This window comes from Monodelphis domestica, chromosome 6, assembly GCF_027887165.1.
Source record: "Monodelphis domestica isolate mMonDom1 chromosome 6, mMonDom1.pri, whole genome shotgun sequence".
In the NCBI taxonomy this organism is placed as follows: Eukaryota; Metazoa; Chordata; class Mammalia; order Didelphimorphia; family Didelphidae; genus Monodelphis; species Monodelphis domestica.
Window position 1 is genome coordinate 249,980,889 of NC_077232.1, and position 288,358 is coordinate 250,269,246.

A 288,358-nucleotide genomic window follows, 5' to 3' on the forward strand; every position below is an offset into this window, starting at 1 on the left:
TTTTCTTGGCAAAGATGCTAGAATGGTTTGACATTTCCTTCTCCAGCTCATTTGGTCATGGGCATTGTACCCCCAGAAACTCAGGCAAACTGTTATCAGGGAAGTACCTTTGCTCCCTTATACCCTCTGACTCCCACCCAAAACATCTGACCTTCCTTGGATTGTCCCATTGATTTGAGATGGATAAAGAGATGCACCTCATCCATCTGACTTCCAAATCAGGAGAACCACCCCCATGCCTTCAAGGAAGCCTCCTCCCCAACCCCTTGCCCCAGAGTCACTTGTCCTCATTGCTATAAAAGAATATAAAACCCCCAGAAGTGAGGCATTCCACTCATGCTGTCTTGCTTGCCAAAAATTTAACATTACTAATAAATCTCTCTTTACTTTTTATTTTTTTAAACCCTCACCTTCCATCTTTGAATCAACTTTTGTGTATTGGTTCCCAGACAGAAGAGAGGTAAGGGCTAGGCAATGGGGGTTAAGTGACTTGCCCAGGGTCACACAGCTGGGAAGTGTCTGAGGTCAGATTTGAACCTAGGATCTCTATCTCTAGGCCTGGCTCTCAATTCACTGAGCTACCCAGCTTTCCCCTCTCTTTACTTTTAAATTAAGTTTCAGAGTCTTGCATTCTTGCAGAAGGTATCCTTCCTGAACCCCAAGTGACTTGTTCAGGAACACACAGCCAGATAAGTGCCAGATCTGAACTCAAGAAGGTCTTTCTGACACCAAAGCCTAGCATTCTATCCACTGTGCTATCTAGTAAAAGCTTATTCCCACTGCTCCTGCTGCTGACATAGACTTCCTTAATTTGTCTTATATAGAAATATGCTAAGAATGACTGCTTTAAAAGTGATTAATAAAATGAACCTGAATATTGTATAATTGGAATGACCAAGCATGAAGAAGATAAATGTAAATGGCCTCTATAGATGCATTTGGTTAGTTCTGCTGCTCTGATGTTTCTTTCTTTCCTTCTTTCTTTCCTTCCTTCCTTCTTCCTTCCTTCCTTCCTTCCTTCCTTCCTTCCTTCCTTCCTTCCTTCCTTCCTTCCTTCCTTCCTTCCTTCCTTCCTTCCTTCCTTCCTTCCTTCCTTCCTTCCTTCCTTCCTTCCTTCCTTCCTTCTTTCTTTCTTTCTTTCTTTCTTTCTTTCTTTCTTTCTTTCTTTCTTTCTTTCTTTCTTTCCTTTGTTATGAAAGATGACTTCTGGAGCAAAGAAGGACATGTGTGGAAATGACATGATATAAAAACCAATGCTTTTTTTTTTTTTAAGACTGATCAGTTTCTTTGAATCAAGTCTCTCTTTGACTCTTATGGCGGCTTTTAACATTTCAATTATGAAGTTAGAGAAGTGAATTGTAGGTGATTTCCTATAGTAATCCCAAAACACTGCCCTGGGAAGAAAATGACCAATTCATAGAGAATGGTTGACCCAAGTATTTTTGTAAATCTCAGGATCACAGAGCTGAAAGAAACTTGAAGGGTCATCTTCTCCAGCCACTTTTAAATTTTGCTTTTTTAAGGTTGTGGAAACTGGACATCAAGCCCTACAACCACTCCACTCTGAAGACTGTTATCTTCATCTATCAAATGAAGGGGTTGGATATGGTGATCTCTAAGGCCCTTTCCAGCTCTAAATCTATGATCCCATGATGCCATGACATTGTCTTTGCATTCATTCTGGAACCCAAATGCCAGTAGAACTTTGAGTCCTAGAATCATCCAACTCCTCTCCCTTTACAGATGAGAAAACTGAGACCCAGAAAGTAGAGGCCAGGTGTTAAGTGATCATTAGGACAAGTGTTCAAGTCCAGACTTCTAGGCTAAGGTCCTCTCCATTCATTTATTCATAATTATTACCTTTGGTCTTAGAGTCAATACTAGGTATTGGATCCAAGGCAGAAGAGAGGTCAGGACCAGGCAATTGGAGTTAAGAGACTTGCCCAGAATCACTCAGCTAGGAAGTATCTGAGGCCAGATTTAAACCCATCTCTCATCTCCAGACCTGGCTCTCTATGTACTGAGCTAACTTCTGTTTTCCAGTGATAGCTCTCCTTCACCCATTTTAGTTTGATGGAACACAAGCAACTTAAACACATGTACTGTTTATTTCCAGGTACCAGATCTGCTGTGGAATTCTGAAGCTCTTATTTGAAAAATCATTTCCTTACCTACCTCCCCTCCCCTGCCCCTGTGTTCTAACTATCCCTATCCATCCTCTGATCACAGGATCACAGATTTAGAGTGGGCGTCTTGTCTTGTTTTTAAGGCTCCCTAGAGAGATTTATTACGTAAACCTTTAAACCCACAGGTGTTCCCAAGCCACTCTCAGAGACTTAGATATTATCTTGAAACCAAATCAGAACACATAGAGAGATTATCAAAGTAGGTGAGAAAGGAAGCAGACTAGAGAGCAAATCTGAAATATAGGGTTGAAGGCATGGGGGAAGAGTGGTGAATGTGATGAAACAGAGAATGAGTGAAAAGGGCCCAAAGAGAGAAGGGAAAGAACCGGATGGTTTGGAAATGGAGGACAGAGATGACAGGGAGGGAGAAGAGGTAAAGGGCGAAGAGAGCTTTCCAGAAACTAGACACAACAACTCTCCAGGGCCACTTCTCTTCAAGGGCCTTGTTGACAGGGGAGACCAGGGAGAAGGGACCATCACTGTCCCACTAATGAGGCAGTCATGGGAAGAAAGCCTCCTGGAATTAGAGTGAGAAGATTGTAGGTGAATCTCAACCTCTGCTGACCCTCAACTAATTAAAAAAATAACAAAAGAAGGGGAGGGGGAAAAGGCAGGCAAGGTGGTTCAGTGGAGAGAGAGCCAGGCTCTAATACAAGGCAGAATTCAATGAGTGCCAGATGAGATTAAACAAAAGGGCTCTGGTTCTTTAGAAAGAAGGAAAACTCGAGTGGAGTTCAATGTGCCACAGAACATTTTTTGGCCAAGACAGCCAGTTTTGTAGTAGGACTACAAAGTATTTAATAGCTTGCATTTATAGAGTACAGGAAGGTAGAGAAAGCATTTTATCTCATTTGATCCTCATAATCACCTTAGGAGGCAGGTGCTCTTAGTATTTCCATTTCACAGATGAGGAAACTGAGGTGGACAGCAGTTAGTGGCTTGGCCATCTTCTCACCGCTCATCAGTATCAAGAGGCAAGATCAAAATCCAGATCTTTCTGACAAATACACTTCCCTGAGTAATCACTATTACTACACTGCATCATGGAGCAGAATCAAGCCTAGAATGGTAGACTGAGGTCAGCTAGTGAAGAGTTTTAGAAAAAAGAGAATCTTTAAAGGATATTTTAAAATAGTTTCATAGGGTTTTAGAGGTGTAAGGGACTTCAAGGGCTATCTAGTCTAAACTTATATTTTTCAACAATTTAAAGGAAGGCTTAGGAATGGTCATTTGGAGCAGAGGTGTCAAACACACCACCAGCAGCCAGCAGGTGGCCTCCCTCCCTCCCTCAAGTGCAGCTGGAATTAGGTTGAAATGCAATTGGGAAAATTTTTCAAAAAATAAATAAGAACACAACAGAACATAGATAATGTTAACATGTGGTTTTCTAAGTCAATAGATAGCCCCAGGAATCCTTAAATACAGCTTAAGAGATATTTTTCTATATGAGTTTGATACTTCTAATTTAGAAAATGCAACATTTTTTTTATGATGGAGAAGAATTATCTACCTGGGAGATAATCTAATCAATTTATTAACTTCTCATTTTGTTCTGATTTATGGGAAAGTTTTACAAAGTAGAAATGGAATGCCATTGGGCTCAAATTCTGCCTCCAACACTTCCTACCTGGGCAAGTCACGTAAACCTTAGTCTGGCTCAGTTTTCTCATTTGTGACATTGGGGTGATAAGAGTATTCCTAGGTTTACTATGAGGATCAAATGAGAAAATATTTGCAAGGTGCTTTATCAACTTAGAACACAATATAAAGGCTAATTATTACTATTACTCCTATACCCAAGCTCATGTTTGACCAGTTCCTGCTCACCTCTTTTTCCTTGGTCTCTTGGCCTGGACCTGACAATCATCTCATGCTTTTAGACTGTCTGTAGACTGACAGGCTCTCCTAAACCAGAAGAATCCTTCACTTCAGCCTCTAGAACTGGCAAGTTAGAAATGGCTTTGCTAATCACCCTCCCTCCTGACCAGTTCATCTATAAAACATCCCCTGTTTTGGCTGTACTTATATATCCCATTTGCTAGTTTCCCTTTCTGCTTTCCATATTTTTTTAAATTCCAGAGCATTTTTATCCCCCCCACCCACCCACAAACCCCTCTTATTTCACAAGTTAGTGATAGCAAACCTGTTTTCTTAGGCTGGGGTAGGGGTGCAGTGGGAAAGACCAGGGGATGGGAGGAAAAGGGACCAGTCTTTCCTGGTCCTAATGCCCATCAATTTCTCAGAGCCAGAGAGGCTCCTTTCACCTTGGTTCATTCAGTCGTTTATTTATTTAAAATTCAGAAACATGTTGACTTGAGTACTGTGTTTGGGTGTTCCCAAGACCCTTTGCAATTTATGGATAAATAGATGAAAATATGGTGAAAAGTAACAAACTGAGTAGATTGCTTCAATTTAACCTTGATATAGGTGTTGTATGTGGGGAGGGAGTACTTTGCTCCCACATCATTCTGTTTGGGGGGTGTCTGTTGTATGTATGTAGAGAGGGGGTACTTGCTCCCACATCATTCTTTTTGGGGGGTGTCTATGCTGTGTGTGTGTATGTGGGGAGGGGGTACTTGCTCCCACATCATTCTGTTTGGGGGGTGTCTGTTGTATGTATGTAGAGAGGCGGATACTTGCTCCCACATCATTCTGTTTGGGGGGTGTCTATGCTGTATGTATGTATTGGGGAGGGTGTACTATGCCCACTTCATTGTTTGGGGGTGTCTGTTGTATGTATGTAGGGAGGGGGTACTATGGTCCCACATCATTCTTTTTGGGGGGTGTCTATGCTGTGTGTGTGTATGTGGGGAGGGGGTACTATGCCCACTTCATTGTTTGGGGGTGTCTGTTGTATGTATGTAGGGAGGGGGTACTATGGTCCCACATCATTCTTTTTGGGGGGTGTCTATGCTGTGTGTGTGTATGTGGGGAGGGGGTACTATGCCCACTTCATTGTTTGGGGGTGTCTGTTGTATGTATGTAGGGAGGGGGTACTATGGTCCCACATCATTCTGTTTGGGGGGTGTCTATGCTGTGTGTGTATGTGGGGAGGGGGTACTTCCTCCCACATCATTCTGTTTGGGGGCTGTCTTGTATGTAGAGAGGGGGTACTTGCTCCCACATCATTCTTTTTGGGGGGTGTCTATGCTGTGTGTGTATGTGGGGAGGGGGTACTATGCCCACTTCATTGTTTGGGGGTGTCTGTTGTATGTATGTAGGGAGGGGGTACTATGGTCCCACATCATTCTTTTTGGGGGGTGTCTATGCTGTGTGTGTGTATGTGGGGAGGGGGTACTATGCCCACTTCATTGTTTGGGGGTGTCTGTTGTATGTATGTAGGGAGGGGGTACTATGGTCCCACATCATTCTTTTTGGGGGGTGTCTATGCTGTGTGTGTATGTGGGGAGGGGGTACTTCCTCCCACATCATTCTGTTTGGGGGCTGTCTTGTATGTAGAGAGGGGGTACTTGCTCCCACATCATTCTTTTTGGGGGTGTCTATGCTGTGTGGGTATGTGGGGAGGGGGTACTTGCTCCCACATTATTCTGCCCTTCCCACATATAACTCAAAATTACACACACAACTCCCTCACAGGCTCTCTTCACTGGACCAGTTGTTCCAGTTCCCCAGCTCCCCCCCTTTTGTCTTAGGTCATTAACCTTCTTTGCCCCTAGCCTCCTGCCCCATCTCCATCACACTTCCTCCCAGGGCCCTCCTTCTCCTCCACTGGCAAACCTTCAGGGGCTTTAGATCCCAAGTCTCAGGTCAGCATCTCCCCTCCCACCAGACCCTAAGCTCCTGATGGTTCCAGATCCTTCTCATTCTAGTGAGTCAAGCACGAAGGGGAGCCCCAGAGTGCGGGTGGGGGTGGGGGGCGGCCAGGGTGAAGAGTCCCCTTTGGGTGTCAGAAGTGAGAGAAAATACGCATTTCGCTTTCCTTTGGCCTGTGGGCTAGCTGGTTTGACTAGTTCGAGAATGCAAACAAGGTGGGCTAGCAGAACTTTACTCAGCAGATAACCAGGGAAAGGTCGGCGTGACTAAAAGCCCGGCTGGAGACGGCCAATATCAAGGCTGATTAAACAGCCAGTGAACTCGAGTTCATGGATCCTTTTTTTTCTTTTTAATTCCCCTCCAGGCCTTATGCTTCAGAGTAAACAAAATGGGCTGAGGGTGGAGGTCTGGCTCTGGCTCGGGCTCTCGCCCTCTCCCTCTTCTCGTACGGGGTTAATTTTCCAATCACACGAGGGGGAGGAGATTTCTCGTAGACAAGTAAAGGGTGATGGATAAACGTGCGGGCACTAAGACCGCAAGGCATTCGTTTCCTCCTACGGTTGATGCAGAAGCTGAGAGAGGAGGAGAACCCCAGACACCGGAGAAGGAGAATAGGAAGGGCAGGAAAAAGCAATGCTAAATCCAGGATACAGCTGAGAGAGACAAGAGAGGCTGCACCGGGAGAAGGAGAAATTGGGGGGTGGGTGGGGGAAGGACCGCAGAGAATACTAGAAAGGGGAGAAAAGGCTTTTTGCAGATAATTTACATATTTTTATATAGAATACGCAGGGACTCAGAGAACCAGTTCCAATGAACATGTCAGTGTTGACTTTGCAAGAATATGAATTTGAAAAGCAATTCAACGAGAATGAAGCCATCCAGTGGATGCAAGAGAACTGGTAGGTGATGTTTTGATGTAATATTATTTCTAGGTACCGACTGCCTTTTTAATGTACCTTAATGTTATTATTCCGTACCAAGATTTGAAATATGAATGACACAAATGCTAAGCGAATTTTATAAGTTCATGCCTAGCTGATGGTTTAGAGTTTACGCGGAGTGCACCTACGAAAATATAGAATATATATTATATAACATAATAGAACACATGTGTTTATTGTATAGAAAGACGTGTGTGTGGCAGAGGAAGAGGGAAGTGATTCTTAGCTTCAGATTTCAAAGAAGTATAATCTCCTAGATTTTGTTAGGAATTTGCGATTTTGTTCATAATGCGTGGCCTGACACGATTAGGATGAAAAAGTAGTCAGTATGTGAAAATTAACCCACCTCCATCTCCTGATCACTCTTAACCCCTTCCCCACACGCTCACACCTCCTTTGGGTACACCCCACACACCCTTTCACCATCTCCTTTATGCCCTTCCTTTCTCCTTGTAGCCCTTTCCCTTACTAACTAACCCCCTTTCCCAGTCCCCAGTCTTCCCGTCCCAATCCCTCTTTTCTAGGGATCTCTTTTCCCATTCTAATCCCCTTTCCGGCTACTGGAATGGGTGGGAGGGAAGACAATAATAAAAAAATGAATGAACCCTAGCATGCGTAGAGACACGCACCATTATTAACTTTTTCCTTTTAAATGAAAACGCGCCCTAGGCCTTCCCTTACAATTTTGCTAGGTGTTGAAAGCTTTTAATTCGACTTATTTGAATAGAGCCCTAACCCGTCCGGGCCTCAGCCCTCGAGTGGGCGTGGGGGGAGTTCGGGGCTCCTACTCCGGAAAAGTTCTAAGTGAGGGAAAACCTCCGTCTTGTTTACTATGTATGTTCCTTTCTCCAGTCCTGCTGAAAATCCCCGGGCTCAGTGATCCAGTGTCACCTTGCAATATTTATCTAGAGAAGCATGTAATGGACTAATCCCTGTACTCAGATTCGAGGGGAATGGATGGAGAGATAATATTTCGTCTTTTCGCTCTCTTTTTGTTTTTGCTGCCGGAGAGCCTTACAAAGTGCCCCCAAATACGGAGGTTGCACCAGGCAGCAGCCCCCCAGCCCAGGTGAACCCAGGCTGCTGTGGGAGGCTGCCTTAGCCTCCCGGAGGTTTCTTCTTTTACACGCACGCCGAGCTGCAGACCCACGCGCGCGCGCACACATTCACACACACACCAACCACACACACACCCTAACTCGATCCAATCAATGAGGAACCAGCCGGCGCGGGCAGGAGGCGGACTGGGGGGGAATGGAGGAGGAGGAAGGGTGGTGGTGCAGTAGAGTGCTACAGGAGGAATGTAAAGCTCGTCCCCTCGCCTCGCCCACCTCCTGCTGCGGGGGCAGTCCCCGGGACGGCGAGCAAGCAAGCGTGCGCCCGGGCTGCGGAGCCGCCATCCGTGCGGGCCGGGGCGCACACCCTTCAGCACACGTGTGCTCGGATGGACGGCCCGCCGGCTCCTTCTTCCCCTCTCCGCCCCTCTCCTGCCCCCTCCACCCCGACCACTTCCTCCCCAGGCCGGACCTGGAGAGCATTTCCCATTTGTCGCTGCCTTTAACCCCTTGTTGGGCCGCTCCCTGCGCTTCGCCCTCACTGGGGCTGAGGCCGCTCTCCAGAGGCGGCTGGGGGCGCACAGGAAGAGACGGGTGGGAGGCGGAGCACGGCGCGTTTGCACTGGCTGCAGTGGTGCTGGGAGGTGGGGGGGGGGGGGAGGGATGCAGAGGGAGCAGTGGTGTGATGTGGGGTGAGCGAGAGCCTGGATGTAGGATGTGCGCGCGTTTGTGTGCAGGGGAGGAGGGGGAGGGAGAGTGCAGACAGGAGACGTTTTCAGAGGAACTGGAAGTGTGTGTTACACGCAGAGGTTGCTGGGCGTGCTCAGCTAGCACCGAGGAGACTGGCCTGACTGTATGTCAGGCTGGCATACACCCAGCCCTGGTGGCGGTAGTGGCGGCGCTGGCTGTGGCGGCCCATCCAGGTTGACCACTGGGAGGAGGCCAGGAACTCCTGTTGAGCTCCCTCAGCCAGCAGAAAATGAAATATTTAAAAGCCCTGGCGGCTCCCCAGGGAGCTCTAGACCTCTCTTCTTTGCCCCTCAGAATCCTTCTGGGTCACTTCCTAGCAATCTCCCAGTCCTTAGTGGTAGCAGCGGAGGGAAAGGAAAGCCAGGGATTCCTAGCACGCTACTTTAGCTGGTGGCGGTTTGCCGCATTATCCCTCTATTACACCCGCTGAGTCCCCCTCTAATGGGCATCATCTGCTAATTCCTTTTGTCCCTCTAGCTCGGCTTTGAATTTCTGAAGCTGCCAACTTCCTGTGCCCACTAACAACCTGTTCTCCCTTCTTTAGTGGGCTGCTTCTATGAACTGTCCATTTGCCCTTCCTTTGACTACTCTCATTACCTACAGTCCCTGTCATCTTTTCTTTAAAAACAAAAAATCCTGTCTCTTCTCAGCCCCTTCCTAGGTGGATACTGTCTTTTTCTACCCCATCCCCTTCTCGTACCAACCTCAAGCCTCTTTTATATTTTCTAACATCTTTCTCCTCCGTCAGGCTTGGCTAACCTGTCCCTACACCAGCTTCAGGACCATATTTCATTACCTGCCGTTTTTAATTTTAATTTCATATCCCACACTGGAGTGCACCTCCCAAATTTCTTCCATCATTTACTCACCTGTATTTGGCCTCATCCTTTTGTCTTTTTTTAAAATTCAATTTCATTTAGTTACCAGGATTTATTACTTTCTTTTATCTATTGTTTTTATTTATTACTTTTCTATTAGCTATTTACTTTCAATTACCAGGGTTTTACTACCACCAATCTTTCCCTTCATCTATATAAGGATAGTCGTGGCTAAATGATATAAATTACGTCTGTGTACCTCTCTACACTTGAAAATGAGTGTGTAAAATATATACACATGCATACATGAAAGATGTATCTATATATTTATATACTTTAGCTACATCTTTCATTCTACTATAATTAATTTTTCTCCATCCCATTCTTTTTTTCTTATTTTCCTTCCTTCTAGGCCTACACAAAACAATCAGTGAAACCTGTTTGCCAGCTTCTCAGGGCAGCTCTGTCTCCTAACTTCATCCCTGTGACTGTTTACCTGGATCAAACACACTCTAAAAACATTTCCCTAAAGAGTTTCACTTCAAACCACGATCTTCTGCCTCCAAAAATGGGGGGGGGGGGGAGTACTCATCCCCACTACAAAGGATTGAATATGATAATCTGTGTCAGAAATTAGGCTGTCATTATTTCTGCTGGCTTTGTCCCCCTTGCCCCTCATGAAGGAGGAAAGGAGCTTGTGGCTTTTAGACTTCTGCAGAGGTCTGGTGGAAGTATGGGCAACTTGGAGCATCCTTGTGTTTCTTGGGGAAATTGGAATGTCTTGTTCTACCCTCTGCAAGTTAGCTGTTTCTTTACAGGAGGGCTAGGATAAGCTTCTGAGGAATGAAAGGTAGTGGATTTTTCTTTCATCACCACCTCCCACATTGTTCTCAATCTATAATCCTCTTGTCTATTGACTTACTTTGGGCTATATATATTACTCTTCCTGATTTACCTACTGTAAATTAAGTTAGAGAGGATGTTAATTGCTAGGCTTTTTTGGAGAAGGGCAGGTAATTTGGAAAATTGTCTTGAGTTCAGTGACTATCTCACTTGATACCCCCAAATGGCTGATCTGAGGAGAAGCTTTCCTCTTTCTGATGATCTAGATGATCACTTTCCTAAGTCAGGCATCTGTTTAAAAAACAAATTTGAGTGTTCTTACCTCCAGAGAGACACAATCTGTTAAAAGTTGAAAGGGTCCTTTTGAGATCATCAAAGCCAGCCTCCCTTCTTTATAGGTGGGGAAACTGAGGCCCAGAGTGGTTATCAAAGTCACCCAGCTAATTAGTAGAAGAGGGAAGATGATTGAAGAGTCATTGAAAGTCTGAATGCCAAAAAAAAAAAGTCAGCCTTACTCTCTTGATGCTACAGAAAGATTTATTTTCTTTTATTTATATTTTGTGTCATTCAGCTTTTTGTCCATTTTAGATTAACCTCTACCATAATGTTGATTGAGTATGTGAGATGTTTCATGATTTGGTCTTAAATATTTATAAAACTATTGTTAAATGCTACCCCACATCCTTTTTTAAAAATTAGAATATTTTTCCATGTTTCCATGAGTCATGATTTTTCCTTCCCCTCTTCCTCCCTCCCGGTGTTGACAAGCAGTTCCACTGGGTGATATATGTATCCTTGTTCAAAACCTATTTCCATGTTATTCATATTTGCACTAGAGTGATCCTTTAATTCCAAAACTCCAATCAGATCCCCATTGAACCATGTGATCAATCACTTTTTTCTATTTTTCTGTTCCTACAGTTCTTTCTCTGAATGTGGATAGTGTTCCTCTGGGTTGTCCTGGATCATTGCATTGCTGCTAGTAGAGAAGTCCATTACATTCGATTGTGCCATAATGTATCAGTCTCTGAATAATGTTCTCCTGTTTCTGCTCCTTTCGCTCTGCATCACTTCCTGGAGGTTGTTCCAGTCTCCATGGAATTCCTCCACTTTATTATTCCTTTGAGCACAATAGTATTCCATCACCAACATATACCACAATTTGTTCAGTCATTCCCCAATTGATGCTCATTTTCCAATTTTTTGCCACCACAAAGAGCCTGACTATAAATATTTTTGTACAAGTCTTTTTCCTTATCTCTTTGGGGTACAAACCCAGCACCCACCTCCTTTCAAGAGAACTGATTTGCATCAGCTTCTAGAAAAAAAAAATTGAAATTAAGCAGAGCCACACCTCACTGAGATCCTATCTTTTGAAAATGTCTGTTGCATTTGTCATTAAATATTCCTCCTTAGCACAGAGAAACTATCTGTTCATTCAAAAAAATACTGAAATCTTTTGAAAATGTCTTGCATTTGTTATTAAATAAATATCCCTCCCTAGCATAGGCTTAGAGAAACTGTTCATTTACTTGTCTGTAATCTAAACCCATTTTAAAATGGCCCATCCCAACATCTTTTTTCTGGTCGGACTTTGTCAAACAGGAAGTAATTCCACTAAGGGCCTATCAAATGCACTGTCTCAGTGAAAGATTAACTGATACTCATTGATTTGGAAAATTGGGATTATTAAAGGCATGAAATGAACACAATAGCCATTTTAACTTTGTGGCAGATTATTCGTCAATAATAAATTAGAACAGTATGGCAAGAAAAGGAAATTATTCTGGAAGGGAACAAATACCACATCCCATCATCATTTCTAATAAAAATATTCCTGGGGTGATTAAAAAGAATCTTTTCTTCATCTGGTGACTGCTTATTCCTCAGATCACAGGAGAAGCTTCAGAAGATGTTTCAAGTAATGCAATTTTTAGATGAAATATATATGACTCGATCTAGAGTCAGAGTTGTCATTTTTCTGGAGAATACAGTCGCCCCTGTTGCTTTTACAGGAGAATTAGGGCCAATGGAGTGGTTTTCCTTGCTTGCAGTGGCCTTGCCTTTTCTCAATGGAAACTAGATTCTGGCTTCACTCCTCAGAGCTGCCAGCAAGAGGGAGTGGGAATGGGCTCGGAATTCACTCTGGGAGCAGAGAAGTGGTCCCCACCCCAGCCCCACACCATCCCTCTTCTTCTGCGGCTTTGGCTTTTGCCCACAGACACCGGGGTCTGGGCTCTCAGCGATGTCGCTTCAGTTGTAATTGGCTGACCAGTAATAATTATCTTCTGATGTCTGCTGACACGCCGTTCACCAATGGGAAAGCAGGAGGCCTGTGCTGACTGCTCCAACATTATGTACGTGAGATGACGTCACGAAAGGGCTTGCCTCAAATTTCTATGACAGCCTCCTCCCCCTCAGCTCTGTAGCATCTCCAAAAGCCACTAGCAGCAGTTTAGCCAACATTCTGATTAAGTTGTCTTCTTTCTTTTTTAACCCCTAATTTATATTTTCTTTTTTTTTCTAATTCATTCACAGCGGTGGTTTTATTGCCCTTTTGGCTGAGCATGTTTATTTTTTAAAGGAGTGTAGACTTTCTCACTTAACATTTCTTTTTAAATTTTTAAAAATTCCTTTATTTTGAAAGTTTTAATTTAACATTTTAAAACTTGTTTTATTTTTAAATTTTAGTTTAAGACATTTTTATTTTAAATTTTTAAATATTAATATTATTAATATAATAAAATTTATATGTTATAAATAATTTAATTAAATTAAAGAAATTTAATTCTTACATTTCCAACACAAATATTAAAAACATTTTAAGTGTAGAATTTCTCATTTAACATTTCTTTTTAAAATTTTAAAAATTCCTTTATTTTAAAAGTTTTAATTTAACATTTTAAAACTTGTTTTATTTTTAAATTTTAGTTTAAGACATTTTTATTTTAAATTTTTAAATATTGTTAATATTATTAACATAATAAAATTTATATATTATAAATAAAATTAAATTAAAGAAATTTAATTTTTACACTTCCAACACAAATATTAAAAAAAATTTTTAATCAAGAGAAACATTGTGGGGCAGCTGGGTGGCTCAGTGGATTAAGAGCCAGGCCTAGTTCAAATCTGGCCTCAGATACTTCCCCAACTGTGACCCTGGGCAGTCACTTAACCCCCATTGCCTAGCCCTTACCACTCTTCTGCCTTAGAACCAATACCCAGTGTTGACTCCAAAATGGAAGGTGAGGGTCATAAAAACCAAACAAACAAAGAAACATCATTTAAAGTAAAGTCAGTGTTTATATTCCTCTTCACACTTACCCAGCTTGGTGATATATGGTTTGAATGTAAAAGGAAAAGCTAGGCATTCAGCATGGATCTAGGCCTTCCGAGCAGCATGGAAACAGTCCTGGCTCAGAAACCAAAAACTAGGGTTCAAATCCCATATCTGATACTGAATTTCCTCATCTGTTTCGTGATTTGTACTAGATGTCTTCTAAGGTCCCTTTCTACTCTAAAGCTTTGATTTTTGTGAAAATGTAGGGACAGTACTATTTTTATTTAAAAAATTTTAAGACTGTTACTTTCTGTCTTAGAATCAGTAAAAGTTCCAAGGCAGAGGAACAGTTAAGAAATTATTTGTCCAGAGTCACATGGCTAAGAAATGTCTGAGACTAGATTTGAACCCAGGACCTTGATTCTAGCCCTGGGGCTCTTTCTACTGAGCCTGTACCTCCTAGTACTGTTTTTTATAGTTATGTTTCATTACAAGTTTAGAGTGCCAATTGGGTTATCAGGCAGTTTTGCACAGATGCAACAAGTTTAGTAATTATTTGACAATTCATCTAATATTTATTTTTATTTCTTTTTAAACCCTGACCTTCCATCTTAGAATCAGTACTGTGTAGTGGTTCCAAGGCAGAAGAGTGGTAAGGGGTAGGCAATGGTGGTTAAGTGACTTGCCCAGGGTCACACAGCTGGGAAGGAAGTGTCTGAGAGCCTGGCTCTCAATCCACTGAGCCACCTAGCTGCCCCTCATCAAACATATATTAAAAGACCTCCTGTGTTCCGAGAATGCAAAGAGAAAAATAGAAACTAGTTCCTGCCCTTCAGAAGCTTAAATTCATTTCATTCTGTCTAGGAGATATTTCTAGATAAAAAAATTGTAATAAAAATTATGAGGAGTTTTAAATTTAACAAAATTGAAGACTGTTTGTATCCCCAGTGGTCATGCACATAAATGTTTGGGTTTCAGGGCAGCTAGGTTGCATAATGGACAGAGTGCTGCCCTCAGACTCCTTCCTGAGTTTAAATATGGCCTCAGACATGTACTAGTTGGGTAACCCTGGGCAAGTCACTGAACCCTGTTAGCCTCAATTTTCTCATCTATAAAATGGGTTGGAGAAGAAAATGGCCAACTGTTCCAGTGTCTGTGCCAAGAAAACCCCCAATGGGCTCATAAAGAGTGGGACAGGACTGAAAAATGTCTGAACAACAACAAGGCATGTGAAGCTCCTTCCACATCCAAAGCCAAGAGCATAACTGGGTTTATTAGTTCGGATCAAACATGCTTCCTTCAAGGAAACAGAATCTGACTAGGAAGGACTCTTCCAGACTGGTTGGAGACTTGAAGGTGGAAATTAAGGAAGATATAAACACATTTCATCCAAGGAACAGCAGGTGAAATCACTTGACATGAAAACACAGAAATGGAGAGAGCTGTGGGAGTTAGCTCAGATCATTCTGGAACTCTTGTCTTTAACCCAGTGATCTGGATATTTCAGACCAAAGTATTCCTTTGGCCTGAAGTATTCTGAAAATGACTTGAATTTCCCCACTTGCCAGGATAGGTATAGGTGAGCTCTTCTCATAAATGGAAATAAATTTTTATCAGTCCATAAAAATTTGCCTGATCCTCATTTCTATTTCTGTTCAACCCTGCTTATCTGCTTTCCTTTGATCCACTAAAACAGCCTGTCATGGCAGATATACTTGGTTCTACATCCCGACAAACAGGTTTTCTTCGTTTCTTTTTTTCAAATAGCCGCTTTTTATCTGTAATAACTTAGAACAGTGATTCTCAAAGTGTTGTCCAGCTTCTTTAAGGGAATCTGTGAGACCAAACGATTTTAGTAATAATATTCAGGGTTTTTAAAAACATTTATCTTCTGTATAGATAGAACTCACATTTTAAAAAATCTCTTTGGCATCCCCTGTAATTTTTAGGACTTGTAAAGGATCTCTAAGGACAAAAAGCTTGAGACAAGAACTTCTGTGTTAAAATAGAAATTGAAAATGCAAAAATACATGGCAACTGACATTTACATAGCACAGGAATACAAAAATGTTACATATATTATTCCTCTTTTAGTAGAAGAAGAAATCAAGGCTCAGAAAAGTTCAGTGACTTATTCAGGGCCACATATCAAGGAAGGATTAGAGGTGAGAGTTGAACAGTTAACTGGAGAGTTTTAGACTCTTTTCACTACATCATGTTATATTATGTCCTTTTTTTTTGTTTGAAAGTTATATTATGATGTATAATATAATACATGTTTCTTGGAAAACATATACTGTGTATCATCCTAGAAGCATCTATTCACTTAAGACATTCCATGAGAAGGAAAGACGTTTTTAGCTGGTAAGTGAAGAATTTGATAAATGAAAACATAAGTTGTAAGGGATTTAAAGACCATCAAATACAAACTTCTCATTTTAGAGGAGAGTGATTTGTCAGAAGTCCCAGCAGCAGGAGCCATTGACCCCAAATGCATTTTTTTTAATCAAAAAGGCATTTATTTTCTCTAATTCCTAGCCCCGACCCCATTCAAAAAGAGGGGGAAAAACCAAACACATGTAACAATTTTGACATAAACATAACCAAGCAAAACAAATTCCCAAACTGATCACGTCCAAAATGCCACTTTCTTCATATATTGCATCTTTACAAAGTGTGTAAAGTGGAGGTTATGTTTCCTTGTAGTTCGTCACTGTATTGATCTTGAGTTCTTAAAGTCTTTCCAAGTCATTTGTATTTATAATATAATATTGCTGTCTCAATTGTTCTCATGGTTCTGCTTACTTGGCTACATATCAGTCCATGCGAGTCTTCCCAGGTTTCTTTGCAACTGTCCCTTTTGTCATTTCTTATGGCCCAGTGGGATTCCATTCTATCTATATTCCATAACTCATTTGGCCCTTCCTCAATTGATGCATGCGCCCTTTGTTTCCAGTTCCTTGCCGTTAGAAATGTTTTTTGTCTAGATGGGTCCTTTTCTTAGATCTCTTTGCGTTTGAGGCCTTTGGAGTGATTGCATCTCCTTTCCCTCTAATTTAGAGAACATTTTGATAATATTAAAGGGGTTTCAAAACAATTCTAAGGATACATGCAAGTCCTTACGTGCCACACCAAATAGACAGTGCAGTGAAGATTCCCTAACCAAAAGAAAAGGTATGCTTTTTGACAATTTATGGAGTGTTGCTCCATTCCTTTTAGGTATAATTCGATTACCTTTAAACCTTCTGTATCACGGGTATGTACAGGTTTATATGGCCAGCATAAAAACTGGAAACATTGTAACTAGCTGCTAATAACTTTAATTTAGAAGCACTGATAAAAGGGGCAGGGGAACTGGGTTGAGCTACATGGAAAATGCAAATTATGTACATCAATGAGGTTGGTTGTTCCCTTTGTACCCTCCAGATGCCCTAGACCCAAGGGCAATATTAATAAAAATAAATTTCATGCATCTACTGAGAAAGCGAATGGCTTGCAATCTGCACTGTGGATAGAACTCCCACATTGCTCAGTTCACAGATTTGTGAAAGTATCCAAGAATGTTTCACATTTATAATGAATAATAATGATGAATGATATATTTCATTTTAGAAGTCAGTAAACACTTAACCAAGCACCTGTGTTATGCCAGGCAATGTGCTAAGTTCTAGGGATACAAAGAGGGAAAAGCAAAGACCCTGCCTTCAAGGAGCTTCTAGTCTAAGGTGGGAAGACTAATATGTAGTATTGTTAGATTATACCAACAGTTATGGAAAAACAAGATACAGACAGGGTAAATAGGGCATCTTGGACACAGGGAAGGCATTAGAATAATTAAGGGAGGTCCAGGAAAGCTTCCTCTAGAAGTTGAGATTTTCATTGAGTCTTGGAATAGGAAGTATAAGTGAAAAGGGAGAACCTTTCCAGGTTTTGGGGACAACCAGTAAAAATGCCTGGAGTCACCAGATGTGTCTTCTTGGATTGTCCAATGACTGTGTCCTGGGATCATAGACTATGTTCTAGGATAAAAGGTGTAAGAAGACAGGAAAGATAGGGGAGTATGGATGAGCAGCGAACCCGGCTTCTCCACTTTTTTTACTCTTATCTGTTATCAAACTACTTAACTTGAAACCTACCTGTGCTGAAAGTCATTGGAAAAACATTTACCTAAAAGGCTCTATATAATATTAGTTTTGTGTTATATATAAATACATATGTATGGGTTTATATGTAGATATTTAACAATTTAAATTTTAATTTAACAATGGCTTGATTTTTTTTGTACAATTGATTAGCGCTTTATAAATTTGAGTAATTAGACCTTTGTCAGGGAATTTTGTTATGAAAATTGTTTTCCAATTTGTTGCTTCTCTTCTCATTTTGGTTACATTGGTTTTGTTTGTACAAAAACTTTTTAATTTGATGTAATCAAAATTATTTATTTTACATTTGGTGACTCTTTCTAAGTCTTGCTTGGTTTTAAAGTCTTTCCCTTCCCAAAGGTCTGACATATATACTATTCTTTGTTCTCCTAATTTGCTTATAGTTTCCTTCTTTATTTTCATGTCATTCACCCATTCTGAGTTTATCTTGGTGTAGGGTGTGAGGTGTTGATCCAAACCTAATCTCTCCTACACTGTCTTCCAGTTTTCCCAGCAGTTTTTGTCAAATAGTGGGTTTTTGTCCCAAAAGCTGGAATCTTTGGTTTTTGTCATAGACTGTCTTGCTGAGGTCACTTGCCCCAAGTCTATTCCACTGATCCTCCTTTCTGTCTGTTAGCCAGTACCAAATTGTTTTGATGACCACTGCTTTATTAATATAGTTTGAGATCTGGGACTGCAAATCCTCCTTCCTTTGTATTTTTTTTTTCATTATTTCCCTGGATATCCATGATCCTTTATTCTTCCAAATGAACTTTGTTATGGTTTTCTCTAAGTCAGTAAAAAAAGTTTTTTGTCAGTTCAATGGGTATGGCACTAAATAGATAAATAAGCTTGGGGGAAGATTTTTTAATATTTAGGGTTGCCTAATTATAGCATGGTCAGAGATAGTAGAATGTGATGAAATGTGATAACTGTGTATGTGTGTATCCCAACAGTTTAATGGGATTTATAAACACATCTTTCATTCAAGCAAAATTTATTTGATTGGCCCATTTTTTAAAAAATCTCTTACCTTCCATCTTGGAATCAATACTGTGTAATGCCAAGGCAGAAGAGCTATGAGCTAGGCAGTAGGGGTTTTAAGAGGCTGTTACATAGCTAAGAAGGATCGGGGGTCTGATTCAAACTCAGGGCCTCCTGTCTCCAGGCCTGGCTCTCAATCCACTGAACTACCCACCTGCCCTCTACCCCCAATTTTTTTTTCTTAATGTAATATTATACTTTAACTCTCAGTTTTGCTAAGATCTATCATGGAATTCAGTTTAACTCAGCTTTAAGCTTCTATTGTATGCTACTCCCTGTGTTAAACATACACACAAAATTATAGTAAATACTAAGCCATCCCCGCCTTTAAGGAAGTTATATTTGTTTAGGAACTATATGAATTTCTCAGTTGGGTTGTAAATTATTTTACTTGGCTCCAAATTGACAATCGTTGCCAATTTCATTCATTTGGTTCTGCCAGAGCTCTGGTGAGAAAAAGGAAAGAAGAAATACCTCTGTGGCAAGATATTTTATAGATGGAAGTCATCCATGAAATGAAGTGATTTTACATAGAGACAGTCCTAACTCATTTCTAAATTTCCATATGAATTTCAGAGCATTCTCTAACTGACCATCTTAAATGTGTTTCAAAGAATCCTGCCTGATATATTGTTAAATATATCGATGCATACCCATTTATACTTCATTTAAAATTTATTAATTAATTTAGAATATTTTTCCATGGTTACATGGTTCATGTTCTTTCCCTCCCCTCACATTTATATATATATATATATTTTTTTTTTTATAAACCCTTACCTCCTGTCTTGGAGTCAATACTGTGTATTGGCTCCAAGGCAGAAGAGTGGTAAGGGCTAGGCAATTGGGGTCAAGTGACTTGCCCAAGGTCACACAGCTGGGAAGTGTCTGAGGCTAGATTTGAACCTAGGATCTCCCATCTCTAGGCCTAGCTCTCAATCCACTGAGCTACCCAGCTGCCCCTCACATTTATATTTTTTTAGAAATAAAATTCAACATTCTCTTTTTTAAACTCTTGCCTTCCATCTTAGAATCAATACTGTGTATCGGTTTCAAGGCAGAAGAGCTGTAAAGGTTAGGCAATGGGGGAAGAAGGGGTAAGTGACTTGTCCAGGGTCATACAGCTACGAAGTGTCTGATGCCAGATTTGAACCCAGGACTTCTAGGCCTGGTTCTCTATCCTCTGGGCTACCTAGCTGCCCCCCACATTTATACTTCTTGGACCCTACTCAAGAGCAGGCTAGCCCATCTTACAAATGAGCAATTAAACAGAAGTACTCTAAAGAACACCATCAGAAAAGACAATGAACCAGTCATGTAGCGAGAGAAAAGGGACCCTAATGGGCAGCTCTAGTCTTCTACTTACAGCCATACGATGTGGGGGTGGACATGAGCTGGGCATCCCTTGGGGTGGAGCCCAGGCGCCCTCCCTGTTTATGGGACAGCCTGGATCAGGATAAGGCAGCTCATTTAGAGGAGGTAGAAGTCCTTAGAATCCTAGAGCCCTAGAATATGATGTTAACAATCATCAAAACTATGTGGTGTTAGCACTGAGCAGTACCACCAAGGAAAAGAACTTGCCCACTGCCCTCAATTGTTTATCTTTAAATTGTTGTCATAAAAAAAATAAAATGCTGTTAAAGCGGCTACCCTCCAGCGTTCTAGGCTGCTGGGACTTCTGTCCAGTGGCAACCCTTCTACTCCTGTGTGCAAAGTTAATTAAAATGTAAATGCATTGAAACAGCATGACCCTCCTAAAAGGGGTTAATTAACATTTTTAGAAGAAATTAGTTCAGTTCTTGTTTGCTTTGAAGTTGGGAGTATTAGGAGCTTCCCAGAAGGAGGCTCAATGAAAGACAACTTGAGTTAAGGCTTAATGAAAGGGCTTTGTCCTGAAACCCTTCTTTTTGTTGGTTCCCTTCCATTGAAGTCAATGGGGGTTACAAGCAGTTGAGGAATTGCCCTGGATTGGGTTGTGTTATTTCCGAAAGGAAGTGGGGACTCTGTGATGCTATAGGGAGGGAGGAAGTACTGTTTGTTTTTTATTTTTAAATACATTTTTTCTTTTTTTTTAAACCCTTACCTTCCATCTTGGGAATCAATACTGTGTATTGGCTCCAAGGCAGAAGAGTGGTAAGGGCTAGGCAATGGGGGTCAAGTGACTTGCCCAGGGTCACATAAGTAGGAATGGCCAGCATGCATAGATTAAATCTTTTCTGGAAGTAAATGTTCATTATTTTTCACAGTAAGCCTAGCTGCCGCACATAAAGACCAGGACCGTTAACCGGACAGCCAGCAAGTTTCTTAGACTGGTAGACCTAAAACAGGAATGTAGCCTGACTGAATCAAAGAAGGCTCTGTGCTCTCCAGGCAAGGCAGAATGGCAGTGGCTCAGCTTTAGAGACCTAGACTGGGCGTCCAACCTTCTGAGCTCTTATTGGTGTGGTGTGAAATTGTGAAATTGTCTAAACAATTGTGAAATTGTCTAAACAATTGTGAAATTGTCTAAACAAGTTAAGAACTTAAAGTACCCCTACTTAGTACCTTGCCAGTCACTAAGTATGAGAGTACTTAAGTTTCTGATGGATTCACTTAAAAGTTCCTGATGGAAGAGTTTGATTCCTTCTTCACAACCTGTACATTGACTGCAACCCAAAGGAGCTAGCTATGCCTTTCTGGTCCTCTTCCAGTACAAAGGACCACGACCAACAACAGTGTTCTTTACTCTCTAGTCCCCAAACCCAACATATCCTTTCTAAAAGCAAGTCACCTCCTTCCCAGGGCTTCTGTTGTCACCTGTCCTTGCCTTACTGAGGATGCTGCTTGTTGGAGGCTGGAGGAGTGCTCAGTGGAGAAATGGACATTGTCATGAATGGAGACCTAGCAAGATAGAGCAATTCGAGAACCCTATGCATGACGAAAAATTTATTCTTTATGGGGAAATAAGCAAAAAGAGTGCCAGAAAAGTGAATTTTGCTCATATTCTACTTGAAAATCTAAACAAATCTAGAAGATACAAAGAACAGAGTAGAGTGGCATTTTTGGGGGTCTGGAGATGTGATTTTAAGTATCCCAGAGAGGAAACCCCACCTCATATGTCAGGAGTGAGGAGATGTTACCAGTGTGCAGCCTTTGAGAGTTTCCTACTGCTCCATCTTATTTGATTTACTTGAAACTCCTCTCTATTGTATGTTTCTGGCTGGAAGTAGGAAAAGTCTCAGAGGTGGTTTAGGGGGAGTTAGTAAGAACAGACTTTCCATTTCCTAGAATGTTCCTAGACATTTAATCCAAGAGTGTGTGTGTGTATATATATGTTTGTGTGTATATACATGTATATAAAATATAAAAGTATAAAAATAAAATTTTAATTATAAATTAAAATTAATTTGTATCTATGTATTTATGCATTTATGTATAATCTATATTATATAATACATATTTATATAATATACATAATATATACTTTGTTGAAATTATAAATATATATAAATAAAAATATACTTAAAACCCTTACCTTCCATCTTGGAATCAATATTGGTTCCAAGGCAGAAGAATGGTAAGGGCTAGGCAATGGGGATCAAGTGACTTGCCCAGGGTCACACAGCTGGAAAGTGCCTGATGCCAGATTAGAACCCAGGATCTCCTATCTCTAGGCTTGGCTCTCAATCCACTGAGCCACCCAGCTGCCCCCACAATTCTGACTTCTTATGAGGAAAGAGACAAGAGAATAAAATATAGTGTGTGCTTTATAATAAATCTCCTTGGGCATTAAATGTACAGCCATTGGGACAAAAGTTCCCCTGGTGGTGAAAGCAGTCAAGTCTAATAGATATACAGGAGAAAACACAAACAAGCCCCAGAAGAGAAAGAGAATACCTGTAGAATTAATTAAATTGATCCTGTGGTATCTGGAAACAGCACAATACTGAACTGGCTGTCCCAGGAGGCAGAATCCCCAGATGATATCCCCTGTGGATTGCCATTGACTTGGAAAGGGGGTTCTTTGTCCTAGAAGCATCTTCTCGATGGGGTCTGGGGGACCTTGACATCTGAGCAGTTCTAGGCATCTCTAGCATTTTAGATTTATTTCACACCAAATTTAGAATCTGCTTATTTAAACAGAGACCTGGGAACGTACACATGTTCATTGCTAGCATAGTTTCTGCAGTCATAAAGAACGTATTCAGTTCAACACTCCAGTCTGCAAAAATTTTATTCAACACCCACTGTGTAAGGTGCTTGGGCTGGGGTAGAAACAAGACTGGAATTGTGATTTCGTTGGTCTAGGGTGAGGAGAACTCCCAGAGGAGCCAATTCATTCTACCAGGGAAAGTCTAGGCAGCCAGATGGTGCCATGGATAGAACACTAGACCTGGAGTCCAGAAGACTCCTCCAGTTCGAATCTGACCTCAGACATGTACTCTCCAAAATGGTTGGATCACTTCACAGTTCTACCCATTTGTTTTTTATTAAATGTTTTCCTTTCCCATGATCTCCATATGAAATGTGGTCTCTATTTAGGGTAAGACATACTGTTTAGATTCATAAAGTTACCACTTTTAGTCATTTGCAGTTAATGCACAAAATTAACAAAGTTTATAGGTTAGTCTCAGGAATAGGATCAACCAAGAGGGTGTAATAAACAAGGGAACTTTGAGATATAGAAAGGGCATCCCTGGAAATCAGGGACAAAAGAAATAAGGGGATCTTTGCTTCTGAAGCACACCAAGAGCCTAGGAACTTGATTTACACTGCAGAGCCGATTTAAGGGCAAATCTTGAAGTAATTATCAGGTTTTTTTTTTTATAAAAAGGAATATGGATGAAGTTTGTGGCTTAATAAATTTCATCCTCTAATTTTTTAAAGCACAATTTTTGTTTTGTTTTGTTTTTTTGTCAAGTTAAGCAAAATGAAGACTGGTTTGTTAGCTGGAGAAATATGTGTATTAATAGGTAAGGGTAAACTTTTACCAACTTTCTTGTTTGCTGTATAATAATTCCCAGGGCTTCCTAGCTTACTCCAGATTTCTGTGATACAGTTCTTGGTCAGACCTTTGTCAATATTTGGCTAAAACTTTTCACCAAGAATGTCTCTCATAGATTCCTACCAAGACTCCCAAGAGGCTCCATCTACCCCACTTGGGTTATGGATTTTAAATGAAGGCTGTAGAGGTAGGGATTCATTCTCAAGACTCCTATGACCATAATCTTTTTTTTTTAACTCTTCAGTTCCTTCCAATATGAATCCATATGATAACCATCACAGACTTCTTCAACACAGGGATGAGCAGAACCTTCCTAGGCAATGCATTTAGTTTACATAGCTTTTTTTTAGTCATGGTTAGAGTACCCAGCAAAATCTGCAGCATTCTGCAGCATTTGAATGAACCAGTAGAATATAGTGTCTCTACCATGAAGGCAGTCTTGGAATTCCCAGTTTAGATGTTGTCTTTCTCCTTATCAGGTCCTATTCTGCACTGGTTTGGTGTGTTTAACCTTAGCTGGATGGATGTAGTTGAGTCAGGTTTTATTATTCAATCTACCTCAGAATGGGGAGTAATTAACATGGTCTAAGGGCTAGGATGTTTTTCCAATTCTCTACTTAGATAAAATCCTAAATCCATTCCACCCCACTCCACTCCCAAAAATGAGAAATTAAGGTCAATTTTTGGCTACCATTTTAATTAGGTACTTTTACAAGTACTAACATGATAGATGTGGCTAGATATTGTTGAAGTTGCTGCCTTTTTTTTTTCAAACATTGAGGATGAAAGGAAAAGGAATTCTGGGAAGAGAAAAAAGAATTCTGGGAAATGGAGTCTTTAGGGTACAACATTGTAATTACACACTTAACTTATGGCAAACCATTCCTTGACTAATGGAAATCTGCTTTGCCACCAGTTCTTTGCTACATAAAAAACAGCCCCTGCTACATTGACAATCTTGTTTTGTTTGTTGTTTTTAAGATCTTAGTTTCTGGGTTAAAAGCACAAAAATAGGTCCTCTTAGGTATCTGAGGAACCTCCCCAATACCCTTAGAGGTCTAGTTGCAAACTAGATGACTGGAGTCTCAAGCCATTACTCATCTTTGTCTCTTGACCCCTGAAAATTAAATACATAATAGATGCTTCACCTTTGAACTGAAACAAGCAAACATTATATATAGCAACAGAAATATTGTTTGAAAAAATGACATAGATATCCACCTCCAGAGAAAGTACTGATAAATAGTAATAAGACATTGGGTGTTTTTTTTGCCTTTTTGTTATACAAAGCCTTTAATGTCAGAAGGGGAGGGTATTTTAATGTAACAAATAATTAAATTTTTTCTAATTTAAAAGTTGTTTAATCTTTTCAGATTTTCAATGCAAATTTTTATTTTCTGACATTTTGCAATCCATGGTTAATGTTTTATCATAGTCCTTAGGAATTCCGGGGAGGGTATTTTAATGTAACAAATAATTAAATTTTTTCTAATTTAAAAGTTGTTTAATCTTTTCAGATTTTCAATGCAAATTTTTATTTTCTGACATTTTGCAATCCATGGTTAATGTTTTATCATAGTCCTTAGGAATTCCGGGGAGGGTATTTTAATGTAACAAATAATTAAATTTTTTCTAATTTAAAAGTTGTTTAATCTTTTCAGATTTTCAATGCAAATTTTTATTTTCTGACATTTTGCAATCCATGGTTAATGTTTTATCATAGTCCTTAGGAATTCCTTGGTCATTGTTCTTACAGATTTCAAAGTTGTTGTTTTTTTTTTAATAACATTATTTTATTTGGTCATTTCTGAGCATTATTCATTGGAGACAAAGATCATTTTCTCCTCCACCCCCCCAGCCCCCCCAATCCCATAGCTGACCGCGATTCCAGTGGGTATCACAAGTGTTCTTGATTTGAACCCATTTCCATGTTGTTGGCATTTGCATTTCAAAGTTTGTTTTTACCAATTGTTGCATAAATTCTTTTTCTACTTTTGCTTAATTCATTTTTATCAGTTTGTAAAATTCTTCTAAGTTCATTTTTATAATATTAAGGTGACAATAAATTCTTCTGTCATGTTCCTTCTGGATTAGTTCATATAAGTGTTTCTGTGTCTTTAAAAAATTTTAAAGTCTTACCTTCTTGGTATCTAATTTTAGACCTAAGAGTAGCATGGGCTAGGCAACTGGGATTAAGTGACTTGATCAGGGTCACCCAGGAAGGAAATATTCTAGGTCAAATTTGAACCCTCGTCTTCCTAGCTGCCTCTTTGAAATTATTTTGCACATTTCTTACAGCACAATAGTACTCCATGGTCTTCATATACCACAATTTAATTGGCCATCATCGCTGGAGTTTCTAGTTTTTTGCTTGTACTACATAAAGTAACCGTATTTCCTTGAATTCTTGAATTTAGGTCTAGCACAGTTTAGTAATTTTTGTGTATAATTCCAAATTGCTTTCCAGAATGGTTGTACCTAATCACAGGTCCACTAACAGTGCCTCAGACGACCTGGTTTCCCACCACCAGCCTGGTCAACATTTGTCATTTTCTTTTGTCATTTGTCAAATCCCAGAATTACTTTAATGTGCCTATCTCATTAGTTATAATTTGAAGCATTTTTTCAAATGGCTTTAGATAACTTGGGCTTCTTCCCTTCACAGTTGCCTGTTCGATTGGAGAATGGCGCTTTTCTTATAAATATGAATTAGTTCTTCATCTAACTTGGAAATGAAACCTTCAACAGAGAAACTTGCTGCAACCCACCCCCCCCACCCCCAGTTAATTATTTCTCTTTCTATCCTTACTTTTATTAGATTTGTTTGTGCAAATCTTTTTCATTTTAGGTAATCAAACTTACTCATTTTATCTTCTGTGATCCTTCCTAGTCCTTGTTCAGTCAAGAGCCTTTCTCCAATCCAAAGGATTATTTTATGGGACAGTGAAGGATATTGAGAGAAAAAATGAATAGAAGTGAGAGCAAAGGGAATCTACCAATGTCAGATTTGAGACTATACTACAAAACAGTAATTTAAAAAATTGGGTACACATGTTTTTAAAAAGGTGGCATAGTGGATAGAGTGCCAGACCTCATCTTCCTGAGTCCAAATCTGGCCTTAGATACTTACTAGCTTTGTGACCCTGGACTAATCACTTGACCATGTTTCCTTCAGTTTCCTCCTTTGTAATGTAAGCCAGTGAAGAAAATGGAAAAACACTATTATCTTTGCCAAGAAAAACCCAAATGGCATCACAAAGACTTGAACAATAACAAAATTTTTTAAATATCAGTGGGACAGTTTTGGATGGTAGCATTCTTAAATAACTTTCCCATTTGTAGGTTGTTGCTGCACAGTAGAAAAAACAAATCACTGGCTTTGGGGGCCAAGAGGAGCTTGATTAGGACCCTACCTAGGGAGGGAGACCTGTTTATGATTTGTGTGACTCAGATCAAGTTCACTTCATTTCTTTAAGCTTCAGTTTCCCAATCTATAAAAATGAGGTCTCTGAAGTCCCTTTTGAGCTCATGATCTGTGATTTTTTAAAAAATTTTATTTAGTTAATTTAGAATATTTTTCCATGGTTACAGAAATCATGTTCTTTCCCTCCCCTCCCCCCAACCCTTCCCCATAGCTGACATGCAATTCCACTGGGTTTTACATTGTCATTGTCATTACAGTGTCATTGATCAAGACCTATTTCCATATTATTAATATGGGCACTAACAGTGATCATTTACAGTCTACATCCCCAATCATGTCCCCATTGAACCATGTGATCAGGCAGTTGTTTTTCTTCTGTGTTTCTACTCCCACAGTTCTTCCTCTGGATGCGGATAGTGTTCTTTCTCATAAGCCCCTCAGATTTGTCCTGGATCATTGCATTGCTGCTAGCAGAGAAGTCTATTACATTTGATTGTACCACAGTGTATCAGGCTCTGTGTACAGTGTTCTCCTGGTTCTGCTCCTCTCACTCTGCATCAATTCCTGGAGGTTGTTCCAGTCTCCATGGAATTCTTCCAGTTCATGATCTGCCATCTCATATTAAAGTTTCATTCAGTCCTTGATCTTACATTTATGAAAAGTTTAGAGTGGTCATACTTTGCATCTGGAAAGCTCCATTAATCTTGCAGTGTGTTTGAATCCTCCTGTTTAATAAGAATTACAGTCTGCCTAGGAATTAGAAACTCTTGATACTGTACACACAAATCATTGGACTGTAGACACTCATAATGTATTTGGTGGTCAAATAATGTTAAGAAACCATCATTTTTATGTCAAGTGGCGTTTGATACAAATGTCAGTGTAACTTTTTTGTTAGCATTAATTTCTGGTATTACGTTTTTTAGGGATTAAGATAATATATTTTTAACTCAATTCTCAACTAATGATAGCTAATATTGAAATCACCATTTCTGTGGTTTACTCATGCAATATGTGTAATGAAGAATATACCATAAGCCACTACTTTTATCAATTAAATTAATTTTGGGTTCCCCAAATATTTCTAAAATGCGTTTTAGGAAAAGTCAGGATAAATTTAAGACTGACCGCAGAATTACTTAGGATTTTTGCTCTTTGTTACTGCCTCATGAGAATATTTCCATCTGATGATTATATCAAGATAGCTATCCTTCTGTCAATCATAGTTGGTCAGAAATCAAATATCACGTGTTTACTTGGCATATGCCTATTGCCATACTCTTTGTATGTTCTCTGAAATGGTTAAAAACAAACGATTCAAAGCTGCAACAAGATTCATAAATGCATCTGTTACTAGATAGTCTTGTTTTAAATAGAATGCAGAAATGAGACAGGAAATCATACATGTGTTCCCAGTCAAGCACAATTATTTTGCTCCAGAGAACTCATCATGCCCAAGGAGCTGATCCTGGCTTCCTGAAGGTTCTAACAAAGAAAAGGAAATTATGGCAAGTCCTGACAGGCTTGAAATGTGTTGAATATTGTCCTGGCCATAGACTGTCAACAGAGGACCAGTTCAGAAAGGCTCATAATGGGGGATGGCCTCGGGGAAATGAGTTTCTCACCTACCCCAACTTCTAAAGATGGGCTTGCTGAGATAAAAATGAAATTCTGTCTGCAAAGTGGAAGGAGTACCCCTATCTATCAGAAAAACCACAGATCCTTGAAATTTGAACATATAATGCTCTTAGCAAATTAAATATCACAGGGCTGCCCATTAAACTCCTTGTCCAAGCTTTAAAAGACAATCCTGTGTGCCCAAAGTGAGAAAAAGGGTCCAAGCAAATACAATTTATCGGTTGAGAAAATTCAAAGTAATAGATTAAACAGCTCATTGAATGTGCTGTTTCTCAAGAGAATCCTAATCCTGGGTTGTTGAGGTGAGGAAATACAGTTTCCCTGAAATTATGCCTATGGAAGGATAGAGACTGAATCTAGAAACTCCCTCTGCTAATGGGGGGCTTCACCCTCTGCCTTAGGGCCCAAAGAGATTAAGGAACCTCAGAGTCTGGGTCTATTTATTCATATATATGTAATATACACACATTAAATACATATTACATGTAACATGTGTAATATAAGTGTTCAGTGTAACTGAACGTGTTATGTGTAATCAAATGTGTTATGTGTGATTGAATGTGTTATTTATAATATGCATGTAATGTATAATATACATATGTTGTTGGATTTTTAATAAACATTAAAAGAGAGGAGAAAGAAAAAAAAAGGTTCTTTGAGGCAAGTGGGCAGAACAAAGAGAGACAGACTCACACTTGCAGCACTTTACCAAAAGCTCAAGCTCTGGAAAAAAAGAGCCCCTCAGCAAGAGCCCCTCAGCGTGGGGCCAAATTTATCTCCTAAGCATCCTTACATAAAACGAGGATGTAACTTAAAAGGATGCTGGGAATGTAGCTCAGGTGTTGCACATTTTCCATCTGCACAGTTTGCATGTATACTTGTATATATTTTTTTTCACTCCTAGTCTGGTACTTTTTTTATTATAATACATTATCTCCTTTTAACACGAGGATTATAATACCCCCCCCCCCCATGATAGTATCCCATTACTCATGCCTATTTAGCTTTTTATCAAATTATATATCTTCTATTTTTTCCTCTTCTCTTCCTTTTCCTCCTTATTCAACATCTTCCTTCTTACTCTTCCACCTCTTTCTGGATCTAGTTGTTTTCTTGTCCTCTTCTCTTCCATCTTCATCAGATAGGTTTTTGGATCACCAGCATTTATCCCAGGACCTGGCACCTGGTTAGTGCTTAATAAATAATCTATCTAGCCATCTTCCAAAAAAGTCAATTCTGTGACTATAGAGGCAGGATATCAACCAAGGCGTCCCTAGCCCTGTGACCCATGCTCTATCTCCTGCATCAGCCTATCTTTACGAATGAGCAGAGCCAACCTTCCTAGACAAGGAGATGGGACTATCAAATCTTCCCCAGTTCTTGTCATTGTTTACCCTCAATCAGAGAAAATAATTATAGCTCCATAAGACCCAGAAGCATACCATTGATGAGAAAACTCAACAAAAAATCAACAATGAATTTATTAAGTACTTATTATGTGGCAGCTAGAGGCACAATGGTTTGGAATGCCATGACTGGACTCTTCTTCCTGTAAGGGCCAGAATGTAAGGGGTAAAAATAAAAAGGCATTATTGAGTTCAACTTTGGCCTCACACATTAGCTGTGTGACCCTGGGCAAGTCACTTAACCCTGTTTGCCTCAGTTTCCTCATCTTTATTTATTTAGGCGTTTTTTTGTTTTGTTTTTTTTTGAAACCCTTTCCTTCCCTCTTGGAATCAATACTGTGTATTGGTTCCAAGGCAGAAGAGTGGTAAGGAGTTTCCTCAACTTTAAAATGAGCTGGAGAAGGAAATGGTAAAACACTCCAATGCCTGTGCCCTGAAGACCCCAAATGGGTCAGGAAGAATTGGACACAACTGAAGTAATTGAACAGTCCCGTGCCAGGCACTGGTGAGTCCTTAGGCTTACAAGTTGAAACAAATAAAACCCAGTAGATCCTCATCTCTGCCCTCAAGGAGCTTATATGAGGGATGGTTTATTGAATAGTTGGTAACCCTACTTTAGTATGCATCAATCTCAGCCTGAGGGTTGACTTTGATCATTGCTAGGGAAGTTTGTCTGAGCAGAACTCCAGAAAGGAGGGTGGCAAAATAGGTTGGATGTGACCTCCTAACATACTTCCACTATTGCACTGTTTTTTAGTCTTTGGTTACGTGAAGAAATCTTTAAAATCACCATCAGTATCCCTCGGTCAACAGAGAGTGAACTTTAAAGCTTAAAGAAAGAAAACAGCTTGCTGTCTGTTTTGATGTACTTCCTACTGTATAAGTCATTGTCGGCTCAAGAAAAAAATAAATTTTTAGGGAAAAAGAAATTTGCCCCAGGTTCTTTTGTCAGGCTGCTCTATGTATTACAGGTTGACTTTATTTCATTTGAGGCTTTTTAGGGTTTGAAATGCCTGTTCAGCAAGCTTTACAAGTAGGCAGTTCAAGTTACCTTGAGAGCTAGACAATCTTTTCTTTTAAACAAATGAAAAAACCCTGTCCTTCTGTCTCAGAATCAGTACATTGCTTCCAAGGCACAAGAATGGTAAGGGCTAAGCAATGGGGGAGAAGTGGCTTGCCCAGGTGTAACAGTTAAAATTTTGGGAAACTGAGGCAGGTAGAAATTAGTTTCTCTCTGCAAGGAGTATTTTTTTTATGAGGTTTATTAAAGGTTAAGGATTAAAGAAAATACAGAATAAGAAAGCACGTGTCTAGGCCAGAGAGGCCTAGACAAGATAACCTCACATCATAAAAGAGACGCGTCTGCTCCAAAACGGAAGTCCAAAAGAGGGCGAGCCTATTCACAACCAGGTTTAAATACCCCATACCTGGGCTCTTGGCCCAGGTGAGAATTCAGTGACTAGAGGGCATTCTGGGGAAGTGGAGCAAGGATTTCTGGGGATTGAAGTCCTGGATTCGAGTCTATTTTTACACAGGGTTACACAAGTTAGATTTGAACCCATGACCTCCCATCTCCAAGTCTGGTTTTCAGTCCACTGAGCCACTTAATCCCCCCATAGATATTCTTTCATAAACACCTGGCAAAAAGGCTAGCGCTAGCTGATGCTCAGTATCTCCATCTCAGTCATTTTATAGTTAATAGTGAATTGGAAGTCATGCCCTATTTAATCATTTCATCATTTCCCTATTTAACACCATCTTTTCTGCCTTCTATCACTTCATCAATCGGCCTTCTTTAAATGCCAATGCCCAACCTTTAAACCTAAATGTTGACCCTGATTTATCACTTTCTCAATTCTGTTTTGTGGTATTATTTTTAAAATTAAATTAAATTAAATTAAAATTTTTATCCATATTGTTCATTTTTGAATAATCTTATAAAACTAAAATCCTGAGACATAAATCCAAATGGACAATGGAAAAATTATGTGCTGCCATCTGCATTCTGACTCCAACAGTTGTGGTAGTAGTATTATTTCCTTTATGTGTCCATAACAAGTCAGTTGTCCAATAAAGACAAGTGCTTAGAGCAGTCGAACAGATTTCTTTTTATGTATGCCTTTCTGATTTTCACTCTTTACAAGTTACAGACATCAATCTGAGGGTAGGAGAACTCAAAACCAAATCTTCATAGGTAGACCATGTGCTAACATTCAAAGAAAGAAAAACAGATAGCGACTGTTCCTTGTCATTCTTCACATATCATTAATGGGGAAAGAGGTAACTATGCAAAACTATGAACTATAGCTTAACTAGAGGAGATGGTGTAATGGAAGGAGAACAGGATTTGGAGTGGGAGGGCAAGTTCAAAAAGCCTACCAGTATGACTTTGGGCAGGGTGTTTGTTACTCTCTGGGTGACCCCCTCTTGCTTAACTTCAGTGGTTGGACCAAATGCTTACATAGCCCCTTCCAACTCGATAGCTAATCTAATAGTTTGTGTTTTTCTAGAAGAAATCTCATATATCCCAAATATTCAGAGGTATAAAATATTTGGATCTGGCTTGCGGGAATTTCCCTTTTTGAATTCTAGGTTATTTTCCTATATTCAGTAATCAATACTTCAAAGACCTAAAATTTGGTCCTCCCTCCATCAGTAAAGATTAGAACTGCTTTATAAATTAGCATATGGTCTTCAGGGCCAAAATATTCTTAGGGATGAACCTTTCTGAAATGAGTGAGGGTGATCCTCTGGCAAGAAACATACATCGCCTCACTATGCTTGCCCAGAAGTCTTTTTTTTTACTTTTTTTAATTGAAAAAATTTAATTAATTTAGAAATACATTTCCATGGTTACATGATCCACATTCTTTCCCTCCCTTCCCGTAGCCAAGGAGCAATTCCACTGGGTTTTACATGTGTCATTGATCAAGACCTATTTCCATATTATTGATATTTGCACCAGGGTGATCCTTTAGAGTCTACTTCTCCAATCATATCCCCACCAAACCATGTGATCAAGCAGTTGTTTTTCTTCTGTGTTTCTACTCCCACAGTTCTTTCTCTGGATGTGGTGGATAGCGTTCTTTCTCCCAAGTCCCTCAGAATAGTCCTGGATCACTGCATTGCTGCTAGTAGCAGCTAGTATCGACCTCTTGGGTATGATGTCCTCCTGGTTCTGCTCCTTTCACTCTGTATCAGTTACTGGAGATTCCAGCTCACATGGAGTTCCTCCAGTTCATTATAAGCCTGCTCTCTAAGGTGCCAAATTCAGTTCCACTGCCAGAGTATTGACCAGGAGAATACAAAGAACCCTCAGTAAACCTTGAGTGGCTGACTTAGACACTAGGTGTTTACACTTATATCTAACTTAACAAAACACTGAAGATGGTTTTGTTATTGTTGGCAGCTTTTATCTTGTTAATTTTCCATGAATAATCTAAAGAAGCATATTAGGATATAAATGAAGTTACTACAGTCTTCAATGACATGGGCATTAAGCAGCCATGAAGAAAAGAAAGGCGTAGGTGGTGCATAGACAAAATTAATCTGTTAATTACCAGAGATAATAACAGTTATATTTTTCAGTTAACTACATTAAATATCTATAATGCCTTTTCATGCATAGAAAACCAAAATAAAATGTCATTTTATGTCAATAGTAACTGCTTTTCAGATTGGTCATGGTGGAGGGGGAAGGGAGCAGAGTTAAAAGAATATACTCTAAAATAGTTTTATGGATTTAATGATACCATGCAATAAAGGAAGAATGACATAATCCGGCCTCAAAGCCAGGAAGAACTGGTTTCAAGTATAGCTTTTGGCACATTTTGGCTGTATGACCCTGGCCATATCATTTACTCTCAGTGCCTGAGGTAGACCTAATATTAATTTTTTTTTTAGTTTAAAATTTTTTTTATTTGGCTGATTAATTTAGAATATTTTTCCATGGTTACATGATTCATGTTCTTTCTCTCCCCTCCTCCCACCCCCTCCTGTGTGCAATTTCACTGGGTTTTTATATGGGTCATCTAATATTAATTTATAATAAAGTTGACATGCATTGATTAACAGAGGGAGTTTTCATCCTCTGGAGGCTTCCTATACCAGTAAAATCATCTCTATCCCTCCCATCCCCTATCCCTTTCTCTAATGGTACCATGTGCTTATAGCTCCTACTTCCAAGATTTCTGGTTCTAAGAGATAGTTTGTTAACTCAATAGTACTTATATAAATGTAGTAACACCTTGCACATATCAAGGCATTGTGCAGTGGAAATGCATGGGGCCAATATAAATTTATCATCTAGTAGAAAAGCAGAAACTCCAATAAATGATTACCTTCAAGACCTTCTTTTCTATTTTCCAGGGTGGGGATGGGTTTGTTTTTTTGGAGATTAGAGCTGTTAAGATTTCTGATTCTAAGATAATTTGTTAACTCAATAGTACTTATAAATGTAGTAACACCATGCACATATCACAGTATTGTATGATGGAAAAACATGAATTTATCATCTAGTGGAAGAGAAGGAAATCCAATAAATGAGAACCTTTAACCTGCTTTTATACACAGCTCTACTCATATTAATTCTGGATTCAGGTAGGTCTACAGCATTGATGTTAGCACTGCTGCACCTTAGGAACACTGATTACAGGTGTAGGCCATCACGCTCAGCCACTGATTTCATTTTTAAAAATATCTTTAATTGTTCAGATGTCAACCATATTGACATCAATTGTTTGTTTTTTTTTAACTCTACCTTCTGTCTTGGAATCAATACAATTGCAATTACAATACAATACAATACAATTCTGTGTTTTGGTTCCAAGGCAGAAGAGCAGTAAGGACTGAGCAATGGCGGTTAAGTGACTTGTCCAGGGTCACACAGCTGGGAAGTGTCTGAGGCCAGGTTTGACCCCATGACCTCCTGTCTTTGAGCCTGGCTCTCAATCCATTGAGCCACACAGCTGCCCCCAACATCAACTCTTAATTGATACTGACATGTCTTAATATGACTTGATATTCCCACAAAAAGCTTAGAAATTTGAGTTTTTCAAATTCAAATTTTACCAATATATCTGGGCAAATGAAACAAGAAATTGATTGACAGAATTTCCCACTGTTGTATTGGGCATTACTAGAGAGTGGGGTAACAGGCTTTTTTTTTTAAACCCTTTCCTTCTGTCTTGGAGTCAATACTGTGTATTGGCTCCAAGGCAGAAGAGTGGTAAGGGCTAGTCAATGGGGGTCAAGTGACTTGCCCAGGGTCACACAGCTAGGAAGTGTCTGAGGCCAGATTTGAACCTAGGACCTCCCATCTCTGGGCCTGACTCTTAATCCACTGAGCCACCCAGCTGCACCCAACATAGGCTTTTGATTTTGTTCTTTTAGAGTGATTTGATTTTGTGTATGTGGTGGTGCTTTTTTTTTTTTCCTTTTTGGTTCAAATCCATCAATGTGAGCCATGTCTCAGGTGGAGACCTCATTATGTGCCATTTAACATCTATTGGTTTCAGTTTCATCCTTTGTAAAAATGGAGATAATAATAGCACCTATCTCACGGTTGTTTTAGCAAACAAAAAATATTTTTTAAAGCCCTTGGCATAGTTCTTAGTCTAGAGTAAGTGCTATATAAATATTTATTCCCATCACCAGAAACTCATCATTAACTTACAGCATTACTAAGCTGCCTCAGGCACTGACGGAGAATGTCTCTGCACACTTCACTGGGATGTGCCAAGGACGGGACCTGAACCAACATGTTCTTTACTCCAAGGCTGGTGCTTTCTCTTCTACTCTATGCTATGTTGACTCTGCACCCCGGTCAGAGTAACCCGGAATTGTCCAACCTCAGGTTAATTCTGTACACATCCAAAGCCAGGAAGCAGATAAATGACCCAAGAGTAAGAAGCCAGTTCCTATCAGTTCTATTCAATGTAGGTTTTGGGTCTGACAGCCCTCAAGAAATGAGTCCCCAGGCTCGGCACTCTTTATGTGTAAGATCCTTTAGATCAGCAACTTCCTGGTTGCATACTCAGCAAAGGTACTTGGGATCAATAACATGGCACACTAGTCAGTTTCCACCTGTTGCCTCATTTTGCCTGTACCCAACCGTTCCTGTGCTTGTGACCAGCTGAGACCTGGTTTTCTGTTCACACAAACTTGAACTTGAGTAAGTCTCCCGCAGTAATTTGTACCTTCTCTTTGGAGAAGTGGGTTAGAGGCTCTTTGCAAAGACATAGATTAAATAGATTAAATAGAATACATGACACAGCTTGGCATGTGTTCTTTTGCTAGCTTCCTGAAACAAATGAATGGATAGAACAAGCTCTCATTTTATAGAGGAGTAAAAGGAGGGCTGGAGAGTCCAAATGACTTTTCTGAGGTGACACAGTAAAATATTAGAGCCAGGTTTTGAACTTGGGTCCTCTGATTCCAGAGCTAGCCAGGGCTCTTCTCACTGTTCTTTGCTAGCTTCCTGAAACGAATGAATGGATAGAACAAGCTCTCGTTTTATAGAGGAGTAAAAGGAGGGCTGGAGAGTCCAAATGACTTTTCTGAGGTGACACAGTAAAATATTAGAGCCAGGTTTTGAACTTGGGTCCTCTGATTCCAGAGCTAGCCAGGGCTCTTCTCACTGTTCTTTGCTAGCTTCCTGAAACGAATGAATGGATAGAACAAGCTCTCATTTTATAGAGGAGTAAAAGGAGGGCTGGAGAGTCCAAATGACTTTTCTGAGGTGACACAGTAAAATATTAGAGCCAGGTTTTGAACTTGGGTCCTCTGATTCCAGAGCTAGCCAGGGCTCACTGTTCTTGATGAGAGGGAAGAGAAAGTCAGTAATGGAATTTGAAAGGGGGTAGATATTCAATTGCTTCCTGAATGCCCCATTTTTCTTCACGTATCTGGGTCATGAAGGGCAAAAACAGGCTTGTTTGTTTTTTTGTCTGAATTATTGGATCTTATTGTATTGGTATAAAAACGAGAAGTCATACCTCAGGAGACACAGTCAGTTCATGCATCTTGGTAGTTAACTCTGGCAGTTTGAAAAGTCCACAGTGTCAGCAAGAATCCCAAGTATGTTGGTATTTCAGGCTAATTTAGCAGAGAGAGAACTTCTTTTTTTCCCCCTGAAAATAAGCTTTTCATAAAGTTAGTTTACAACTTTAAATATGGCAAACCCTTCTGAAATGATTTAATTTGCATTGAAGTTATTATCAGAGGATGTCAGTAGTGTTCTTACAAAGTATACATAGGGTGGAATCTCAAGCACATCAACCATTCATAACCCAGATTTAGGGGCCATTCTTTGCCTGGAAAGTACTACAGGAACACCTAGGTAGCACAGAGGATAGAATGTTAGTCCAGTTGCCTAACCCTTACTGCTTTTCTGCCTTAGTATTGATTCTAAGAAAGAAGGTAAGAAGAAAGCGTTCCAGATGCTTCTTCTTAACATATGGATAATTTACGATTCTGTTCACAGTTTAGAAAACTCTTTATCTCTTAAAAATCTTACCATTTCAAAAACACGTCATTAAAACTGAAAATTAATCATTGTTCTTGCTGATCTAATCAATTTGAAAGTTTAAGAAAATGAGGCAAAATGTCATTGTTTATATCTTTGTTGGGCAATATATGTTTTGTATTGGGGAAAGGGTGATAGTCATAGGCTAAAGTTCTATTTGGGAAATTTAATTATCCCAATGGACCATTTGAAGGAACCAAATTATTAAGAAGTTGACTAATTTCTCTTTGATTTTATGCTCTTAGGATGATTCAGCAAATCACTGGGAAAACAACATATCTAGTATGTTCCCTGTCTTCTTATGCCTTTGGGAGAATGGAGGGTTGATGAATCTTGATTGTTCTAAAATTCCAGATGGCTTCAGACATAGTTAAGGTCTGGCAGGCTGGATGACTGGAGTTACCTTAGAATGTGGCTTTTTTGTAGGTATTCTTAGAATCCACATTTTCTGGGGGAAATGAAAGAATCTTCATGCAAAGGCTGCCTCAGAAGAAAATGAAAATAAAGGGCTTATTTTGTAAAAAGAAGAAAGTCTAAGCCAAAGGAGGTCTATTGTATGGCTTAGCAGTTTTAGATTGCTTATCTGATTTTTTATATTGACTTTGACTGTAATACTAATAATCTCCACCAACTGCAGACTCTCATATTGTCAAGGTAAAATATTGGCAGAAAAAGCTGACTCATGGTGGAAATTCTGCTTCCTTTCCCTTTTCCCTGAATATTTGGTTCTCTCTGCTATTTTGATTTTAACCCCAGGTGCATCAATTCACCATGGATAGATGACAACAGGAGAACGTGGGAACAAAATTTTCTTCATATTAAATTAATCATATTGCCAGATTTCCCTCTCTTCCCTAACCAATTCCTCAAAGACTAAAATCTGACAGATTGCAAATCCAAAACTTGTAATGTTATTCTATTATTCAGCTCCTTAAATGTTGCTCAAGATCCCATAGAATAACTCAGAAGGTTGATTAATATCAGCACTCTGTCCTGTTCATCATTAACGTCTGTACAATCCATAGGAGTTTGGTCCTTTTCCTTCATGATTAGCCTTTGTAGGCCTGTGTTGGCAAAGACATGGCACACATGCCAGAGGGGGCTTTTTTATGCCCTGTCCCTCTATCCAGCAGCCCAGTGCAAGCACTTCTCTGCACTCTCTCGGTGAGGGGCGGGGCTCACAGGTGGCTCAGAGGTGCAATTTGGGCACATGATCTCTAAAAGGCTTGCCAATGCTGCTGTAGACCAGCAGCCATTTCTTTTCCTTTTTTTTTCTCCCATTAGAAATGTCATTTATTCAGAAGAGTGATCACCTGGGACAGTCCCTGGGGGGAAGGGGATGATTGGAGCTCAAACACTGATTGGGAGGGATGGGTCAACAGCCATTTCTAGAGTACATTCTGTTTAATTTGGGTTCTGAACTTTGCTGGGATGGACAGGACTTTTTTTTTTTTTTAATAGCTCCTAAAGCCCATCACACACTGCATAGTGATTTCTAAGGACTATAATCTTAACAGTCCCCCAAAAGCCCTTAGTGTTGTCCCATTAATACTATTACTTACTGGTAAAGAGATTATCAAATGCAGTAGATTTCCAGCATAAATATACAGGTTACTCAAGTCAGGTTAATAAGTATAGTAGTAGATAGAGCTCCTGGTCTAAAAATGAAAGGTCCTGGGTTCAAATCTGGCCTTAAGACAATTCCTAACTGTGTGACCCTGGATATGCCACTTAATTCTCATTGCCCAGGCCTTACAGCTCTTCTGTCTTAGAGTCAATTTTGAATCGAAGATGGAAGGTAAGTGATTTTTTAAAGTATAGAATCACACCAAATACAGTAGATGATTCCTATTGGGGAGTAAGAATGAGATGAGATAAATAAAGAAGATTGTAGTAATGGAGAAAGCAGTGCCATGCACCAAGTGTCATTTGATGCATTTTTTTTAACCCTGACCTTCTGCCTTAGAATTAATGTTGTGGTCTAAGGGAATAATGGCTGTAAGGGCTGCACAATGAGAGTTAAGTGATTTGTCCAGGGTCAAGTGTCTGAGGCCAGATTTGAGTCCAGGACCTCAGTGAGCCATCTAGCTGCCCCATATTTAATGCATTTAAAAAAAAAAAACCTGTACCTTCTGTCTTGGAATCAATACTGTGTATTGGTCCCAAGGCAGAAGAGCAGTAAGGGCTAAGCAATGGGGGTTAAATGACTTGCCCAGGGTCACACAGTTAGTAAATGTCTGAAGCTGGATTGGAATTCATGGTAGCTGAGGGAAATAGCTGTGATGATTAAGAGAAAGAAAGCAGAGCACTAGCAAAAGCTTAGAGGTAGGACTAAATATGGTAGATAAGACAATAAGGACCTGACTGCAATGGATGGATATTGGGGTGCAGAAAGAAGACAGAGGACAAGGCTCTTCCCTGAAAGAAGACAATCCTTCCATCATGTCCAGACCTGCATCCTTCAGGAAGGTCTTCATTCTTAGATGTGGGAATGACATGATGGAAGAGTTTCAGGGGGAATAATACACTTTTCCTATTGTCTTACTATCCAATAAATGAGCACATAATAACTCAAATTAAACCTAATTGGTTTAAACTATTCTTTTGAGAAGAAAAAAAATGGTTTAAAATTCACAGTTCATTAGCTTTTCAATAGTAGACCATAGTGAGATAAGCCCTGGGATCCTTTTTGTATCCATGGTGTTGCTGGCAAACATTGACTCATTTTAAGTTGATTTCTCCTTTAAACGAGTCCCAGGAACTGAGCCAGGAGAGAACACAGTCTCCCCAGCCTCCAATTCAGTCATCTCCAGTGGTGCCCTGTTAGATCAAATATAAAGTCCTTTGTCCAGTTACAACATGGCCGCTTCCTATTTTTCCAGTCTTTGTCACTGGACTTGCCATATGCACTTCATTATCCAGCTACATCCTCCTGTCTCCCAACAGCATGGCGCCTCCATCCTCATCACCTCACCTAATGCCTTGTTATTGTTGTTCAGTCATAGCTGACTCATCCTGACCCCATTTGGGTTTTTTTTGGCAGTGATACCAGAAGGGTTTGCTATTTCCTTCTCATTTTACATATGAGGAAACTGAGGCACATGGAGTGAAATGGCTTGCTTAGGACCACATTACAAAAATCAATATTTTTACACAAGCAAAACACCATTTTGTTTCTTTTGTTCCTGATAACTTCTTTTGAAACATAATATTTTGGTACTCTGGCTCTCTGTCTGTCTTTGTCTTTCTGTCTCTCTGTCTGCCCCCCTCTCCATCTCTCACCAGCTCTTTCTCTTCCTCCACTCTTGTCTCTTTCTCTCTCCTTTCTTGCCTTCTTCCCCACTACCTTTGCCTTTTTTCTTCCTCCTTCCCAATATATCTTCTCCCTCGTCCTCCATTTCCTCCCCTTTCCTTCCTTCCTTCTTTCCTCTCCTCATATGTTATGTCAATCAACAGAGAATGGAGAAAAGAGTGCCACCTTGAGAATCAGAAACCCATCTGCCTACATTACCTTGGGCATATCAGCCTCTGTGGGTCTCAGTTCCTTATCTCTCTAATAGGAAGATTGGACACTAGGAACTGAGATCCAGCCCTATCATTATTTTCCTCTAAGCACATTTGGCTTCATTGAATCTTGTTGCTCACTTTTCTTTCCCTTCTACAGCCTTATGAGATTCTTCTGCATTGTTAAGTCAGTTTACCAGTTAAATGACAAATCCATTAAAATTTAGTGTTTTCTACAATTTACAAAATTCATGATTTGTAAAGGTGTAAAATAATTCCTGTCACCATTCCTAGGGAAAGAGAAGGGAAGAAATGAGCTATGTTCTTTTTCCTGTCTAGAGAAATATAATTTTTTAATTTATTTTATTTTTCTATTTAAATTAAGTTTATTTAATTAATTAGTTTTAGAATATTTTCCCATGGTTATATGATTCGTGGTCCTTCTCTCCCCCCACCCCATAGCCAACAAGCAATTCCACTGGGTTTTACAAGTTTCATTGATCAAGACCTTCTTTCATATTATTGATTATTGCATGAGGGTGATCTGTTTTAGAGTCTATATTCCCAATCATATCCCCAGCGATCCATGTGATGGGATCCATGAATTTAAAAAAAAGTTCAATAACTTTTTCAATATAATTGGTTTCCCTTGTAATCCTTTGCTTTTAAAATGCATTCTTCTGAGAAGTGTTGTTATAGGTGTTAGCAGATTATCTAAGGGTGGGTCCAGTGAACCTCTGTCCTAGTAAATCTGAAAATACATTCGAATAAGGAAACATTTCTCTGTTCTATCTTATTTACCTTGTTAATTAAAATTCATTTAACTTCCTTAATTTCCTCATCTGTAAAAGGAGAGGTTGGACTAGATGTCTTCTGATCCTCTATTTTTGTTGTCCCTGCTCTTCAGTTGTATCTGATTCTTCATGACCCCATTTGGGGGGTTTTCTAGGCAAAGATACTGGAGAGGTTTTTCCGTTTCCTTCTCCAGCTCATTTTACAGATGAGGAAACTGAGGGCAATAGGATTAAGTGATTCACCCAGAGTCACACAACCAGTGAGTTTTTGAGGTCAGATTTGAAGATGTCTACACTATCTGCTCCATCTACTGAGCCAAGTAACTGCCCCAATCCTTTGTATAGGAGATTGATAATAGCCTCACAGCCACTTGAGGTGGATTTTTTAGTAGCTACTGCAGATTATCCCTACAGCATTCTTTTAGATAAGGGGTATTTCTTGCTAAAGGTAGTGATGAGAAGGCTTATCCTATGTGTCCATTTTGCTGATATCAGTGAACTACTTAAGGATATTTTATTAATTTTCCAGTAATTAAAATCACGAGTTTGTCCACTATGTGGAAAATAGACTATTGACATCCCAATCAAAACCAATCCGTGGACTAGAGAGAGCATCCCTGTGTAAGCTCTTTACCAGGCTCTCCATCATATGTGGCACACATCCTTTTACGTCCGCTCTGAGGTCATTGCTAAAAAGGTGCTTTATGTCTCATGAGCTCTTTGCTAATGTTTGTTTTACCAAAAACAGAATGAAAGTCCTTGAACGCCACGATTTTGTTGCATTTCATAATAGTTGGACTGAAGGGGGATGATGGCTTAAAATCTAGAGCCAGTACTACTGTAATGGGGTGGTCTGAGCTACAAAAAATTATAGGGGGCTTGGGATGTCATTATTCCCTTGTTCTTTTAAAAATTCCTAAACCTAATTAGCAGATTCCATGCCACTGACCTCACGGGGCTGCTAATGAAGAAAGTCTTTTAAGGCCCTAAGTGAAAAATATTTGTATAGTGTGTGTGTGTGTGTGTGTGTGTACAAAATGTGTATATGCATTCACAATATACATGTATGTTTATATGTACACACATGCATATACAGACCACACATGTATATGTACATATATAGATACATATATGTACACATACATATATGTATATATCTATATCTGCGTGTATGTATATAGATTGTATACATGTACATATATGTATATACCTATATCTGCATATATGTATATAGATTATATACATATACATATATGTATGTGTATGTGTGTATATATATGTATGTGTGTATGTGTGTGTATATATATGTATGTGTGTATATATATGTATGTGTGTGTATATATATATATATATATATATATATATATATATATATATATATGCACACACGCTTTATTATGGAGAACTCAGTGGGAAATGACAGCTAAATTGCCACCTGGTTTGCAGTCATACCTATAGTAGGTATATATATATATATAACCCACTATTGTTTCTTTAAAGGTCAAAAAGAGTTGAAGTTTTAGCCAAGAACTCTCCTTTGAAAGCTGTATTGGAATACCAAAATTACTTTTGGACTAGTCATTGACTAGTTTTCATTGACTCCATTCTCATTTAAAACAGCCTTTTTGCAACTTGGTCCATTAGGCAGATGTCCCCATTCTGTGAGGTTCTTGAGGATTGTCTCTGTTTTATGCAATGGATAATTGGATAATTGAAAAATGAAATTTCAGTAAAAGGGCAAATGCCCAGATTTCATCATCTAGATTCTTTGTTAGCTCATTGGGCTCTGAGTGCCTAATTGGTGACTGGCTTGATAGTCTGGGTGATGATGATGATGATGATGATGATGATGATGATGATGATGATGATGATGATGATGGTATGTGTGTGTTTGTATGAGACTTCCTTTTTGTGTGTGTGCTATATCATCCCTTCACCCCGTCCTTAGTCTCCATGTAAAAGATAGGGCACTTTAAAAAAAGTTTAATTAATTAATTAAAAATATTTTTCCATGGTTACATGATTCATGTCCCGCCCCCGCCCCCCCCCCCCCAGCAATTCCACTGGGTTTTACATGTGTCCGTTGATCAAAGCCGATTTTCATATTATTGCTATTTGCACTAGGATAATCGTTTTAAGAGTCTACATCCCCAATCATATCCCTATTGACCGATGTGATCAAGCAGTTGTTTTTCTTCTGTGTTTCTACTCCCACAGTTCTTCCTCTGGATGTGGATAGTGTTCTTTCTCATGAGTTCCTCAGAATTGTACTGGATCGTTGTATTGCTGCTAGTAGAGAAGTCCATTACCTTCAACTGTGCCCCAGTGTGTCCATCTCTGGGTACAATGTAAAAAAGCACTTATAAGGGCTCTAGGAAGGGGTTACTACTACTCTTTGTTCAGGAGCTCTTGGCTTGTTTTGGAACATTACAGGAGCGGGGCGGGGTTGTAGATTCAGAAGAGTAGATGGACAGTTCAAGACCTGGAAAGCTGGGGGTGAGGGGAGCCTGAGGATGTGAGCCCATGGCAGCAAGTCCTCTATTGAGAAGGCGGCCAGAGAGTAGAATAAAATACAGCTGGATCCCAGCCTAGATGGAGTGGGCAACTGAAGCATCACCAGTTAAGACAAGTGGCATCCCATGATGGGAATTTCCAGCATTAATAGAATAGAGCCCTCCAGGGAATGGTTTGTGGCCCAGATAGAAAGGCAGTTGGTGGGTGGAACAGAAAAGTGCTATAGAGCCTAGCCAGAATTAGGCCTAGATATAGTGAGTCTGCCACTATCCAGGGCCCCAGGCCAAAAGTTTGTGGTAGGGTAAAGTCCTCCAGGCCATACTTTGTGGTCTAGGTGTCTTGGCAGCTGGGAAGAAGGCTGGCTAACAATGTCACACATTACAAAACTTGATTGCACAAAGGATGGGTTTTTTTTAGTGTAGTCCCTTATTGGCAAGTGGGCTGAGGAGAAATGTAGTTTTTTCTAGAAGAAGGAGGAACTGAAGGATCATGGGAGGTGGGTGGACTGTGCAAGGGAGAGGTGCCACTAGCTAGAAAGAAGCAAAAGTATTTATAGCCTCATTTGCATTTACTGACATATCTAAGGAGTGATCTTGCTATATAGAATTTGCTGTTACACTGGGACCTGATGGATTTTATCCCTTCATTCTCCACTTCCCCAGGGTCTGGTAAATTTCACTCTTTAAGTCTTGCTTAGTTGGTATCTGTACTTTTATAACTTTATATATATATATATATATTATACTTTATTATAAGAGTTTTGTCTCCAAATAAGATAAACTGATCTTATCGAATTTGGGGTATGTTTGCAAAAAATGAGTGGAGCATATTATAGAGAGGAACAAAAAGGAATCTTTGGATCAATAGCCCTTTAGCAACCTTGCCCTTGAACTGAAGTTCTCTCTGTTCCTCTTCTATTTGTGTCTCCTCTTTCCAACGGTCACTCCATTTCTCTCTCTCTTTCTACTTCTCCCCTTCTCTGACTTTGTCTCTCTCTCCATTTCCCTTTCTCCTCCTCATATTTCTCTCTCCCCCTCCCTCTCTTTCTGTTTTTCTCTCTCCCTCTCTGCCTCCCTCTTTCATCTTCTCTCACTTCCCCCTCTCCTGCCTGTCTCCTTTTTCATCTATCTCCCTCTTCACTTAATAAATATCTGTTCCCTTCCTTTCTTCCTTCCTTCCTTCTTTCCTTCCTTTTTTCCTTCCTTTTTTCCTTCCTTCCTCTCTTTCTTTCTTTCTTTCTTTCTTTCTTTCTTTCTTTCTTTCTTTCTTTCTTTCTTTCTTTCTTTCTTTCTTTCTTTCTTTCTTTCTTTCTTTCTTTCTTTCTTTCTTTCTTTCTTTCTTTCTTTCTTTCTTTCTTTCCTCTTCTTCCTTCTCTCTCACTTCCCTCCCTCCCTCCTTCCTTCCTTCCTTCCTTCCTTCCTTCCTTCCTTCCTTCCTTCCTTCCTTCCTTCCTTCCTTCCTTCCTTCCTGTAAAATAAGGGAAGAGAGATTTTTGCATTTCAGAGAGAAACCAGTCTTTTGGAGAGACCAGCTGAAAAGAGAGTGGAGGGGCAAAGAGGAAGCTTGAGAACTCTGAGGATGAATCAGAACGTTGGAGCCAATGGACAGGCAAGACTTCCTCCTTGGGAGATGGAGGACTGAAGAGTGGGATTGGATTGCCTTGATAAGATGGCAAGGTGCCTCCCTCAGCGGACTGGTTTCTCTCCTAAATGCAAAGATCGCTTTATATTTATATTCTTCTCCTCTTACTCCCCCTCTGTCTCCTTCTCCTTTTTCTTTCTTCATCTCTTTGTCTGTCTCTCTGTGTCTCCCTCTTGGGAGGAAAGCATTATTGTATTAGCTTAGAAAATTGGCCCAGTCTGCAGTTAGGTCAGTGTAGAGACGCTAAGCTGAACAAAGCTGCTTACCTTGCATTAACAAAATCTCTAAAGTAAAAAGAGGATAATTATTTCATCTTCAGAGTTATCTCAGAAATCTTACTGAAAAGTTCAGAAGATGTTGCTATAAACAAATACCTATCAGCATGATATGTCTGCCCTAATCATGTAATAATTTATAATTCTCTAAACCAACTCGACTGGATATTGATGCTTTCTTGCCATTTGGGTTGTTTAACTTTTGAATGTTGAAAGCCTTTATTTTATACAATTCTGTTAAGTCAGGAGCAGGGCTGGAATTTAGACCCAAGTTTCTCTTCTGAGTTCTTGTACTCTTCCCTTTATACCACACTGCCTTCCTTTTAACCTTCATAAAACAACTGCTCCCACCAGTTTGGATTACTAAACTGGGTTTCTAGGACAGTGCAGTAAGAATTTCTCATTCCTTCATCTAAATTTTCCTGAAGTATTTTTAGAATTCCAGCTTATGTGTACCACATCCATAGTGGCCTAGTTGTCTAAACCCCAGAAGAGGCCCGGGTGGTTCTGTGCCTCAGGATGGATTGCAAGGCTCCTTCAATAGATTCTTGGATCAGCTGTAGTAGAGAGATGGGGCCTGGCAGGTAATGCTGACACCTTTTCAACCTAGAGGTAACAACATTTCTAAATATTTTGGCCACAAAATCATTCATGAGTAGCCATTCTTATAGACAGGAGTTTTGTCAATGTCCTGTTTCTTAGCGATGAACTGTCAAGTTGAAAGGCCTATAATTAGGCTTGAAATAATATAGTAATTTTCTCGTGCATGAAATAGATAAAAATATGGAAATATATTTTAAAATTTTGTATGTGAGAAAATATAATACTTTTCAGTAGCCCCGAGTGAAAAATAATTGTTATGACAATGTGAACCAATTAAGCCTATAGGAGGTAAGAATTAGACCTCTGATTTCATTGGTTTAGGAACTCCCAGTTGAAGAAATTTCCTCTTGATGCTGGTCAACTCTTTCTCTATAACTTATGGCTTTAGAGGATTGTCTGGACTGTCAACTCTAGAACACAGAGAAATTAAATAACTTTCTCAGGAGCATAGGGCCAGAATGTGCTCATAGGCAGGCCAAATCTTCCTGGCTCTGAGACTGGCTCTCCATTTCCATAATCTCTCTAAATCAATAAAGTCTGCTTTCATAAAAAGGTAATCTGTTTACTTAACATAGAACCTGACATAGTAAATAAATATGGCTCTTGCTTCTAATTTTGGAAATACTTTAAAATTCAATATGAAAATCAAGGGAGTCAGAAATTAATGGTATCATAGAGAGTTCTTCATCTGTAAAAAAAAAAAGTTGCTCTTCTTTTACATTGATGAAGTCCAATAAAAAACAGCCAATTAAAAGTCTATAATTTGGAGACTGAACAGAGTCATATACACACTCATGGCATTATGACTAATCCAATCTTCCTTTCCCAAACCATTACCCAAGATAGACCTCCCCATACCATATTTGGTTCTTGAAACCAACTTAAAAATATATATATATATATATGTATGTGTGTGCATTTAATACCAATTTAAAAAATTATATATATATATATATATGTGTATATATATATATATACATTCATGTACATATACATCCACGCTCATATTTTTGTTTATTTTAAAATTAGTATTAATAGGCAAAGATGGCAATGCAGAGGTCTATACCACTGTCATGTATGCGTGTATATATATGCAATATATGTATGTGCATTTATATATTATATAAAATACACATTTTCATTTTATGTGCATAATATATACATAAAATATATATTTGTCACATATTTCCAGTGAGGTTGGACCCATTCATATATGTATTATATATTTCTAAAATATGTATTTTTATATAGATATATTTTACAGTGAAATTGGACATTCTTTGCCACCACCCTTACAACTCTATAAATAAGACTATCTTCACTTTGAGAAAAAATTCACACCATTTTCTTGGAACATTTCTATATTGCCTTAAGAGCTATTTCTTCTCCTCAGAGTGTGACAGGAAGCAGGCTTAAATCCCAGGGTCATTATCCTAATTATTAGGGGCAAAAATACTTTAGAGAAATTCAAGTCTGGTACTGGTATTGCCCTTAGTCTTCTGACACATCTAATAATATTAGTTACCCTTTCTGTGACATAATAATTAAATACGGCAATTTGTATAGAAACTCCTCAAAGCTTCTGAATCATAGGATAATTGTTGAAGGTAAGAGCCAATAAGCTTCTTATGACTGTTCTTCCAACCCCTTCCAACAGGGCCATCTGGCCAGAAGCTTTATTGCTATTGTCCATTGTGTTATTTGGAGAACACTTGCAAGTCCTTGGTCAGATTCCCTTTCTGCATTCTGGTCATTCAGAAGTGGGAAGTAGAGAACTGAGGAGGAAAGCATATAAGCAGTACCAAGAAAAAGGGGGAAATCCAACTAAAAAAAGTTTTAGAAATCATCCTCTGATGGGACCTCTGATTCATTGGGGTAGGGAATATAGGAACTCACTGCAAAATGCAAATTGATTCCTACTATCAAATGTTATGGGGAGAGAGGGGTTGGGGAACTTCATCCCCCAGCCAGCCTCAGGGCTCCCTACTTCCTGGTGTGGGATTGGTCTTGGAATGGACCAATCCCATGCTGGGGGAGGGAACATGCCTCCTACTTCCTGGTTTGGGATTGGTCTTTAATTTGACCAATCCAGTGCTAAGGAGGGGCTACCTGCCCCCTCTCCCCCTTGGTTATAACTCCATAGACATGAATTGAGGCCATATTTGGTGAGTAAATGATCTCATTACATATTGGTTTAAAGGAAGAGCTAAACAGTAATGATGTGTTATCATAGCAATGTAGTGTTTATTTAAAACATCAAAACATTAAAACATCATGAAAAAGTAGATTTTTCCGAGTAGATTTTCCCCTGTTTATCATCAACTAGAATCAGCCATCATTTGTCTGAGAATGTTTCTAATAATTCTCATGTAATCCATATGGAAATTGGCTAAAAAACATGAACCAGATAAGTCTGTTACCGTCTTAGGTGACCATCTTTTATTGATAATTATATTTCATGGGATTATAGGATCATAGAGAATGAGAAGAGATTTCAGAGGCCAATGAGTCCCAACCACCATTTTTCAGATGTAGAGACTTGGGGACAAGGAGGAACAATGGTGGCCAGATTGACAGTTCTAGGCAGAATTTGATTCCAGGTTTTCTTGACTCTCCCAGGTCCAGTGGCGTCCATTATCCATGCTGGGCTCATCATTAAATAGAGGTGACACTGACGTTTCATTCATCAAAGATTATGCCAGCAAAGAGCAAGCCTAGTCAGATTCTGTTGAATTCAGAAAGATTCATCAGTAGGGATGGATTTTGGTAGCCATAATTTTAGAGGACCAGCCAACCACTGAAGCATAGAAGATACATGATCTGCCTTGATAGGAGGTCATTCACCAAAAGGAGTGATTCACCAAATCACTAATCCGTGAAGTATTTAATTAATCATAAACCATTGTTTTAATTAGTGGGTCAAAATTATTCAGATCTTCAAAACAATATGGTACTGTCTAAGAGACAGAAGGGAGGATCAGTGGAATAGACTTGGGGTAAGTGACCTCAACAAGACTGTCTATGATAAGCCCAAAGATACCAGCTTTTGGGATAAAAACCCACTGTTTGACCAAAATTGGTGGGAAAACAGTATGGGAAAAATTTTAAGGTTTAGATTAGATAAGGTTTAGATTAACATGTCATGCCCTACACTAAAATAAAATTCAGAATGGATGAATGACTTAAATATAAAGAAACTAAATAAATTAGGTGAACATAGAATAGTTTACCTGTCATATCTATGGGAAAGGAAAGATTTTTAAGACCAAGTAAGAGATAAAGAATATTACAAAATGTAAAATGTGTCATTTTGATTACATTAAATAAAAAATTATTCAGACCTGAAACTTGACTAGAATATTTTCTGAAACCAAAGTGAATGATTCTGGATTTGTATCTTTCCAGCTCTATTTTACTGCTGCGAAATCATAAAAGTGACAGCAAAATTAGGACATGTATAGAGATGCACATACATATATATAGGAGAGATGATTCTTTGAAACTTATGCTGTAATCACTACATGACCATAGAAGGTTATACACCCTCCTTTACTCTCTCATTTCCCTCTTTTACAAAATTGTGACTACTAACCAAGGCAGCTAAGGTGGTACAGTGGAGAGAGTATAGGCCCTGGAGTCAGAAAGATTCATCTTCCAGGGTTCAAATCTGTCTCAAGACACTTAGTAGCTATACAACAGTGGACAAGCCACTTAAATCTGTTTCCTCATCTGTAAAGTGAACTAATGAAGAAAATGGCAGACCATTCTAATACCTCTGCCAGGAAAACCTCAGATGGGCTCATGAAGAGTCAGACACAACTGAGAGGAATAAATGACAATTAATGCACTAAACAAGTAGTGATTTAAGAATGGTTTTATGTCTAACAATGACTTTCTCATTGACCAAGTTATTTTGAATTTTGACCTTCGGCCCTTTGACTGTTGGATTTCAGACGGTATTAGTAGACATAGTATTAACCTTAGTCACTAAGATCCTAATTTCCCTAAAAAAGTTAATTCCAATTTTATAACTACTCATAATCACATTAGTTTAAAAATTACCATGATTTTCTTTAAATAATTAATTACTATTATGTTTGAATACTTGCTACCTAGGGGACATTCAAAAGCATAATGTGATAATATGTATAGTCAAAAAATATGTTTTCATGTCATGAAATGACTTTTCATGATGAAATGCTATTTACATCTGTAGCCAGTTCTGGTAAACAGGATACAGAATGTCATTTTAGGGCACCATGTTTGACCTGGCTTCCTGCTTTCTACCAATTTCTACCAGTTCTTGACTGATGCCTAATTTACATTAAGTGCATAAAGAATTTAAACCTAATTTGTATTAGATTTATATATAATCTAATAACACATGATAATATTAGATTTTATCTTTTTCTTAATAGATATACAATAAATCTTTGATTTATTATTCATTTGAAATATAATACATAATTTTAACATTATTATATTATCAATTAATCTATTTAAAGAAATTAAATTAGATCCAGGATTTTAATGGGGGAAAAAATATTTAACCACCAAGTCCTATTCTTCAGTTTTCTGTTTCCTGTCAGGTTGCCATAATGATTTAATCCGGATCCCAGTATAAGTTTGTGGGCCATAAACTCTGAAAGAAATGCAAAATTCAACTGAAAAAGTAAAGGATTAATTGTCAAAATTCTAAAAATGAATAAAGTAACCTCAGTCATTTTATGAATCCCCATCTATGTGCTAGGTGGCTACTGTGAAATAATATGGCCTGGTGCTGACAAAGCCAACTTGTTTGCTTTCCATCTTTTCTACATATTGGCATTGTGACATTGGAAAAGTCTCTTAGGGACTCTCAGTGCCCCAGGAAACTGGAAGATTATAAAGAGAGGCAAAATTGTTGATCTGTTGGAGTTTTCTCACCAATGAACTTAAAGGCTCAGACCTTCCCAACATCCTGTAAATAACTAAACAAAATATATAGAACAGGAACTATGCCAGATGCTAGGAATCCACAACAAATCTTTTTTTTTTTTTTTAGGTATTCACTATTCAAGCAGATAGTAAAGTGAGATGAGGACAGACAAAACTATTATAGGGGCCAATTGCTTCTTCAATAGTATTTTTTAAAGACGATCATTTAAAAAATTAATTTAGAATATTTTTCCATGGTTACATGTTCTTTCCCTCCTCTCCTCCCCTCCCCCTTCCATAGTCAACAAGCAATTCTACTGGGTTTTACATGTGTCATTAAATAGTATTTTTTTAAAACCCTCCTTTTTCATCTTAGAATCAATCCAAAGTATTGGTTCCCAGGAAGAAGAGCAAGAAAGGGCTAGACAATTGGGGTTAAGTGAGTTGCCCTGTGCCTGAGGCCACCCAGGACCTCCTACCTTTAGCTCTGGCTCTCTAACCATTTAGCCACCTCACTGCCCCTTCAACAGTATTCTAAAGACCCTAAGAAAGTAATTCCAGTACAATCTGAGGTCAATTTGAACTATACTATTTTGAATAAAGACAGAAAATATCAGTGTGTCCTTTTTTCCTATACCAAGCATGGCTACTAAATAAACCTTTAATTAATGCCTATGTTATTGATTTGTAATAAAATCCATTTACTTTTCTTTTTGTTTTTTAAACCCTTATCTTCTTTCTTGGAATCAATACTGGGTATTAGTTCTAAGGCAGAATAGTAATAAGGGCAATACAATGGGGGTTAATAAGTGACTTGCCCAGGGTTATACAGCAAGGAAGTGTCTGAGGTCAAATTTGAAAGAAACGGAGGCCCTTCGTGTTCTGTCAATGTCACCCAGGGAGAAAGTTGGTCCCAGAGAGGTGGATTTGATGGTAGTTTCTCTACCTCCACCAGAATCGGAACAGTAAAAGGAGCAGCAGCTTTGGACCTGCAAGGATTGGGAGACAGAGTGGAATCCTTTCTGTTACTATTCAGTGCTTAGGAAACACTGTTTGTGGAGCAGGATGTTATGTGATTGCTAGTATCCTGGAAGGGAGCCTTCTGAGAATCAAGAAGAAAAAGGAATGATTAAGTTGAAATACTGTGTAGCCAATGGAGAAATACAGTCGCCCACGCGCAATACATACAGCCGAGCTCTCATTGAGGCTTCCTAACAGGGGAGACACAGCAAATCCTCAAAATAACCAAAATTTACAGCATGGCAGGAGCAAAATATCTGGGAAAAAAACAACCTAAGGTAGCACATGGTTTCTGGACTCTATAATTATATCATTCAAAGTGCTAGAATTTGCATGTTCAAAACCATAATCCTTGGCAGGCAAGCTTTCCTAAGTTTTTTCAGTTTCTATTTGGAATTAGTGTAATGCCTCCAAGAAAGGAAATGGGGTTTGAAGAAGCAGGTGAGGACTGCGTTTTTTTGAAAATCTTTTTCAATTGGGAATATTGTGAGGCAAAATGAAATTCTATCCCTTGGTGCCATGTATAAACAGAAAGATACTAAAGTACATCTATGAAATGCTTGCCTTATTCTACTTCTCCAGGCTACCAGCAAACCCACTTTCTCCCTGGGGGACCTTCAGCAGGCTGCTTAACCTCTGAAGTCTTCAGTTTCCTCATCTATGAAAATGAGGGGGGTGGATTAGATATAGATAGCTTCTAAGATTAGCCCCTCTCAACACTGAATTTAGAGTTCAATTTAAGTTTAAGCTACCACTAACAAACAAAATGAAGCTCTCAATATTTGCTTTGAAGTTTTAAGTGTAAAATGACAGAACCCTTGAAAGTGCTTGGAGAGAATTTCATTTATTACTCATAGTGAGCAAAGCGTCTCACACATCTTGGAAGCTTTAGTTTTGAAAACATTTACTTTCTATCTTAGAATCAATAGTGTGTATTGGTTCCAAGGCAGAAGAATGGTAAGGGCTAGGCAATGGGGGTTAAGGGACTTGCCCAGGGTCACACAGATAGGAAGTGTCTGAAGTCCCAGGACCTCCTGTAAACCTGGTACTCTATCCACTGAACCTCTTAGCTGCCCCCAACTCTATAGGTTTTAAGTCACTTTTGCTCTCATTCCAAACTTGAAAATTGGACTTAATCTTAGCAGTAATTTGAACTTATCACCTATTTTAGTTTTCAATGCTTCCAACATCTATTTTTTAAAATTTAATTTATGTAGTCAATTTAGAACATTATTCCTTGGTTACAATAATCACTATTTCCCTCTCTCCCCTCCACCCACCCTCCCTGCAGCCCACACACAATTTCATTGGGTATTACTTGTGTCCTTGATCAGAACATATTTCCATCAACATCTATTTTTAAAAATTAAATATTTCTTCCAATTACATATAAAAGCAATCTTTAACATCTGTTCTTAAATTTCTGAGTTCTAGATTCTTTCCCTTCTTCCCCATACCACTCATTGAGAAGGCAAGCAATTTTACAAGTTCTATGGGTGTAGTCATGCAAAACATATTTGAATGTTTCAACATCTATTAATCTCATTTGGTTGAATTCATTAAGCAGTTCTGAGTTCATAATCTCAGCTCTATTTGGCCAGATCCCTAAAAAAATAAAACAAGCCAATGCAAAAGAATGAGTTGAAATGGAAACAATATGTAATTTGAGGATAATTTGGGTGATCATTTTTTATTCTTCTGTCATTAGGCTATCATGAAAATTGTCTTAAGTCATCTCTAACAGTGTTAGAAAAGTCATTGACATAACTTCTTTGAGCATGGGCTTCCAGTGTGTGTGTGTGTGTGTGTGTGTGTGTGTGTTTGGTTTGGTTTAAGTTTACATATGTGTGTATATATGTAAATGTGTTTGGTTTACGTGCATATGTATATATTTATAGATGAAATATGGATGTGAATACTTGTAAAATATGTATAAACATAGAGGTACTTTTCTCACAACTCTGCAGGGATGTGTAAGTATTAACCCTCTCCCAAGTGCTAAAACAGTTTAAGGCAGGTTAAATGGAAGAAAAGAGAAGAAGCAGTTCTATAAGACCAAAGGATATGATTTACATCTCTTTCATTACTTAAATTAATTGAACCTAGGGATTACTGAAAGATGAAAACATTAAATAGGGGGAGCAGTGAGGTCGCTCAGTGGTTGAGAGCCAGATTTGGGACATCCTCCCTCCCTCCCTCCCCTCTCTCCATTTCCTTCCTTTTCTTTCTTTCTTTCTTTCTTTCTTTCTTTCTTTCTTTCTTTCTTTCTTTCTTTCTTTCTTTCTTTCTTTCTTTCTTTCTTTCTTTCTTTCTTTCTTTCTTTCTTTCTTTCTTTCTTTCTCTTTCTTTCTTTCTTTCTTTCTTTCTTTCCTCTTCTTCCTTCTCTCTCACTTCCCTCCCTCCCTTCCTTCCTTCCTTCCTTCCTTCCTTCCTTCCTTCCTTCCTTCCTTCCTTCCTTCCTTTCCTTTTTTCCTCCCTTCTTTCCTGTCCCAATGTGGCCTGAGACACATCCTAGCTTGTGACCCTGAGAATGTCATTTAACCCCATTTACCTTGCCTTTGCCCTTCTGTCTTATAGTTGTTATTAGGGAAAGTAAGGATTAAAAAAAATAGTAAATAGAACTTAGCTGCCATACAGTATCATAGGTAGTAGTTAACTAGAACTAGAATAGTGGCTATTTTCTAGCACTGTTAGAGTGGACAGCTCCATAAAACAAAGGGAAAGGGGGGCATGAATGATTTAAGTGATGGGCAGTATGGAAGCCACTGTATGAAGAGGGAATAGTTCTTTAGTTTTTATTTTCTTTGATGTTCAGGGAACTAGAAAGATTTGATAAATAATTGCGCAGTCAATGACTGTACCACATGGCAGCAGCTAGTTCAGTCAAGCAACAAAGAACAGGCTACATATACTGAGTGAAGGAATCTGTAATTTTCATAAAGAAGAATAATTTGATTTCTAATTGTGGGTATGCAAGAATGCTGTTATATTTATAAAGGTCAAATAAGTATAAATAACCTGAAATGTTTTATGGAAAATTAATAAAGCAGGGACAGAAATAATTAATTGTATGAATACTAAGACACTTGTATGATTATTATCAGCTCCTGGTCTCCCTCCTAGACCACTCCTATCAGCTTTGCTGGTTCTGCATCCTGGTCATCCCTGCTATTAACCCTGGGTCCCCCTACAGGTCTCTGACCTTTCTCCTATAAACAGTTTCATTTGGTGGATCCCATGAGCTCTAATGAATAATAATGTTATCTTTGTTCTAATGATTCTCATATCTACTCAACCAGCCCTATCTTATCTACTGACCTTCCATCTCACATGTCTAACTGCCTCTTGGATTTTTCCTGTTGAGTATCCCACATTTTTTTTTTTAAACCCTTACCTTCCTAGTGTATTGGCTCCAAGGCAGAAGAGTGATAAGGCCTAGGCAATTGGGGGTTAAGTGACTTGGCCAGGGTCACACAGCTGGGAAGTATCTGAGGTCAGATTTGATCCTAGGGCACCCAGCTGTCATTCTCACCCCCCCCCCCATTTTAATCTCAGCTGTCATTCTCTACCCCCCCCTTCCATTTTAATCATGGCCAAAACTGAATTTACTGACTGTCAAGCCTTCCTCCCATTCCAAATTTCCCACTTACTCCCCAGTCCTTCAGACTCACAGCCTAAACACTGTCCTTGACTCCTTATATGACCCTCCATATTTGATCTATTGCTAAGACCCAGTGATTTTACCTTAATACCACCTCTCCTATGTGTAGCCTACTTCCACCATCTTGATTCAGGTCTTTACCCTCAAAATAGTGCAATAGCCCACTGGTTGGCTTAACTGCAAAAAAGACTTTTCTTTGCACCAAGTACTACCCAAATGACTTTCCTCAACCTCAGGTCCAACCATGTCGTCACTCAATAAATTCCCCCTCACCTCCAGGATGAAATACGAAGTCTTCTGTTTGACATTCAAAGCCCTTCTTAATTACTGGGCTTGTTATCTTGACTTTTTACTCCTCACCATATACAGTTTAAAAAAATTCTTTCCTTTCCTTCTTAGAATGAACACTGTGTATTGGTCCCAAGGTGGAAGAGTGCTAATTAGGCTAGGCAGTGGGGGTGACATGACCCGCCCAGGGTCACAGGGCTAGGAATTGTCTTCATAATCTGCCTCTGAATTCACTGAGCCACCAAGCTTGCCTCCCAGCATATCCTCTTCCAACCCCTGAACTTTGCCTTCCTTACTGTTCCTAGCACAGCATGCTCTTATCTCTTGATATTTTCTCTGTCTTCCTCTCTTATATTGCCTCTCCCGTCTTATCTCTGCCTCCTGGCTTCCTTCAGGTCCCTGATAAAATCCCACCTTCTATAAGAAATATTTCTCAATCCTTCTTAATTCCCTCCTTGTCTGTGTTTGAGGTAATATTTAAATAGTCATCCCAGCACTTCTGTCAAGAAATGCCTAGCCGGTTTCATCATCCGTCCTTTCCCTTGTTGATTACTCCCAGATTATCCTCCCTGTAGCTTGTGTTGTCTTCCCAATTAGACTGTGAGCTCCATGAAAGCAGGGACTTTCTTTTGCCTTTCTTTGAACCCTTTGCACTGTGCCAAAGTCAGAGGTGCTGCTTTTTACTCACTTGTTTCATTTACACACTCTGAACTCCATTGCATTGCTGAATGAATGAGTCATATTTTGCTTGCCTTCAAGAGAAAGGTTAATATTATTTTACAGAGAGAGAATTGCCTCCCTCCCACAAAGTAAAGGGGGAATTTGGTCATCACTCAGCTAACCTGGTCAGTTAAAGAATCCCTATCTGTTATCCAAGCAAGACGCCTAGAATCTCTTCCCAGTTATTGGTTATTCTTTCTGACACTGCAATCAATATGGCTTGGCAGAACAAACATCACCTGTGTTATGAGAAGACCTGAATTCAAATATCAACTGTTTCCTTGGGTGAATTTTTAAAAATCCCTCGGCCTTGGTTTTCTAATCATAACATATTCGATAATGAACATAACACAGGAATAAAAAGGCATCTTAGCTTCACAGGGTCCAATGACTTCTTATAGCCTCTATGCTTAAAAGAAGAGAAATAATTTTTCTAATGTTGCCAACATCTCAGAATGCCACCAAATTGACAAATAAGCTTTAAAAAACAAAGGGGAAATGACAGTTATTGAATGGAGGTGTTTAAAGACCAACACATTAAAAAAATTGTTTTTTTAAGCCAATGGGGGTTAAGTGACTTGCCCAGAGTCACACAGCTGGGAAGTGTCTGAGGCCAGATTTGAACCTAGGAACTCCTGTCTCCAGGCCTGGCTCTCAATCCACTGAGCTGCCCCAGAAGATCAACACATTGATGTAATTTAATATAGTGCCTGGCACATTAGGCCTTGATAAATGTTTGTTGATTGATTGGAGGAATTAGAACCAATTTGGAAAATAATTTGAAACTATACCAAGAATGTCATAACCAGTAAATACTTTTGAGCTAATGATTCCATTACTAGGTAACTGAAAAATCAAAATGAAGTGAAAAGACTCCTGTACAGAAATATTTATTGCAGCCCTTATTGTTACAAAAGCTGAACTAACAATTAAAATTTCTACTCTGGCCCTGGGCAAATCCCTTAATCCCTCAGAGTATGAGGAAATTCTCTAAAACTATATTGGCAGGGGGAATTGCTAGGTTACATGGTAGATGCACCATGTCTGGAGTCTGGAAGACCTGGGTTCAAATTTGGCCTCAGACGCTTCCTTGCTGTGTCATTCTGGGAAAGTCACTTACCCCCAATTGCCTCATCTTTACTCCTTTTCTGTCTTAGAACTGATATTAAAACAGGAGGAAAGGATTTTTAAAAAATAAAACTGCCTCACAGAACAAGTATGCCACTGCATTGAAAAGATTTTGAATGAACAAATGAAAAAATAGTTGTATTTATTATGCACATTGAAAAATATCTATTGCATCAATTCAGGCACAACTTCCAGCCTTTTTTTCCTACCCACTAGGGTTCTGAATATAATTTCCCTGATGCCTTATCACTTGCAGTCATCTATTCAAGTCTCTTCTGGCTGAAAACACTGAGGAATCAAGTGTGTTCTCAGTGAGCTGAGAGGATTCCTTTTCAGACTTGGCCTTGCTGACTTAGAAGCCAGGTGATGAATGGGTTTCTTGATTAGTCCTGAAACCCACTTATTCCTTGCAGGGCCCTGGTTGGGAAATGGCATTTGTTTCCTATAGAGACATAAAAAGCATAACAATAAGTGGGAAAATAGGATGCTTTCTTTTGTTTCCTGGTTTTTGATTGCAAATAGTAGTTGGACAGTCTGCAGTGTATAGAAGCACATCCTTGATGTGAAATCCTGGTGTGGACCGACTCTCCCAGGGAATGACTTTGGAGTGCTCTTTACCAGACTTTTGTCACTATTAAGAATAGGCCTTCTCCATCTGCCACTATAAAGTGAGCTGCCACTGACTTCTCTGACACTTTAGCCCCAGAGCTGGTCTGAGTATTGTCCCCAGCCTCTACTTTATTCCCAGAATTTTTTCTCTTTTCTTTATCAGCCTTCCTTTCTATCAGCCCCACTCCAGCTCTTATGCCAAAAAGCCCAAGGTTGTTTGCATCTGGTGCAAGTGCTGATGACAGGATCATGCATGGAATTTCCTCTTTGGAAGGAATAGATCTTCCATTCTTTGTGCCTCCAAAGACAGGGTATTTATTATCTTCTGGTAGAATAGGTCACATCACAAGAAGAAAGAAAGAATCAGCACTGGTATCAAAGGTAATAAAGGGAGTAAAAGAAGACAAATTTTTAGAGGAAAAAATTTTAATTAAAAAAAACTAGGCTCTTGGAGAAAGGACAATGATAAAAGCCCGATTTTAAGTAATGAGAAAGTATAAAGTAATGAAGGCAATAAAGGGAAATTACTCTTTCTAGTGGCTTTGAAGGAAGAGATAGTGTCTAGCCCAACGGAGTAATAAAGAGGCAAGTGAAGGTAAAATGCAGGTTCCAGAGATGAAGAATGAGGATCAGAGTCCACAAAGAGTAGGACTAACTGGAGTGGAATAAGGAAGGTGGAAAATGGCAGAAAGAAAGGCAAGTTAAAAAATTTGGAGGTCAGGAGGTTTGGTAGGGATGGTGAAGTGTCTGCAAGCAGCTAGCCTGAAGATGGACATTGCTGGAATTGAGAAGGCGGAGAAAGATTTTTTGGAACACAGACAAGGAGGGAATTAAGATGGATTGTTGCAGACAGTAAGCCAAATGGGAAAATCATTGAGGAAGGTCAACAAATAGCAGGTTAGCTGATGAGAACCAGGAACATGAGGAAAAGTAATGTTGATCATTCAACAAGTTATATTAAGCTCCTTTTATACACTGGTGCCAGAGATAAAAAACAATGAATGAAGCAATCTTACTTGCAAAGAGAGGAGACAAAACAGATATGTATACACAGACATACATATTGTCAATAAACATTTATTAAGCTTTTATTACTTAAAGCTGTGTGCCTTTACATCGACTGTTTTTACTCTGTTAAATCACAAGCCAACTCCTTAGTGCTACTAATACTAATAAAGCAAAAGGATTAGATGCCTGTCGCTGCAGTCAAAAGTTGATTAACTGGCAAATTACTCAATTTTTTATGATGAAATTAGTATTCTTCAATGCAGTACTATCTGCAAAAGAACAATTAATCCTTCTAATGAGAAGGAACACTCATTAGTCTTGCTAGTTACTCGTAAAATAAAGATATAGATGTCATTTCTTGGTTTCTTTTTCATTAAAAGTTGGTCTAATGCCATGAACAATCAATGATTGACTAATAGAGGCACTAAAATTACTTTATACTGGACTTTCCCCCCCAAATCCAGAAGTATTAGGATGACAGAATAGTGATGTATGTATAGTTTCAGAGTCAATACCGCCCCAAGCCTTCTACAGTTTTACAAAGTCCAGGACAAATATGACATCTTCTTTGCTAGCATGCAGGTTATTCCATCATTTCTCAGTGAACTCAGACTTCAGTTCTTAGGATATCCACTTCTGAAATTATTTGACTTCTCTGTTGCAAATATAAACAGTTCTTTTATTTTTACTTTTAGACAGTCATTGTTTTGTTTTGTTTTTTTCTGAGGCTCTGTTGATGTTTTGGGTTTCTTTGTTTTTGAAATAAAAAGCAAGGATGGGAAAATGAAACCCAGCCAGATTAATTAATACCCATTATTAGTTTAAAAGAAAGAGTATGACAGGAAAAACATGAGTCATTATGGGGAGGGGTTGGGCTTTCAAGGGAATAGAAACACCTTTGAGCTAGTATGAGGAAGCTAGCCTACACTCTTTTATTACAAGGTCTCCAAGCTAAGTAGTACTGTGGATAGAGCTCAAATCTGGCCTCAGATTATTCCTAGTTGTGTGGCCCTGGGCAAGTCACTTAACCCCAACTGCCTGGCCCTTGCTGCTCTTCTGTCTTAGAATTAATACTTAGACAGAAGGTAAGGAGTAATAAATAGCTTATTATTTTCAGGAGTTCAACACTTTTTCTCTCCTTTTCAGTTGCCTCCCACTCTTACTTAATCCATCACTCAGTATTTAAAACAGTAATTAGATTCCTATAGTTATAAAATTAGTAATTATAGTAATAAGATTTATAATAATCCTGATCTTCTGAAATCATTCATTCATTCATTTATTCATCACCTTTCACTTCTAGATTTCACTTTTAAGGCCTACAATGTGAAGAACAAAAAAGGAAAAGAATTTGAGGAATTAGGGGATGGGCAGGAGTTAAAAAGTGATGGGAGTATATTACCTAGGCAAAAATTTTTCCTTGGCCACCCCATCATATGTTCTGTCTCCATATTGGAATGTCAACTCTTTGAGGATAGGGACTCAGATAATGAGAAGAACCTAGTTAGCTTTAACCCAGCTGTACTTAGTGATGTCTTTCTATCATCTCCCTTATTAGAATATAAACTTTTGTTATTCAGTCTTTTCTGTCATGCCCAACTTGTTGTGACCCCATTTGAGATTTCCTTGGCAGAGGTACTGGAATTGTTTGACCGTCCCTTCTTTAGCAGATGAGGAAAATGAGGCAAACAGGGTTAAGTGACTTAATTATGGCCATATTGGTAATAGGTACCTCAGACTGGATTTGCACTCAGGAAGCTGATTCTTCCTGATTCTAAGCCCAGGGTTCTAGCTGTAATAATTAAACTTAAGAGGCGGATAGTAGGTTATGTTTTAGTTATTAAAGAGAGGGAAAGGGAGGGAAGAAGTAGAGAGATAATTAGCTTATTAATTCATTGGCCGCCATGATGGATTGAAGCTAACCTCTGCCAAGGGCTCCTGGGTCTCTCCTTATAATCGTTTTTCTCCATCCACTAGCTCTCACATGTCACATCTGAGGAACCAACCATAGTTTTTAAATTTTCTTGGGTGGCTCAATTTCCCATCTGGGTTGGTTCCTTGGTCCTTTTTTCTGAGGACTCTTCAGGTCTATACCTGAATTTACTCAGTGGTCTTTGTGCTCCAGGTCACTGAAAGATGACAATTAAAAAAAAGGGCAACATAACGGAGAGAGAAATTTGCTTCCAACATAGCCACTATACTACATCTAGCTTTCTCTTATGGAGTAGACATTGTTCCAGTCTTTGTGTCAGTATCCCCAGCACCTAGCACAATGTGTGGCGCCTAGTAGGGGTTCTTAATTAATTAATACTAGATTTTTGACTTGACAATAAGAGGATTGTGGCATTATACATTTTAATGCTTCAGTGGAGCTGTGAATCCCCTTGCTGTGGGTATTCTCAGCAAAGTAGATCCCAACCAAGTCGTGCCAACCCATCCTGTGTGACTCTTGCCCATGTCCTCAGGAATTATTAATAGGATCTACCCCAAGTGCTATTTATTTCTCCCTCATTTTCTTGGCATTATGGCATTATATTCTTGGCATTTCTTGGCATTATATATTATATTACCATATAACAGAAGTATCCATAATAGCATTATTAGGTAGATAGTCCACATGCAATCAACAAGGTGCCTAACCATTAGCTGTTGCTTTTTTTTTCTTTAAACCCTTAGCTTCTGTCTTAGAATCAATACCAAGTATCTGTTCCAAAACAGAAGAGCAGTAAGGGCTAGGCAACTGGGGTTAAAGGTACTTGCCCAGGATTACAGAGCTAGGAAGAATCTGTGGCCAGCTTTAAATGCAGGAATTCCTGTTTGCAGGCCTGGTGTTCTGTCTACTGAGCCACCTAGCTGTCCCCAGTTATTGCTTTATAATGTAAGTGGATAATTTCATCATTTGCAAATAAATTTTGTTATCCTTTTTTTTTCCTGGTGTAGAAACTGCCGTATACCTTCAGCATTTTGCTATTGAATATTTAACCTCTGCTTCAATTTTCTTATCTGTAAAACAGGAATAATCAGCACAATTACTTCTTTGTTTATATATATATACATGCATTTAGAGGAAGACACATGGAAGTCATTTGTCAAACCTCATACCTCTTCCTCATCTTTGTTTTTTTGCTAATTACTGAAAGTAATGGAGAAGAATTAGAAATGGAATTTGATTGCTCTGCCTTGTTCACACAGAATTAGGGAGTTTCCACAACTTTGGACTCCCCAAACAGTTCTGCAAACTTGGTGTGTTTGCAGCAAATTTAATTCTCTTTGTCTGAACCTCAGTTGGTAGAATACAGACAATATCTCAAAGACTAAATACTTACCACAGATTTCTCATACATTCAAGTTTGATTTTGCAAGGGCTGGTGACAAAAATGACAATGAATATATATTTAATATCTAGTATATTTAATATATTATAAGTAATATAATAAAAATAAATATATCTCTGGTGTAGAAGGAATTGCTTTTTAAATTCAAAACTTTAGATATTACCTTGGCATATCTTTCCACGATGCCATCAGAAAGAAACTAATAACATTTCATGGAAAAGAAAGAATAAAAACTTAATTTTTTTAAGGATATCTTTAATTCTAGGTCCCTAAAGGTTTTGATCATACATAAAAAAAAAATCTTTCTATGTTCCCTATATTTTCTACATAGTATGTGACTATGCTAAAGAAAAAAGATTCTTTATGCCTTTTTGGGAATTGTAGCATCTCTCTTCATCTGTCTGTCTATTAATTGTCTATTAACTGCAAAGTTCAAACCCTGGGAATTCAAAGAAAGGCAGAAATATGTCCTCTGCCCTCAAAAAGGGCAGTCTAATGGGAGCAGACGATGCCAGTAACTAGACATATACAAAATCCTGTCCTCAGATGGAAGGTAATCTCAAAGGGGAAGGCTCAAGGAAGCAAGGGCTTAACCTTTTGCTTTTAATTATGTACTTTCTGAGGAAGATACTTCCAAAGATCCAAACGTTTTTCAAACCTCCTTTCTTTTTTCCTCCATGTGTTTTTGATTCATGCTGACTGATGAGGGAAAAAATGGGGAAGAATTAAAAGATGGAATGTGGCTGCCTGGGCATTATATGAAAAGATATACCTTCTCTGTCCTGTGAACCAATAAAATTGAAGGATCAATGATCATTCAGCTGCTACCTCCACTGCAATCTCCCTACAATGCCTTGCCCCCTAGTTTTTGGGCAAAATCATAGCCAAAAGGTGTAACCCCTGGCAAATGATAGCATGGAGAGTATAATGGCAATGATGACAACAATAATTAATAATAATCAGAAGAAGAAGAAAGAAGAAAATTAAGAATAGTTAGGTCCTGACCAGCTCAGGTAATGAATCCCCAAAAAGTGACTCTTGTTTTTTCAAATTCTAGTATTCAAAGTTATAATTATTCAAACATGGCAATTGGTTCCAGCCCAATGGAAATATGAATTGTAAAACAACTAATACTATCAGTAATTAATAATAACAATAATAATACCTTGTGTTTGCAAAGGGACATTTATTATTCCTCTTTTACCAAGAGGTGAATGACTTTTCTGGGGTCACACAGCTAGGATATGTCTGAGGATGAATTTGAATTTGAAAATGAAGTTGAAATTGAATGAATGAATTGATGCATTTATTTACCTTGCTTGTGAGCCATGCGGTCAGTGTGTCCAAGGAACTTCCTTTCTACATTCAGAGAAGTTTTTCCCCAGAGTTACCCACCCTTTGATGTCACTTACCAGGCACTAAAACTCAAAGGCAGCATTCTCAAGAGGGGAATTTGAACTGTCTTGGTAATAACAAAGTTTGCAGGGGGAGGAGTGCTGGTTTTAGAGTCCAACCCTAAGTATATTAGCTAATCCAGTGCCATTTTTATGGTAATATTTTATAGATTACTTGCCAATTACACTCCCTAGCCAGCCAAGCTGAGGCTTCAATTCTGTTTTCCTCTGATTTGGAATTTTCTTGAGAGGTTTTAGAATTCATCCGATCAATTTTGCTTTAAAATTATTGATGATTATGACTTTAAAGAGCTGAATAATCAAATATTCCCTTATTGAAGAATAGGTACAGCATTTGCCAGCCTGCTTTGGGCTTTTGGGTATGGCTTGATTTGAAATAGTTCATGTGAAAGGTACAAAGGATATTTGTGGTTGAAGGCTATGACTTGGAATCACATATGGTTTTAGATAAGGGGTCAACTATTGTCCAGCCAGGGCGAAAAGTGTACTTCAAGTTGGGTACCTTGGGATTGTTACCTGTTAGCCAGCATGTTTCCAAAATATCGAATGGGTACAAATTAGGTCAAATACACTGGATTGTTTTTTGTTTGTTTTGGTTTTTTCCCCCCCAAAATGTGACTAGATATAGGATCATACGTTTTAAAATTGGAAGGAATTTCACAGATCTAACCCCTATTCCCATGACAAAACCGAGGCCCCACACTAGTTTTATGGTAATCCAGTATATGTTTGTCCATATTCACAGAGCTAGTAAGTTTCCAAAATAGGTTTGGCACTTGAATCTTTGTGACCCTGAGTCCAACGCTGTCCACACTGCCACCTTAGCTCACCTTGTTGGACCATAATAGCAAGAGACTCTTCATATCTAAAAACCTGAATGCTTTTTATATCAAATAATCAAATGGAACAGTGGGAAAAAATTCTGCCTCTGAATTCAGATTCTACCCCTGATGCTTATTGGGCAAGTTATCTCCCCAGTGTTTAATTCTTCATCTCTAAAATTAGACTATATGTCCCTCCTGGCTTGGAATTCTGTGATCTGTTGAACAGAGTCATCACCACTTCTTAGATCCCTGATCCCCACCCCATCCTGTCTTCCTCCCTTCTGTCTGTCATTCCTCCCCTTTCCCTGGATCCTTCTAAAGTTATCATTCTACATGGCTTCCCTAGTTCATTGCCAAGCGCCTAGAGAGAATTTTCTCCCCTTACTGATCTCAGCCAGTATCTATTAAGCAACTACTGTGGGCAGGCACTCTGCTAAAGACAGGCAAAAGACAGCTCCTGCTTAGAAGGAGCTCCCCTTCTAATGGGAGAGACAGCATGAAAGCAGTGATGGAGAAACATGATGATAATGAATGACTTAGAAGGAAGTCAGTAACAGTAAGGGGATTGATTATAAAGGGTTTCCTCTAGAAGGTGGGATTTTAGTGGGACTTGAAGGAACCCGGATGAGGAGGTAGAATAGGCATTAGGAACAATAATATTCTGGAAATAGTGGAGGTTTTTTTGGTTTGTTTGTTTGTTTTTCTAGTAATGGCAAGGAGGCTGCTAGATGACTTGGGAGAACTGGGCTTGGAGGCAGGACTATTTTGAGTTCAGCTGTGGCCTCAGACACTTCCTTGTGGTGTGATCTTAGGCCAATTCACTTGACCTCTGCCTTGAAGACAGCTAGATGATTTAGGATCTCCTGTAAGAGTCCTGGTGTGTGTTCCTAGTGGTGTGATCTAGGGCAAATTCATTTGACCTCTAGTTTAATTCACTGGACAAAGAAATGGCAAACCACTCCAGTATCTTTGCCAAGAAAACCCCATAGGCAGCCGGTACTGTCCTGCTATAATTCCACAGGGTCACAAGGAGTTAAACTCAACCGAATGACTGGAAAACAACCCCAACAAAGAAAGCCAGACACGGACTCTGAGAGTGTACAGTGAGAAATGAGGAAGAAGAAATTGAGCAGGTAGCCAGTCCAGGTTGTGAAGGACATTGAATACCAGTTAATTTTGTTTTTGGTACCAAAGGTGATAGGAAGACCAGGAACTTATTGGGTAGGGGAGTGATGTGGCCAGACTTGAAGGTCACTTTGATAGCTGAGTGGAGGACTCTGAAAAGGGGAAGCCACTGGTAAATGGGAGACCAGCAAGCCATTGGAAATATTCCAAGTGTGTGAGGTGCCTCTGGGAGGTGTTAGGGTCTGGAGGGAGATGGGGAAAGAGATATTCCAAAGGTAGAAGTGTCTGAGGCCAGATTTGAACCTAGGACCTCCCGTCTCTAGACCTGGCTCTCAATCCACTGAGCTACCCAACTGCCACCACATTTTGTTTTTTTAAAGATTTTATTTTTTTTCTGATTGCATGTAATAGCACATTTTCACGGTTATATGTTCCCAATTGAGACAGTGAATTTTGGAGTTTCAGTTGTCTGCAAGTCATCCAGTGTGAGTCATACAATAGGCAGTTCGAGATTTTAGTCTAGAGATTAGGAGCGAGATTGAAAATGATCACCAGAGAGATGGTTATAGGAACCATAGAAGCTGATAAAATAGTAAACATAGAAAAGAGAAGAGAGGGCATCATCATCTACTCCTTTGTCAACTCCTTCGCAGTCTGCCAACTGTACCAGCCTTTTAATTGTTGAATCCAGCGGTCTTTTCTCAAATTTCATCTCATTGACTTCTGGGTAGCTTTGAGAACATTGAACTATCCTCATAGATACTCCTGTCATCACTGGGCATTGCTTTGCCCTCATTCTTTTCATTAAAAAATTTTCTCTGGGGGGCAGTTAGGTGGCTCAGTGGATTAAAGAGCCAGGTCTACAGGTGGCAGTACCTGGATTCAAATTTGACCTCAGATACTTTCTAGCTTAGCAAGTCACTTTTCCTATTTACCCATTTCCTAACTCCTGCTTTGGAACCAATTGGAACCAATGCTTAATACGAATTCTAAGAGAGAAGGTAAGGATTTGCACCCCCCCCCCCCAAAGTTTCAGCTCAGATACTACTCCCCAGCTTATGAATTTACAAATTTTATTTCTTATGAAGAATGTAAACTCTTTGAGGACAGGCACTATTTGGATTTTGACTATATCTCCAACACAACAGATGCTTACTGTTTATTGAGCTGAATTAAATTAAGAAATAGATTGTCATGATAGATGGTTCTCCAATATTGCAGTTAGGTTTGCTTGGGACCCTTTATAGCCATGGCTGAAGCCGCCACCTCCCTATAAAGTAATACTACTTATATTATTCTATATGCACTCTCACATGGCCAACCTGACATTACCATAGACGCTGAAGCTTCTCTATAATTAAAGTCTCCATTTTACTAAGCATTGTAAAACTTCCAGGAGGGGGAAAGCCTTATATGGTATTATTATCATTATTGTATGTTGTATTCGTATTATCATTCCATAAACATTGTACTGGTAGACTAAATCGGGTATATTGTTGAACTTGGTTCCTTTGTATTCAAACACCATTGTAATTGGTTGGCTGTAAAAGAGGACCATAAGTTTTTTCTCACTGCAAAGAAGTCTCCCCCCTTCCCCCCCCCCAAAAAAAAAGCCCAACAACCCTGCATGCTGGTTTTTCAAATCCCTTTTTAGAGTTATTTTTATTATGACTTTCTCAGTGATGGTATAAGTCAAACTGGCCTTAACTATTCCCCATATACTACTCTTCATCATTCATCTCTCTGCCTTTGCCCCCTTGCCAAACTTCTCACCTCTGTCTTTAGAAACTCTATTGTTTGTCTGTCATGCCAGATTCTTCATGCCCCCTTTGGTCACACAGCTAGTAAATATCAGAAGCGGGATTTGAACTCCGATCTTCCTGATGCCAGGCCCAGTGTTCTATCCACTGGCCCCTGTAGACATGAATGGAGGTCCCCCCGACATCTGAAGTCCCGGCTGCCCGAGCCCTCCTCCTGACCCTGAGACTTGAGGTACCTCACAGGGTCAGGAGTCTGGTTAGCAAACTTCTTCAAATATGGCCTCAGGCACGTCATAGCTGTGGGACATTTAACTTCCTTTGCTTCAATTTTCTCAAAAATTATAAAACGATCTAGAGAAGGAAATGGCAAACCACGTTGGCACCTTTTCCATCTTTGCCAAGAAAACCCCAAATGGGGTAAGGAAGAGTCAGACACAACTACAAATTGCCTACACCACAACTAACCATAAGGAAGAGCTGTGAGTCGGGGGCTACAACCACTTTGATTGAATGAGCTTGACTTTAGTTTCTTCAGGGATGTTGGTGAGGGGTGAATTGGCCAGAGTTGAGGATCAAGTCACAAGGCCAAGACTCAGGACTAGAATCTAGACCCAGGTTATCCGAGATTCCCTCAGTGAACTTGCAAGGATAAGGAAAATTCAGGGAGAATATTAAATCTAGCTTGATTCAAGGTTTTACAAAATAGAATTAACAATCAATTTTCAATTTCATAGTCATGCAATATGATAAAAAAAGTTGCCACCCAAGGACAGTCACTTCAAATACAACCTTCTTTCCCTACATTACTGAAATGAGCCTTCTTCAGTGTTATTTTCAAATAATAGAGGTCTTGGCTAAGGATGCAGAGGGATAGGAATGGGTAATAGAAAAGATCTAATCTGTGCAGGGTATGCTTGTCAGGTTAGATGGTCACTGGATTATGTTTTCTTTTTTGAGATCTTTCCTTTTGTTCCCAGTCAATTCAAGAAAAGGCCACAGAATGGGCTTTCCTTTGTGGTTCAGTGGTTTCGGTCACATCTGACTCTTTGTCAGAGCCCCATACTGGAGTGGTTTGCCATTTTCTTCTCCAGTTCATTTTACAGATTAGGAAACTGAGACTAACCAGGTGAGGTGACTTGCCCAGGTTCACACTGGAAAAATCAGATACGACATCGTTTTAAATGTTCCTTACTTACACTTACACTTCTCAAATTCTTCATATGAATGAATCACAGGTCTAGAACATCTCCCCTGGCCCATTTTCTCCCCCTTTTAAATACAAGATCTACAATGATATGTGTAAACCCAGTGGAATTGCTCATTGGCTACAACTGATTAATTCAACAGGAATTTACTAAACACCTCCTATGTGACAGGCACTGCACTAAGATTTAGGGAATATTTAAAAAAAACCCATCCCTTCTCAATGAGCTCACAATTTGGGGGAAAAGACAGAAACAGCTATGTACAATCAAGATGTATCCAGGATAAATTGGAAATGGGGGATGGTAGTTAAGAGTAGAGGTGACTAGGAGGAACATTTCTACAGACAATGAGCTAAGATTTTAGCTAAGTATCCAGGAGGCATGGAGGAGGAGAGGCAACATCCTCCTCTCTTTCTTTCTAATGAACCAAATGATCAAAATCTTAATCCTCTTCAGAGTACCTTGTGATTTGGGTTGATTTAAGTGCTGTTCATTTATAGAAATGCCATTGGAGGACGATGGGAACAACCTGTGAATCCACCTTCTCAGTGGAAGATTTGCATGCCTCTGCAAAACAGCTTGCTACCCATTAGGGATAATTGTTATTAAAATTTAATCTATTCTTATCATCTTGTGTTCTTCTGAGTGTGGCCAGTTGGACACCATGGGGTTAGGCTAGGCCATGTAAGGTAAAGCGATACTGACACTAATTCATCCTAGGTTCCATTTTCCCCCTAGATTCATCTGTTTACATCATCAAGAATCTTACCCCTTCCCACACCACCTATTGCAGAGGCATGGACTTTGTATATGGAAGTCATGGAATACCATCTGACAACAGGCTCAAGAATGGATAGCCCTTGCCCATATTTGCTTCCATATCTTCTTAGTTGAAATAATAGCATGAAAGAAGTGTGGAATAGAAGGAACTAGGTTTAAATCTGGCTGCGGGCACTTCTTAACTCTGTGACCCCAGGTAATCCCTTAACCTCCATTGCCAGTCCTTGCCACTCTTTTTTTTAGTTCATTTAATTAAATTAATTTAGAGTATTTTTTCCATGGTTACATGGATTGTGTTCTTCCCCTCTCTCTTCCTCCCATCCCCCTCCTTTAGCCAATGAACAATTCCACTGATTTTTATATGTGTCATTGAGCAAGACCTATGTCCATATTATTTATTGCACTAGGGCGATCATTTAAAGTCTACATTCCCAATCATATCCCCATCAACTCATGTGATCAAGCAGTTGTTTTTCTTCTGTGTTTCCACTCCCACAGTTCTTTCTCATAAGTCCCTCAGAATTGTCCTGTGTCATTGCATTGCTGCTAGTAGAGAAGTCCGTTACATTCGATTGTAACACAGTGTATCAGTCTCTGTGTACAATGTTCTCCTGGTTCTGCTCCTCTCACTCTGCATCACTTCCTGGAGGTTGTTCCAGTTTACATGGAATCCCTCCAGTTTATTACTCCTTTCAGGACAATAGTATTCTGTCACTATCAGATATCAAAATTTGTTTAGCCATTCCCCAATAAGGGGGCATCCTCTCATTTTCCAATTTTTTCTTGCCACTCTTTTGCCTTGGAATCAATATATACAATTTAATTCTAGGATGGAAGATAGAGATTTAAAAAGATAGCATAAAGGGGCAGCTAGGTAGCACAGTGTAGAGAGTACCATTTCAAATGTGGCCTCAGGCACTTCCTAGCTGTTATCCTGGGCAAGTCCTGTAATCCCAGTTGCCTAGTCCTTATTGCTCTTCTGTCTTAGAATTGATAGGAAATAAAAGAAATACCAGCACTTAAATTGCTGGATTATCTTCAAACTGAATCGGTGCTCCCTACCTCTATAATATTCTAATGTACACTTGTCATTGGCCTAATAGTATGTAAATTGACTTTTAATGTTTATGTTCTCTTACCTGTCTTTTCTGTCCTCATAAGTCCCCATCAGTTTCTCTTTCCCATATTTCTAACTCCTAGAAAAGGCTTTCTTAACCTTGAATTGAGTGAACTGTAAGACATTCTGAAAATGGAATATCAATAGAATTGGTTTCCTTTGTAATCTTATGGAATCTTTCAATTTTCAATTTGCTTTTTTTGCTTACTGCATTAAAACTTTTCTATTTATATTATCATTTCTTTCTCTGGGAGTGAAAAATCATAAGTTATTCTTCAAATATTAAATCGTAGCTGTATATATATTCTCTTAATTCTATTCATTTCTCTTCATTATCTTATGTAGTTCTTTCCAAGTTTTTAAAAAATTAACCTACTCATTGTTTCTGATGGCATAATAGTATTCCATCACAACTTGATTAGCCATTCCCAATGGGCGGGCATCCCCTCAATCTCCAGTTCTTTGGCACCACAAAGAGCTGCTACAAACATTTTTCAACAGAATTTTTAGATGAAGAAATCAAAGCTGTCTATAAGTATATGAAAAAAAAAATTCTAAAATCTATTGATTAGAGAAATGCAAATCTAAACACACCTATCAGACTGTCTAAAATGATAAAAAGGCAAAATGAGAAATGTTGGGGATGTGGCAAAACTGGGACACTAATGCATTGCTAGTGGAGTTGTGAACTGATTCAGCCATTCTGCAGGGCAATTTGAAATTGTGCCCAAAGGGCTATAAAACACTGATACTCTGATGCATTAATACATCTCTATTTTTTTTTTTAATGGGAAAGGACCTGCTTGTACAAAAGTATTTATAGCTTCTCTTTGTGGTGGCAAAGCATATGGTATATGATGGTGATGGAATACTATTGTGCAATAAGGAATGATGAACAGCCAGTTTGGGGATGATGAAATCAAAACCATTGACTAGAGAAATGCATGTTGAAATAACTCTGAGATACAACATCACGCCTATCAGCATGGCTAAAATTATAAAAAAGGTAAAACTATTGGAGGGGATGTGGGAAAATGGGAACCCAAGTAGACTCATTGGAATTGTGAACTGATTTGGATCAGTTTTGGAAAACAATCTGTAACCACACCCAAAGAGTTATAGATCTGTGCATACCCAGCAATACCACTCTTAGGTTTATTTCTGAAGGGGATCAGGTTTTTTTATTCATTCAAAAACATGATTCTGAGAAGTTTTTCTAGTTTTTCCATAATGCCAAGAGTTTCCATGCTCCCCACCCCCCACAAAAGGTTAAGAAGCCATCTCCTAGAGGCAGGAACATTGTGTCTGGATAGCAGTAATTGTAACGAATATATTCTTATACTGAAGAAAAGCTTGATGCCAGAGGGAACATGTCATGCCATGTGCCGGAGGTCTCCCAATATGGCAGGGTATTATGGGCTGAAGGAAATTGGAATGTCAAGGTCTGGACCAGGGGGACTGTCCTGGCCGCTCTATGATGTGGCAAAGAAGAGTTTACTTATAAATTGCAAAAGCACCGGCTCCTCAAGGCCCCCAAGTCTGACTAGGGGCACTGTTCTTACTGGGTTCTTTCCTTCCCTGGCTATTTTCCCTGTGGTTTAGTTAAGGGAGGTTAAGTTAGGGTTAGTGTGAGAAGAGTCAAGGCTAGAAAAGAAACAAAAGAGAGATCCTGCCCCCTCTCTCATTTTGGCAGAAGAGGATCTTGAAGTCCAGGGTATTACCTAAGAGCTATTGAATAGATTTTTTTCAAAAGATAGTGAAATGTTGACACTGTCCAGAGATGAGTTTTCCTATACTAGGACCATCACAAAGATGATTCCAAGGTTCTAGATTCAGAGTGGAAGGGACTTGGAGGCCATCTAGACCAGAGATTCTTAACCATTTCGATTTCATAGACCTCTCTGGCAGCCCTGGTGAAGCCCATTGCCCATGCCTTCCCCCCCTCCCCTTCAGAGTTATGTACTTAAATGACTAAAATACAGAAATTGTAAAGAATATAAATTAAATTGAAATTATAAAGTTATTCATCTCAAGGTTAAGAACCCCTGATCTAATCTAACCTCTTTTTACAAGAGAAGTAAGCCAAGGCTCAGAAATTTTTTCAAAGTTTATTTAATTAATTCTGGATATTTTTCCATAGTTATATGAATCATGCTCTTTCCCTCCCCTCTCCCCCCAATAAGGCTCAGAAATTTTTGTCTTTTTGTCTTTGTTCAAGATTATACAGCTAGTAACTGAGGCAGTGTTTGAACCAAGATCTTATCCAGGATTCTTTCTCCTTATCATATTGTCTCTAAACTACTAGCCATGATTTCTTGGATGGGTCATTTATTACCACTGCCACCCCCCCACCCTCAACTGTAAATGTATAATGAGTTCAAGGAGACCCTCGGGGTCCGGTCCTCACAGTTCTGACATTTGAATTTAAATATTTGATTTGTGATCTCATTAAAGTGGGTACTCCATTTATTATTGTTTGTTTTAATCTGTGAATGCTTCCTTTTTTTTTAAACCCTTACATCCACCTTAAAATCATTTCTATCTATGTATATATGTATACATAAGGCAGAAGAGGGGTAAGGAGGGTTAGTTGCCTAGCTGCCCCCATTCATGCTTTCATACTTAATGCTATTCTTACCTATTTGTCTTCTCCAGGACTACCAGTTCACTATAGATTTTCCTTTGGTTCTTTCACACCAAAGTTGTTTTGCTTTTATCCTTTTTTAAATCCTTTTCTTCTTGCTACATCTCTGGGCCACCCCTCTCCAGTATCAGATGTTCTCAGCACCAGTCCTCCCACTCAAGGCAGAGAACCACTGAAAGTCTGAAATGGAAGGTACCTTAGTCTGTTCAATTATATTTGACCTGAATTCCTTATCTGGAAAATGAAGGCTACCAGCTACCTTCCTAAAGACTTCTATCAAGGGAGGAACCACTGCTTCCCAGCACAACCCATTTCGCAGTGGTTTAGTGCTAAAGCTTAGGAATGTTGTTTTCAACTTACGGATGTATTTCTCCATCTTGCACATACTGCTGCTGGTACTGCCCTTTGCAGCCAAGAAGAACCAGGCTAATCCCTCTTCCACGTGACAGCCCTTTAAATCCATGATACCTTCTTAATGTGTCCTGCAAAGTCATGCTTAGTAAATAATCCTGGCTACTAATTGCATTATTAATATTTTTTTTTATCAAACATCTTCCTATTTTAGTCTATATACGTAATCATTTAAGTTAATAGAAACGATGTGATGGTGTTGTCATTTCTCTCAGATCCGACTCTTCCTAAACCCTTTTGGGATTTTCTTGGCAAAGATACTGGAGTGGTTTTTGCCATTTCCTTTTCCAGCGGAGAAATGTAAGGCAAACAGGGTTAAGCAACTTGACCAAGGTCACACAGTTAAGTGCCTGAAGCCAGATTTGAACTTCAGTTTTCCTGAGTCCAGACCCAGTGCTGTCATTGTGGGTGTTTATAATTTGTTTTCTCATTTGCCTTTTTGTGATTATAATGCTAACCACGATTCTGTTCATTTGGAGAAATTTTTCCCCTCCTAAAGAGGTCTTATAAGTAGAGCATCTTTAAAATTATTTCTGGGGCAAGTAGGTGGTACAGTGGTTAGAGAAACCAGTCTAGAGTTGGGAAGCCCTGGGGTCTAATTTGCCCTCAGGCACTTCCTAACTAGGTGGCCAACTCCCTTAGCCCCATTTGCCCAGCCCTTGCCTTTATGTTTTAGTTACTTCTTTTTAAAAAGTATATGGCTTCCCATTTTATACATTTACTAATGCCAGCTGTTCCTCCTGATTTTATCTTCTTGTACCAAATTGTCATCTCTACCAGAGGTCAGCAAGTCCTGAAATGCTGGAGTTCAGATGTGCTTTTACTATTATTAATCTATCACTGAGCATAAGCTACCATAAAAATCACCAACATATACTGGCATTTCATGTCTTCCTTTTAGTTTAATCTCTAAATATTCTTGGGATATTCCTGATTATTATAATTTGGCAATTATCCCAATTATTCATCTAACTTGTGAAGCTTGTCTTAGACCTCTTTACTCCACTGCCTTTGGATGGATTTTCTTTTTCCCTATTTACTCTTGCAATGATGTCTCCTGCTCTTTGGTTTTGCAGAAGCCTTGGCTCCCCATTAATATTGGCCTTGACTGCCATCAATTTGTGCTTGAGAAGGCAATTACATATTTGCTGAATGATGCAATGAAGTGGTTTTTTATACCTTCTTCAGGCAGCAGTTTTTGCAATACTTAAACTTCACTAAGAACTCATGAGTCGATGTCTCTGGTTTTATCCTTTTCCAGGAGTTGATTCTTAGAATAGGTTGGGTGGAAGTTGCCAGACTTGCACATGGTGTTTGTTCATCCTCATAGCCTTTCAGTTTGGCAAGGGCCCTTGAGTGTATAGACAATAGATGAGGACATCATTTCAGAACTGGCTATTCATCAGTAGCACATCATTTCTGTTTGCTGGGAGGTGACAGGTTTCGTTTTTTATGATATTTGCATCCAACCCCTCAAGACTTTTTTTGGAAATACTAATGTTGTCCGTATATTTATTTATCTGCATATTTTTCATCATCTTCCTTTTTGCCCTCCTACCTCCAACTGACATTACCAAAGCTTACAGGCTCCTGGCCAAGCGTTTGTAGGTGTTCTCTACTTCAGGCAGCACTATGACATTAGGCAACAAACAAGCCATGACAGCATTAGGTAACAACCACCTTGATGGCGATTTCTTTGCTAATCCTCATTAAAAATACTTCAAGGTGAATGGTATAGTTAATTACATTTATGGTTCCTGTGTTCACACACTGAAACCAGTTGCTTCATGACCTTTTTTTTGCCTCCCAGTTTAGAAGCTCCAATCCATCTTTCAATTTAAGGCCAATGCAATACTTTTTCTAATTTCATTTGTGTTGGGAATATTCTTCTAATTCGGTTCTTCTAATGAAGTCATTGGATTGAGATCACCCATTTAGAGTGGTGCTACTGAGGCATTCTAGGTACCTTCTACACATTTACATTGTGTCATTTGCATCTGTTTGGTAAGTCTTTTCATGCAAAGTCTTAGTTTTCCCATATATAATTAGGTTGCTGCACTTAAGACAGCAAATAGAACTTATTGTTGGAATCGTGCACTTCTTTGAACCAGTCAGACTTCAATTCTAGGAGCATAACCTAGGGATACATTTCTATCTAATGTGAGGAATCTTTCAATCTTTTTTTCATTTTTAAATTTATTTAATTAATTTAGAATAATTTTTTGTTCTTACATGATTGTTCTTTCCCTCCCCTCTCCTATAGCCAACAAGTAATTCTATTCTTTTTTTTTTTTTTTAAACCCTTACCTTCTTGGAGTCAATACTGTGTATTGGCTCCAAGGCAGAAGAGTGGTAAGGGCTAGGCAAATGGGGGTTAAGTGACTTGCCCAGGGTCACACAGCTGGGAAGTGTCTGAGGTCACATTTGAACCTAGGACCTCCCATCTCTAGGTCTCACTCTCAATCCACTGAGCTACCCAGCTGCCCCCTGTATTTGGTCTTTTAAAACATCATTGGGCACTTCAAAGAAAGCTTTCTGCCGCCACCGAAATGGACCCTCTCCCAGAAAGAGAAATACTTCTGAATGAAATAATGCAGCACATAATAGCTGTAGGTGGTGCATTCCAAGACCCATCATGGATGGCTGAATGCATGGAAGTAAGCAAATACCTGTGAATCAGAGGATTTGAGGGCACAACTGTACCACCAGCACCATTATTACAACAAATAAGGGCTTTTTTTTTTTTAAAGACAAAGATGCTATGAGTGTGGATACCAGAGTCAAAGGGGAGTCCCAGTATGGGAATAAAGGGCTATAATTCATGTCCTGGGCTGATGGACTTCACCACGTTGCAGCTTGTACTTCTTCTGGAAGGCAATTTGAAACTTATAAACCTTTAAAAAATGTTTTCATTTTCTGGAATTTCCAAATGTTTTTCTTCCGTGGTTGCCTGGAAACCAGCACAACTGTATTACAATTTAAGACCCTGGTATTTCCCCAAACCTGGTCAAAAATAGATTTTGGTTCATGGTATGTCCTTGGAGATCCTTACATATCTAATGTTAGGTGAGAACCTTTTCTAGAGAAGTTGATTTAGGGAAAATGTTATGCCTCAACAGGTTTCTATGCTTGGTATTCTCCTTCAGGTATATGTTAAGGCTGAGAAGCTTTCATAGCCTTGGTAAACCCATGTATTAGTCCATGCATTTATTTATTTATTTATTTTTGATGACCCTTATCTTCTGCCTTCTCAATACCAAGTATCTTCTGTCTTAGAGTCAATACTGAGTATCCGTTCCAAGACACAAGAGTGCTGAAGGCTAGGCAGTGGGGATGAAGTGATTTGGCACAGGAAGTGTCTGATGCCACATTTGAACCGAGGACTCATCATCCAGTCCCACAGCTAGGAAGTGTCTGGTGACACATTTGAACCTAGGACCTCCCATCTGTAGGCCTATCTCAATCCACTGGGCTACCCAGCTGCCCCCTCTTGTCAGTTTTTAAGAGAATGACCCTTTTGCTTCACTTTTACTGACATCTATCTTCTGCAAAGTCACACTGAATTGTCCCCCAGGATTTACCTAGCATGAAGAAGGAAGAGTGTTTTCCTGTGTCACACTTCAGTGGTGTGTAAAAACCTATGAAAACATTCTGAAAATAGAAAAACTTTTGGGAGATACTAAAAAGGACCTTCCTCCCCTGTCTTTCTATGTATTGTATACTGTTTTTGATTCAATTGTTTGTATATTTATTGAAAATTCTAGATATTTTCTGCCCCCCTCTTTTTTTTTTTGCTTTTAACCAATACATTTTTGTGAAAAATTCTGTGTACAGCCATGCAAGTTGATGCCAAAGATAAAAGGCCACCAAACCAGCTTTGGGGAGAGCAAAAATATGACTTTAACTTTTCTCTAAAGTTGAATCAATGATTTCCCAACATACCAGAAAGGGAACAAATTTTTGCATTCCTTGTTTAGTTTGGGGTACAATTTAAAGCCTTCTCAGGACTAAAAGCACTATGAACATTTGTAGTAAAACTAACGAAAATAAGTAGAGGCCAAGTTAGTCAGGTAGGTGCGTTGTTCGATGTGGGGGTCTAGAAATTCCAAGTTGAATCTTGCCTCAAATACTAGATGTGTGAACTTGGACAAGTCATTGAACTGCTATTTGTCTTGGTTCCCTCATCTGTAAAATGGAACTAATAATAGCATCTATTTCCTAGGATTGAGGATCAAACATTTGTAATATTTTAGAAGTAATGTGATTAATTAATGCAATATTGTTTGCAATATTATATCATTTAAAAAACTCAATATGTAGGTGATCATTAATGTTAATAAACTCTGTTAAGGACTGAACGTGATCCTTTAAGGATCAAGATCCTTACTTAAAATTATGTCATAATTTTATATATAAGTTATTATAAAATTATATAATCTATATTCTCTTTAAGCTACATCGTTCTATATACTCTATGTTCTACCTATAGGAATATGTTAGTCGGTATTCTATAAAGTAGATAGAGAAGTTTATAAATGTTATAGAGACCATTGTTCTGAGGAATGGGACAAAATAAAAGACCTTAGGTGAGCTGAAACTCAAAACTGTAAGGTGAATATAGAATTGATCAGATGTGCTTAAATCTCTTGTTTAAAAATGTGATACATTTGGGGCAGCTGGGTGGCTCAGTGGATTGAGAACCAGGCCTAGAGATGGGAGGTCCTAGGTTCAAATCTGGCCTCAGACACTTCCCAGCTGTGTGACCCTGGGCAAGTCACTTGACCCCCCATTGCCCAGCCCTTACCACTCTTCTGCCTTGGAGCCAATACACAGTATTGACTCCAAGATGGAAGGTAAGGGTTAAAAAAAAAAAGTGTTACATTGACACAGAGCCTGGGGAAAAGAAGGACATTTTCAATATATTCAAATGGATCAAAGGATCTAAATCTAAAACAAGAAAAGTATCCCGAGGCCACCCATTCATTTTTCAGATGAAGACATTGAGGGACAGAATGGATTCAGTGACTTTACCCCACCTCCCAAGACATAACTTGTATCATCCTTTCTTTTCCTTTAATTTGGTCAATTTCAAATACCTTGGTTACAAAAATCATATTCTTTCCCTCCTTCCCCTGAGTTTTACATGTGCCCTTGATCTGAACCTATTTCCATGTTGTTGTTTGCACTAGGATGATCCTTTAGAGTCCACATCCCCAACCATATCCCCCTCGACCCTTGTGATCAAGCACTTGTTTTTCTTCTGTGTTTCTGCTCCCACAGTTCTTTCTCTGGGTGTGGATAGTGTTCTTTCTCATAGATCCCTCCAGGTTGTTCAGGATCATTGCATTGCCACTAATGGAGAAGTCCATTACATTCAATTGCACCACAGTGTATCAGTCTCTGTGTACAATGTTCTCCTGATTCTGCTCCTCTCACTCTGCATCACTTCTTGGGGGTTGTTCCAGTTCCTGTATCATCATTTCTTAGAAAAACCTTTATTTTATTTAATCATTATCCATAAAATCTCAATGAACATCAGTATCCATTCTTGTCTAGCTGACTATATTCACCAGTGTCCAACTTCTTGAATTATCTTGTCCTATTGACTATGCATATTTGTTAAAAGGAATTTTTTCCTTGTTTTTTTTTCCCTCTCCAGTAAAATAGGGAAATGGACTGTTTTTGTGTTTTCTTTTTAATAGAGACTTTGGGGAGGAGGTCCTTTCTCTAGATGTGGAATATTGAGTCCTCTTTTAGATGAAGTCACTGTACTTTTACTTGTTTTCCTCAGAGACTCAGAGTAGGGAAAAAGACAAAAGACCGTGACATACCATTTTTAAAGAGAGACAATTATGTTGTCCTTCATGCACTGGCCTACCAAAAGATAGTTCAGAACAACTGCAGTTCTCATAGGAAGAAGCCAATTTTAGTATCTGACAGGACCCATCTGTGTTGGCTAACTAGGGTGACTGACCTAGATTCTTTCTTGGATGGCTTGTGATCTCTGGGATGAAGTCATTTTTGGAGGAGCCATTATCAAGTAAAAGCCTGCTTAAAAACAATATTTCAGGAAGAACCATTTTTATTTCAGTTGATTAGCCTTAATAAATGTGGCCTTATTAGACAATAATGCCATTGTAATGAAGGACTAATGGTACTAGAGTAGACCGGTGGACCCACAGTCAAACTATTTTCTGTGGTTCTCACTGAATTATGGATTTAGAATAGAAAGTTTGTTTTCCCCATGACTAGAATTTGATAGTCGGGCTTAGAGCATATGAAGCATGACCAGTGTCTTTCCATCCAGTGAACAAATAGCTAAGGCTCAATCTTTTCATGTAGAAGTGATTGTGGTGCAGCCAACCCATTCATTTTAAGTATCAGTACAGATTTTATATAATGTGTTCATTGATAGTCATAACAACTCAGCCATACTACGCTTTAATTTAGTCTTCATTTTACATACCATTTTAGTAAAAAAATACTCAAATGAAAAGGGAAACAAGCAAGCAAGAATGTCTATTGTCCTCATAACCATTTATTTCTCTTTGAAAGGAAATTAGCTTTGTGTTCTTTAGCTTTGCTCTAAGAGAACCAGGAATTCCTTGTGTTATTAGAGAATTTTAGACTTGCAATATCTCAATGCTGATTCCTTAATAAAGAACGTTTAAATGAGGTGGTTTAATAGCCAGATGATAACATGGATTGCAAAAATTGATTATATTGCACAAAATTGTGAATTTTAAGTACAGCATGTGAATAGGAATTTGGAACTAATTGTTTAGCTTATCTAAAATGCCAGCTTTATTAAAAAAAAAAACCAAAGGTAATGTGTTTTCCATATTCCTAAAAATGTATATTCAAGCAGTCCATTAGCTCTGGTCATTTCACTTTTAATTATCCAAGACCTATTAGCATGGAAATATATGTATTACTATTTTGGAATTATTTACAGCTCCTTACTAACACTTTAGTGACTTCAGAGTTCATAATGAGAAAAATCAATGTTATTAATAAACAGTCTACACCTGAGATGGTGGGGATAAATGTGATATTGTAAGTTCAAGGGATCATTGATTTAGAGCTGTAATGGTCATGATTATCTCTCCATTCATCCATCCATCCATCCATCCATCCATCCATCCATCCATCCATCCATCCATCTGTCTATCTACCTATCTATTTTTTAAAGGAGGTAAGATACCAACAGTTGAGGAACAGAAAAGGCCTCTTACAGGAAGTGTCTCTTGAACTGAACTTTGAAGGAGATTATGGGTTCTAGGAGATGCAAATTCAGAGGAACCACATTTCCAGTTATTAGGGATAACTTTTTTTCCTTCAGGAATAGTGGTTGGAGCTGGAATACTGGTTACAAGAAAAAGCATGGAATTTTGGTTAGACCATAGGTTGCCTAAAGGGTAATATTGCCCAGGAAAGAGAAGTAAAAGTCAGATAGTCAAGGGCTTTAAATGCTTAAGCCATGTAGTTAGCTAAACCAATATAGCCTTTGGCTAATAGTAGATAGTACAGTGGGAGTTGCTGAGCCTGGAGTCAGGAAGATCTTGAGTTTAAGGTCAGCTTTATTTACTTCTTTGCTGTTTGAATCTGAGCAAATCCCTTAATCCCTGTTTACTTCAGTTTTTTCATCTGTAAAATGGGGGTAGTAATATCACCTTACCTTCCTGGGTTGGTGTGAAGATCAAATGAGATCACTGTAAAAGAGCTTTAACACAGTGCCTGACACATATAGTCAGTGATCTATAAATGATGGTGGTCATCATTTTTATTAGGCAAATAACTCAAAATGTTATGTTCTTTTGGCCACCTTTTTACAGCAGTTGCTTCAACTGTAATACTCATTCATTGATCATTTAAAATTTTGAATTTATTTTTATTTTATATTTAATGTTATTTTACATTTGCTAGCTGTGTGGCCTTAGGCAATCACTTAAACAGATTTGCCTCAGTTTCCTCATCTGTCAAATAAGCTGGAGAAGGAAATGACCAACCACTCCAGGATCTTTGCCAAGAAAATCCCCAAGGAGGTCACAAAGAGTTGGACACAGCTGAACAACAGTGTGATTCATGAACTAAGTATCAGGAAGTGTTTGGTTTTTTAAATCCAGAAACAGTATTAAAAACATGAGTTATTATTACTAAATTCATTATACAAAAAACCAATACCTTATGTTGCCACTGAGTTTAATTTCTTGGATATGAAGTCCAGCGGTTAAGTGCAGAGATTTGACTGCATGATATTCTTGTCTTTTAATGCAACTTCAAGTCCAAAAGTCAGAGTGTATTGTATTTAGAAGGATAAATCAGATTGCACAGATTTTGTGATTTAAAGTCAGATTTGTGATTTTATACCATTTGAGGGCCTTTTTTTTCTATTAGAGGGAGAAGAGGACCATAGATTTAAAGACAGATGAGATTTTAGAGATCATCTTAATCTGACCTATTCATTTTGCAAATGAGGAAACTGAGTTACAAAGAGTTTGATTTACTTGTCCATGGCAGAGCTAGAAATTGAACCCATCTCCCCTGTGATCCCCAATCCACTATCCTCACTGAACTATGCTTCCTCTCAGAATTTTCAATATGATAATAGAATTCAGTATTCCAGGACCAATTCATTATTTCCGTGTGGATAACTAGTTGGCACAATGAGCTTGGAAAATGAAAGAACTGAATTCAAATGTGACCCAATTCACTTATTAGCTGTGTGACTTTGGACAAGTCATTTAACCTCTGTTGGCCTCAGTTTCCTCCTTTGTAAAATTGATATTAAAATAATAATACTCGTTTCCAAAGGTGGTTGTGATGATCAAATGAGATAATGGTTGTCAGTTCTTGGCACATAGTAGGTATCAAAGAGGATTGCTCTGGACAATTTTCTGTGACACATCTTTTTTGAAAAGTGAAGGATACTTTTAAAGGAGAACCATTTCACTGAAGCTATCAAGACTAAAAATTATCCTGCTTCCATGGCCTGCTTCAGAATTCAACTGAATGACAGTGAATGGTTTAATCATTCTCTTTGTTTTGGGATCTCTAAATTAGCATCTTAGTGAAAATGATATGACTGAAAAAAAAGTGTTTATAAATGGAAGAATCTCCAGAATCATACACAATTTGGTTTCTTGGGTCAAATATAGATTAGATTAAAATTCTGCTTCTATTTTTACTCTGAACCTTGCCCTTATCCCAAATTTGTTCCCAATTCAGATGGATTTATACAACTGCAACTTTTTGTCCCCCAATATACTACCATTTAATTTTTTTTTTCATTTTCATGGTTTTTACAAAAATCACTTCTGTTTCCACATGTATCTCACCCTACTTCCGGAACCTTTTAAAGGAGATGTTCTTTGTAACAAAAAAAAGTTTTTTAAGCTGCTTAGGTAAACATAACCAACAAATCAGTCAAGTCCTAAGGTCAATGATGTGGTCTACACCCATGTTCCACACCTCTTTAGAGATGGGAGGGAGCTATTTCTTATCTCTACTTTAGAACCAAGCTTGGCTATTAAAATCACACAATGATCAGTTTTCTTGTTCTTTGCAGTTTTATTATTCAAGTTTATGTTGTTCATTCATTTTAGTATCTGACTCTTCCTGACCCCATCTAGGGTTTTCTTGGCAAAGACTAGAGTAATTTGTTTTTTACTTCTCTGTTGTTAAAGTTAATATATGATTGATTTTTGTATCTGTTCATTATGAATCTTCAGGTCCTTCTCTAATTTCTTCCTTCTTATTTCCTACCATGCATTAATATTACAATACATTCTTGTACCAACAATTGTCTAGACATTCTTGGGTCATCTAGTTTGTTTCCAACTCTTTTCTATGATAGAAACTACTTCTGTGAATATTTTTGCATGTTTGGTTCCTTTTGCTTGACTTTTTTTATTGGTTTGGGACTTCTACATCAAAAATTATGTAAATTTTGGACACCATTCCTAATTTAATTTTTAGATAATTTTCAAGAATGTTTGGACCAATTTATATTTCCATCAACATTCCATTACCCTTACACCATTGATTATTGCCCTCTTTTCCTTGTCCTTTTGCTGGGCATAAGGTAAAACTACAGTTATTTTAATTTGCATTCCTCTCAGGATTTGGACTGATTTGGAACAATTTCTTGACTACTTGTTAAAATTTTTGTTTTTGAGATTTATTTCACAATCTGTCATTAACAATGGGTGTGTATTCATACAGTTGCTTTTAAGTGATATTATAAATGCCATCGTTTTGATCATATCAAGCCATTGAATATTATTGCAGAGTCTTGCATAATATGAATTCAACCTATTCCCCTACATAAGAAAAACCAAGTAAATGAAGAATATCCATCAACATACATAAAGTTTAATTGACTGACAAATGGAACCACCCAGAGATCTGGTCTGTCAGTGATTATATATCAACCACTGTAGGAGGACAGTATCTGGGACCCAAAAAGATGGTAAATGCCTTTAAATCATTGTCCATAAACCTTTCCAAAAACTAAACCCTATCTTTTTATAGAAATATTTTTCTACTCATCCTATGTTTACTAATCATGGAATACCAAAATCTCTAAAGAATCAAAATTGCGAATCAGTAATTGCATGATGTATATCAGTAGTCTTGACAAATCTCAGGCAAAGTAAAGATGCCATCATAGGATTGCATCAGAGAAAGCAGGCTGGTTAGGGAGTGAGAATAAGAAATACCAGATGGGAAAAATAATCCTGAGTCTTATTTTAAAACCTTGAAGAATAATGATAAAAAGATGATAGTATCAATGAGCAATGGGCTACATCGCTAGATGGAATTGCAGACCCACTCAAGAAGCATAAGCAAGAAGATATTTATTTACTAATTCAATCAAAATCAGACGTTGTTCCCTCAAAAAATTTAGAATAAGGTAGGAATAATCAGAAGAGGAATAGATGAATGAGGAGCCATGAATGACAGGGAAAAAACAAGAATGGCAAAGAAACCCAACGTATGGTGTCGTTTCATTGTGGAAATGTTTTGTTTGTTACCTAGGGATCCTATCTCAAATCATCTGAAAGTATATTTATCATAGCCACATTCTGCTGGCATCGGGGACAGCCGGTGGTGTGGGAAATAGACTAGGAATAAGGAAGATTGATTTTTGAATCAAATACTTAGGAGCTTGAATGACCCATCACACATCCTTCTTCAGTTCCATTTCTAAAATAAAGATATAATTGCACTTATCTCACAGAGTTGTTGTGATAATGTGATGAAAATATGTAGAATACTCAGCAGAACTCAAAATACTCTATGAATAGATGGCTCAGTGGATAGAGAACCAGGCTTAAAGATGGGAAATCCTGGGTTCAAATTTGACATTACCAGCTATGTGAACCCATTGTTTACCCCTTCTTTTCTGCCTTGGAGCCAATACGTAGGGTTGATTCTAAGACAGAAGGCAAGGGTTTAAAAAAATAAATATATATGAATACATAAAAACACAATATTATATACAAATAATATGTTATATATAAATATTATATTTATGAATTGTAGTTATTATTACTATTGATGGGCTACTAGGTGATACAGAAGATAGAATGCCAGGGTAGAAGGTAGGAAGACTCATCTTGGTGAGTTCAAATCCAGCCCCAGCAATTTAAAAGCTGTAAGACCTTGGACAAATCACTTAACCTTGTTTGCCTCAATTTCTTCTTCTGCAAAATGAACTAGAGAAGAAAATGAAAAAACCACTCCAAGAACTTTGTCACATGGGATCATAAAGAGCCAGACATGTCTGGAAACAACAGTTACTATTATTATGTTTGATGCTGTGCTCTCATATCATAGAAAGCATAGTCCATATCTTCCAGAAATATACTTGTTTACCTTTACTCCAGTAATCCAATTAGAAAACCAGTAGAAAATCTCGACTAGCATGGGGGCCTCTTGTTATAATGCCGAGTAATTTTTTCAAACCCATACCTTTTGTCTTGGAATCAATACTGAGATTTGGTTCCAAGGTAGAAGACAGGTAAAGGTTGGACAATGGGGACCTGCCCAGGTCACATAGTTAGGAAGTATCTGAGGCCAGATTTGACACTTAAGAAGTAATGAATTTTTCCTTGAATCCTGAATGTACCAAGGGAGTTATATAGGTCTGCAACAGAGTTCTCTCTAAAGTCTTACCCCAGCCTTGATTATTTGGTTTCCCAACGACTGTGCCATCAGAGTGTAGGTTCTAGCCATGTCCTACCAAGCTAGCTAAACTTCAAAAGTGAGTCAGAAATGTACTGTACATGTGAGGTAACTACCTTAAAAAGGTTTGACACCAGACAATAAAGCATCTTGTCAATGGCATTTTTCAATCTCCAGTAGAGATGATCTACAGGTTCATAATAACAGTCATCGTTCATACAATACAAGTTTGTGAAACCTTTTATGCTTGTTATTGTTACTCAACCTCACCAAACAGATACTACTTTCTTTAAAATAAGTACAAAATTGGTATAGCACCTGGCAAAAACAGTAAGCACTTAATGTCTTTTCTCTTTCTTCCTCCCTCTCTCTCTCTCTTCCCCTCCCTCCTTTCTTTCTTTCTTTCTTTCTTTCTTTCTTTCTTTCTTTCTTTCTTTCTTTCTTTCTTTCTTTCTTTCTTTCTTTCTTTCTTTCTTTCTTTCTTTCTTTCTTTCTTTCTTTCTTTCTTTCTTTCTTTCTTTCTTTCTTTCTTTCTTTCTTTCTTTCTTTCTTTCTTTCTTTCTTTCTTTCTTTCTTTCTTTCTTTCTTTCTTTCTTTCTTTCTTTCTTTCTTTCTTTCTTTCTTTCTTTCTTTCTTTCTTTCTTTCTTTCTTTTTCTTTCTTTCTTTCTTTCTTTCTTTCTTTCTTTCTTTCTTTCTTTCTTTCTTTCTTCTCCTTCCCTCCCTCCCTCCCTCCCTCCCTCCCTCCCTTCCTTCCTTCCTTCCTTCCTTCCTTCCTTCCTCCCTCCCTCCCTCCCTCCCTCCCTCCCTCCTTCCCTCCCTCCCTTCCTTCCTTCCTTCCTTCCCTCCCCTTTGCTCAGTTGTGTCTTGATTCGTCATGATGGAAGTTTTTTTTTTTTTTTTAAGGGAGGAGGTTGGCAGTATCCTTCTCTAGCTCATTTTATAGATCAGAAAATTGAGATAAATAGGGTGAAGTGACTTCCCTAGGGTCATGCTATTTGGGGTTTTCTTGGCAAAGATACTGCAGGGATTTGACATGTCCTCCAGCTTATTTTACAGATCAGTAAACTGAGGTAAACAGGGACACACAGCTAGTAAGTGTCCGAGGATGTATTTGAGCTCAAGAAGATGAATCTGCCTGACTTCTGACCTATAACTCCAGCTAGACTAGCACTACTAGAATGGATGAAGTTCCCATAGAGATGAAACCATGTTGACACATCAATAATTACAACTAAGTGAGTTGAGAAAGGAATGAATATTTATATGTGTTATACAAGTTTAGAGTTGGAAATAGCCCTAAGCCATCTAGTCCAACATTCTTTATTTATATGCAATAGAATCCTGACTCTTGAAGTCATAGGATTCTGCTTCTGGCTCTGATGCTTACTAACTGTTCTACCTTGGGCAAGTCATCTATCTAGCAGAATGAGCTGGAGAAGGAAATGGCAAACCCCTCCAGTATCTTTGCCAGGAAAACTTCAAATGGGGTCATGAAGAATTAGCCACGATTGAACAATAATTGAACATTTGGGTTATCCTGAGCAAGTCGCATAACTCCTCTGGGTCAATTTTCATATCTGTGGAATGAGTGGGATTTAGACCAAATGGCATCTGAGGTCCTTTCCAATTCTATATTCATATCCATCTGATGCATATTCAGATATTTGCTCCATTTCTTGGCGCCTCTGTTTCCATGAACAGGTCAATGTCTAGGTCTCGGTTTGTTTTCCATAAAATTGAACGTCATCCTTTTCAGAAATATATGAGAAAACTGAGGCTATTTTAAAATACTTAAAGAGCGATAATATAGAATAGTATTTTCTTTTAATTCTGCTTGGCCCAAGTGGTGTAAGACTTATAGCCATGGATAGATGTTGAAAAGATGAAAATTGAGGCTTAAACACTTAATAATAATCAAAGTAGTTTGAATAAGATTTATTCACTTAAAATTATTCACTGAAAAATGAATAATATAGAAATATTTTTGTGTGATAATAAATGTATAACCCAGATTGAATTGCTTGTCAGCTCTGGGAAGGGGAGGGAAGAAGGACGGGAGTGACCATATTTATATGAAAATTTGTTATTAAAATTTATTAAGTAATAAATTTTTAAAAAAAAGTAGTTTGAGAGCAGAGTGAGCTATCCTGGACATCACAGGTTTACCCTAAGTCCAGGTCATCAAAAGAAAGATCCCTAATGAATTTTACAGCATCCTTCAGTAAAGGCTGCTTGGCCATATGTTATCTTTGACATCAGTCAATAATCATTTAGTAAGCACCCATTGTGTGTCTACAAATTGTTCTACCTGTTTGCCCAAAGGCAGCTGATGCAGGTGCTATGGAGTGCTTCGACCTTAGTTAGTCAGCAAGGATGCCAAGGTCATCTGAGGCATCCTGCCTGATCCAACATCGTGACTTTTGTCTTGTCAATGACATGCAAGAGACAATGAATCTGATGACTTCGGGCAACACTGCCTCACTTAAATCCAGTTCATGCCCAAGTCAGGGCATCGCCTCATGATGTCATGGCCCTCTTCAAAAATGAAAGATAAACAGAATTTATAGTAAATGATGTAAATCAAGGCTTAATTTCTTATTTTTCTTTATTTCTTGACGAAATAAATCAAGCCCTGATTTACATCATTTACTATAAACTCCAAGATTTAAATACGCACACTGGAAATTTAGCCATTGGCTCCCAGGCACACATAAGAGTACCCCCCTGGTGGAGTGTAGCTCCCAACTTTGGTTTCTGAGCAGGCTAAATTGGTTGCTGCTGGAAAATGGAAGCTACTTCTTTAACCATTTATTATTTAAGGAATTCACAGATGTTTGGGTTACAACTGGTGTGACTGTGAAACAGGTTGTGTGTATAATGGATAGTCTTAGAACTACATGGAAGATAGTCTAAGAAGGTAGTAAATGGATCAGGGAAAATTCCCAGCTTAAATCCAACTCCAAAGATGTACAGAGAGATTGCTGGCCACTCCAGTTCCAGCAGTGCTGTGCCCTAAAGCCATAAGGGAAGATTCACCATCCCTTAATGGTCCATCTGAATCTTAAACTGATAATCAGTTACAACTCTGACCTTTATTAGCTTTGTGACTGGCTGGAGTATGGTGGGAGATAATTTGTGTTTGTTATGTGCTGCCTTAATCTCTGTGAGCCTTAGTTTTCTCATCTATAAAATGGAGATAATTATAGCTTGCATTTATGTGACATCATTGTTTCAAAGACAAGCATAACTCATTTGATCTTTACAATAACCCTTCGAAATAGGTACTGTTGTCTTCCTCATTTTACATATAAGGAAACTATGGCCCAGAGCCTGACCTCAGAGCCTCTCACAGCTAATAAATAATCTGGAGTGGGCTTTGAACTGTTTTTTCTGAACCCAGCTTAAGGGTTCTATCCACTATGCCACCTCTACCTTATGGGATTATTGGAGAGAGAGAGAGAGATTATTTCATTTATGTGAGTATATTTCATGTATATAAGGAACTGACTGCAGGAACTACTTTCCTCTACCAATACAGAACAGTAACACCTTCATTACTTATAGACTTAGAGTTGATTAAAGAGGTTGAAATGATATAGCCTAGGTATCTCTTTAGTCTTGAAGAGCAAACAGTAACAGTAATATTCTCTCTCTCTCTCTCTCTCTCTCTCTCTCTCTCTCTCTCTCTCTCTCTCTCTCTCTCTCTCTCTCACACACACACACACACACACACAGACACACACACCCCCCCCCCCCCCATGGATGTAATAATGATCTTAGTTTGGAATTATATCTTTTAATCTAGTGATAATTAATTTCTGAATCAAACTGGATAAAATCAGAGATTGAATGGCATGGATTAATAGTAGGAATTCTTAGAATCAGTAGAGTGACTAGAACCAGTTGCAATTAATCACAAAGGGCTTTTGGAGGAATATGAATGTCATCAATTGGAATACATTTGGCAGCAAAGTAAGAATTTATTTAAAAAAGCAGAGAAAGTTTTGGGAAAACATTTTTAAAATTTGCTTTTGGCTAAGAGTAATGGAAAAGTTTACTCTGCCACAGGTTTGAGAAGGAGGATCGCAGTAAACAAAAACATCATGATGCTCTAGAGAATATTATCTCCCTGAATCTTATTTCCCTTACTTTTACTTCTGCTATCACTGCATCAGATTCAGAATCATAGCTTGGCATTTAAAGTTATATCTCAGCAAAGGCAAGATTTTAGGCAATAACTATTTAAATACTTCTTCCTGGACATATCTCAAATAGTTGCCTTTTCTAGATAATTTTCCTAATTCTCCATTTCTTTTTCCATATATAAAAATATTGAGCCCCTGAAAAATTTAAAAACCACCCCCACTACATGCTCATTTATGTAGTTGTTATAATTAGTACATGCAATTATTGGGAAAATCTAATTATTCTTTCCATCAAATATTATGCTGGTTTTTCAAATGACAGGATATCAGATTGACCTAAGAAGCTTTGGGGAAACTTCAATGAGATGTATTATTAAACTCTCATATGAACAAATTGTCCTATATTTATTACTTTATATATTAGCCAAGTAAATCAGTAATTATATTAATTTAACCAGGAGTGTTTCCTATATAAATAAGGCATAATCTAATATTTCATGAATCAGCAATGCATGCCAACAGTTAGAAAAAGATCTGCAGATAATACATTATCTATTGTGTTTTTAATTCTATGCCCAGTTAGTGTTCAATTGTTTCAGTAATTTCTAACTCTTTATAACTTTTCTTAATTTAAAAACTATTTCCTTTTCTCCCTTCACATGGCAATATCTTGTGAAAATACTCAATTTTTTTCCATGAAGGCTGTTTCCCAGGTCAAATCTGATTAATAGGTATCCTAGTCAGATGCATACTCTGGTCCATTTTAAATGGTCTGTGCACCATGACAGAGTATTTCGAACCAAAAAAGTATGGTATCCCAAAGGCCTTATATAAATATAAATATTATTATTATTATTATTGTTATTATTATTATTAGGGTCTACTTGAGTTCTATTTTATATTTATTTTCTATCCTGGAGTCAGGAAAACTCTTCCTGAGTCCAAATATGACTTCAGTTGCTTAAGACTCAATCTTCCAATATTGAAATCTTGCTTTGGATACTGACTAGATCCTTTGTATACTATCGTGGGCAAATTACTTAACTACTTGCCTCAGTTTCCTCATGTATAAATTGAGATGGAGAAGGAAATGGTAAACCACTTCAGTATCTTTGCCAGAAAAAATCCCGACGGTGTTATGAAAAGTTAGGCATAACTGAACAACAAAAACTCAAAAGAATATTCAATATGTAATTAGATTTTGATATTCGTATTTTGTAAAAAATTTTCTTTTGGGTTCCCCAATTCATTCTACTGTGGACATGAGTCATAATAATAGAATTATTCAGATTCTTGTTTCTGTGATCTTCATTCCAGTGTCCTCTAACTTTTTTTTGATTGATTTTCTACTTAGCTAACTATTTGCTATTTCTATTTTATTCTATGCTGGGCTATATCTGGCTTGGAACTGTAACATTCTGGATCACACAGGTAGTGTCCAAGGCTAAATTTGAACTTTGGTCCACTCTGTAACCCAACTCTGCCCATTAGCAATTATGTCCACTAAAAAAATCTAGAACCCTTAAAGTTGGCTTGGCACCCAGTGTTACTTAATTCTGTGCATTGACCTTACTGCTTATGAAGAGAGCAACTGAAGATGGGCTCTAATTAGCCCAATAGGCAGCTTGAGTCCCTCTGTCCCCAGTGAAGGACATCTACAAGCATCAGAAGGATCAATGTGTCTTGCATCATCAGCTTCCAGTGATTTCAATTAGTGGGAGTGGTATGAAATGTGATTTCATTTCAAGGGAGGAAAATTGCCGCAGAGTTCTGATAGCAGCTTTGAATGACTAATAGTAGCCTCCTCGTGACACACTTTTTTCTGGTTTGTTTTCTTCATAGGAAGAAATCGTTCTTGTTTTCAGCGCTGTATGCTGCCTTTATATTCGGTGGTCGGCACCTAATGAACAAGCGAGCAAAGTTTGAGCTGAGGAAACCTCTTGTGTTGTGGTCCCTGAGCCTTGCAGTCTTCAGGTAGGTTCCCTTTATTTCACTGAAAAATAAATATTGTCTTTCACTGACAGTGAGGGAGGTGTCTGAAAGCTTGTTTTTTATGTATTTACATTTAGGGCAGGATGGAGAGTTTCTCCCATATTTGACACTTTTTATTTGGATATCTTCATGATAGAAAACCATATTTGGAAAATTCACATGGTTTAGTTGTGCAGTAATCAATCTGCTTGGAGCTAGGGGTGAAGAAGAAGGGGGATTCTGGACAGGCAGCAAGGGGCTATCATGGATTTGAGTGAGAAACATCTGAGTGAAAATCTTGCCCCAGTCACTCACTAGTCATGTGAACCTGGGCAAGTCACTTGCTCCCTTAGCCTCAGTTTCTCCATCATTAAAATGAAGATAATAGCAGGACCTACCGCCCTGAGTTTTTGGGAGAACCAAATGAGATCCTGTATGAAAAGGGCCTTATAGATTTATTATTATGACCAAGCAGATTGCCCCTCTGGGGATTTTATTCCCTTGCTAAGACAGTGAAAGAAAGAAGTAAAGGTGTTTCCAATATACCACCCATTTCCTTTTGCTTAGAGCCAAACAAAAAGCAGAACAGGCAATTTTCTTAATGTGTTGTTGCTTGTCATTGAAACTCTTGGTTCAACAAGGAGACTGACAAGAGATGATTTTGACTGGGCATCCACTTGTTTCAGTGTACCCATAGATCCAAAGAAGAATCACAGACAATACATTTTCCTCTGCCACAGACATGCCCCCTGGGGGATTCTAACCACTTGTTGCCTGGCAAAGAGGCAGAGGCAGAGCCAGAATTTCCTAACCAGTCTTAATCTCTGGTTGGAGCAAAAAAAAGTACATTTTTAGCTTTGATACACACTAGATTTAGTCTGGGCATAGAGTTCCTCTCTTTCTTTCTTTGTCTCTGTCTCTGTCTCTGTCTCTGTCTCTGTCTCTGTCTCTGTCTCTGTCTCTGTCTCTCCTCTCTCTCTCTCTCTCTCTCTCTTTCTCTCTCTCTCTCTCTCTGTCTCTCTCTCTCCCCTCTCCTCTCCTCTCCTCTCCTCTCCTCTCCTCTCCTCTCCTCTCCTCTCCTCTCTCTCTCTCTCTCTCTCTCTCTCTCTCTCTCTCTCTCTCTGTCTTTCTCTCTCTCTCTGTCTCTCTCTCTCACCTCTTCTCTCTCTCTGTCTCTCTGTCTCTGTCTCTGTCTTTCTCTCTCTCTCTCTCTCTCTCTCTCTCTCTCTCTCTCTCTCTCTCTCTCTCTCTCTCCTCTCCTCTCCTCTCCTCTCCTCTCCTCTCCTCTCCTCTCCTCTCTCCTCTCCTCTCCTCTCTGTGTGTGTCTCTCTCTCTCTCTCTCTCTCTCCCCTCTCTCTCTCTCTCTGTCTCTCTCTCTCTCCTCTCCTCTCCTCTCCTCTCCTCTCCTCTCCTCTCCTCTCCTCTCCTCTCTTTTCCTCTCTCCTCTCTGTCTCTCTCTCTCTCTCTCTCTCTCTGTCTCTCTCTGTCTCTCTCTCTCTCTCTCTCTTTTTCTCTCTCTCTCTCTGTCTCTCTCTCTCCCCCCCATTACTCCTTTTCCTTCCCTCCATTCTTAAGTGAGTGTCAGGTTTACCCAAAGCCCCATCTGAGAAAAAGAAAGGAAAGAAGGAAGAATTCTTTCTTCTTTCCTTCCCTTACTTTGGGCCCATGCTTGGTGAGCTAACTTTCTCTCTGCCTACTAATACCTCCACCCTGATAAAATTTATTGCCACCCTGCCTTGTGCCTGTTACTATACCGATATAAAATGAAGTTAGAAATCCAGACTGGAACCAGATAATGAAATGCTTTAAGGCCAAACAGGTTTCTATTTTCTCCTAAGGCTAATGGGAGGCTGCTGGCATTTACTGAGTAGGAGAGCCGTATAGTTAAATCTTCACTTAAGGGAAATTATGTTAGCAACTGTGTGGAAGGCAGGTTGAGCTGATGACCAGTTAGGAGGTCATCCAGGTGATGGGTGATGAGGGTCTGAACTATGCGAAGGGATAGACACACGAGATATTACATGAAGAGAACCAGCCAGGTTTGTGCAGTAAGATGGAGAGCCAAGAATGACAGAAATAGGGAAGATTGTAGGAGGGGTGAATTTTGGGGGTAAATGTGATCTATTTTTGACCTAGATGTCTGCAGGACATACAGATCCCTGAGACAGGAGAGTGATGATTAAACCCATGGGAGTTGATGAGATTAATGAAAGAGAATACAGAGTAAGAAGAATAGGAGGCTTGAAAGAGAGCCTTAGCAAGAGGATGGGGTGCAATCATAACCAGCAATCAGATAGATAGGAGATAAACCCAAAAGGAGGGAGTGGTCCACAGCTTCAAATGGAGCATAGAGGGCCAAAAGAAGGAAGACTGAAAAAAAAACTCAAGACCTCAAAGGTGCTACAATAAGAGAGAATAGATTTCGGAAAGGAGGGTGTTTTTAGTAGTTTAATTAGTTTTAGTCAAGTCCTAAAACATCCTGAAGTTCTTGTCCTCTAGTCTCTTTTCCTTTCCTATTATCTACCCAATGCACTCACTGCCAGTCACACCCCAGGAGATAAGAAAAAATGTGCTAAGTTCCTGCCATCTATCAGTTTCACTTGGGGCTATTTATATTTACAGTTGGTAAAACCTATTTTGTAATAAGCTGTTTGTGAGTACTGAGGAAAGTGGTACTTCCCTTTTTGTCAGTCCTAAAATTACCTTTTTCAGGCATCACCACTTAATTTGGCCAACTTGACAGTGTTTGTCTTTCCTTTCAGTATTGAAAAGAAATTTAATGGTGTTGCCATCTTTCCTGGTGATTTTTATTTTTTTATTCTTCCCCTATTGATAAGGGCCCTCCACCGAGTTGGAGTCAAATGAAGCTTCACAAGTCTAATGGACTAAAAATCAAGGATGTGATCTCAAAGAACCTTCCACCATTTTTTAATTAGGGTATTGAGAATAATAATAGCATAAATTATTGTTCAAAAGTATCACATCTTTTCATTTTGTCAGTTGTTTATGTGGTTATAAATAGGACGTTTTTGGCAATTTTTAATAAATTCACCGATTTGATCAAATCTAAAGCTGAATAGACCAGAATGGAATAGTTTTTAAATTTTTCTATAGATATCAGTATCTAGATCTAGATTTTTAGATAGAGATATCTGTATCTCTATTGAAAGGGGGTGGTTATTCATGTAAACTATTGATTAGTTTGGGGAAACTCCTCCTGGAAAATTCCTTCCATTAGTTACCTTAAGAGGTTATCTTAAGAGTTGCCCAAGGTCAAAATTCTAAGATTTAGTAGAGATAGAACTTCAAACTGAGTTTTCCTGAACCTTCCCTCCCCCAACCCCTAAAACTGAGGATCTGTTCATTTTGTTATGGCCTTTCTTCTTTTATGGATCCAGACTTACACAAAACAATTTTTAAATAATCTTATATAATGTTTTGAATTGTGAATGCTGTTGTCCTCTTGATCAAATATATTTTTAAAACATTAGACAATATTTAAAAGAATTTTTACATTTACAAAATCAATAAAATTATTTTTACTTCATTCACTATTGATGAGAATTTTCTCCTTATTACTTTCAAAATTCAACTGTTAGTTTCTCTGAGTAGCAAAAGATTGCCTTAGGCTTGGTTTGCATATGCACTATAATTTAAATAATTTATGCAATCACTGAACTCTGTTATCTAGATAGTTAAGCTCTAAATGGCTGTATTTTTCATCCATGTAGCTCTCTTTCCATTTCATTTTAGTATGTACTTATACTCATAGTCTTGGTCTTCACTGTGTACGTCTGAATAAAATCTTTCTTCATCTTTTCCTGCCCTTTTCCCCATAGAGCCATCTCTTGTATTGAAGAAGATGAACAAAAAACAATTCATCCAAATTAACCAACATATCAGTTGAGTCTGACAGTTCTATATCTCTTGGTCCCCTTTCCTTAGCAAGGAAATGAGGGAGGTGTGTTTTTTGTCTACTTTGGGGTCAATCTTTATTACTATAATTATGTAAAATTCAGTTATGTTAGTGGTACTGTATTCATTGGATTATGTTCCTAATTCTGCTTCCTTTAAGTAAGGTCTTTGAATATTGCTCCATATTTATCTTCTCTTACAGTGCAGTAATATTGTCACACCAATATATCACAATTTCTTCAGCCATTTCACAATTGTTGGGGATCTAGTTTGTTCACAGAAAATTGATGCCACAAAAGTGCCGTCATTAATATGTTGGTGTATATGGGAACACGTTGAACTGCCTTTCAGCAGGATTTCTGGGGCAAAGGATATGGGCAGCAATGCACCATATTGCTATTGAGAGTTATGATTGAATTTCCTCATCTCTGGTTCTGTTCTATATCATTCAGCTCCACCCCATTTCTTCAGAGAAGAGGTTCTTAAGCTTTTTGTGTGTGTGTGTGTGTTGTGATCCCCTTTGGCTCTCTGGTAAAGCCAATGGACCTTTCTTAGTTTTTATTCATTTTATTTTGCATTGCATATTTCCATATAGTTATTTGATCTTGCATAAAGTAAGATACAGAGTAGTACAAAGGAATCCACATATTGAAATATAATTATCTGTATGCATATATAAGCCCCCATTATATAGGATCATATATAATTAATATATATTATATAAATATCAAAATATTAAATGTATATTAATATAAAATATAGTAAATAAGTAAATAGTTTATATATATATTGAAACCCCTATATGGCCTATAAGCTCTATGTTGTTGTTACTGTTTTTCTGTCTTACAGAACCCAATATTTTAATTTGATTAGGTGACTGAATGACTTTAATTCTCTGTTTTTGAACATCTCCATAGGCTAATGACAGAGATAACACAGATCATTTAGATTTCCAAGTTTTTCAAGATGGGGTCATCTTTGATTGTAACTACTGCACAGTAAGAGACCATCAAAGATGTCCTGCTGCTATCTCACTGAGCCACCCCCACATCTCCCTCCAAAGAACCTTGAATCACTCATTTCTCTTACTGTTCCATCTCAGTAGGGCTACTATGATTTATTTTTAATTGCTCTTCCAGAATGTTTAATTAATAAACTTCATTCCCTACACAAAACAACAGCTGTGCTTTAAAAAAAAAAGTGTGTAATACTGTGGGATTAGATAATTATTTTTTTCTGAGAGTAGTCTTGAAGGCACCTGCTGGACCAGCCTTTATTTCAATCTAATTCCATTTAACTGACATCATAAAGAACCTACTATGTGCCACATATTATACTAAATAATGAGGATACAAATACAAAGAATAATTCCAACCCCCTCCCTTCACCTCTTCTTCAGCCCTTATCTGACTACCAGATTAGTTGTCCTTTCTATGGGAGACTACAGTCCTTACCTAGTCATGGAGGTCCAGAAGAAAGTGATCACATAGCCACCTTGGCCTTGGATTAGATGGTTTGTCTGTCATCTGAGGAGTCCCCTAGCTAAAATTTCAGTTCTGGGGTGATATTTTTCATACACAGCTCTCAAAATCGATCTAGTTCAATCATTTTAAATTGTGTCTGATTCTCTGGGACTCCATTGGAAGTTTTCTTGGCAGAGATACTGGAGTGGCTTACCATATTCTTCTCCAGTTCATTTTATAGATGAGGAAACTGAGCCCAAGAGAATTAAATAGGTCACAGAGCCAGTACATGTCTGAGGCTGGATTTGAACTCTGAACGTTTAAGTCTTCCTGCCCAGTGTTCTATTCATTGTACCACCTCGTTGGGCACTTATAGTACCCACTGAGTAAAGGTCAGCCTTCTCCAGATGACCATTACCTGGACAGTCTAACTCAAGCTGCTTTTCTGCTTTGATTTCATTCTACTCCCCATCAAGTATTCTATATTTCTATTAATGAACTTAATTATTCCCTCCTTTTTCAAGAATCAATTCAGTGCCTTTTGTTTGCAACACTAAACTATTGATTCTTTTTAGAGACATTGTATGCTTTGCTGCTGCCTTAACTATTTCCAAGGCTTGACACATGTACCCTTCCCCTTTCTACCCTTCTTCTCTTCCATCAAGGCTCAATTCAAATAGCACCTCCTCCATAAAGACATTTCTGATAGGATCATCAATAGAGCTCTGAAACCCTTTAGAGACCATGTCATCCAACCTTCTGATTTTAAAATTGAGGAAAGTGAAGCTTACTCAAGATTACACCTGTAGAAAATGAGGTGGGATTTGAACCCATGTTTTTTGTTTCAAAAGCCGCTGTATTATCCTGGCTTCCACTATCTAAAAGTGATTTTCTCTTTTCTTTGAAGCAAGGACTCTTTTAACATTTTTTGTGCCATGGAACTTTTTCCTGGTCTGGTGAAGCTAATGGAACCTTCCCTGGACAATGTTTCTAAAGGCATAAAATATATCAGATGGCCAAAGAAGTTAATTATTCTTAAAATAACTACCAATGAACCTCTTCTCAGAATGATGTTTTTGTTTTGTTTTTAAGCCCTTCCTTTCCATCAATATTGTGTATTGGTTCCAAGGCAGAAGAGAGGTAAGGACTAGGCAATGGGGGTTTAAGTGACTTGCCCAGAGTAACAGAGTTCGGAAGTACCCGAGATCAAATTTGAACCCAGGACCTGGCTCTCAACCACCTAGCTGCCTCCAATGATGCATTTAACATTTTTTGTGCAATGGAAATTTTTCATGATCTGGTGAAGCCAGTGGAACTCTTCCCAGGATGATGTTTTTAAAGGCATAAAATATGAGATAGTCAAAGAAACCAATTGATGTTAAATAATTATCAAAATGTGAATCCAGTGGACTCTTTCTTAGAATGATGTTTTTTAATGACTTAAAATATATAGGATGACAAAAGAAGCCAAATTAGTCTTGATATTGTTATCCAGTTTTAAAAATAAGAAAGAAAAGTTAACAGGTTATGAACCCCCAGCCACACTCTCATAGCTCCTTTTGAAATGGCTTTGTCATGTGCTGTTTAGATTTTCTTTTCATCCTATCTCTGTATGTTACCTGTCTTTCCTCCTTTATTGATTGTAAACTCTTTTGTAGGGAGGCTTTCCTGAATAAAAGATTACTATATACACATAAATATGAATATGTTATATCCCTTCAGGCCTGTCTCTAAAAGTGGGGTGTCTACCCCACACGGGCTGCGTGCCCTATTCCATCAGGATATACCTTGTTGGACTAACTAATATGAAAATGGGATGCTTCTGACCTTCCTACTATCCATCCACTCCATGGGGAGACAGGTGCTGCCTCCACGAGATCATCTTGGGGGCAGTGCCTGCTTCTGTTTGGGGGACCACAGGGGGGATGTTCCCAGTGGTGGGATGAGGGGTTCAGGCTGAGATGACCACCTCTCCAAAGTGATGGAGGTCTGATGCATCCCTTTGGCGTTAAGCCACCCAGCCTTATCTGCCCTTCTTCTAGGTTGTAGTGACTTTGTTTCTAGGTAACCAGAGGGATGAAGCCATGGAGAAAGCCAGCCTTGTCGGAGTCCTTCTCCCGCCAGCTCGCCACTGGGCCACTGATGCCAGCGTATGATAACCCATCGGGGCAGTGGCGGCAGGCGGGGGGCAGGATCCTTGGAAGACAAAGGCTGTGAAGGAGCGACACCCAGCCCAGCATCCCTCCTAAGGCCAGGAGGAAAGGCATGACTACAGGAATAACATCGGATTTGGAGGAAATGTTTTTTGGAGCAACACCCCTACCTCCCTCAGATGTCTCCGTCATAAGCAATAAGGCAGTGTGGGAGACCATCAACGTTATTGTAATTGTTGGTATCGTTATCAGAAATCATGTAGACAGAAGACAAGATGCTCGGCGGCACTGACATCCTGATTGCTACTGGAGCCACCCAAAGGATGACAAACTTATATCCTGACACTTTTATTCTATTACAAAAAGCAGTTGTGTTAATATGGAAATAGGACTCGATCAAAGACACCTGTAAAACCCAGGGGAACTGCTTGTTGGCTATGGGAGGGAAAGAACACGAGTCACGTAACCATGGGAAAATATTCTAAATCAATTTTATTAAATAAACTTTAAAAAAGCAATTGTTAAATCACCCTGTATACTAGTCCATGAAATATGCAATGGAAAAGAATATTAGCAAGATAATGACTGTCCAGTGATCATTTCTAGCTGATCTCCATTGATGAAAAATGAGAGTGAACTGATGATACTGGTGATATTGTGTGGGAGTGTGTTTCTCTCTGTGAGTGAAGACAAGTAAGACAAATATCCATGGAAATAGGTGAATGTTGGCAGGGGAGAGTGTCACTAATGCACGCATCTCCCCCTCACATTTGGGTCAGCTCTGATCTCTTGGGGTTGAGAAAATGTATTTCTGTATCTCCTAGCCCTTCACAAAAAGATAAATCTATTTCTGATTCTACCTATGTTTGTTTATATTTATATTGTCTGCCTATCAGATGGACTACTTGCAGAAATAGTGAGCCCTAGGGGCCAGCTAGGAAGCTCAGTGAATTCACAGCCAGAGCCTGAGATAGAAGGTCTTGGGTTTACATCAGGCCTTAGACATTTCTTAGCTGTGTAACTCTGGGCAAGTCATTTAACCCTCATTTCCTAATTCTGATGGCTTCTCCATACATAGTATTGATTATAAGATCAATATTGATTGTAAGGATGAGAGAGAGAGAAAGTGAGAGAAAGTGAAGGAAGGGAGAGAGAAGGAAAGAAGGAAGGTTAAGAGAAGGAAAAGAGAAACAAAAGGAGAGAGAGGAAAGGAAGGGAGACAAAGAGAAGGGAGAGAAATAGAAAGATAAGGGGGAGAGAGAAGGAAGGGAGAGAGAAAGAGAAGGAAGGGAGAGAAAAAGAAGGATGGAAGGGGGGGAAGAAAAAGAGAAGGGGGAGAGAGACAGAGACAGAGAGATCAAACAAACTAATCTTAGAACACAACCTTCAAAGAATTATTTCACCAAATGTCAAACCAAGGTTTTGGAAAAGCAAAACATTAAAAAACATTACTTTAAGAAATGTCTATATATGTACTCACAAATATATATATAAAGAGCAAGCAAAACTTTTTGCAACAATAACAAAATTAAAAATTACGATTCAATCCTAATTATTTTCTTTTAATTTTTTAATTTAATGTTTTAGAATGGACATAATCTCCAGTGGTATATGCATATAGTTTGTAAATGAATCTATTGCATGCTCAAGATTGTTTTACTGATGGGACATGCTTAAAATGAAAAGTTTGGAGACCACTGCTATGAGATGAAGGCCAGGCTCGTTTGTATTCCCCATTGTGTTGTCCCTAGTAGATGGTATACTGTAAATATTCGTGAATGGTAGACCATGTGTTCCTAGGCCTTAAAGGGAGTAAAGGCGTTCACTCTCCATTCACTGCAGGAAACATTCCCACTCCATTTTCTCCTTCAGCCTTTATGGCAACTAGCAACACCTGGGATTTTGCTCTCTGAATACAAGCAAGCACTGCCTTTTTCTTTTGTTTTGTTTTTTTTTCTGTTTTACATCTGCGGGAACTCCTGGGAAGGAGACATATTATGAGGGAACAGAGTTCAGCATCACTTGGAGGAAAAGCTTTCCACTTTGGGTTTCTAAGGGGAAAAGGAGATAAGATTTCTTCAAAATGAATTCGGGGAACCTGTTACATCCTGTGTCACACATCCTCCAGACCCCCCACCCCAAGCAATATTGAAAAGTATTTTTTTGTGATTGTGTGGGGAAGGGAATTTAAATGGAAACCCATTCCCTGAAAGGAGCTTACTGAAATGAAATTGGCCAAGCCCAGCTGGTCCTTTACAGGTGGCATTGCTGGTTCCTGGCCAGACAGAGTAGGGAGGCCCCCTCCTGTTTTCATTTGAATGACGTGCCCAAGTGCCAGGCAGTGACCTGCTGTGTCCTGAACAGCTCTGAAATCTGCATTTTAGGAATGTATCGCTGCCAAGTCCGGCCCCCCAAGATTACTGCAATCAAGGCTAATTAGAACAAAATGCTTACATGTTGAAAATGGATTCTACCTCATCAAAAGCACCATTTGCATTGTTATACATTTAATAAGCTGACTTTTAGGAGCCTCTAGCCAAACACAAGACAGGCGTGATGCAAGCAAACATCAAGCAGATTGTTAGCTTCAGGGGTAGAAAGTAGGGCTTTATTTCTCTCAGGGCCACTGTTCCCTTCTCTCCATCCCTGTGAGACCTTGGGTAACCCTTGCTCACTTGATATTAAGAGTATCTGATTCCTTAGCATAAGCCATTTTAGTTCCTCAACTGCAATCAAATTCAAACACACAGGCAGTTTAATTTACCCAGCTGTAGTACTAGTCCTTGTTTATACCTTTTTAGCCATTGAACTCACTTCCTCCTAATTTTTATTATTTTTTTCGTGTATTTCCTCAATTACAATTTTATTGATTTTGATCCAATAGGGTCTATTTAGGGTCTTGGATATAGAGCTGGAAGGGATTTTAAGGACCATCTTTTCATTTAATTGATGAGGAACTGAGGCCAAGTGAAACGGAGGAACTTCTGGATACCACAAGTAGTAAGTAGGAGAAACTAATCAAGGCTAGTCAGTGAACATGTCTCTATGCCAGGTTTTAGGGTATAGGCTTATAATCCCCACTACTGAGGATTTCATTAAGTCAATATCAATGACCTAAAGTAGGCTAATCCCGTTGGGTGTCCAATACTAAGTTCAACAAAATGGTGGAGACACTAAACTGCCTAAGAAGCAGTGACTTTGACCCAGGTCAAAAAAAGGGTAGAGTAGAGCTCCCATAAAGGTCATTAGTAAAACTGAACTGTGAGTGGCCCCTGTTCCCCTAGGCCACGTAAGATTGAGTGACCCATTCTCAAAACCCCCCAAAAAATAATTTACTAAGTATCCCTTTTTAGTTCCCCCCACTCTCTCACTCTTATATCCAGTATCGTGCCATGGAATGTCAATTATCAATAATATTTCTTATAATAATAACATTTTCCCACCAGTCTGATGAAGGTGCAAGCCCTGATCATCCCAAGCCTAAACCATTGCCACAAGTCTGTCCATCATCGCTCCTATCCATCCTTTAGTTGTGGTTCAGTCATGTCTGATTCTTTGTGACCCCTTTGGGATTTTTCTTGATAAAGATCCGGGAGTTGTTTGTCCTATCTTTCTACATACAGCTCATTTGGCTGATGAGAAAATTAAGGCAAACAGGGTAAAATAACTTGCCCACGATCATACAGCTTAGAAATAAATGAGGCCAGATTTGAATTCAGAAAGATGATCTTCCTAAAATGTAGACTTGACCTTGTCACTCGATAAATTCAAGTGGCTCCCTTGAGGATCCAACATAAAACCCTCTGATCTTAAACTACTAATCCCCTACCTACCTTTAAGTTCATCTTATGCCTCCCTTCCTCCATTTTCCCATGATCCAGTGACACAGTCCTCATTATTCCTCAAAGAAGACACCCCCATTTTCTGACTGGACTCTCAGTTTGTCTATTCCTCATACCTGGAATTTTCCCTCCTCTCCTCCACCTCCTGTCCTTTCATCTTCCAGCCAGAATTCCACCTTTTATGAGAAGCCTTTCCTGATGAACCTTAATTCTAGCATCTTCCTTCTGTTGATTATCTTATGTTGTTGTCCCCTTTAGACCATGAGCTTAAAGAAATCAGGGTCTCTACTTTTTACCTCTCTTTTTTCTTTGTATTCCTAGCATACATGATAAAAGTTCATTGATTGATTGCCTGCGTATTATTATCTGTGCTTTCTTGATTCCAAATCTTTTGCTCTTTCCACCATACCATATCATCTCTCCCCAAAATTTTCCAAAACTTGAATCTGGCAAATTTCTCATTAAAAAAAAACATTTGTACAGAATTCATTCTGATTAACTTATACTTGAGGTCCATCATCAAGAGGCTGTAAATTTTTTTTAATGTGTATTTTGATATAATTGAATTCCTTTGTAATTCTAAGTTTTATATTTTATGCATTAAAATCTTTTTTTTTTAAAGAGGGTCCATGGGCATCACCAGACTGCCAAACATTAAAAACTCCTGCTGTACACACACTTCTGTAATATGAGTGTTTTGCAGTTACGCCAACAGTTCTGTAATGTGTTTTTTTTTTAAATTTATTTAGTGGAAATAATATTTTTCCCTTGAATTACCACTTGAGCTAGATAGCCTGACGTTGACTTTGCAGAAATGACATAGTTACCTGAGGAAAGATTCTGTAGTCATTTAAGGGCAAACGTTCCTTACACGTTTGTTAAGGATTACTCCTGACTTTATGGCATGATTACTAATTCCTTATGGACCATGTTCCAAATCCTTAAGTGGGTTCTTAATACATAGGAAGGGTTTTTTTGTTTGTTTGTTTGTTTTTTGTCAAATGTAAGGCATGAACTCAAAACTGAATAGCCCTCTTAGCTATAGTTCAAACCTATTAGAATTAATTCTTTATGACACTCTGGCTAATTATATATTCTGGACTATATCTTGGATATTGTTGGCACTTATTAAGTAGGACTTCCTGCAGAAATAGGATGGGAATCACGTGAGTATAAAGTGCTAGAGGTGTCCGTTAAGGAAGTGGAGTATTAGCTGGGGACTGACCTATTCCATGATGCATTCTATAATTGACCATAGCTTTTCCTCTAAATCAGCATCCAATATTCCCGGCTTTCCCAGGGATGATCCCAATTCCAAGGCATTCCTCCTTCTTTATTTATGCTCCTTACTTCAAGGCCCAACTTGGGAGCCTCAAGATTGTCTTGATCTCTTTAGCTTTTGGTGTTCTTTCCTAAAATGTACATACTGTCTAGGCTTCCCCATCTTCCCTAATTCTTGTTGTTGTTCTGTTTGTTCAATTGTTTCCCACTCTTTGGAACCCCTTTTGGGGTTTTCTTGGCAAAGACACCGGAAAGGTTTTAACATTTCCTTCTCCAGCTCATTTTACAGATGAGGAAACTGAGGCAAACAGGGTTAGGCGATTTTCACAGAATCATAGGGCTGGTAAGACCACATCTGATCCCAGAAACACCCAGGTCTAACTCTTGATCTGTTGTGCTATGTAGTTGGCTCTAAAAAAAATGGGAAGAATCAATACTTAGGGGACTTTGGATGAATCAGAACACTTCCCCTCTTTGTGGAGTTGTGAATTGGTTCAACCATTATTTTTTTTAAACTCTTAATTTCTCTGTTTTAGAATCAATACCACGTATTGGTTCCAATAGCAGAAGAACAATAAAGGCTAGGCAGTGGGAGTTAAGTGACTTGGCCAGGGTCACATAGCTAGGAAGTGTCCAAGGCCAGATTTGGACCCAGGACCTTCAGATCTTTAGACCTGGCTCTCCATCCACAGAGACAACTAGCTGCTCCCTAGTTTAACCATTCTTAACAACATTCTTGGTTAAAAATCATGCTAAGAAAATAATAAACCAAGCACACCTGCTAGGCACATACTTCAGGGAGGTCAGAGATAGAAATAAAGACTGTGCAGACATGGAAATACTCATTGCAGCACTTTGTGGTCTCATCGAACTAAAGACAGAATAAACATTCATTGATTGAGGAATGACTAAACATATTGTGGTCTGTGAATGAATATATTGGAACGTTAATCTGATGAAAAAACAATGCCTCCAAGAGGCTTGAGAAGAGAGGCAGAAGCAATGTATAGAGTGGGGGTGGGACTAAACCATCATAACCATCTTATGTTGGGAACAAAAGAACTGCCAGACTTGTGTAATTTTCAAGACTGCCCTTGGCCTCACCCATAAAAAGGAGAAAATGCAGCTCCCTTCTTGCCCTGCAAAGGTGGAACAAAGTTGCCTGCATTGTCAAATAGCTGCTGTGTTTGGTAGCTTTGCCAAATATCGTTCTTTCTTCCTGTTTTTTGTTCTTTGTTATGGTATGGATGGATAGAGGGGCAGCTTAGAGGATTAGAAAGCTTCCCTTGAATTTTTTTAAGGAAACAAAACAAAATTATTTCATTACTACTACTACTAATAATAGCGGCTAGCATTTAGACATCACTTTTTTCTTTAAACCCTTACTTTCTGTCCTAGACTCTGTAACACAAAGTATAGGTTCCAGTGCAGAAGAGTGATTAGGGCTAGGCATCGGGGCTTAAGTGACTTGACCAGGGTCATAAAGATATGCTTCTGAGGCCAGATGTGATTGGGTCTTCCTGCCACCAGGTCCAGTGCTCTGGCTACTGCACCGTGCTGTACTGCATAACTGACCTATGTGCTGTGCCTGAAGGCTAATGAGGAGATGAAGCCCCCTTCATTTCTGGATAGTTCTGCATCACAAGGTCAATTTCCTGACATTTATTTTAAACAGTAATAAAATAGGAAGTCTCTAGTGTATAATTAGAATCTGTTCTCCTAAAAACTATGATCCCCAGCAAAACTACGATTTCCAGTGCCCCACTCAAGTGCTTCTGGAGACTGGATATAAATTGGGTGGAGGTTCGTCTCTTCATGTTTTTTCCTTCCTTTTTTTTTGGTGGAGTGGGCATTTTTGAGCAGGTAGAAAACTTAGTCACGTGGTTCTATTTTGTGAGATAATAAACTTCATAAAAGTATACTTGAGTTTTAATCCTATATTCCTATAGCAGGAGTAACTAACTAAATGTTGCCCTCCCCTTCCTGTGTACCCCACAGCTCTCACCTCTGGCTGAACTGACTTCAATCTGTTGTTTCCTCCCGACCCCAACAAGGCCTTTTTAACATAATAAATTGTATGAGTGAATTTCATCAATGATGATATCTGTAATTTGACATTAAGATAAACCCTCATATAATCTATAAAAAAGAGATTTTCAGTGATATCTTTTGTCTTTCTCTCACTTAAACATCTCCCTCTTTTTCCCTGTCCTAGAAAGCCATCCTATATAACAACACTTATTTTTAAAAGATTTTTAAAAGAGAAAATTTGGCAAGTCAATTCATACAAAAAAAAAAAGGCCAAAAATATACTGCATGGTCCTCCTACCTCTGCTAAGGGATGGTAGGTAAAGGTCTTCTCCTGTCACTTCTTTGGAGCTCTGCTTAGGTCTTCAGTCCTCACAGTGGATTGTTCTTGGGGTTCTTGGCATTTCAAATTCCATTGTTGTGCCATTGTGTATTATCGTTTACTTGGCTCTGCTTACTTCAATCTGCCCCCATTCATGTAAACATTTCCAGGTTCTCTTTATTTATCATTTTGATTCCTTCTTCCAGCATAAGCATATTCCTTTACATTCATGTATTTCCCAGTCAATGGACATCTACTTATTGAAATTGTCCCTTTAAGAAATAGATTCCAGATGCTTTTGCTGTGTATTTATGTACATGTATATACACATGCATGCCCTGTGGAGTTTTCAGAGCTTGGTCAGACATGGAGGACCCCAAGGTCATCCATTGCATCCTGGCCAACATGAGCCATCTTGACTTTTGTCTCGTCCACTGAACTTGGATGACACAGGAAGAGAGAATGAGAGTGATCACCATCAATCACCACACTGGTCCTCTTCAAAAAATGAAGGACGCCTCCTGGAAGGGCCTGACTGCTGTGCCATTTTACTTTGTGACTCTTTCCCTGACTTAAATACAGCATTTTGCCCTATGCAGTTAGCACCAGAATTTGTCATCAAAGTCCTATTTGTCATGAAAGAAAGCAACCAACAAAAAAGGAATAACTCAATTTAAAAAAATTTGAGTAGTTAGTGTGAATCCAATTCAGGAACTTCAGGCAAAAGTGTAAATTGTGCAACCCTCATTTTATAATTGCCAATGTTCACCTGAAAGACCTGCAGCACCCTTTGATACCAATCAATAGTCCCAGATGAAAACAAAGCTGTAATCATTCTCGCCGCACATGATTCCACCGTGTGGTGAGACACCAGCTCAGAATCCTCTGGCACAAACACTTTGGAGCACAGTGAATGTCCAGAGTAGTCTCTTTTGGGTGACAGATCCTATTGTGTAACTTCATGCCATCCATTAAATTGAGTCAACATAGCATGATTAAGTATCAAGTCCATAAGCTCTGAAGCTACAAAAAAAGAAAAGTCCTTCACGCGGAGTAGGAAATAAGAGAAAACTTTTTAGCTTTCTTTTAGCTCTTTTAGGATTTAGCATTTAAGCATTTAGACCCAGCTACTATTTGGAGGGTGAGCCTAGGCAAACCACCTCATCCTTGAGCCTCTGCATCCTCAGTCAAAAAGGGAAGGGGCTGGACTTGATAAACTCTCAAGTCCTTACCAGCTCTAAAGACATTCTTACGTTTTTGTTTTGTTTTGTTTTGTTTTATGAATGCCAAGTAGATAAAGAGGAATAGTAAACCACTAAGCTCTTCCCCAGCCCACCACCATTCATAAGGTTCAGAAGAGAGGGAAGGCAGCCAGATAAAGTGCTCTAAAGACTAATTACCATTTTGGAGCAGTGGCCCCACTGAGCATCTTTTTCCTCTGTTCTTTACCCCCTGGAATACTCTCCCCTTGACCAACTCTAATTGCTTCCTATTCTTTACAGTGCATTCTAAATGCAACTTCCTTCTGAAAGTTTTTCCCGATTTTACATAGTTGCCAATGATCCCTTCTGGCCTCTTCCTAAGTTAATTATTATTATTGATATTTATATATGTATCAAAACAGCCTACCAAATATCTTCCCTCCTTATTTCCTTCCTTCCTGTCTTCAGCTGGTGTGCTTCATGACATAGTCCCTGTTTAACTAACTGAATCATAATTTTCCCTTTTCCTGGATAAATTCTTCTCAATGGACTTCACCCACGACTGAAATGACCAACTATTGTAAAAAAAGCAACATACCAGGTATTATAAGTAATTAGAAAGGAAACTCTACTCTTAGTTTCTGAAAACACATTATAATGGTGATGTTTAATGGGTGAGACAAAACAATGTAAATGAAAATGCACGGGTGAAAATAACAAAAGCTGATTCGGATTAGAAGGCTTGTTAGGTAGGTTAACTTAACCCCCCTCCTGCCAAGAAAATGCTTCTAAGGAAAAGATAAGTCTATCTTAGTTTTTCTACCTAGTCATGCATTTTTTTCCCCTTTCAAAAATGGGAGGAATAGGCTTATGAAAAAAGAGGTTTCTTCTTTCTAGGTAAGATTTATTTATTATTTTTAATACCTTATTAGGCAGGATCTAGGGCAACTAGGTGAATAGCGCACCAAATTTGGAGTCAGAAAGATCTGAGTTCAAATGTGACCTCAGATGCTTTAGCTGGGTGGCTTGGTTTCCTCTTCTGGAAAACAAGCTGGAGAAGGAAATGGTATACCACTGCAGTGTCTTTGCCACAAAAACCCCAAATGGGATCATATAGAGTCAGACACAGCTGGTGGAGGGGGGAGACTGGACCATAACCAAAAAAATGGGGAACAATCCATTTGTATTCCAGACCAATCAACTGCTGTAATTTCAGTTCCTTTGCTTTTTCACACACACACACACACACACACACACACACAGAGACACAGACACACACACACAGGCTTCTCTAGGTGGGTTTAAGTTCTTTGAGTTTTAAGCAATGGCTAGTAGTTCTCTAATGAATGGTTTTGTTTTAAATTTAGGGCTATTTGAGACTTTCTGTCCACCTGTTCACCTGAAGGAGAATACATTGTTCCTTCATTTCTAGGATACTTTATATCCATTTGAATCAATAACTCATGAGCCCCCATCAATGTGTTTAGTTCTTCTTATGCCAGATGACACAGTTTAAAGTAAAAGCCTTTAATGAAATGACAAGGTAAGAAGATTGTGATAAAACACTCCCTTCCCATTTGCCTGCCCCAATAAAAATCATGATGAAAGTTTTACTTTTCTCTGGTTATCCAGAGGACCCAGTTCATTCAAAGCAAAGGTACTAAATGAAACAGTACGGTAAGAATTTGATAAAAACCTTCTCCCATAGTTTGTGAAACTTGGACAAAAATACCTTCTAAATAGAGGATCTGGAGTGAGATGACTAAATGAGTTGGGAATTATTTTATGAGTAATATATGACACAGAATGTCAATAAGTAACGTAACTTACAGATCTCTTAAGCCTTTTCTTCTAGCATGATCAGTTCTTCAGATGATCCTTCAGTCCAGAAAACAAAATTCAAGGAAAAGATTATTGATCTTTGATTTAACTTCAAAGTTTCACACACAGCCCTCAGTATATTTAGGGCAGAAAAAGTTGACTTTTAAAAGCTTGACAAGAAATTTATAAGAAGCCTTTAAGATGGCAAAAACTAGGTTTTTTGGAGGGGGAGAAATGCTGAATTATGTAGATAATTTCTTCACTTCTCCACCTGAAGTGCTTATAACATAAAACCTTAATGCCAACTTGTTGCATGCCTTTTTTAAATATTGACTTGACTTTTGTACAGTCAAACAATGGAACTCCCAATGCAACCTAGAAGCGCCCAGGAAACAGGTGTCCCTGCCCCTCACGGAGATAATAAAGACTGTAGGGGCACAATGATACTCCTCCTTCCTATATTACCCAGCTCAGGAAAGATAAACAGGAAGCATGCCAGGACACACTCGACCCAGCAGCACTACTCAGTTGTAATGCCAAGGGAAATTTTACAACTGTACATATACACTGATATCATCTCAGGGTTCAGGTATTGAGTTTATAATTCACGGAAATAGGAAATAGTTGTAAAATGTTCAGAGGCCCAATAAAAGAAGGTCTGCAAGAAATTTAGTTACCATATAATAAATACCCTGTCCTGACTAATTCTATAATTTTTTAAAATCACTGTATGGATCCTAGAATACAGAGACCAGGAGAGAAACTGCAAGAATCCATCATGAGGATCATTATGATGATTGTTAGTTTAATTAGCTAAAGGAAATGGGTCAGATTCTTCAGCATAAAGAAATAGAATGAAACCACTTTTAGGAGGCAGTTAGGTAGCACAGTGGCTCAAGCACCAGGTTGGAATAGGGAAGACCTGCATTCAGATTTGACCTCAGAGAGTTCTTCCTTCTTAGCTGTGTGACCCTGAGAAAGTCCCTTAATCCCAGTTGCCTTGCCCATACCCCTTTTCTGCCTTTAAGGCAGATGGTAAGGTTTAAAAAACTATAGCAATGCTTGGACTAAGGGGAAAACACATTTTAGAAGAACCCAGCCCAGGCAGTGCTTTAGGGGCTAACTATACCTTATAACTCATTCAGAGGTTCTAAAAAGGCATGCTTGACTTTGAGGACCACAGGAAAGAGCCAAACACCTTCCTGGAAGTCTCTATTATTAAAAAAGATATATAGTATATGGTTGAGGAAACTCATGCAACACTGACTTGCAAAACTACTGCAACTCTAGTTTCCTCTGTTAGTGGTTCTTGGTTTTTTGTGTTTTGAGGATGGCCCAATCTGAGTGCTATTTCTAACCTTTGCAACTGAGCAAAAGCCCTTCATGAGACGCACATAGAATGAGTATTCAAGTTAGTTAGGAATAAGATGCTCTGACACCACTTACTTCAGGTGAGATTGCTACTGCTGGGCAGCTACCAGCACATTTTGATGCTGCTTTGTAATTGTTTCTGCCCTTGGTTGATGGTATTGAATCATGAAAGCAGTGCTGATCAGACTACATTGTGCTGGATGGTTTTGGAAGGAAGGATGGAGAGAAGAAAGGAGTAGGAAGGAAGGGAAAGAGATGGAAGTGGAGGGAAGAAGGAAGAGGAAACGATGGGAAAAGGAGGGAAGGGAGGATGGATGGATTCCACAATTCTACTGTAGGCAAAGAGACTAGAGGGAAAGGATTGTAGCAGAGTACCCTGAAGGTTGGATTCATCCCATTCATATTATTTGACCAATCCCAGAATCAAAGAATTTGAATGTTGGAAGGGATCTCCATGGCTATCACTATAGTAATCTGAAGTTTTTCAGTAAGACTAAATAGAGTCTTCCAAATCGCATGATAACCAACAGATAAACATTTATTTTTTATTAATGTTATAGTTATATGTGTAAAGGCATAAATACATATAAAATATATAACACTTAAAGCTTTTTATGACACTTAATTATTACCTCAACTGAGTTTTGTAAGAGCACTACGTTGGTACTCTAAAACCAAGGTTCAGAGAAATCAGGAGCATCTTTAGACCCCATGTCTGCCACTACTACTGCTGTATCTACTACACCAAGCTGCCTCTCGTAATAGGAAACGGGAAAATCAGATGGCTGGCTTCCCTGTGATGGCTTATGGGGTTATTCCTAATGGAGTTTGCTCTCACTAGTCAGTTGATAACACTCCGAAGTTTTCACAAATAAAGGAGACCTTTTTATAGCTAGACAAACTGACTTGCGAAATCTTAGTGGACAAAGCATGATAATGTCTCCATTGCCATTTCTCACCCCGTATGACCTGTCTGCTTGGGCAGCTAAGGTGACATACTGCAGGGCTTGGTGTCAGGAAGAACTGAGTTCTAATCCAGCCTCAGATATTTACTAGCTGTGTGATCCTGAACTAATCAGTTTCCTCATCTGTACACAGGAACTGTAGAACAAAATGGCAAACTACTCCATTGTCTTTGCCAAAAAAACTCCAGATGTGGTCCTGAGGTAGATGTGGCTGAACCACTGCAGAGGATAAGAACTAGTTTTTTAAGGCTTGTATTTCTATTCTCAGACTGAGTATAATGCCTGACACCTAGTTAGCAATGAATCATTAGCTTGTCTTATCTTGTTCTGAAAGATCACTAAAATAAAAATTAAGAAAACCCCAAATGGAGTCACAAAGCATTGGACATGACTGAAAAATAACTAAACAAACCTTTCTATAATTATTCCCATAGTTATTTCTATTTTAATTAAGTTAATACTCTTTTCCATTTTTGTTCATTATCCCACATAATCACCATAGGTGGTGGTGGTGGTGATGATGATGATGATGATGATGATTCTTTTATTTATTCTCTTTTGGTTGGCTCATTTTTCCAGAATGCTACTGAAATGTAGGTGTCTTGAGTTTCTACAAGGAGCTGTCTCATTAGCTACGTGCTGAAGATTGTGCACTGAACACACACCTATCTCAGGACAGAATTTGAGATAGCTTAGTGGAAAGAGCATTGAATGTGGCGACAAGAAATCTGAGTTCAAGCCCCAGCTTATTTTATCATCTCTAGGCAAGCCACTTGGTTGCCATAAGCCTCAGTTTCCTAATTTATAAAATGGCAATAATAAAATCATTACTTGCCTCATGGAATTAAGGAAAGAATGGAGCTAAATGACACAGATCGCTTTGTAAAATGAAAAACTATGACTTGAATGTTATTCCATTTTTAAAAGAGTACAAATTCCAATCCAGAGTCACAGAAGTCCAGGGAAGGCTTTGGAAATAGTTTCAAGTTCTCAACTGCTACACAAGTGCTACTTAGGCAGGGCAACTTGAACTGAATGGAGGAGAGAGATGGACAGCAGTGTTGTCATACCTGAATCCTTATTTTCTCTTGCTATGTGAGTCCTTTAACCTTTCCCTGGTAGACTTTTACTGGTGTCCTTTTAACAAAAACCTAGAGTTTTCCCTTCAGAGAGCAAATTCCCCTAATTAGCTTTTTGGAATGGTGATAATAAGCCCCCCAAATATCACCACCTTCTCCCCCCAGATATGGTATGCTAAATAGGAGTAAGCCTTAAGAATCAGGAAGACCTGGGTTAAACTTTTCCTTTGACACATACTTACTGTGTGAGCCTGGGTAAGCAGCTTAAGGGGGGCTAGCTTTTATCATGATGGATAGGTTAGATAGAGGGATGGACGAAAGAAAGAATAAATCCAGAGGGCCCATGGACTTGGATAGGAAGAAAATACACTTTTATTTTTACTAACCTTTTCTTTCCTTTATAATCTAATGTACTTCATTTTATTGTGTTTCAAATGTTATTCCAAGAAAGAAATCTTCACCAGTCTGCCAAATGGGTCCATAGCACAAAAGTTATTTTAAATCCCTACTTTTAAGACCATGGATTGCAGAGAAAGGGAAAGGAATTCAATTCCTAACTAAGCTCTCTCTACCAAGAAGGCCGACAAAAACAGTGAAGCAGCAATAGATAGAACCCAGGAGTCAGGAAGATGAGTACTGAGCAAGTCCCATAACCTCTGCCGGTCTCGGTTTCTTCATTCATAAAATTAAAATAATACTAGCAGGCACCTACCTTCCAGGTTGTTAAGAGATTAAAAAGACCTAAATATTTGTAAAATGCTTTGTAAACCTTAAGGTACTATATAAAGACCAGACCATTGTTATTGTAGGTAAAAGGGGCAGATTGTTTTAAGACAAGGAGGCCAGACATGGAATGGGAGGACTGCTAAAGCCATTTTGCCTGGATCAGAGTGACTGAAATAGTTAACATATTAAGAAACCTGGAAAGGTAGTTTAGGGACTGACTGTAAAGGATGTCAAATGCCAACCAGAGGAGATTATGTTCAATAAAAAATTTCTCAGTACTTTGGAGGATTTACCTGAATATCGCAATGCATTCTTTTATTGCTATGTTGAAATCAAATTTGCCTGCATCGGTCTTTGTTGTAGTTCAACTGTTTCCAATTCTGTGTGACTGCATGGACTTTGTCCACAGGTTCTCTTAGGAAAGATACTGGAGTGGTTTGCTTTTTCCACGTCCAATATGTCTCCATTTTGCAGATGAAGGGACTGAGGCAAACAGGGATTCATCGACTTGCTGCCAACAAGTGTCTAAGGCCATATTTGAACTCACATCTTCCTGATGCCAAACCTAGGGCTCTGTCCCACTTTGCTGCCCACCTACATCAGTCTTAGGTACAAAATTCGTTTGCTCCTCAGCTCTGGGAGGGGGTAGGGAAAGAACACGAATCATGTAACCTTGGGAAAATATTCTCAATTAACTTAATTAATTAATTAAAAATATACAGAATTTTTACCTTCACACACAGTCTCAGAACTGAACACCTAAGAGCCTTCTGTCTGAGGCAAGCAAATTAAAGGAACCCCAGAGCAATCCACCCTTGAAAACGCTCAGTTTGAACATCTGCTTTAAACAGATGCGCTCTCTTTTATCTAAAGGATTAGTAGCTAATGGAGGTACCTCTGCCTGGCCTGTGCATCTCTGCTGAATAATGTCTGTGTCTGAATTTCTGAGCCAATCACGCACATTCACCTGAGATGCCCTTTTCCCAGCCTTCTGTTATTTTGGCCATCCTCAAGGCCCATCTCGAGCCCCACTAGTCTCTCCTAGCTCTCAGTGGTCTCCCCTCTCTTGGCTGGAGTACATGATTTAATATGTAAGTATATCCTGCCTGCCTTTGTTCACTCTTCTACATTTTGACATTTTGCTTTGTGTCGAGCTTATTCACTGGTTCTTGCTGTTTTTACTATACTTAAATACATTTTTCTAAAATTCATTTCATTAAGAATATTTTTCCATAGTTACATGATTCCTCTTCTTTCCCTCCTTCCCTCCCTCCTCCTGGAGCCAATGTTGCTGTCTTTTTTAAGAAACCTTTACCTTCTGTCTTAGGATCAATACTAAGAATCATTTCTAAGGTAGAAGAATGGCAAGGGATTAAGTGATTTTTGTCAGGGTCATATATCTAGGAATTGTCTGAGACCCTATTTGAACCCCAAACCGCCCATCCTCAGACCTGGCTCTCCATCCACTGAGCCACCTAGCTCCCCCTTCTTTCATTTTTACAGATAGGAACATTGAGGTGCAGGGAAGAGAATCTGTTTCCCCAATGTCCCATGGGTAGTAAGAATCCAAGACAGGATTTAATCCTGGGTTAACAAACTGCACAAAGTCTTTTCATTGTGTCACAGTGCCTCCCAGGAGAGGTTACATAGTTTTTCACAAGGTCACCTAGTAATTACAGGATTCGACTCCAAATACTTTTGATTCCAAATCCCAGGACCATACTCTGTGCTTTGACAGCTCCCGCCCCTTGGAAAAGTCCCCACCTGAATTTTCTGTACCTGGTTTCATGTCTTCATATGTTAAAAGAAACAGTGGTGTGCTGGTGACTTTCGTATCAGATTTGCTGAGAGACCCACTTTTAGGTTTTATCTGCATTATTAGCATTTTTTTCCACTATGGTCTTTAAGTCCAGACATTCAAAAAAACAATATGGCAAGCCCACGTTTATAGTTCTTCCTGATTTAAGTTGGAAATACTCCCTCTGAAAAGTCAGCATCAGTTAGTTGTGAGTTAGTTGCTCATTGCAGGACAACCCACGTTTTTAGTTCATGGAAGCTTTTTGTCTTCACGTCATGATCATTTCATGTTATTTCTCTCTGTTCTCATTTAAACCTTTCATTGATTCTTGTCTTAAGGCAGAATGCTAAAGATAGTGTCTTGACCAAAGGAGAGCTTTCAGAACCATTGTGACCAGTCAGATCTAGCAGCATACATCTGTGTAAATGGACATCAAATGAAGCCAGAAGTGACTCAAACACTATCTGCTTAGGCTTGACCAACAGTTTCAGACTGACATTGTTCTTAGAATTATCTAGTTACATGTAGACTTCTACGACTTGAACTAATCAGGTTCTTCTCCAGTCTGACTTTCTCTCTTTTTGTTAAGTAGAAAAAACAAGAGAAAATATGGCCTAATTTGAGATCTAATCTATTCAGTTTAATCATAGAATTTGGGATGATAGGAGCCTGAAAGTCCGGAAGCATTTTGGTACACCACCAACCCTTGATTATTTGGAGGAGAGTTGGGATAGGAATTATGAGACTATAACACTTATGTTGTCTAACTAGGGCTAAATTCAAACCCTATAGTAAAATCTCTAATAAACCCTAAATCTAACTGCTTTCTTTACAGTTTCTTCTTTCCCAGCAAAGCAGGCTTAACTAAACCTACTCTTTCTATCTATGATTATATTTTTCCATCTTTCTAAATAAAATTTTAACTTCTCCAACTTCCTTAACCAAGTATCTGAAACCAAACTGTCAGATGCCAGCTGTCAAATCCTCTTGAGAAGAGAGTGACACCAATCCCTCAGAACCCCTGTTCCCTGAGACACCCAGAGGAAATGGAGCCCAGAACTAACTCCCACAGTGAAGAGAAGAATTTATAAACAAGACAGTGTGAGATAAAGAAGACTTCTCCTCTAAAAGAGACAGAATGAGACTATGTAACTCCCTCTAACCTAGAAATTCTGCTTTTAAGGAGACAAAGTGAAATTAACTGAATTTTCATCTTTGCAATATCCAACCAGTGCTTTGGTTCTGACCTCCAGGCCCAAATAAACTAAGTCTGGTCCTTTCTCCACATGGCAGCCCTTTGAATATTTGAACTCCTCCTATGGTCTGGCCCAGAGCTCATCCTCTTTGCTTTCTACTGGGCACTCTCTTGAAGTAGGCACTGTGGAGTGCCTAGACCTTGGGTCAGACATGGAAGGCACCAAAGTCATCCACTGCATCCCAGGCCATCACTAGTTGTCCTAATTTTTGTCTTGCCAATAATCTTGGATGATTCTGGAAGAGAGAGTGAGGCTGATACCTTTGTACAAATAGGCTTCACTTACAAGGCCTCATCCCAAAATGCCATTAGCCATCTTCAGTACAAAGGGAAAACCATAACCACTACATTTTGTCCATGTTCTCCTTAAACCAAGGTATCTAAATGTAGGACTTCAAGTGAATTCAGTGGAAGCCATCTGCATTAAAAGCTGTCCAATATAGCATCGCCACCTTTGTCTACCATATCACACTGGTATCTCACCACTGAACTTACTTGAGATTATTAAAACCCCCAAATCGTTTTCAGAGAAACTGCCCCCGCCATCTTATACTTGTGAAGTTGATTAATGTCATTAAATTAGGTAAAACTGCTTGGCATCAAATACATTTTTAAAATTTATTTAATTTAGAATATTTTTTCATGGTTACATGATTCATATTCATTCTTTTCCTCCCCCCCTCTGATAGCCAATGTGCAAACTGGGTTTTACATGTCACATCCATTTTTTCAACCCATACCTTCTTAATATCAATTCTAAGCTAAGTTATGAGTAATTTTAGGGTTGAGGCTGAATATATTTAGTACTCAGAATGTCATAAATGAAATTTTGTTGTGGTTTATTTACAATAGAAGGAAGAAATTAAGAATGAGGGAGAAAGAGAAAGGGAAGATTTATTTTGCCTGGTCTGAGCCAGGGGGTGTTCATTGGCTTCGGCTTCAGAAGATTAAATCTAGTTTGACTTCCAACCATGAGGCCTCCTCCAAGATAAGGGGCCTCCTTGGAGACTGGTACCTTCAGAAAGGTCAAGGGAAACTGGAGTCAGCCTTATCATTCACCATGTGGTCAGGAAAGCAGTCTGAGCTCCCATGCTCCACCAAGTCAAGTTCCACTACAAAAATACACAGGAAGTGACCTGAAATATAAAGGTAATTCTTTACATCACTTCCTGTGTCTCATATGTACTAGTGGCTTAAACTTGGATTTGGACAGCCAACAGGATCAATCAGTCAGTTTCTGATTTGTCACTTGCTAGCAGAAGCAGGTCATAGACCTTCCTCCCAGACACTTAATCCTTAAGTGGAGGTGTATACATACCTGTTCCCTAGAATTTTAAAGGCTAAGCAGGGTGGATTAAATCTAAAATTCACATTAGACTAGCAGCAAGTGCTAGGCAACTGGGGGTAAATTTACTCATCCAGGGTCAAACTAAATAGTATCAGATTTTAATCCATATCCTTATGTGCCATTCACTGAACCACCTAACTGCCCCCATCAAATAAATTTTAAGAGTATGGAAAAGGCCATCAAATGTAGCTGACAAAAGTGGAAGGAGCAGAAATTGAAGAATACACAAAAGAAAAAGAGGTTCCCTAAGGTTTTGAACAAATCTTTTAATTTTTTAATTTTTTTTTTTGCTTTTTATGTTTTTATTTTTTGGAAATTTTTATTTAATTAAATTTTACTATGGTCACAAGATTCATGTTCTTCCCCTGCCCTCCCTCAAATCCTCTATGATGCATGATTCTTCTGGGTTTTACATGTGTCATTGATCAAGACTTATTTCCATTTAGAGTACCATGGACCCTTGTACATTCTATTGTACCACAGCGTATCAGTCTCTGTGTATAATGTTCTCTGGATTCTTCTCCTTTCCTGAGTAGTTTTTTTAAATCAATCAGTGAATAAGCATTTATTTAATGGCTTCCCTGTACCAGGTACTATGCTAACCCAATCAAATTTTACATAATGAGCTCCACAGTTTATTTACAAGCCTCCTTTTCTGTTCTTTGCTTATGGAAATGCTTATGTTTTTGCTACTTGTAAAGTTCAAAATGATTAAAAACTAAAAGAAAAAAATCATGAATACAAATCAGTGTGGTCAGGATTCCAGGATCTACTTTGGGAGATAGAAAACTGGATTTGAAAGTGTACTGCCTAACTGTGTGAACCCAGATAAATGACTAACCTCCTTGGGGACTAGTTCCTCCATGTGCAAAATGAAGTAGCTTAGAGAGAGAATAACATTCTTTTTCTGCCATTTAGTGTCCTAAAATCTTTGAAAGCACTTGTTATTATCATATAAGTGTGCTCCTTGTCCTGCTTGCCTCACTCAGCATCAGTTCATGGAAGTCTTCCTAGGTTTCTCTGAATCCATCCTTTCTATCATTTCTTCTTCAGATTCTATTGACATACCACAGGCATTCCAACATTGATGAGAATCTCCTTAGTTTTTCGTTCTTTGCTTCAACAAAGAGTGTTGGAATTAATATTTTTGTATATATGGGTTTTTCCCCCCATCTTATTAATTTATGGTATATGCCTGATAGTTGGTCCAAAAGATACACAGTTTTTCAATTTGGGGCTTTTCTAAATTGTTTTCTAAAATGGTAGCTCTAGTTTACAGCTTCACCAATGATGCATCAGTGTGTCTATCCACCTATAACCCCTCTAACAGCCTTCATTTTTATCATCTTTGTGGGTTTCATGGATACAAAGTTGAACCCCAGAACCCCAGAAAATGATTTAGATCATTTTTAAAAGAACTATCTCACATATCCTTTATTTTCATTATTATTATAATATCAAATTATCTTTCAGAAAATTACTCTTGAGAGTCATTTGGGTAGCTCAGTGGATTGGGAGGTTCTGGGTTGAAATCTGGCCTTGCACACTTCCCAGCTGTGTGACCCTGTCACTTAACCCCCATTGCCCAGTCCTTACCATTCTTCTGCCTTGGAACCAATACACAGTAAGGGTAAGGACTTGAAAAAAAAACAAAAGAAAAAAGAAAAAAAGAAAATGATTCTTATTCTTATGTAGTTGAATGTATATAGTCTCTATATGGAATTATAAGACTTTATCAGACAAACTCAATACAAAAAATTTTCCCCAAATAATAGTTTTTCTACTAATTTTAACCATATTGATTTTATTTGGACTTTTTCAGTTGTGTATTTTCAAAATTGTGACGTCCTCTGTCCCCTGTGTGAACAAGAACTCTTTTGTCATGAAACATATCTCTGCTTTTCTTTTAATTTCTTTTGATGGTGACCTTTTAAGCCTAGGCCATGTATCTGTTTGGAGATTTGGTCTATAATGTGGAATATTGGCTTACATCTAATTTCCACTTACCTATTTTGCAGTGTTCCAAAAATTTTTGTTGAATGGCAGGTCTTTACCCAAACAGTTGGTGTTTTTTTTCCCTAAAACACTATAGTACTATGTTGATCTTTTGCATCTGTGTTGCTAATGATGAACTTTCTTAACTTCTGTATTTTTAACTCATTATTTATTTATTTATTTTTATTTATTTAATTTTTTAAATGCATTTTTAAATATTTAAATTTATAAATATATATCTATATATATATAAACAAATATAAAAAATTTAAATTTATAAATCTAACTTAAAATTTTTAAAAAAATTTAAAAATAAACCATACTCGTTTATTTTCACTAAATGACTCCCTAAACCCTTCTGTCTTTGGAACGTCCCTAGGCCTGCTGGGGCCACCAGCATCATCCCAGTTCCCGAAATCACTGACCCACCTAGATGTCATCCTCAGTGTCTCACCCTCCCTCATTCAGTACATTGCTGATTCTTGTTTCTTCATAAGAGAACAACTAAAAGACCAGAATGCAACAATACAGTATACTGCTTACACCACATTTAAGGGAACTAAAGACTTAGCATAGCTGGAATAGAATTACTAAATTAGATTTAAATTATTTCAGTGTACATTTCAGTAGACACAATGGAAAGAACACTGCTTGGAGTCAGCTGACCTGATTCAAACTAGGCTTTGCCATTTAATAGCCCAACCCCCCTGGGCCTCCTTTCCTCGTCTGTTAAATGAAGGTAGCCTGTAAGTTTCTAGATTCCATTTTTATTGATTTATTACATAGAATTTTTTTCTACTAGAATTTATTTCCAGTTATCTCACCCCTTTCCTCGTCTCCTTACATCACAGAAGGGTTTATTCCATAAATTTTTTTTAAAACTGAGAATTCAAGACTTTTTATCTCTTTGTGGAAAAATTGCAAAAGAAAAAAAAAATATGGGAATGAACAACACAACATAGTAGAAGGAGCTCTGGTTTTAGAGCCAGAAGATTTGAGTTCAAATCCTGTTTATGTCCCTTATTTCTGGTGACTTTGGCTAAGTCCTTTAAAATTCAAAGACCTCTGCTTCCCCCATCATAAAATGAGAGGGAGGGCAGTGGACTGGAGAGAGGTAAGATCCCTTCTAGGTCCTATGGTTTTTTTCCAAAGAGAAAAGGTGCCAACAATTTTCATGATGCTTGTGTTACATAATCAGAGGTTGTGCGTAGATTAAATCAGGTGCCTTTTAATAGTCAGTCCAACCTCAGCAATCCTTCTGAACACTTTGAAATGTGGGAGAGGCCACAGTGATCTTCATGATAGGAAAACCTAACCTGTTGAATCTTTGTCCTGGATACTGACAGTTTTCAGAGTAAAAGAAAGCATTGTTCTCTCATTAAAAAAATCTGATTAGACCCATGACACCTTTAGACTTGGGAGGTGACAGGGGAGAAAGAGCAGAAAATAGATGATAATGAGACCTAATTAGAGAACCCTAAAGCCTTTCCTGCCTTTTTAACTGTGTACAGCAGATTTCTAGAACCTTCCTTAATGTTTCTGGCAAGCATCTCTACCTGAATGATATGATATGAGTCTCCCTGAGAAACAGTGATTCATTGTTTAATGTTCCCCTATCAAATCAAATGGAATAAAGAAGAGTGAGTGGAGAGGAGTAGAAATCTTGGATTCAAGAGGTTTGGATTCAAATCTAGAATTTACAAGCTATACAGCTATAAGTAAATTGTTTCCCTTCTCTGAGCCTCAGTTTACCCATCTAAAAGACAAGGATATTGACCTAACGTCAAGTGATAACATTTGTACAATTCAATGGAATTGCTTGTTGGCTTTGGGAGGGGGGAAGAAAAAAGGGAGTGAAAGAGGATGAATCATGTAGCCATGGGAAAAATATTTAAATAAATTAATTAATTTGCTTGGGCAAAAATACCTACCCCCTCTTTGCAAGTTTCAAACTGCTGAAGAAGTTGTTATGATTGAAAAGAAATTATATCATAACTGTTGCTCTTTGCAGGTAATTTAAAGTGTCATTTCTGTTTACTCTTCATGATGAGATGGTGATCTCCAGGGATGATGGGTCTTCTTGGGGAACATCATGACATTGCAGTGGAGAGAGAGTGCAGGACATGGAGTCAAAAAGACCTGAGTTTGGGTAGCAGCTGAGTCAGGCCTCGAGATAGGAGGTGCTAGGTTCAAATCTGGCTTCAGACACTTCCCAGCTGTGTGACCCTGGGCAAGTCACTTTACCCTGATTGTCTTTTCTGCCTTGGAACCAATACACAGTATTGGCTTGACCCTCTTAGGTTGAGCCAGCTACCTCCAATGAGAAAGCAAGCTCTTGTAAGTGCAATTTGTTCAGGCAATTAAGTACGAATTTTCACTAACCCAACAAGTTCCTTTTGTCTTTCTTGCCTTGAAAGTCTTGTTAACTTCTTCTGCTTCTGGTCTTCTAGCCTTTGTCCCTCATTTATTTCCCTGGGAATCCCCCAGGACCACCCACCCTCTGCCAAGCGAGCTCCATTTAAATGGTTATCTGGGACAGGAGAGGAACTGTGGATATCAATTGGTTTTTGTGGGATGATAAAATCTAGTACTAGAATGGGACCTCAGAGATTTATTGTTGTCATTCAGTTGTGTCCAACTACTATATTTGGAGGTTTGTTTTTTTTTTGGCAGATTCTAGAGTGGCTTTCCATTTCCTTCTCCAGCTCATTTTACAGATGAGGAAACTGAGGTCAGCTTAAGTGAATTGCCAGCTAGAAAATGTCTAGAGGCAGATTTTTCCTACTCCAGCCACTGTGCCACCTAATTACCCCATAGAAGTAATTCAGCCTGAACCTCCTATTTGATAGATGAAGAAGCTGAGATCATGCAGGCAATAGACAGAAGAGGGAGAATTTCAACCGAAGCCCAATACCAATGCTCCTGCTTTTACCTTATCCAAAACATGGATGCCCTGCAGCATCCCAGAAAATGCTTGTTTAACCTTGGTTTTGACATCAGGGAAAATGGGTTTTCTTCTTCCGTGAGGGGTGTTCTATTCTATTAATGGCATCTCTAATCATATTAGAAAGTACATCCTGTCATTTTCACTCACTAGTAATTCAGAGCTAGTCTAAATTCTTCCCCCATGGGATAGCCATTCAAATATATGTGGAACTAGCTAGTCATTCACTAAGTAAGGTGAAACTAAAACAATCTTGGCCCTCTATGGGCTTCTGTTCTCTATAGCACGTGCATGAATAAATGGGTTCTTTTGGCATCCCTCTTCTCAAAGTAGGGATCTCTTCTTCTGCTACCTTCCATACTAATCAGGTTAGATCACCTGGCATCCATGGACCATTATCCCTTTCTCTTCTTTTCCATATCATAATTTCTTGGCAAGGGTTCCTACTTTAGCCTTTAAACAAAATTCTCTCTCCCTATAATTTAGGATATTTTTCCATGGTTACACGATTACTCTCTTTAAATAGAATTTTAAAGCAAATAAACATTTTTTGGTTTTGTTCAGTGATGTCTTCATGACCACAGCTATCCATGGGGTTTTCTAGGGAAGAATACTGGAGTGCTTGGCCATCTCTGTCTCCAATGGATCTTTTTGTCAGAATTCCTTTTTCCACAACATGTTATGTCCTTACATTTTGTAGATGTTTTTGCAACTCGGCCCTCTTGCTCTTTCCTCCTGCTTTTGCGGTCTGGTAAACTTGTCTTTACTCGGGCTATACTTTTATCTTTTATTTTCCTCTACTTCAAGTGATTATTAAGAAATCTTATAAAATGTAATACTTGGAGTTAATGAATATTCATTTTATTCTTACATTAATGGCAACTATGGAGGGATGAAAAATGAAGTCCAGGGGTATAAAATTCTAATTACACCGTTGGCAGTGTCAAAATCAACATCTATTATTATTATTATTTTTTTAAACCCTTACCTTCCATCTTGGAGTCAATACTGTGTATTGGCTCCAAGGCAGAAGAGTGGTATGGGCTAGGCAATGGGGGTTAAGTGACTTGCCCATGATCACACAGCTGGGAAGTGTCTGAGGCCAGATTTGAACCTAGGACCTCCCATCTGTGGAGCTGGCTCTCAATCCACTGAGCTAACCAGCTGCCCCCAACACCTATTATCTTTAGTGCTCTATAGGTAAATCAAGGAATGAACAAAGAGGGGAGAAAAGTAACTTTTGTTGTATCAGTGTGATATAATCAGTTACTAATGAGAACATCTTTCTAATTATAGATAACTGTCATAGGCATAATGAGGCATATCATTAATAGATTAATTATGTCACTTTTATTTGATTACACCATAAATTCTCCTCATCTCTGCATGACTTCCTTTTGCTTAGGATGCCATCATCTGCTAGGAATCTTATAGGTATGGCATTCCACTGTAGTTATTGCATGCTTCCGACTTGGAATGCTACCTTAATGGAGCTTTGGTAACCAGCTGAAATTCCATCCCTTCTTCCCTTTCAGAAAAGTGCAAGGCTTCCCCAATAGGTCAGGAAGCCAATGTCCAAATATTCCCAAAGGTAATCTAGCCCTTGATGCCATTCCTGCAATTCAAGTCAAAGCAGCAAATATTTGTTGAACTGTACTGATCCTTCCCATAAGAATGTGGATAGCAGAGGCATTCCAGGGTTCTGAGTCTCCTCCATAGTTAAGTAGCAGCCACAAAAATCAAGACATAACTTTCATTGTTACGAGATTTGTGTTCTTTTTTTAAAATGAGATGATGAATCTTATACACGTTAAAATTACATGATAATTTGTACATTACTTTTAGGATTTGTCGAATTGAACTTCCTGGTGCACTTTTTCTATTCTCTGCATTAATCATGTTTATTAACATAATTCATTGATCCTCTTTTTTTTTTTGCATCAATATTGCCAACTGTCCTTTTGCCCCTCACTTTTTATAAGGGGAAACAGTCAAAAAACTCTCCCCTAGCCATTTTTTTAAGATTAATTAATTTAGAATATTTTCCCATAGTTTTATGAAAGATTCATGTAACTATGTTCCTTCTTCCCTCCCCGCTCACAGAGTTGACAACTGGATGATAGATGTATCCTTGTTCAAAACCTATTTCTATGTCATTCTTGTTTTCTCTAGAGTGACTTTTAATGCCAAAACCTCAATCACACCCCATCTAACCACATGATCTTCTCCTATCTCAAGATTGGTTGTTTTTATTTCACTTGTTTGTTGTTTTTCTTATGCAGTACTTCCACTTTTAATCAATATTCCTTAGCACTTTTCCCCTTCATGTCTGACTTCTATATTAGAATTGTATTTAAGTTAGGCATCATGGAATTGAGAAGCACAAGCAATAAATCTAATCAAAGTGTTCTATGAGATATTTCAACCAGAATTTAGTCTCATACTCCAAATGATCACCCTGGTGCAAATATTAATAATATGGAAATACGTCTTGATTAATGATACACGTAAAACCTCGTGAAATTTATTGTTGCTACAAGAGGGGTCGGGAAAGAACATGAGTCATGTAACTGTGGAAAAACATGCCCCCCCCCCAAATAAATACACTACCCTAAGAATTCAGACTCGTACACACATCTATTACCTTCCAACTTCATTATCTCAGTCATTGTTTTATTCCCCATGATGTCGTCTTTAAAGGCACACATGCATGATGGGATTTGAACAAGTATGTTTGGTTATCAAGGACAGATTTAGGTCAGTGGTCCCATTCCATGGTTGAGAAACATGAAGTTTCCTTCATTTGCAGAAACATAATATAGGCCCAGGAAGGATTGGCACCATCACTGCATGGAATGGGACTTTGGAGAGTTGTTAGGATGCGTATGGTTGCAGAGAGCTCAGTCTGTTCCAACAAAATTGGCTCTAAGGCTACCATTAGCTGATGAGGAAAGGGTAGGATGGTCTTGGAACTCTTTAAAGTGTTTGAAAACAAGTTTCTGTTGTTGAGTCAGATCTAGCTTTTTATGGCCCTATTTAGAGTTTTCTTGGCAAAGATACTAGAGTGGTTTGCCATTTTAATACCTGCTTGTTCCATCTGGTGAATGAATTTACTTTCCCAGTCATTCAGAAAGGCTTCCCCCACTTCCCAGCTGTGTGACCCTGGGCAAGTCACTTGACCCCCATGGCCTAGCCCTTACCACTCTTCTGCCTTGGGCCAATACACAGTATTGACTCCAAGACGGAAGGTAAGGGTTAAAAATTAAAAAAAAAAAGAAAGGCTTCCCCCAAAAGTAAACATAATCACCCCAGATTAAGACTAACACCTGTTAACAAAGGAACTGAGGTTGCCTGTCCTGTGGCAGCCTTGCTTTGTGACATCAGCCCATCCTCTGGTCCCTTGGAAGCCAACCAGATTGCTTTTCCTGACTCTGGAGTCTCCCCATCCCAAGCAGGCACTTTTTCTGCACCTTCCAGAGAAAAAAGATTTCCCTCACTCCTATATGTGATTCCCAGCGCTTTGGTGTCCATCTTTTCCTTTTGTTTATTTACTTCAATGTTTGCCATAGTTAATCATATGTTTAATAATATGTTTTCTGTAAGCTTCAGTCTGTTTGTTGTGTAAGGTCACTGTTTCTGGTTTCATTGGGTCTCCAGATTCTGCATACTAATTTATTTAGAATGAGGAATACTTTTTCTGTCAATTTAAGACAAAGTTCCTGGAAATATGAGAAACACCCATAAAGTAGGTGGACATGCTTTTCACTGTGCATCTCCCATTTTTAAAATTTAAATTTAAATTAAATTTTCTTTTTTAGTTAAAATTTTGAATTCAATTAATTTAATTAGTTAATTAATTTAGAATTTCCATGGTTACATGATTTGTGTTCTTTCCCTCCCTTCCCAGAGCCAATAACATCTCCCATTTTTAAAAAATCTTTTATGAATTTGAAATCAGAAGACCTGTGTTTAATTCCTCCTCTGCCAATGAAAATCTTTGTGTCCTTCCTTCAGGAACTCTGGGCCTCAGTTTTCTCATCTATAAAATGAAAGAGTTTGACTGGAGGACCTTTGAGCTATGACTCTATTTTATTTTAAATTTACTTTTCATTTTAAATGTACTAAGCGACAAAGTCATCGGGTATTAGGAGTGGGGTTTACTCAGGAATCATTTAGCTAGAGTCTGTTGCTGATGCCCATCTCCTGTGTGACCCCCTTGGATTGAGAGAATGAAAAGATGGCTCTCTACATCCTCTGTTCCTCCCCAGCTTCAGAGCTATGAGCCTAAGACCCCCAAAGCCTCCTCAAGCAAGCCCCTTGTGTCTTCCCTTCTTTGGACCAGGCTAGGGATGAAGAAAACCAGGCCAGGCACAGCAGATACTAAGCTAGTCGAGAGCGGGGCTTCAATAGAGTGCATCCTTCTTCACTAATTAGTTCTGCTTTGCCTGCAGCTAGGGGAAAAGAGAAAAGGCTGTCATTTTAGGATTAAAATTATCCCAGGAGGGTGATTTTTGGGTAAGAATATGTTTATTCCAGTGGAATTGCTCTGACTATGGAAGCACATGATTCATGTAACTGGAAAAATAACTCAAACTAATTAATTAAATAAATAAACTTTAAAAATTTTTATTTTTATCAAAGAGATTTATTTAGTTAATTGATTTAGTGTCAGATTTTCTGATACTAAATCCTATATACTTTCCATCGTTCAACAGGGCTCTGATGGTGGCTTCATTAAGTATTAACTATGCCTTTTCATATAAATCTTTATTCATAATTCCATAAAAGCAAGTCATGAAATGCTTTTTTTTTTAAATTAAGGTGGGGGAAGAGTGCAGGAGTTTAAGGATATATTAATATATGTCCATGTATCTCCTGGGTATTTCCTTTGTTCCTGTGAGATCATCTTTGGTTTCTGCATTTTCTCATCTTTTGGGGGTACTAAATTAGGAATCGGAATAAGATGATAGATGGATTTTTAGACACAGAACTCTCAGAAAAGGAAAGCTGGAAAAAAGTAGGATCCCCTCCAGTAGAACATAGTAAGCCCAATTCTAATAAGGTCCGAGATTGTGGGTTGGAAGGGATTTAAAGAAGAATGTTTAGATTTAGAGGAGGTCATCCTGGCTGCAAATCACCTTGCAGATCTATCATCTCCTGGGTCACACTGCTCAGAAGTACCAGAGCTGGGATTTGCTCCTCCAACTTCAAATCCAACATCCATTGCATCGTGTTTTTCTGTGTAGCATCCACATGGACGCACCGACCTCCCAGTGTGGGATCCTGAACAACTCAAGGGACCTTTATATGTTTATTTCTTTATGATAATGGAATCCAATGAAATAAGTTCTTAGAAAAGATTTTTAAAAATGTGTGTATTCTAGCTGTGTGTAGCTGTATTATTATCTTGCTGTGCATCGAATGCCTGGCCTTGAGTGATGTAGGATTTAAATTAATTTCCAATACTCCCCCAAGAATTATATTTTGTAGAGTACATTAAAAAGGAAATAGAAGCAAGTACAAAAGCCCTAATATCTAACAAAATTAAGACCATGTGACTTAAGTTCTCCTTGCTTGTTTAAAAGGCCTGCTCCACCAAAGCCCTGAGAGGAAGAAAAGAGAGCAAATAGCAGGGCTACCCCAAATTTATATCCTCCCTACTTCAGCACATAATGTGAGGAGAGTGGGGTGCTGGGAATTGTGATTTTCAGGGTAACAGATTCTCAATACACAGTGTGAAAGATTCCTCTTCCTGAGGTCAAATCTGGCCTTATTCCCATACTAGCCATGTTACCCTCAAAAAGTCACTTAACCCTGTTTGCCTCAGTTTCCTCTTCTGTCAAATGGTCTGGAGAAGGAAATGGTGAACCACTCTAGTATCTTTGCCAAGAAAACCCACTATAGCATCACACTGAGTCAGACATGACTGTAAAACTGACTAAACAGTTATATTAATTTTAGCTATTTAGAAGTATGTAATATAAATATATAATATAGTCGAATTCTATAATATGTAATACAATATTAGGATTATTTTGGTCCTTATTTGGGGGCAAGAGATATCTCTCCCAGTATGTGAAGAAGCAGTTTGGTCCATTGTGGAAAAAATGCTAACTATGGATTCAGAAGACTTGGGTTCAAATCCCACCTCTCACACTTATATCTTGTTTGACCTTGGATAAATTACTCAACTTCCCCAACCTCAGTTTCCCCATTGGTAAACTGAGACCTTTAGAACGAGATCACTTCTGAAGTTTGTTCCTGATATCCATCTCTGCATATCCCAATCCAGAGGCTTAAATTTTAGGTCTGATTTAAACAAAACTCATCTCATTTCCAAATGGAACTGGTTGGGATGTAGGGGAAGGGAGGGAAGGAGCATCCCAGTCTCTTCTCTGGTGAGGCAACACTGTTACATCACTACAATACTCCTTTAACACACACCTTGCCCAATTGCAATCTGTTGGTCTTTCTGATCAGTCCTACTGTCCTCCCTTCTGAGACAAGGACATTGTTCATAGCCAGCAAGTAGGTTTTATGTTCAGATGTGTGGCAGCCATATAAAAAGGTGTCTGGAAGACCCTAAGTCCCCATCATGAAAAAGATCTTGAATCTGTAGAGGTACATAGTTGAGAGGATTTAGATTCTAGAGCTAGAGATCTTGTAAGGTCTATAGAGGAATTTTTAAAAGCGATTAATGCAGATCTGCTTATCCCCAAAGACATTGTCATGTATGCAAGGTGACATAGTTGAGAAGTGGCAAGTTTTGATTCAGATTAGAGGATCATTAAATTATGGATTTAGAGTCAAAAGGGTCTAAAAGAACAATTAGCCCAATCCCAATATTTTATTTCATTTTATTTTACTTTATTTTAAATTTTATGAATTTTTTAAATTTTAATTTATTTTAAAGATGAGGAAATCTGATATGTGACCCTGGGCAAGTCACTTGACCCCCATTGCCTAGCCCTTTCCACTCTTCTCCTTTGGAACCAATACACAGTATTGATTCTAGGACAGAAAATAAAGGTTTTAAAAACAAAAAGGGTAAGGATGAAGAAGAGTCTTTTAAAGCACTTATCAAGTATAATGTAATGTGCTCTGAGATCACACTGAGATCTCACTGAGATCACAAATAGTAAAGTAGAGCTCTCAGAGGTCACTATTCTAATATTAGGGCACAACACCACATAGAGCTTTCAGCTCCAAGTCAGGTGGAAGGCCCTGGAGTCCTTAAAATGTGGCAGCCAAGGGGGCAGCTGGGTAGCTCAGTGGATTGAGAGCCAGGCCTAGAGACGGGAGGTCCTAGGCTCAAATCTGGCCTCAGACACTTCCCAGCTGTGTGACCCTGGGCAAGTCACTTGATCCTCATTGCCCAGCCCTTACCACTCTTCTGCCTTGGAGCCAATACACAGTATTGACTCCAAGACAGAAGGTAAGGGTTTAAAAAAAAATGTGGCAGCCAAGCAAAAATCCTTTTGTGCCATTTTCATTAATAATAATAGTTACTAATGTAAATACATACATGTATCTGCGTATGGTATATAGCCACATCTGTATTGCACAATTACTGATTTTATGTGAACAAGAAAATATATGAAATAAAGTATTAAATTGTGATGGGGGGAAAAGGGACCAAAAAAAATCAATCCTGTTCGATGGTCATTGTTTGTTATTGTGTCTCAGTCATTTTTCCAGTCATTTCTAACCCTTTGTGACCTGATTTGGGTTTTTCTTGGCAGTGATACCAGAATGGTTCACTATTTCCTTCTCCGGCTTATTTTATAGATGAAGTGTCCGAGGCTGGATTTGAACTCAGAAAGATAATTGTTCTGACTGCATGGCTGGTGCTCAATCCACTGTACCACCTTGCTACGTGCCCCCTCCTCCCATCATTTATTATTTATTTGTTATTTGTCAGCCCCCTTTTTCAGTTTAAGATCCCTTAGGCAGAGGGTCCAAAAGAGAATCTGAACTTGAGTCTTCATGGGTCCATCGCCACACTCTCCCTGCTACCGTAGACCGCCCCTCTGGGGTCCAGAATTCTATTTTAACCTCCCAGGGTCTCCTGGCCATTGCTGCGGCCGAGCGATTGGCGTCTTGCCTTTCCGTTTCTGAAAGTCTATCTCCCGGCTTGGTCTGTGCGTGCTCCCCAGACAGACCCCTACATTGTGCTGTGCACAGATGTGATGACTGACTTATTGAGCCGTTCAGCCGCCTGCACAGTCAGCCCAGTGTGTTCTCCCAGCCCCAGAGGGACCCTGTGCTGCAGAAGGCGGAGCGCTGCTCAGCAGCCTCCCCACAATCTGAGCCCTGTCTGCTGGCCCCAGGGACTGCCAAGAGCTTCCTGCAGCACGAGGAACAGATTTTCTCCTCACCAGTGAATGGGAAAGGAAAAGCTCAAGGATGGGGGGGAAATTATTAACGGGGACAAAACGTCTCTCTGCCTGGCTCTGCCTTCCTTGGGCTCAAAGAAGTTTTCTGGTCAAGATGAGGACCAGAGTGTCCGCTCTCCCAGGCCCTTTGTTGGTGTGTGTGTCTTAAATGATCTAGGTCAGTTATTTTAGTAGTCCCCATTTTTTTTTCTGTTGAGATCTTTTATTTCTATATAGAAAAGGTTCCATTTGAACGTTTTTATTTTTAAGTCAATTTCATTTACTAGTCATTTCTCTGTGGTAAAGAAAAACTTTTAAAATAAATTTCATTACTATCATATCATATTTAATATTTTGTTTTTACCTTATCTTCATTTCCTACTGTATTATTCTCCCTACCCCCATTCACACACAACAGAGAACCATCCTTTGTAATAAAGAAATTTAAAAAAAAATTTTATTTAATTGATTGGTTACATGATTCATTTTCTCTCCTTTCCCCCATATCCCCATAGCCCCCGTGCAATTGCACTGGGTTTTGTGTGTGTCCTTGATCAAAACCTATTTCCATATTATTGATTTTGTACTACATCCACAGGAATTTCCCCCTCAACCCATATTATCAAGGAGTTGTATTTCTTTTGTTTGTGCTCCCACAGTTCTTTCTCTGAAAGTGGATAGTTTTCTTTCTCATAAGTCCCTCAGAAGTGGCCTGCTAGTTGAGAATCGATTGTACCACAGTGTATTAGTCTCTGTGTACAATGTTTTCCTGGTTCTGCTCCTCTCACTCTGCATCACTTCCTGGAGGTTGTTCCAGTCTCCATGGAATTCCTCCACTTTCTTATTCCTTTGATCACCATAGTATGTAATAAAGAATTTTTAAAAGAGGAAGAAAAGCTATGGTAGTTCCCAGTTAAGAATCTTGGATTAGGCTCAATGATCTCTGTTATGATTAGGTAATACTATTTTTTTACACTTTCACATTTGTTCATTTATTTGTTTATTTGTTAGTTGATTTAGCATATTTTTCCATGGTTCCATGATTTATGTTTTTTCCCATTCCTCCTCCCTTTCCCACTCCCATAGGCAATGAGCAATTCCACTGGGTTTTACTGTGATTCCATAATATTAGAAAAAGTCAGGTGTTGCATGTAATGTCCCACACTCATGGGTCCCCTACCTCTGCAAAGAAGTATCAGAGCAGGTATCTTCTCATATCTCATAAGTTTTGTTGTTTTGATTCCACTTGTTTATTGTTTTTCTTCCCATTTGTGTTGTGGGTATTATTTCCTGGTTCTATTTCCTTTACTTTGCATCAGTTCATAGGAATCTTTCTCAGCTTTTCCACCAAATTTATCACTTTTTTGCAATATTTTAATAATATTACTACATTAAAATATATTACAATAGCACAATTGTAACCTGTGGCATTCATAGGCTATAATTTAGTCATTCTCTGTCAATGGGCATCTATTTTGAATTTTTTTTTAATTTTACATCCTCTCTGTCTCTCTTTGTCTGTCTTTCTGTCTCTCTCTCCCTGAGCATCCCTACCTCTTCTCTAGGGTCAGATCCTCATGATTCAAATCAACATGGAAGCATTGACATTTGTCTCTGACTTGGGCTAGTTCATCCTTCCTCAGGCAGCCTGCTGCTGCTTCTGCTCCAGGGAGCTCACGTTATTAGTGCCAGACTTAATTCAAACACTTCATCAGCTTTCCCCCTGTGGAAGCTCAAGCACTCCTCACCCAAATGGTCTACCAGCCTCAATCTCCCTGGTAAATAGGACCACCATTCTCAGTGTTAGTCCTTCTACTTCCCTTATAATGTAAAAAGAACAAGATGGTGGTCAGGGGAGGCAGGAGAAAGGAGCTCAGCAAAACTAACCAGCCCAACAACTCATTATGACAGCTTATTTTTTAAAACCTTGAAGCATTTTTATTTTATTGCAAATAATGTTGATTTAAATAGATATAAAGGAGATATGTATATACAAGTCTTTAATGTTTATTAATGTTTATTAAATGTTTTTTATGTTTTTTAATGTTTATTTTAGTTTTTTATGTTTATTAAATGTTTTTTATTATTTATTTTTTTAATAAATAAAATATTATTTATTAATGTTTATTAAAGACTTGTATATACTAAAGAAGAATGAAATGAATAGAACCAGAAGATCAATTCATATAAAAAACTATGCTATTAAAAAAAATGTAAAAATTCTGACCCAACCCAAGGACCATCCATGATTTCCAGAGACCAAAAACAAAGCATTCCATTCACCTTCTGACAGAGAATTATATTTTGAATTTTTCTTTATTTTATTCCAGTAACTAATTTACCCACAAATTTTCCAAGGTTCCACGATTCATACTGTCTCCCTCCCCTCTTCCCGTGTTGACAAGCAATTACATTGATTTATATATGTATTCTCACTTAAAACCTATTTCCATGGAGTTCCTTTTTGTAATGTAGTAATCTTTTAAAACTGAAACCCCAAATCACATACCCATATAAACATGTGATAAATCATGTGTTTTCTTCTCCGTTACTACTCCAACAATTCTTTTTCTAGATGTGGAAGCATTCGTTTTTGTAAGTCCCTCAGAATTTTCCTGGATCATTATATTGCTGTTAGTAGTAAAGTCTACCACATTTGATAGTCCTACAATGTTTCATTTACTGTTTATAATGTTCTCCTGGTTCTGCTTATTTCTCCCCGTATCAGTTCATGTAGTTCCTTCCAATTCTCATAGAAATCAATGATTCCATCATTCCTTAGAATAGAATTCCATCACCATCATATCCCACAGATTGTTCAGCTATTCCCCAATTGAGGAACATCCCCATAATTTCCAATTTTTGGCACCACAAAAAGCATAGCTATAAATATTTTTATACAAACAGGTCCATCCCCATTAAAAAAAAATCTCTAGATATACAGAGCAGTGGTATTGCTGGATCATATATCCTTTTGGGCATAATTCCAAAATTGCTTCCAGGAAGTCTTTTTCCATATTATCTCTTTGGGGAACAAACCCAGCAGTGCTATGGCTGGATCAAAGGGCAGACAGTCATTTAGCACCCTTTGGGCATAATTTCAATTTGCCCTCCAGAATGTTTAGATCAATTCACAACTCCACCAGCAATTTTGTCCCAATTTTGCCACATACCCTCCAACATTTATTTTCCTTTACTGTCAATATTTGCCAGTCTGCTATGATTTGCGTTTCTCTAATCAGGAGGGATTTAGAACATTTTTTTCATATGATTATGGGTAGCTTTCATTTCTTTCTCTGAGAACTGCCTGTTCATATCCCTTGACCATTTGTCAGTTGGGAAGTCTATATTAAAAAACCCCTTATAGCAAAGAAAAGGGGTTAAAAAAATGGATAAAATGCCTATCACTTAACCACAGTGGGAAGTGTGTTTCATTGTCAGTTCTCTGGAACCAAAATTTAGATAGTATGTCTACTCTCAGTTCTGAAGTCTTTTAGTGGTGTTCTCTTTGTGATACATATTGTATTCCATTCAAGCCTTCCCTTGTTTCTCAAAATTTCCTTTTTCCTTTCCTTTCCTTTCCTTTCCTTTCCTTTTTCCTTTCCTTTCCTTTCCTTTCCTTTCCTTTCCTTTCCTTTCCTTTCCTTTCCTTTCCTTTCCTTTCCTTTCCTTTCCTTTCCTTTCCTTTCCTTTCCTTTCCTTTCCTTTCCTTTCCTTTCCTTTCCTTTCCTTTCCTTTCCTTTCCTTTCCTTTCCTTTTCTTTTCTTTTCCTTTCTTTATAACTTATTTCTGCATATCACAGTTTCTGAAGAAAAAGACATTCCCTCCCCCCCCCCCCCCCCCCTTCCCCATCTACTGGAACCTTCCTTTAAGGAAGAATATCCACCAGAGTGAAGACATCTGATCCTGTATTGTTTGTCTTAGTGGGACCCCTCTTCTCTGCTCCCTGGAGGAAGAAAGGTTTCTTTATCTTATCTCTGAATCTTTCATTGTTTTTGTCAGCATCTCAAGAATTCAGCTGCCATTAAGGGATCTTTTCATTTATAGTGTTGTTGCCCTCATTGTTTCTTTGTTATCTCTTATATTATAACAGTAACATTCCTGTACCACCATTGAATCAGCCCTCCCTTGGTCAATGGATTTTTAACAACTAATAATCAGTTTTCTGTTGTGATGCTTGAGAAATTGTAGAGTATAATGTCCAGGTTTGGCATCAGTTGGCAAATTTGACCCTTCAACTCACAACCTTTAGTGCTCTTGGTAACTAACTCTCCTTAAGATTCTTAGTTGTGGGGCAACTGGCTTGTTGTCTGTAAGATCTGGATTCAAATCTGCTGCTCAGATACTAAGTGAGCCACTTAAAACCCATCTCCCTAAATTACCTTCCTCTCTGAAATGGGAATAACAACAGCACCTGCCTCTCAGGGGTAGATCCAAAGAGATCCTCTTTTAGCCCCTTAGTGAAGTGCTTGGCACTTAGTAGATGCTTTATACATTTAATAATTTTTAAAGTTTTATTTTTAAAAATAAGCTTAATCAACCCTTGTCCCCTTTCCTTCTCTTCTTTAGAAGGCTATGTTCGCAGGGACACCAAACAAAACAAACCACGTAATCCAGAGCCACCCAACTCACCTCCCCAAGTGGGCACCCATCCGATGGCTGTGCGATTCAGCAGTTGTTCCCTGGGGCTTTTTACTCTTCTAGAATCCCAGCCCATGTGGCTCCCCGGACAGACTGCTGCGGTCAGCAGAGGCTGCGCTCACTCGAACATCTTAAACTTATTCCAGCATCTAGAAGAGGAAGCAGAGCTAATTAGGCTGGCGAGGTCTGGCAGCGCTTTTTGGCACATCATTTCCCAGGCCGATGAAAAGCTGGCTCCTGATGGCACAGCGTGACCCACATGTGGCCATAACCCTGCGCGCTCAGGAGACAAGGGCTCCCCGGGCAGATCCATTTCTCTAACTGTTTCAGCTCACAAACTCATTTGGCTCAGGCTTGATGACCAGCTCCCTCAGGCCTTGTACCGGCTCAGATGATCATCTTGAATGTGTCTTGGAAACCTTCTTCCAACTGTCCTTTCCTGCATTCATATTTGTTATTTAACTTTTATTCATTTTATTGTATTCAGAATAAGATAGGCTTATCTGGGTGACTCTGCTCTTTTACCTTGGAACCAATATGTGGTGTTGATTCTAAGATGGACAGGAAGGGATTAACAAAATGTATTTTCTTTTCTTTGATCAGTCAACAAACAAGCAGATTTTGGGCTAGGCACTAAGGATAAAAGGCAGAAGTGGACAGCCCCGACCTCGAGGAGCTTATAAACTGCACAGGGAGGAAAAAGGTTCATGTCCAGGGTTATAGAAAGTAAAGATAAGATCGTTTGGCCAGAGTGAGGGAGAGGTACCAGCCACTGGGAAAACCCCAGAGGCTCCCATAGGAGGGGGCTCTTCAGGGATAAGCAAGGGATTCTGAAAGGCAGAAGTGAGGAAGGACAGAGGGTTCCAGTAAGGCGATGGAGGGCCAGGGTTAAGACGCGCCTCATCAAATGTTACCATTTATGTAAAATTCTCGGTGTTTCTCAGCGAAATACAGATATTCCTAGCTTATTATTAGCAACGAACTCTAGTTACTGACTCAAAGGCAAACCTATGGCAGCTTACCACCACACGGAAGAAGTCCATCCAAGGCTCTCTTGAATTCAATCCTAGTTATTCATTTTTTAAACCCTTACCTTCTGTCTTGAAATCAATACTCAGAATTGGTCCTGAGACAGGAGAGCTGTAAGGGGCAGGCAGTGCGGGTGGTGTGACTTGCCCAGGCTCACACTGCTAGGAAGAATCTGAGGCCAAATGAACCCAGGACCTCCGTCTCTGATCTGGCTCTCTATCCACTGAGCTACCCAGCTGCTCCCTCTCTGTTATTTCTGGAGAAACCAATATAACAGTGCCTGATCCCTGAGAGGCACCCCCAGAGCTGTGTGTATTCTTCAACAATAGCAATGAGGCCTGCTTTGTGAAGGCCCTTGAGATCCTCCTCCTGGGTCTTTGGGAGGGTCATTCCCTGCAGTCCCTTATCATTGGCTAGTTTTTCAGGAGGTGCTATGCTTTGTGTATATGAATGTTGCAAGAAGGAAATCATAATTCTAGATCTGTGTTTCTTTTCTCTTTTTTATCATGAAGTATATTCGGTGCTCTTCGAACTGGTGCTTATATGGTGTACATTTTGATGACCAAAGGCCTGAAGCAATCAGTTTGTGATCAGAGTTTTTACATTGGACCTGTCAGCAAATTTTGGGCTTATGCATTTGTATTAAGCAAAGCACCGGAACTTGGTAAGTACTTGCCCTCTCTCTCCCCCCATTTCTCTCTCTTCCCCCCTCCATCTCCCCTTCCCCTCTTCTCCTCTTTCCCTCTCCCCTTCCCCCTCCCCTCTTTCCCTCTCCCCCTCCATCTCCCCTTCCCCCCTTCTCCTCTTTCCCTCTCCCCTTCCCCCTCCACTCTTTCCCTCTCCCCCTCCATCTCCCCTTTTTCTCTTTCCCTCTCCCCTTCCCCTCTCCCCCTCTTTCCCTCTCCCCCTCCATCTCCCCTTTTTCTCTTTCCCTCTCCCCTTCCCCTCTCCCCCTCTTTCCCTCTCCCCCTCCATCTCCCCTTCCCCTCTTCTCCTCTTTCCCTTTCCCCTTCCCCCTCTCCTCCTCTTTCCCTCTTCCCCTCCATCTCCCCTTCCCCTCTTCTCCTCTTTCCCTTTCCCCTTCCCCCTCTCCTCCTCTTTCCCTCTCCCCCTCCATCTCCCCTTCCCCTCTTCTCCTCTTTCCCTCTCCCCCTCCATCTCCCCTTCCCCTCTTCTCCTCTTTCCCTCTCCCCCTCCATCTCCCCTTCCCCTCTTCTCCTCTTTCCCTCTCCCCCTCCATCTCCCCTTCCCCTCTTCTCCTCTTTCCCTCTCCCCCTCCATCTCCCCTTCCCCTCTCTCCCCCTGCATCTACCTTTTTCCCTTTCTCCCTCTCTTACCCTTTGTCTCTCCATCTCTCCCTCTCCCCACTCTATCCCCCTTCCACTCTGGTCTGCCTCGTCCCCTTTTTCTAGACAAATGTACATTTCTGTGTCTTTCTAGCAAATGTGTTTACACGGAACGTTGGCAGCATTATGTGGTAGGTGAGCAGGGGCCTCTGAGCCAGGAAGAGTTGGGCTCACATTGTGCTTGTGACGCATGCTCGCTTGGCCCTGGACAAGCCACCTCCGAGTATTTCCAAGCAGTCATCTATAGTCTAAATTTCAGACCATTAGTGAACAGTTTTCCTCAGCACAAAGTACCAATGGTGTCACACACTCAGATAGAAACAGTGGCCTCTAGACGGTAGAAAGGGGACAGAGAGCAAAATAGGAAGGAAATGAAGGCAGAATTTAGGGTAGGAATCGGAACTCTCAAAAAGGAAATCAATAAAATTAACGAGAGAGGGGGCAGCTGGGTGGCTCCGTGGATTGAGAGTCAGGCCTAGAGATGGAGGTCCTGGGTTCAAACTTGACCTCAGACACGTCCTCGCTGTGTGGCAAGTCACTTAACCCCCATGGCCTAGGAACGAAGCACAATATTGTGCCTACGATGGCAGATAATTGTTTAAAGAATCCCCCAGTGTAGAAGGACCTCCAGGGGCCACGTATTGATTTGGAAACTACGCTTTTGTCTGTTTCCTTTTCAGTGACTATACCATTACGTTTAAGTCAGTCAGCAGCTATGTTTTCTCCTGTTAGGAGCCCCACCAGGAAGTCTCCTGGGTCCCAACCTGAGGCATGCAGGCCTCTTGGGGGGGAGGGACTGGTTCACCTTCTAGAATCTCAGGAAAGACATTGAATGGCCTTCTCGGCCTCCTCCATCTTGTTTTTAACCCTTTAATGAGCTTTAATGGATGATTGGCATCTGGACCCAAATTGGAGGAAAGTCTGTTCCGTTGATGGATACAATTTGAGGTGACCCAGTTATCTATCCACTCATCCACAAAGTGGAAGACAAAAAAGAAAAATGTCAGTGCAATGCTGGCAAACGGCCATCTGACTGGGCAGCCCAACACAAAGGCCTCTTAAAACCCAGACATGCTTCCGGGAGGAGACTGAATTTTAGTAGGCCACAGGCTCTCACTAGGAGTCCATGTGCTGACGCGGCATCTTGCCTCGGCCCATAAAATATGTATTTCTTCAATAAAATGAACGCAGGCTCCACCTGCTTTTGGAGGAAATAGACCATCCAAAATGCCGTCACCAACTCCTATAGGAGCACCAAGAAGAAAAGGCATGCGAGTGGTGGAATTTATTTAAACTCATTGCTTTACCAAAAAAATTAAATAAGATTTGCAAAGGTGGGCAAAATTCCTTTCCCCACCCCTTCCACCTCTGTAGCCTTGCCCTCCAGGGAGTATTTGGGCCGCATGCTCCTCCTTCATTGATCCAAGTAAGTTCTTGTAGAGACTGGAGGTCCTGGGTTCAAATCCTTTAAACGACACTAAACCTTTTGGGATATTGTGTACATGTGTGTGTGTTTGTACGTATTCAGTCAGATCGGACTCTTTTGTGACCTATTTTAGTGGTTTCTTGGCCAAGATACTGGAGTGGTTTGCCATTTGCTTCATTTTACATTCATTTTACAGAAACCTAAACTGAGCCCAACAGGGCTTAGTGACTTGCCCAGGATCACATAACGAATAAATAGTTGAGGCCAAATATGAGTTTTCCTGGCTCTAGACCCAGCACTCTTTCTAATGGGCCCCTTACCTGTGATTAAAGTTACATTAGAAAGATTAAATGTTTTGCCCATGGTTATATAAAGCAATAAAGAATTGGAATAAAGAGATCAAATTTGTTGTATGCATCTGGGTTCAAGTCCTGCCTTTGCTGTTTCCTGTCTTTAGAACCATGACATCATTTCATTTCTTTGGGGCTAAGTCTCCTCAGTGAAAATGTGGGAAATGGACTAGATATTCTAAGGCCTTCAGTCCTAAATTGTATAATCATCTACAACAACCAAAGATTTTGTTGGGCATGTTAGATACAGTTTTTAAACGTTGGTACTCTTGAACCACAAGGAGCTTTTGTTTATTAGGTTATCTCTAGCAATATTTACTGTATTAACAATTTTAATCATTTAAAAATATTTGTTCATTCACTAAAAATAACAGTATCAAACCCATTGAATGTTATCATTTTTAAAGAAAAATGAAAACCTTTAGTGAAAAAAGTAGCAATTTTTTTAGGGGTGTGTGTGTGCACGTACGTGTGCCCAAAACTCTTTAATACTGTCTCATTTAATAAAAGAGCACTGGGTTCTCCTATCTGCTTCTTTATTTATTCTGTTGCAATAGGTTGTTTTGCTTGAAGTATATGGAGGTAATTCAGCCACTCCCAGATGTGTAGTTAGAAAAGGGAAGAGTTCACGCAACTAGGTTACCTAGTGAATAGAGAACCAGGCCTAGAGAGACAAGGTGCTGGGTTCAAATATGGCCTCAGACAACTTCCTAGCTGTGTCACCCTGGCCAAGTCACTTAATCCCAATTGCTTAGCTCTTACTGTTCTTAGTAAACTTAGTATTGATTTTAAGATAGAAAGTGAAGGGAAAGGAAAGAGTAAGAAAGAAGAATGGAAAAAAGAGATGGAAGGAAGGAAAGAAAGAAAAAGGAAGGAAGGAAGGAAGGAAGGAAGGAAGGAAGGAAGGAAGGAAGGAAGGAAGGAAGGAAGGAAGGAAGGAAGGAAGGAAGGAAAAAGGAAGGAAGGAAGGAAAAAGGAAGGAAGGAAGAAAAAAGGAAGGAAGGAAGAAGAGAAGGAAGGAAGGAAGAAGAGAAGGAAGGAAGAAGAGAAGGAAGGAAGGAAAATGAATAGTATTTTAGTAGGCAAATAACATATTTGTACTTTTACGAAAAATTTTTATTTTGTGTATAAGACCTCATGCTTGGGGGACCCTCTGGGCAAACTGAAAATGCTGTTTTTCTGTATAGGTTAGACAAAATGGCAGCTGAGTCCCTTCCAATTTTCAAATTCTTGAATTCTTTGAATACTTTCCAGATGCAAACTCAAAAAAGTGGATTGGAAGTGGGCTACTAGGACTAGTCACATTTCAGAAAATAATCATTTCTAGACTAATAGATTTAAGAGATGTAAAGATCCTTTAGAGGTCATTGTATCCAGCCCCTTTATTTTACCAAAAAACATAGGTAGTTGTAAATGGCAGAACCTGGTTTCCAACTTGGGTCCTCCAACTCCAAATTTCATGCCTTTTCCCCCTGTACCATTGCTGTTCTCAAGATTGCAAACAACCTATCTTCTGAGAGGTAGGAATATCTCTCCTCATAAGAGATATTTAAATTAATTTGTGGGTGCTAACTTTCCTTTTGTCCTCTTTTAGCCTCCATCTTATAAACAAAATTTCTCAATTTGGATTATTTGAATATTTATTCTTTTGAGATCTTTACATGTAGGCTTTTTCCTTTATTCCAGATTTTCTGCCCACTTTATAAGCTGCCATCTTTCTTTCAGCAGAAAGGAAACAATTTATTTTGAAGAGGGGGGAAAAAGAATCCAGCTGCTCTCCATGTTAAGTTCTAGGACCCCATTTCCCCCAAAATATCCTCCCTAGCACGAAGGGCTTTTTTAGCCATTAAACAATGAACTCATTTTGGTGAATTTTAGGGCTATAGTTCATCAGAACCAGTGAGAGGAAGAGAGCGTCCAACCTTGTTTTATGTATCCCAAGCTGTTGGTTGTCTCCTGTTTGAATTGAACCTCAAACATGCTGAGACTCAACGTTTTGTGAAAACTTGGAAACATCTGCTGGAATCTGAGGACCCGCTCCTAGTTGAGTTCACCATTGGTTTTTTTTTTTTTTTTGGAAACTGACTCTGGCTTGAGTGAATTCCACTCATTGAAGCCTGATAAGTGAGGGTCTCTGTTTCCCTTTTGTGGGAGCAAATGAAGATTGGAATTCCTCGGCCACAAGGGTGGCAAGAAATGCAGTCTAGCAGGGAGGACAACGGTCATGATAATCCTATTAGTAATAATAGCATCTGGACGTAGGAGTCATACCCAGGTCAGATTGCTCTTGTCGTCCCCCAGAATTCACACAGAACTTTTGGAGTCTGGTGAGACTATGTTTTGACTCTACCATTCCTAGCACTCTTCAAAACATCGCTCTATTCCCAAATGTTTACAAAGCCAAGCTCTTCTGAGGTCTCCCTCCAAGGAGACCCTCTTTCTTCATGCAATGGGATATGGATACATGGATTCATTCTTTTAAACCATTTTTTAAAAACCCTTGCCCTTTGTCTTAGAATCAGGACTGTATTTTGGTTCCAAGGCACAAGAGCGGTAATAAGCGATGGCGGTTCAGTGATTTGCCCAGCTAGGAAATAGATGAGGCCAGATTCAAATCCAGGACTTCTATTCTCTCCACCTGACTTTCAATCCAGGGAGTCACCTAGCTGGCCTTATCTGTATTAATTATTTTTTTTTTAACCCTTACCTTTTCAATACTATGTATGGGTTCCAAATCAGAACAACAGGAAAGGCTGGGCAATGGGTCACACAGTTGGGAATTGTCTGAGGTAAGATTTGAACCCAGAATGCCCTGTCTCTAGGCCTGTGTCGATCAAATACTGCCTGGAATGGAAGGCTATATGACTGGGAGGTTTGTGTGTGTGTGTTTTTTGTTTTGTTTTGTTTTTGTTTCAATAACAATTGGCCATGGTGCCAAATTACCCCACCTAACTTCACAGAAAATTAAAGCAAGAATCTAAATGGCTTCTAGATATAATATAGTTTGATATCTTCATTTTATAGAGAGAAAAAAATGAATGTCAGAGAAAGGAAGTCACACAGCTATGGTTGCTGACAGCTGAATCAGAACTCAAATCCAGAGCTTCTGACTTCAAGCACAAATCTCATTATTACACCATAAAGGTTTCAGAACTTAAGAGCCTTCCTACCCCGAATATAATTACTGTTTCTGAATTCTCTGTACCAGGAGCAATAGTTTTTCGGTTTTTCTGTTTGTTTGTTTGTTTGTTTTCTTCCTGAGAAATGAGATTTTCATGAAATCCAAAAGAGCTCACTTGCAAAACATTCCACGCTCCATTGTCTGATGGCTTACCACTTCTAGGCCAAGCATTGGATATTAGAGCTAGACTAGGCTTTATAGATATTCATCAGGACTCCTCCCTCCACCTTTTCCCTACATTTGCCAATCACGTATTATATTCCTAGTACGAAGCCTGTGCTCGAGTGTGGAGACTTGGAAGTAAGAAGGGGAGAGGAAGAGAATGTTAAAGGTAGGAAGGAGGGAGAGAGGAAAGACGGAATCCAAGAGAGGGGAAGGAAAAGGAGGGTGAGACAGCGCAGAAAGGCGAGAGGAGGAATTAAAGAGGGAAAGGAGTGGAAGAAAAGAAAGAGGGAGATTGAAAGGAAGAGGCAAGGAGGGAGGGAGGAAGGAAAGAAGGAAGGAGTGGAGGGAGGGAAGGATTTATTAAGCAGTTAATTAGGTTTCAGGCACTGTGCTAAGCTTTTTACAATTATCCCACATCCTTCTGACAACAATCCAAGGAGGTAGATGCTGTACATTGTACATTGTACAGATGAAGAACTTGGAGCAAGCAGAGGTTATTTATTTGTCCATGGCCCCCTTTGACGTGAGATACAGCGTTCTCTCCACTGGGCCACTTAGGAGCCAGAAGAGGGTGATAGAAAAAGCCCTCAACTGGAAATTTGAAATTCCAGATTGTGCTTCTGGCATTGATATTAACTTGCTCTACAACTTAAGTCACTTTGGGCAAGTTTTTTTCTAATCATCGATAATGATACTAACGATTGCCTTTATATGATGGCATTCTAAGACTTGCAAAACATTTTACACGTCTTATCTCATTTGATCCTGGTAAACTAGATGTTGTTATTACTCCCATTTGATAGATTAAATGCCTGAAGCTGAGAGATTTAAGACTGTAGCTGAGGTTAGATCTGAACTCTAGTCTTCGTTTCTCCATGTCTAGCCTTCCACCCACTCCACCATCTTGGACTGGAATGCCTCTACGTAGTCTCCTCTCCAGCTGCGAGTGCAACAGAATAAAGCTGTGCTCTTCCGGGGTGCTCACGGATTCTTTCTTCTCTTTCTCTTACAGGAGATACAATATTCATTATTCTTAGAAAACAGAAACTCATCTTTCTGCATTGGTACCACCATATCACTGTGCTTCTCTACTCTTGGTACTCTTACAAGGACATGGTGGCTGGAGGCGGCTGGTTCATGACGATGAACTACGGGGTGCACGCGGTGATGTACTCTTACTACGCCCTGCGGGCGGCGGGCTTCCGGGTCTCCAGGAAGTTTGCTATGTTCATCACCCTCTCCCAGATCACACAGATGTTGATGGGTCTCGTAGTCAATTACCTGGTCTTCTACTGGATGCAGCAAGACCAATGCCACTCTCATGTTCAGAATATCATCTGGTCTTCTCTCATGTACGTCAGCTACTTTGTACTCTTCTGTCATTTTTTCTTTGAAGCCTACATCGGCAAAATGAGGAAAACAAGGAAGGCTGAATAATGTTGGAACTGAGAAGGAAGCCATCGCTCAGGGTCATCAAGAAAAAAAAAACAGACAAAAGAAAATGGCACAAGGAATCATATATGGTGCAGCTAAAAATAATAATAATTTAAAACAAAACTTGGCAGCTTAGGGGTAACTAGGTTGATCTAACCCAGTAAGTTTATGATCCTTTTATGGTGAGGACTCACTGAGTTCAACTCCATCTTAAAGGACTGCTGCTGAGAGACACTATCCCTCCCGTACCTGTCGACTCTAGGGGAAAAAAATGAAAGAAAGAAAAGGCAAATGAAGGTTATTAACAAATTTTATGAAAAAAATATTTAATAAGTGTTATATTTCCCTAAGGACAGAAGACTTTTACTAAAAACAAAACAAAACAAAAAAATCAACTTATTTCTATATCCTTTCTAATCTTTTTTCGACACTAAACTCGAGCCAACAAGAAAAAAGACAAAATTGGTGGAGGTGCAGGGGTGTGCCGTAGAACCAATGCTTTGGCAGACATGAAAACGCTCCTTGGGAATGGCTGGCAATTTTAGGCCAAATGGAAGAGGTATCTAGACGGTTTATTAAGGTTGTCCTGAGCCATAACTTGACGAGGAAGGGGAAAGCTTTTCCTACTGCAATCTAGAAATTGTAGGCAGCCCTTTTGCTAGTGAGTATACAAAAACCAGCTGGGGGATGATCCTTTGACCAGGTTTTTAAAATGAATAAAACATGACTGCCCAGTTCCAAATGAGAGAATTTTCCAAGTGCATTTCCAATGGAAGTCCAGCGATTTCTATTACTGCATAAAAGAGGTTAATCTTTGTTCTCTTGTCTGAGACTTTTAAAAAGAAACTTGGGAGGGGAGGGAGAATGGGAAACAATTTTTTAAAAAAGAAGATGAAGAAGAAGAAGGCAAAAACCACAACCAAATAATATGAAAATTGATCCTTTACTGGCTAGAAAGTTTTCGGAGGGGCATGAGAGAGGGATTTTCAGGAAAAAGAAGACACAAGATTTCATAAATGTGGGCAACATGTATATTCCTCTATATAATCACTCTCTCACGCACACACACACAGAGCTTTCAATGTAAAAACCTGTGATATGGTACACATTTTCTATTTTTTTGTGACTTTCAAGAATTATATGCAGTATTGAGTTAACACTGTGTTTTTTGCACCTCGTACGCCCGCCACCCAAGCAGGGTTGAGGTGTTTAAAAGTGCCCTCCTCTCAGAGAGAATACAAGGGAACACATTTGGCCCTGAGGGTCAAAAATCCAAGACCCCTAAAGAATGAACCCCTCAAGTTTTGAAATCCATTTAAAAACCACAGGGAAGACAACACCGGCCCATTGACCCCATCCAAGTTAGCTTCAGAAGTCAAACAAGGTCCCTCACTCTGGAATTCAGAGAATCAGTTTTTAAGAGCCATATTCTCTAAAGGCAAAGTTAGATTACGTTATCTGTAATATTTCAGTCCTTTACAAGCCAAATAAGTGTGTACAAGTTCTTAGTATTTCAAAGAAGCAATCATGTAAAGTCATTGTTTCTCGTGATACTGTAGCACTCTAAATTGTTAAGTAGTTTAAAAATTAGAAGAAAATAGATAAACCGATTAGGGGCTTCTATCCTGCATAGGAACTATCCATTTGACCACACACATTATGCACACTGTGTGGGCCGCACCGAACTGAACTGCAAAGCCCAACTGAGTAGACACACATTTTTCTGGCTATTAGAAAAAGATGGTCATTTATCTTTCTTGCTTTATTGGAGAGTGTACAGTACAAGGAATTTTTCAAATTATTTTTGTATTATTTTAGCTTTAATTGTGCTATCATTCATGAAATGGAGCTGCTCTGGTTTTCTGTCAAAGATGACAAGGGCTTTGTGTGTGTGTGTGTGCGTGTGTGTGCGTGTGCGTGCATGTGTGTGTGTGGGGGGAGGCATTAAAAGGAAAAAAAAAGAATAAAGTTACATTCCATTCGGTGTGAATGGTTTTTACCAATTAACAAGGAGTTCTTGTGAACAAAGTTAGAAGAATATGGGGCTAGGGAGTGTTACCTTTGTGTTAAATTATTCTGAGATTTTTTGATGTTTTGGTATCATCGGCACACGCGTGAGAGACAAGGGATAGACAGATGTGATATTTGTTTAGAATGAAACTGCCATGAGCTGAAATGATAGAATTGCTATGGGGAAAGTAGATTTCTTTTTTTTTTTTTCATAAAATGTGTGAACAGTGTTATCTTCAGCTTTGGGAGTTATTAAACAATGTGCAATAAGCCTTCCCCCCACCCCCACCTGAAAGAAAAAGGCAACAATAACTCTAAGGATAAGCAAATTATTGAGAAGAAGGAAGTAGAGCAGAAAGGATGTAAAATGACGGCTGAGTTTGGTTTGATTGAAGGACTGATGAGCAGCTCACCTGGCTGCCAAACATGTTTAATTCTGTATTTCATCTATCAGTAATTCTTTGACTCCGGGTCCAAATCAGTAAATGAGCACGTTTCTAGACTGGTGTTTCCTAAAGCTTTTATTAAGGTGTCGGGTAGTTTTCATACTCATCTGAAGTGATTTTTGTTTCTTGTTCCAATGCCCAACAAATGACTTTAAAATGAATCAGGAGACCGAAAACAATCCACCTGCTTTTGCTCAAATTCCAGTAAAGTGGGTTCCTTCATTTCATTTGAAAATTCAGAGTTTTACCATGTTAACTGGGTTACACAATCCATAGGAAACTTCCCAAGCCTACCAGAGAATTGGCTGCCATCTTAATTCTGCTTAGCTGACATTCCTCAAAGCTTTGGGGAGGCATGTTTTTGTTGACACCCCATTCCGCTTCAATAGATCGCTTTCTATTGAAGTCTTTTCCATCACATTCCAGTCGGATAGTCCAGTAAGAAGAAGCATCCCAAAGGGTAAGGCCCAAGTAATATCCCAAGAAAGCCCAAGTTCAAGTCATTGAGATCATCTGAAGCCAACAAGGTCGTGGAAGAACTTTCCACTTTAAGAGCGGGAATAAAGAGCTTCTCTCAAGAGATGTTTTTACATCCAAAGTCAAGACTTTCAAAAAGGTCACCCAGAATTGAGCTCCCTATTCAGATCATTCTGTCCACCCTAAATGCCATTTTTATCCATATCTAGATATTTTCAGTGAAAATTCACTGAGGGAGTCGGGAATGGAAAAAAGAATGGAAGATCAGAAGTATCTAGATAATTAATTTCTCCACTTGGTTAGATAGACTTTGACCAAGAGACATACATGATTAGAAGGGAGTAACCTGGAATAGAATATGAAAAATGACTTTTCCTAGAAGCACATTTTTAGGGAGTAAATTGAGAATTTTGTTAAAAAATTTGAGTCTCTTGTGACAAGCTAAAAATCCATCACTCAAGGGGGGAAAGAAAAGGTACTGAAGGAATCTTTCACAGTATAATAGAAACAGTCTCCAAGTTTGATCCTTTATCACATGCTACTGAATTAACAGGCTACTTAGCTCTTCTGCCTGAAGACCAGCAGTATATGTCAGAAAGTCGGTGACACACAGTACATGTAAGCATCCCTTCCCCATCCTATTAGCAAGTCTAATACCGCAGATTTGGTGGCTCACCTGTGAGGATCCTGAAGGCTGTAGGGACATGAGCCTTCTTCCTGTGGAACTGATATGCTCAACACCATCTCATTGAAAAGATATCAAACTTGATGAGATTTCTTGCTTCAGAATGTCTTGATGAGAACTTGGAACTTTTCAGTGAATGAGGGGGAGAAAAGCCTTTTCAACTTCCTGTCATTCTGGACCAAAAGTTACTGCTTTGAATTAATTTTTAATTAATTTTATTTAATGCTCTGAGCATTGGCTGCTATCTGCAGCCTTAACCTAGAGGCGATCCATCTGCTCTTTGGAATTTATGTTACTGTTAGAGGAAGCAAGACCAATTAAGAACTGCTGGTCCTGGACCTCCCCACGTCCAAGTGAGCCTAAGCTAGAATGAGGGCTGAGAATGTGAACTAAATTCTTTATATGTGCAGACAATCAGCACTCGGTGATGGCAGGTATTTGGGTGACTGAGGCAGAATCAGAGCAGGGAAAATAAGTTCTTTCAGCCTATGGCTTGATTTACCACTTTTACCAGACTCCAGATGATCGATGCACTTGGGGCATGAGGTAGGGAAGGTGGCACGGTGATGGGCATCCATGACAAGGCTGTTGAGGGACCGCAAGCCCAAGGTGGTGTCAGCATGCTGATTTCCTCTTATTCAAAAGTCAAGGTTGATGGAAAATGTGGGTTTTTTTGTTTCTCATTTCTCCCTGCATCACATTGATTGATGGAATGGGTGTATTTAGAAACTGGGGAGTAATTGATCCTCTCCACTTAATGAAAGCTGAGCAGAAAATACCATGGAAACACATCTGGAGCATGTGTGTTTGGGGAGTATCAATAACAAAGCTGATAGTTTGATTGTCTCTACGGGGCCAAGGCTCACCTGTAGGAAGATGGGTTTCCCTATACTACAGTAAATCCAAACCCTTGGTGTGAGGGACCACGTTGTAGTGGGCTTCTCCTGAAGTATCATTCAAAGAAGTGAGTGAAGCTGGCTAGGGCTGGGGAAGTGGGTCCTCAGTAGCAGGTTGATACCTATAATGAATTATTTTCCCTAGTAGATAAAAAGTGGGGGTAACCCTAACAAAAAGATGAAGGGCCTGAGCAAGAGGCCCTACTCTTTCTTTGGCTCTCTGTGCTTCATAGGGGCCAGCCTGTTACAGGGTTTCTTTGAAAACCACCGGAAGGTGCAGACTTTTTGGAAGTCTGTAAACTGCTCAGCTAGAAGGCCATCCATGTAAGCCTGATAGGGCAAACCAGAGCATTGTCAGGATTGTTACCATTTTCAAGTGCATATTTCACGACATAAAAGAACTATTTTTTTCTGGTGTATTAATATTCAAAATAAAATCATAACTTTTGATTTAAAATGAAAAGACAATTCCGTGGTTTTCCTTTTCTTCTCTTACATAAGCCGACTCAGGAGGTTTAAGGATGCTCAGCGTGACTTGACAAGGTCACTCTGTGATGACATGCACATCACTACCTCCCTGTGACAAACTAGTATAAACCAAATCTCACCCCTGTCTTGCACTGCTTCCTGGGATCACAGAAACAAATTCGAAGTGACAGTTGGTCCGAGGACCTAGAAAAGCATGAGAGGGACTGAGTTTCCCAGTTTTCACTGCCAAAAACATTTCCTCTTCTCCTTGAAGTGTTAAAGGGAATCATTTCATCCATTCCATCCTTTTTGGCCTAAATGAGCATTTTGTTCCGATGCCATATATGACAAATGGATCTTTATTCAAAATTGAAGCCCAAATATTTTTTTAAAGCTCTTCCAGTACACACCCAGAGACATCTGACTCTTCAAGACCCCCTTGGAGGTTTTCTTGGCAGAGTGGTTTGCCATTTCCATTCCTAGTTTGAGGAAACTGAGGCATATAGCGATTTACCCAGGGTCACATAAATGTCTGACACTGTATTTGAACTGGTGAAGGTGAGTCTTTTCTCCAGATCTAACACTATCCACTGTGCCACCTAGCTGTTTTGTTTATTTATATGCGTGTGTCCATACACACATGGAAATATATTACATATGTAGGTATTTGTACATTTTATAGGTGTTTACACATATATGCACATTTTGTGTATGGACACTTGCCAAAAATGTCATCTATATAGGAATAGTCCACACAGTACTTTTCCTGACAACTACTGTTTTGTCCTAACATGATTTACGCATAACCAAACCCCAGGAGAAACATCTAACCTCACCCTCCTGAGAGGAATCAGTTAGCTATCATAGCCAGTGTGGTCCTTTATTTTCCAATTTTCCAAAATTCCAACTGGCTGAGAAAGAACTTCTGGCCCACGTGCCCATTACTACAAAACACTGAGTTAGATTAACTTTTTTTTTTGCTTTATTCCCTTTACTATCATGATGAGAAGTGAAATGTATGAGGAGAGAGAGAGAGCATCTAATATATTCATACACATTTAAAAATGATTTTTAAGCCTTATTCCAATTGCCATTCTATTGTGTTGGGTGCTTTCTATGAGTTCTAGTAAAGGTGAATGTGAGGGGCAGCTGGGTTGCTCAGTGCATTGGGAACCAGGTCCAGAGATGGGAGATCGTGAGTTCAAATCTGACCTCAGACACTTCCTAGCTATATGACCCCGTGCAAGTCACTTAACGTTACTCCATTGCCTACCCCTTACCAGTCATCTGACTTGGAACCAATACATCATATTGATTCTAAAATGGAAGGTGAAGGTTTTTTAAAAAGTGAATATGTGACCACCAACATTTTACATGTAGTTGGGGAATTGCCCTAGGGTCCTCAGCCACTCACTTTGGTAGTAATCATAAGTCTTTAGAAATACTAAACATCAAATGTTCTCTTTTTTTCAGGAAAAAGATTGACCCAGAAAAATCTTGGTAGTTGTAATTGTCATAGTGGTAATGGTGGCAGTGGCAATAGGAGTAACAGCTAACAAGTCAAATCAGCAAACATTTATTAAACACCTACTAACATAAAATGGTCCCTGCCCTCAAAGAGCTTACATTCCATCAGGGCAAATAACATGTATTCATATAGGTGCATGCAAAATATACACAAAATAAATAAAAGAAAATGGGAGAAAATTAGGGAAAGAGATAATGAAAGAGAGATGCTCTACTAACAAGGAGAAAAGGAGATCAGCAAAAGTCTAATATAGATGAAACATCACTCAAAGAGATGAAGTTCATAATGGGCACATGAGTAGGCTGCAACAATTTTTTAAAAAGGCAGAAATGCCATGGAGTTGAATCCAAGAGATGCATCATCAGAAAAGGAGGTGGGTTTATAGCAAAAAGATTGAAAGATAACTGGTTGGATTAATTCACAACTCCACCATCAGTGTATTAGTGTCCCAATTTTGCCACATCCCCTCCAACATTTATCACTTTCCTTTGCTGCCATATTGGCATGACTGTTAGGTGTAAAGTGGTACCTCAGAGTTGTTTTTATTTGCATTTCTCTAATGGGAAGGGATTTAGAACACTTTTTCATGTGTTTAGTTATAGTTTTGATTTTCTCATCTGAGAATTGCCTATTTATATCCCTTTAACATTTGTTGATTGGGAAGTGGCTTGATTTTTTTTTTTTTTGGTATATTTGACTTAGTTCCTCATCTACTTAGGAAGTTAAACCTTTGTCAGAGAGTTTTGTTATGAAGATTTTTTTCTCTAGTTTGTTGCTTTCCTGCTAATTTTGGTTACATTGGTTTTGTTTGTACAAACCTTTTTTAATTTGATGTAATCAAAACCATTTATTTTACATTTTGTAATGTTTTCTCTCTCTGTTGCTTGATCTTAAATTCCTTCCTTTCCCACAGACAGGTATACTATTCTATGTTCACTTTATGATCTTACTCTTTATATTTAAGTCATTTATCCATTTTGAATTTATTTTTGTATAAGGTGTGAGATGTTGATCTAGATCTGATTTTTCCCATACTGTTTTCCAATTTTCCCAGCAATTTTTGTCAATTGGTTGGGATCTTTGGGTTTATTGAGCATTAACTTGCTGAGGTCATTTACCCCTAGTCTATTCCATTGATCCTCCCTTCTCTCTCTTAGCCAGTACCATATTGTTTTGATGATTGACTGCTTTATAGTACAGTTTAAGATCTGGTAATGCTAGGCCTCCATCCTTCACATGTTTTTTTTCATTAGTTCTCTTGATATACTTGATCTTTTGTTCTTCCAAATGAACTTTGTTATAATTTTTTCTAACTCAGTAAAAAAAGTTTCTTGGTAGTTTGATAGGTATGGCACTGAATTAAGTAGATTAATTTGGGCAGGATTGTCATTTTTGTTACATTAGTTCATCCTATCCACGAGCAATTAATGTTTTTCTAATTATTTAGATCCAGCTTTAATTGTATGGAGAGTGTTTTGTAGTTGTGTTCATATAGTTCCTGTGTTTGTTTCGGCAGATAGATTCCTAGGTATTTTATGTTGTCTAGGGTGATGATTTTAAATTTGATTTCTCTCTCTAGCTCCTGCTGCTGACATGTGTTGGAAATATATAGAAATACTGATGATTTCTGTGGGCTTATTTTGTATCCTGAAACTTTGCTAAAGTTGTTGATTATTTCCACTAGCTTTTTAGTTGATTCTCCAGGATTCTTTAAGTTGACCATCATATTATCTGCAAAGAGGGATAGCTTCCTCTCCTCATTACCTATTTTAATCCCTTCAATTTCTTTTTCTACTCTAATCACTACTGCTAGTGTTTTTACTGCACAAAAGAGAACTTCTTCATATACGCTCCATGAGTATTCACTCAGATTAAAGGGATTTAGAAGAAGGTCCAGTGTTTGTACCTGGAAAATTGTCATGTACTTGCTATCTGGGCAGGAACTTAAACAAAATGACCTTTTGTTGATGTGGTCCTGTCTAAATTGTCTTTACTTCATTATGAAAGTTATCAATAAAAGATGGCTCCATCTTGAACTCATTGCTGATTGCTGATGATGAGGGTGATGATGGAGGAGGAAAAGGAGGAAGAGGAGGAGGAGGAGATCCTAGTGGATCTCCAAATTTGCAAGACAATCTGGACAAAAATTATACAGGTTGAGAAGGAATTAAAATAGATGGGTCACAGTTTGCACCACTAGAAGAAGTAGCCATATTAATGAGATCATGGGTCCCCATCTGAGCATCCAAGCATATAGTAAAAAGAATCTACTATGAAGGCTATTCTGGAAACAGCTTTTGTCATGTCCCTGCTTTGCATAACATGATGCATTTATAGGTGATGCAATATGTGGGAACAATAAAAGAAGAGGAACCAGGAGACCTGAGTTCAAGTCTCTATTCTGTCATGGCACTCTTGTAACATTAGGCAAGTCATTTTACTTTTGTGGATTTTGGTTGACTCACCTGTGAACTTAAGGGGATGAAGCCAAATGAACTCTAAGGTCCCTTCCTACTCCAAAAGTCTATTTTTTTGGTGATACATGAGTGCTTAATTTTTGTCAGATTACCTGAGTTCAAATCTTGGTTCTGCCACTTATGCTCTGTGTGACCACGTATACGTGGCTTAGCTCTTTCTAAGCCTGAGATTTCTATAATTGAAGGGGTTGTATTGAATGACCTATGAGGTCCCTTTCACTTCTATATCTGGTGTTGTCTCTGTATGAATATGGAGCAATACATGCATTTCATTTACTTTCCTTTCTACATTTTATTATTATTTTAATAGTAGTATTATTACTAATATTACAATATACATTTCAATGTCTATATGAGATGTACATTTGAATATACTCATCCACGTAATCCAAGTTCAGATGCTCTAATTAATTAGCTCTATTATATATCATATAATCAGTAGTCTAAGAGTTAAACAAATTGGATGATTGCATCCCCCAGATCCCATTGTACTAGATTAGACAATCACCAGAGGGATTCTGTAATTTCTGGCACTTTTTAGACCTCCGGTTCGAAAATTTTCTGCAACTCAGTGTTTGTTTGTCTTTTAATACACAAGTCACTTTTCTATTGACTGCATAAAACCCATTCATTCCAGAGAGAAAATCTATCCCCTTGAGATTTTTGTTACTATATTTTACTTGTAAGTACATTTGTGGGGAATTTCCACAGTTTCTCTTTGTCTGAGTGCAGAGCTGTGATTTTCTCCTCTGTTCCTCCTATTCTCATATTGACTAGAGCTTTACCAAAAGATCAGACATTTAGAGTTCCAAAGGATTTCAGGGCTATCTTTCCCTATTCTGTCATTTTACCGATGAGGACACAGGTTAGCTAGATGAAGTCGTCTTAGCCCAAGATCAGGGAGATAGTGACAGAGCTGGGAATTAAACCCAAATCACTGGATCACGGCTTTAGTGCAGGGAGAAGCCATCTGACCCAACCTTCTCATTGTATAGATGAGAAAACAGAGATTTAGACATGCTCATAGTCTTCAAAGTAGTAAAGGATCTATCATAACGGAGACGTGAACCCAAATCTTCTGATTCGAGACCCAGGGAAATTTACATGACTCCCCATGTCCTTACTGACGACTAGAATATTAAAGCCTTCTAAAAAATATTTCTACAAGTAGAGGATTTCTGTAATAGAGGATTCCTATTCAGTATCATAAAAGCAGCATTAGATAGAATGTGGGTCCTAATATAAGAAGATTCATCTTCCTGAGTTCAAATCTAGCCTCAGACACTTATTAGCTTTGTGACTCTGGGTAAGTCACTTAACTTTGTTTGCCTCTGTTTATTCATTTATAAAATGCTCTGGTGAAGGAAACAGCAGATCATTGCAATGGTATTACCAAAAAAATCCCAAATGGGGTCCAGTGAAATGAATGGATAGCAACAATAATTGAGATTTAGAAGCAGTAGGACATGACTGAAAATAATGAAATAATAACATAATAGAATTGCTACAATGTAAAGTATTTGGTCATTGTCATAATATGGTCCTTGTAAAATTTAAATTAATATTCAATAACTCCAAGTATTATTTTTATAAAATTTATTAGTAATCATTTGAAGTAGAAGAAATAAAGGAACAAAGTACAAAACTTAAGTATAACCACATGAGTAAAATTCTCCTGCCTGACACTCACCTAACCTCCAAAACCTAGTTCCCAGGAAAAGAGAGAGAGGATAGAGCTACACAAAACTTATATCTTCTCTACATTAGTTACAGAACATAGATATATAAATGGGATGCTGGGAGAGAGTCCTGGGGAGCAAATTCTAATTACACAACCCCCCCTGTGATTCCATTGGGAAACAAGCATGTAGAAATCTCTCAGATTTACATGCCTAGTTTCCCCAGTGAATCAGTACATATAACCAATTTACATCTCTAAAGATTTTTAATTAGTGGTACATACAATATTGTGCTTTTCTAAGGGGGATAAAGCTTCCTCCGAGGGGAGAGAGAAGCTTTAAGGTAGGAAGATAGAGAAAGGATAGAAGTTTTAGATACCACGAGGGGGATGACGGAGTCGAAGTAGAGATATGAGGTGGCAGGAATGAGTCTTTATTAATCATCAATAAGTCACAGCCAAACTCTGATCAAAGGGCCCTTCCAAAGGCTTTTACCAGTCCAGAGATCCAGATTCAATACCACACAGGTCGGAGAGGTGATAGAGAAAGATTAAAGATGGAGCCTGGCCAAAGGCCAGGCCCCAGCAAGGACAGCCATCAGTGCGAGCTGGAAGGGAGGAAGTGCAGAAGAGAGAGAGGCGGAGCTGGCTGGGCCCTATTTAATATGCAAATATACACAGTACATAGGGATGATCATCATTGGTTAATGACAAGGTATAGGTGTGGTTTCTCTTAACCAGGTGAGCACAAAGAAACCTGTGTTCCTGCCTAACCTGGAGGAAGCTGGGGTCAAGGGTCAGAGGCTTTCCCAGCCATGTGCAATACTGAGCATGCTCAAGACTGAGCATGCTCTCTTCTAAGGCAATCTGTACATACCAACTGTTCCCCTTGCCCATAGCTAGGGGTGGACTGCTACAGGGGAAGTACAATAATTTGGGGAAAAGGTGATAATAAGAAAGAGAAAGAAGAAAGAAGAAAACCAATGATTGCTGGGCTTATTGACAAAAAGGTGGCAATTAGGGGCCAATCCCCTTTGGCATAACAGTGTACATTCAAAATAAATATGTCCAACCCTCTACATCCCAAAGTTCATTTTAGATCTTTTGGTGCAGTGTGTGTTTTCTGCAGGATTTTTTATGGCATCTTCTCCAAACAATTCACTTTCTTGATTCAGGGAGTTAGCAAGTTTCTTATCTTAAAATTACTCTCAAATAAGAAATTTTTTATAACTCTAAAGTTTTATAATATCCTCAAAATTGTTGCTATTGTTGCTTTTCAATCCATTTACATTGTTTGAATCGTATTTATTGTTTTCCAGGTTCTGCTTACTCCTACCTGCATCAGCTCATGTAAATCTTCCTGCAATTCTCCACATTCGTTACAGTCATCATTTCAGCCCAGGAGCATTCTCTTCCTTTTATGTGTCACAACTTACAGCCAGTCCTCCATTGCCCAGCATCAATTAGCTATCCCCATAAGGTGATTTGAAATACCCAGAATTATAAACCTAGTATCTCAAAATTAGAAGAAGAAAAAGGGAAATCATTTATTAGACACCTACTATGTGTCAAAAACTGTGATAAACACTTTACAATTTTATTTAATTCTCATTACTCTGGGAAGTAGGTGCTATTATGATCCTCATTTTACAATTGAGGAAACTGAAGCAAGCAGTATTAAGTGACTTACCCAAGGTCACACAGCTTATAAGTGAATGAGTCCAGATTTGAACTCAGGAAAATGGATCTTCCTGATTCCAGGCTCTATGTTCTATCCACTGTGTACAGGGTCACGTAGCTAATAAGTATCAGAGACCAGATTCAAACTCAGATTTTTCTGACTTCAACCACCTGTGCCACCTAGGGACCACTGAGGTTCCAAGATCTTAATATGTAGTGCTATTAATGGATTTTTCTGGTAAAAGCAAGGGCTCAAAAGCTCAAAATTCCTTGCATAAGGCTCTCCTCATTGGTTAAAATTGATTACTCAATATTCTGCCCCTCCAAGCACTGAGTTACCAGTCTCTGCCAATGAAGAGAGTCTTATAAGTGGAGGGTTAAATTCTGGAGGGCAATTTGGAACTATCCCCAAAGGGCACTAAAAGACTGTCTGCCCTTTGACCCAGCCATAGCACTTCTGGGTTTGTGCCCCAAAGAGATAATAAGGAAAAAGACTTGTACAAGAATATTCATAGCTGCGCTCTTTGTGGTGGCCAAAAACTGGAAAATGAGGGGATGCCCATCAATTGGGGAATGGCTGAACAAATTGTGGTGTATGTTGGTGATGGAATACTATTGTGCTCAAAGGAATAATAAAGCGGAGGAATTCCATGGGGACTGGAACAACCTACAGGAAGTGATGCAGAGTGAGAGGAGCAGAACCAGGAGAACATTGTACACAGAGACTGATACACTGTGGAACAATCGAACGTAATGGACTTCTCCATTAGTGGCAATGCAGTGATCATGAACAACCCAGAGCGATCTACGAGAAAAAACACTATCCACATTCAGAGGAAAAACTGTGGGAGTAGAAACACCAAAGAAAACAACTCCTTGATATGGCTGGGGATGTAGACTCTAAATGAACATCTTAATAAAATGCCAACAGCATGGAAATAGGTTCTGATCAAGGACACAAGTAATAGCCAAAGAAATTGCACATCGGCTATGGGAGGGAGAAGGGGAGTGAGGAATAGAAAATGATTTTTGTAACCAGGGAGTAATGTTCGAAATTGAACAAATTAATAAAAAAAAAAAAATAAGTGGAGGGTTAAGTAAACAATCTCCACTGGTAAGAATCTTAAGGAAATAGATTTTGAGCCCCTGGTTATACTAGCTACAAATGTGACTGCATAGAAATTCATAAGACTACCTAACACTTTGAGAGGGACAAAGCATGTTTGTGAGGATCATATGAGGAAGGCAGGACGATTATTATCCTCTAAATTTTATAGCTGAGGAAACCGAGAGGTTTGGTGACTTATCCAAGGTCACAGGTCAGTTTGTGACAGAAACAGGATTCGGCACTCATATCTCTTGTCTCCAATGCCATCATTCTTTCTAGGAAATGAAATGCTGATTCCAAGAACATACAAACAGCTCCAATTTTGCAGTGGGGCTGCAAATCCTCTAAAATCCAGGGCTTTCCCTATGTACTTTCCAGCTAACTAAATCAATAGAATATGGCTGAAAAGAATCAAATGTCAATCCTAGGTTTCCAGGCAGACCCAGATGGGACCTCAGAAGCTATCTAGATCAATTTCTTATTTTGTGGATGAAAAAACTCAGGTCCAGATCTGCTTGCTAAGGATTGCCCAGGTAGTAAAAAAAACCAGGAATAGAACCCAGTTCTTGACTTGAGAACAAGTTCTCTTTTCACTGCAACAAGCAACAGAAAGGTCCTTTATCTTACAGATGCACAAATCAAACCCAGTGGTTTATGGAAAGGACCCAGAGTTTGGAATCAAAAGATCTGTATTTAAATCTCAGTGCTGACACTACCTTTGGGACATTCAGCAGGCAACCCTTTAAGCCTCAGTTTACTCAACAATAAAATAAGAGCTGTTGAGTCTACGACCCTTTCAGATTCTAACATGACATTTAAGCCAGCAAGTAAACCTTTTCAACTGAATACAAATGAATCATCTAGTATTGAAATGAGTAAGAGACAGTATGACCTAGTGGATAAAAAGGTGATCTTGAAGCCAGGGAGACCATACCTTGGGCAAGTTTTTCTAGGTTGTAGGCCAATGGTATCAGTTTCCAGTAGAAGCAGAGGCCAGCAAATAATACATAAGGATCCTTTCAGGTTGTATGTTGATTTAGAAAAGTATATGTGCTTACATATATATATGTATTTTAATTAATACACTAGAAAAGTACTACATTTCTAACTGGTCAGAATGTTATAGACCTTCATGGAGGTCCATGGGCACCATGTTGGATACCTCTGCTCTAGGCAACCTTCTAAGACTGTAAATTACGGAAAAGGAGCAGATCTACTTGGAGAGGGTCCATTTCTTGTTTATTAAAAAGGAACAAGAATTGTTCATCTTGTGCAATGTTTGTGGCATATGGCATTGATGGCTGGGCGCCTTTGAGTGCCATTACTGCCAAATGGAGACCTCATTCTAGTAGTTAGGGGGAAAATTCCACTGGATTTTACACGTGCCCTTGATCAGAACCTATTTCCATGTTGTTGATGTTTGCACTAGGATGATCATTTGGTCTTTAGCAATCTTGAATTCCTATCCCAGATGCAGAGAGTCCTGCTTACTTAAAAATTTCACTGTTGTTCAGTCATTTTTCAGTTGTGACTGACGTTTCATGACCCCATTGGGGATGTTTTCTTGTCAAAGATACCAGTGATTTGCCCTTTCTTTCTCCAGTTCATTTTATATATGAGGAAACTGGAGCAAACAGGGTGAAATGACTTGCCCAGGACCACACAGGTAGTAAGTGTATGAGGCAAGATTTGAACTCAGGAAAGTAAGTCTTCCTGACAACTAAGCCCAACATCCTATTCATTGCTCCTCACTTAATAATAGATAAGATTTATAGAATTTTTTAAAAACCCTTACCTTTCATCTTGGAATCAGTACTGTGCATTGGTTCCAAGGCAGAAGAGTTGTAAGGGCTGTGCAATGGCGGTTACGCGACTTGTCCAGGGTCACACAGCTAGGAAGTTTCTGAGGGCAGATTTGGACCTCCCATCTCTAGGCCTGGTTCTCAATCCACTGGGCCATCCAGCTGCCCCCTATAGAATGTTTTTAAGGTTTGAGAAGCATTTTACAAGTATCTCACATGATTCTTATAATTCTGCCAGCTAGGTGCTATTATTCTTCCCATTTTTAAAGATGAGGAAACTTGAGGCAATCCATGCTAAAATGATTTGCCTGGGGTCATAGAGTCAGTAAGTGCCAGAGGCTTAATTTGAACTCAGATCTTCGTGACTCCATGTCTAACAAACCACCTAGCTGCCTCCACTTCTTCAACAAAGGTTTAAAAGTCCAGAAGATCATGGCTCAGGAACAGATTTCGGAATCAACCTAATTCAACCTCTTCACAGTCCAGATGAGGAAAAGGAAGCCCTGAGAGACACTTGCCCGAGGTAATATAGCATATAATTGAAAATCTGCTACCCTAAAAAAGAACTACATTTCCCAGGAGCCCACTGACTTCCTGTCCTTACATACTTCCTATAGACAGGGGATATTAGAGGGGGATGTGGAAGGTCCCGCCCTCTTTGGCATGATGAGAGCGAGCTTGGTGGCAATAAGGCAGGCGTTTGAACTGGCTCATCAGTCATGGGCATATGGTCTTTATTTTTTATTCTCTTTATCCCTTGATTTCTAATAATCATTAATACAACTCCCAAATGATAATATTTTTATTATTTGAGATATAATTTTAGATTTTACAATAGGAAGTAAGTGGAAGAGGCAATATGGATGTGAAGGTATCCAGGGAGGACCAGCCCCTTTGGTGTGAGGATCAGTGTTCTGTACACTAAGGCGCCACCTAGCTCCTTAGAGAGCATCAGCACCTTTGGTGGGATGGACAATGGTTTGTGCACTATGGTGCCACCTAGTGGCCTAGAGAGGATTAGCACCTCAAATGTGAGGGCCAATGTTGTGTGTATTATGGTGCCACCTAGCTGCAGTGAGAGGAGTACCAGCTCTACTGGGAGAGCCAGTGTTGTGTGTACTATGGCTCCCCCTAGCCAGGGAGGACCAGCACCACTGGTGGAAGGGCTTGCTGAGTCCTTTCAGGGCTGCTCATCCACTTTCCTCTCTGTTCTCACCCATGACTCCAAGAGGCTGCAGCATGTGCACAGTCACCTCCCAATAAATATTCTCAGCAGAAGAGCTAAACCAGGGTGAGGGTAACCAACAGGCTTCAAACCTGTTGGCAAGTGAGAGGGTGTCTACCCCAAGCCTATGAGGTCTTCCCCTAGGGGAATGGTTAGAGGAAAACCATTTGTTCCAGTGGCCATGGAGGAGGCTGCAGAAGGCACTGTGGAGTACTGAGAGGTTGGGATAGTGCATCCATAGCATCCTGACTTTTGTCCTGCCACTGGATGTCAGTTATTCTGGAAGAGAGAGGGAGACTATTGACCTGATGAAATCCAATTGATGCACAAGTGACATCACCCTGTGGTGTCATTGATCTCTTTCAAAATGGACCAACAACATTTGAACCTAGGATCTCAGAATGCAGAGCCAGTATTATTTACATGAACCATTTTGCCAACTTCTACGGATCACCATCTTTTCTTTGCTCAGTCCTGTGTTTGATTTGATCATCCCCTTCACCAGGGGTTCTGCATATGTATGAGTGTGTGCAGATGTGTGTGTTTTTGTTGGGGAGGACTAAATGAGTGTTACAAATATGTTGTCATAGTATCCAGTACTAGAATGGACTTTAAGATCATTAAGTAGAATCCTTTCATTTATAGAGGCAAAAACAAACACTTTGAGAAGGAAGGTGCCTTACCAAAGGTCATATGGGTGGTAGAGATTGAGTTTAGAATAGAGGTGTCATTGAGTATTACTAAACTGGATGAGCTGTGAATTTGGGAGCATTGGATTATGGTTATTTGCCTCACACCTGGAAAGAAAATAAAATATCATTTAAAAAATGTATTTAATTAATTAATTTAGACTATTTTTCATGGTTGCATGATTCATATTCTTTCTCTCCCCTCTAACCACCCCCCTCCTGTAGCCAGTGTGCAGTTCTGCTGGGTTTTACATGTATCATTGAATAGGAACTATTTCCATATTATTGATATTTGTAATAGAGTGTTCGTTTAGAGTCTACATCCCTAATCATATCCCCATCTACCCATGTGATCAAGCAGTTGTTCTTCTGTGTTAAAATCTCATTACTAATTCTTCATGTCCCCAGAAGAGCTCTGCCCTCAATTTTTAGTTCAGTGCACAAATTGTTTATTTGTTTCCCCTTGCAACTCATTTAGATAATGGCATTCTAAGTAGTTATGTTTTTTTTAATTTTGTAAACATTTTTATTCTGAACTTAAACACCAATAAAGTGAAAATTTCTATAAGTAAGGTAGAATGGAAAAAAAGGACTATACACGAAATCACAAGTTATCTATTACACAAAAGTTTTTCCTTTACATATATAATAAATTCAACATTAAATTTCTTTTTAACCCCTACCTTCAGTCTTAGAGTTGATACTAAGTATTGGTTCTAAAGCATAAGAGTGATAAGGGCTAGGCAATTGGGGTTAAGGGACTTGCCCAGAGTCACACAGCTAGTAAGTATCTGAGGCTAAATTTGAATACAGATCCTCATGACTCTAGACCTGGTGCTCTAGAAAGAAAAAGAAAACCCTGTAACAAATATGCATTGTCAAATAAGACAAATTTCCATATTATCCATATTCTATTCTAGACCTTGGGATCATCCCATCTCTATCAAAAGATAGATTACAATCTTCATCATTGGACCTCTGGAATTATAGTTGGTTATTGCTTCAATCAAAGTTATGAAAGCATGGAGGAAATCAAGTTTAGATCGGCATCTCATACCCTTTACCAAGATAAATTCAAAATGCTTAAATGACTTAAATATAAAGAGTAAAATCATAAATAATTAGGTGAACATAGAATAGTATACCTGTCACATCTGTGGAAAAGGAAGGAATTTAAGACCAACCAAGAGATAGAGAACATTACAAAATATAAAATGAATTATTTTGAGTATCAAATTAAAAAGGTTTTGTACAAACAAAACCAATGAAACCAAAATTAGAAGGAAAGCAACATACTGGGCAAAAAATCTTTATAACAAAACTCTCTGACAAATGTCTAATTTCCCAAATATATAAGGAACTTAGTCAAATTTATGAAAAGCCAAGCCATTCCCCAATCAACAAATGCTCAAGGGATATGAATAGGCAGTTCTCAGATGAAGAAATCAAAACTATCAATAAGTACATGAAAAAGTGTTCTAAATCCCTCTTGATTAGAGAAATGCAAATAAAAACAACCCTGAGGTACCACCTTACAGCTAGAAAATTGGCCAATATGGCAGCAAAGGAAAGTGATAAATGTTGGAGGGAATGTGGCAAAATTGGGACACTAATCCACTGTTGATGGAATTGTGAATTGATCCAACTATTCTGGAGGGCAATTTGGAATTATGACCAAAGGGCATATAACAAGCACAATAATAAACTATGCACTTCAACAAGAATGAACATGGAGACAGGAAGTTATGGATTCAAATCTGGATGCTGACACTTCCTAGCTATATGACCCTGGGCAAGTCACTTAACCCAATTGCCTAGCCCTTACTGCTCATCTGCCTTTTGTAAATCTTGAAATTTCTCAGACTTGTGAATGTTAAAAATTTCCACATTGAGGAATCCTCCATTGGAACAAATTCCCTACTGGAAACATTCCCCATTTTGATGTGAGAACTCGCCAGGATCAGAAATGGGAAGACCTCTTCTCCACCCGTACTTAAGACTGCTTTAGGGAAGAAAACTCCTTGCTAAACAATGAAAGTACTTGGACCCATGCTTATGATGAGGCATGGAGTTCTTTGAGCCAGGCCTGTTTTTTAGAATTGATACAATGGGATGCTAGGTACCTAAAAGTGTCGGGCAAGTTTTCTCTTAATGAGATTAGTCAACACAGCAGAATTTTCTCTGGTTCAGACTTACTGAGGGGATTAGTCGACTTAGCTAGAATTCTGTCTTTTAGAAAACATCTACAGTGATTGGTAGATGGAAGAACTTAGGGGAGGTGACATAGGAAAAACCCCCTATATAAGAAGAGGAATCTCTTGAGCAAAAGATCCTTGGATGCTTGGAGATCCTGAGAGCCTTGGAGATAGATCCTTGGAGAGAGGTTTGGAGATAGGATCCTTAGATCCTTAGGTCCTTGGAGATAGATCCTTTTGGAGGAGACCCTTTGAAGATCTCTTGAGAAGAAGTCCCTTGGGAGGCTGACTCTGGCTGGAACTCCCTCTGGGGAGACTCTGTTCCCCAGACACCCTTGCTTAAGACAAATCTTGTGGTGAGTGATAAAAAAACTGACTGATTCTCTCTCTCTTAAGACTCAGGTCTAGGCCATTTTGGCTTAAGGCCCTTCATACTTATTTCCTTTTTTCTCTCTTTCTCTCTTTTCTTTAATTCCACATTTGTATTAATTAAAATCTCTATAAAACCCAGTTGACTTGGGTATTTGAATAATTGGGAATATTTCCCTGGCGACCACCTTATATTTGATTTAAAACAAGACACTGTAGTGAAACATATTTTCTGCAGTCAAATTTACTCACCCTCTCTTATATCTATCACAATTTGTATCTATCAACCATTTTAATTATAACAATTTATGCCATACACTATTTTAATTATAACAGTTTATGGCCTTCCAACTATTTTAAATATTACAGTTTATGGCATCTCACTCTTTTAAATCTCACACTTTGAACCCATACTCAGTATCAATTCTAAGATAGAAAGAAGAAGAAGAAGAAAGAGGAAGGAGGAGGAGGAGGAAAAGAAGAAGAAGAAGAAGAAGAAGAAGAAGAAGAAGAAGAAGAAGAAGAAGAAGAAGAAGAAGAAGAAGAAGAAGAAGAAGAAGAAGAAGAAGAAGAAGAAGAAGAAGAAGAAGAAGAAGAAGAAGAAGAAGAAGAAGAAGAAGAAGAAGAAGAAGAAGAAGAAGAGGAGGAGGAGGAGGAGGAGGAGGAGGAGGAGGAGGAGGAGGAAGAAGAAGAAATCTGTTTTCATGACTCTATTTGGGATGTTCATGGCAAAGACATTGGAGCAGTTTGCCATTTCCTTCTCCAGCTCATTTTATAGATGAGGCAAACAAGGTTAAATGACTTTCCTGGGATCTGTAAAAGAGAGAATATACATACATCATCTGTCAGTCAAAAGGAACATTCTATTTGGAATGTTACCAGGAAAGACAGTTGGAGCCAAGGTATTCTGAACTGGGCTGAGAGGCTTGGTGGACTAAGCTTTTGGCTTCTGGCTCATGGTGGTGACGGGGCTGGCTGGCTGAGGTGAAGGAAAGAAGAACCTACTTGTATCTCTGTGACTTACCTGGCTGATTGGAAAAAGAAAGAAGACAAACAGTTGTCCTCATATCGCTCTGACTGACTTTGATTCACATATCCCCAATATCCTCCTAACCCTCATTTTACAGAATAGGGAAACCTATCCCTCTTACCTAATCCTCCATCGTTGTCCTGTCTTCTCCAATAAAACCCTTAGTTGAGTTAAAGAAGAGAAAAGAGTATTTTCTCTAAAGCATCATAGTTCACCCTGAGTGACTTAGAAGAAGGTTGAAGGGAAAGGGGGAGGGGAAGCTGAAAGGCTTCTGAAGTGGGAGGAAAAAGGAGGAGGATAGGCAAAACTTGATCCATTAGTTACTATCTATTACAGGTCATACATCTAGGATGTGTCTGCGGCTGGATTTGAAATCATGAAGATGAGTCTTCTTAATTCCAAATCTATTGCTCTATTCACTGTGCCACCTCACTGCCCCAGAAATATGCTTACTTTTTTAAAAAGTTCATTTCATGACAGTTATCTTACAATAGAATATATTATCAAGTCTCAGAAACTTTTTACAGTAAAACTTGCCTCAAATGCTCTACATTTCCTTGCACACATACAATTTAAGTATATTATAGAATGAATAGACATTGTCCTTTGGTTCTATTTCCTGGAAAGCTCTAACAGTCTAATCAATAGCTAATTTTATGTTGCTAAGAACTGCCCCCCCCCCTTCTCACTCTACTCTCGACTGTCTTGGGTTAATGTCAAACTGAAGTTAAAAATAAATTTCTGACAAAACCTAGATGCCAACTTTTCTGACACTCCTTACCCCCACTTAAGTATATTGCAGTAAATGAGAAAATAATTCATGTTTATGTCATGCTTTAAAACCTGCAAATTACCTTTTCCAACACTTATAATATAATGGATGCAGCTATTATTTTCTCCTTTGAGAGAATGAGAAAATTCTAGTCACAAGAAGTTAATTCTGTCCAACAAACATTGACTAAATGATTACCAAGCAGCAGGTCTTTTGCCAGGTTGTGGGAACATAAAGACAAAAAAAAAGAAACTGATAAAATTGTTGACTTGATGTTGGTGACATTCCCATTTCACATCTCCATCAGTCAATCAGAAGCACCTAGTATGTGCCTGGCAGACTCTGTGGGTTTCACAAAGACAAAAATGAAGCCGTTCCTGTCCCCCAAGAGCTTACATTCTTTCAGGGGAGGCAATGTATTATGTGTTATAAAAGGGTGATAAGGCATAGCCAGTGGCTAGTCATCCTCATGCCCCTCACAGTGACTTCTTCCCCTTCCAGCCCTCATGGAAGAGGCTTGGGAGAGTCTGATTCCAACAAAATGCAGTGACGTTTCATCAAAAGCTGGATTCAATAATTTGGAGCAGGTACAGACATTCTATAACTGATTTTGTGTCATTAACTCTGTGGTGAAGAGAAAGGCCTTGGAATGAACCAGGAAAATGGGCTTCTGTTCGTTGCTCTTTTTGCATCTTTGTTTTTGCTTTAGGTAAAGGGATAAAACTATGACCTTCAAACAGAGAAAGCCAAGCAAGCCTCCAGAGCTCCAGGACCAGGAGTGTGTGACAAACTGGCAGCCAGACATTAGGAATCCAGAGACCTCTTTGACTCAGCATAGATGTAAGAGGAAACAATAGCGATTCATACCCATGCTATTAGATGAATGCATCACTTTCAGAAATGGACTTGGTGGGACAAACATTTGTAGAAACCCCTCATTAAATATGAACCCATTCTCCACAAAGGTTAGGTCTCTCTCTGTAATAGTGAAAATTTCACCTTTTTAAGATTGTTGTAATATTGAACAATGGCCGCCTCAGATGCCTCAGTCTCCCCAGTCTCCCCTAAATTTTAATCTTTACATCTCCTGGTATTAAGGGGAAATGTAGGGAATTTCTGTTCTTTTTTTTTTAAACCCTTACCTTTCATCTTAGAATCAATACTGTGTATTGGCTCCAAGGCAGAAGAGTGGTAAGGGCTAGGCAATGGGGGTCAAGTGACTTGCCCAGAGTCACACAGCTGGGAATGTAAAGATTAAAAATTAGGGGAGAGGGGGAGACTGAAGCAGGTAGAAATTAGTTTCTCTCTGCAAGGAATATATATTTTTTTAGAGGTTTATTAAAGGTTAAAGATTAAGAATATACAAGTAAGAAACATGTGCCTAGGCCAGAGGCCTAGACAAAATAACCTCACATCATGGAAGAGACGCCTCTGCCCCAAAACGGAAGTCCAAAAGGCCCAGACCTTCAAAAGCCTTTGCTTAAATATCTTCTCGATCTCGGCCCAGGTGAGATTACAAGGCATTCTGGGGAAGTGGAGCAAAGGCTCATGGGGATTGTAGTCCTGTATTCGAGTCTATTTTTTACATCCCCCCGTGTGATCATTTGTGGAAAAATTAATTTTTCCCCAAAAGGATCATAAAAACATAATAAACTTAAAAGATTACAATAGTGTGAGGATAAGAGAAAAAAGAATAAAACCAATAATTTCTGAACACATTGACAAAAAGCCGTTAGGGGGCAGTCCCCTTTGGCATAAAAGTATACATACAAATAAATGTTCAATCAACCACACCCAAAGTTCAATTTTGTGCAACTTGTGGTCTGGAGGCTTCTTCATGGTGGCTTCTCCAACAGTTCAGTTCTGGATTCAGAGAGGTAGCTTCTTCTTTACCTAAAATTCTTCTCAAAAGGAATTTAAACTTGCAATTTAAATAATGATTTTTTTTTTACATTCCCCCGTGTTGTGGGTGATTGAAAGATTCAGAATCAGTTAGGGATGCATGGCTGAGGTATGAGGTATATGAATCAATTGGCAAGAGATATTAAAAAGACACCAGAAAATCCAAAAGAAAAGAAAAATTTCTGGATGGAAATATAGACTATCAAAGTCTTATATGTAAAAATTCCAAGTAGAAGAAAAATAAATCTATAACAGGTCCTTCAATCAGGGCCCAATCAAAATGATCTAAGTAATGATGCATTTACCCAATCAGCGCCAGGACTACAGAAAGGTACCACACTATGAGAGTCAGAAAAGAAAGGGACCAGATTATAGAAGCCAAGTAGGAGCCAAGGTTTTGGGGATACTCATTTGTGAGTATTTTCAGAGTGAGTGTAGATACAAGGAAAGCCTATGTCTTAACACATGTTAAACATAGTAACCTTGAGTCTTCACACTAGGTTCAAGACCTTTGTATTGGCCTAGATGTGCATCAATCCATCCTAGATTGGCCTTTCTTTGGCCCTATGAAATGGCTCTTGTGTGTATCTCTTGTCCTGGAATCAGACAGAATCATTAAGCAAAGTCCCATAATTTATTTAAATAATTAGTGGCATCATTTTTATAGTCACAAGCTTTTTGGGCATGCTCTGACAAATGTATCTTAAACTTAAAAATCAAAAGGTTAAAGAAAATCTTAATGCTGGTGACATGTGCTTCAAATATAAAAAGGAGAGAAAAAATAATAAAAAAATGAAAAAGTATATTGCACATGCAAGAAAAATATAATAATAAAAGAGCTTTAAAAATTCAAAAATATAGCTTATAATCATTGACACTCTGTGTCAGCTAAAAAAATATAAAATGCAAGGTTTTCTCACCAAAAAATGAGATCCATTTCCTCTTTGTATCTGGCCATGATCACTGTGAGTAGAAGGCAAATGAATTGAACAAGGTTAACAATTTTTCATTTTTAAAAATACAGTAGTACAAATATGTAGATATCAAAATCCCCAAAATTCTCAATAGCCCAATTAATTACAATAGCAAACAAACACACTTTCATATTTCACATAAGTTGCTGTATGACATTAAAAAACCTATGAATTGATGGACATTTGTCACAATTTTTACAAACATAGCAATCTTTAAACCTCGGTAATAAACATATATATATATATTTTTTTAAACAAAGTAAAACTCATCTTGGGTTAAGAACATAATCAAGAAATCTATATATCATTCTGGTGCAAGTAAAATAGTGAGCTGAAGAGCATAAATAAAGGGGTGCTCCTTGTTCTTGGAGGCTTTTCCCAAGGGTACAAATGCCCTGAGATTAACTGCCCAACTTCCATTCACATGTGGGAAGGTTGGGGGTTATAAAATACATTTCACTTCAGCTACTAGAATGGGCCTTACCTCGTGGTAGGGGCAGGCAAAAATAACCAGACTGTTAAAAAAAATTCCAAAAATCATATTTAAAAAACCCTTAAAATCAAATCATTTGAGGTATTTAGCACATTAAAATTCCAAAGGTTGTTAATACAATTATAACCAGTTCTGAAGTCCATCTATCCTCAGCAAAATAGAAAAAGGCTGTTTTTTCATATATGGGCTTATTCACAATAATATTTGTTCAACACAGTTATAGGGGAAAAACAACAGAATTTTAAAACTCAGTACATTCAAAATAAATTCAATCAACCTTCAGTTCACAGAATAATATTCAATCCAGTAACATATGAACTTAAAATCACAAAGTTAAACCTTAAACAAAACAATGCAATAGAATACAGAGATTTTTTTTTTATATAAACCATTGGAGTCTGAAATGCCTTAGAATATAGCCTTTAGTCTCTTCAAAGTTCCTTGGGGTTTTTTTTTTTTTTGGTTTGTTTGTTTGTTTTTAATTATCCATTTAAATGTCTATTGTCCGAAGGCAGAGTAGTAAAGGCTAGGCTATGGGGTTCAAGGGATCCGTCCAGGGCCCCATAGCTGGGAAGCATCGGAGGCCAGATTTTAGCTAGAGACCTCCCGTCTCTGGGCCTGGCTTCCAGTTCGCTGGGCCACCCATTTTCCTCCCCAAAGTTAAAGTTGAATCTTTGGGCTGAGTCTGCTCCCAGACAGGCAGGTAAAATCAATGAAACTGCCAGAAGAGTCAAAAATCCTTTTAAACAGCCCATTGCTATTAAGTTTCTGTTTGAAAAGATCTGTTTCTTCTCTTTAGTCTTTTCTGTCTTTCCCCTCTCTGATACCCCTGTGGCCAATACCCCCAGCCACGTGGAGGCTTAGCCTAAGGGAAAATTGCCCGTTCTCCTTTCCCTCTCTTCTCTCCCCTCCGCCCACATGGCCAATACTGTTACCAGCTGGTCGCAATGAGTCCTGAGCGATCTGCTCCAAGGATCTGGGTGATGAGCCGGCTGGGGTCGGAAGCCAGATGGGTGAGAGACAGACTGCCGGGGTGGGTCGGGCTGGGAGCTGGAGCACAGCTCAGGCACCAGGTGAGAGGCCAGGAGCAGAAGCAGGAGCTGGAGAGGGCCGCAGGCAGGAGCTGATCAAGATGGTTTTCTAAAGAGCATCTCGGAGAACCTTGGCTTTAAAAAAAAATTCTCTAGGCTAAAAATTTTTTGAGAAGTTCTCATCCCTTCGTGGTCGCCAACTGTAAAGATTAAAATTTAGGGGAGATGGGGAGACTGAGGCAGGTAGAAATTAGTTTCTCTCTGCAAGGAATATATATATTTTTTAGAGGTTTATTAAAGGTTAAAGATTAAGAATATACAAGTAAGAAACATGTGCCTAGGCCAGAGGCCTAGACAAAATAACCTCACATCATGGAAGAGACGCCTCTGCCCCAAAACGGAAGTCCAAAAGGCCCAGACCTTCAAAAGCCTTTGCTTAAATATCTTCTCGATCTCGGCCCAGGTGAGATTACAAGGCATTCTGGGGAAGTGGAGCAAAGGCTCATGGGGATTGTAGTCCTGTATTCGAGTCTATTTTTTACAGGAAGTGTCTGAAGTCATATTTGAACCCAGGACCTCCCATCTCTAAACCTGGCTCTCAATCCACTGAGCTACCCAGCTGCCCCCGGAATTTCTGTTCTTGCTGTAGCTTCTCTTCCTTTTGTAACAGCTGATTTATCATTGGTTACAGAAACTAGGTTGCTACCCATTTATGGTTAATATTAGGACAAATACTAGAATGGGGATCCCTCCAGGATACCCCTAGAACTCTGAGGGGGAGATGCAGCCAACCTAGCTCTGGGAAACTAAGATTACTAATGCACTTATGGGCTGGGGGAGTAAGTCCAGAGTGTAGCCACACAGATGTGTAAATGCAAAAAGATTGGGAGGAAGTTAGAAGCATTGAGAAACAATAGGCCTTTATACAAACTCCACCATGCCTGAAATGCACCTATTTGTTATTTCCACCTTTAAAAGTCCCTAGCTTCCTTCTCAGCTTCTCAGCTCAGCTCCAGTATCATTTCCTATAAGGGAGCTTTCCTGATTCTTCCCCTATCCCCAAACAACTCCAAAGTTAATTTCTAAATATGAATTTATCTTGTTTTCCTCAAGTAGAATAGAAATATCTTGATGTAAAAACTAATTTTCTGCCTCTTTTCCTCCTTCCTCCCTTCCTCTTTCCCTCCCTCCCTCCTTCCCTTTCTCCCTTCTTCCTTCCCTTCCTCCCTCCCTCCCTCTCTCCCTTCCTTCCTCCTATTTTCTCCCTCCCTCCCTCTCTTTCTCCCTTCCTCCCTCCCTCCCTTCCTCCCTCCCTTCCTTCCTTCCTTCCTCCCACTTTTTTGTTCCTTTCTTCCCTCTCTCCCTCCCTCCCTTCCTTCCTTCCTCTCTCCCTCCCTCCCTATCTCCCTCCCTCCCTCTCTTTCTCCCTTCCTCCCTGCCTCTCTTCCTCCCTCCCTCCCTTCCTCTCTCCCTCCCTCCATCTCTTTCTCTCTCCCTCCCTTCCTCCCTCCCTTCTTCTCTTCCTCCCTCCCTTCCTCTCTCCCTCCCTCCCTCTCTTTCTCCCTCCCTCCCTTCCCCCTTCTTTCCTTCCTCCTTCCCTCCCTCTCTCCCTTCCTCCCTTCCTGATTCCCTCCCTCCTTTCTTCCTTCTTTCCTTCCTTTTTACCTATCGTTTAAAAATGAATTTGCATCTCTTGGAGGTAAATGACTTGTTGAGGTCAGGACAGTAGTGTCAGAACTGAGTCAGAAGCCAGATCTTCTGAGAACAAAAAATATGCTTGCCATCACCCTCAAAGCCTTAAGGCATATTCATAAGGATTCAGAATCTCTCTGGGTGCATGACAGGAGGCAAAGGCCGTCCCTATGGAACTGGAACTTAGTAGGAAAGTAGAAAATTGCCTCAACTTCAGCACTGATGTATCAAAGCCTCAGGGGCTCATTCGAGGTCATTCATAACCCAGTCAAGGTTAAAAACATGCTTGGCAAAGCTGTTCATCAATGCATTATGGAAATTATGCCATTCGATTAAGTAAAAGCTAGTTGATTAACAGGGAAAGCTAAGGCGCCATTTTGATGCAGGAACACATCCCGCATTTCCACAGGGATGCAGGTTCCTCAGGAAAGATCCAAGTTGCCTGTCAGGACTTCAGTAGCCCAACTCTAAGGGCAAAGGTAGAAGATCAAGAGAAGTTGGTCCATTGGGCTTCATGGCTACAGAAGAGTAACTTGCTAAGTGCATAACAATTGCTTCTGCCTGGATCATAGCATTGGCCATTGGAACATTATCTCATTTCTGAAAAGACGGAAGGTTAGAGAGAGGTTACATGGCTTAGCCATGATCAAACAACTAATTAGTGTTGAGGCAGGATTTGAACCCAGAAGGATGCTTGGGAAACCTGCTTCCAGGGATGTGTGATGGAGAGCCCTACCTTTAACTTCAAAGCAGTCCCATAAGCACACTCCCCACACATCCATGTGGTTGAAAACAGTCTCCTCTTTCATGGACGTTCTTCCTCATGTCAGTGTGTGTCTTTAAAGTTCCTCTAAAAGCCTTGGACAAGGAGCGAGGGAAGCTAGGAGACAGTGCTAGCTGAAGAAAGCCAAGTCTCTCTTCCAGAACTCCTTCTGGAAGGTCTGAGGGATTTCACAGTCTTTCTGAAAGCAGACTAACCAAAGTATATTTTGTTTGATCCTGAATTTGAAGGAGGTTGCTGGGTTTGGGTTTTGTTTTTTTAAGCCAAATAAGCAAAAGAAGAGCAAGCAAGCATGAAAGAGCAAAGATGGAGAGCTTGCACAGAGGTCATAATCATGGAGGCTGAAAAGGAGAGCCATGCCCCAGATGAGATTCTACTAAACCCAGCCAATTGGAGTTTGATTGGGTTGACCTGAGAACTGGTGGGCATCACTGCACCATAGTAACAGAGGCAGGCACTGAAGAGCCTGGGAAAGCAGACAGAGCCAGCTAGGGAGCATCCAAGATGCAGGAACAGGACCTGGTAAAGCTGCCTTGCATTGACCTTCCCTCTGCTTCCCTGGGGCTCAGAGTCCTTCTCATGTGATAGCCTCTCCTACTCTCTTGGGTCACCCATTCCCTAATGGACAACTGAGAGAAGGGAAGCCAACCCTGCTGTTCCTGACTCCCTCCCAATTTGCAGCGGCAACAACAGCAATCTGTGGTTTCTTTCAAAAACTACTATTTCTGGGGGCAGCTGGGTGGCTCAGTGGATTGAGAGCCAGACCCAGAGACGGGAGGTCCTGGGTTCAAATTTGGTCTCAGACACTTCATAACTGTGTGACCCTGAGCAAGTCACTTAACCCCCACTGCATAGCCCTTATTGCTCTTCTGCTTTAGAACCAATACACAGTATTGATTCTAAGATGGAGGGTAAGGGTTAAAAAAACAAACAAACAAACAAACGACTATTTCTGTAAACCAAATTATTTTCCAGATGTTTGAGTGCATATATACTTCTAAATTAAAGTCAGAATGGCCAGTCAAATTGGTACCATTTCTGCTTCTTGGAATGCTAACAGTGAGGCTGGGAACTGAGTAAGGACAAAACCTTCTAGGAGCAGAAAATGTCTAAATTATTGGGGTTCATCCTATATAATCCAAGATTAAAGACTCCTATATAATAGGAGGCATCCTATTGGGGTTCATCCTATATAATCCAAGATTAAAGACTCCTATATAATAGGAGGCATCCTATTGGGGTTCATCCTATATAATCCAAGATTAAAGACTCCTATATAATAGGAGGCATCCTATTGGGGTTCATCCTATATAATCCAAGATTAAAGACTCCTATATAATAGGAGGCATCCTATTGGGGTTCATCCTATATAATCCAAGATTAAAGACTAGGGGCTCAAGGGGCCAAGATTAAGAGTGATGACATTTCATTAGAGGGAGAAAAAGAACAAACTTGAGCCTCAGATGTTCCTATCTCCTATGAACATTTTAGTCATGGAGGATGGCTAAGCAGTAAGGCAAGCTCCATTATTTTCCCTTTAAGCTGAACTTTAAAGGGGACCCCTCCCCCAAAACAAGGGACCATTAAGGACGCCCTACCACAACAGAATGAGGAAGATCTCAGTTCAATCCAGCCTTGGACACTTACTAGTGTGACCCTGGAAAAGTCACTTCACCCCATTTGCCTCAGTTTCCTCATCTGTAAAGTGAGCTGCAGAAGGAAATGGCAAGCCAGTCTGGTATCTCTGCCAGGAAAACCCCAAATGGAGGCCCAAAGAGCTGGATGCAGCTGAAATGACTGAATAACAATTGTAAACACAACAAAAGGGTGGGAGATTCATCAGCTTGTGTAAGCAAGTGGGCTCTGCTCCTAGCCTGCCTGGTCCTCTGGCTGTGCTCTCCAGCACCACCTGGTGGGTGATGTGTGTAAGAACTCATCATTGCAGGATTCCTGCCTAACGTGGCCTCTCTTTGGATGGTGGCAGCATCTCCCCCGGGGTTTTTTTCTAGAGCATCCAAAGTATTTGTCCTAGATCTTTTTGTGTCTGTAGCATCTCCCCTAGCCCCTAGCAGAGGATTATGTCCATTATAAGATTTATTTATAATATTGTAAGTAATTTATTTTTTAATTATGAGATAATCATTTCTCTATTTACAAGATGGCCACTAATTTCAACCCTTCATTTTACAAATGAGAAGCCTGAGAGTTAAATTAATAAATTAAATTGTCCCAGGTCACACTGCTGCCTCCAAACCTAGTATATATATTTTTTAAACCTTATTTTCTGTCTTACAATTAATATTGTGTATTGGTTCCAAGGCAGAAGAGTGGTAAGGGCTAGGCAATGAGGGTCAAATGACTTGCCCAGGGTCACACAGCTGGGAAGTGTCTGAGGTCATATTTGAACCCAGGACCCCCCATCTCTGGACTTGGCTTTCATCCACCAAACCACCTAGTTGCCCCCATATGTATTTCTTATAATAATTTCCTTTTTCTTTTATTATGGGGTGGGATGGGGGAGAAGAAAATAACTGAAAAAAGTTAAAAGATTACTATAAGGAAGTTTTGGAAAAGTTTGTCCCCAAAGTTGGGATGTGAGGGGAAATGGGAAGCATCTATTAAGAACCCTTTTGATATACTTTGATTTCAGAGCAGTTGGGAAAACTTGAGAGGGAGGTCCCAGAACTGACTGATTCCAACTCAAGTGATGGCAGCTGTGATGATTTCCTGTATGCGGATTTGACCTTCGCTGTTGGTGGATCACACCCTTCCATGCCTCAGTGAGCTTATTGGGATCAAAAAGTCCATCACTGAAGTGTCTGCTGATGAGCTTCTCCAAAATAATCTGGCGGACTTCAAGGCAGCAGATACACCTAGCCTGCCCCGGGGTTTTCACCCGAAGCTTTTTTTATTATGGTAAAAGCCAACCAAGCTGAGGTTTTCTGGTGTAACTTTCTAGAACCCCAGGATCATCTCCACAACACAAGAAGGCACAGTATCGAACACTATCCTAGACACCAGGAGAAATGAAAACTTGTGATGTCGTCATCCCTGCCCTAATAATAACAATAATCATAATATGTCCAAAACAATTCAGAGTTTACAAAGTCCTTATGAATATCCTAGACAAGCACAAGAAATAAGCCAGGAGATAACACAAAATGGCGGAAGTACATAATTTTACAGGATAAGTTCATCAGAGAATTTCAAGAATAAATAAGTAAAGTAAAAGTTATAAATTATATTTAAATAAAGTAAAAGTGCTATACGATACGAATTCAGTCTGAAGCAAAGAAATAGAAGTATAACAGACCACTGTGAATGTGCCATCACCATTTTACAGATGAGAACACTGAATCTCAGGGAGTTTAAGTAACTTTGTTCCATAGTCACACTCATTTAACTTAATTGTCCACCAAGTAATGAAGTACTGGGATAGGATGTTAATAGAGAAGAGTCTGTACTGATGTCTCCACTGAGACATCAAACAATGGTGGGAGATAGTTGCTACTATTATTTCCATTTTACAGATGAGGAAAATAAAGTTTACAAAGATTAAGTAATTTGCCCAGAGTTATAAAGCTACAAAAGTATCCGAAGCAAGTTCAGAAGTCAGGTCTTCCTGACTCCAAGTCTAGTAGTCTATCCACCATAACACCTAGCTGCCAAACAAGAGACAGACAGACAGACAGACAGACAGAGATGAATGGATAGATAGACAGATAGATGAATGGATGGATAGACAGACAGATAGATAGACAGATAGATAGATAGAAAGGTGGATGGATGGATAGAGAGAGAGATAGACAAATAGATGGAGAGAGAGAGACAGAGAGGACAGACAGACATAAAGAGTACAAAATGAATAGATACAGGTATGCTATCCACCTTCTACCAAACAGGTCATGGACCGAGATGAGGAACTTGAGGCTCAGAGACAGTCACACGAATTTGCCTGCTGTCTGGAATAGGATGTTAACAGCGAATTGCTGTTCCCATTATACAGATGAGCAAAGAGTAACAAAGGTTGGATGATTTGTCCACATTCTGAAGCAATGGTGCATTTCAGGACTGTAAGTATTTCTATTTCTACAGATATAGAAACTGAGACACATGGAAGTTCAATAATTTGCCCAAAGTCATACAGGCAGGGAAGTATCAGAGCTAGGACTCAAACCCACATCTCATCTCTCTAGTGCTGTTTTCATTTTGCGTTCACAGTTCTGGAAGGGCAGATTCTCACCCTTATTCTCTTGCCAGCTTGTTCTTTCCAGTATGAGTCTATTCATTCACCGCTATGGATATTCTCTCTTTTCTGGAATTATATACACTTTTTAAAAATCAGAGTTGACTTTGCAAAGCCAGAATAAAACCAATGAGTTTATGTCACGTCTCCCCAGGCTCTCAAACATTGTTCATAATTAGCTAGTTTGGGTCTCCAGTGTTTCACCCCATATGTCACCTTTCAAGGACCCTAGGTTCATCACTCAATAATAGGTAAAATCTTTTGAACCTCAATAGTCTCCTTAGTAATTACTCTTTCAGGCACATGAGTCAACAAGTATAAATGCAATTAATGAGCTTTTCAGTGAGAAGACCACACTTATTGACATTGTGATTAGGCAATTACAAAGAAGAGGGTGGTGTAACCAGAGGATTAAATCCAGGAGTTCTCCATTAATTCAATCAGATGATTGAAAGAGCAAGTGTTTCCGCATGCATGTCTGAGCCAGTCATCTCTTTGTATAGGTCTTTATGTGAAAGAAGTCAAGATCTGCAGGTCATATATATAACCCAAGAAACACTTCCTCCTGCACCCCCCGCCCCCAAAGTTTTGAGACTTGGAGACTGAATAAGTCAGCAAAAACTTGGAAGTCATAATAGAAATGACTATTTAAAGGTCCAGTTGGGAGGAAAGATTGTAATATGGCAGACCCATATTCTAATTGGAAGGCCAAAGTAACTTTTGTTTTTCTCCAAGTGGTCACCCTCACCAAAATTTTCACAGCCACTTTGGGAAATTAAAATCTTGAATCCAGAGCTAACACAGGTCTTCTACTCCAACCTCTGCTCCATTTTGTTTTATTTTTAATTTAAACTAATTTATTTAGTCAATTTAGAACATTATTCCTTGGTTACAAAAATCATATTATTTCCCTCCCTCCCCTCCTTCCCGTAGTTGATATACAATTTCACTGGGTATTACATGTGTCCTTGATCAGAATCTATTTCCATGTTGTTGATGTTTGCAGTAGGATGTTCATTTAGAACCCCAACCATATCCCCTCAACCCATGTATTCAAGCAGTCGTTTTTTCTTCTGTGTTTCTACTCCCACAGTTTTTCCTCTGAATGTGGATAGTGTTCTTTCTTGTAAATCCCTCCCGGTTGTTCAGGAATACTGCATTGCCACTAATGGAGATGTCCATTACATTTGATTGTACCACAGTGTATCAGTCTCTGTGTACAACGTTCTCCTGGTTCTGCTCCTTTCACTCTGTATCACTTCCTGGAGGTTGTTCCAGTCTCCATGGAATTCCTCCACTTTATTATTCCTTTGAGCATAATAATATTCCATCACCAACATATACCACAATTTGTTCAGCCATTCTCCAATTGAAGGGCATCCCCTCATTTTCCAATTTTTTTGCCACCACAAAGAGTGTAGCTATGAATATTCTTGTACAAGTCTTTTTCCTTATTATCTCTTTGGGGTACAAACCCAGCAGTGCTATGGCTGGATCAAAGGGCAGACAGTCTTTGATCGCCCTTTGGGCATAATTCCAAATTGCCCTCCAGAGTGGTTGGATTAATTCACAAATCCACCAGCAGTGCATTAATGTCCCAACCTTGCCACATCCCCTCCAGCATTCATTACTTCCCTTTGCTGTCATGTTAGCCAATCTCTCAGGTGTGAGGTGGTACCTCAGAGTTGTTTTGATTTGCATCTCTCTGATTAGAAGAGATTTAGAACACCTTTTCATGTGCTTATTATTAGTTTTGATTTCTTTATCTGAAAACTGTCTGTTCATGTCCCTTGCCCATTTATCAATTGGAGAATGGCTTGATTTTTTTGTACAATTGGTTTAGCTCTTTATAAATTTGAGTAATTAGACCTTTGTCAGAGGTTTTTGTTATGAAGATTGCTTCCCAATTTGTTGCTTCCCTTCTAATTTTGGTTGCATTGGTTTTGTTTGTACAAAAGCTTTTAAATTTGATGTAATAAAAAGTATTGATTTTACATTTTGATTTTTTCTAATTCTTGCTTGGTTTTAAAGTCTTTCCTTTCCCAAAGGTCTGACATGATACTATTCTGTGTTCACCTATTTTACTTACAGTTTCCTTCTTTATGTTCAAGTCATTCACCCATTCTGAGTTTATCTTGGTGTAGGGTGTAGGGTGTTGATCCAAACTTAGTCTCTCCCACACTGTCTTTCAATTTTCCCAGCAGTTTTTATCAAATAGTGGATTTTGGTCCCCAAAGCTGGGATCTTTGGAATTATTATAGACTGTCTTGTTGAGGTCACTAACCCCAAGCCTATTCCACTGATCCTCCTTTCTGTCTCTTAGCCAGTACAAAATTGTTTTGATGACCACTGCTTTATAGTATAGTTTGAGATCTGGGACTGCAAGGCCTCCTTCCTTCACATTTTTTTTTCATGATTTCCCTGGATATCTTTGATCTTTTGTTCTTCCAAATGAACTTTGTTATGTTTTTTTCCTAATTCAGTAAAAAAGTTTTTTGGAAGTTCAATGGGTATGGCACTAAATAAGTAAATTAATTTGGGTAGGATGGTCATTTTTATTATGTTAGCTTGTCCCACCCGTGAGCAATCAATGTTTTTACAATTATTTAGATCTAGTTTTAATTGTGTGGAGAGTGTTGTGTACTTGTGTTCATATAGTTCCTGTGTTTGTCTCAGCAGATAGATTCCTAAGTATTTTATATTGTCTAGGGTGATTTTTTTTAAGGGAATCAAAGAAGTTTATTGCATGTATTTTAAAATAAATGGTTGTAGTTTTTTCTCTTAAACCCTTTGGCTACATAAATTACAATGGAGTTTTCACTTCACATATTGACCTCATGAGTGCTGCCAGAATGGTGCTGGTTTTGTGATCTGAAATGTCAAAGTGCTAAAAAGCAGTATTCTTTGTGGTGACTTTAACACATAATTTTTGAGTCTGTTGATGGGTGTTGGACAAGGTGGGACATACTTCATAATCAGGGGGTGGATGAAGGAGTGTCAAATTGTATTCTTAAATGTCATCTAGGACCATGGCAGCAATACATGATATGGTTGATTTTCATGATGGCAGATGACTTAGTTAAAATCTGAAGTCCGGATACTAGAATTAACCTTCTAGGAGACTAAAATGGAATGAGATTCTGTCTGTTTGACATAGATTTTTCAGCACTTTAGCATCATCCATAAGGATTCCATTGGTCTTTTTAGTAGCTACTTATGCCTCCTATATTTTGGGCAACACAAGTGTATCCCTGAGTCTTCCATCTGTATGCTAGTGATTTCCAAAGTATCTTCATTTTTCAGCTCCTACTTGCCAGAAAGAGTTTCTACCACTATTTTATTTCAAAGTAGAATTACACAGTAAGATTTAGACCCAAGTTCTGCCATGGCTCAACAGTTTAGCAATACTGTCATGCATTGATGTCCATGTTCAAACAACTTGGAAATGTGTCTTGAGAAATCATAGGGAGGCACTGTTCACCTGAGTCCTGAATGAATGCTGCTCCCAATGTTCAGGTGACATGGCACAAAACTTGCACAGGGGCTCCATAAATAGGATATTGGTATTGTTGGATTTAATCCAGTGGATGACACAATCATACCTCAGAGTATTGCCAAGAATGTTAATCTCACACAGGTTAGAAATACATTCCACTGTTTTTTGGTTAATGGCATTTAAGGCATTATTGCTTATTAGATAAAAAAAATTAAATGGTAAATGAAAGAAAAAATGGGGTCATTGGTGGTTTCAAGTTTTGTAAGCTCATCAAGATTGTCCAGGACACCATAATCCATTGATCCCATTCTCCATTCATGTTGATGCCATGTTTTTTTTGTTTGTTTAACCATAGCATAATTCTAATGTTCCCTTCTTAGATTTATAAATTGGGTTATATAGGAATTTTGAGTTTGAAACATTCTGAAATATGACCTGAGAGACAGTGACCAATTTATTAACATTAGAAGAAAGACTCTTAAGGCTGTCCAAATTTACTAAAGCATTTCTTTTTTTTTTAATTAATTTATTTAGTCAATTTAGAACATTATTCTATGGTTATAATAATCACATTATTTCCATCCCTCCCCTCCTCCCATCCTTCTCACAACTGATGTGCAATTGGATTGGGTATTATTTGTGTCCTTTATCAGAACCCATTTCCATGTTGTTGGTGTTTGCATTAGGATGTTCATTTAGAGTCTACATCCCCAACCATATCCCCTTGACTCATGTATTCAAGAAGTTGTTTTTCTTCTGTGTTTCTACTCCCACAGTTTTCCCTCTAATTGTGGATAGTGGTTTTTCTTGTAGATTCCTCCAAGTTGTTCAGGATCACTACACTGCCACTAATGGAGAAGTCCATTACATTCGATTGTACCACAGTGCATCAGTCTCTGTGTATAATGTTCTCCTGGTTCTGCTCCTTTAGCTCTGCATCAATTCCTGGAGGTTGTTCCAGTCCCCATGGAATTCCTCCACTTTATTATTCCCTTGAGCACAATAGTATTCTAACACCAACACACCAACACAATTTATTCAGCTATTCCCCAGTTGGAGGGCATCCCCTCATTTTCCAATTTTTGGCCACCACAAAGAGTGCAGCTATGAATATTCTTGCACAAGTCTTTTTCCTTATTATGTCTTTGGGGTACAAACCCAACAGTGCTATGGCTGGATCAAAGGGCAGACAGTCTTTTAGCACCCTTTGGGCATAGTTCCAAATTGCCCTCCAGAATGGTTATATTAATTCACAAATCCACCAGCAGTGCATTAATGTCCCAACTTTGCCATATCTCCTCCAGCATTCATTACTTCCCTTTGCTGTCATGTTAGCCAGGTGTGAGGTGATACCTCAGAGTTGTTTTGATTTGCATCTCTCTGATTATAAGAGATTTAGAATACTTTTTCATGTGCTTATTATTAGTTTTGATTTCTTTAACTGAAAATTGCCTAATAATGTCCCTTGCCCATTTATCAATTGGAGAATGGCTTGATTTTTTGTACAATTGGTTTAGTTCTTTATAAATCTGAGTAATTAGACCTTTGTCAGAGGTTTTTGTTATGAAGATTGTTTCCCAATTTGTTGCTTCTCTTCTAAATGGTTGCATTAGTTTTGTTTGTACAAAACCTTTTTAATTTGATGTAATCAAAATTATTGATTTTACATTTTGTGATTTTTTTCTAGCTCTTGCTTGGTTTTAAAGTCTTTCCTTTCCCAAAGATCTGACATGAATACTATTTTTGTGTTCACCTAATTTGCTTGTAGTTTCCTTCTTTATATTCAGGTCATTCACCCATTTTGAGTTTTTCTTGGTAAGATGTTGATCCAAACCTAATATATTCCATACTGTCTCCCAATTTTCCCAGCAGTTTTTTATCAAATAGTGGATTTTGGTCCCCAAAGCTGGGATCTTTGGAATTATTATAGACTGTCTTGTTGAGGTCACTAACCCCAAGCCTATTCCATTGATCCTCCTTTCTGTCTCTTAGCCAGTACAAAATTGTTTTGATGACCACTGCTTTATAGTATAGTTTGAGATCTGGTAATGCAAGGCCTCCTTCCTTCACATTTTTTTTTCATGATTTCCCTAGATATCCTTGATCTTTTGTTCTTCCAAATGAACTTTGTTATGTTTTTTTTCCTAATTCAGTAAAGTTTTTTGGAAGTTCAATGGGTATGGCACTAAATAAGTAAATTAATTTGGGTAGAATTGTTATTTTTATTATATTAGCTCGTCCTACCCATGAGCAGTTAATGTTTTTCCAATTGCTCAAGTCTAGTTTTAGTTGTGTGGAAAGTATTTTGTAGTTGTGTTCATATAGTTCCTGTGTTTGTCTTGGCAGATAGATTCCTAAGTATTTTATTTTGTCTAAGGTGATTTTAAATAGAATTTCTCTTTCTAATTCTTGCTGCTAATATTTGTTGGAGATATGTAGAAATGCTTATGACTTGTGTGGGTTTATTTTGTATTCTGCAACTTTGCCAAAGTTGTTTATTATTTTGACTAGTTTTTTGGTTGATTCTCTAGGATTCCTTAAGTAGACCATCATATTATCTGCAAAGAGTATAGCTTGGTCTCCTCATTGCCTATTTTAATACCTTCAATTTCTTTGTCTTCTCTAATTGCTACAGCTAGTGTTTCCAGTGCTATGTTAAACAGTAGAGGTGATAATGGGCATCCTTGTTTCACTCCAGATCTTATTGGGAAGACTTCAATGCAGGTGATGTTTGCTGATGGTTTTAGATATATACTGCTTATTATTTTTAGGAAAGGCTCTTCTATTCCTATGCTTTATAGTGTTTTCAATAGGAATGGGTGTTGTATTTTGTCAAAGGTTTTTTCTGCATCTATTGAGATAATCATGTGATTTTTGTTGGTTTGCTTGTTAATATGGTCAATTATATGGATGGTTTTCCTAATATTGAACCATCCTTGCATGCCTACTATGAATCCTACCTGATCATAGTGAATAATCCTTGTGATGACTTGCTGGAGTCTTTTTGCTAGAATTTTATTTAAGATTTTTGCATCTATATTCATTAAGGAGATTGGTCTATAGTTTTCTTTCTCTGTTTTTGACTTGCCTAGCTTTGCAATCAGTACCATATTTGTGTCATAAAAGGAATTTGGTAGAACTCTTTCTTTGCTTATTCTGTCAAATAGTTTATATAATATTGGGATTAGTTGTTCTTTGAATGTTTGATAGAATTCATTTGTGTATTCATCTGGACCTGGGGATTTTTTCTTAGGGAGTTCTTTGATGGCTTGTTCAATATATTTTTCTGATATGGGGTTGTTTAGGTAGTCTATTTCTTCCTCTGTTTGTCTAGGCAATTTATATTTTTGTAAATATTCATCCATATCACTTAGGTTGCCATATTTGTTGCCATATAATTGAGCATAATCATTTTTAGTGATTGCCTTAATTTTCTCTTCATTAGAGGTGAGGTCTCCCTTTTCATCTTGGATACTGTCAATTTGGTTTTCTTGTTTCCTTTTTTAAATTAGATTGACCAGTAATTTGTCGATTTTATTTGTTTTTTCAAAGTACCAGCTTCTAGTCTTATTTATTAAATCAACAGTTCTTTGACTTTAAATTTTATTAATTTCTCCTTTGATTTTTAGGATCTCTAGTCTTCATCTGAGGGTTTTTAATTTGTTCACTTTCTAGTTTTTTAATTTGCATGCCCAATTCATTGACTTCTTCCCTCTCTAGTTTGTTAATATATGAACTCAAAGATATAAATTATCCCCTGAGTACTGCTTTGGCTCCATTCCATAGAATTTTGAAAGGATATCTCATCATTGTCATTTTTTAAACATTATTTTATTTGGTCATTTCCAAACATTATTCATTGGAAACAAAAATCATTTTCTTTTCCTCCCCCCCCCCCCACCTCTCCCATAGCCGACGCATGATTCCACTGGGTATCACATGTGTTCTTGACTCGAATTCATTTCCATGTTGTTAATATTTGCTCTAGAGTGTTCATTTAGAGTCTCTCCTCAGTCATAACCCCTCCACCCCTGTAGTCAAGCAGTTGCTTTTCATCAGTGTTTTTACTTTCACAGTTTATCCTCTGAATGTGGATAGTGTTTTTTAGATCCCTGCAGATTGTTCAGGGACATTGCATTGTCCCTAATGGAGAAATCCATTACCTTCGATTGTACAACAGTGTATCAGTCTCTGTGTATAATGATTTCCTGGTTCTGCTCCTTTCGCTCTGCATCACTTCCTGGAGGTTGTTCCAGACTCCATGGAATTCCTCCACTTTATTATTCCTTTTAGCACAATAGTATTCCATCACCAACATATACCACAATTTGTTCAGCCATTCCCCAATTGATGGGCATCCCCTCGTTTTCCAATTTTTGGCCACCACAAAGAGTGCAGCTATGAATATTCTTGTACGTGTCTTTTTCCTTATTATCTCTTTGGGGTACAAACTCAGCAGTGCTATGGATGGATCAAAGGGCAGACAGTCTTTTATCACCCTTTGGGCATAGTTCCAAATTGCCCTCCAGAATGGTTGGATCAATTCACAACTCCACCAGCAATGAATTAGTGTCCCTACTTTGCCATATCCCCTCCAGCATTCATTACTTTCCATAGCTGTCATGTTAGCCAATCTGCTAGGTGTGAGGTTATACCTCAGAGTTGCTTTAATTTGCAACTCTCTGATTATAAGAGATGTAGAGCACTTTTTCATGTGCTTATTAATAGTTTTGATTTCTTTGGCTGAGAACTGCCTGTTCGTGTGCCTTGCCCATTTATCAATTAGAGAATGCCTTGATTTTTTGTTCAATTGATTTAGCTCTTTGTAAATTTGAGTTTGTCAGAGGTTTTTTTGAAGATTTCTTCCCAATTTGTTGCTTTCCTTCTGATTTTAGTTACATTGGTTTTGTTTGTACAAAAACTTTTTAATTTGATATAATCCAAATTATTTATTTTGCATTTTGTGACTCTTTCTAAGTCTTGCTTGGTTTTAAAATCTTTCCCTTCCCAAAAGTCTGACATGTATACTATTCTGTGTTTGCCTAATTTTCTTATAGTTTCCTTCTTTATGTTCACGTCATTCACCCATTTTGAATTTATCTTTGTGTAAGGTGTGAGGTGTTGATCTAAACCTAATCTTTCCCACACTGTCCTCCAATTTTCCCAGCAGTTTTTATGAAATAGTGTGTTTTTATCCCAAAAGCTGGGTCCTCTGGGTTTGTCGTATACTGTCCTGCTGAGGTCACTTACCCTGAGTCTATTCCACTGATCCTTCTTTCTGTCTCTTAGCCAGTACCAAATTGTTTTGATGACTGCTGCTTTATAATATAGTCTGAGATCTGGGACTGGCCCCCTTCCTTTGTATTTTTTTTTCATTGTTTCCCTGGATATCCTTGACCCTTTGTTCTTCCAAATGAACTTTGTTATGGTTTTTTCTAAATCAGTAAAAAAAATTTTTTGGAAGTTCAATGGGTATGGCACTAAATAGATAAATGAGTTTGGGTATGATTGTCATTTTTATTATATTGGCTCATCCTACCCATGAGCAATTAATGTTTTTCCAATTGTTCAAGTCTAGTTTTAATTGTGTGGAGAGTGTTTTGTAATTGTGTTCATATAGTTCGTGTGTTTACATTGTCATTTTTTTCAATGAAATTATTAATTGTTTCTATGATTTGATCTTTAACCTATTTTGGAGAATTGTATTGTTTAATTTACAATTAATTTTTTATTTGCCTCTTCATGTACCCTTACTAATTATTATTTTCATTGTATTGTGATCTGAGAAGGTTGCATTTATTATTTCTGCATTTGTTTGCAATGTTTTTATGCCCTAGTACATGATCAGTCTTTGTGAATTTACCATGTGCTGCTGAAAAGAAGGTGTATTCCTATTTGTCCCTATTTATTTTTCCCCACATATCTACTAACTTTAATTTTTCTCAGATTTCATTCACTCCTCTTACCTTTTTTTAATTCATTTTTTGGTTTGATTTATCTAGTTCTGAGAAAGGAAGGTTCAGGTCTCCTACTAGTATAGTTTTTCTATCTATTTCATCCTTGAGCTCCACTAGTTTCTCCTTTAGAAATTTGGATGCTATGCCATTTGGTGCATACATGTTGAGTATTGATATTTCCTCATTGTCTATACTTCCTATTATCAGGATGTAATTACCTTCCCTATCTCTTTTAACTAGATCTATTTCTACTTTGGCTTTGTCAGATATCATGATTGTGACTCCTTCCTTCTTTTTATTGGTTAATACCAAATAGATTTGGTTCCATCCTCTTACTTTTACCTTATGCGTGTCTACCTTCCTCATGTCTATTCCTTGTAGATAGCATATTGTAGGGTTTTGGTTTAAAATCCACTCTGCTATTCGCTTGTGTTTTATGGGTGAATTCATTCCATTCACATTCAGAGTTATAATTACCAGCTGTGTATTTCCCAAGATATTGGTTTTTACTCCTAGTCCTGCCTTTTCTTCTTTCACTATTTCCTTTTACACCAATGGTTTTTTTAATCAGTCCCCCTTATTCCCACCCTTATTTTACTCCCCTTTCTACCCCCTTCCCTTCTTATTCCCCTCCTATTTTCTTTATAGTCTTTTTATACTAACTCCACCCTCTCCCTCCCTTATCCTGCTTCCTTCCCCACCAGTCCATTTGTTACCCTTCTACTTCCCTATAGGGTGCCAATCAATTCTCTGCCCCCAATGGATTGTATTGTTCTTCCCTCTTTGAGTCAATTTCAATGCACATAAGAGTTGAGTATTTCCTATCTCCAACCTCTTTACCCTTACAGTATATTGATCTTCTCCCCCCTCATGCTGTGAGCTTCTTTGTGACATATAAATTTACCCACTTTTGATTCTTTTTCCATTTCTTTTAGTATTAATCTCTTTTTTAGCTCTAGCTGTATATATATATATATATATATATATGTATGTATACACATATATATGTATTTGTGCATATATATATCTATATACATATTTATGTCTTGGCATTTCATTCTATACAGTTTGTCACTGTTCCCTCTAAGTGTAATTCTTCTAGTTGCCTAGGTGATAATAACAATTTTTAAGAGTTATCAATGACCTCTTTTCTTATAGGGTTCTTCTATAACTTATTGGGTCTCTTAAAAAAAAGTTGTTTTTTGGATTTTTTTCATTTTGTTTTTCTTTCCCCCCTCTTTCTTAATTAGATGATTCTCTTGAGTTCTGTGCTTGGACGTCAAATTTTCTGTTTAGGTTTCTTAAGTTGTCTCTCCTGGAACAATTTTCTAAATCTTCTGTTTTGTGAATGAAGTGCTTCATATTTTCCTCATTTTTTTCAGTCTTTTGATTTTGTTTTATAGTGTTCTGCTGCCTTGTGAAGTGCCTTGTTTCTAGTTGTTGTATTCTGGATTTCAAAGACTGGATTTCATCCCTGGCTTTTTGGTCATCCTTCTCCTTCTGGTCTGATTTTCTTTGGAGGTCATCTTTCATCCCTTTTGCCTCATTTTCAAGCTGGTTAATTTTGACTTTCATGACACTATTTTCTTGTTTTAGTTCAAGTGCCTCTGTTTCCAGATTACTTATCTTACTTTTTAAGTTCTTTTCCTAGTTGTCTTCAGCCTCTCTTAATTGTGTATTGAATTGTATTTTGAGTTCTTCCAGAGCCTGTATCCAATTCACTGTTTTTTTTTCCTTTCTTGGTGTTCCGTCATCCTACTCTGTTCTATTTGCTCTTTGTTCATTCATTGCCTGTATAGAAGTGGTCATTTGTAATTTATTTTTTCTTTTTCTGTTGTTTGTTCATATTTACCCCTTCTTTACTCCCTGCCGTTGCCTGTATTCTTGATCCTCTCATTTTTTTGTGGTTTTGGGATTTTCTGTCAGCCTTCACCCTTGGCACTTTGTCAGCAAATTTCTCAGTGCAGTCTGTGGGGGAGGAGTGTTGGAACTTGAGCTTCCCTGCCCTCTGAAGGCTTTGATGGGATTAAGTCCAGCTGGGTTGAGCTGGATGTGCCCTGAGGTCAAAACCTCAAGGCGGGGGCAATATAAAGTGTCTCTGCTGCTGCAACTAGTCTGCCCACTCTGGGCTCTGCACTTCTCTAACTGCTTCCCCTCTGCCTGTGTTCGATGCTCTGAGCCTGGCACAGCTTTGCTCACAAGGTACTCCCTCCAGAACAGCACCTTTGCTTAGCCAGAGGTTCCAAGTGTTGATGGAGGCTTAGGGCTCTAGGTGGGGGAGGGGTCCAGGGATCTTCCTTCTGCCTTCCCCTTAAACTGGAGTGTTCTCAAATTCTGGCTTTTGGGGGCTTACCTTTTAAGTTAAGTCCAGCAGGAGGGTTCCTTGGCTCTGTCTTATTCTTAGGTTTGATTTTCAGTCCCCTAGGAGCATTTAGTTTGTAGTAGGTAAGGAAGGGTTCTGAACTTTCACTGCCTCTATGACACCATTTTTACTCTGCCTCTCTCTGCTCCATTTTAAAGATAAAGAAGTTGAGGCTCAGAGATTTGACTTACCCAATGTCATAAGTACAGGAAAGGATTCAAATACAAGTGCCATAACTTCTAACTTCAATGCTCTTTTACTATACCATTTGGTCTCTGATTTGCCATCTAGAACAACCTCTGATTTTTTTTTTGTAAACAAACAAACCAAGATTAAAAAAGGTTAAATGTCAGAGAGTTGGAAAAGATATTTGACTTCTCAGTCCTCTAACTCCAGATCTTATAGGCTTTCCCCCTTCTTCCCTCTTAATCAACTAGTTGATGAGGCTTGTCGTTTCTATCTCCATACCTCTCATGCTTTCCTCTACCTATACTGCCACCTCCCTAATTCAAATCCTCATCTTCCCTTCCCTGGATTACTGGAGTAGGACCATGACTGGCCTCTGCCCTTCTCTCTGTCATATCTCACCAAGTTGTAGCAGCTTCATATTTTCTTCAGGATTGTAGAAAGTTCACATTAATTTGTACCCCTTTTTGACCCCTCCCCAAAGGAAATTTTTTTTTAATTATTTTAAAGCTCAGTTTGATCTTAGGGCAGAAGCTCCAGTTGAATCTCTCTGAGACCAGAGATGGACTTCTTCACTCCTTTTGTCTACATCTTTTGTCTTTGATAAAGACTTGCAGGGTAGAGACAAGTTCTTTGTTTTATCTATAAATAATGATTCTCTTAGGTAAGGAAGTCAGTCAGATAGCCACCATGCTGGCAAACACAGCCCCATGTGGGCAATTCTGTTACTCCTGGGGCCTGGGAAGCTTACCTCTTGTCCTGATGGAAGTCCGAGTTTTTCAGTCAGAGAGGCTTGAGAGAGGGACCTCATAAAGAACATAAATTGACAGGGGGGACAGGAAGCCAGCCTTTTTTCTTGGAACCAAGGACTCAGGAAGGTGCCATCTGGCTTTGAGATGGCTCAGCTTGGTCACGGAGGAGAGGACCCCTTACTTGCTCTTTTATGTCTCTCCTTCTCTGGCCTGCTTTTTGCTATTTAATAAATAATTAAAAAATTAAGATACAGTCTCCAGAGAATTTTAATTGTAATAGGATAAAATGTAAATTCCCAAGAATGACTTAAAAAAACCCCAAAAACTTTTTACCTTCCATCTTCGACTCCATACGCATACTGATTCCAAGGCAGAAGAGCAGTAAGGACTAGGCAATGGGGGTTAAAGGACTTGCTCAGTGTCACACAGTTAGGAAATATCTGAGGCTAGGTGAGCCCAGGACCTCTCATCTTCAGGCTTGGCTCACCTAGCTGCGCCCCCAAGACTGGCTTTTAAGAAACTCCACAATCTATCTTTCCATCTTTATTTCTCATTACTACTCTTCATATCCCTGATAGACTAACTACACTATTTTCTTCCCCAAATCAAATATGTCATCTCTACATCTATGAATTTTTATAAGATAGCTGCCTTGGCAAGATGAAGATCTCTCCTCAGAATCCTTATCTTTTTCCAAGAGATTGTTGTTGAGTTGTTTCAGCCATGTTGGATTCTTCTTGATCCCATTTGGGGTTTTCTTGGCAAAGATACTGAAATTTCCCATTTCCTTCTCCAGCTTTTTTTATAGTTTTTCCAGATAAAGAAACTGAGACAAAGAGAATCTAGTACCTTTCCCAGGGTCACACAGCTAGGAAGTATCTGAGGCCAGATTTGAACTCAAAAAGATGAGTCTTTCTGACTTTAGGCTCAGTACTCTATCCACTCTACCACCTACCCATCCTTTAACAGGTGGATTTAGCAGTGGAATTGCTTATTGGTTATGGGAGGAGGTTGGGAGGGGAGGGGGGGAAGAATATGAATCATGCAACTATGAGAAAATATTCTAAATGCATTAATTAAATAAATAAACTTTAAAAAATAAATAAAAGGTAGTAGTTTCGTTCATAGAATGCTAGACTTGGAAGCAAGAAGATCCAAGTTAAAATTTTGCCTTGGACACTAGCTATTTGATCCCGGATAACCTCTCAAACTCAATTTCATCATCTGAAAAGAGGGTAAATAATAGCACTGGCCTCACCATGTTATAAGGTTCAAATTATATATATATGTATATACATATATAACTTGAGGTTTGTTGAGTTGATTATATACATAATAACAATATATAAAACATATATTATATATAATATGATATAAATATAATAACATTATATTTATAATATTTATGTAAATAATATAATATAAATTTAAATTATAATATAAAATTTAAAAATAATATAATATAAATATTTTATACATATATATAAACAACTAACCAAATTGTAAAAATTAAATTTAGTCTCTAGTAATAAAAATATTATATTTTATGAGGTTTATTAAGGATCATTAGAAATCAAGGAATAAAGAAAATACAAAATAAGAAAACCACATGCGTAGGGCTGATCAACCCATTCAAAACTTATTTACTACTTCTTGCGATGACCGAGTAGAGAGAGTGAGAGCATAGAAGATGCAGAGGTAGGCGTTACCACCAGTTAAATACTCATTGTGATCTCGCCCAGGTAGAAACTCAGGTGAGAGTATAGGGAATTCTGGGAAATACCAAGGACTTCTGGGGATTGAAGTCTAGGGTTCAAATCTCCATTTTACAAAACCTTAAGGTGCTATATAAATGCTGATAATTATATAGTGTTCCCCCACACTTGTCCTTCCTTGGAGCATTCACACTAGTCAGTCCTCAAGCCCAGGGTGTCCCACAGAGCCTTACCCACTGTAAATTCTCTACAAACATTTCTCTAGGTCTGAAGCTCAAGATATCTTGAAGCTAACACTTCCTGAATGCCTGGACTGTAGGTGGGGAAGAAATTTGAAAGGGTTAAAGCATCCCTAGACTGTAGGGTCTAGAGAAAACTTATCTTTTGATGACTGGAGAACTGTAAGAGCATTGTTCCCACTTTGCTTAATCCTATACACATCTAAGTGAGCAATTTGTGGTTTAAATTCATATCCTACCAGTTGGCTTTTCATGTCAAAAATGGCAGATTTTCCTCAATTTGTCTCAATTCCAAATTTTGATGCCACAAAGAAAACATCTGAGACTGAGCTCTGTTTCCCTTCCAGGAAGGGTAATCCCCAGCCTGTAGGAAAAGAGAGAGATTTGGCTTCTGGTCGTCTCAGTTACTGCATAACTACCACATGTCTCTAATTTAAAGGCATGCTTAAAAAAAATAAAAACTAGCAATTATGAAAAGAAGTAAGCTATAGCCTTGGGTATCTGTCAGGCCATCACTTAAACAACTATAGTCTTGAATGTGTGTTTAATTGCCATGAAAAACATATACCAGAGTACAAGGCTGTTACACCTAGCTGAATCCAGTTACACGCCAAGTCACGTGAGTTTCGCCTTGCAGGCATCATCAGCCTTGCTGAAATGGGATTAAACAGCAATGCTCAATTGAAATTTGTTGCAGATGCAAGCAACGTCAGGGGAAAAATACAAAACAAATTCTAAGATAGGAGGTTTGGAGCATAAGCAGGAATGAACTAAGTGAGAATTTTGTTCTAGCAAATGGCTATTAATAAATCCAGAGGAATCTGATTTTTCAGCAGGTAGAGGAATTTTGGAGAATCGTTGTGCTGACAGAGACTAAAATCTCAGAGGGAACAAATGGGGCTCAAGAATGGAGGTTTTCTATTTGAGATTGGCTAAAAAGTGTAGAGCACTAAGCCCGGAGATCAAATCAAGGAAGAAAAACAAGTTCCTTCATTATCTCTCATGGGAATGTACCTGGAATCCAATCTTCTCTTCCATAGACCTCAACACTAAATATCTGAACAAATTAGAATTGGGAAGGAAATACAATATCCTAGGCTTTGGGTCTCTTATTGTGTCTTTCAAATTACAAACTTACAAGGAACTTGCAGACGAGAACACAAAACCTCAAAGTGCCCCTTGATTATTCAGCAGCCCTCACAGTGCCTGCTATAATAGTGAACTAGTTAGACACTGAACATTCACTTTCAAAAGAGGACAATAGTCAAAATGGTGTCTGAACTTCAAAAAAGAGAGGGAGAGAGAGACAGAGAGACAGGGAGAGAGAGAGGAAGAGGGAGAGAGGGAGGAGAGGGAGAGAGAGAGAGAGAAAAAGGGAGAGAGAGGGGGGGAAGAGGGAGAGAGGGAGGAGGGGGGAGAGAGAGAGAAAGGGAGGGGGAGAGAGAGAGAGAGAGAGAGAGAGAGAGAGAGAGAGAGAGAGAGAGAGAGAGAGAGAGAGAGAGAGAGAGAGAGAGGAAGAGGGAGAGAGGGAGGAGGAGAGGGAGAGAGAGAGAGAGAGGGAGAGGGAGAGACAGAGAAAAAGAGAGAGAAAGAAAGAGAGAGAGAGGAAGAGGGAGAGAGGGAGGAGAGGGAGAGAGGGAGGAGAGGGAGAGAGGGAGAGGGACAATTTGGATAATTGCCTCATAGCACCTGCTACACACACACAAACACACACACACACAGATAAATATCGATATATCCACAGAGGTGGAGAGATGAATTGATTGATTGAGTGAAAGGATCTATCTATATAGTTGGATAGATAAGCAGATATATCTCTCTTTATAGCTATGGCTTTATCTCTATTTCTACATATGTGTGTGTATGTGTGTGTGTGCCATGCTCAGAAACAATTAGCCACAATCTCCTACCAAGACACGGGCAGGGTGAACTCAAGCTTAGTGACCACATGTAGCGAAAGGATAACTCACAGCTCCTAGTTACTGAAAATCTCTTTCTCTCCTTTGCAGGCAATCAAGAAGTTTCTTTAAGCATGTTAGAGTTGCTCTGTTGGACTCTTTGGAGGGTTATAAATCTGTGTCCAGTCTGTCTTTGGCTACTGATATCAAAAAAAGCATCTAGCTGCTACTGTCCTGGAAGATAAAAGAAGAGTAAAAATAGGAAACCGAGAAGACTAGAATTTTTTGAGACTGAAGCTCATGAGGTCTTCCTCCTGCCAAGTGGGGGCAAGGAGAAGATATCACCTTTGTTCAGGTCATCTGTCCTTTTTAAAAAGCCTTTTAATTTATCTATTGCCACAATTCTCTCCCCTCCCCAATCCATTTTCCACAAAACTGCCAAAGTGCTTTTCTTTAAGGACCTACTCAATAAACTATGGTGGTTATTATATTATATTACCTATATTAAGGTAATATACCTATATTACCTTCAGGATAAAATAGTAATTCTATTGTTTGATTCTTAAAGTCCTACCAATCTACTTTTTTGTTCTCATGATGTATAACTTCAATTCCCTCCCACTGTGGTCTAGCCTACTGACTTTCTTGACATTCTTTATATGTGATACTCCATCTTCTATTTCCCTACATTTGCCCTTAATTGCCCTCATTCCTAGAATACGCTTTCTTCTCACCTCCATTTCCTTCAAGACTCAGTTCATGCGCCATCTTCTATGTGAAGATTTTTTTGATCTCCTGCCCCCACACACACACTTAGCTTCCTCCCTGAATTCTCTTGTATTTATTTTGCATCTATCATGAATATACTTATTTTTGCATGTGTTGTTTCCCTCTTCAGAATGTTGTCTCCCCCATCAGAAATTTATTGAAAGGGTTTTTTTTTTAATCAGAAATGATTTTATTTTACTTAGTAGTTGATGGGAAATGTCATTCATAATTTAGCAAGCAATATATGTACATTATGTGAAACAAAGAGAAGAATTCCTACAAAGAAAAAGCAGAGCACTTGTTAAAAGTATATCATTTGCTATAGGCTATAGTATATACACCTACTTAGTACAGCTAGTTTCTCTAAGTCAAAGAGAACTGCCTTTCTGGCCAAACAAAGGAGAAGCCCTGACATACTCCAGGTTCTGTAATCTTTCACATTTAGCAACAAAGACTTTTTGTATAGATATGAGGAGAAGAGGAGACACTGAAGGTCTGGTTTTGTAGTTTATGAGAAGTCACATATAGCAAAATTGTTGAAACAGAGAAAATTCTTTCAGAAATTTACTGTCAAGAACTCTTTCAAATCACTGTGATATTGTTTCAGTCAATAGCCATCATTGATCCAAATCTATGTTCTATAGCAAAATTCTGATTTTAAAGTAACAAAAGTGCATTTTGTATTTTTATTTACATTTTTGCTATAGAATCTTAGTAAGATTTTTGCTTTCTAAGCCATTGTTATCCTACCAGAAACTCTGTTTGAATTATGTATATGCACATGCAGGTGTGTGCGGGCTCTCCAGAGAGCTATCATATTTAACTTATCGAAAATTCTATTTATCTATTTAACTTCTTTCTCATTTATTTTTTTTAATTTTATAGTATTTTATTTGATCATTTCCATGCATTATTCATTAAAGACAAAGATCATTTTCTTTTCCTCCACCCCACCCCCCGTAGCCGACGCGTGATTCCACTGGGTATCACATGTGTTCTTGATTCGAACCCATTGCCATGTTGTTAATATTTGCATTAGAGTGTTCGTTTAGAGTCTCTCCTCTGTCATGTCCCCTCAGCCACTGTAGTCAGTCAGTTGCTTTTCCTCAATGTTTCTACTCCCACAGTTTGTCCTTTGCTTATGAATAGTGTTTTTTCTCCTAGGTCCCTGCAGATTGTTCAGGGACATTACATTGCCACTAATGGAGAAGTCCATTACGTTCGATTATACCACAGTGTATCAGTCTCTGTGTATAATGTTCTCCTGGTTCTGCTCCTCTCACTCAGCATCACTTCCTGGAGGTCATTCCAGTCTCCATGGAATTCCTCCACTTTATTATTCCTTTTTGCACAATAATTTTGTTCAGCCATTCCCCAATTGATGGGCATCCCCTCGTTTTCCAGGTTTTGGCCACCACAAAGAGCGCAGCTATGAATATTTTTGTACGTGTCTTTTTGTCCATTATCTCTTTGGGGTACAGACCCAGCAGTGCTATGGCTGGATCAAAGGGCAGACAGTCTTTTGTCACCCTTTGGACATAGTTCCAAATTGCCCTCCAGAATGGTTGGATCAATTCACAACTCCACCAGCAATGAATCAGTGTCCCTACTTTGCCACATCCCCTCCAGCATTCATTACTTTCCATAACTGTCATGTTAGCCAATCTGCTAGGTGTGTCATTTATGTTTTCATTAGATTTATCTAGTTCTGAGAGAGGAAAATTCAAGTCTACCACTATTATTATTTTGTTACCTATTTTCTTCTGTATCTCATTTAGCTTTTCCTTTTAAAATCTGGGTGCTATAGTACTTGGTGAACACAAGTCCAATATTGATAATGCTTCATCCATAGGACCCCCCCAAATAAAATAGTTACCCTATTCATCCTTTCCAAGTATATCCATTTTAGCCCCAACTCTGTCAGAGATCATGACTGCTACTCATTCATTCTCTGGATGAGCTGAGGCACACCATATTCTGTTCCAGCCCCTCACATTCACTCTATGTGTGTCTCCTGTTTTCATTATGTTTCTTGCAAACAACACATAGTAAGTTCTTGTTTTTTGATCCTTTCTAATATCTATTTTCTTCCCATATATTAATTCAGCCCATTACACTCAATGTCACAGTTACTAGCCATGCATTTCCACCTACTCTGTTCCTCCTCACTGTTTGTGTCTTTTCCTTGTTTATCCCATTCCCTTCCTCAGATGTTCAATTTCCTATGACCAATACATCTCCAATTCATACCACTTTCCCCAAATCCTCCCTCATCTTCTCCCTTTGCCCTCTTAGTTCCAAATTGGCCCACCTTTCCAAAGGTACCTCCCTTGTCCTTTCCCCTTTTCCTTTTAATTCTTATTCTATCTGCCTTTTTCAAAAATCCCTTCCTTATCCCCACAACATGCCCTCCTACTTCTTGATATGAGTGATTCAAAATATCTCTCTCCTATCTTGTCCTAAGTGTCCTTCCCTTATCCCCTCCTCTTGATATATATTCCTCTCCCCACTTCCTCCCTTATCCTATCCCCCTTCCCTTCTCTTTCTCTGTACATTAAGAAAAAATTTACCCTTCTAATTGTGTATGCTATTTTCTCTTTATCCTAGGTCTGATGGGAGTAGGCTTCTACTACTACAAGCCCTTCAGCCCCTCCTTCCCTTCTTCAAGGCAATTCCTCTATTCATTTCTCCTCCATATGTGATAGCCATTCCATCCTCCCTTCTCCTGATCTACTCTACTACCATTTCAGTTGATTCCATTATATTCACCTCGACCTTATGTCTTCTCTCCATGCATGCCTCTTCAAAATACTCAGGCAATGATCCCATTCCCAGGAGCCATAGATAACATTTTCCCTTACAGGAATCAAACAATTTGATCTTTTAGGTTGCTTGATCTATGATTGATTGATCTATGATTAGTCTTTCAATATTTTTTTATAAATTTATTATAAATCAAATTTTTTGCTGAGTTCTGTGTTCTTCTCTTGGAATAGTTGAAACTCCTTTAGTTTATTTAATCCCTATTTTTTACCTTTTATAATTATGTTTATCTTTGCTGGATATATTATTCTTGGTTGTAAGCACAGTTCTTTTGCTCCTTAAAATGCTGTGTTCCATGTTCTGCATTCTTTAAATGTTGTAGCTGTTAGGTCTTGTGTTTTTCAATTGTATCTCCACTATATTTAGATTTTTTTTCTTGTTGCTTGTAGTATTTTCTCCTTAATTTGGGAGCTAGAGAACCTAGCAATGATGTACCTATGTATTTTCATCTTTGGGTCTCTTTGAGGTAGAAATTAGTCTTTCATTTTCTATTTTACCCTCTGATTCTAGAATTTCTGGGTAGTTTTCCTAGACCATTTCTTGGAGTATGGTATCTAAACTCTTTCTTTTGACCATAAATTTCCAGGAGTCCAACTGTTTTTGTATCATTTCTCCTTTATCTATTTTCTAAGTCAGTTGTTTTTGTGAAGATATGTTTCATATTATCTTCTATTAGCTCATTTTTTGGATTTTGATTTATTATTTCTTGTTGTCTTAGAAAATAGTTAGCTTCTTCTTGCCCATTTCTAGTTCACTCTTTTTTTAAAATAATTTTTCTTCAGCCTCTCTCCTTTGCTTTTTTGAGGTCTTTTAAAAACTTTTCCAAAAGTTATTTTTGAGCTTGTGGCCATTTGTTGTGTTTCTTTGCTGTTTCTGAAGTAGCCATTTTTTACTTACTTCATTGTTCTCTGAGTTTGAGCCTTGATCATCTCTGTCTCCATAATAACTATCAATAGTTAGATTCATTCTCCTTTGCTTATTCATTTTTTAATTTTAGTGGCCAGGCCAATAAATTTCATCATTGGCTTTTTACTGGACTCTCAGAGTTCCTATTGTGCTGAATTCTGTTACATTAAGTTTCGGGACATTTTTATATTGGTTTTGGTTTTTGTTTTTACCTGAGTCCTATTTAGTTTTTCCAGTTTTTGTAGTCCAAGGTCTAATGTAATTGCAGGTCCCCTGCTCCAGTCCCCATCCATGATGGACTTCAGGTGATCTGACCAGAATCAACAAGCAGTTCTGCCATTGCTACTGCAATCAATTTGTCTCCCCCTCTGGCAGCAACCAGGGACTTTGATCTCCTGGGAGTGAGACAGTTCCTTAGCAACCATATACTCCTTCTTCACTCCTCCCTTTCTATGGCCACAGCCTAGAGCAGAACAGGTATCCAGTCCCCCTTTCCTTGGGCCTCCAAAGTTACTCCTTCACAAAGTTGCTCACTCAGCAGCGAGGCCTCAGTGGGCAGTACCTACAGATTCACTGATGTCTACTCCTTCAATCCCCAAATGTGGGCCAGGAGCTGAGGTCACAGCAGACAAAGGGCCCTCTACCAGAAGATTCCTCCAGTATATCCTCCAGGATGCAGGCTAACAAGTTGAGGTTCCTATTACTGCCCCTAGAGGTTACTTGGTTGATTCTACTTTTTACTTTGGTCTGTTCCTATCCCCACCCAGCCCTGCAAAGCCTACAGTTGTATACTGAGGCCAGAGAAATCAGAAACCTAGTTTTCTCCCTAGTTTTCCCAGGCTACTTAGCCTCACTCCTGTCTGTTTTTTGCCACTTTGATTCTGTGGAATTATTTTTTTTTGTTGGGAATATTAAGGGGGAAAGACAATCTCATGCCATCTTCCTACAGTGCATCTGAAAGAAGGGATTTTCCATTTTTTTTCCCTTATTATCTCTGGCACCCAAAGTACCTAGTTGTTGTTTGTCCTTCATTTTCTAAGGGAATGAATTCTCTCACAGGATGATGCCTTCACTTATACATGAATTGGATTTAAATGAGGCAGAGCTGCATAAAGTCATCTGCCTCACTCTCTCTTCCAGAGTCATCTGAGCCCAGTGGCAAGGCAAAAATCAGGACAGCTGGTAATATCCCAGGATGCAGTGGATGACTCTGGCATCTTTGATGTCTAACCAAGCTCTAAGTACTCTACAATGTCTCCTTAAGCCTCCTTAATGACTCTTGGAACATAGTGTTCTTATCTACCCCTTCTGCTTGGGGAGTCTTTACATGCTTATGGGGAGTCTTCACATTCCCCTAACTCACTGATGGGTTTGAAGCCTATTGGTTCCCCTTTACTTTGTTTAGCATGCCTGCTAAGACAATTTAACTGAGATGTGGCTGCTGTACATGCTACAGCTTCTTAGAGTCATGGGTAAGAGTTGGGTAACTGGTAGACACCTAAGGTGGATGAACAGACCTGAAAAGGACTCAGAAAGCCCTCACACCAGAGGTGCTAGTTCTGCTGCACATGACATACATCCCAAGCAGCTAGTAGGTAACCTGCTTAATAAAGAACACAAGGCAATAGGTCCCAGACCAAGATCACAAGCAGGAAGGAAAATTTATCTAATGGATTTCCTTTTCTCTGATCTTTGTCCAACAATGAAAAAATCCTTATTGAATCACCATGTTTTGTTGTCACACCAAAGCAGGCCAATATCATGTATAATATAAATAGTTCAGATGCTTACCAGGTTCACACAAGTACACTTCCATCTTTTTCATGATCTTGTGAAATTGATCTATGATGGCGTCCCACATGAGACTCATCTTGACCCAACAAATCTCTGCAAAGAGTACTTTGATTTTCTTTGCATCCATCACAATTTATAAAAGAAGATGATGAGACTATAACTCACTTATTGTCCTTGGGACAAGACTGGATTCCTCTAGCTCTTATCCATAAAATCAAAGTCATGGAATCATAGATTAAGAGCTGGAAGACGTTCAGAGGCCACTGTGTTCAAATTCCTCATTTTATAGGTGAGGAGCTTGAGGCCATTGGAGGAGAGGTGTTTATCAAAGGTCACCTTGATAGTAATTGCCAATGGTGGTATTTCAACCAGGTCCTCTGACTACAGATAGTCTCCCTTTTCATTGTGTTATACTTTTTCCATATGTTCCTGGCCTCACCCACTAAGAGACCTTTGCTGTGGCCTCCCTCTTTTCCAAAAACTGATATAGAAGCAAGTTGAAATAGTTCAACTCCTAGCCAATCTGGAAACTGAGAGCACCAATGTAATCAATTGGGACCAATAAGACTAATGTTCAAGTCAGAACTGGAGTTTTTTTTTGTGAGGCCCAATCTGTAAAGATTAAAATTTAGGGAAATTGAGGCAGGTAGAAATTTGTTTCTCTCTGCAAGGAGTATCATATTTTAGAGGTTTATTAAAGGTTGAGAATTTAAGAATATACAAGTAAGAAAAGGCCCGTGCCAGGTGGGCCATGAGGCCCACCCAAAATTTCACTCACATCATGAGACGCATCTGTTTCCCAGTGGAGACAGGAAGTAAAGAGAGCCCCCGCCGTGGGCGGAGACCCTCTAAATAATGATTTTGCTCTCGGCCCAGGTGAGAATTCAGTGAGATTACAAAGCATTCTGGGGAAGTGGAGCAAGGGCTTCTGGGGATTGAAGTCCTGGATTCAAGTCTATTTTTACAAATCTCAAAGAGAGATTAACTATTATGTCCACATTTGTAATCAAATTCATGAGCTAGAGTTTCTAGAGATAGCATGACATAGTCGATACTGCAATGAATTTGGAGTCAAGAACCTTGCCTCATATACTCACCACATACGTGACTTGGCTAAATTACTTACCTTTTCTCAACTATAGTTTCCTCAATTGTCAAATAAATAATAATATCTAATATTTATAGTGTTTTTCTTTAATTTTAATTGTCATGCAAAACACACCTCCATATTGGTCATAGATGTAGGAGCACACTCAGACAAAACCCAAAGCCCCAAATAAAAACATTAATACACTAATGTGAAAGACAACTCCAACATTTCTTTCTTTGGAGATGGAGAGCATTCCCTGTTGTGTCTTTCAGGATTGTCCCAGATTGCTGTGAATAGCCAAATTTTCCAGATAATCATCATATAATATTGTTGTTATTGTATACAATTATCTCCCAGTTCTGTTTATTTCACTCTGCATCAGTTCCTGCAGATCTTTCCAGCTTTTTTTCATCTTGCTTATCATTTCTTATAGCACAATAGTATTCCATCACCAATATTACCACAATGTTCAGTCATTCCCCAGTTGATGAACAACCCCATAATTTGCAATTTGCCTCTACAAATAGCTACTATAAATATTTTTGTAAGAGTAGGTCCTTTCCCCTTTTTCATAGGATACAGACCAATAGTGGTATTACCAGACCAAAGGGTACACACTATTATATAGTCCTTTGGGCATAGCTCCAAATTGCCTTTCAAAATGGTTGGATCAGTTCACAACTCCACGAACAATGCATTAGTGTCCCAATTTGCCACATTCCCTACAACATTTACTACTTTCCTTTATTGCCATATTGGCCAATATGATAGGTATGAGTTCATACCTCAGGGTAATTTTAATTTGCATTTCTCTAATAAAGAGTGATTTGGAACATTTTTTCATGTGCTTATTGACAGCTTTTATTTCTTCATCTGAAAATTGCTTTATCATATCATTTGATGTTTGTCAATTGGGGAATGACATGTATTCTTATAAATTTGTATGTATTCCTACATGCAATTAGTTCTCTATAAATTTGAGAAATTAGACCATTATCTGAGAAATTTGCTATAAAAATTTTTCTCAGTTTGTTGTTTCCCTTCTAATCTTGATTACATCAGTTTTGTTTATGCAAAAGCTTTTTTAATTTAATATAACCAAAATTACTCATTTTATATCTCATAATATTCTCTGTCTCTTGCTTTATCATAAATTCTTCCCTTCTCCAAAGATAATTTGGTTATGGTAAAACTCTTTATATCTAAATCATATATCCATTTTGACCTTATCTTTCATAGTGTGTGAAATATTGGTCTGTACCTAGCTTGATTTTCTTCTTTATTTTTTAAATCAAATTTACCAATGCTCTGTCTATTTGCTTTTTTTCATAAAACCAACTCTTAGTCTTATTTATGAGTTTGTTGGTTCTCTGACTTTCAATTTTACTAATTTTTCCTTTAATTTTTAGGATTTCCAATTTAGTCTTAAATTGATGATTTTTAATTTGCCTTTTTCTAATTTTTTTTAGTTGCATCCCCAATTCATCTATCTGCATTTTCTCTATGTTATTTATGTAAGTGTTTAGATATATACATTTTCCCCTTAATTACTGCTTTATCTATATCTCATAAATTTTGATATATCTCTTCATTGTCATTCTTATTGATAAAATTATTGAAGGTTTCTATAATTTGTTCTTTGACTCACCCCTTTTTAGCATTATATTATTTAGTTTCCAATTAATTTTTTATTTGTCTTTCCATGGAGCTTTATTGATTGTGATTTTATTGTATTGTGATCTGAAAAGGATGCATTTATTATTTCTATTTTCTGCATTTCATTTTGAAGTTTTTATGGCCTGATATATGGTCAATTTTTGTGTAGGAGCCTTGTACTTCTGAAAAGAAGATACATTGTTTTCTATTTCCATTCATTTCTGTCCTGAAATCTATTAGTTCTAACTTTTCTGAGATTTCATTCACCTCCTTTACTTCTTTCTTTTTTATTTGTAGTTTGATTTATTTGGATCTGAAAGGGGGAAGTTGAGATCCCTCACTAATATAGTTTTGCTGTCTATTTCCTTCTGAAGTTCATTTAATTTCTCCTTTAACAACTTAGAGGCTACACTATTTGGTACATATATGTTTAATACTGATATTACTTCATTGTTTATAGTACATTTTAGCAAGATGTAATTTCCTTCCTTTTCTCTTTGAATCAGTTATATTTTTGCTTTAGCTTTGTTTAATATCATGACTTCTACTCCTACTTTTTTTTTTTACTTCAGATGATGTACAATAAATTCTGCTCCAAATCCTTTCTTTTACTCTGTGTGTGTTACCTTGCCTCAAATGTGTTTCTTGTAAACAACATATAGTAGGATTCTGGTTCTTAATCCACTCTGCTATCTGCTTCTGCTTTATGGGTGAGTTTATCCCATTCACATTTACAGTTGTGATTACCAACTCTATATTCCACTTCATCTTATTTTCCCATTTTGATCCTGCTCTTTTTCCTTTCACTCTGTCCCTCCTCATTAGTGTTTTGTTTATCACACACCCCCCCATTTCCCCTTCACTTCTATTATCACTTTCCAGCCCCTGCCTTTGTCTTGTTTCCCTCCTACTTCTCTTATGGTAAGATAGGATTCTATGCCACAATGAATATGGTTGCTATTCCCTCTGATTCAGATACAATAAGAGTAAGGTTTAAGCATTGCCCATTACTACCTCCATTCTCGCCTCCCTTATAATAGTTTTTCAAGATAATTTACACAATTCCATCTCTCCCTTCCTTTTTCTTTCAGTGCAATCCTCTTTTTCAATCTTTTGTGCATTTCATGTCATCCTAATAAGACTATTTCCACACCCTCTATCTATGTATAAGCCTTCTAACTGCTCTACTACTGATACATTTTTAAAATAATTATAAATATCCTCCTTCCATATAAGAACACATGCAGTGTGACCTTATTGAGTTACTTAAATTTTCTCTTTCTTATTTACCCTTTTAGGCTTCGCTAGGGTCTTGTGTTTAAATATCAAATTTTCTGTTTAGCTCTGGTCTTTTTATTAGGAATTCTTGAACATCTGCTTTATTGAATGACTATTCCCGCCCCCCACAAAAAAAATAATATATTCAGATTTACTCGATAAGTGATTCTGGGTTGTAAACCTAGATCTTTTGCTTTCCAGAATATCATATTTTATGCCTTCTGATCCTTTAATGTGGAGGCTACTAAGTCCTGTGTAATCCTGATTATAGCTTCATAGTATTTGAATTGTTTCCTTCTGGCTACTTGAAGTATTTTCACTTTGGCTTGGGGGCTTTGAATTTAGCTATAATATTCCTTGAAATTGTCATTTGGGTGATTTCTTTCTGGAGATGATTTGTAGATTCTTTTAATTTCTATTTTACTCTCTTATTCAAGATTATCAGTGCAGTTTTCTTTGATAATTTCTTTTATTATGATATACAGTCTTTTTTTTTATCATGGCTTTCAGATAGTCCAATAATTCTTAAATTGTCTCTCCTGGATCTTATTTATAAGGTCACTTATTTTTTCAACAAGATGTTTCCCATTTTCTTTCTTTTGTTCTTTCAGTTTTGTTTTTGTGGTTTTTGATCTCTCATGATGTTATTAGCTTCTGGTTTCCAATTCTAATTTTTAAGGAATGATTTTCTTCCATGAGCTTTTGAGCCTACATTTTCACATGGCCCATTTCTTCTTGCATTGCTTTCATTTCTCTTCCCCATTTTTCCACTGTCTCTCTTAATTTTGATTTTTGAAATGCTTTTTGATCTCTTTTAGCATCTGACACGAATTTATATTTTTCTTTGAAGCTTTGCATGTGCTTGCTTTGCTTTCACCACCTTCCTCCATATTTCTACCTTGTTCTTTGTTGTCAAAATTTTTTCTCTAATTAAGTTTTGTGTGTGTTTTTTTGTTTTCTCCTCTTTCAAGTCCTTTTCTTTACTTTCACTTTAATTTTAAAGGTAAGCTCTGTTTTCAGGGAGGCTAGGGCACTCTCTTAAACTTCAGTTCTTCCTTGATGCTACTCTTAGCCTTATTTCTGGATTTCTGCAAGTTCCTGTTCTTTCAAGGTGGTATGATGGCCTGTGGGTTTGGGAGATTTGAAAGCACCTCCAGGTACTAGCACAATGGATAGGGTGTTGGACCTGGAGTCAGGATGACTCATCTTCCCTAGTTCAAAACAGGCTAGTTCCTAACCTTCCAACTGCTTGACTACAGGGGTTGAGGGGATATGATTGAGGAGAGACTCTAAATGAACACCCTAATACAAATACCAACAACATAGAAATGGGTTTGGATCAAGGACACATGTGATACTTAGTGGAATCGCGCATTGGCTATGGGAAGGGTGGCAGGAGGGAGGGGAAAAAAAGAAAATGATCTTTGTTTCCAACGAATAATGTTTGAAAATGACCAAATAAAATAATGTTTAAAAGTAAGAAAAACAAAAACAAAACAAACAAAAACCAGGCTAGTTCCTAGCCTTAGACACTTACTAGCTGTCTGACAAGTCATTTAACCCCAATTTGCCTCATTCCTCATCTATAAAATGGGGACACACTGGAGAAGGACTTGGTAAGCCAGCCCAGTATTTTTGCCAAGAAAACCCCATAATGGAATCATGGATGGCCAATGTGACTGTAATAATGGAACAATAACAATTCAAATTAACAAGGAGTTATTTTCAAAAATTAGAAAAATAGCCTACTTGTTGTTCTCAGAATTCCATCTCTGTGCCTTTGCTGCTGGCTCTAACCCATGCATGGAGTGCTCTCATATCTGCCTCTTGGAATCCCTAGCTCCCTTCATGATAATTAAGTGCATCCTCTTTTAAGAAATCTTTGCCAATTTCCCTACTTATTAGTGGCCCTAGACAAATTATTTTATCTATATCCTCTATTAATTCATCTAAGACTATGTTATATGCCTTGGAGAAATGCTCTTTGAAGGAAAGTACTATTTTATTCTTACACCTACAGCCTGTCACATAGCAGGGAATCAATACATCTTTGTTGATTGACTGATTGGTTGACTACCCAGGTCAGGTTGGAGCTGTCGTAATTATACAATCTGTTCTTCTTTGCCCTTCTAGTTTTGTGTTAATTATGAACTTGTTGTAAGCAAATTGATGAGTAGTCAATGATTGACTTTACAGAGAGAGCCTACTCTGTAATGGCTTCCATTTTGGAAGTTAGTTCTTTCTGGTTTTGACAGCTTCATCTTCTATGATGTTTGGTGATCTACATGTTCAGTGACTTCCAATTTTATCCTTAAAAAAGAATTTCTTACAAAAGAAACTTAGCCTTTGGGTAAAAAAGGCTTGGCTCCATGGTCCCACCTCTGATTCATATTAACTGGATGACAATACACAACTCTCTTAGGCTCTAAGTGACCTAGGCAACTCTCCAAAATTACATGGGACAGCATGAAAAAAAGAAACACAAAACCATGAATCTTCTTAGTAATCTGAAAACTTTGGCCTCTTTTAATTCTCAGTCCTGAACCATATTATCTAATATATTTCTCATTGTGTTCCATCTACATTTCATGTTGAAATCACAAATTTCTTGACACATAAGAGTTAAATCAATGCCTTTGTTTTCATTATCAAGGTATAAGGTGACTTGCTTTGGGGGGACCTTGTCAAGTTCTCCATAATATTTTCTCTACTTCTTTATCTTCTGCAATAGATGTCGATGTAAAGTTACAAGTATCTTCATGGTGGGTCCCTTGCCTGTGTTCATTATAAGCCCTTGTTTTGGGGTACCAAGAGTCCTCTGGGAAATGAGCAAGATCTAGGTCAAGTTTCTCTCTCAGTGAATGGGGAGATCAATACCTCCTACCTTAGAAATCTGCTCGATATAAAGCACCATCTCCCCCAAACATGGAAGTAACACCCCATATATATTTATGTTAGTCAATTGGCAGTTGGGTGGCACAATAGATAGAGAGCTGAGCCTGGGGTCAGGAAGATAGAAATTCACGTGCAAGTTGCTTGATCTTGTTTGCTTCAATGACTTCATCTATAAAATGAACTGGAGAAGGAAATGGCAAACCAGTCCAGTATCTTTTCCAAGAAAACTCCAAATGGGGTTTCAAAGAGTCAGATACTGAACAACAACAAAATTTTTAATAAGAGTTCACTATGTGGGGCAATTAGGTGGATCATGGGTTCAAATATGACCTGAGATACTTCCGACCTGTGTGACTCTAGGCAAGTCACTTTACCCCAGCTGCTTAACCCTTACTGTTCTTCTGCCTTAGTACCTGTACTTAGCATTGATTTTAAGGCAGAATGTAAGTATTTAAGAAAAACAGAGTCTACTTTGTGCCACAAACTGTGCTAAGCACTGGAGATACAAGTAAGAAAAAGAGGCAATCCCTGTTCTCAAGGTTTACTAGAGTTCTAATAAGGGAAGACATTGCATGAAAAGGCATTGAGAAGCTAGAATAGATGCCTGCCATGATGAAGTTCAGTGAGAAATGCAGAAATAGCTAGCCTGGGTGATCTCCTTAAATGAAGGTGTATAGAGGAGTTCTCTGCTCTCCCCAGGGGCAGGTGGTACTGAGGAGTCCCAGGGCTAAAGCAACCTCACAGGATTAAGAAGTTCTTGGGACATGTTGGAGAAATAAAGAAAAGTCCAGCCAGATTCCATCTCTATTCACCTCTTGTCCTAGTAAGGATGAAACATGATTGCCATTGCCCCACCACCACCACCACCTTGTCCAAGTTTAGTGCCCATGGAACTAAGTTTCCTCAGTCTGTGTAGTTGCATATAGATTTATGGTCTCCCATCCATGAACAAGGGGAGCATTTTTATCTGTCCATTTCTGCCATCTTGACTATCTTCTTAGGAGGACAATTTCTGGCTCCCACTTCTCAAAATCCACTATTAACTTTTCTTTAGCCTTGGAGAGGTGATGACCTTCCTTCCTAACACTGTGCCTTTGCTTTAGCTATCTCCTGTATGTGGAATGCACCTCCTTCTCTTCTGTCTCTTGGACTTACCAGTTTTCAAGGCTCAGCTCAAGCCCTCCTTTCAACATGAGGTTGTTCCCCTTTCCCTTACCTGTTAGTTTGAGGCTTTTTCACACATTCCTCTAGAGGCTAGTGCTTACCTCTTGGAGATTGTCAGCTATCTAAGCTTTATTTATACTTTATACTAAATATTTATATTTATAAATATATATTTATACTAAATATTTATATTTATTTATATCTCATTAGAATGTAGATCCCTTGAGGTCAGGGACTATGACCCTTTTATTTCTGTATTTCCAGCACCAAGAATCAGTGCCTAAAACATATGAGGGAGACCCTTAACAAATGTTTGTTTATTGCCTGCTTGCTTTTGAAAAGGTCTCCTAGTATAATAGAGCCCAAGTTTGTGTACCCTTGGCAAAACTTATCTTATATAGGATTGGAGTCCTTTCAGGAGTATATTAGGAATACTGCCCCCAAAATGAAAGTTTAATGGATTTCTTTCACCAACACATATTCTTTTACTGGGGACAGGATCTCCAAAATGGAGGTTTATTTTTTAGTTTCCATGTGCAGCAAAACTTTCTTAAATTACAGAATGTCGGGGGGGGGGGCAGCTGGGTAACTCAGTGGATTGAGAACCAAGCCAAGAGACAGGAGGTCCTGGGTTCAATTATGACCTCAGACACTTCCTAGCTGTGTGATCCTGGGCAAGTCACTTAACCCCCATTGCCTAGCCCTTACCATTCTTCTTCTGCCTTAGAACCAACAAACAGTACTGATTCTAAGACACAATGTAAGTGTTAAAAAAAATGACAGAATGTTGTAGAGTGATACTCTTCATGCAAGTGTTTAATAGGAATCCTAGAGGGGTTTTCATAATTAGCTATGTTTGCTAGAGGTACAGATGAGTTCTTCAAGTCCTCCTTGATCTAATACCCATCTAATAGTCTCCTTTTCAGCCTTTATCAGTTATTCCAAAATAACAATGGGAAAGAAGTTAAACAAATGGCCCATGAACTGATGTTTCTTGTTGTTTTGAGCACATTTTTTTAATATAACAACCAACTCTTATATTAACTTCCTTAAAGAAAACACAAGCCATTCTTTCATTTAACTGTATTTAGTTTGTGTTCTGGTTTCCTTTATAAGAACACCAAAGTAGATACTACTGGCAGTATTTTGTTCCACTGGCAATATTTTGATTTATTGAACTTTTGCCTTGATAAGTGAGAAAATTATTTTCAGGTCCATAGAGTAGCCAGTACTATTTAAAAGTAGTCTAACGGCACTTGAGAGTCAAAAGAGGGTTTTGTCTTTATTGTAAAATTTGATTCTCACAACCACTGTGTGGGTTAAGGAGTAAAAATGAACTTCATAGAAATTAAGTGATTTGTCCAAGGTCACAGAATCAGGAGACTTCATGGTGGTCTGGTTGGAACCAGAGTTGAAACAAATAAATTGCAAGTATTGCTAGCTTACCAAATAAAGATCAAAACTCTGTGCCTCTTATTTAAATCCTGCCACAAACTGCCAACTATTCTAACCCATCTGGACCTTGTTCATTTTATTTCCCTTCAGCCAAACTGTACTTCAGTCCTTTAACCCACCCATAACTTCTTTACTGTTTTTGCTCAAGTTGTTCTCCATACCAGGACATGTTCCTCCCTCTTCTTCTCTCATTGAATTCTTGACAGTACTTTAAAGCCCACTTCGTTCCCCCAATATCCCCATGTTCCTTTCCCTACCATCAAGTTTAAGGTAGTAAAAACCTCCCTTATCAAATCTCAGATGCATCTAACTAAAAACTTAACCATTAAATATTCTATGAAGTTATCTTGGTTTCATTTTGTCTTGGTCCTGTTTTCTTCTTGATTGTTAGTTACAGGAGGGAACAGACCACATGTGATCTAAACTTTTTATCTCCCAAGAATCTAGCAGAGTGCCATACATAACACCAGACCCATGGTTAAATCGAATGAGTTTGTTTAAACCATCCTAATGATTAAGGCAAAAGATGGGAGGGAGGGCAAAGTCTCTTTTAAACTTGGAAAACTTCTTGACCTCTTTCTCATTTTCTATTAGGTTGATAGGGTAGCTGAGTAACTTTCATGGGGAAAAATGGGGAAAAATGGAAACTATCAATCGGATAGGAAATGTCAGAACTTTAACATTGTTTTCAGAGAGCTATTTTAAATGGGCACAGTATTGTGTGGTCAAAAAGTGGGCCATCATATTTTCTTGGATTGGTTCCCTTGATTCTGTGATTCAACCAGGAAATCATACTCTCCCCACTGGCTACCATGTGGACATGAAACCATTATGTTTCTCTCTGTGTTGCGTTTATTTCCAAATATTAGGTGAGTGAGTACCAAACTCAAACAAATATGAATTGTGAACTTGTGAGCTTCAAAAGGTAAGTTGACCCATGTAGAGTCTGTAAAAGTTATTAAAAGAAATAGCCTTCCCCTTTAAGGTCATAATGTCATAACAATGAAAATAACAATTATATGAAGGAATCCATTTTTGCTATAGCCAGTCAGATGAACTTGGACACCAAGACTTCCAAATAGCATTATTTATTTTTCAGCATTTTTATCATACTTTCTCATGTTTTGCAATAATCAGTTATGGACTATGAAAAGGAAACAAGCTGGAAATAAAAATTAATAAATGGAACTGAAACCAGGTGATATCAAGAGATAGCAGGGTGCCTAATCTTACTTAGCATCTTCATCAATGACCTGAGAAGAAAGGGTAGACCATTTATTTTAATTATATATGATAAGATTTGTAATTAGTTGAGACATTAAGATTCAGAAAATAAGAGGAACAGCCTGGAAAAAATGTAAATTGATCCAACAGCAACAGAAAAAATGAAATGGGGATTGGGAATTAGATATAAATGTGCAGGAGAGGACACAAGCTAAAAAAAAAAATTCATGGCATCAGGCCATGAATTGTCTTTGAATCTGACTGGTTATTTCATAGATTTGATTCCAGAAAATCTAAGATTTTCAGTTTTTTGAGATTTGCAAATCATGCTTAAATGTTTATAGGGAACATTCTTCTCTAGTCATCTAGAAAATCCTAGACCATTTTTTCCAAGGATGATAAAACGAGAGGTATTTTTATGCTATAATAGCATCATTTATTCTTGAAATCCAAAAATGAGAGTCATTTACACACACGCAAAAGTCACCTAAGCTTTTTCATCTTCATAAAAGACTCAAGTTTGGAGGATATACATGTGTGTGTGTGTGTGTGTGTGTGTGTGTGTGTGTGTATACACAGATATGCACACATATATAACTTTTAATATACGTATATGTGTGTATATGCATTTTTCTCCCTTTAATTTTTTCCTGAGTAACTATTTTGCTAATGATATCACTCAAGAGAGACTTAAGCACCCAGGCACATCAGTTGTGAAATGAATTCTCCACTACAGGGCATGAACAGCATGAACAACTGCAAAACATACAGAATTAGCTGTCTTCTTCCCTCACCAAGCCTTCTGCCAGAGCAGCAGAAAGTAATGGAACTGAATGATGTGAGTTGCACCTCATTTCATCTCCTTGGTTCATAAGTGCTAATGACTGCTGTGTCCAAAGCTCAAATAGCAGAAGGGGAAAAAATGGAATTGGCCAATACTTAAACCATCTAATTGTCCCCATAATATAAATGATCCAAAGTGGAGTGAGCCTGTCTCTTTTCTCAGTGATAACTATTCCTTGGCTGTATAATAGAAATTTAATTAAATATGCTCTGTTAAGTCTTGCCCTAAGTGTAAATCCATCTGGATTTCAATTATGTTAGCGATCTTGAGAACAGTCTTAGCAATTCATATCAGTTCAACTTCAATAACTTCTGGGATTTGATTGGATACTAATACCCTTATGTACAATAGTTATTTTTTAAAATCTTATGGTAGGTTTATTTACATGTTAAATAATTAAAAGTTATTGATTATTCTTCATGATAAAAATAAAATTTCCTCTTGGTTTACAATTCTACATTACATACAATAAAAAACAAGCAAAAAGTTTTGTGAAAATCCATCAAAGGACTCGTCTTTTTTTTTTTCTTCTTAGTACTGATTGGTGATGAGCCAAGAAGGAGGAATAGGAGGCAATGAAAATTCTTGGTCAAATGAGGCAGACCCCAAATCTGATTCAGAAATTAAAATATTTAAAGATCTTAATCAACATAATTTAAAAATTATAATTACAAAAAACAAAAATCCCTTATCTGAAGAGATAGCCCATCGTAGAGTCTAAGTACTGCATTCTTCACCATATGCTTCCAAATCCATTGTATAAAAATACCAGCAATGGCTCATGCTGAAAATAAGTTAAGAATCCCTAGCTTCTTCCAACAGATACTGGAATAACTAAGTCACTTTACAGCATTGAAAAAGAAAACGTTCTGTTAACATTCTGTAAAAAACTCTATAACCCTTGAGTTGACACCCATGGTGGAATCCAGCCATTTCCATTTCTTCTGATGACATGAGAAAGACAGCCTTGTACATCCAGGTCTTAAGCCAAGGCTATAGCAGTAGATCTTCTCTTGGGTTTGTTTCTAATGACTTCCTTCATGATTCTCCAGTGTCTTAGGATCTGCAAGTGGAACGAGTTGTGAGATTGGAGGTGAAAAGAAGTAAATGACTCCATATTTGCCTCCAGCACAGTGGCACTGGGACCAGGTTTTTGGGTATAGAGGCAAACATGGACATCTGCTTTTCATTTCTCCTTTGATTCCCAATAGGAAATGTTTTTTATGTTGTTAGAATTCCAGGCTCATGAGATTAGAAGCTAGAAAGAACCTTAGAGACCACAGAGTCCAAGAGACCACAGAGTCCAAGCTCTTCATTTTATAGAACAACAATTTTGTTTTTCTTTTTTTAAGTCTAATACCTTACTGAGTCACAGCACATTCTGGTTCCTTTGGTCCAGATGCTGTAGAGAGTTAGCTGGAACAAGGGAGTGAGGCTCCCTGAAGAGGGCCACCACTTGAAGGAAGGTGATGAGGGCTTCCCTGTGTTTCCTGGGGACAAGTCTCATTGCCTTTGGGGAGCTGGTACTGGTAGCCTTCAACTTTCCCCATCCCTCCTAACGTCTGCATTTCTTTGTTCCAAGATGGCAGACACATAGATCCTTTGGAAAAGGCATAATAAGAAACATCATTATTTGGAAAATCCAATACCTCCACTGAAGAAAGGCTTTATTAAAGGAATTTCTAATCTTTTTTGTTAGGCCCCTGTTAATAAAATTTTTTAAAATTATAATTACAAGCAATACAAACCTTATCTGAAGAGATAGCCCATCTTAGATTCTAAGAAACATATTCTTCACCATATGCTCCCAAATCTACCATACAGAAATACTAGCAATGGACCATATCAAAAATAAGTTAAGCTGGGGGAGGGAAGAGGGGAGAGAAAGAACATGAATCTTGTAACCATGGAAAAATATTCTAAATAAATAAAAATAAGTTAAGCATCCCTAGCTTCTCTCAAAAGTTACTATAATAACTAAGCCACTTCACAACATTAAGCTTGCTAGACTCATTTGGCAATCTGGTGAATCTATGGACCCCTTTTCAAAATGTTTTTAAATACATAAAGTACAATCCTTAGGATTATAAAGGAGACCAAACCTTTTGAAATACAAGTATGAATATATTTTAAAACAAATTCATGGACCCAAGTTAAGAACCCTTGCCTCAGGGGCAGCTAGGTGGCTCAGTGGACTGAGAGTCATGTCCAGAGATAGGAAGTCCTGGATTTGAATCTGACCTCAGACACTTCCTGGCTGTGTGACCCTGGGCAAGTCACTTAACCCCCTTTGCCTAGCCCTTACCACTTTTCTGCCTTGGAACCAATACATAGTATTGATTCTAAGATGGAGGTAAGTTTTTTGTTTGTCTGTTTGTTTTTAATAATCCCTTCCTAGGGAAATGGGACAAGATGGGGAGAATGGGTTCAGAAACCATTCTGAACAGCATCCATGAATTCCCTGTGCAAAATAAACGAAGGTTTACAAGGCAAATTTTTCCAAGGATGACATTGCATGGTAAATATTTCATAAAAGGACTAGTACAGCTCAGTCAGATATCTGTGCATCGTAAGATCCCATAACAAGAGGTGACTATTTACTCTCCAGAAAGCTATCAGAAAATGATGTTGAAAGTCTGAGTAATATGTGTCTTTCAGACAACTAACAACCCAAAACATGGATTCAAATAAAACTTAGCAAGAAGTAGCTACCATTATCATTAGTTTGTAGAAGGACTGGACCAAACCTGGTTTGATTACAAAGAGAATGAAGGAGTGATGTACTAGTTTTTTGTGGCTAGTTTCTCCAAGGCTTCTTCATTTCCCAGTTTCTCCACTCCTGAGTCACCTTCTAAAAGCATTGTACATTTACTTACTCATTGTAGAAGGGATTAGGAATTAGACTCCCTAAATCTAAGGATCCTAATTGTAAACTTGGGCAAGTCATTTAAGTACTCTGCCTTTCAACTCTCTTCCTTAGTATAGTACCTCCCATTATTCTATACTTGTAGGTATTGAACTCGAAGGAAGGAAACTCAGAGATCATCTATTCCCACCATTTCATGTTACAGATGAGGAAACTGAGGTCCAGGGAAGGGAAATTATTTTCTCAAGGTCACGCAGTTAATAAGCAACAGAAATAGGATGTGAACCCAGGTCCTCTGACTTCAGTGCTTTTCCTAATGTACTATGTGATAATACTAACGATCTCTTATTCTATATTTTCTTAAGTAAAAGATGAAAAAAGTGACAGCATTTTAAACAAACATACCATGTTCAGGTGGGCAGGTAGGTGACACAGAGCAGGAGTCAGGAATATCTAAATTCAAATTTGGCCTCAGATACTTACTAGCTGTGTGACCTGGGCAAGTCATTTAATCTCCTCTGCCTCAGTTTCCTTATCTGTAAAATGAGCTAGAGAAGGAAATGTATCTTTTCTAAGAAAACTCCAATTGGAGTCACAAATGACAGGACTGAAATGACTGGACAATAACCATGTTTATTCTCTTGTTCATCATCCCTTGCTCCTTACCTAGAATGCTTTCCCCATTGCTATCTATTTATCTTAAGTCCTACTTTTCTTTCAAAATCCACTATAGTTCCTACTTCCTTCTTGAGGTGTTTCTTGCTCAGCTTCCAAGAACTCCTTCCTCCTCTGAATTCCTAGAAGAGACTGCATCTAGACTACTCAATTGAGAATTAAAATAGGCTTCTCTGTATTTCTATTTACCAGTTTATGTCCAATCTTAACATGTAGCTAATAAGTTCCTTGGGAGCAACCATCTCTTCTTATATCTTTTGTATCTCCCAGGGAGTAGCAGGATGTTAGTATACACACAATAGATGCTTGGTTTTGTTTTGTTTTTTTTTTTTTTCAATTTTGAGGATCATCATGGTCTACTGAATTGAGAGTTAGCCCCTGACATCAAAGACTTAGATTCAAGAACCATTTCTGATACATACTGGCCGTGTGATCTGGCTATATCACTTAGCCTCTCAATGCTCTGACAGTGGTATCAAACTCAAAAAGAAATGGATCCCTGAGCCCCACAGATTGGTTTAGAAAATCACAAAATTAACATTATCTTTGTCATATTGTATTTTGTTAAATATTTCCTGATTACATTTTTTTTAAACCCTTACCTTCCATCTTAGAAGCAATACTATGTATTGGTTCCAAGGCAGAAGAGTGGTAAGGGCTAGGCAATGTGGGTTAAATGACTTGTCAAGGGTCACACAGCTGGGAAGTGTCTGAGGCCAGATTTGAACCCAGGACATTCCATCTCTAGCATCTGGCTCTCAATTATTCACTGAGCCAATTGTACTAGAAATACTCATTTTAGCAATTAGAGAAGAAGAAGTTGAAGGAACTAAAGTAGGCAATGAGGAAACCAAACTATCATCACTTTGCAGATGATACAATGGTATACTTGGACAACTCTAGAAAATCAACTGAAAACCATTGAAATAATAACTAGCAAAGTAGCAGGATACAAAATTAATCCACAGAAATCAACATCATTTCTATATGTTTACGACAAAGCTTAGCATCAAGAGTCAGAAAGAGAAACTCCATTTAAAATCACTCCAGACAATATAAAACCCTTGGAAATCTATTTACCAAGAGCAATGCAGGAATTATATGAACACAATTACAAAATACTTCATGCAAATAAAGTTAGATCTAAACAATTGGAAAAACATTGATTGTTCTAGGATAGGCAGAGCTAATATAATAAAAATGACAATTCTACTTAAATCAATTTACTTATTCAGTGCCATATCAATCAAACTACCAAAAAACTATTTTATAGAACTAGAAAAAATAACAAAATTCATCTGGAATAACAAAAGGTCAAGACTATCAAGGGAACTAATGAAAAAAAATTTGAAGGGTGATGACCTAGCAGTATCAGATCTTAAACTGTATTATAAAGCAGTAATCATCAAAACAATCTGGTACCAGTTAAGAAATAGAAGGGCAGATCAATTTAGTTTAGGGATAAATGACCTCAGCAATCTTGTGTTTCATAAGCCTAAAGATCCCAGCTTTTGGGTTAAGAACACACTTTTTGACAAAAACTGCTGGGAAATTTGGAAAGCAATATGGCAAAAATCAGTTTTACACCCCATACTGAGATAAGGTCAAAATGGGTATATAATTTAAACATAAATAGTAATATTACAAGTAAATTAGGGGAACACAAATAGGTTACCTGTCAGACCTATGAAGAAGGGAAGAATTTACGACCAAATGAAAGATGGAAAACATAAGATGCAAACCAAATAATTTTGATTATATAGAATTAAATAGGTTTTGTACAAACAAAAGCAATGCAACCAAGTTTAAAAGGTAAACAACAAACTGGGGGGAAATTTTTGTAATAAATTTCTCCAATAAAAGTCTCATTTCTCAAATATGTAAAGAACTAAGTCAAATTTATAAGAATTCAAGCCATTCTCCAATTCAGAAATGGTCAAATGATATGAATAGGCAATTTTCAGATAAAGAAATCAAAGCTATCAATAATTATATGAAAAATATTCTAAATCAATCCAGTGACCCATGTAGGTGTCCTCTCCCAATTACATTTTAATCAGTAAGTTTGACACTTATGCTCTAGGTAAGTCTATAATGGTGTCAGTTGTAGAGAAGATGCCAGTTTGCATTGGAAGAGAGTTTTCTCATCAAGGAAGTCCTTATATCAATGAAATATTTGTGACATAGATACTCTAGCACCATTAGAGTATCTTAATGATCCATTTGGGGTTAGAATCCATGACTGGTCAAATTAGATTGGTCAAAATAGCTACTTTGTGATAGAAAAATATAAAAAAGGCCCTAATCTAATCTTTATTTTTCCAAGTCACTATCCAGAAAATTCATTTCTCTTCTGCCACAGGGTAGGGACAAGAAAGACGGGGGAAACCAGTCTTCAAGTCCTTTTTCTTTAGTTAAAGTTGCATAAGAAACATTTAACATTCATACAAACAACTCAAATTGCTTAGGAAAGATTTACATTTAAATAACTAATTTCAACACATGTAAATTGACAAATAAGTCTTGGACTGTAGCCCTATGTCTGATACCTGCTACAGATGTGTTTTGATAGAGGAAATTTTATATAATAGTGGTTGTCAAACTTTTTGACCTCAGGACCCCTCCACACTTTTAAAAATTATTGAGGACTCCAAAGAACTTTTCTTTGTTGTATGTTATGGCTTTAAATATTTATTATGTTGGAAATTTAAAATGATCATTTAAAAACTATTTATGAATTCATTTTAAATAACAAAATAAACCTATTACATGTTAAAAATGAAATTTTTGTGAAAAATAGCTATTTCCCAAAACAAACAAAAAATAGAAGGGTGGAATTGTTTTACATATTTTTGCAAATCTCTTTAATATCTGGTTTCAAAGAAGACAGCTGAATTTGCATATGTGCTTCTGTATTGAATCTTTTGTGATATGCTATTTTGGTTGAAGTATATTAAGAAAATCTTAGTTCACATAGATATGAAGTTGCTAAAGGGAGGTGTTAATAGGTAAATAACATCTTTGTATTATTATAAAAATAGTTTTGACCTTACAAACTCCTTGAAAAGATCTTGGGAATCCTTAGCACATGCACACCGCACTGAGAATACTGACCTTCCCTACTCCAATAAAACATAAGCATGGTCCAATAACTTTACACATTACATTTTTTCAGTCAGCCTCTAAGTCTCCATCAGTAGAGACTGTCTTCTGTTATTTAACTGTGATAGATATTACATTTGGTCATTCAGCTCCGCCTCTTTCCCCTTATAATGGCGAAATACAGATATTTTTGAGCTAATTCATCACCATCAGACAGGGTACCTTAAATAGCCCAAATGGGGTTAGAATCCATGACTGGTCAAATTTGCTGCTTTGTGATAAAAAGATATAAAAAGAACCCTAATCTAATCCTTATTTCTCCAACTCATTCTTAGGAACATTCACTTCTCTTCTGCCATAGGGTAGACATAAGATCAGGGGAAACAGGTTTGGTCTGACTCTTCTACAAAAGAGTGATAATAATAGCTAAAATATATACATTATAATGTATTGTAATAGCCAAAAAAGACATTGTAAAGGGGCAGCTAGGTGGCTCAGTAAATAGAGAGCCAGTCCTAGAAACACAAAGTCCTGTATTCAAATCTGACCTCCGGTATTTCCTAGCTGGGTGACTCTGGGCAAGTCATTTGCCTAGTCCTTATAGCTCTTCTATCTCAGAACTGATATTTATATAAATTATAAGATGGAAGGTAAGGGTTTAAAAAAAAAGAAAGAAAATACTATGACTTCTGCTTCTCAGAGAAATGTGCCCATGAAGAGAGAGCACAGTATTGTTATTTAACAAGAACCCTTCTTGGAAAGTAAGTAGTAATTTTATGATGGGCCAGCTTAGATTCGAGCAACAGCAGTGATGTGCTTTTATTAAAAAGAGAGTAGCATTGGCAGTTGTTAAAAGTGCAGCAGTATCTGAGTGGCTCTGGCTTCTGGAACTCAGGAAACAGATTTCCTTTTAATTAATCCCCGGTTCCTCAGATGCATATTTTCAGGGGTTTCAGATTGAGTGTGCTAGAGCCAGATGTTTACGTTCTCTATGCCTAGGGATATGAGGAATAGTAGTAGGGAGTCAGCACGTCATGAAGACAAACTGCTAAAACACTGAGGCAAGCCAAAGGCGTGTGCCACTTTTCATAGGGAAGGGAACATTGTTCTCAGCTGAAAGGGTTTCTGAATTCTCTCTCCTAGAATGCTGTGTTATTACCTAGTGTTCAACAACACCCACAGAGTTGCACAGCATGTGAATAATACTTGATGTCAGGGATTTACTCTTAATGTAATATTTAGTTTAATTAATAATAAATGAGCAAAAGGATCAAAAGCCCTCAGGTGTTAAGGGCATCTAGTCCTCACTGCCTCCTGAAGCATCAGTCCTGGAGCAGACTTAGGGAAGGTATAGGAAATGGTGAGGGACAGGGGATGGGAAGCTGGTGGCTGATTAGCTGTAAGGACACTGCAGTAGCTGGGGTAACTTCTAGGTCCAATCAGACGTCTGGTAAATTTCCAGTCTCTAGCATTGGTATGGGGAACTACCAGGGGAGGAACTCCCTTATCTCTGTGTGCCAGCATCTTTCTTGTTCCTTATAGTCTTAGAGAGGTATGTAGGGCACTGACACATTCACAGCCAGTATGTGCCAAAGAAAGGACTCCTGGGCTTTAAGAAGACCCAGATCTCTTAGACTAACCCAGTCTTAGCAGTCTTCCACGATGGGGCTAACTAGAGAAACTGGACAAACTTCCGAAATGACCAATGATTCTTTCTCACCTATTTCCAGCACTATCCCAGGAGACATCTGTAGCCCAACCACTGGTCCCCAAATCAAGTCAGAGAGAAGCAGGGGATCCTTCACCTAGGCTTGGCAGATAGCTCTGCTTTCAGTAGGGATCTTTTCGGTATATGTAGTGTTCTTCTTGGGTACAGAATGGGTAGTAATAGAAGATAAGTGCTGAATCAAACCCAGATTCTCCTCCCTGAATAATCGTTCTACAATTCCAACACTAGCCTAGCGTGTTGATGGTACTGCTTATCAAGGTGAATGTTACTATGGTTAGATAAGAGCTCCTGTAAACTATCACCCAATAAGGAAGAAAGCCATTATCACCAGATTCAGGAGGAGAAGGCTGGCCACCATTTGTTGCCTGGCAGTCTATGAAGGACACTGGATGACTTCCAACAGAGCAGTCTGGTTGCTCCTTTACAATGAAAACCTATAGAAAATGAGAAGTGTAGAAAGTGAAGAGTTACATTTGTTTTCAATTCTTTCTCAGTAAACCTGTCAGTTCTCCAAGGAAAAGAAGGACTACCTCACCCTTCCCTCAAATGTACCCTAAGAAGACAGTTAACCACCATCCTTATTTTACTGTGTCTAAGGTCTTCACTAAAATAGAGGGGTCTTGTTTCCTAGTGACTGTAAACCTTAAAATTTCTTAGGCTTGTGAATGTTGGAAATTTCCCCATTTCCAACATTAGGTAGGGAGGGTCCTTCTCCTCCCTACCTGAGATTACTTTAGGACAGAAACCTTTTGCTGAACAATGGAAAGGGCTTTGACCTATGCTTAAGCATAGAACAGGAATTTCTTTGAGTCATGATTGATTTTAGAATTGATACAATAGAGATACTTGGAATGACAGAACCAGGTCTTGGAAAATACAATTTCCACCCTACTCAGTCCTAACAGGATTTAGGAAGGGCTACAGCAAAGGATCAAGATTTAATTATTTGAGAATATGACCTTCAACAGACATGTGCAAAGCCACAGACCTCTGGGTGGTCCTGGGTTAAGCTAGAGCCACCATTGGCACAGGGAAGACATGGACAGTGATTGGTAGATGTGAGAACTGAGGGGAGGGAACTTGGATGGTTTCCTTAAAGAGAGAGGGGTCTGAGGACTGAGGGTGGTTGGTTGGAGAGGTGCTCTGAGAGGTGGTGCTTTGAGAAGTTGGCTCTGAAGGAAGCTGGAGGTGGAGGCCCCTGAGACTGTTTCTCCATTTTGGTCACGTGAGTGATAGGGACTGATCTCTTTTCTTTGCCTCAGCTATCTAAGGGCTTGGGCCTTTTGGCCCAGCCTAAACAGAAGGGATATTTAAGCCCTATTCCCTTCTCTCCCCTTTCTCTCTCCCTCTCTCTCTCTATCTCTAATTCCTTTCTTCCTCCTGTTTGTAATTAAACTCTATAAAAGGTTGACTGCTGACTTGAGTTTTCATTTAGGAATTACATAGCTGAATTCCTTGGCGACCTTAAATTAATATATATCAGACTTTTAAAGTGATTTCCTTGTCACATGACTGATGACATTGTAAAAAGAATGCCAGGAGACAATGAAATTCTTCAATTAGAAAAAAAAGGTATTACTCTTTGCATCATTCTTGCATTGCTCAGAGGACTTATTACCTATTATACAGGAAGGCAAAGAATTAAGTAAAGATTTTGCTTGTGGCTTTACATCCAAATTAGATGGTGAAAGCTTAGCATGCAGGGAAATAGAGGAAAGGTTCTAGAGAGAGAAAGCTAAGTAAAATAAGGTGTGCATCTCATTAGATAATTGGATTTTTTTTTCCTGTATGTCCTTGTGTTTTGTTGGCTGAATAAATTAAACCTAGATCCCCAAATGGGGCCAGAGAGTCTAGTGCCCAGGAAAGTAAAGAGGTCCTCGAGATCAGCAGCAGAGGAAATGAAAGGCTTTGAGCTCATTAATTAATTGGATTTCATCTCATGCCCTTTTGCCTTTTGTTTGGGTTGGTTTCTGCTTCTATCTGATAAATAAGTTAAGCTTCACTCCCAAAGGAGGCCAGACAACTTAGCATGTGGGAAAAGTACCGGAAATTATCTGGAGATTGGTGACAAGACCAACTACCTGGGATAGATCTCATTACATTCACATTTGGACTCACATCTCACAGATAAGCAGCTTGCCTGAGCTGCACTGAGCTAACGATGTTAGCCAGGAAAGCTGCCCAAAAGAAGACACAGGAGTATGGGACTTAATTAAAATGATCAGAGAGGACAAGTAGAATTCTTCAGGGACTTGGAGAATATGCTATGTTTGTGTTTCAGCCAATACCATGCAATACTAACACAAGTACAAAAAGTACTCCTGGAGGAGTGCTTTTTTACTCCCCTGATTGTCAGAGGGAATGATTTGTTCCACAAAAATATGGCAGAAGAGATTAAGGGAGGACACAAAAAAGTCAAGAGGCAAAAGGGAGTTCCTACCTTTGACCAGAGAATGGAAAAGGACGACATAGGGAAGGGAGACTGAAAATTTAACTTATAGAAAAGGGATAGGAAGACAGTGTGGCATAATGGATAGAGATGTTGCTTCAGGGTCAGAAAGAGCTAGGGTCAAGTATACTGAAGGTTATAGGACCCTCAGTTCATCATTTAACCTCAAATGCTCCCAGAAACTCCCTAAGTTGGTAAGTTTATGGGCAGTGACAGATCTACCTTGGTAAGGGGAATTTTTTCACTGGGAATTCCCTTTAGTTAACCAACAAGTATTCATTAAACACATATCATTCAAGGGGAAAAAAATTAAAGCCTACCATTTAACAGGTATTGTGATAAGAATTAAGGAACTTTAGAAAGAATGGTTCCAGCCTTCAAAGAGTTTACATTCTAATGGGAGTGATATCAGCTATATACATAGATACATAATAATGCGTACAGAGTAACCAAAAGGAATCTTAGAGGGGATGGCACTAGCAGCTGATGAACTTCTAAAGATGGAAACATTTGCAGTGAGTCTTTCTGATTTTCAACCCTTCCCTTCCCTCTTAGAATCAATACTGAGTATTGGTTCCAAGGCAGAAGACTGGTAAGGGCTAGGCAATGGGGGTTAAGAATATGAACACTTTTTAAGAGAAAAAAAGTTAAACTATCAACAACTCGATTAAAAAATGTTCCCCATCACTAATACTAGGAGAAACGTAACAACATGATTCTGTTTCACCTAATATACATCAAAAGGTAAAAAATAACAACAAATGGAAATACTCCATGTCGGTGGGACTGTGGGTACTCAGGTAACTAATTCATTGTTGGTGGAGCCATGAATTGGTCTGACTATTCTGGAAAGCAATTTGGAATAGAGAGAGAATTTATTTAACCATTCAAATTCTTTGAGTCAATGAGCCTCCTACTTGACATATACACTAATAGGTCAAAAACAAAAAGGTCTCATATGTACACAATAGATTTTCAAAGCACTTTTTACTCTATTCCTTTTACATTATTTCATATGTAATTATCTGTTACATATTACGCTCCTCCAGCAGAATATAAGCATCTTGAACTGTTCTAGGAACTGTTTTTTATTTTGTCTTTGTATCAGCAGAATCTAGCATAATAATTACACTTACCTTCCAGAGTTGTGAGGGTCAAATGATGTCATAATTGTGAAATGCTTAGTATAATGACTGCATTATACTAATATATATGCATTACATATATGCATTATACTAATATATATATGCTAGTATATATATATACTAATAAATACTAATAATATAATGGTGCATACTAAGTGCTTTACAAATGTTACATAGTAGTAGTAGTAGTAGTAGTAGTGGTGGTGGTGGTGGTGGTGACATATATAGTAAGCGATTAATAATTGCTTTTTAGACTAGATTTATTCCAACAGAAGCAGCTAGGTGCCTCAGTGGGTAGATAATCAGGCCTGTAGACAAGAGGTTTTTTAAATTGTCCTAACAAAAAAAAATGGAAACAAAGCAGGAAGCCATCAACTGGAGAATGTGGAAACAGACTGTGGTATATGAAATAAAATGAAATATTTTTGTGGTATTTTTAAAAATGACCAGTACAAAGAATTCAGAGAACTAGGCATAAACTCAAGCAAAGTAAAGGGAGCAGCACTGAGAAAACAATATATACAATGACCAAAAGAATGTAAAGGAAAACAACATGCAAAGATATCAGCAGTCAGATTAAATGTGATATGTGATGACCATTCTTGGCTCCGGAGAAGGAAAGCAATTCCTTTCTCTCAGGAAAGGTTGTAAACCATGGATTTAGAAAATTATAGACACTGTCAGACAGTTGTTGTGTAAGTAGACATGTATTAACTCTTGCTCTGGGAAGGTTCTCTTTAGGGATGATTATTAGGAATGACTATGGTGATGGACAAAAAGCATCCAAAAATTTTTAATATAAGAAACAATTTTGAAGGTCTATATAACTCTTTTGCTATAAATTATGTTTTAGTGGATATTTTTTTTAAACCTTTACCTTCTGCCTTAGAATCAAAACTATGTATTGGTTCCAAGGCAGAAGGGTGGTAAGGGCTAGGCAATGGGGGTTAAGTGACTTGCCCAGGGTCATACAGCTGGGAAGTGTCTGTGGCCTGATCTGAACCCAGGACCTCCTATCTCTAGGCCTGGCTCTCAATCCACTGAGCTACCCAACTGCCCCCAGGTAAAATTTTTTAAATAAATAAACATAAAAAAAATAAACTGTGGTTTTTTTCAGGTAAAACAGTGTATCTAATGGAAAAAAAAAGTAAAAATACAAATTTTATAGCCAGTTATCGAAAAATAATCATGGGATAAAGTAAACAAATGTCACTCTCTAATATATTTTATGTGTCTGAGATGTATTTGAACCTATAAAATACTTCTATTGTGTGTCTGCCTTGTTCTAAAGTATATTTCCCCTATTTTTCTGCAGGCTGGTCTGCTCCTTAGACATTTATTCTTCACCTCTTTGAAGCTCCCTAATTTCACTAGAATGGGTACTCCCTCCATTGATGCATAGCCAAGGGCCTATATCATTTAGTAGGAGGTTTTGTGCACAAACTGAAGAAATGACAACTAAATGACAGTATAGTTAGGTGAAATTAGAACTGCAGAATGACAGGATCTAAAAGACAGGCACTGGCGAATCAATGCCAACCTTCTAGAATAATGCCCCAGGCATCTGTCCTTGGCCTGTGCTATTCAACATTTTTATCAGTGACTTACTTGGATGAAGGTATAGATGTCATGCTTGTCAAATTTAAAATGACAAGAAAACTAGGGATAACTGCCTCACTGGATGATGGAGTCAAGATTCAAAAATATGTTGACAGGCTAGAATAATGGGTTGAAATTGTTAAAACGAATGTTAAGAGAAATAAATGTAAAATTCTGTTCTTGAACTTTGAAAAGCAGCCCAAATAGGAAGGCTCGAGGAGAGTGGCTCGATAATGTATCCCACGAAAAAAGACCTGGAGGTGTTAGTGAATTGTAAGCTCCAGAGGAGCTGACAATATTTGTGAGCTGTAAAAAGGTTATGCTCTACCAGCTTGCATTAAGAAGGGCAGGATGTCTAGGACAGGGAAGGTAATTGCTCTTCCCTACTCTGCCCCTGGCAGACCACATCTGCAATTCTGTACTCAGTTCTGGAAACCACATTTCTGGGAGTTCTAATCACGATTACTTATCTGGTATAATCAATCACTCAGAACTGGAGGGCTCTGATAAATATTTCCTTTAATAAAAAAAGAGACAACTGGGTGGCAAAATAGATAAATAAACTCAGAGTCAAGAAGACATGAGTTTAAATCCTACTTTATACACTTTTAAGGTGCGTGACCCAGGTTAATCTCAATTTCCTCATCTGTAAAATGGGATTCATAATAGCACCTACTTCTCAAAATTAATGGGAATATCATAAGATAACTCCTATCCTTATGTGTTTGCAAACTTTGCAAACCTTAAGTATGATATAAAAGGTTAGCTATTCTTTTTTTTTGTCTTAGTATCAATATAAGTTCCAAGGCAGAAGAGCAGTAATGGGCAAGACCACTGGGGTTAAGAGACTTGCCCAGGGTCACATAACTAGGAAGAATCTGATGTGAGATTTGAACCCAGGATCTCCTGTCTTGACCTGGCTCTCTATCCTTTAAGCACCTTAGCTGCCCTGTTAGTTATTATTATGATGATAATAGTTATTACTATTCTCTTACTTCCTAGGCAAAAGCAATCTACAAGGCAGTAATAATGGTTTAAAAACAGATTTAAAACTAGCAGATATGTGAAAGCAGTTTTCAAGTAAGTTTCCCAGGATCTTAATTCTTTCATCAAAATTTGAAAACTGCCTTTATATACTCCTTGCCATAGAGCACACATCTGACTGTAAGATCAATCTACTCAGGGGAAAGTTGGTTCAAATTTCAGTTCTGCTCCATGAGGTCTTGGCTCCCAACATCATCGGTGGTCAAGTAGAAGCAAGTGGACTAACAAGCAGCCCAGGCTCTACTAACATTGTAGCCCACATAATGGAATATTGGGAACAACTTAAACAAATTAAGGGACAGTTAGGTAGCTAGATGGATAGAGAGCCAGGTCTGGAGTTGGGAAGTCCTGGATTCATTTTTAGGGGGAATTCAAATCTGGCCTCAGATACTTCCTAGCTGTGTGACCCTGGGCAAGTCACTTAACCCTAATGAGTAAGAAAAGGAAATGGTAAACCATTTGAGTATCTCTGCCAAGAAAACCCTAAGCGGAGTCAGCAAGAGTCAGGTACAACTGAGCAGCAACAAAAAGACCCTTTGGGCTCCAATCTACAAACTAGGAACCATTCACAATTCCAGAAGACCAATTATCGAGAAATCATCCTTCTCACTCTTGGCAGACAACTGGTGGACTAGAGCTTCAGAATGAGCTATACATTTTCAGACAGCACCAATCTGCAGCCTTGTAGGGGGTGACTATACTTATTCGTGGCAAGGGAAGGCTTTTTGTGAGGGGGTAGTTGTTTAGGAGTAGAAGGGGTAGTTGTAGTAATACTTTAAAAATAAATGAGCAGCAACGACTCATTAAAATACATAGGAGACAGCAGAAGGAATTTTAGAAAAGAGAAGACAGGCAGTGTTGAAACTGCCATTTAAAATTCAAAACAGAATTTTTTAAAAGATATATTCAGTGAAACATCATATATAACCTATTTTCTCTTCTTAGTGCATCCTGGGATATATTCATGCCTGTTGGTGTTTGTCAAGTTCATAATAACTAGCACCTATATAACACCTACTATGTGCCAGGTACTGTGCCAAGCCCTTTGCAAATATCTCATTTGAGCCTTACAAAAAACCTGAGAGGGGAATATTATGTCCCACTCACAGATGGGGAAACTTGGGCAAGCAGAGATTAACTGACCTGCCCAGAGTCACACAGCTTGTAAGTATGGATTGGAACTCAGTTCTTCCCAACTCCAGACCAGGGCTCATTGTGTCATCTGGCTGCTTAAAGTTCATAAGAGACAAATAGTGAATGGCCTTGTGATTTCATTGTTTTACAGTATTTCTGGATGAGAAATCATCGTTTACCCTAGAGAGGGTCCTTAAACACTGGCATGTTAGTGGTCTGCCTCCAGCCATGTGGCAATATGTGTCAACTTGTCTCCTTTTCTTCCTGGCTCAAGCCCAGTTTCTTTCCATTGTGCTATACTGAAAGTTCATAATAATAAAGCTGATAATAATAAACAATAGAGAAGGAAAAGACCTTGACTGAGAGTTCTTCCTTCCCCCACCCCTCTTAATTCTAGTGCCTTAACTTTATTGATTATTTCCCATCCTGTATGTAACCTGCATTGCTTCTTTGTGCATGTTGTCTCCTCCCTTAGATTATAAGCTCCTTGAGGTCAGGGACTGTTTTTTTACATCTTTCTGTATCCCCAGTGCTTAGCATAATGCCTGGCACATAGTAAATACTTAATAAATATTCACTGGTTGATTCATTCAATGTAGAATTAAAAGAACAAGAAGGAAGGAGCAGTTTGTGGGGGGAAAAAAACAATTTTCCATTGCACATTTCCATCCTTAGCCTCAGTACAGATTGGGCTCCTTACAGGTAAGTCACCTATAGCCCTGGGCTAGAGGGGCCATGAGGGTTTTACCCCTTCAGGGAATGTTCCTGGCATTTCTGGCCTCTTTCAAGAACCAGCTTCCCACAACAGATGTTTGCTTACATATAGCAAATTTGACAGCCCTCTATCTCACTGCCAGCAGAAAACAGATCACCACATTCGACACTGAAGGCTGCAAAGCAGATGAGTAAGCCAGATTTGTTTCTGTTGCCTCTTTCCCTAGTTTGGGTGCTCAGCTCCCTTTCTACCTCCATCGAAATTCTCAAGGCAGACGGTGGTGTCAACGACAGTGACAACTGTGGGGAGGATGGAGTTGATCAGCCCTGGGTCTGGAGCCAACAAGCTGTTCATGACTAACAAATGTTTCTGAATTTCCCAAACAGCTTAGAATTAGCAAATTCTGTTTTTCCCTCCCTCCAAATGATTCAGTATAATAATGGCTACCATGCATCCAATTCACCCTTCTACTACCTGGAAGAACAAAGAATGGGATGTTCAGTCAACAGCACCCTGGATATTTGCAAGGTCTATGAAAGTGAAGTCTCACAATAGAGTCAGGCAATCCAAACCAAGTTGACATTTCTCAGCCCTCTAACTGAAAGTTGGGGCACCCATCACCACCCACTAAAGACCCACTCAGAACCATTACACATAAACACCAATTTGTTTTCATTATAGCCATGATTAAAAAGAAATTCACACAATCTCCTTCCTACTGCATGCTATGAATGAACTTAGCCCCCAGTGACCCAAAAAAGTTATCAGTTAAAGTTATCTGGAAATAGAGAACTGTCATTTAAGGACATTAAGGACAGATGGGATTTAAGATCCTAAAAGAGATCTCATGCACTTTCAATGACCTGTAGCCTAAAGTCCTAAGAGAAGATGATTTTCATCAGAAAGAGACGATGTATAAAGCATCTCTCTCCAACCTTTGGTATTCTAGGGTTAACACAAAATGGTTATAAGAGTGTAGATTTTGAGCTGGAAGGGACCTTGGAGACCATCAAGTCACTTCATTTTATAGATAAGGTCACGTGACTTATCCAGAGCAATACAGCTAGCATGTTTGAGGTAAGCTATAGATTCAGGTCTTTCTAAATCCAGCACTCTATCCATTGCACCAATTTCTTAGCTGCCTCTGATGGACTTCCTGTTGCTCAAATAAGAAGTTGGTTCACCCAGTTCTGTAACTCTCACCTTTGGACCATGTTGTCTTGATTGGTGAGTGTCCTCTATATCTATTTAGTCTCATACTAATAACCATGCTTACTACCTATCCCCATCAACTTCTTACCGTCCCTTTGCCCTTAAACTAAAACATTTCCGTAGCTATCATTCCTCATTTTTTGACATTTTCCCATTAAAGTTTTTTAAACCCTGACTTCCATCTTAAAAGCAGTGCTATGTATTGGTTCTAAGGCATAATAAGGCTAGGCAATGGAGATAAGTGACTTGTCCAGGGTCACATAGCCAGAAAGTATCTGAGGCCAGATTTGAACCTAGGACTTCCTTTCTACAGACCTAACTCTCAGCCCACTGAGCCACCTAATTTCTTCCCTTCCCATCAAAATGCAAGTTCCTTGAGGCCAACGGCTATCTTTTTTTTTTTTTGTATTTGTGTCTCCAGCACTTAACATAGTGCCTAACAAAATAATATAAACTCTTCACAGATGCTTTCTTATTCATTCATCCATACAGAAAAACATCCATGAATATGTACTGTTATAGCTAATAAATATTGATAGGAGTCTGATAAAAATTGCAGAGAGCAGTTTGGTACAACACTGACACCTATTTATTTGGAAGAGAGTAGAGATAGGAAATAGGATAGTATATCTCTTAATTTTTATACTATGTCTAAAATTCTAAATCCTAAACTAAAATCTCTAAAAACCCTATATCTAAGAAATCTTCTTGCCTGGCAAAGCAGGCCTAACTTATCTACTCTCTCTAACTAATATTAAATTTGCTATCTATCTTATCTAACTAATCAATGAACATTAAATCAATAACAAACTCCTTAAAGTAATTCTTCTATTAACTATTAATTATAAACTGCCTGTTACACAGACACAGAAAACTGCTCCCTCAAAGTTATGAGGGGAAAAGCCTTCAGTAACCAGACTCTTTCTCAAATTGGTATCTATATCCCAAGCTCTCAAAAGTAACTGTCAGATCTTCTTGACTGAGAAAAATGACACCGAAATTCCCAGAAATCCTGCTCCCTTGGAAGATAGAGAAAATGGAGCGACTCTTAACTGAAATCTGTCCTTATAAAAACTGCTTTTAGAGACAGTGTGAGATTAAATAACTTCTGCTCTTACATAGAAACTCTGCTCTTAAGAAGACAGAGTGAAATTAAATAAAACTCTTTATAACAGTACACACGTATTTATGGAGAGGAGAAGGAAAGGGGATAATATGGTACAGTGGATAGAGGACTGGTCTCATAGCCAAAAGGATAGTTCAAGATTCTCTTCTGATACATGCTGGTTATCTGATCCTCAACAAATCACTTAACGAATCATTGTGCTAGGCAACTCTCTAAGATTCTAAATTGCAAAGAGAGTGCCAATCTGAAATGATAGAGGGAGCTTCCTCATCTAGGCATTCCCTATGCCAATGAAATCCCAAGACCAGGTGGTCTCCCTATTTTTATGTACACCTCTATGGACTAGATGATCATAGAGTTAGAGGGATTCAGATTTAGTCAGATGACAGGATATCAAAAGAATAGCCATGGGCCAATGTCAGATTGGTAGAAGGTAACGCTAGTGGAATACTTCCCTAGAGACTGGCCTTGGATCCTGTACTGTTGGCATTTTTATCAATGACTTGGATAAAGTCTAGATGGATAAAGACATGCTTATCAAATTTACAAATGACAAAAAGCTAAGCTGGCTAGTTAATGTTCTGGAAGACAAGAGCAGGTCACAAAAAGCTACAAGAAGAATAACAGCTAATATTTCACAGAGCATTCCAAACTCTGTGAGAAGTTTTTCATATTATCACATTTGCTTCTCACAATCCTGTGGAATAGCTGCCATAGATGATATTATACTTATATAGATGATATATCATATAGATATTATTATATTTATAATACTGATGAAAAAACTGAGGTAGCAAAAGATTAAGTTACTTATCTAAGGCCATTCAGTTATTAAGTGTCAGAGGTAGGATATGAACTTATGTTTCTGACTCAAAGAATAGTGGTATGTCTACCATACAATGTTGTTTCTTTCAATCCATTAGAGTGTGAACTCTGAGTACAAGGACTGTCATTTATCTCTTTTTGTACTCCTAGGGTCTGTCACAAAGTAGGCATTTAATAAATTTTTATTGACTTTCACTCAGTGAAAGAAGGGTTATGAGTCAAATCAAGTGAGATTAAATTATACAGGATATCTATGCAAAGTCTAAGAGTTGGTTCAAAAAACCAATTAACAAGTGTTAAGACATAGAAGCATGGATAGACAGTATTTCATTAAAAAGAAAGAAGGAAAAAAAGAAAGGAAGGAAGAAAGAATATCCAGGGATTTCAGCAGATTGAAGTCAGTATTGACTGAACAATGTAGCAACCCCACCCCCAAATGTCAATTTGATCCCAGGCTACAATGAGAGACATAGTGCATATATCAAGTTCAGTGTGATCTCATTACACAGTGCCCAAGGCATAGTCAAAATCAAAATTAAAATCAACATTTATTAAGCACCTACTATTTGCCAGGTAATTCACAGTATCATATTCTTTCCTGGGTATTGCCTTTTAGGAATTAGAAGCTTTAGGAATGAGTTCACTAAAGGGTCAAGAGAAGACTCAGAAGTGTAAGAGATGAGATATAGAGATCATTATATAACAACTGGTATATTTAGCTTGGAGAAGAGACTGAAGGGAGAATACTAGCTTTCTTCAACTATTTGAAGGACTGTCATTTAGAAGAGAAATTCATTTGCCCTTCAGTACTCCAATGCAGAACTAGGAAGAATAGTTGTAAAGAAAAATTTCTGAACTATTAGAGCGATCCAAAAGCATAATAATAGGCTGCCTTGAGTAGTAGAGTGTAGTAGTAGTAGTAGTAGTAGTAGTAGTAGTAGTAGTAGTAGTAGTAGTAGTAGTAGTAGTAGTAGCAGCAGCAGCAGTAGCAGCAGCAGCAGCAGCAGAAGGAAGAAGAGGAGGAGCTGTAGTTGTACCTCTTACTAGAAAGTTTCAAGCAGCAGCAGAATGATAACAAAACCACAGAATCTCAGCACTGAGAGAGACCCAAGTCTATCTATCCCAACTTATGCCTGAATCCCTTGAACACCTCATTTAACCTTTGATCAATGATCTCCAAGAAAGAAAAATTCACTACCTACTGAGGCAGTCAATCTCACTTTCAGACAGTAATTTTCTCCTTACATCAAGCCTATATCTACCTATTTATAACTTCCATCTATTGCTCTAGTTCTGTCCTCTGAAGAAAAGTAAAACAGGTTTAATTGTTCTTCCACAAAATTGCCATTTGAGTACTTAAAGACAGCTATTATGTATCCCCAGGTCTCCCCTTCTCCAGGCTAAACATCCTTAGATCCTTCTGCCAGTCCCTACATGGTATGAACCTAGTCATCTTTCCATTTGATACCATAGCTTATCAGTGTTCTTCAAAGAGTATGGTACTTAGAAAGGAATATAATATTCTAGAAGTAGTCTAACTAGGGCAGAGCACAACAGAACTTTCACCTCCTCTGCCCTGAATATCATGTCTCCCTTAGCACAATTTAAGACCATAGTTTTCTTTGGGTTGTCATATGATACTGCCCACTGTTACTCTCAGATCTTCTTCAAGAGAGCTTTTATGTATCTATGCTTCATCTACCTTGCATTAGGGTGCTGACTTTTTTAACGCCTTAGTTTCACATTTATGCCTAATAAAATCCATTTCATCAGATTCAGCCTAAAGTTCTAGTCTTTCAAGAGCTTTTTGATCTTTGATTACCTTCTAACTATCCTTGCCAGCTTTGTGCTATCCATTAAGTTGATTCATATGCCTTTGTCTTAAGTATTGGAAAAACGTTAAGCAGTGCAAATCCAACCACAAATCCCCCTTAGATATTCTTCCTTCCTTGTCAACATCAAGCCACTGGTTCCTGCTAATCAACCAGTTATACAATATTTATCTCTGGTCAGGAATGTTATAGAAGGAGCTCTTGATCTGGTTCTATAAGGGTTAATGACCTCTCTGACACCTCTAACATTCTGCAATTCTATGATTTAAAGTTTTGGGATATAGACATAAATGTGGCAAAAATATGTACCTATATGTGTGGGCCAGCTCTCATTTTTTTTTCTCATTAAAGTCACTCCAAGTCCATATCAAGGCATGGAAGTGACTATGCTAGGGAGGGACTACCAGGGTTTAAATGCTTTGGATACTCTACCTGACAACCAGCCTGATTAAGGTCCATCACCAGATTAGTCTAAGAGCAAAGAAAGTTCCAGTCACAACAATTATCAAAGACCATCTATAAGGTCATAGGTCTGTGTCTACCTGTACTTGTAGAGGATAGACACACATTGACAAAATCATGGCGGCTCAGTGTATTAAAGTATTGTCATGAAGTGTGATATAATGGCAAGAGTCATGAATTTAGAATCTGAGGGTCTGGGATCAAATCCTTTTTCTGCCATTTCTGATCTATGTGACCTTGGACTAATCACCTGACCTATCTAGGGCTCAGTTTCCTCAACTACACAATGAAAAAGGTGGCCAGGATGATCTCTAAGATTCCTCCCAACCTAGAGGTGAAGTCAAGATGGCAGCCTAGAAGGAACATAGACCTGGCAGCCTGGCCAGAGCTTTGGAGATCCTCCATATCTGCTCCAGCCATCCAGGAAGTTTAAAACTCAGAGTAAACCCAGCCCAACTAAGCTGAACTCAATCCCATCAAAAGTCTCCAGAACACAGGGAAGCTCAGGCTCCCCATCCATCCTCATTGACTGCTGGACTTTAAGCCAATCAAAAGCCTCCAGAGAACAGGAAAGCTCAAACACCCAACAACCCTCCCTCAGAGATTACACCAAGAGATCCTCTGTTAAAGCTCCAAGAGGGGAGACTGATAGAAGTCCCCAAAAAACAAAAAAAAATGAGAGGAACAAGAGCACAGACAAATATGGGGAGGAAAGAAGGGGTGCATTTGAACAAACAACAGAAACAGAAGAAACTACAATAGACAGCTACTACTCACCAAATGGAACAGAGGGGGAGAGATCAGCAAACGATAAACCAGAAATCCCAGCGAATTGGATACAGGCTGTGGAAGAACTCAAAACACAACTAAGAGAGGCTGAAGACAATTGGGAAAAGAACTTAAAAATTAAGATAAGTCATCTGGAAACAGAGGCACTTGAACTAAAACAAGAAAATAGTGTCCTGAAAGCCAAAATCATCCAGCTGGAAAATGAGGCAAAGGAGATGAAAGATGAGGCAAAGGAGATGAAAGACGAGATAAAGAGGATGAAAGACAATCTTCAAAGAAACTCAGACCAGAAGGAAAAAGACGACCAAAAAGCCAGAGATGAAATCCAATCTTTAAGAACCAGAGTAAAACAACTAGAATCAAGTGACCTCACAAGGCAGCAGGACACTATAAAACAAAACAAAAAGAATGAAAAAATTGAGGAAAATGTGCAGCATCTCATTCACAAAACAGACGATTTAGAAAATTGTTCAAGAAGAGACAATTTAAGAATAATTGGACTACCAGAAGACCACGACAAAAGAAAAAGCCTGGACATAATACTAGAGGAAATTATCCAGGAAAACTGTCCCAAGATCCTAGAACAAGAGGGGAAAGTGGAGATTGAAAGAATCCACAGATCACCCCCTGTATTTAATCCCCAACGGACAACACCAAGAAATGTTATAGCCAAATTCAAAAACAATCAGATGAAAGAACAGGTATTACAAGCTGCCAAGAAGAAGCCATTCAGATACCATGGAAACATCATGGTGAGGATAACACAGGATCTGTCTGCATCCACATTGAAGGACTGAAAGGCATGGAATACGATATTCCGGAAAGCAAGGAAACTAGGCCTACAGCCAAGAATAAAATACCCATCAAAACTGACTATATTCTTACAGGGGAAAGTATGGTCATTTAACACAACAGAAGAGTTCCAAGCATTCATAAATAAAAGACCAGACCTGAACAGAAAATTTGAAGTCCAACCACAGAACTCAAGAGAATCATCAAAAGGTAATTAAAAAAAGAGGGGAAAAACAACAACAACAACAAAAAGTTTTTTAAGAGACTCAATAAGTTAAAATGATATGTATCCCTATAAGAAAAGAGGTCATTGGCAACTTTTAAAAACTGTTGCTATCACCTAAGCAGCTAGAAGATCTACACTCAGAGGGAACAGTGATAAACTGTATAGGATGAAAGGACAAGACATAAATAGGTATATAGATATATGCATGCATAAATACATATATATGTGTATGTATATATATATATATATACATGACTAAAGCTAAAAAAGAAAAGAGGTTATGACTAAAAGAAATGGGAAAAGAAACAAATGGGGGTAAATTTATATGTCACAAAGAAGCTCATGGTGGGAGGGGCAAGAACATCGATGCACTGGAGGGGTAAAGAGGTTGGAGATAGGAAATACTCAACTCTTACGTACTTTGAAACTGACCCAAAGAGGGAAGAACAATCCAATCCATTGGGGAAGAGAATAGATTTGCGCCCTATAGGGGAGTAGAAGGGTAAAAAACTGACTGGTGGGGAGGGAAGCAGTACAAGGGAGGGAGAGGGTGGGGGAAAAATACTACAGGGGAAAATAAGGGAGGGAATAAGAAGGGAGGGGGGTAGAAAGGGAAGTACAAGGGGGACTGATTTAAAGTAAATCAATGGACTAAAAGGTAGAGCTGAAGAAGAAAGGTTAGAAATAGGGAAGGATATCAAAATGCCAGAGAGTCCACAAGTGACAGTCATAACGTTGAACGTGAATGGGATGAACTCACCCATAAAACGTAGACGAATAGAAGAATGGATTAGAATCCAAAACCCTACCATATGTTGTCTCCAAGAAACACACATGAGGCGGGTAGACACCCACAAGGTCAGAATTAAAGGATGGAGTAAGACCTTCTGGGCCTCAACTGACAGAAAGAAGGCAGGAGTGGCAATCATGATATCTGATAAAGCCAAAGCAAAAATAGACCTGATTAAAAGGGATAGGGAAGGTAACTATATTTTGTTAAAAGGGACATTAGATAATGAGGAAATATCACTAATCAACATGTATGCACCAAATAATATAGCACCCAAATTTCTAATGGAGAAACTAGGAGAATTGAAGGAAGAAATAGACAGTAAAACCATATTAGTGGGAGACTTGAACCAACCATTATCAAATTTAGATAAATCAAATCAAAAAATAAATAAGAAAGAGGTAAAAGAAGTGAATGAAATCTTAGAAAAATTAGAATTAATAGACATATGGAGAAAAATAAATAGGAATAAAAAGGAATACACCTTCTTCTCAGCACCACATGGCACATTCACAAAGATTGACCATACATTAGGTCACAGAAACATGGCACACAAATGCAGAAAAGCAGAAATAATAAATGCAGCCTTTTCAGACCACAAGGCAATAAAAATAATGATCAGTAATGGTACCTGGAAAACCAAATAAAAAATTAATTGGAAACTAAACAATATGATACTCCAAAATCGTTTAGTTAGAGAAGAAATCATAGAAACAATTAATAATTTCATCGAGGAAAATGACAATGGCGAGACATCCTTTCAAACCTTTTGGGATGCAGCCAAAGCGGTAATCAGAGGTAAATTCATATCCCTGAATGCTTATATTAACAAACTAGGGAGAGCAGAGATCAATCAATTGGAAATACAAATTAAAAAAACTCGAAAGTGACCAAATTAAAAACCCCCAGCAGAAAACCAAACTAGAAATCCTAAAAATTAAGGGAGAAATTAATAAAATCGAAAGTGATAGAACTATTGATTTAATAAATAAGACAAGAAGCTGGTTCTTTGAAAAAACAAACAAAATAGAAAAAGTACTGGTCAATCTAATTTAAAAAAGGAAGGAAGAAAAGCAAATTAATGGCATCAAAGATGAAAAGGGGGACATCACTTCTGATGAAGAGGAAATTAAGGCAATCATTAAAAATTACTTTGCCCAATTATATAACAATAAATACACCAATTTAAGTGATATGGATGAATATATACACAAATACAAACTGCCTAGACTAACAGAAGAAGAAATAGAATTCTTAAATAATCCCATATCAGAAAATGAAATCCAACAGGCCATCAAAGAACTTCCTAAGAAAAAATCCCCAGGGCCTGATGGATTCACCAGTGAATTCTATCAAACATTCATAGAACAGTTAATCCCAATACTATACAACCTATTTGACATAATAAGCAAAGAGGGAGTTCTACCAAACTCCTTTTATGACACAAACATGGTACTGATTCCAAAACCAGGCAGGTCAAAAACAGAGAAAGAAAACTATAGACCAATCTCCCTAATGAATATAGATGCAAAAATCTTAAATAAGATACTAGCAAAAAGACTCCAGCAAGTGATCAGAAGGGTCATCCACCATGATCAAGTAGGATTTATACCAGGGATGCAGGGCTGGTTCAATATTAGGAAAACCATCCACATAATTGACCACATCAACAAGCAAATCAACAAGAACCACATGATTATCTCAAAAGACGCAGAAAAAGCCTTTGATAAAATACAACACCCATTCCTATTAAAAACACTAGAAAGCATAGGAATAGAAGGGTTGTTCCTAAAAATAATAAACAGTATATATCTAAAACCATCAGCTAATATCATCTGCAATGGGGATAAACTAGATGCATTCCCAATAAGATCAGGAGTGAAACAAGAATGCCCATTATCACCTCTGTTATTTGACATTGTACTAGAAACACTAGCAGTAGCAATTAGAGAAGAAAAAGAAATTGAAGGTATTAAAATTGGCAATGAGGAGACCAAGTTATCACTCTTTGCAGATGACATGATGGTCTACTTAAAGAATCCTAGAGATTCAACCAAAAAGCTAATTGAAATAATCAACAACTTTAGCAAAGTTGCAGTATACAAAATAAACCCACATAAGTCATCAGCTTTTCTATATATCTCCAACACAGCTCAGCAGCAAAAACTAGAAAGAGAAATCCCATTCAAAATCACCTTAGACAAAATAAAATACCTAGGAATCTACCTCCCGAGACAAACACAGGAACTATATGAACATAACTACAAAACACTCGCCACACAACTAAAACTAGACTTGAACAATTGGAAAAACATTAACTGCTCATGGATAGGACGAGCCAATATAATAAAAATGACCATCCTACCCAAACTTATTTATCTATTTAGTGCCATACCCATGGAACTCCCAAAAAATTTCTTTACTGATTTAGAAAAAACCATAACAAAGTTCATTTGGAATAACGAAAGATCAAGGATATCCAAGGAAATAATGGAAAAAAAAAACCACAAATGAGGGGGGCCTTGCAGTCCCAGACCTCAAACTATATTACAAAGCAGCAGTCATCAAAACAATTTGGTACTGGCTAAGAGACAGAAAGGAGGATCAGTGGAATAGACTGGGGGCAAGCGACCTCAGCAAGACAGTATACGATAAACCCAAAGATCCCAGGTTTTGGGACAAAAATTCACTATTCGATAAAAACTGCTGGGAAAATTGGAAGACAGTGTGGGAGAGATTAGGAATTGATCAACACCTCACACCCTACACCAAGATAAATTCAAAATGGGTGAAAGACTTAAACATAAAGAAGGAATCCATAAGTAAATTAGGTAAACACAGAATGGTATACATGTCAGACCTTTGGGAGGGGAAAGACTTTAAAACCAAGCAAGACATAGAAAGAATCACAAAATGTAAAATAAATAATTTCGATTACATCAAATTAAAAAAGCTTTTGTACAAACAAAACCAATGTAACTAAAATCAGAAGGAAAACAACAAATTGGGAAAAAATCTTCATAAAAACCTCTGACAAAGGTGTAATTACTCAAATTTATAAAGAGCTAAATCAATTGTACAAAAAATCAAGCCATTTCCCAATTGATAATTGGGCAAGGGACATGGATAGGTAGTTTTCAGATAATGAAATCAAAACTATTAATAAGCACATGAAGAAGTGTTCTACATCTCTTATAATCAGAGAGATGCAAATCAAAACAACTCTGAGATATCACCTCACACCTAGCAGATTGGCTAACATGACAGCTATGGAAAGTAATGAATGCTGGAGGGGATGTGGCAAAGTAGGGACATTAATTCATTGCTGGTGGAGTTGTGAACTGATCCAACCATTCTGGAAGGCAATTTGGAACTATGTCCAAAGGGCGATAAAAGAATGTCTACCCTTTGATCCAGCCATAGCACTGCTGGGTCTGTACCCCAAAGAGATAATGGACAAAAAGACTTGTATAAAAATATTCATAGCTGCGCTCTTTGTGGTGGCCAAAAATTGAAAAACAAGGGGATGCCCATCAATTGGGGAATGGCTGAACAAATTGTGGTATATGTTGGTGATGGAATATTATTGTGCAAAACGGAATAATAAAGTGGAGGAATTCCATGGAGACTGGAACGACCTCCAGGAAGTGATGCAGAGCGAGAGGAGCAGAACCAGGAGAACATTGTACACAGAGACAAACACACTGTGGTATAATCGAACGTAATGGACTTCTCCATTAGTGGCAGTGTAATGTCCCTGAACAATCTGCAGGGATCTAGGAGAAAAAACACTATCCAGAAGCAGAGGACAAACTATGGGAGTAAAAACACTGAGGAAAAGCAACTGCCTGACCACAGCGGTTGAGGGGACACGACAGAGGAGAGACTCTAAACGAACACTCTAATGCAAATATTAACAACATGGCAATGAGTTCGAATCAAGAACACATGTGATACCCAGTGGAATCATGCGTCGGCTACGGGGGGTGGGAGGGAGGAAAAGAAAATGATCTTTGTCTTTAATGAATAATGCATGGAAATGATCAAATAAAATACTATTTTAAAAAAAAGGATTCCTCCCAGTTGTATATCTATGATCCTAAAAAATCTATCTAAATAGGATTGCCTACATAAAGTAAGAGTTTTCTAATGACACAGAGTTCTCTTCTTACAAGAAGCTAGAGGAAATATTTCATGCTTTTCTATGAAATCAACTAAGAGTGATTTGTCATGTTATTCATTGCATAGATGTTTCCTTAATTTAGAAGCTACCCAACTCTCCAACTGTTGTGATCTAAGCCAATCATCACCCCATGCCAGTGGTAGCATCACATGCAAACAACTGGAAATCCCAAAATCTAATGAGGAGAGGAGCTCATCAGAAGGCTGGAATGAAAACCCAAGAGAAGTGATTGGATGGTAAGCAAAAGTGAATTCTTAGTGACATTTTGGTTCTCCCTACTTCCTTCCCTGCCTGCTTTTTTTTTTTTTTTAATATTGAATTACCGAAGGCTGGTGATTGGGAAGGGTCACACTCTCTCCATCAGCACTGGCATTGGCATTGGTAGTTTCCCTGGTCATCTCATCAGCTGGATTCTTCTCATGGAGTCTGTGAGTCCTGTGTTAAAACCAGACATTATTACAGAAACGCCATTCCAAAACCAACCGACCAACAGACTGCAATCATTGTCTGTCAATAACATAATGATAATTGCTGAGAAACCTCAATGTTAAAAACCTCCTCTGTTAGAAAGGAAGTTCTTTGGAGGGCAGGAACTTTTTACTTTTGTCTTTGTATTCTCAGTGCTTAGCAGGGTGCCTGATCCATAAGAAGCCCTCAATAAATGGTTTTTGATGCATTGACTTTGCATCTTCAGCATCCTCAGCACTTAAGACAGGTCCTGGCAGCATGTAAACTGGTAATAAACATTTGCTGATTGATGCTGCTTATTGTACCCTTAGATCTCCCTTTGGAATAAGTTTGGGCAACATCTCTTCCATGAAGCCTTCCCCAAACCTTCTCCCCTCCACAGTTATTAATATTTCTCTTTTTAAAATTACCTTACATTTATTCATCTGTGCACAAGTTGCATTCCCCTAAAAAAGAAGCTCTTTGAGGGCAGATGCTTTCTTTAAAAAAACACACACACATCTGTCTTGGGATCTATAGATTCCAAGTATTAATTTCAAGGCAGAAAATCAATAAGGTCTAGGCAATTGGGATTAAGTGATTTGCCCTGGGTCACAGTCAGTTTGTGCTAGAGACTGAACTTGAACTGAGGACTTCCAGGCATCAGAGCCAACTCCTAATCTTCTGTTCTCCATTGCTTATTACTACTATGACAATGATGATTGCTGCTGCTGCTGCTACTACCCTCAGAGGGTTTTCAAAAGAGTAGGTACTTGGTAAATCTTTGTTCTTAGCAGTCATGTGGCATGGTGGATAAAGCAGTGGACTTTCAAACAGGAAGACCTGAGTTCAAATCCTGTCTTGTGTGCTTATTAGGCATATGATCCTGAGCAAGTCATTTAACTTTGCTTAGCCTCAGTCTTCTGTATAGTGGTGATAATAATAGCACTTATTGGAGGCAGCTAGGTAGCACAATAGGTAAAATGCTAGACCTAGAATCAGGGAAAACTTAATTCAAATCTGGATATCTGTATAAGTCACTTCTGTCTCAATTTCCTTAGGTGTAAAATAGGGATTAAAATAGTACCTAAATATCAGGGTTCTTATGGAAATCTAATGAGCTTTATATAAGGTACTTACTACAATGCCTGACACACAATAGGTGTTTAATAAATGCTTATTTCTTTCCTTCTTTTCACATAGGAGGAAGTTGAGGATCAAAAATTCCAAATGACTACTAATCCCTATTCCCAAAGTTGAGTAGAGCTGAATGCCAATGGAGGTTCTCCAATTCCACATTCAGTGGATTTTTTTTTCCTGTTCTACTTGCAGAGAAAATGATATGTGAATATGAAGTCATCCTGCTTTATGGAATATTAACCTGTAGGAGCAATTTTACCTAATTCAGATTTTAAAGTATCCTTAATTTGAAAGAAGAACACAGAAGAGATATATAGACAGTAGAGATGGGGTATGAGACAGAGGGAGAAAAGCTAGAGCTAACTCTCTGAAAATGAATTCCATATCCCAGAGATCCCATTGCTAGGCACATACTCCAAGCAGGTCAATATTTTATAAAGGCTCTGGAAATACAAAAAACATTTCTAGTAATATCTTCTGTGGTAGCAGAGAGTCAGAAACAATCAACAGGCATCTATAAAGTGTTTATGGCATAACTAGCACCCTTCTAAGAACTAAAGAAACAGAGGAATGAAAAAACAGGGTCGCTACCCTCAAGGAATTCTCATTCTAATGGAACTTAAGTATAATATTCTTCAATAGGGCAAAGACTAAACCAAATGTATATAGACTTAATAGAATATTGTTGACTATAAGAAATCAGGAATACAAAGAATGAGAAGATTAATATGAAGTGATGAAAAGTAAAGTTGTCAGAACCAGGAATATAATTCCTGATATATATAAATGATATAATGATATAAAATGATATAAAAGGAAATTATATAAATATATATATATATGATGATATAAAAGGAAAAACCAACAATAATAAAACAATGGAAATAGAATCATAATCACCTACCTTAACCCCACTGGAAAAAAATTAAATGTGCTTTCTTCCCTATTTGCAGAAGTGTAGGGTTATAGGTATGGAACATTGAATATAATGGTAAATGTGGTTGGTGTAGAGCTGTGGTGGTGAATCTATGGCACATGTACCAGAGAGGGCACTGAGTACCCTCTCTTTGAGCATGCACACTGCTGTCCCAGCACAGAATTTGTTACTAGAAAGCCAGAAGGATGAGGGGCCAGGCTGCTCTCCTTCCCCTTTCCATGTACACCTGAGGATATTTCTCACATTACCTGCCTCTCTAAAAAGTTTGCCACCACTGGTGTATAGGTTAGTCTTACCAAACGATTTCTTTTTCTTTTATTGTTGTTCATTCATTTAGTTGTGTCTGACTCTCCATGGTCTCATTTGCGGGTTTTCTTGTCAAAGATATTAGAGTGGTTTGCCATTTACTTCTCTAGTCCATTTACATAGAGGGATATTGAGGCAATTAAAGTAAAATGACTTGCCTAGAAATGTCTGAGACCAGATTTGAACTCATAAAAGGGAGTCTTCCTGACTCCATGCCTTATACTTTATCCACTAGAACACCCACCAGCTCAATTTCTTTTTTTTTTTATCCTTTGTTATAAAGGAATAATCTCTGGAAGATGGAAAGAAAAGACAAATGCTGGGAAATGTAGGTGATATGAAAACAAAAGATGTGATAATTTTTTAAAGAAAGGTATACTATGGGAAAAGTCATGTTTCTGAAGTAAAAAACACCTGGCTTCAAATCTTTCCTCTATGATCTTAGACAAGTCATTCCAGGTTTGAGGTCTGTTTGACTGTCTATAAAATGAGAGGGTTCTGCCAAATGGCTTTTAAAGTACCTCCCAACTTTAGATCAATGACCTCTGATTCTATACTCTTGTGAATCCACCTGTGCAAAATAAAAACAATAGAATTTCAAGGTCAGTGCTCATCATTGGTTTTCAGTGATGGGGTAGGGGGAGTAGAGGATTAGTTTGCTAGCTTTAGTTTTATAGGAATGACATGGTCAGGGCTATGGTATCAAGCCATTCAAACCATCAAATCCAAAAACAAATCCAAACAAAATAAAAATGTTGTTGTTAAACACTTGTACTGAACAGAACTATTAGTAAAAGTACATAAAATCAGCTCAGAATGATCCTTATTAAAAGACAGGAAGGAAAAGAGAGAGAGATAAGAGATTTCAGTAAAAGGAAAGGAAAAGTACGCTAGTTAACCTTGTTCTTAAACAGTCCCCTCTCTGCTTGTGCCTTTGGGAGCAGGGTAGTGCCAGTACAGGATGTATGAAGGCAGCTGAGGAAGTCTTTATTTGTATATTTATCCTATATACATCATTCAACTGCTTTAGCTTTCAAATCCCAAGTCACGAAAAGAGACTGATTTGCAATTAGCTTTAAATCCAGAGCTCTGAAATAGTCAATAGAACATGAGAAATGTAGTGGAGCCGTGACCATAGCTTAAAATACTTTCACCCATTAAATAAGAAAGTCCCTCACTAACTTAATTATGCTAAGAATCCTATGGATGCGAACGTCTCTCCCTAACCTTTTTTTATTATCATTATTTTTTAGAGGGATAGGGTGGATAGAGGACCCCCCCCCCACCGGGGGCTATTAAAGATCACAAATATCTCAGCTATTTAATGAAAGGCAAACGAACATCAAACTAAGAAGAGAGGATGTTGTTGGTGCCCAATAATGTCTGCGTACTCTTTCTATGCCTCAGAATATTATAGCCCTAGCTATACCCACCAGTCCATTGGAGCAGATTGTCTATGAAGAAGTAGCCCTGAGCTAATATTCATGAAATGGAGCAGAGCTGTAGATGAGTCAATGCTTAAACGTACAGAAGCTTCCTTACTCTGGTCCTAGCCTTGTCTTTTGGGTCTAAGCAAATCACAGTGAGATTTTTCTTTCTTCCACATGATAATCCTTCAAATTTGTGAAAAGTTTTCCTCAAATGCTGTGCTGGAACCAGCTCCTGTGTTCAAACTGATTGTTGAATTTCAAGTATGAGCATTTCTACCTAGAAATTGGCAGATGATGCAAATCAGGGCTTGCTTATCATTCTGTTGATTGTTTAGACTTAAGAAAGCAATAAAGTGTTAATAATGCAGATTAAAATTAAAAGTATCAGGAGTACTTTTTTTTTGGAGGATTGTTAAATATTTACCATCATACCCCTACCTCTCTCCCAAATCTTCTCTTCTCTGGGCTAAATCCCAGTTCCTTTCATCTATCCTTATATGGCAAGTAAGTCTCCTAATCATCCTAACTATCCTTCCTTAGAGTGGTCTATTTAATGAGTTCATAGGATCTCATGTCTCTCCTATTCTGCACTCATACAGTTGTGTTTTGTTTTTTAAACCCAAGTAAATAAGTTTGCATTTATCCTTGTCTTTGTATGTAAGTTCCTAAAGAATGGGGGTGAAGTCTATTAAGTCAGTAGGTATTAAAGAGCCCAGTTAGATAAGAATACTTTTAGATGATGATGGTGTTGATAAGAAGGCAATAAAGCCTAATAGTAGAGTGTTGGGTTTTAAGTCAGAAAGACCAGCTTTGAGTCTCTGATGCATTCTGATTCTATGGTCTGGGCACAAGTCTCTAAGACTGTACATTGCTGAGGAAGTACTAATCTGCATTGGCAAAGGAAGTTTCTGTGCCTGGAATTTTTTACAGCAAGAAAATCCTAGACCTAGACTCCTATTGTTCTCCCTCGCCCTCACCCCAATAGGTAATTGTACTTTGGGAAAATGAGACAAGGGGTATTTTTGTTTTCACTTTTACTTCCTTCTAATAGAATCACTTAATTTTAAAGGAGGAATCTTGCCAAAATATAGAAAGCAAAGTCTTTGAAATGGAAATGGGAATGGAAAACCTTGAACTTTTAAAAGGTAAATATCAGAGAAGATCTGATCAGGACACTAAATCTAGTTTGTGGGGTTTTGTTGTTGTCATTGTTGTTGTTCAGTCATTCAGATGTATCCAACTCATCATGATCCCATTTGGGGGGTTTTCTAGGCAAAGATACTAAAATGGTTTGCCAATTCCTTCTCCAGATCATTTTGCAGATGAGGAAACTAAGGCAAACAAGGTTAAATGACTTGCCCAGGGTCACACAGCTATTGGTTTTATTTAAATTTAATTGTTTGTTACATTAAAATTCTCAGATACTGTAATTCTCTGACGCTCTCCCCTTCCCCATGAGAAAAGATATCAAAGTCATTCTACAGCTCATACTTATTCAGCTGAGCATAGGTGGTTTGCCTTGGTTGGAAAAGGAGAGGAAGCATTTGTTCTGAATTTTGGATAGAATAAAAGTTTCACCTGTAATAGTAAGTGACTCCCAAAGCCAGGATGAAAAGCAGAACCAGTATAACTACGCAGATGGCCACGGTGACATTCTGCTGCTTTGTCTTTCCGGTGTGCCTCATCTCCCACCATTCCAGGTCACTGTGCTGACAGCGCTCTCCAACATAGCCAACCATGCATCTGTAAGACACACATGCTCAGAAAAATAACAGTTTCCCAGAGCACCCCTGCCCTACTCCCAATCTGCTTCCTGAACGTCAGTGTCAGTGATTCCAGAAGCAATGTCTGCTCAGAGTCCAACCCCTCCCTACCTCAACCCCTGTGTTTCCACCCCTCAGTCTTTCTGAAAGCATCTTAGAAATCCATCCGCCATCAGGGAAGGTCATTGAGATTTACAGGCTAACCTAGTGTGAGCTTTTTGGTTTCGTCTGTTTGCCCTGGGATTGACAGTAAATTATTTGCATTCCACCTCTAGAAGGCATTGATTAAGGATCAGATTCTGTTAGTCTAAAATCCTAAAGAGTCACAAGTGAAAACCAGCTCATGCAGCCTGCAGCCCAAGGTAGAGGGAAGCAGATCAGCTCAAGGAAAGAGGAACAGTGGAAGAGAGACCCTCCCCAATCCCATCTGTGAGCTGAGGAATAAAATAAAGTGGGAGCCTCCGAATAATAAAAACAATGGTATACAGTTCTGAAAACACAAATACTTCCTTAAAATGGCAGCTACGAGGTATGGAGTGCTGGGTAAGGTGCTTGCCCTGGAGTGAGGAAGACCTACTTTCAGATTCGACCCTACACAAGTCATACAACCTCTGTTTGCCTCATTTCCCTCAATGCAAAATGAGGGGACAAAGGAGTTAATGTTTGTAGCCTACATAATAGGCACTTAGTAAATGCATCTTCCTTTCTTTATCCAAGCCTTCCCCCCAGCTTACTTTAAGATTTACCTCAATTGACTTTCTGCAAAAAGTCTTTATCAGTCCCTCTTCATCCTAGCGCCTTCTCTCTGGGGTTATCTGTTGCTTACTGTGTGGATGTGTGTTTGTGTGTGTGTACGGATACATGTAACATGTTGCATGCAGGATACATGGCAAGCAAAATGCACAGTCATTAGCCCATTGTCTGTAAGCTCCTTGAGGTCAGATATTGTATTTTTGCTTTTCTTTGATTCCCTTAGTGGCTAGTAACAGCACTCTCGTGTAGTAGAAACAAAATAAAAACACGTGGACTGACTGCCAAAGCATAAGACAAAAGATCTGAAAACCTATTGACCTTATTTTTTTCTCCAAGAAGAAAAATTAGTATACACACACGCACGCACAAACATGCGCACGCACGCACGTACGCACGCACAAACATGTCCACTGGGCATTTTCATTTGTGGGATATAGCACCAAAATTGGTCAAGTTCTTCCTTTGTGCTTCAATTTTGTTAGTGACACAATGGTGCCATCTAGTGGGCACAAGCTCTCTGTCCCCATTTCTCAGGCATGAGCGTGCCTCTATTGTCCAATTGAACACTGTCAATCGCTGGCGATTTATCAAGCTCCTACAGCAGGTCAAGCCCTGCAGTGGGCACTAGAGATAATTTTTTTTTTTAAAAAGTCCCTCCGTGCCCTCGAAGAACTTGCCTATTTGTCGTTTCCCTAGCCTTCAATGATTGGCCCAAACGTTCCAGAGGGAAGTTATTCACTTGAACGCATATTTGGGGCATTCGCTTTAGGTTGAACCTGGACCACTAACACCAAGCAAAAAGAAAGCCAAAGAACTCGCAAAGGAAAAAAGTTATGCCGCACTCATTCCGCATCAATTAAAACCAAATTCCTCTACTTGGCTGCCGGGCATTCCTGTCTGATCTGGATCAGACCAGCTGATGAGACCGAGCCGATATCAACTTCAGGGGTCACCTACAGCAGGCCCCGTGTTGTCCCGGGGAAAGGACCGGATTGGGAATTGGGAGAGCCCAGTTGTAGTCTAACACAAAAGCTAAGTGGCCGTAGAGTTAGCTCAGCGGTGCACCTTTGGGGCAAGCCATTTGAAGTTTCTGGGACTCGGGTCTAACTGGAGGGTTAGCCAGATGAAAACTAAAGCCCCTTCACGCTTAACAATTCTTGAATTGACCATGCAAATGAAATGGAAGCACTGGAGGGAGGAAGGTGCCAAGGGGTCATAAAATCCTTTCCAAGGAGACCTCCCACATCCTTCGCTTCTGGAAGAACAGAGTTGCCTGGTGGAGAGATCTAGGCTTTCTTTGGCTCCTAGGCAAGGGAGTGCATGGCTTGGATTAAGCACTTTCTCCCCTCTTGCCTATTTCCCAGGTTGCCTTGAAAGCAGGCAGTTAGATGAAAGTCATATTTGCCTCAGAGCTAGATTTTTATTTTCAAAATAAATATGTAAAGATACTAAGGAATAGGTTTTCAAAAGTGAATGCAATAGGCGTGCTTGCCAACCTGCCAGTTTTTCCTTGAACCCAATGTTCATGCTCACACTTGCTTGATTCTGAATCACAACACATTTCCGTAGGTACAGCTGGATTGAAATCCTCATGGGGGATGGGGAGGGGTCAGATCGGGAGCAGGAATAGGGCCTGTAACTCTACCCTGTGTTGAAAATCTAAATGGAACTTATTGCGAAGAGGGAGGCTGAAACTTTAACGATGGGGGTTCAAAGTAAGATGAGCCAATTGTGAAACTGCAAAGCTCTCTTTAGGAAACTAGAAATACCTGTTGGCTGCTCCTTGTCATGTTTCTGGAAGAAATGTCACAGAATTAAGGAATTCCCTTATGAAGCCAAGGTTCCAAATCTGAGCAAGGAGTCTAACTGAGGTCCATTGATTGCCTATTATCTGGGGGAAAGCCCAGAGCTCTTGGACTGGCCACACTAATCTTGTTGGAGATCTCCTTAGTTCACATGGCAGCAGATCTCCTGGGGACAGTGAAATCGCTTTATAAACTCCCTAGAGGATAGGTTGCTTCCGAACTCTATATGTATGTACTCCCTCAGAAAGGAACAATTGACAGAGCTTCATACTCACTTGCATGCATAGTTTTCTAGTTCTGAAACATATATGCACGTTCCTCCATGAAGGCAGTATGAATCATATGGTGGTGGGCACTTGGAATTCCTGTTCCTGATGAGAGAGAAAGCATCATCCCTGGGCGGAACAGATTCTGGAAGACAGTGTTTCAAAAACAGCTTTAAACCTCGATATTTTCCAGTGATTCAGTCATTCTTGGCATGATATCAGGGATCTAATTTAGGTAAACAGCTTGTGATTTGTGGAAATATTCACAATGATGACAGTTTCACTTGTCCACCCAGACCTTACCCTTCAACTACTAAACCTAAAGTCAATCATGATTCAGTCAAACCAGCTTGCCTTTCTTCACTTTCTCTTTTATTTGGCCTAGAGCATTCTACAGGCAGATAAGAGGAGGATGACAACTCCCTATGCGTCATGTTCAGTTCAGTCATTGAACTCAAAGAATCTGAGGATTTAGAGTTGAAAGGAACCTGTGAGATAATCTAGTCAACCCCTCTCATTATAAAGATAAGGAAACCAAGACCCAAAGAGCCTAAAATGAATTGTCCAAGGTCACACAGAGCACATCTGGATTCCCGTGATTAAAAAAAAAATCTATTTAATAAACAATACTTAATAATTGAAATCTAAGGAGTACTAACTTCAGAAAGCTCACTCAAAACTAGTATTTATGTAAACATCCATAGATTAGTTGCCCTAAGAACTATTGTAGCTATTCCCACACAAACCAGGAAAATAAATTATTCAGAAAAGTCACTGAAATATTTTTGGTCAATTCCCCATCACAGGAGAATAAGTATTTATTTAGTGCATAATATGTTTCAGGGAGTGTGATAAGAACTTTACAATAGGATCGGAGATTTAGAACCCACCCATTTATAGGAAAATGAGACCCAGAAAACATCCTCCCTCCTCCAGGGAATCTGAAACCCAGTGGCACTGGTCTCCTTTGCTGTTCATCAAACAAGACACTCCATCTCTGTCTCCTGTCATTTTGACTGGCTGTCCCCCCATGCCTGGAAAGCTTTCCCTCCTGATCTCTACTTCCTAACTTCTGTGACTTTTCCAGCTAAAATCCCACCTTCTACAGAAGGTCTTTCCTGATCCCCTTTAATTCTAGTGATTTCCCTCTGCTGATTATCTCTAATTTATTTTGTATTAAGTTTATTTGTCCATCGTTTGCAAGTTGTCTCCTCAACTAGACTGTGAGCTCCAAGAGAGCAGGGACTGTCTTGTATTTCTGAGTATCCCTTGCTCTCATTACAGTGCTTGGCATTTAATATGTATTTATTAACTGACCGACTTGCTCAATTCATAAAGGAAAAAATATAAGGATTTGAACCCAGGTCCTCTGGTTCCACATCTAGTCCTCTTTCCATGGTAGCATGCTGTTTTCTAGTTTCCTGAAAACCCTTACTTTCCCTCACATCAATCTTTCTTCTTAAAACTACTTAGACTACCCAGGAATCCCTAAAATCAGAACAGCAACAGCTTTGACAGAAAAGAAACATTGGGATAATGAGAGAATGATAAGTTGATGAATTTCTTTTATTATGTGCTTCACCCTTCTTAAAAGGAAAAGTATTAAGGCACAAAGTTGAAAGGAATGCTGGGAAGATCTTGCTCAGATTTCTGCAAGGTGAATAGAAATGCCAACACCTTTTCATCACCTCTAAGGAGAGGAGATTATGTGAGACTGTAAGGTGTTAGAAACACAGAGATGCACTGAAGCAAATTCACAGTTTTTCTTTTGCAAGTGTTTCTCTGCTTGTACAACTAGAAACACACTGGAAAGCTGATCGTTTGGCAGCTAGGGGGTGACAAGCAAGGAAGCAAGAAGTAATAGAATTCAGTTCTCCTCCAGAACCACTCAAGGTGAAGTCCAGAGTTTCCTAGAAAGGAAATATGAACGCATGAAAAGGTTTCTTGTTCTGAAGGTATTGTCCTTCAAAGTTCAATTTAAATGAAATCTCCCATGGAAGCCTATCTTGATTCTTCCCCACAGTGAGTAGGGCCCTCCCTGAAAAAACTATTTGTTTTGTAACTTAAATGTGTACTTTGTAAATTTGTATGTGTAACTTTTTACTTCGGATATACTTCATATACTAAAAGTACTTGATTTGTATGTGTACTTTATTACTTTGCATATGTAACTTTGTAACTCACTTTGTAACTGTACTTTGGATATATTTCCTACTTAATATCCTGTGTAGTTCCTTGTGTTGTTTTCCCTCAATAGAACATAAGCTCCTTGAGGGTAGGAATTGGTTTGTTTTTGTCTTTATTTCTCCAAAATCTAGTAGGTTCTTAATAAACACGTGTTCAATGAATAACTGAATGGATGGGTGGGTGGATGGATAATTGAATGAATGGATGATATTACCATTTAGGAAAGAAACTCTCCCCCTCCCCCTCTGCAAAAAAGCCAAAGTTGAATGTTCTTCAGCAACAAAGAAGAAAGAAAAATGTGAAATTGAAACAATAATGCAAGGAAAGAAATATTTACTTCTAGGTAAGAGGAAAAAGAAGGTTTAGGCATGACCATTTCTTTTAATCCATTAAAGTAACTCATGCTGAAGGATATTTAAGAGCTCAGATGAACTCCCCTGACCTACCTACTGTTGCAAGGGGCAGTTACTCCAACAGACTCTGACATCAACATTACAAATCGGGAGATTAGAAGCATTGCAAAGTAATAAAAGAGATTTGTTCCAGACACTATTAAATCAAGGCAACTTGGAATATGTAGTTCTTCCAAGCCCAGTACCAAAGTAGCCAGGAGCGCTAGAGCATACAACTTAAGATGCTGAGTAATTCCTGGAATCTCCAGTGGAAATACCACTCATACATCAGGTCATGATGTTTTTCCCAAGTTGTAGCATCTCTTCTCTGGCCCACCCACTAACTTACCAGGACAAACAGATCCTGGCCCAGCCGTGCCATCAGAGCAGATGCAGATGTAGCCCCCCTCCGTATTTTTACAGATAGCATTCTCTCCACACGTGTGTACTCCCATTTCGCACTCATCAATGTCTGCAAGAAAGATGCAGTTGTCAAGAGAGAGAAAAAGGGTAATGGGGAGAAAGGAAAAGGGAGTCATTGTTTAAAAAAAAAAGTAATATTCTGAGAGGGGCTCTTCTATCCTACCCCTTCCTTCTGAGGAGATACACACTTGGGCACAAAAACCAAATCCGAAGTCGAGCATGAAGGAAAGACTCAAATCTAGACCATCAGCCCTGTTTTCACATGAACTTGCTGCCTTTCTCTTCAAAACAAGAGCCCTTGGGCTGAAATGGCCCCAAGTCTAAAGAGCACCCTGCAAATTATGCTACCTACCAATTAAAAGGGAAGATGAGATTTTCTATTAGAAGGAAGAAGAGAAAAATGTTTTTTAAAATGTAATCTATAGGTGACTTTCTAGGTCTTGGCCCCTAAAACTTCTGAATCTCTTCCTTCATATCAGTTTCTAAATGCACTGTAATCCCTATTAATTTCTGTCAATATAATGTGATGTCGTACCTAGGCATCTGAAATCCAAGCCAGGAAGAGCTCAGTTCAAATTCTACTTCTAACACATTAGCACTACTACCTTGGGTAAATCATTTAGCAGCTCAGTGCCCCAAGCAAGACTCAAAGACTATTAAATAAAAATAGATACTGAGCAGAAATGAAAAGAAATTTCTCACCAGGAAATCACAGGTCTGATAAAAAACAAAATTATACCCACACATGTGGGTATAATAAAGAGATGGCTATGGGTAAATTGGATATAGACAGACCAAGATATTACAGATGTAGATGTTGTTGTGGCTATTCATCCTTCATTTTCATCCTCATACAAATGACTGGAGTTTCCAAGCTTGGTCTAGTCCTTCATCCTTGGGTTCTCTCTAATCAAATCCAATGGAAATTAGTGTTTTCCATGGAAACAAATTTTTATGCCATTGTTAACAACTTCTATCCAACCTTTATTTATTTTTTGAAAAACCCTTACCTTCTGTCTTGCAACCAATACTGTGTATTGGTTCTAAGGCAGAAGAGTGGTAAGGGCTAGGCAATGGGGGTTAAGTGACTTGCCCAGGGTCACACAGCTAGGAAGTGTCTGAGGCCACATTTGAACCCAGGACCTCCCGACTCTGGGCCTGGCTTTCAACCCATTGAGCCATCTAGATACCCCCATCCAACCTTTAAATGTCTACTTTTCTTACCCAATTTCCCATAATTCCAGTGTACACAGGGCTGAATCTTCAAGTGCATTCGAGTCTAATCAACATGAAACCTGTGTCTTAAAGAAATGTCATCTGGCTAAATGTAACTAGTAGAAATATGACATTTTACACATAGACATTTGTCAGTTTTTAAATATATTTAGAGAAGAAAAATAATAAAAAATTATCTTGACGTGCTTGCGAGTTGTATTTAAGTGAAGCAGATATAGATATATAGATATGTATAGGTTTATTTAGATATATAGATTAGACATAGATGAAGACACACACAGGCATAGACATGGAGTTGAATATGAAGAGATTTAGATTTCATATATTTTATTTCTATTTAGATGAAGATGACATTAAGGTAGGTGTAGATTAGGTATAGATTAGAAAGCTACAGAGATCAGTGTGTGTGTGTATAGTGATTATTTGTGTGTATATATATAGACTACATACACATATATTCTCCACTGAAATATATACCAAAATATGAAAAAGAAAGATGGCAAATGTGGGTTATTTAAAGATAGAAAAAACATTCTAAGTAATTGAGAGTCAGAAATCCCAATATATTTTGCAGTTGAGTACAGGAGATATTCTTCAATCATCTCTGAAAGAAACACGTGATTCCTTCTAGAAATCCATGATTTTCCTTCTAAGTGGTGAGACTGAACAATATTCACCCTCACTGACAATGAAAACTAACTTTTGAAACTTGAGGGGTGTCATGGATGGGAGTTATGGAGGGAAATGCCTGCAATACTCTCTTTTTTCCACATTAGCCAATCTAACTGAAAGCTAATTCCATATAATTTCCTTTCTAAGAGTAACAATTACCTTAACGATATGTTTAAGCTTTAGCTTGAACTTTCTCATAATATAATTGGCCTTAGTTTCCATTTGCTTAGAACTTTTGGGACTAAATTATTCTTTGAATGCCAAGAATTAAATGAGAAGATTGAAATGACTCAGACCTTCACCACAGCTAAGCTTAAAATGTGATTTCAGCATATTTTCATGCCATAAAAATTTTGAAAAATTCCAGACTTTCCTCAAAAGCAGCTAATTTTAATTAGTCACATGGCCAGCTTAAGTCTTTTTGAGAAACAAAATGGCAAGTGTTTGGGAAATACAGTTCCTGGTTTTCTATTCAATTTTAATAATGGCTAGAGCTACAGAATGATATTTCTCCCCCTTAAAAAAAAGCACCAAGGAAATTAAATGTAAATGAATCTCCATGTCTTCATAATTGTCTTTACTTAAGACAAGGTTTCTAATTCACAGTTCCCATTGTAACTGTACCACAGATGCACTGAATACCTATTAAGGCATTAAAATTAAAAACATATAGTAACTCTTGATCTCTGCATTTTTCCTGGTGCCTATCACTATAGAATTAAACTCTAAGAGAGAGCCATTACACCGAAAATAGAAACTATTATCTAAATGTAAAAGAGATACGATTTCGAGACTATGGAACCATAACAACAATTTCCTAACTGAATGCCTTTTAAATTCTGAAACAAGATTATGAGTTTAAATTATAGTAGAACCCAAAATGGCTCAGGAGACACAAGGTGGAGAATCTTACCCTCAAAGGATCTCAGGATCATAGATCTAGGGCTTGATCAACTAGGATCATCAACTCCATTCTCTTCATTATATAAAGGAGGAAACTGAGGCACAGGTAAGTGACTAGACTAGATAGATAGATATAGATAGATGCTATGGATTTTATATATGTGTTTTAGAATAAGCACTCAGAGAAAAATAGGTGCAATATATATGCTATATATGTGTATATATGTCTACATATGTATATTTATGCTGTATGAGCACTTAAAAATGGTACACTGTATATATATATGTGTGTGTACATATATGTACATATAGTGTACCTATTGTGAATATATAGAAATAGGTGAGAAAAAATAGGTGCACTCTATATATGTATACATAATTCATACATATATAGAATATACCTATTGTGTACCTAAAGCACTTTTTCTATAACATATGTATATATATATAAAACTGTGTATATATATATGTATGTACAAGGTGCATACACACATACACATACTATGCACCTATTTTTTTCTCCAAGTGATTTTTTTTAACAGTGATGGGGAACCTATGGCACATGTGCCAAAGAAGGCATGCAGAGCTCTCTCTATGGGCATGCATACCATCCCCTGCCAGAGTTCATTACTAGAAAGACAGAGGGACTTAAGCAGAATTATTCCCTTACCCCTCTCCATCGTGCCTTACATTTTTTCACATCACCCACTCCTCTGCCTAGTAACCTAATGGGAATGTTTTCTCCCTCCCCTTTGTGAGATAAGGTGTGTGTATGTGGAAAGGTGCTTGGCACTCAGTCTGGAGGGGGTAGGGTACAGCATGTGGTCTCTGGGGCAGGAGTGAGGCATGGCACATGATCTCTAAAAGGTTCACCATCACTATCAGGTAACATACCCTAAAGCTCTGAAAGAAAATAGACTCTCAGAGTAATTTATTCATCAAAAGATTTTTGGATGGGACTTGTAATTTCACTGACTTTTAAATTTCCCCCGAGAAACTCCATCTATCAATGCAAATCAAATCATCTCCTAGTTCAGTGCTAGAACACTGAGAGGTTAATGACTTGCCCAAGGCCACCCAGCTAGCAATGTGTCCAAGGCAAGAGATGAATCCAAATCTCCTTTATTTATTACAAAATGGCTTTCTCAGTCTACTATGACACTGTGATTGCCTTTCATCAAACAATTTGCCCAATCACAAATTATGTGTATGTGTTTGTTTGTATTCACATATCTTGCCTTTCCCAACCTAATTCTTGCTTCTAATAGCAGAAGAGAAATGGCCAATACTGGCTTCTATCCCTCTGCCCAGGGTTAGCTCTCCAAATCAGAAGAAGCTGGTTCAGATTTCAATATGAAAGTCCAGAACAGAAGCCATTCCTACTTAATGTCCTTTACTGCCTGACTTCTCTGTATCATTAAATCCTTCTTACACTTTACTCTCCCTCTAAGCAGTCTGCTTCCCTGCACAAGCATCTAGCTCACAGCTCCCTGTGACACTGGCGCTCCCCCAAGGCTCTGAATGCTTTTTCTCCTCACTTCTGTCATCTGGCTTCCCTGGCTTCCTTCAAGACTCAACTCAAATGCCCCCTTCAACAGAAGACTTTCCCCAGTCATTCACACTCTCCCTGCCAAATACATACACTGCTATTACATGAAGCTCATGACAGTCAGAAAGACCCAAGTTCAAATTGAGCTCAGATACCTGCTACCTAGACGAGTCACTTAAACTAAGTTTGCCTCAATTTCCTCTATCATAAAATGGGAACAACCCTCCCTAGGGTTGTGAGGAGTGCCTGAAGCAGTGTTATAAAAATGCCTATTTTCTTGCCCTCATTTATGATGTATATAGTTTGTGTGTATAATTTTTTTGTCTTCCACAATTAGATCATAAGCTTCCTGAGGTCAATTTTCACCTTTCACCAGGCCTAGCCCTTCATAAACGCTTGCTGACTGTCTGGTGGACTATGTCTTTGTTCTTCAACTAATGACACAAATCAACCCTTCTGTACTGACCCCTTTGTCTCCTGGCTTCACTCTCCCCATTTGAAAGATTTTCAAAGCACTGGGAGAAGATGTGGCTATGTTCTTGATGGCCAAAAAAGAAAAAAAATAGCCTGATAGGATGGATCATAATTCAGTAGCAAAAGCATTCACTCCAGAATCAGAGGGGGTTCAAATATTGCCCCCCATAAAGCTTTTATGTTTGTGACTGGGTTACAACCTTCATGAGCTTTAATCCCTCATCCTTAAAATGAGAGTAGGTCTGAAGTAGACGGCCTCTGTGATCCCTTCCAGCTTTAAATCCATCACCTTGATCAAAAAAGGAGAGGGGCAAGCCAATTTGTTAGTCTTACAAGACAGAACACTGATAATGCTGAAGAGAACCTGTTGAGTAAGAGGCTTGGGGATGAGCAGGAACCCCAAGCTCAGAGTTTTAGCCAGTCAAGAGAGTATCCCTTTCTTTTTCATCAAAGGAATTAAAGAGAAACCCAGTTTGTTTAAATTATCTATTTTGTATTCCATTAAAGCAGTAACATTTCCTTGATTTCCCGGCCAAATCAAATACATGCTCAAAAGAGTATTTATAGATGTCTGTGGTCTTCAGGGAATTAATCTGATAAGGATCTGATTTAGACCAACCTAAGCTGGAAAATGAGTGGTTGGGCTCATGCTTGTTCATCTTTCCCCGGTGACATCAGGGACTGGCCAGTCCACTGGATAGAACCAATGCCTGTGGCAGAGTTCTCATCGTCTCATCAGTCCCTCACTGTGGACAGCTCTTTTCCAGAAAGGAAAAAAAAGGAAGGAAGGAAGAGAAGCCAAGAAACTAAAGGAAATGACATCCTCTGGACAATTCCACACACTTCATTTTGACAAGGCTGATTCTGGGCAGGTCTTCACTTGTAGGGTAATGCTACTGACAAGTGGAATGGTAAGACAAGTCGTGAAACGAACTGCCAAACCTACAAGCCACACCCGAATTCTGGCAGGAGAGAGTGGTAATAAAAGTGGCTTTCTCCTGTAGTTGCATATAAATGTCAGCAGCTTGAACCTCAAAGTCATTTAACTGATCCAGAACTCCGAGCTGGGCTTTCCCAAAGAGCCTCACCCTTCCTCATTTCTATGCACCACAACAATTTCCAATAAGCCTCCAGCAGCTCCAAATTTCTCTCTGGCTTAGTTGCCAAATGAAGTGTCAGTGGGAAAGGGAGAAATCCACAGACAGCCTAAAGCAGAGTGTATTGATAAGTCACTGATACCACTCAAACCTCAGGAAAAGAATCCAAAAGGCAGAAGGAGGCACATCCGTTGCCTTGTGAAGCCTACTGGCTGTGTACCCCCAGTCTCCCTTTTCCCCTAATAACTGAGAGATGTCAGCATAAATGCATCTCTCAGCACCTCCCTTTCATCTCGAGGTGCATTCATCCTCAATCATTATTCTGTCTTCCTTGCTCACCCTCCTACCAGGGTCATCCCTGTGATTGCCACTTTTTCTCCCACAAACTCCCTGCCTTCCTTACCAGAACAGTCCAGTCCATCTCCGCTGTAGCCTTCCAGACACTTGCAGACATAGCCGCCCTCAGTGTTGATGCACTGGGATGATTCTGGCTGACAGAGCACATCATCCATTTCACATTCATCAATATCTAAGAAGAAAATCATTGCACAAATGAGATATGGACGCCTTACCGGAGTAGACTGTCAGAGGAGGAAAGAAGGAAGCACGCAATTCACAGCGCTTAGGGGCATCCCTGACCTTTGACAAAGAGTTAGCTTCAGGACAAAATATGCACAGGGTACTCAAATGCTAGGGAGAGAGCCCAGCACTGGACCTGATATTTCACTGGTATAGGGAAATCCCCAATGATGAGTCCTATTGCACTGTCTCTATTCAATTCAATAAACATTATGAAGTGTCTATTACATGCAGGGAACTGTGCAAAGAACTAGTGATAGGAACCATGATTTCCCTAGCACGGAGCCTTTCCAGTAAAGATATTTCTCTTCTCCATACTGGGGCAAGCACCTTCTCTGAAACTAATAATCAAGGAGTACTAAGGTTCAGCAACTTGCCCAGACTTTATCAGAAATAAGACTTGAACTCAGGTCTTCCTGGATTTAAAGCCCATTGTACCACACTGCTTGCATTAGACAAAAATGAATTAATTTCTACTCTCCAGAAGCTTATATAAATTTTTGGTACTAAAGGCTGGACTCACTTTGCTTCTGTCGGTCTCTCCCCAGATTTTTTCCCAATTAAGGACAATATGCATTCTGTAGCAATACAACACAACTTACTGCCTGCAATCAATTTGTGACCACCTGAGCTCTTGAAAAATAAATGTTTTTGGTGAATCCGAAAACGTGATTTTAAAAATTCTGTTCATGTTTACTCCTTTGTTGCCAAAGTTAATCCTGTACTTTTCTTCTCTGTTAAAGCTCATTGTATATAATCATATTCTAAGAAAATCTCTTAGAATAACATGATAAAACACTTGGGCATCTTTTCATATTTTTCTATCATTTATATGTCCTCCATTCTTTTCATCTGATAATGAAAACATGTCTTAAATTTAATAGCTCTAATAAACTTTGGAAAGGCAGGATTTTAATTCAGTGAAGCTAAGGAGTAAGTATGCTAATATTCCTCGCTCTATCGATTTTAGTCTTTGTAATTACCAGAGCAGAGGGTTCCATTCCTGGAGAATCCTTCCAAGCACTGACACCAGGCATCCTTTCCTTCTGAAATGCACTGAGCATTCACGCCACAGTCCACAGGGGCACAGTCATCCTCATCTGCAAACAAAGACAACTGCCATTAGAGTACTTCTAAACCTTTGAAGAGAAAATGAATTTTCACATCCAGGTTCTGCAAAATACTTCAAGATTCTCTTTCTTTCACAAGTCCTAAAGAAGGCTAAATCCTGAGTGGATCCCCCCCCCCCCCCCCAAGCACTTTGCTGACTTTTAAAAGCTTTGTCTAGGTCAAGCGATTGTGGGCCATATGTTTCTGATTTATTTACAAGCAATTCATCAAATTGGTGCTTAAAGAATATCTGGTGTCCAAGAAGTTTTGTGAGTCCATTTGTGCGCTTTTTAAAGCTTTTTTTTTTTTAAATTGAGACCAGAACTTGGCATTCTTTCAAGAATAAATGGACTCAGATTTCAAGAGTTTCAACATTCTGTTGGCAGTCTTCAACCAGCATGGCAGGAGGACAGAACCAATATAATTCTTACATCCCTAATAAAAGGCAAATAGGCTTAAAATATAATGAGTAGGTTTGTGTACTAACATGGAAAAATATCCAACCATAAAAAGCATTATCCTCAACTTACTGAAATCATATGTGCCATGACACAGGAAATTAGAATGGGAATGTCACTAGACATATTCATTATTGAGATTTATGCAGTGACTTGCAAACCTCGAGGCCCTTTACAGAGTCACAAACCATGCAAACAAAATACTGTAAAAGGATCATCTCATTTCATACTCCATGGAAATGCAGCCCCGTGGGGGACAAGAGGAAGGCTTTGAGCACCATTCTGAGAGGGTTATTCTCTAATGCCTCCCTTACCTCATGATTCTCTGAAACGTGAATGACTTTGGGAGCAGGAACACCTCAGCAAAATGCTAGATTACAGAACCCAGCTGCATTAAAATAGCTCCTCTATTACTGTCCCACATTCATGTAACTTTGCCTAGCTATGCTGGAAGGTTAGAACAATAGACCACCTGCACATCTTTTCATGTTTTTCTATAGTTTCCATGTCAGCTATTCTTTTCATCTGATAATGAAAAATTGTCTTAAACCAAGTGGTTGCAATTGACTTTGGAAAGGCAGAATTGGAAGAAAGAATCATGAATTGGGAGTCATAGGAGCTGAGTTTGAATTCTGCCTCTGCAAGGTACTGCCTACAAGACTTCGAGCAAATCATCTAACCTCTGCGGACCTCAGTTTTCTCATCTGTAAAATAAGAGCGTTAGATAAGATGACTTCTAAGTTCTTTTTCCACCCTTTAATCCAATGTTCTGGGCCATGGATATGGACAATGATAAATTGGAGTGTGTCTAGAGGAAAGCAGTGAGGATGGTGAATGGGTTTGAGTCCCATGAAACATAATGATCAAGTGAATCAGGTGAGCAGAAAAGCTGAAAGTGGGGTAGATGGAGATGAAAGTACCCGGTGCTGGGGCATAGTTTTGAAATTCAGAAAGCATGAATGGATCTGGGAGGAGAATAAAGACAGTTTGGCCAGAGTCCATCCACAAAATGCCAGCTTTAGAAGATGTTCCCTAACGGAAGAGGGCTGGGCCCTGTGGAGGAATAATCCAGGATGAGCCAGATGCAAGATTGGTAGACAGTTCCAGGTTGAAAAGACCCTGGGCCCTGCAGGAGTTTTAAGGTTATCCAGCAGTAGAAACACGGTTTTGAAGCCCAGAGCAGGAATTATAAAATAAACTGAGGCCCATTATTGAATGAATGAAGCATTGTTTAAGTGCTTACTGTATGCAAAGCACCATAAAGGCAAAAAGACAAGTAAGACTTTCCTTGATCTTAAGGAATTCACATTCTTTTGGGAGCAATCTTTTGAAGGTTTCAGTTGCAAGTCAGATGGAAAGGTCTCACCATCCTTAAGTTACTGCAGAAAGGCCAATAGAAATGCTTCTTCTTAAATGACACGTCACTGATAAAATTGTATCGATTTCTGATCCTGAATCATTTGACAGTGTCAAAGACTTTGGTGATGAGAAACTGATTTTCTGGGTCTTCTATAAGATATGGCTGCAGCACCTCCAGGAGCAGGCTTCCACAAAGGGTTGCTTTCCAGGATGATGGCTAGAACTTTTTTCATTCATTATATTTGTATCCACAATGCCTAGTATAGTACCATGCTTGGGAGATGTGAAAGTACTTAATAAATTTGTGATGATTACATTGGAAAATAAAATAAACTGATGCCCGGGAAAGTTGAATGACTTATCCAAGGTTACATAGCAGATTCATGGTAGAATTTGTCTCCAGTCTTCTTGAGAGTAATTTTTGAAAATCGTACTATGTAGCTATTCTATACAGTTTAATTACATATGTATGTTTTTTTTTAATCCTTACTTTCTGTCAGAATTGATACTGAGAATTGATTCGAAGGCAGAAAAGGAAGAATGTCATTTCACTGATTAAATGGGCGAGGCAACTGGGGTTAAGTGACTTGCCCAGGGTCACACAGTTAGGAAGCATCTGAGATCAGATTTGAACCCAGAACCTACCATCTCCAGGCCTGGCTCTTTAGCTACTGAGCCACTTAGCCACCTGGCTGCCTCCTATGCTACTATATTCTTATTTCCTTTTATAACATTTTCCAATGACATTTTCATCTGATTCTGACAGGGGAGTTTAATACCTTTGATTCTAGTCCACCCTTCCTCATTTTATAGACAAGAAAAATGAGACCCAATGAGTGTAAGTGACAATGATTTCATGTAAGTAGTATTAGTGGGAAGATTTGAACCCAGGTCCTCTGGCTCTAGAGCCAGTATACCTTCTATTCCACAGAATAATTCTCAAAGACTGGATGCTCTTTAGTTTGGTACTTTATAATATTAATGTTTATAATATGTTGTCTCTACCTCTATTCCTATTATGACTGTTTAGTTCATATTTGTAAATAATAATTCCTATTTGTAAAGAAAGCACTTAGGACAGTGCCTAGTACATAAGAAATGCTTAATAAATGTTTGTTCCTTTCTTTTTACTCTACCTCTCATAGAGAATGATCCCAGAAGGGATACTGTATATAAAATAAATTATAGTCTAGTTTGACTGGAAGTTTGTAAAAGGATAACATATAATAATTACCACATATTTAATTACTATAATTCTTTAAAGTAATAAAACTACATTTATTCAAAAAATTAATGGACATTGTTTTATTTCTGCCTCATCAAAAGCAACATTAATCTTGCCATGGTTTCATTTTTACACTTCTTTTTTTTACCAGAGTCAAGCAGGGACAGGTGAAGATGGCAGACCACATCCCCAAATTGATAGGTAGTCTATAGGTTCCCAATGGTCTAGTAGAACAAGGGGAGAAGATGGAAGAAAATTCTAAGTTTTTGCAATTATTGATTTGATATGTGGTATTAGGCTGGTCCCCAGTACGTTTGTGCTTACTTTCTCGCCTAGAAAAGCTATCAATGCTTGTCTCTTGTGAATTCCATCACTTTATAGCAGTGATGGTGAAACTATGGCATGGGTGCCAAAGATGGCACACAGAGCAATCTCTGTGGGCACACAGCTGCCCTCACTCCCACACCTCCCCAGGGTTCATTACTAGAAAGGCAGAAGGATTTGGGCATAACTGCTCCCCTTCCCCTCTCCACCATGTACCTCCACCATGACTTTTTTTCACAACCCCTGCTCTTTTACCAAGCAGCCAAATGGGAGCACACAGTGAGTACGGTGGAGTGCTCAAAGGTGGCAGAGCTGGAGGGAAGCAGTGCACTCATGCCACTCTCAACCCCCTCTCCACGTGTACCTCTCATCACTCACCCCTCTGCCCAGTAGCCCAATGGGAGTGCTTCTTCTCCCCTTGTCTGGGATAAGGGAGGGTTGTGGGGTATGTCTTGGGGTGTGGCACTCAGTTTCTGGTAGGGGGCCAACATAGCACTCGATCTAGGTAGGAGCAGGGCCTGGCACTATCTCTAAAGGTTCACCTTCACTGGCTTATAGTACATTTGGTAATTGATGACTAACTGGTATAAGAATTGTTCTCTCTCTCTCCTTGTTCATCAAAGGATTAAAGGGTGGCAAACAAAATTATGGCAGAGAATAAACTAAGGAGTCCAGATGTGTGTAGTTGGCAGTATCATCATACCCCAAACAGATTTAACCTTTTTTCCCCCTTTTTGTTTTCAGCATTATTTCTTTCAGGAGAATTTTCAAGACCATAACCTCCCACATGGGCCACAATGAGTCAGGTTCAGAACCTGTCTTCTAGAAACACAAAATCAGGGAAAGAAAAGAATCTGAGTTCAGAAGTTCAGGAATGCTGGCCTGGTGCAGTTACAGTCTCATTTGAATTAGGGGATCAAGTTAATGGAGTTGGAAAATTCAAGTATAGGACCTTGGAGACCATCTGGTCTAATTCCCTAATTTTTTTTCATTTTGAAGATTCTGAAGCCCAGGGGAGGGCAATGACTTACTCAGGGTTACACTAGGTAACAGAGTAAGAATTTGAACCCAAGTTCTCTGCTTCTAGAATAATACTTTTTATTTACCATCCAAGCCCCATATTATCTCTCCTCATTGATAAATGATCTATATGGATTGAAGGCAAGAGGGAAAACTGATTATTCCTACCTGCAACCACAATTTCAGCTACTAGCCCATTTGGGGGCTGTTGCTCCTTCCTGATGTTCTCTTCCAATTTTCTGCCCGTCACATTCCCAAGTGGTGTTGTATCACTGCTTAGATTCATCTCATTGGCTGTTGGGAAATAGTGAGTTGAATGTGTTATCATTTTTGTTAAAGAAAAGCATTTCTCTTAATGGCATTAAAACAGAATTTTGCTTACAAATACAGAACTTATTCAGAGCACACAGTGAGTTAGGACAGTAGCCCTGGGCCAGTAGCTCTGAGGTCTCTTCATACACGCCCAGTGGAAGTAGGCTGGAATAAAGTAGGTTACTCAACCAACTACTTCTCATGGAAACCTATGGCTTTATTTGTTTGTTCAGCCATTCCCCAGTCGAGGGAAAACCCTTCATTTTCCAGTTTTTCACCATCACAAAGAATGCAGCTTTAAATATTTTTGTACAAGTATTTTTCTTTATGATCTCTTTGGTTACAAACCCAGTAGTAGTATGGCTAAATCAAAAGGTAAGCATTCTTTTAAAGCCCTTTGTGCATAATTCCAAATTGGAACCCTATGGTTTTATAGTGGATATCAGACCATAAATTGTCCCCTGTGAAGACATATAAAAAAAGGGAGAGGACTGCTTCTCTCCACTGGCATCTACACTCTTTAGATTCCCTTTTGTGATTTTTTTTTCCTTGTTGAGACTTAATGTTCATTTGAATCTAATTTTGCCTGTTTAAAAAACTGGAGAATGAGGCACCCCAAAGTGATTTCTTCTGAGAGCCCGTCCCTTACAAATGAGTTTCACAGTCCCCTATCACTTGCCCACCTTCAAACCATTCCCAGAAAAATCCAGACAAATATCTTAACTCAACAATGAAAATAAAGGCTAAAAATTCAATTGCTGGCAGTGGAGAAAGGGGAAATTTATGGATAGACTTAGTTATCTATTTATCAGTATGCCAGTTTCTACTTTAATAAATATGGATTGTGAAAATTAAGGGATTCAAGTTTAAAAACAAATTCTCTGATCTTCCTGGAGGAAGGGTGGTTATCTATCAGTGAACTAAAATACACTGAAATTAGCAGTTTAGAAAACAATATAGTGGAATGAAAAAAATATTAACATGGAATCCTTTCCCCACACACATCCCTCACCTACTAGCCTATCCTATTTGGATTGTTTTCTCTTCTTGTCCCCCAGAAGTCTGATTAGCTTGAGCAAATCAAGGCAGCATGAGAGAAAGAAGGCTGGTTCTGGAGTCAGAGGGCTGGGGTTCAAGTCTCACCTCTGGTGTTTACAACTTATGTGACTTTGGGTAAATCCCTTAACTTTCTGGGCCTTACTTTCTTCAACTTTGCAATGAAAATATTAGACTAGATGACTTCTGGGGTCCCTTCCAAGGTTCTAGCTGGATGATTTATAATTCTTTCTTCTAAATGGATTCTTACACTCCAACTCCAAAAGTTGACTTCTTAGAGTTAGGTTTGATCTAATTTCAAAAGCAGCCTGAGAAGCCAAATGAGTTCTTTAATGACAAACAAATTGTCATTCTGGTGCTTTATTATAGTATGGAGATGACTAGGTTTTTCAAGTGAATGCAATTATAGGAAAATAGAAAGTCTTTAAGAATGATGTCAGCAAGAGATGGTGTCTGCTTTCCAAAATCCAGTCTAACTAAATATCGAGAGGTTAATTGCATCAAGTTGGCTAAATCTGTTTCTAGTCTTCTTGTACATTATTCTTTCTCCCACACACTCTGATCCATCCAAACTGGTCTTCTCTCTGATCCTCAGATGTGACTCAGATTTCCCATCTCTCTGTCTTTGCATTCATTGTCTAGAATGCATTTCTTCCTAACCTCCATCTCATAGAATCCCTCTCAACTCAGTACAAGTATCATTCTCTATACCAGAGTTCATTACTAGGTGTCTGTGAATATGTGTTTTTAAAAAATACTTTGCTGGGGGCAGTTGGGTGGCTCAGTGAGTTTAGAGACAGGAGGTCTTAGGTTCAAATCTGGCTTCAGACACTTCCTAGCTGTGTGACTCTGGGTAAGTCACTTAACTCCCATTGTCTAGTTCTTATTGCTCTTTTGCCTTATTCCAAGAAAGAAGGCAAGGAATTTTATTTTTTTAAATACTTTGCTAAATATTTCAATAAATCAGTTTTCCTTGGCAATTCTATTCATTTTTATTTTGTTCATTTAAAAATGTTTTTTTGGCGGTAACTAGGTGGATAGAGAGCTTGGTCTGGAGTTGGAAGGGCCTGGGTTCAAATCTGTCCTTAGACACTTTCTAGCTATGTGACCTTGGGCAAATCACTTAATATAATATAACTTAACCTTGCCAGTTTTCTATCTTAGAATTGCTACTAAGACAGAAGATTTTACATTTTTTAATTAAAAAGTTATTTTGAGAAGGGGTTAATTGGTTTCACCATATTGTCAAAGGGGGTCTATGACGCAAAAAAAAGGTCTATATGAAGTTTTTCCTGATCTACCTGCACTTTTCCCACTACTAGTACCAACCCTGTCAGTATAATTTGTACTTAACTACTTTGTATATATTTCTATTTTTTGTGTTCATTCTGCATATGTATATATATATATAATATGCATATGTCTTTGTCACCTCCTCCACTAGAATCTCATCTCCTTGTAAGTTGAGGTAGCCAAATTTATATATTTTCATATTTACAACCTGGCACAGAATAAATCTGGAGCATAGCAGCTGATTAATAAATGCCTGTTGTTTGATGTATAATTGGAAAATATCAAACCTCAAGACTACATTCCCCAGAATTCCTTTTGTATTTCCCAGCATCCTTTTCCCTTCTTTTACATGAGTCTTTATGTGATTGTTTATAAGTTTCTGGGATTCCTCCTTTTTTTCTTCTTCTTTCTCAAGACTGCTCCTTTTTACCTCTAGTTTTTATTTTAATAAATTTTATAAAAATAATACTTGAGTTATTGTATACTAATTTTAATTCTCACACTGAACAGGTGAAAATATATCATTACCATCACCATCATCATCATCAGATATCTTGTCACCTTGGTTTGCAGCAGCCATGCAAAAGCATGGGATAAAGATAATTACAACTTGCAAAGCAATATTTGTCATAAAGGATGAAATAGAGAACATCTTTAGAGACAGTGGCAAGACCCTTTAAACAAGTCAATATACGATTTGGCACTTGGTGACTTCTTCAGTAGGGTAGGCATGAGAAAGAATAGGAAAAAATCTCTTTTCAAATTTGGTGGGGAAGATGTTTAAAAATAAAAGAAAGCAGCTGCATGCCTATGTATTTTGAATAATGCCTTAAGAAAAAAATTGGAAGGTGTTATTATAGACAGGTTAGTCACCAAGCATTACTCCAAAAATGAAATTAACAGGCAGTAAATAGCTGGTTACCAACATTTCAGAATCAGTGGTCTGTGGTTGGAGTAATGGTCAAAATCAATACCAAATTGGAACAAAAACTAGAAGTAGGAAGACATTACATGTAATTGCAATGGATCCAATAGCAATCAATTTCTCAAAAAAATTCACCCTGAAAAATGAAAAACCAATTAAAATAAAGTCAATGGCATTGCTTGCCATTATTTAGAGAAGTTTACTCACCATAAAACATTTTTTTTCCCTAAAACCCTTCGTTCTGTTTTAGAATTAATACTGCATATTGGTTCCAAGACAGAACAGCAATAAGAACTAGGCACTTGGGGTTAAGTAACTTGCTCAGGGTCACACAGCTAGGGAATGTCTGAGGCCAGATTTGAATCTAGTAATTTCCTGTCTCTTATGCTGGCTCTCAATCCACTGAGCCACCCAGCTGCTCTGATATAAAACAATTTGAAGTTCAACAAGGAGGCCAAAAGAAAATTCATCAGCCAACAAACACTTGATCTCTTTGCCAAGCAGAGGCATGATCCATTAAGCAAAATACAGGTTTATCATGAAGTTCATTTCAAAGCAACTTGGAGGAGATGGATGAAAGATTATATCTTCTAATAAAACAGGGGATGGGAAAATACACCCATACCATCCTGGTATGAAGCCAATTCAGTAGACAAAAGGACTAAATCATCCCAATAACATTCATAAATGAAATTAGGAAGAGTTTAGTTTTTATGCAAAACAATTTATGTAACAGTTTCTTGGGGCTCTACTTTCCTTGTGGACTCCCTCCCAGTTGAAAAGTATTTAAACCCTGCCCCCTCTGTCTATCTTAAGCACTCCTATACCCTATACCCTGTATACTATCCTATACTATGTGGCAACCCCAGACTGCAATCCCCTCACCTCAATTAAATGCTACTTGGTAGTCCTCTTTATTTCAAGTTGACAGCCTCTTAAGGAACTCTCAGGAGATTCCCAAGATGAGTTGTTGAATCTATACTATTTAGATATGACTAAGTGTGCCAATGGTCTTTGTTTGAGACATTCATAAGCAGAAGTGTTCCTTTTTCCTGGCTCACAGTCCAGACACCAAATAATCAAACAGAAGACTTGTGGTAGGTCTACTCTGGTTTTCTTTTCCATTTAATATAGCTGAGGGTGACACTGTCTCTAACCATTGAAGGTACTGCTCTTTCACTCTAGCTAAAGCTAGTTAACAATTTGGAATTCACGAAGTCCAAGACTGAGAAGTCTTTATGGCATATATTTGAATTCCTCTCTATTTGAACCAACAGCTCTTTTTTATTCATGTGAATATGTAGCCCCCACATAAGTATAATGGATAAGGAAAGATGGCTGTGAGGGTAGAAACAAAATGTTTTAAGGCACACCGTATTGTACAATCTCTACCTTTAGTTTAAATGAAGCCCAGATTCCAAGACAACTGACGATTTCCTCAGAGAAGTCAAAGTAGCCAAGTTCCCAGACCCTCACCCCAAATCAGCAGAAGCCATCTGCATAACTGCATCACATTCCCAGTGTACCTGGTTTTGCCAAAGGATGAACTACAATCAAGGAGGAGGGTCTCAGCATGCTGCCTCGAAGACGTACCCTGTTTTGACCAGTCCTCTTGTCCACCCTTATTAGTGAGGGCTTAGCCCAGTCAGAGAACCAGACGTGATCCTCAAACACAGCCACACCAAATGGGTGATCTACAAGCAAGGAATATTGAGGGACTTTAACTTTCTCTGCAGAGGATATTTATGTAGAAGGGAGCTTGAAATTTAAAGGAATATGTGTATCTTTCATGAGATTTTTTCTTGTATAAGTGATATGTCTTTGTTCACAAGACAAGCATGTATTACATGATAGCATTTGAATAACCTAGATCGTATTGCCTGCTGTCTCAAGGAGCTAGAAAGGAAGGGAGGGAGGGAAAGAACATGGTTCTCACAATGTCAGAAAACAAGTATTAGAAAAGAAAAGAAAAGAAAAGAAAAACAAGAAAACTGGTTAAAACTACAAAGGAAAAAAATAAAGCAATATGTGCAAACAGGAAATCAGTTGGGGGTACTGCAGAGGTGTGTAACTCCAACAGAACCAGAGGCCACTAAGCAGTATATAAGGATCCTGGCTGGCCACATATTGACTTAGAAAACCATATATTAACATTATCTATATCCTATTGTATTTTCATTTATTTTGTTAATATGTTTTCATCTGGTTTCAGCCCAAACTTGGACGTGCTATTGCCCACAACGCAGTTTTGTTGGATGGGATGGGAGGTAGGGATAAAATGGATAGAGGCTAGTGGGAAGATAGACCCAAGTTCATGTCTGTCCTCTAGTAAATTCAAGTCCTGTGAGGATGAGGCAACTAGATGGTTTAGTGATGGTGAGAACACTGGTTCTGGAGTGAGGGAGACTAGTTCAGATCTAGCCCCAATACCAGCTAGCTAAGTAGCTTCAATTGTCTCTATGACTCTGGCCAATGCAATTACCTCCTAGGTGGCCTCTAGACATTTCCAGAAAAGTTGCGATCAGTACTGGTGGAGAAGTTTCCTCACTGGAAGTTCTGTTTGTTGACAAAATCCCAATTCCACTCTAACTCCCCCCAACCCCACCATCTACCATATACACTCTCAGAAGACGTAATTTAAAAGTATTAAGAATGGTTTCTATAGGTTACATGTGAAAAAAACAATCTCATTATTTTATAATTATATGTTTCCTCTGCACATGGGATTCCATTTCCACTTTAGTCTAACAAATCCTGCTCTTATTGGGAGGGGGGATTAATTAATCAACCTTTTGAAATGGGCTTTTTCTAAAGGACAGACACCAAAGGAAAATTGGTTTCCACATGATGTTGTCTTTATATCCTAAAAGAAACTGATTTGATATTTGCCATTTTATACCAAAAACAAATATATGCATGATCACTTTCCCATGTATTTAATTTCCCTGGTAGGTTTAAAAATAAGAATAAGCCATGCATGCTGAGTAGATAAATGAATAGAAGAATAATGGATGGATAAAGAGTACTCTAAATGACAGCAAATCAGTAGAGCAAGTCAGTTTTTCAAAAACATTATTATAGGTGAAAGAAGCAAACAGTTACTTGACATGCATTTATTCATTCATTCAACAAATAAATATTCAGTGGTTCTCAAGTCTTTTTTTTTAAGTGTGAAGAAACTTTTTATAACATAAAGAGATTTCACAAATCCCCAGGATAGTAATTATACCATTAGGACCCATCATTTAAAAATATGCATCATGGTAAAATATAAGCTATGAATTAAGTATTTTTTTAAATGAATTTGTATTTTGCTAATCACAGTATCTAAGCAGATTGGAAAAACTGTTGCAGGGAAAGACTTCTGCATTTGGCACCAGAGGAGCTAAGTTTAAATCTCATTTCTGTCACCTGGGTGATCCTCTGTGAAAGCCCACAAGTGGGGAAACCATTGGACAACATTAATACTCAGGTATGTAAACAGAGAATTTTTGGTCTTTTGTCACCTAACACTTAACAAAGTGCCTGGCACAAAGAAAGTACTTCATAAACGTGGATTAACTGATTGATTATAAAAAATGAAGGGATGGCTAGGTGGCTCTGTGGATAGAACACTATGCCTGGAAACAGGAGGTCCCATGTTCAAATCTGATCTCAAACACTTCCCTAGCTGTGTGACCCTGGTAAAATCACTTAACTCCAATTATTCAACACTTACCACAATTGGAACCAATAATTAGCATCAATTCTAAGGAAGAAAGTAAAGATTTTAAAAGACTAAAAAATTTTAAATGATATTTCATTAAGCTAGTTAGCTCTTTCCTTTAAAGCAGAAGATTAACCAGATTCAATCCATATCTGAGCAATTTAGCTTTCTAAAGAGAAAAATTCTTGGGAAAAATATATTCACTAACCCATACCACATGCTTTGTCCATGGGTGACATTGGTGCAGGAAAAGAGACTTGGGATGTATCAGAACCAATTCATCCCTACAGCTTAAAAGACAGCATCTCAAAGTGCTTTGTTTTGAGTTGTGGGGACTCAAACTGTACTATGGATTTAAGTGAATCAATGGTACATTTTAAAATATTTCATTATAACATGATGTGAATTTTATTGTTCAGTAGTTTCCCTCATGTCTGACTCTTTATGACCCCATCTGGGGTTTTCTTGGCAAAGATACTGGAGTGGTTGGCCATTTTCTTCTCCAGCTCATTTGACAGATGAGAAAACTGAGGCACACAGGGTTAAGAGATTTGTCCAGAGTTACTTAGCTGGTAATTCCAAGACCAAATCTGAACTCAAAAAGATGAGTCTGCCCTCTATCCACTGAGCCACCTGGTTGCCCTAATATGATATACAGGGTGTCTCTAAATCCTCAGGGCTTTTTTTAAAGCTTTAATGGCTTAAATCACTTAAAACATTAATAAGCTTAAAATGGCACAACAGGTTTGGGGACATTCTGTATCTTAGCTCTCTAGTTCTCAGCACAGCTTGAATAAGTAGATTTGGAGTTTAGCAGTAAATAAGGCATTCTTTCTGATACTGCTATAAGTTAGAATAACTTTTTATCTTAAAATAGTCAGACATCACTTTATTTTTGTCTATGTGCTGAGACATGATTTTTTGAAAATTAAGTTAACCAAATATTCTATGTAGGGAGACAACTACCATCGTCCATGAGCCAACTCCTATACACCACTAGATGGCACCATTCCAATGAGAAAGGCTTAGTTAATTTAATGATTTCAACAAGGGAAAAATCTCATGCAAAAGGACCGATGTTATCTACTGGAGCACTGCTCTTAAGAGTCAGAAGACCTGGCTTGATTTGCCAGCTCTGTTCACTGCTCCCTGAGCAAGTCCGGGAAAGTCACTACTTTCTCTGGATCTCAGTTTCCCTTTCTGAAAAACAAAGGGATTAGATGAGATGATCTCTAAGGGCCATTGTTAAGGCTTTAGGGCAAATGCAATAGTAAATATAATATCCGCTATGCTTTAGAACTCTCCAGAATGGTTGCCTAACATATCACCTTTCACACACGTATGGGTTTCTGTTTCAGACTCTGAAATACACTTCACTGGACCTGGGAGTTCATTCATATGAGTATTCCCTCCAGTAATGCAGATGGCAACCCATCCATGGTTGTCCATCCTATGTAGCTTTGCATCCACTGTAAATTACATTTCTTTAATATTTTAAGCTTCAAAAAATTTTTTATGATTTTTCAGTATATTCACTAGTATAATCTCTGAAATGAAAGATAAAAATATCTGGAGGAAACAATCCCTCAAAGAAGAAATGTCAATTGGTTCTATTAGACGTAGTAATTTCTCAGCTCCTGGAGAGCAGGGGCTGTGTGTCTCTGTTAGCCCCTCAGCACCTAGGACAGCAATTGAAGTAAATATTTGTTGCACGAGCAAATGTTTATCTAACCACTAACTCATTTCTGTATCTTTCTGGGGAGGAAAGTTTCTAAAATAAAACAATTAACAGCACAAAAAAAAATTGTCTGGCATTTTTGTCTCTTAAAATGGCATTGATTATAAAACAGAAGACAGAACACTGGATTTGGAGTCAGAGGACCGGGGCTCAAATCTGACTGCTCCAAACCACCAATATGACTCAGTCAATGAATGTCTTCAAGGCTCAATTTCTTCACCTCTACAATGAAGAAACTAGACTAAATAATCTCAAAGGTCCCTTATGGCTCCAAATTTATAATCCCAATAATGTAACTAATCAAAATGAATGTATTTCAAGGGCTTTTCATCCAACAACAGAAAAATGCAGGAGTGACAAAATGTTTCCTTAAATATAAGACTTGAACTTCACTAAACCTCAAAATGAGGACTTGTGCTATCCATAAATCTGATAAGTGAGATACTCCATGTTCTTCTAATTTCCTATTGTTATCCCCCTTTATTTCTAGGGGATATATCCATTTTGATCTTATCTTGGTAAATGGTGTAAGAAATTGCTCTGTGTCTAGAAAGATCTACATGAAATTGTGAAGAGGGAAATGAGCAGAACCAAGAAAGAACATTGTATTCAGCAACAAAAATATTGTTTGAAGAATGACTTGTGTATGTCCACCTCCAGAGAAAGAACTGATCAACAGAAATAATTAAGACATAATTGTATTTATTTTTTCTCAAATAATGCCTTCTCTAATGGAGGGAGAGGAAGGATGGAGGGAGCTAAAAGTGAATATCAAAGTAAAAAACAAACAAATAAATTTAAATTTTTAAAAAATGAAGACTCATTTTACCAACTCTGAGGAAAAGGTTGTATTAACTGAACTCCTTTATCTTTACTCATAGCTCATGATTCTCTGGGGTAAATTAGGAATCTCATTCTTTTGGGGTATGTATGTGTGCATATGTGCATGTGTAGGCAAACATATAAAGTACATAACATCAATACAGAGAAATAATAAGCAACACACTACCCCAAACCTCACCTACATCGTTCTGGAAAAGTCTTCTGCGTCCCGACCCATCCAGATTGGCTGTTTCAATAACAGATTGCTTGGCATCACACCAATACAACTTGTCAGCTACATAATCAATCGTTATTCCACTAGGCCAGACCAGGTCAGTATTAGCTATTATCAGCCGGTCATTGCCTTGAAGGGAAGAGCTTTCAATTCTCGGATTAATCCCCAAATCAGTCCAGAATAATTTCCTTTAAGCAACAAAACACACAAAAAAAGTTTGGAAGAGTATGCTTTATTTTCCCATTATCTTACCTTTATATATTTCATTGTAAACTCCCTTAAAGCAGACCAAGTGCTACAAAGAAAATCTGAAGACTAGACCAAAAGGGAAATTATAACATGGTGTCTTAAATAATCAATTTAGAGAAACAAAATGCTATTATTCTTTCTACATTGGGGGGGTAGGGGAACCCCCCCAAATCTACACAAAATTTTTGGACCACCCCACCAGAGGAGAAGTCTGAATTTTTTCTTTTTCTTTTATGGGTCTTTATAGTGTCTAAATGTAAATTTTGAGTTAAGTATGCCTTTCTGAATTTCTAAACCTTTTCTGTGTCATCTGATCCCCTTCATGTGTCACCTTTGCCTTCTGCAAAACTCCCAAAAAATTCGCATTTAATTTCCTTTGACAACCTGAGGAATATTGAAACTATGATGTCTGGAAAAGATAACTTTAATTGCCTTTTAAAACCCAGCTACCTTGCCTGAGGAATCCTAAACAGAGCTCTATATCATTAGATTAAAAGAAGGCTTTTAAAAATGACAATTGGGGTCTTATTGCTATTTTTTAAAAACCCTTACCTTCCATCTTAGAATCAATACTTTGTATTGGTTCCAAGGCAGAAGAGTGATATGGTCTAAACAATGGGGACTTGCCCAAAGTGTCTTGCCCAGGGTTACACAGCTAGGGAGTGTCTGAGATCAGGTTTGAATCTAGGACCTCCCATCTCTGGGCCTGGCTCTCAATCCACTGAGTCACCCAGGTACCCCCAGATTATTACTATTTTTAAATTAAATGTTATCATTTCTTTAGAAGACCAAATTAAATAATATTGCCTACATATACTTAATCTTCCACTTAGTAGCCTCTAAATTCTAATAGCAAAGTGCCATTTTATTCTCTTTTTTATTGTGATTTTGCCATCTGATTGAAGTGATATTGTATCAAGTTACTTGAAGCAAATTCAGCAAACTGGCTAATTGAAGTGTTATAATTCAGGTTCCAAGATGGAGTGTGGCATAATGGAGAGAGAGCTGACCTCAGGGGTGGAAAGATCTGATTTTAGAGCAGGCTTCTGACACATCTTGGCTGGAGGATGCTGGGCTGCTTGCTTTGGACTTTTTGATGCCCAAAGGTGACCGTCTAACACTATTAATTGCAAAGCATGTAATAAAAATCACAGATCTGGTAAGATAGGAAAAAATGGAGGTCTTACAACAAAATGTTAATAGCCTACTCCTGCTTCATCACTTAAATAGGCTATTTAAATATATGCATATACATAAACATATATATATATATAAATATATAAAACTCTTATATAGTACTGATTCTGAGATGGAGGGGAAGGGAAGAGAAAGAAAGGAAAAAATAAGGAAAGGAGGGAGAAGAAGAAGGAAAGGAAGAAAAGAAGGAAGAAGAGAAGGAAAAGAAAGAAAGAAAGAAAGAAAGAAAGAAAGAAAGAAAGAAAGAAAGAAAGAAAGAAAGAAAGAAAGAAAGAAAGAAAGAAAGAAAGAAAGAAAGAAAGAAAGAAAGAAAGAAAGAAAGAAAGAAAGAAAGAAAGAAAGAAAGAAAGAAAGAAAGAAAGAAAGAAAGAAGGAAGGAAGGAAGGAAGGAAGGAAGGAAGAAAGAAAGAAAGAAGGAAAGAAAGAAAGAAAGAAAGAAAGAAAGAAAGAAAGAAAGAAAGAAAGAAAGAAAGAAAGAAAGAAAGAAAGAAAGAAAGAAAGAAAGAAAGAAAGAAAGAAAGAAAGAAAGAAAGAAAGAAAGAAAGAAAGAAAGAAAGAAAGAAAAAAGTTTGATACCCCTACACTTTTTTGCATCTTAAACTACCAATGGTCTTCTATTTATGTTCCCACATAGAATTCTAGAGGAATGTACTGCAAAAATACTTTTACCAACAAATTGAACATCTCTTTGAAAAAAAATGGTCATTAGGCAGAATTTTTAAAGAATAACACATAAGAGGGGCAGGGAGGAGGCAAAATGGATAGAGTGCCAGGCCTGGAATTGAGAAGACCTAGGTTCAAATATGGTCTCAGACACTTTCTAGCTGAATGGCCCTGGGCAAGTCACCTAACTTCATTTGCCTAGCCCTTGCCTTTCTGTCTTAGAGTTGGTACTCAGACAGAAACTGAAGATTAAAAAAAAAAAAGGAATAGCACACAGCCATCATAGCTAATGTTGAGTAATGGACTAGTGTCCCACATTAGCCAGAGTCATCTCCTAAAGTTGTAGATAGATTAGAATGACAAGAAACAGCCCTTTGGGGAAGCACCTTTGATTTGACTATTTTAGCTTATTTCTTACTGTTGGCAAAATTAATCTAGAGGGAAAAGATGGTTTTGTGTCTGGCTTTCCATTGAACAGTGGAACTTTTAAGGTAACCTTTCAGTCTAACTTTGCATGTTGGTTTGCCATATAAAACCATAGTAGAGGTGCCTTCCATTAGCTCTTACTTGGCCACTGGATGAACAGCGATTCCTCTTGGCTGAGACACATCCTCCTCAATGATTACTTCATTGTGTTTCCCATTCAAATTACTCCTGGCAATAAGTGATTTTCTGAAATATATATAAAATACCAAGGAATTCAGCATCAGCTTGACTTTCTAAGCAGACGAACCCATTTCTATCACCACTCAAAGTAACAGGGATGTTCCAATTTCATGGAGCTGAAGACAACATAATATATTTTATTTAACAAAGGTATTGAAGACAAGTAAAATATTAGTTGAAAGGCCAAGATTTTACATGACAGATTTTTTAAAAATTAATTTAACATCTCTCTACATTTCTATGAAGATTGTTATTTAGAAATATCATTGGCTGGCATTTGTATCCAAAGGATTTGAAAATGCACCACTCATCTCCCTTCTCCCCTTTTTACTTCAGAAAGTTTATCCATTCCAATTCAGGAACTACAAAGGATAGATAAAACGATCCTTTACAACCTAGCTGGTACAAAAGATAGAGCTCTCTGTCTGGAGTCAATGAAACCTAAGTTCAAAACCAGCTTCAGATACATAATAGACCCTGGGTAAGTCACTTAACCTGTTTGCCTTATATGTAAAATGAGAACAATAACACCTACCTCCCAGAATTGTAAGAATCAAATGAGATCAATGGAAAACATTTAGCACAATGCCTGATGCATAGTAGACCCTTAACAGACAAGTCTTTCTTTCCTTCCTTCCTCTTTGATCAGCCACTTGAATTAGATTTATTGTCCAGCTGGAGTCATTGACTTCTAGCTAATACAGGTTGTCCCAAGATTTCAAACCCCCCACCAAGGTAGCATATTTTGGGGTGGAAGGAAGGGGAGAATTAGGACCTAGCTGAATACCTAGATGTGTGTACTTCTGATCTCCTATCACCTCATCCAATATATTTGTTCTTTCTATCACAGTTGCTAAAGAAATATAACAAGGGCTGGGCCAGATTAAGGGCCATTAATCTCTCTGGGTCTCAGTTTCCTTATCTATAAAATGAGAATAATAAAAGCACCTACTTCACAAGGTTGTGAGGAACAAATACCCCATCAGGGAGCATCCATATTCAGTACCCTTTCCAATACTTCTCTTACCCCTACCCAAAATAAAACTAACTTTTTAAAAACCCTTACTTTCCATCTTAGAATCAGTACTGTGTGTTGGTTTCAAGGAAAAAGAGTGAAAAGAATTAAGCAACAGGAGTTAAGTTACTTGCACTGGTCAAATTTGAACCCAGGACCTCCTGTCTCTAGTCCTGGCTCTCAATCCATGGAATCATCTAGCTTCCCCCAAAACTAAATTCTATGTTTTAGTGTCTCATCTCTGAGATTAAATACCTGATCAAAGAAACTAATTCTTGCTGAGGTGCTAATGGCAGAGATATCTGCAATTTGAAAGGAGAAATCTTGATTATAGAAATACCTTAAATTAAGTAAATGAATTTCTAAGACAAAAAATTTCAATTAAGGTTGTGCAACAATACAGTAATTAAAATAATTTGCTGTTCAGTCACTCTTGTCTCTACATGACCCTATGGACTATGACCATGGGATTTTCTTGGCAAAGATATTGGAATGGTTGCCATTTCCTCTTCCAGTATGTCTCTCATTTTTCAGAGGATGAATTGAGGTACCTAGCTATCTGATGGGAAGTATTTCTATTATTCCCATTTTGCAGATGAGAAAACTGAGGCAAACAGAGGTTAAATGATACACAGAGATGTAAGGCAGGCAGACCCAGTCTTCCCTACCAAGTTCTGCAGAAACATGAGAAAAGGTTCGCTTTGAAGTTCACCTAAGTCTACTTAGTGGATCTTAGGTTGAAAAGACAACTTAATATGGTGGAAAAATAGCATTGACTCTGGAGTCAAAAGGTTTGGGTTCAAATCCCACCTCTAACAGGTTCTACTTACATGATTTTTGTAGAAGTCTCTAGGTCTCTCAGTTTCTTCCTCTGTAAAATGAAAGACTTGGACTCTTTAGCTTTTAAGGCCTCCTAATACTTTTATGATCTTATGATTCAATCTTTGAATCCTATTACTCACAGAATATGGCATAATAATTTACTTCTGATCAAGTGAATATCTAGAGAATAGTAGGGAGTAACCAAGTTAAAAAAATTTATTCTGGGAATATGAAAGGAATATCTCTTAAGGACCTTGGTAAACTGAAGAAATATAAGTAGACAAACTTTTAAAAAATGCATTAAAAGGACTGGTAGGTAGTTCAGTGGATTGAGAGCTAGGTCTATAAATGAGAAGCTCCTGGGTTAAAATTTGACTTTAGGCATGTCCCAGCTGTGTGACCCTGGGCAAGTCATTTAACCCCCATTGCCTCGCTCTTACCTCTCCTCTGTCTTGGAACCAATACACAATATTTATTCTAAGACAGAAGCTAAGGGTTGTTCTTTTTTTCTTGTTTTTTTTTAAGCTACATTGGGACCTAAATGCCCAACTTTAAAAGAGATTTTTGCAATATGAGTAAATTGGTAATAAGAAGAATAATGGTAGATGAGAGTTGTTATTTTTAATTTAATGCATCACACTCTATGGTTACATATTTACAAATAACTGCCAATGAGTTGCATTTTAGGAAAGAAAGAAAGACTCCTAGGGCAAATTTTGACCCAATTCCTAGATAAAGGGAAGGTAGAGTTATTTGTTGTGACTGATTTCAAAGTAGGCATCTTCTCTAAATTCTTGTAACTGTTAGTGTGAGCTGTTATTATATGCATTTCATTTGAGAGGAGACCAAGCTCCTGAATATTCAGTAGTTTCAGGGAAGGGTTGCTAGAATTCATATTTCTAGTTCCTTCCCTCCCCCATGTTCTCAGAATTAAAACAGAAAGCTATTCTCAGACTCTGGAAGCACCATGATGAAATCAAAGCAACAGAGCCTCTTGAGTTCATATGAGTTCAAGCATAACCTCTGATAGGGTGTGACAGCCCTCTTTGGTTATCTTTTATAGGAATTGCTCTAGTCCTACTGGGAATTCTGGAAGGAAATTGCTCACTCGGCTTTCAAGACAAAGGACTTTCATCTAGAACCCTAGGAGAGCAATTCTGCCAAAGGGGGCTCCATTGTCTTGAAAGGATAAGAAGTTTTTGCACATGGGAACCCAATTCATCCTGGTTGGTAACATTTTCCCCCCAGATATCTGACATTTGGAAATCAAGATTCCCAATCACTGCATGATATTAGCATCACTAGCAGGACTCTCAGGGGGCTTCCTTCCTCTATTTGGATGTTTTATTGAACTTGTATTCTTTCCTATACCAATACAAAATATATTAATTAACTAAGACTTTCCATATGACCAAATACCATGTGAATGATATTCCAATTCTGTTTTCAACTAGCATCAAGGAGGTTTAGAACCATAAACATCTCATTTCCAGGCAAATTAAAGGCTTGGTTTCAGCAGCTGGGATGCCAGCTATGAGGGTCTTAAGAGTGGCTTATCATTACTGTATGTAATGAACCAGAGAATTGGAAGTCTAATCCTCAGGGCACCACCCTGAAAGTCTATCCCCCAGAGGCACTGCTTCCGGAGTTGGCACCGCAATGCAATTAATCAAAGGCAGTTAAAATTAGAGGTGCCACAAGAGTGTGGGAAACATGAGAAGACTCGGTAACTTTGAGCTGGGTCGAGAACAGTTAACATCTGCTGTCCAAGGCGAGTTTTCCTGGTCTGGGTACATCGGGGTTAGATGTGTCGTATGGATGCCCAATTTTTAAACAGAAACTCCTTTAAGAAGTTGCTGTCTGCTTTCATTAGCCGACCTCCACCTGATCTTACTTTGTTACCTCATTACGGGTTCCCTTGGTCCAATGTGTTTTAATATTCTCTTCTTAGGATAAAAGTCTCCCAAAGTGAAGTATTTCAAAGCACAAATTGGTATGATCCTCCTTACATTTTGGAATCTTCTTTTTTTTTTTGCTTTTAATTTTTTAATTTTTTTTTATTTTTTTTAAATATATTTTATTTGATCATTTCCAAGCATTATTTGTTAAAGACATAGATCATTTTCTTTTCCTCCCCCCCACCCCCCATAGCCGACGCGTAAATCCACTGGGCATTACATGTTTTCTTGATTTGAACCCATTACTATGTTGATAATATTTGCATTAGAGTGTTCATTTTAGAATCTTCTTAAGCAAATTATATACGCATATATATCTATATGCAGAAGCACACACATGTTTGTGATTGTGTGTGGAGTCCTCGCCATTTCTCCATGCCAGTGAAATCATGGGGCCAGCCAAGTGTGTGTATATATATGCATGCCCATTCATAAATACATATACATGTATCTGTGCATATGTATACATGTATATATATGTATATATAATGGTATTTGGCAAATCTTTAGGAGGGCAAGTAGGTTGCACAGTGGTTAGAGTGTCAGACCTGGAGTCAGAAAAATTCATTTTCCTGAATTCAAGCCTGACCTCAGACACTTACTAGCTATATGACTGTGGGCAAGTCACTTAATCCTGTTTGCCTCAGTTACTCAACTATAAAATGAGCTGGGGAAGTAAATGACAAACCATTGCAGTATCTCTGCCAAGAAAATCCCAAATGAGGTCACAAATGTCAGACAGAACTGAAATGACTGAACAACAACAAATCTCTAGGACTATAAATTGAAGACCAGAGGCCAACTCAGGGGTGGGGAGAGAGAGACAGAGAGACAGACAGAAACAGAAAGAAAGAGACTGAGACAAAGATGAGGAGATGGAGACAGAAAGAAAGAGACTGAGAATGAGAGGCAGAGATGGAGAGGAAGGGAGAGAGTCAAAAGAGAGAGAGTCAAAGATAGAGGAGACAAAGGGGTAGAGAAGACAGACAGAAACAAAAATGGCAGGAAGGGAGTGGGGAGACAGGAATCAAAGAGACAGAGAGAGCCCACCTCTGACACATACAGGATATTTAAGCCCAGAGAGGTCATCTAATTTCTCAGTTACAGTCTACATGGGTAATGAGAGTATTAAATTCTCCCAGAATTCCCAATCCAAAGAAATTATATGTCTGGACCACCTTTCCCAGACTCTCTCTCCTTCTACATTTCTGGTTAAGTCTTTTTTTTCTTTAAATCTTACCTTCTATCTTGGAATCTATATTAAGGCTTCAAAGCAGAAGAGTGGTAAAGGCTAGGCAACTGGGAGTAAGTGTCTTGTCCAGGATCACATAGCCAGGAAGTATATAAGGTCACATTTGAACCCAGGTCCTTCCAACTCCAGACTTGATACTCTATCCACCTAGCTGTCCCTCTGCATAGGTTTTAGAAACAACTTGCTTTCATTCAGTTCTGTAGATTGAGGCAGGCTTCCTAGTGTCACAGAAGTCCAACCCAAGGGCCTGGTGTTCACTGCTACAGTCACAATCCCTAAATCTTCATAATTCCAATTTCTCAAAGATGACATGATGTCACTAACTAGAATCATAAAATCTTAATTGTTGCTCTTAGAGGCCATTTACTCCAAGTCCCTTCATTCAGTCAGTTAAAGACAGAACTGGGCCTCTTGGCTCTTACTCTCATGGCTACCATGTTGGGCTCTTTCCCCTACAATGGCTGAAGAAGAAGTCAAACAGAATAAATATCATCATCACCCTTCTACCTGAAAATCATTCAAATCAACTTGAGGTAACTAGGTAGCCTAGTAGATAGAGCACAGGGCTTGGAGCTAGGATGACTGAGTTCAAATCCTGCCTCTGACACCTACAAGTTATGTGTTCCTCCCAGTAAATGTCTCCTCCTGTAAAACAGGGATGATAACAGCATCTGCTTCAAGGAATTGTGGTGAAGATTAAATGAGACCACATGTTCCATGCTAGGTTGAGGATGGCTCTTATTTCTACTGGCCCCAATAGGAGCTTTCTAACTTAGAGCCACTGCATAAAAATATCACCCAGAATCCCAAATAGGATGTCTTCTGATGAGAGCATAGAGATCCATCCTTCTGTTGCCTTCAATGAGTCTGGCTCCCACATTGGCCAAGCTCCACTACTCAAAAGTATTTCACCTGTAAACACTTGGACCCAGCAGCTCAGAAAATGGGGTGGCCAGGGTCTCTAAAGGCTCCTGTGAAATGAGGATAAAAGAAGCACACGTGCCTCCCAGGACTCTTGCTTGGATCAAATGAGATAATATTTGCAGGGTACTTAGCATCAAGCCTGGCATGTAGTAAACACTATGTAAATGTTAGCTATTATTATTATTATTCATTATAATCTTATGTCTGGGGCATCTGGGTGATACAGTGGATAGAGCACTGGACCCAAAGTCAGGAAAATATGCATTCAAATACAGCCTCAGGCACTTACTAGCTGTGTGACCCTGGGCAAGTCACTTAACCTTGTTTGACTCCGTTTCCTCATCTGTAAAATGTCTGGAATGGAAAATGACAAACCACTCTAATACCTTTACCAAATAAGGTCAGTGAGAATTGGACCCAACTGAAACAAATGAACAAAGTATTATTAATCATTGCTTCCTTATACATCATGTATAAGTGCATTTCTGGGGAACTTTAGACATAGACTTCTTAGAGACAGGAGGGATCTATTGGCCATCTAGCACAAACCATATCTGAACAATGTTTTCCTAGATAAGTTGTTCAGACTTTAACTAAAGACATCAGAGGAAGGGGAACCCACAACCCTCCATGCCTCTCTGGGAGACACTCAATCCCATTTTGGGATGGTTCTAACTGTTAATTTTTTTTTCCTGACATCACATCTAAATTTGGCCCTTTTAGCTACCTGCAGCAACCTAATTCTGACCTCTGGGGCCAAGCAGAATAAGTCTAATCCCTTTTTCACATGACAGTTCTTCGGATCCTTTAAGACAACCATTAAGAGGATCACCATCCCCACCTTCCAACAGCCAACCTCATGTCATTTCCATTGCCTTCAAATGATTCTCGAAAGGCATGGTGGCAATTCTCTTTACCCTATTAAATGCCCTCTTTAGACAGTTTCTATTTTATCGATAGGGTTTCCAAAAATATTATGCCCCCCAAATGAACAACAGATAAAATGTGATTCGTATGATCTGACCTGGGCAAGAAGAAACAGGACTATTAAGTTCCTACTCATGGACCATCTGCTTCTCTTTTTCTCCAGCTTTTCTTAGCTGACCTATCTCATCATTGGTTCATTCTATTTTGGCAGACCACTAAAATCCCTTGATGTTTCTCATATTAAATACCAGCTACTCCTCCATCATCTTGTATTTGGGAAATTGGTTTTTTGAACCCATGTGTAACATTTTGATTTTATTCAGATTCATTTTTATTATTACAGTGATGATGAACCTTTTAGAGGAGTAGATGATGTGAGAAATGTCTTCAGGTGCTCATGGACAGGGAGAGGGAAACAGCTGGGCCCCACATCTTTCTGGCTTTCTAGTAACAAACTCTTGCAAACTCTGTGCTGGGGTGATGGAACATGTGCCCACAGAGAGGGCTCTGAATGCCCCCTCTGGCATATATCCTCCAGGCTGACCATCAAGCATTCTAACCTGTCAAGATCTTTTGGGATCCTGATTTTGTCATCTTGTGTGATGACACTAGCGGTCTGTCATCTTTGAATTTAATAAGTATGCCATCTATCCTTGCATCCAAGTCATTGATAAAAAATTTGAATAGACTAGAGATAGGATGCACAGAACTTTCCACCATAGACTGCCTTCCAAAGTGACACTGAATCATTCTTGGCTGAACTCTTTAGGTCCAATCATTCAATATGTTCCAAATTCACCCAAAGCTAGGTCATCTAGCTCCTATCTCTCCATCTTTCTGTAAAAATACTAAGAGTTAGGTAAATTCTCTCTAGAACTTTCCTTAGAAAGGAAATGAATTTTAATTTGGCATGCATGGTTCTTTATGAAGTCAACCTAATATTCTGTGATCACTGGTTCCTTTTCTACATTCAATAACCACCTTTTTAATAGCATGGTCTAAAAGCATATTCTAATTTCAAATTTCACCTCTTTTATGAATGCTGCCTTCCCTATTTGCCCTACTTGAAGTGATCTCTTGCCTGTTCGACTCCTATAGTACTTATTGACCACCATTCCAGTAAATCTTGTGCTAACTTGTGACATCTTGTATTGTCACTCAATTCAAGAAATATTTATTAAGTACTCACTTTGTGCCAGGCACTGTGCTAAATGCCACTATTTGTATATTGTTTCTTTGCCTTCCCAACCAGATTCTAAACTCTTTGGGGACATGAGACTAAGTTATGCTTTTTTTGTGCCTTCATAGTACCCTTCATGGTTCTGCGCAAATATGTGTTGACTTGATTACCTTGGTTTGACTTTACTCCATGACAAGATTTCCTTGGTGAATGAGCAATAATAATAATGAGCCTGGCTACTCTGGGTGCCCCCAGAATCACCCTCCCAACTCCATCTAGGGCTATTCCTTCCATATGGAGAGGGAAGATATTTCCTCTTTTCTCCACACTTAGAAGACAGAATAGTTATTGTGCCCCTCCATGCAAGGTCAAAAAGAAAATTGTCCATTTCAGCCTATCACATCATTTCCTGGTCTTTCTGTCCTACTTACTAAATGCAGAGGGGGGAAGGGGGAAAGCATACCCTCGGTCTGTCCAATAGAGTTTACGGTCAATCCAGTCCACAGCAAGACTTTCCGGTGTGTCTATTGCTTCCTGAATGAGTCTTTCACGCTTTGAGCCATCCATATTAGCTCTCTCTATCCACTTCAGTGTTGTGTGTGCAAAGTAAATCTACAAAAGAAAAAACAGGATTCTCTGTCTGATTTCTTTGTTTTATAAAAAAGTTGAAATGTGAGAATAATACGTTTTTAAATTCCTTTTCTTTTTTCTTTTTACTTTATGCCTATTTGCAAATTTGCTATTTTTGGCACGCTAATTCCATCCATTAATTAAGGATCTGATCTTTGAATTTCAATCTGTATTATTTCTACAACCTGCACATTCAAGCAATTAGTGAGA

At 38.6% G+C, this 288,358-nt stretch overlaps 2 protein-coding genes and 1 non-coding gene across 9 annotated transcripts in view; 2 read left to right on the forward strand and 1 right to left on the reverse strand.

Annotated features, from left to right (window-relative positions):
* The first annotated feature begins 6,372 nt into the window (after window positions 1–6,372).
* Window positions 6,373–151,849, forward strand: ELOVL6 (ELOVL fatty acid elongase 6). Its single transcript, XM_056803077.1, has 4 exons — window positions 6,373–6,859; window positions 93,289–93,420; window positions 139,483–139,634; window positions 146,451–151,849. The coding sequence occupies exons 1-4, from the start codon at window positions 6,771–6,773 to the stop codon at window positions 146,873–146,875; spliced, it is 798 nt and encodes a 265-aa protein (XP_056659055.1). The 5' UTR covers window positions 6,373–6,770; the 3' UTR covers window positions 146,876–151,849.
* MIR12360 (microRNA mir-12360) lies at window positions 100,917–100,978 on the forward strand. The gene has a single exon (NR_162920.1). It is a non-coding gene; the product is annotated as a microRNA mir-12360 (primary transcript).
* A 61,183-nt stretch (window positions 151,850–213,032) lies between the features above and the next one.
* The window catches only part of EGF (epidermal growth factor), a 122,841-nt gene continuing 47,515 nt past the window's right edge, over window positions 213,033–288,358 (reverse strand). For 2 of the 7 annotated variants that reach the window (XM_056803079.1, XM_056803078.1), the window contains exons 10-22: window positions 287,982–288,130; window positions 279,342–279,446; window positions 276,630–276,853; window positions 271,691–271,858; window positions 266,747–266,872; window positions 262,066–262,182; window positions 260,907–261,032; window positions 254,499–254,621; window positions 251,580–251,715; window positions 248,562–248,726; window positions 243,047–243,158; window positions 222,729–222,834; window positions 213,033–215,628 (exon numbers count right to left, since the gene is read on the reverse strand). In XM_056803079.1, coding sequence (XP_056659057.1) covers window positions 215,441–215,628; window positions 222,729–222,834; window positions 243,047–243,158; window positions 248,562–248,726; window positions 251,580–251,715; window positions 254,499–254,621; window positions 260,907–261,032; window positions 262,066–262,182; window positions 266,747–266,872; window positions 271,691–271,858; window positions 276,630–276,853; window positions 279,342–279,446; window positions 287,982–288,130 — 1,845 coding nt within the window. In that variant the 3' untranslated portion in view covers window positions 213,033–215,440. The other 5 variants (XR_008912987.1, XM_056803080.1, XM_056803081.1 and 2 more) reach the window with 5 other exon arrangements.

Coding starts and splice junctions, on each gene's coding strand:
- ELOVL6 (XM_056803077.1), top strand. CDS start 6,771: ATGAACATGTCAGTGTTGACTTTGCAAGAATATGAATTTGAAAAGCAA. Junction 6,860..93,288: donor CAGTGGATGCAAGAGAACTG/GTAGGTGATGTT, acceptor TTTTCTTCATAG/GAAGAAATCGTTCTTGTTTT. Junction 93,421..139,482: donor CTGAGCCTTGCAGTCTTCAG/GTAGGTTCCCTT, acceptor TTTATCATGAAG/TATATTCGGTGCTCTTCGAA.